At 42.8% G+C, this 251,632-nt stretch overlaps 1 protein-coding gene, 1 long non-coding RNA gene and 1 pseudogene across 2 annotated transcripts; 2 read left to right on the forward strand and 1 right to left on the reverse strand.

The window, feature by feature from the left end:
* Positions 115,087 to 238,450, forward strand: SDC2 (syndecan 2). Its single transcript, XM_018058255.1, has 5 exons — positions 115,087 to 115,778; positions 218,491 to 218,602; positions 226,460 to 226,596; positions 234,793 to 234,928; positions 236,044 to 238,450. Exons 1-5 carry the CDS (start codon positions 115,719 to 115,721, stop codon positions 236,205 to 236,207), a joined length of 609 nt encoding a protein of 202 aa, XP_017913744.1. The 5' UTR covers positions 115,087 to 115,718; the 3' UTR covers positions 236,208 to 238,450.
* On the forward strand, positions 116,043 to 124,548 carry LOC108637514. The gene is made up of 2 exons (XR_001919123.1): positions 116,043 to 119,767; positions 121,285 to 124,548. It is a non-coding gene; the product is annotated as an uncharacterized LOC108637514 (long non-coding RNA).
* LOC108637513 lies at positions 191,546 to 192,352 on the reverse strand (annotated as a pseudogene).

Consider the following 251,632-nt stretch of genomic DNA (forward strand, 5'->3'; position numbering starts at 1 on the left):
TGTGAGAGTTGGACTGTGAAGAAAGCTGAGAACCAAAGAATTGATGCTTTTGAACTGTGGTGTTGGAGAAGACTCTTGAGAGTCTCTTGAACTTCAAGGATATCCAACCAGTCCATCTTAAAGGAGATCAGTCCTGGGTGTTCATTGGAAGGACTGATGCTAAAGCTGAAACTCCAGTACTTTGGCCACCTCATGCAAAGAGTTGACTCATTTGAAAAGACCCTGATGTTGGGAAAGATTGAAGGCAGGAAGAGAAGGGGATGACAGAGGATGAGATCATTGGATGGCATCACTGATTCAATGGACATGAGTTTGAGTAAACTCCGGGAGTTGGTGATGGACAGGGAGGGCTGGCGTGCTGCAGTCCATGGGGTCACAAAGAGTCGAACATGCCTGAGTGACTGAACTGAACTGATATGTATATACACGCACCTATGTATTTATGTATAGGCTTCCCAGGTGGCTCAGTGTTAAAGAATCTGCCTGTCAATGCAGGAGCTGCAGGGGATGCGAGTTTGATTCCTGAATTGGGAAGATTCCCCAGGAGGAGGAAATGGCAACCTGCTCCAGCATTCTTGCCAGGATAATCCAATGGGCAGAGGAGCCTGGTGAGCTAGAGGAGCATGGAGGTCTACAGTCCATGGGGTCGCAAAGGTCATATACAGGTTGTTTCCATACTCGGCAACTGTAAATAATGCTGCTCTGAACACTGGGGTGCATGCATCTTTTCAAATTAATGTTTTCATTTTTTTTTCAGAGTACACCCAAGAGTGAAATTACTGGGTCTATGACTTAAAAATTGGCAGTTCTATTTTTAGTTTTTTGAGAACTCTTCATATTGTTCTATACTGTGACTGCACCAATTTACATTCCAATCAACAGTGTACAAGAGTTCCCTTTTCTCCACTTCCTTGCCAATGTTTGTTATTTGTGTTCTTTTTGATGAAAGGCATTCTGACAGGTGTGAGATGATACCTCATTGTGATTTCAATTTGCATTTCCCTGCAGATTAGTGATGTTGAGCATTTATTCATGTGATTATTGGCCATCTGCATTTTCTCTTTGGAAAAATGTCTATTCAGTTCTTCTGCCCATTTTTTTAATTGGGTTGTTTGGCTTTTTTGATGCTAAGTTCTATGAGCTGTTTACATATGTTGGATCCCTTTGCAAATATGTTCTCCCATTCATTAGGTTGTCTTTTCACGTTGTTACTGGTTTCATTGCCGTATAAAAGCTTTTAAGTTTAATTAGGTCACATTTGTTTATTTTTGCTTTTATTTCCTATTCTTTAGGAGATAGATCCAAAAAATATTGCTGTAATTTATGTCAAAGAGTTTTCTGCCTATGTTTTCCTTTAGGAGTTTTAATGGTATCCAGTCTTGGCCACCTCATGCGAACAGCTGACTCATTGGAAAAGATGCTGATGTTGGGAGGCCCTGGGGGCAGGAGGAGAAGGGGACGACAGAGGATGAGATGGTTGGATGGTATCACTGTCTCGATGGACGTGAGTCTGAGTGAACTCCGGGAGTTGGTGATGGACAGGGAGGCCTGGCGTGCTGTGATTCATGGGGTCGCAAAGAGTCGGACACGACTGAGCGACTGAACTGAACTGAACTGAACTGAGTCTTACATTTAGGTCTTTAATTCACTTTGAGTTTATTTTTGTATCTGGTGTTAGACTATGTTCTAATGTTTCAATTTTATCCTTTTACATGGGGCTGTTCAGTTTCCCCAGCACTACCTGTTGAAGAGACTGTCTTTTCTCCATTGTATATTCTTGCCTTCTTTGTTGTAGATTAATTGACCATAAGTGCATGGGTTTATTTCTGTACTCTATCTTGTTCCACCGATGTGTCTGTTTTTGTGGCAGTACCATACTCTTTTGATTACTCTATCATTGTAGTATAGTCTGAAGCCAGGAAGCATGATTCCTCCAGCTCTGTTCTTCTTTCTGTTCTTTTTGTGTTTTTCTCTTTCTTTTTGTGTTTTCATACAAACTGTGAAACATTTTTTTCTAGTTCTATGAAAAATGCCACTGGTTATTTTGATAGAGATTGCATTGAATCTGTAGATTGCCTTGGGTAGTATAGTCATTTTAACAATACTGATTCTTCCAATCCAAGAACACAGTGTATCTTTCCATCTGATTGCATCATCATCAGTTTCTTTCATGAGTGTCATACATTTTTTGGAGCACAGGTCTTTTGCCTCCTTAGGTAGGTTTATTCCTAGATATTTCATTCTTTTTGATGTGATGATAAATGGGACTGTCTCCTTAATACCTCTTTGTGATATTTCATTGTCAGTGTATAGAAATGCAACAGATTTCTTTTTTTTTAATTGGAGGATAGTTGCTTTACAATATTGTGATGGTCTTTGCTGTACATCAATGTGAGTCAGTTATAATTATATATATATATATATATATAATATATATATATATTACATCCCTCTTGTGCCTCCCCACCCCTCACCATTCCACCCCTCTTGGTCATCACAGGGTGCCAGGCTGGACTTCCTGTGTTACACAGCAGCTTCCCACTGGTTATTCATTTTACACATGATGTATGTCAAAGCAATTTTATCAACTTGTCCTACCCTCTCCTTCCCACGCTGTGTCTCTCTGTCCATTCTCTACATCTGCATCTCCATTTCTTCTCTGTAAATAGGTTCATCAGGACTACTAATATTTTTCTAGATTCCATATATATGCATTAATATATGTTATTTGTTTTCCTCTTTCTGACTTACTTAACTTTGTAAAACAAACTGTAGGTTCATTCAAAAAAAGACACCCCACATCCAAGGACAAAGGAGAAGCCACATGGAGATGGTAGGAGGGGCACAATCAAGATAAAATCAAATCCCATACCCACCTGGTGGGAGACTGATAAACTGGAGAACAATAATGCCAAAGAAGTTCTCTCACTGTTGCAAAGGCTCTAAGCCTCACATCAGACTTCCCAATCTGAGGATCCGGCAAAGGGTTGGAAATTCCCAGGGAATCTGACTTTAAAGGGCAGCAGGATTTGATTACAGAACTTCCACAGGACTGGGGGAAACAGAGACCCTTGGAGGGCATAAACAAAGCCTCATGCCCACCAGGACCCAGGGGAAAGCAGTCACCCCACAAAAGACTGAGCCAGACCTGCCTATGAGTGTTTGAGGGCCTCTTGTGGAGGTGTGAGTCAGCAGTGGCCTGACGCAGGGACGGGGCACTGGCAGCAGCAGTTTTGGGAGCGCGCGCATTATTGGCATAAGTCCTTTTGGAGGTCACCAGGACTATAGAGCCTGTAGACTCCAGGACCAGGTCACCTGACGGTCACCTGTCCAGGCCAAACAACTAACAGGGAGGGAGCACAGCAAGCAAATGGATTAAAGATTTACTGAGCATGGCCTTGCTCACCAGAGCAAGACTCAGTTTTCTCCACAGCCAGTCCCTCCTATCAGGAAGCTTGCACAAGCCTCTTATCCTCATCCATCAGAATGCAGACAGAAGAAACAAGAACTGTAATCCCACAACATCCAGAACTAAACCCCAATCACAGGAAACTAATCAAAATGATCACATGGATCAGAGCCTTGTGTAGCTCAGTGAAGCTATGAGCCATGCCGTGCAGGACAGCCCAAAATAGATGAGTCACGGTGGAGAGTTCTGACAAAGCATGGTCTACTGGAGAAGGGAATAGTAAACCACTTTGGTATTCTTGCCTTGAGAACCTGATGAACAGTATGAAAAGGCAAAAAGATATGACTTTGGAAGATGAGTCCGCCAGGTCAGTAAATGTCCAATATGCTACTGGGGTAGAGTTGAGAAATAACTCTCGAAAGAATGAAGAGACTGGGGCAAAGCAGAAATAACAGTCAGTTGTGGATATGTCTGGAGGTGAAAGTAAAGTCCAGTGTTAAAAAGACCAAGACAACAATATCACATAGGAACCTGAAATGTTTGGTCCATGAATCAAGGTAAATTGGACATGATCAAGCAGGAGATGGAAAGAGTGAACATCAACATCTTAGGAACCCACTCCAGTACTCTTGCCTGGAAAATCCCATGTACAGAGGAGCCTGGTAGGCTGCAGTCCACAGGGTCACACAGAGTCGGGCACGACTGAAGCGACTTAGCAGTAGCAGCAAAATGGGTAGGAATGGGCGAATCTTATTCAGATGACCATTATATCTACTACTGTAGACAAAATTCCCTTAGAAGAAATGGAGTAGCACTTATAGTCAAAAAAGAGTTCTAAATGCAGTACTTGGGTACAGTCTCAAAAATGACAGAATGATCTTGGTTCATTTCCAAGGCAACTAATTCAACATCACAGTAATCCAAGTCTATGCCCCAACTACTGATACTGAAGAAGCTGAAGTTGACCGTTTCTGTGAAGACTTCCAAGACATTCCAGAACTAACACCAAACAAAGATGTCCTTTTCATCATAAGGGATTGGAATGTAAAAGTATGAAATCAAGAGATACCTGGAGTAACAGGCAAGCTTGACCTTGGAATATAAAATGAAGCAGGGCAAAGGCTAACAGAGTTTGGCCAAGAGAACACACTGGTCATAGCAAACAGCCTCTTCCAATAACACAAAGACAATTTTACACATGGACATCAGATGGTCAATACTGAAATCAGATTGGTTGTATTTTTTGCAGCCAAAGGTGGAGAAGCTCTATACAGTCAGCAAAACAAGACCTGGAGCTGAATGTGGCTCAGATCATCAGCTCCTTATTGCAAAATTCAGGCTTAAATTGAATAAAGTAGTGAAAACCACTAGACCATTCAGGTATGGCCTAAGTCAAATCCCTTATGATTATACACTGGAGGTGACATATAGATTCAAGGGATTAGATCTGGTAGACAGAGTGCTTGAAGACCTATGGACAAAGGTTTGTAACATTATACAGGAGGCAGTGATCCAAAAAATCCCCAAGGAAAAGACATGCAAGAAGGCAAAATGGTTGTCTAAGAGGGCCTTACTTACAAATAGCTGAGAAAAGAAGAGAAGTGAAAGGCAGAGAAGAAAGGGAAAGATATACTCAACTGGGGGGTCCCACTTGCCAAGGAGACATAAGAGATGCAGGTTCTTTCCCTCAGGGAGGGCATGGCAATCCACTCCAGTATTCTTGCTTGAAGATCTTATGGACAGGGGAGCCTGGTGGGCTACAGTCCATAGGGTTGCAAAGAGTCAGACACAACTGAAGTGATACACACATACCCAACTGAATGAAGTGTTCCAGAGAATAGCAAGGAGAGATAAGAAAGCCTTCTCAAGTGCACAATGCAAAGAAATAGAGGAAAGCTATAGAATGGGGAAGAGTAGAGATCTTTTCAAGAAAATTAGAGATAGCCAGGGAGCATTTCATGCAAAGATGGGCTCAATAAAGGACAGAGATGGAAGAGACCTAACAGAGGCAGAGGAGGTTAAGAAGAGGTGGCAAGAATACACAGAAGAACTGTACCAAAAAGTCATAATGACCTGAGTAAACATGACGGTGTGGTCACTCACCTAGAACCATCCTGGAATGTGAAGTCAAATGGGCCTGAGGAAGCATTGCTACAAACAAAGCTAGTGCAAGTGATGGAATTCCAGCTGAGCTACTTTAAACCCTGAAAGATGATGCTGTTAAAATGCTACACTCAATATGCCAGCAAATTTGGAAAACTCAGCAGTGGCCACAGGGCTGGAAAAGGTCAGTTTTCATTCCAATCTCAAAAAATACAATGGCAAAGAATGTTAAAACTACTGCACAATTGCACTCATTTCATATGTTAGCAAGGTCATGATTAAAATCCTTCAAGGTAGTCTTTAGCAGTACATGAACTTCCAGATATACAAAGATTTAGAAAAGATAAAGGAACCAGAGATCAAATTGTCAACATTTATTGGATCATAGGGAAAGCAAGGTAATTCCAAGAAACCTCTACTTATGCTTCATTGTCTGTGCTAAAGCCTTTGATTGTGTGAATCACAAAGAATCATGGAAAACTCTTAAAGAGATGGGAATATCAGACTACATTACCTGTCTCCTGAGAAACCTGTGCAGGTCAAGAAACAAGAGTTAGAACTAGACATGGAACAACTGACTGGTTCAAAATTGGGAAAAGAATCTGTCAAGACTGTATATTATCATCCTGCTTATTTAACTTATATGCAGAGTACATCATGTGAAATGCTGGGCTGGATGACTCACAAGCTGGAATCAAGATTGTTGGGAGAAATATCAATAACCTCAGATATACAGATGATACCACCCCCATGGCAGAAAGTAAAGAGGAGTGAAAGAACCTCTTGATGAAGGTGAAAGAGGAGAGTGAAAAAACTGGCTTAAAACTTGACTTTCAAAATACTAAGATCATGGCATCTGGTCCCATCACTTCAAGGCAAATAGATGGTAACAAGTGGAAACAGTGACAGATTTTCTTTTCTTGGGCTCCAAAATCACTGTGGATGGTGACTGCAGCCATGAAATTAAAAGACACTTTCTCCTTGGAAGAAAAGCTATGACAAATCTAGACTGCATATTAAAAGCAGAGACATCCCTTTGCTGACAAACGTTCATACAGTCAAAGCTATGGTTTTTCCAGTATCCATGTATGGACTTGAGAGTTGGACCATAAAAAAGGCTGAGTGTTGAAGAACTGATGTTTTTGAATTGTGTTGCTGGAGAAGATGCTTGAGAGTCTCTTGGACTGCAAGGAGATCAAACCAGCCAATCCTAAAGGAAATCAACCCTGAGTATTCACTGGAAGGACTTATGCTGAAGCTGAAGCTCCAATACTTTGGCCACCTGATGTGAAGAGCCGACTCATTGGAAAAGACCCTGATGCTGAGAAAGATTGAGGACAGAAGGAGGAGGAGGCTATAGAAGATGAGATGGTTGGATGAGATCACCAACTTAATGGATGTGACTTTAAGTATGTCCTGACATGGGGTGGCAGACTTATTGAATGAACAGCAACAACAAAGTTTCATCCACATCACTACAACTGACTTAAATTCGTTAATTTTTATGGCTGAGTAATATTCCATCATATCTATGCATCACATCTTCCTTATCCATTCTTCTGTTGATGGGCATCTAGGTTGCTTTCACGTCCTGGCTATCACAAACAAACCATGCTGCAATGAACACTGGGGTACATATGTCTTTTTGAATTTTTTTCGGGGTATATGCCCAGTAGTGGGATTGCTGGGTCACATGGTAGTTTTATTGCTACTTAAGCAATCTCCATACTATTCCCCATAATGGCTGTACCAATTTACATTCCCACCAACAATGCAGTAGAGTTCCCTTTTTCCCATATCCTCTCCAGCATTTATCGTTTGTAGCTTTTTTGATGATGGCCATTCTGATTGGTGTGAGGTGACATCTCCTTGTAGTTTTGCTTTACCTTTCTTTAATAATGAGCAGTGTTGAGCATCTTTTCATGTGTTTCTTTGCCATCTGTATGTATTCTTTGAATAGATGTATGTTTAGGTCTTCTGCCCATTTTTGGATTGGGCTGTTTGTTTTTCTGATTTGAACTATATGAGCTGCTTATACATTTTGGAGATTAATCCTTTGTCAGTTGCTCCTTTGGCAATTATTTTCTCCCATTCTGAGGGTTGTCCTTTAACCTTATTTACTTTGCATTGCAAAAGCTTTTAAGTTTAATTAGGTCCCACTTGTTTATTTTTATTTCCATTACTCTAGGAGGTGAGTCAAAGGAGATCTTGCTGTGACTTATGTCAAAGAGTGTTTTGCCTATAGGCTTTATAGTTTCTGGCTTTACATTTAAGTCTTCAATACATTTTGAACTTATTTTTGTATATGGTGTTAGGAAGTGCCCTAATTTCATCCTTTTACACATGACTGTCCAGTTATCCTGGCACTACTTAATGAAGAGACTGTATTTTCTCCATTTTACATTGTTTCCTCCTTTGTCAAATATAAGTTGTCCATAGGTGTGTGGGTTTATCTCTGGGCTATCTTGCTCATTGGTCTATATTTCCATTTTTGTGCTGATACCATCCTGTCTGGATGACTGTATCTTTGTAGTATAGTTTGAAGTCAGGAAAGTTGATTCCTCCAGTTTCATTTTTCTTTCTCATGATTGCTTTGGCTATGCAAGGTCTTTTGTGTTTCCATTCAAATTGTGAATTTTTCTGTTCTAGCACTGCGAAAAATACCATTGGTAGTTTGATAGGGATTGCATTGATTCAGTGGATTGCTTTGGGTAGTATACTCATTTTTACAATATTGACTCTTCCAATCCAAAAACATGGTATATCTCTCCATCAGCTTGTGTCATCTTTGATTTCTTTCATCAGTGTCATATAGTTTTTTGCACATAGGTCAAATTTCTGTATATGAATTTTGTATCATGCAATTTTACCAAATTCATTGATGAGCTCTAGTAGTCTTTTGGTGGCATCTTTGGGATTTTCTATCGAGTTGGTCAAAAAGTTAGTTTAGGTTTTTCCATAAGATGGTACAGAAAAACTTGAACAAACTTTTTGGCCAAACCAATGTATATATATAGTATCATGTCATCTGCAAATAGTGACAATTTACTTCTTTATTTTTTTCTTCTAATTTGGATTCATTTTATTTCTTTTTCTTGTCTGATTGCTTTGGCTAGGACTTCAAAAATGATGTTGAATAAAGTTGGTGAGATGGGCGTCCTTGTCTTATTCCTAATCTTAGGGAAAATGCTTTCAGCTTTTCATTGTTACCTTGTTAGCAGTAGGCTTGTCATATATGGCCTTTATTATGTTGAGGTATGTTTCCTCTGTGCTGCTTTCCAGAGACATTTTTTTTTAATCATACATGTATGTTAAATTTTATCAAAAGCTTTTGCTGCATCTATAGAGAGGACCATATGGTTTTTATTCTTTAGCTTGTTAATGTGGTATATCACCTTGATTGATTTGTGGGTTTTGAAAAATCCTTGCCTCCCCAGGATAAATCCCACTAGATTATGGTGTATGATCCTTTTGATATATTGCTGGACTCTGTTTGCTAGTATTTTGTTGAGGATTTTTGCACCTATGTTCATTAGTGATATTGGCCTGTAATCTTTTTTTGTGATATCTTTGTCTGGTTTTGGTATCAGGGTGATGGTGGCCTCACAGAATGAGTTCAGAGGGGTCACTCCTCTGCAATGTTTTGAAACAGTTTCAGAAAGATAGGTGTTAACTCTTCTCTAAATGTTTAATAGAATTCACTTGTGAAGTCATCCGGTCCTAGCTTTAAGAGCCCTATAGTTTATATGTTTAATTTTCTTTAAATCTTGTAAGAATGGGTAGCAAGCCTCCTTCTGGGGAAGGCAGGAGGAAGTCATGAGAAAATGAGTTGGTTCCTCACTACATGTCAGAGCCTCTGCCAGCCTGGCAGTGTGTGACCTGGACATTGCAAGGAAAGCAGTGAAGAGTGGGGACTAAGGAGGAGCCAGGTCCCCATACTTAGGGTTTGTCAGACAGCAGCAGGGGTCTTGTGTTCAGCTCTGAAGGCCACATTTTAATCCAGGCATTTCAAAACCCAAGAGCCTCCAGAGAGACCCAAGGGCAGAATGCTGAGGTGCTGAGGTGTAACATCTATTCATCTTACAGCTGCTTAAAGGAGCACCTGTTGTCCAGTGTGAAGAGATTCCCCAGCAAGGGCAGAGTAGCTGCCTCAGTGCTTGAAGCCTTGTCACTCATGAGGGGCAGCAAGGTCAGGTTTAGCATCCAACAGCAGCTCCATCAGAGTGGAAGATACAGAAAGTTGGTCTCAGATGGCTGGAGGAGGTCATGGAGAGGATGTAACCATTGGTTGACCCCCAAGCTGCACCCAGGAAATAGAGGCTCCTCACTCCCTCACCTGTCCTTGGAATGTATGTTCCCACAGTCGGAGCTCTCCCAGGGACCTGGCTTTGAGAGAGTAAAGGTGTTGCTGAGGCCACCTGAATGGGATACGTGACTGAGCCCAGTAAGTGCTTCATATAAACTTTAAGATTCTAGCGGGCAAGTGCTGAGATCTAATCATCGTATAGCTGCCCCAGTAGTGAGAAACCAACAAGCTTCCTAAGTAAGTTCCCTTGTTTATTAAACCTGCTACCTTGCAGTCTGAAGTAATCTTCTCGGTCTTTCCTCTCTCCTCCTTATATGTATGCAGGGGCCAGTTTGTGAACTAACACACATCAAAATGAAGAAGACTGTTCTGACATGGAGAACTGCCCCCAAATGAGAGGACTGGCCTCATCTGAGGGTCTAGAGGTCATCCTAATAATGACTGATGGCTGTAAATCTCTTTAAAATCTACAACAAACTCTCATATGTATCATCTCAGTTGAGAGGTATGATCCTTGTTTACTAAGGAGAAAATAGAGATGCTGAGAGACTGAATGACTTAAAAAGTTGTAGAATCATCTTAGAGCCTCTGAGTTAGAAGAGACAAAGAATATTATTCAGACAGAAAAGGTATTTGAGATGCAAAGATCGATTTGAGACTCAAATCAGTTCTCCTAGCCTCCTGGTCCATGCCTGCAGATTATGTCCCATTTCCTTTCAGCTTGTTTTTTGTTTGTTTATTTTCTGGGAATTTTCAAATTCTGTCTGGGGGGGCTTGCTGTGTCATTCTTCACCCCTCTTTTCTCCACCCTCAACCACAGCTTAACAAGATGTTTAAACTTGAGTGAATTTCTTAAACTCTGCAAGCCTCAGTTTCACCATTTACCCACTGGAGGTGATGGCAGGATTCATCTCTTAGGCTTCATGCTATGAGTTAAATGAGATGATGCATATACATCTCTGGACACAGAATTAACACCCAGTGGATTTTCAGCTTGATTTTTACCTTTGCCACACCTAGTCCCTGGAGAAGGAAATGACAACCCACTCCAGTATTCTTGCCTGGAAATCCCCACGGATAAAGGAGCCTGGAGAGCTACCGTCCACGGGGGTCGCAAAGAGCCTGACACAATGATACAGAATTAGCGCCCAGGGGGTTTTCAAGTAGATTTTACCTCTGCCAGCACCCGGTCCAGGCCTTTGTAATTCCTCACTGGGAACCATTTACGGTTGCCTCCTAACTGGCTTTCCCACACCCGTTTGTGCCCTGTCCAGTTGATTCTCCATACTGTAGATAAGGGGCCTTCCTAAAATTCAAATCTAATCATGTCGCTTCCTGGCTTAAAACTTGCAGTGGCTTCTGCTGATTTTTAGATAAAGGCCAAGACCTGCAACAAGGCCCACAACCCGGAGTGCGGTCTGGGCCCTGTGTGCCTCTCTGGCTTCACCTCATGGCAACCTCCTCTCGCTCAACACTGACCACTGCAGGCTCCTTCTCTCACCATCTAGGCTCTTTCTCCCCTCAGGGCCTAGAATGTTCTTCCACACCTTCAGGAAGCCCGATAGCCTCCTGCCACCCTCCACACTCTCAGCGCCCCATTTCCATCCCTTGGTGGTGCTAGGCCCACCACAGCTGTGTATTTGTGAGTATTTCACTACAGTCTGTCACAGTGTGTCTTGAGGGCCTTGCTCACCGGTGTTTCTTAGCATCGAGTATGGGGCCTGTCATCTAGCAGATGCTCAAAGAACATTGAGCGTGTACAGTTGCGAGAGCTGGACCGTAAAGGAGGCAGACTGCCAAAGAGTTGATGCCTTTGAACAGTGATTCTGGAGAAGACTCTTGAAAGTCCCTTCGACTGCAAGGAGATCAGACCAGTTAATCTTAAAGGAAATTAACCCTGAATACTCATTGGAAGGACTGATGCTGAAGCGGAAGCTCCAATATTTTAGTCATCTGATGCAAACTGCTGACTCATTGGAAAAGACCCTGATGCTGGGAAAGACTGAGGGCAGAAGAGGATGAGATGGCTGGATAGTATCACTAATGCAGTGGGCATGAACTTGGGTAAATTCTGGAAGACAGTGAGGGAGAGACTGGCGTGCTGCAGTCCATGGGGCTGCAAAGAATGGGGCACGACTGGGCAACTGAACAGCGACACGAAGAATGTGAACTGACTGGAGAAAGGCTCTGTAGCGGGCCCTTCCATACAGATTTCTGTGAGGCTTAAGCTAGAAGGTAGGACTCGATTTATTCCAAGAGCCCTTCCTTCTCTGGAATTGGATGATTCCACATGACTGAGCAACTTCACTTTCACTTTCCACTTTCATGCATTGGAGAGGAAATGGCAACCCACTCCAGTGTTCTTGCCTGGAGAATCCCAGGGATAGGGGAGCCTGGTGGGCTGCCATCTATGGGGTCGCACAGAGTTGGACACGACTGAAGTGACTTAGCAGCAGCAGCAGCAGCAGCAGCATGCTACCTTGTACATTTCCCTCCCTCCCCTCTCCAGACATTGTCACCTTTAGATGAGCTCACAGGAGTCTGTCAACAAATCCTTGCAAATGTATAAACAAATGACTCAGAGCAGTAGAAAACAAGCCTTGAACTGTATTCTGTGCAAATTCTCATCTTGACATTATTTTTACTCCCCCACAGAATGTGAAAAATATCAACTCTTGTCATTGTTGGTGAGAATGCCCATTGGTACCAACCATTTCTACAGTCCCTCTGGCAGTATCTTATGAAACTCAAGATGGTCAAACTTGATAACTCAGAAATTTTATTCCTTAGCAGACATCTGAGAAACTCCTGCACTTCTGCCCAGCGCAAAGAATGACTGGCATAGCAAACATACAAGCATAATCACCTAATTTCCATCAACAGAAAGAAGAACAAATAATCTGTAATATAGTCATACAGTGGGATACACTAGGCCAGTAAAAGAAATAAGTAAACCAGAACTTCATGTGTTAGCATGGTATCTTTTTTAAAAAGTTTAATAATGAAAGCAAATCTCAGGAGAATATACACCAAACAATTCTATTTAAGGAAATTTAAATTTAAGTAAGTGAAACCACCAAATGTGTTGTGTAGGGATTCTTAACAATGTAATAAAAATATAAGGACCTCAGGCAGAATGGTAAACAGTAGAGCCCATGTCGGGCTGCCTCCAGAATGGAGAGAGTTGAAGGTGATATGAACACGGGTACCCAAGGGGCTTCAACCAGCCTGCTACTATCTTATTTCTTAAGAGGGATAGTAGGTAAACTGCTCGTCATTATAATAGTATCTCTGCCGTTTTGTAACATATCTGAACTATTTTATAATAAAAAACACTTTAAATATATTTGGAGTTACTGATTCAACTTAAAACAAGAGCAGCCACTCTGGGTTTTATTGGGCTCCTATGCATGTGTCTGGCTGGCGGTAAAGGGTTCCTTCTTCCCTTCCTGAGATGAGAGATGCCAGGTGAATTCTAAGCTTTCTTGCTGTCTGTGACCCTAGGACCCTCTCTCCCCGGGCATATTCTCAGAGGACCCTAGTGAGTATTAGGGCCAAAAATTTGAAAGAAGATGTTTGCCTTTAGCCTGGGGACCAGGTACAAGATCCTTTTTGCTCCTTTCAGGACGTAGCAAGAGAAAGGGCTGAAAAGAAAGAATGGAGCAAATAGATCAGAATTTAGCTCTAAAGTAGGCATTACTATGGACTTTCCCAGTGACTCAGTGTTAAACAATCCTTCTGCAATGGAGGAGATGCAGGAGACATGGGTTCGACCCCTGGGTCGGGAATATACTCTGGAGGAGAGCATGGCTACCCACTCCAGTAGTCTTGCATGGAGAATCCCAAGGACAGAGGAGCCTGGTGGGCTACAGTCCATAGGGTCACAAAGAGCGGGACACGACTGAAGAGACTGGGCACAGGCATTTTTATAGATGAATCTTTACTCTTCTGGCCAGAAGGAAGGCCAAGCCTTTTGGTATTGACATCAGATGTGCAAATAAAAACAGTTTATTCCTCCCAGGAAAGCCCATGGCAAAAGCTGCATGGCCTCCTGTTCCCCTCCACACCACGTACTACACACCTGTCTTTCAGCGTTGCTCAGAGGTAGGGGTAAGAGGGATGTCATCCTACATTAACAGGACATTTTATTTGTCTCCTGCTGATAAACTCTATACAATGATGTCAATGCAATATCTGCTTCTGAATCTTCCATCTCACTGGCTCTCTGCTCCTTCTATGAAAGAGCGTAGGGAGATTATAGAGTCCCCAGGGAAAGCCAGACAGGGCCAGTGATGAGAGCTGAAGGGCCCTGAGCTATGACTCTGGCCCTGGAAGGGTGCTTCTGTCCTCCTGAGCTCCAGATCACACCAACATTTCTTACCCAAAATACCTTAGACACAGCTCTCAGTTTTCCCTACTATCCTAACTCAACACCTAAAACAGGTCAAATCCACTACACTGTGGGCAAACACGTCATAATTAACTGAGCCCAAGGCTTGGGAAAGATGCTCTTAGCGTGTCTGGTTTATCCTCAGGGCTAAGACTGCAGGAACCCCTTCTTTGACCTGCCTTCCTGCCTTGGATGACCTCAGTGGTTGTGGGATCCACTTCAAGCCCTGCCTTCCATCCTGAGGTAATTGTAGCCTCTGAAAAATAGTATCTCACAGTGAAAATCAAGTTTGTGATTGCTGTAATATAAATCAATACAAATGCAAGTTTGTGTTGCTGTAAGCTTTCATCTTACTTTCTGTCTCAGGGCAGCCCTAATTCAAAGGCAAGTGGGTAGCAAAGGGTGAAGACTGGCAAGGGGATAGAGAAAGAATTGGGGGGTTGCAGGGCAGCAGGGAGGGAGTCGGGGGCTGCAGGACAGAGGGGCCGGGCCCAGCGTTTAAAGTCACCCTGACCCCCTACTCACTGTGTGAGGTGCTCCTGTGACTGGCCTGTAGCCTGCCTCTCCTCTCCTTCTCTCTCGCTCTGTCTCTCTCTCTCTCTCTCTCACACGCACACACACACACACACACACACACACACACACACACACACACTCCTATGAGGGTAGGCTCTGAGCCGACACTGCCTGGATTCAGATCCTGGCTATGCCACTCAGGAGCTTGATGACCTGGGCCATGTTATCAAGCCATTGGAGGCCTCAGTTTCCGCCTTCTTTCCCAATAGTCTCTGCCTTGAACACATCACCAGGAGGATGAAATGAGTTGATATGAGTCACATACTTAGTACTGGCACAGAGTAACTCTGACATTGGTGTTTGGTCAATCAAACTAGAGGGTAAGGGAAGGGCAAGGGAAGGGATAAACTGAGAGACTGGGACTGACACGTACACGCTACTATATATAAAACAGATAACTAATAAGGCCATGGTGTATAGCATAGTGAACCCTACCCAGTACTCTACAATGATCTACATGGGAAAAGAATTGAAAAAAAAGTGAATATATATATATGTGTGTGTATAACTGATTCACTTTGCTGTATACCTGGGATTTCTTTGGAAGGAATGATGCTAAAGCTAAAACTCCAGTACTTTGGCCACCTCATGAGAGGAGTTGACTCATTGGAAAAGACCCTGATGCTGGGAGGGATTGGGGGCAGGAGGAGAAGGGAACGATAGAGGATGAGATGGCTGGACGGCATCACTGACTCGATGGACATGAGTCTGAGTGAACTCTGGGAGTTGGTGATGGACAGGGAGGCCTGGCGTGCTGTGATTCATGGGGTCGCAAAGAGTCGGACACAACTGAGTGACTGAACTGAACTGAACTGATACCTGAAATTAACACAACATTGTAAATCAACTATGCTGCAATACAAATTAAAAGAAAAAACAGCTGTGAAACTTCCCATTCCTCATCCTCTCCCTACTTGTCCAGCCTCAAATCGCCCCTGTAAAACTCTTGAAGACCCAGGCGCCTTCAGACTGCTGTCCCCAGCTCTCCCCTAAGCAGTGAGCAAGGTTGGGAGGCCAGGGACTCAACCATAAGGGTTCAGAATAACCACTATTGTGCTGGAGGACAGCCCAAGGCCCCTCTTGCCTCAGCCCTAATTCAAAGGCAGGTGGGTAGCAAAGGGTGAAGACTGGCCGGGGGATAGAGAAAGAGTTTGGGGGTTGCAGGGAGTTTGGGGGTCACGTTTTCTCCGTCTTGCTCAGGGCCACTGAGGAGGAGGGGACATGTGGCAGCCCTTGATTGTTGGTGGGGCCTTTGGTTCCATCAGCCTGCCTTTGAGTGGTGCTGGTTAGACACCGTCCTGCTCTCCCTCTCTGCTGTTAGACGGGGATTATAAAAATGGCAGCGTCTCACACTCTTCCTTTCTCCGCCCTGCAGCCCTGATCAGGACTCTTGCCACATGTGCCTGGAAATACTGACAATGTTTGCGAAATGATTAACACGTGCCTGGTTGTGGGCTAAATAGGGCTTTTCAGGTGGCGCGAGTAGTAAAGAACCCACTTGCCAATGCAGGAGACATAAGAGAGGCAGGTTCGATCCCTGGGTCTGAAAGATCCCCTGGAGGAGAGCGCTTTCTTGCCTGGAGAATCCCATGGACAGGGGAGCCTGGAGGGCTACAGTCCATGGGGTCAAACCAAGTCAGGCACAACTGAATTAACTTAGCATGCACACACGTGGGCTAAATGCTAAACTTTAATCCCCCCAAGAACTCCTTGAGGTGGGTACTACTACCAAACGCATTTTTCAGGGAAGGTCAAACACAGGCCAGGGAGTTTAAGTGACGTGACCAGCTCTTACCTTCCCTTAGACACTTCATACTCAGCCCTGAACTGGCTTGACTCTTGCACCTTATCTGTTCAGGGGCCTCTCAGATGTTGAGGGAGGGTGTGGCTCTGGTCCTCTTCTCTTCCATATGGGTTTCCTGAAAGCACACAAAGTGTCTAACTCAGGGCTGAGTATCGAGTAAGCTGTTAACGAACGGTAGCTATTATTATTACATAATATTTATTGAACTTGCTGTATTAGGCCCTGGAAGTGGGCCAAGAAAATAGGATACAATTCCTGTCCTCCAAGTGCTTACGTTCTAGCATGGGGTGGGTGAGTTGGGGAAAAGACACTGGCACCAAAGTAAATTGCAGATGCTTTTGGTAACTGCTGAGAGGCAGCCTGGACTGAGATCATTCGGGAGACATCTTGGAGGAGGAGGAAGGATGGAGAGCATTTCAGAAAGAACAGAGGTTGTCTAGGACAGGATGCAGAGACTCCATTCTCAGAACCGCGGCAAGACAAGGGTCAGCATGGGGGAGGTCTCGCAGGTTTGGAACTCACCCCTGTGATCAGAATCACTGGGTGTCCAGGCCTGCCGATGACAGGACGCAACGTGTGGCTATGCCAGGAGCAGGACTGGAAGTCTGCCTGTGCAGTGGGGTCTAATGGCTGCATTTCATCATGCGGAAGTCTCAGAGTTCATTTAACCATTCATTTTTTGTTAGGCTTTTAGCTTGTTTCTCAATGCCCCCCTATTATAAATAAGGCAGAGAGGCAAGATAGCAATAGACATGGAACTGATCATCAAAGAGGCCTGTGTTTGAATCTTTCTCTGCCCCTTGTAAGCAATGTGACCACAGGCAAGTTACCTAATCTCTTGAAGCCTCAGTGTCATTATCTATAACATTAAAATGATAATGCTACCTAACTCACTGCGTTGCTATGAATCCGGGGAAACCACATTTAAGTGACAGATACTATCTCTATATATTTGACTGCTTATCATGTGATTATTAGGTGCCTGACTCTGTTCTTAACAAGGCAGTTGTGAGGATTCTATGCCTTTTTAAGAAGGCCTTGTCACTAAGATCCTGGTGCTCGATATAAGCGAAACCAGCAGGGTCTTGTCCAAGGTTACGAGGCAGAAGGAGGACGGTACTCAATGTTGATAATCATGCGCCAGGGGCTTTCCGGGGGCACTGGTGGTAACGAACCTTCCTGCCAATTCAGGAGACACAAGAGATGCAGGTTCGATCCTTGGCTTGGGAAGATCCTCTGGAGGAGGGCACAGCAACCCACTCCAGTATTCTTGCCTGGCGGGCTCCTGTCGGTGGTGTTCCAAAGAGTCGGACAGAACTGAAGTGACTTAGCACGCACGCACACACGCACTCATGGGCAGAGCCCACTTCCTCAGCACCCCTCTGCTCTCCTGCTCAGTAAGTGCTAGCTGGTACTGCATTTATCACCGTCATGCTGCTGTGGGCACTGTGACAGATTTGGGAGAGGCTGAGGGCGGCTCTCAGTCGCTTTCAGACTTTTAAGCTCCTGGTAGAAATGAGAAAATGTCCAACAGGGCTTTTTACCATGTGGTGTATTTTAGGTGTTTATGTTTCTCACATTCACAGTAGTAAATGTTTATTTTAAAAAATGTAAAAATTCAACAATAGACCTAAGAGATAAGCCCTCGACTGAGTTTCCCTCCAAGGATGCACCGAAGCTTCGGTGTCCCTAACACCCAACCCAGAACCTCCCCCAGAGAAGCAGTGTTGGGGTCAGGAGCTGGTTGGACGCGGTTGCTTATCTTCGAGTTATGGGAGATGACCCCCGCCGTCGCTGCTGCTGAACAGTCTTCCGCAAGGCTGGTTTGTGGTGAAGATGAACAGGAGAGTGACTGGAGGGGACTTGGCATGCAAAGTAAATGCATGGGTTGTGTAAATGTTAGCATTTTAGGATCCTGGAAATAATGCCATCCATTTATTTACAAATACCCACTTTCGTAGCAGGCAGTTATGTTAGATTCCAAGCAGCTTTTCTAAATTTTTTTGAGAAATTGCCATCCTGTTTGTTCTTAGGGACCAATGCTAAAACCACTACCACCATCCCCCTCCTTCCTTCCAAATGCGAGTATAGACTAGAACTCAGTATTTATTAAACAAATGCTATTTGCAAAGTCCTGCGCTTGGAGTTGTAGCAACAGCAGTGACATTAACCGCGGCATTTACTGAGCACACCGTCGGCTGGGGCCCAGGCTCAGCGCTTCCCACACATAGTTCTTACTTAATCCTCAGGACAGCCTTATGAGGTCAGTGTGTTATTATCATCATGATTTTTCAGATGAGGAAAAGGAGCCTCACAGAGGAGGTCTATCAGATTCTACGTCTGTTGGCTTATTGTTGGGACTCTGCTCTTACTGAAAGGCCCAAGTGACAGGTCAGACTGTCCCTTTGCAATTAAGCTTTGACATCTGTAAAATTGGACTAGATTATTTCTAAGATCACTTCAAAATTCTAGCTTTCTGTCAGATAGGAGACATTTCATATAATCTGGACATTTTTCTTTCAAATTGTACTTTCCTGTGGATTTTTTCTTATTTTTCTTATTTTTTTTTAAGCTTGTAAGCTAGAGAGAAAAATGTATACATCTTGATGAATGAACGGAACGAACACCCACTTGTAACCAGCACCTAGAAAAGATTCATAGGCTTCTATTTCAATTTCAGAGATCTTATGTCATTAATTCACTCATCTAGTCAATATTCACTGAGCACCTACACTGTGCGAAAAAGGTGATGCAGAGTCAAGAGAATGAGAAGACATGCCACAAACTGGGAGAAAATATTTGCAAAAGACACATCTGATCAAGCACTGGTGTCCAAAATATAAAAAGAACTCTTAAAACTCAATAAGAAAACAAACAACCTGACTAAAAGATGATTCAAAAGCCTTAAGAGCTACCTCATCAACATATATATATATATATATATATATATATATATATACACATCAAGTGAGCATGTAAAAAGATGCTCCATATCCTATCTCATCAGGGAAATAGAAATTAACACAGCGAGATATCACTACATACCTATTAGAACAGAGAAAATCCAGAACACTATCAGTACCAGATGCTGGTGGGGATGTAGAATAATAGGAATTCTCACCCACTGCTGGTGGAAATGCAAAAAGATACAGTCACTGTGTAAGACAATTTGGCAGTTTCTCACAAAACTAAGCATATGCTCTTACCATATAAGCCAGCACCACATTCCCAGGTATTTACCCAAAGGAGCTGAAAACTTAGGTCTACATGAAAGCTTCCACACAGATATTTATAGCACCTTTATTCATCATTTCCAAAACATGGAAGAAACCAAGATGTCCCTCAGTAGGTGAACGGATAAACTGAATCCAGACAATTCAGTGCGAAAAAAAAAGGAACAATAAAGCCATGAATAGACATGGAGGAACTTTAAATGCATATTACTAAGTGAAAGAAGCCCATCTGAAAAGCTACATACTGTTTGATTTCAATCATATGACATTCTGAAAAAAGGCAAAACTATGGAGGCAGTAAAAAAAAAAAAATCAGTGGTTGTCAGGGAGGTGGATAAACAGGTGGAACACAAAGGTTTTGGGGGCAATGAAACTATTCAGCGTGATGCTGTAATGGAGAATGCATGTCACTGTATTTTCCTTACAACACACAGAATCAACATCACCAAGACTGAATCTGAATATAAACTGTGGACTTTGGCTCCTAGTGATGTGTCAGGGTGGGTTCACGGATGGTAATGAAGGCACCGCTCTGCTGCTGGATGTTGATAATAATGGGGGATTGGGGCCAGGGCATATGGAACTCTCCACTCCTGGCTCTGTTTTGCTGTGAACCTGAAACTGCTCTACAAAATAAAGTCTATTTTTAAAGATTATGCAGAGTGGAAATTGTCATGAGGAGCCCCTAGTTTTAGCCTTGCCACTACAAAACCTGGGACAGACTACTCAATCCTTTCTGGAAAATAAAGAAATAAGACTTGATAAGATCAATGCTCCCCTTTAACTCTAGATCTTGTACCAGAAAAATTATATTTAAGAACTTAAATCATTCCATAAAGCACTTTGTTTTCGCTTGAACTGAATCCCTCTTCATATTTTATTTTCTCCTGTGACTCCTTCAAGAACAATTAAACAGAGTATGCTGTGTGCTGTGCTTAGTCGCTCAGTCGTGTCCGACTCTTTGTGACCCCTTGGACAACAGCCCTCCAGGCTCCTTCGTCCATGGGGATTCTCTGGGCAAGAATCCTGGAGTGGGTTGCTATGCCCTCCTCCAGGGGGTCTTCCCAACCTAGGGATCAAACCCAGGTCTCCCACATTGCAGGTGGATTCTTAACCGTCTGAGCCACCAGGGAAGCCCAAGAATACTGGAGTGGGTTGCCATGCCCTCATCCAAGGGATCTTCCCAACACAGGGATCAAACCCAGATCTCCTGCATTGCGGGCAGATTCTTTGCCAGCTGAGCCACCAGGGAAGCCCAAGAATACTGGAGTGGGTAGTCGATCCCTTCTCCAGGGGATCTTCCTGAGCCAGGAATCCAAAGAGGGCCTCCTGCGTTGCAGGTGGATTCTTACCAGCTGAGCTACCAGGGAAGGTAATCATATCTAAAACCTTCCTACATTTGTTAATAGTACACAGAGAACAGACTCCAAACAGAACCGTGAAGAAAGCAAGCCTCCTGTTGCTGCCTCTCAGCTCCCCTTCCCCTCTCTTCCATCTCCCTGGAGCCTAGGTTTCTTGGGCTCTTCTTGCCGCTTTAGAGAGACTTGCTGTCAGGAAGGGCCCTCTGTAGCTCTGTAGTTCTCTAGTTCTCCCTGACATGCTTGCTTCTCCTGGATCATGAGGAATCACCATGGCTCCTTCAGTTGTGCCCTGAGGCCTCAGACCCAGATCTGTGATAGCATCAGAGGTGCAGGCCTCTGTTTCCACACCCAGCTCCCTGACAGGACTCTAAGCCTCATGACAATAAGAACCATCTCTTCCTCGGAGCACGGGCTCCGTTTATATGAGTGAATAAAGTCCCTTCCCATCAAACATTGCTGAGAAAGTCTGCTTTGTCCACCTACTATGGGGATACATTTTCTCCTCATGATTCACAGATCCTGTGTTTTCAAATTTTCCCACTCACTGAAAGGTGTTTGTAACCTCAGTTGTGTTTCTGCGGTCATTCAAGGACACGTGCAGAACAAAGGTGCACACCTGTGTCAGATGGTCTTTGTTCAGGTGTGAGTTTTGTGCTGTTGGCTGTGAGTTCAATGTGAATGAAGTGACACTATATGCTCAGTAAGGCGTCAACAGTATATATCTATAAGGTCACGTATTGTCAGCTGATGAAAAAGTGACCATAGCCCGCAGGAACCTAACCTTCCTTTTCCGCTAGGAGCTCATATCAGTTCAGTTCAGTTCAGTTCAGTCGCTCAGTCGTGTCTGACTCTTTGCGACCCCATGAATCGCAGCACACCAGGCCTCCCTGTCCATCACCATCTCCCGGAGTTCACTCAGACTCACATCCATCGAGTCAGCGATGCCATCCAGTCATCTCATCCTCGGTCATCCCCTTCTCCTCCTGCCCCCAATCCCTCCCAGCATCAGAGTCTTTTCCAATGAATCAACTCTTCACATGAGGTGGCGAAGTACTGGAGTTTCAGCTTTAGCATCATTCCTTCCAAAGAAATCTCAGGGCTGATCTCCTTCAGAATGGACTGGTTGGATCTCCTTGTAGTCCAAGGGACTCTCAAGAGTCTTCTCCAACACCACAGTTCAAAAGCATCAGTTATTCGGTGATCAGCCTTCTTCACAGTCCAACTCTCACATCCATACATGACCACAGGAAAAACCATAGCCTTGACTAGATGGACCTTAGTCGGCAAAGTAATGTCTCTGCTTTTGTATGCTATCTAGGTTGGTCATAACTTTTCTTCCAAGGAGTAAGTGTCTTTTAATTTTATGGCTGCAGTCACCATCTGCACTGATTTTGGAGCTCCTAAAAAGTAAAGTCTGACACTGTTTCCACTGTTTCCCCATCTATTTCCCATGAAGTGATGGGACCGGATGCCATGATCTTCGTTTTCTGAATGCTGAGCTTTAAGCCAACTTTTTCACTCTCCTCTTTCACCTTCATCAAGAGGCTTTTTAGCTCCTCTTCACTTTCTGCCATAAGGGTGGTGTCATCTGCATATCTGAGGTTATTGATCATATCAGTATTTGCTAATTCAGCACTTATAGTGACTTTATAGAATTACTTTATAGAACTACTATGAATAATGACATTCAAGTGTATTTGCTTTTTTTTTACAGGGAGAAAAGTATTGACTCTCCTTATAGGAATTCTCTGACCATCACAAACAAGTGAGTTTATTTGGCCAACAAACAAGGTGGAAGGCATGACCAGTCCCCAGGTCCCTGAACTCATGGTCCTCCACTGAGTACACATGGTTTACAACATTCTGTCCAGCTGTCCCTAGAACATTTTCCAGAAAAGTAAAAAGAACAACCAAATGTCTTGCTGCTCCCTTTCCAGCATGTGATTTCACTGTGGGAAATCTAGACTTTGCAATAAAGGAAAGGCCAATTGTTTTCAACACTTAACTCTATTAGAAACATCATTAATAAATAATCAGCTTTTTAAACAACTTACCATGAGAAAAACAAAATATAAATTCCTACCCAGTCCTCAGACCTTCAACACTCTAAATTCAGATTCTTTATTAAAGATTAAAAGGCAATTTATGTATTAAAATATGAATTGTACTGAAGCTCTGCACTGAAGATTAATATTGAGCAAAACAACTTTCTACTGCTCAGTAAAAGTGAAGAAAAAAGTATCAAAATTTACCACTTAGAACTTGAATCTTGGGTCCACTAACTTCAAAAGATTTTTTTCCCCCCTCAAAAGACATAAAGAATGAAGGCACTAACTTTAAAAACAAATAGGAAAAATAAAAATCATAAACACAGATATTGTAATAATTCAACCAAACAGTTAAGTTTCCAGAGGCTGCTTAAACACAACTTGGTGGCTTAAAATAACTTGGTAGAGAGAAATTTATTCTTTCCCAGTCCTAGACGCCAGAAAACAAAGCAGACTCATGGGCTGAGATCAGCGTGTCAGCAGGACCATACTCCCTCTAGAGGAGAAATTGTTCTTTGTCTTTTCCAGCTTCTGATGAGCAATGCATTCCTTGGCTTTCGACCTCATCACTCTGTGGTCACCTTGTTTTCTTTTATGTGTGTGTCAAATCTCATCCTATCTCTTTCTTACCAGGATTTATTGGATATTGGTCCACCCAGATAATCCTAGATTTTATCCCCATCTCAAATTCTTTAACTTAATCAAAACTGCCAAGTGGTTGTTGTTGTTGTTTTTCTGTATAAAATGGCATTTACAAGTTCCAGGGATTGAACCTGGGTCAATCCCTGGGCCGGGAAGATCTCCTGGAGAAGGAAATGGCAGCCCACTCCAGTATTCTTGCCTGGAAAATCCCATGGATGGAGGAGCCTAGTAGGCTACAGTCCATGGGGTCAGAGAGAGTCGGACATGACTGAGCTACTTCACTTTCTTTCTGGGTGGCAATGGTGGCTCAGACAGTAAAGCATCTGTCTACAATGCTAGAGACCTGTGTTCAATCCCTGGGTTGGGAAGATCCCCTGGAGAAGGAAATGGCAGCCCACTCCAGGACTATTGCCTGGAAAATCTCATGAACGGAGGAGCCTGGTAGGCTACAGTCCATGGGGTCGCAAAGAGTCAGACACGACTGAGCCACGTCACTTCAAAGATTCCAGGGATTAGGAAATTCAGTTCAGTTTAGTCGCTCAGTTGTGTCCGACTCTTTGCGACCCCATGAATCGCAGCACGCCAGCCCTCCCTGTCCATCACCATCTCCCGGAGTTCACTCAGACTCAGTCCATCTAGTCAGTGATGCCATTCAGCCATCTCATCCTCGGTCGACCCCTTCTCCTCCTGCCCCCAATCCCTCCCAGCATCCGAGTCTTTTCCAATGAGTCAACTCTTCGCATGAGGTGGCCAAAGTACTGGAGGTTCAGCTTTAGCATCATTCCTTCCAAAGAAATCCCAGGGTTGGTCTCCTTCAGAATGGACTGGTTGGATCTCCTTGCAGTCCAAGGGACTCTCAAGAGTCTTCTCCAACACCACAGTTCAAAAGCATCAATTCTTCAGTGCTCAGCCTTCTTCACAGTCCAACTCTCACATCCATACATGACCACAGGAAAAACCATAGCCTTGACTAGATGGACCTTAGTCGGCAAAGTAATGTCTCTGCTTTTCAATATGCTATCTAGGTTGGTCATAACTTTTCTTCCAAGGAGTAAGCATCTTTTAGTTTCATGGCTGCAGTCACCATCTGCAGTGATTTTGGAGCCCCCCAAAATAAAGTCTGACACTGTTTCTACAGTTTCTCCATCTATTTCCCATGAAGTGATGGGGCCAGATGCCATGATCTTCATTTTCTGAAAGTTGAGCTTTAAGCCAGCTTTTTCACTCTCCTCTTTCACTTTCATCAAGAGGCTTTTTAGTTCCTCTTCACTTTCTGCCATAATGGTGGTGTCATCTGCATATCTGAGGTTATTGATATTTCTCTCCGCAATCTTGATTCCAGCTTGTGTTTCTTCCAGTCCAGCATTTCTCATGATGCACTCTGCATAGAAGTTAAATAAGCAGGGTGACAATATACAGCCTTGACGTACTCCTTTTCCTATTTGGAACAAGTCTGTTGTTCCATGTCCAGTTCTAACTGTTGCTTCCTGACCTGCATACAGATTTCTCAAGAGGCAGGTTAGGTGGTCTGGTATTCCCATCTCTTGAAGAATTTTTCACAGTTTATTGTGATCCACACAGTCAAAGGCTTTGGCATAGTCAATAAAGCAGAAATAGATACTTTTCTGGAACTTTCTTGCTTTTTCTATGGTCCAGCAGATGTTGGCAATTTGGTCTCTGGTTCCTCTGCCTTTTCTAAAACCAGCTTGAACATCAGGGTGTTCATGGTTCACATATTGCTGAAGTCTGGCTTGGAGAATTTTGAGCATTACTTTACTAGCATGTGAGATGAGTGCAATTGTGTGGTAGTTTGAGCATTCTTTGGCATTGCTTTTCTTTGGAATTGGAATGAAAACTGCCCTTTTCCAGTCCTGTGGCCACTGCTGAGTTTTCCAAACTTGCTGGCATATTGAGTGCAGCACTTTCACAGCATCATCTTTCAGGATTTGAAAGAGCTCAACTGGAATTCCATCACCTCCACTAGCTTTGCTGGTAGTGATGCTTTCTAAGGCCCATTTGATTTCACATTCCAAGATGTCTGGCTCTAGATTAGTGATCACATCATCGAGGCCAGGGGTGGTGACCTTGAGGAGCCACCCCAAGCCCAAGGCGAGGGCTGGCAGCTGGGAGGAGCAACCCGAGGAGTGCTGGCTGCGCAGGCACCAGAGGGCCTAGAGGAACTATCCCACGTTGAAGGTCAGAAATGGTGGTGGTAAGGAGATACCCCTCATCCAAGGTAAGGAACAGCGGCTGTGCTTTGTTGGAGCAGCTGTGAAGAGATATCCCACGCCAAGGTAAGAGAAACCCAAGTAAGATGGTAAGTTGCAATAGGGCATCAGAGGGCAGACACACTGAAACCATGCTCACAGAAAACTAGTCAATCTAATCACACTAGGACACAGCCTTGTCTAACTCAATGAAACCAAGCAATGCTTGCAGGGCAACCCAAGATGGGCGGGTCACGGTGGAGAGGTCTGACAGAATGTGGTCCACTGGAGAAGGGAATGGCAAGCCACTTCAGTATTCTTGCCTTGAGAACCCCATGAACAGTAGGAAAACGCAAAATGATAGGATACCAAAAGAGGAACACCCCAGGTCATTAGGTGCCCAATATGCTACTGGAGATCAGTGGAGAAATAACTCCAGAGAGAATGAAGGGATGGAGCCAAAGTAAAAACAATACCCAGTTGTGGATGTGACTGGTGATAGAAGCAAGATCCAATGCTGTAAAGAGCAATATTGCATAGAAACCTGGAATGTCAGGTCCATGAATTAAGGCAAATTGGAAGTGGTCAAACAAGAGATGGCAAGGGTGAACGTCAACATTCTAGGAATCAGTGAACTAAAATGGACTGGAATGGGTGAATTTAACTCAGATGACCATTACATCTACTACTGCGGGCAGGAATCCCTCAGAAGAAATGGAGTAGCCATCATGGTCAACAAAAGAGTCTGAAATACAGTACTTGGATGCAATCTCAAAAACGACAGAATGATCTCTGTTTGTCTCCAAGGCAAACCATTCAGTATCACAGTTATCCAAGTCTATGCCCCAACCAGTAACGCTGAGGAAACTGAAGTTGAACGGTTTTATGAAGACCTACAAGATCTTTTAGAACTAACACCCCAAAAAGATGTCCTTTTCATTATAGGGGACTGGAATGCAAAAGTAGGAAGTCAAGAAACACTTGGAGTAACAGACAAATTTGGCTTTGGAATGTGGAATGAAGCAGGGCAAAGACTAATAGAGTTTTGCCAAGAAAATGCACTCGTCATAGCAAACACCCTCTTCCAACAACACAAGAGAAGACTCTACACATGGACATCACCAGATGGTCAACACCGAAATCAGACTGATTATATTCTTTGCAGCCAAAGATGGAGAAGCTCTATATACTCAACAAAAACAAGACCGGGAGCTGACTGTGGCTCAGATCATGAACTCCTTATTACCAAATTCAGGCTGAAATTGCAGAAAGTGGGGAAAACCACTAGACCATTCAGGTATGACCTAAATCAAGTCCCTTATGATTATACAGTGGAAGTGAGAAATAGATTTAAGGGTCTAGATCTGATAGATAGAGTGCCTGATGAACTATGGAATAAGGTTCGTGACATTGTACAGGAGACAGGGATCAAGACCATCCCCATGGAAAAGAAATGCAAAAAAGCAAAATGGCTATCTGGGGAGGCCTTACAAATAGCTGTGAAAAGAAGAGAGGCGAAAAGCAAAGGAGAAAAGGAAAGATATAAGCATCTGAATGCAGAGTTCCAAAGAATAGCAAGAAGAGATGAGAAAGCCTTCTTCAGCAATCAATGCAAAGAAATCAAGGAAAACAACAGAATGGGAAAGACTAGAGATCTCTTCAAGAAAATTAGAGATACCAAGGGAACATTTCATGCAAAGATGGGCTCGATAAAGGACAGAAATGGTCTGGACCTAACAGAAGCAGAAGATATTAAGAAGAGGTGGCAAGAATACATGGAAGAACTGTACAAAAAAGATCTTCACGACCCAGATAATCATGATTAGGAGATTAGGACATACGTATCTCTTGGGATGGGGCATTACTTAGCTTGCCACACGCAGTAAACCTAATAATTCTATCTATGTACTTGTGACATAACCTAATGAAAAAGAGAGGTGCCTGTGAGAACACCCCCTCTGTTCCTGAGACCCCCACACTTCATAGTCAGTTGAGATTTTTTTTATGATAACAATGATGATAACTTTCTCAAGCACCAGCCATGTGCCTACTCCTGTTCTAAGTATCCAAGCCTTGCCCCACAGAATCCTCACAATGACCCTACATGGTAGGACAGCCATGCTTTCACATTTTACAGGTGTGGAAATGGAGGAGGCTAAATCCATCAAAATAAGACCTAGTTTCCCCCACAGTCAGTCTTTCCCATGAGGAAGCTTCCATAAGCCTCTTATCCTTATCAGAGGACAGACAGAATGAAAACCACAGTTCCATAAAACTAATCAAACTGATTACATGGACCACAGACTTATCTAACTCAACTGGGTGTTATTTTTGCTTTGGCTCTGTCTCTTTATTCTTTCTAGAGTTATTTCTCCACTGATCTCCAGTAGCATATTAGGCACCTAATGACCTGGGGAATTAATCTTTCAGTGTCCTACCTTTTTGCCTTGTCATACTGTTCATGGGATTCTCAAGGCAAGAATATTGAAGTGACTTGCCATTCCCTTCTCCAGTGGACCATGTTTTGTCAGAACTCTCCACCATGACCCATCCATCTTGGGTGGCAAAAACAACACCCAGTTGTGGATGTGACTGGTGATGGAAGCAAGGTCCGATGCTATAAAGAGCAATATTGCATAGGAACCTGGAATGTCAGGTCCATGAATTAAGGCAAATTGGAAGTGGTCAAACAAGAGATGGCAAGAGTGAACATCGACATTCTAGGAATCAGTGAACTAAAATGGACTGGAATGGGTAAATTTAACTCAAATGACCATTATATCTACTACTGCGGGCAGGAATCCCTCAGAAGAAATGGAGTAGCCATCATGGTCAACAAAAGAGTCTGAAATGCAGTACTTGGATGCAATCTCAAAAACGACAGAATGATCTCTGTCTCCTAGGCACACCATTCAGTATCACAGTAATCCAAGTCTATGCCCCAAACAGTAATGCTGATGAAGCTGAAGTTGAACGGTTCTATGAAGACCTACAAGACCTCTTAGAACTAACACCCCAAAAAGATGTCCTTTTCATTATAGGGGACTGGAATGCAAAAGTAGGAAGTCAAGAAACACCTGGAGTAACAGGCAAATTTGGCCTTGGAGTACAGAATGAGGCAGGGCAAAGACTAATAGAGTTTTGCCAAGAGAATGCACTGGTCATAGCAAACACCCTCTTCCCACAACACAAGAGAAGACTCTACACATGGACATCACCAGATGGTCAACGCCGAAATCAGATTGATTATATTCTTTGCAGCCAAAAATGGAGAAGCTCTATAAAGTCAGCGAAAACAAGACCAGGAGCTGACTGTGGCTCAGATCATGAACTCCTTATTGCCAAATTCAGACTTGAATTGGAAAAAGTAGGGAAAACCACTAGACCATTCAGGTATGACCTAAATCAAATCCCTTATGATTATACAGTGGAAGTGACAAATAGATTTAAGGGACTAGATCTGATGGACAGAACCTCCTCTATGGATGGAGGTTTGTGACACTGCACAGGAGACAGGGATCAAGACCATCCCCATGGAAAAGAAATGCAAAAAAGCAAAATGGCTGTCTGAAGAGGCCTTACAAATAGCTATGAAAAGAAAAGAAGCCAAAAGCAAAGGAGAAAAGGAAAGATATACCCATTTGAATGCAGAGTTCCAAAGAATAGCAAGGAGAGATAAGAAAGCCTTCCTCAGTGATCAATGCAAAGAAATAGAGGAAAACAGTAGAATGGGAAAGACTAGAGATCTCCTCAAGAAAATTAGAGATATCATGGGAACATTTCATGCAAAGATGGGCTCAATGAAGGACAGAATGGTATGGACCTGATAGAAGCAGAAGATATTAAGAAGAAGTGGCAAGAATACACAGAAGAACTGTACAAAAAAGATCTTCATTACCCAGATAATCATGATGGTGTGATCACTCACCTAGAGCCAGACATCCTGGAATGTGAAGTAAAGTGGGCCTTAGGAAGCAACACTACAAACAAAGCTAGTGGAGGTGATGGAATTCCAGTTGCGCTCTTTCAAATCCTGAAAGATGATGCTGTGAAAGTGCTGCACTCAATATGCCAGCAAGTTTGGAAAACTCAGCAGTGGCCACAGGACTGGAAAAGGTCAGTTTTCATTCCAATCCCAAAGAAAGATAATGCCAAAGAATGCTCAAACTACCACACAAGTGCACTCATCTTACTTCCCCTCATAGCTCAGTTGGCAAATCATTTGCCTGTAATGAAGGAGACCTGGGTTCAATTCCTGGGTTGGGAAGATCCCCTGGAGAAGGAAATAGCAATGCACTCCAATATTCTTGCCTGGAGAATCCCATGGACAGAGAAGCCTGACAGGCTACAGTCCATGGGATCTCAAGAGCCAGACACAACTTAGCCACTAAACCACCACCACCACCATGCACTAGTGAAGTAATGCTCAAAATTCCCCAAGCCAGGCTTTAACAATATATGAACCATGAACTTCCAGATGTTCAAGCTGGATTTAGAAAAGGCAGAGGAACCAGAGATCAAATTGCCAACATCTGCCAGATCATTGAAAAAGCAAGAGAGTTCCAGAAAAACATCTAGTTCTGCTTTACTGACTATGCCAAAGCCTTTGACTGTGTGGATCACAATAAACTATGGAAAATTCTGAAAGAGATGGGAATACCAGACCACCCGACCTGCCTCTTGAGAAATCTGTATGCAGGTCAGGAAGCAACAGTTAGAACTGGACATGGAATAACAGACTGGTTCCAAATAGGAAAAGGAGTACGTCAAGGCTGTATATTGTCACCCTGCTTATTTAACTTCTATGCAGAGGATGTCATGAGAAACGCTAGACTGGATGAAGCACGAGCTGGAATCAAGATTTCTGGAAGAAATATCAATAACCTCAGATATGCAGATGACACCACCCTTATGGTAGAAAGCGAAGAGGAACTAAAAAGCCTCTTGATGAAAGTGAAAGAGGAGAGTGAAAAAGTTGGCTTAAAGCTCAACATTCAGAAAACGAAGATCATGGCATCTAGTCCCATCACTTCATGGCAAATAGATGGGGAAACAGTGTCAAACTTTATTTTTTGGGGCTCCAGAATCACTGCAGATGGTGACTGCAGCCATGAAATTAAAAGACGCTTACTCCTTGGAAGGAAAGTTATGACCAACCTAGACAGCATATTGAAAAGCAGAGACATTACTTTACCAACCAAGGTCCATCTAGTCCAGGCTATTGTTTTTCCTGTGGTCATGTATGGATGTGAGAGTTGGACTATAAAGAAAGCTGAGTGCCACAGAAATGATGCTTTTGAATTGTGGTATTGAAGAAGGCTCTTGAGAGTCCCTTGGACTGCAAGGATATCCAACCAGTCCATCCTAAAGAAAATCAGTCCTGAATACTCATTGGAAGGACTGATGCTGAAGCTGAAGCTCCAATACTTTGGCCACCTGATGTGAAGAGCTGACTCATTTGAAAAGACCCTGAGGCTGGGAAAGATTGAAGGCGGGAAGAGAAGGGGATGACAGAGGATGAGATGGCTGGATGGCATCACCAACTCAATGGAAATGAGTTTGAGTAAACTCCAGGAGTCGGTGATGGACAGGGAAGCCTAGTGTGCTGCAGTCCATGGGGTCACAAAGAGTTGATACGACTGAGCAACTGGACTGAACTGAACTGAAATCCATGTTAACTGAGGCACAACCAGGCTTCAAAACTGAGAGTGTCCACTTCCCACAACGGTGTCTCTGGTTGATTGGGAGTGCACCACACCTGACTCCCTGGAGAAGAACATCCCTTGGGCAGGAGCAGGAGCCGCTGCTGCAGGTGTTCCAAGACTGCTTGGTGTTACACAACTGGCTTGTGGGCTCTGGCTCCATGACCTCCATATTACCCTAAAATAAAACACTGTACCTGGAAAATAAGAATATCCCTTTATGTCATAATGATAGCGTAGCTATTCAGAATATTTTAAGTTTACACGAGCATGCAGGCAAATCTTACTTTCTTATAGGTGGAGCTGATCTAACACATTCACTCCCTTTGATTTTGGACCCTGTGCTGTGCTTTGCTTAGTCGCTTAGTCATGACCGACTCTTTGTGATGCTGTGGACTGTAGCCTTTCCCTTATCCAGGGGATCTTCCCCACGCAGTATCGAACCCAGGTCTCCCACATTGCAGGCAGATTCTTTGCCGCCTGAGCTACTTGTCCTGGAGTAGCTGTCTCCTAGCTTGTGCTCACGCTGCTCTTCTCCGCTCAGTTCCCATCTCCTTTCTGGTCATCTGGCATCACACAGGGAGCACCTAGTATATGCAGGGTATTGGGCTCAGTGCTGCCCATATAAAGGCAATTAAACAGGAATCCTCCCAACAGCAGATTCTAGAGCCAATTTATTCCAACACTCTTCAAACTGGTTAGAGCTAGTCACTGGTTTATTTATTCCATTCAACAAATATTTATTGGGCATCTTCTTTGTGCCAGGCATGAAGGGAGTGAAAAATAAAAAAGGTATCTAACCAGCCTTAGAGAGGGTAACTAATACTTCCAGGAAGAATTACGAAGCTTAAAGATGGATAGGAATTGTCTAGATTCATTTCCAGGGAGTAGAGTAACTCTGCAAGGCTGGGTGTGAGGGGACCAAGGAAAAAGTGGCGATGGATAAGGGTGAGGGGTTAGGGTCAGAACTTGGAGGGGCTTGAAAGTTATGTCAAGATTTCTAGACTTTATCCCAAGGGGGAAAATGAGCTCTTGAAGATGTTTTAGTTTTTAATAAATAAAAGGTTTGTTTACATTACGAGACGCACACAGACTCCATACAATACATGCTGACAGAAGTAAAAAGAGTACATTGTGTATCTCCCACTACAAGTTCCTGACACAAGAGTTAGTGCCCTAAGTATATCATGCATGTAAAAAGAAGGAAAACAATAAAAACTTTAAAAAAAATTGGCGCAGATTATATCAATGTCAATCTCTTGGTTGTGACACTGCACAAAAATCACCTACAACATTACCATTGGAAGACATTAAGTGAAGGGTATTATTATCACTATTATTTCTCACAACAGTATGTGAATCTACAAAGATCTCAGAACAAAAGTTTTTTTAAAGGCACACACATACAAAAATAAAGTCAAAGAGATCTTCTCGGGAAGGAAAATACTGATGTAGTAAAACAGCACAATGGAACCGCTGGTAGCTTCTGAACACCAATGAGCGCAGCCCGTCCAGTGGAGCTTTGGATGCAACTAAAGGTTCAGCTGTGGGTCTGTAACCCACATTTTCACTGCAAAAAACAAACAAACACACAAAAACCCCTGAGAATGCTTAGAGCATTGACACATGAAGGAAAAATGGAATGACTCAGATGGCAATAAAATTCTAAGAAAAGTAAGACGGTGTGGTTAGGGAAAGAGGTGGCTGCTGGACGATGATTCATAAGTGGGTTTAGATGCCCCTAACACCCACCTTACCAGCAAATAAGTCTATGTTCTTTCATTGGCTACTGTAGGATACAGTGCTCCCCAGAGCTTCCTTGCCTGCAGGAGCTTCCAGTGATGTTTCTAGCAATGTTCCTTGGATCCTAATGAATACATGATACAAACTGCATAGCAAAATTAAACCCACATACGGAGTAGGACATGCTCAGGTCCTGATCCTCAACTCATAAGATGAAACATACCATCACTAACAGGTTAGAACTTACCAGCTTCTTGAAAGGTTTTTAACAATAGGAGTAATGTAATCAAATGTGTCATCTAGAAGATCTCTTTGGCAGCAGGATAGACAATTTATTTGGGAGGGGGGTGAAAGTTCAAAGGAGAAACAGGAAATTCCACTAAAGGGGCAGTGGCAATAGAGAGGAGACAGACTCCAGAATTATTTAGGAAGCTAAAAAAAAAAAAAAAAATCGCTATCTTAATCATAAGAAATTCCCATTAGAGGTTGGCTCTTGAATCTGCTGGGATCAAATTTGGCTGTAAAGCAGAATGTTCAATAGCAGTGGCTTAAACAGGATAGATGTTTATTTCTCTCATAAAAAGAATTCTAGAGACCAGTTCAGATGTGATCTGGTGGCTCCAGAGTCATCAGGGTGTCAAGTTCCTCCTGTTCTGATCTACGTTGCTAGTACATAGCTTCTGTCTTTAAAGTTACATTTTGGTCCAAGATGGCGGCCAGAGCCCATCTAACTGGTCCACATCACTGCTGGTGGAAAGAAAAAGGGAGAAAACTGAACCATCAACTTCCACAGAGCATTCCCAGGACGTCCACATCCATCAATGTTTACATCTCATTGGCCAAAACCAATGGCTACACCTACGAAAGAGGATGATAGGGAAATAATATATTCTAGCCCTGCTATCATTACCAGTATATATGGAGTGGATATCTGATGAATACTTAACAATCTCTGTCACAGCCATCAATTAAATGAGACACAGAGAAGGCAAGAATATCATAGTCCTCCAGGGGATGAGTCACAGAATTTGGTGGACACTGTGTTATGTCTTCCAGGTCTCCTTCCAAGAAGGACTTTTTGTCTCAACTGCAGGGAGCGTTTTCGACAGAGAGCTTTCATCTGTCAGACTCTTCTGAGAGCCTTTGCACCCAAGGAGCCTAGATAGCCTACACATAACGACCACTGCTACATGAATATAAAGGCACGTCCACCTTCATCCAACTGAGGACAACTCAGAAGGACTATGATAGCTCCACATCCTTCCCTGGAGCTGGCCAAGGCTATCGTTGAGTTACATGGTACCGTGAATTTTCAAGCTAGAAACTAAACTCCCCAAAGAAATGACTAAGTTCCTGTTTCTTGCCACCAACTTCTCTCTTTTTTCCCCCCAGAAGGGACTCCTACTTTCTTGCCCTCCCTTCCACAGCATGCAGGCCATGTTCACTCTGTAATAAACATCCTGGGTGCCACACTCTATATCAGAGTCTGCTTCCCAAGCAGGTCAATGTTGCAAGGAGGGAGGGTACATCTGCTGAAGGTGTCAGAAACTCCAGAAGGAGGCGAAACGTTCGCATTTATTGAAAGCAGAATAGGCTAGAAAGACGGAGACATGTTGCTGTGCACAGAGCCCCTCATCCTATTTCCTACTTGCCTTTCACGGCTGCCAATGCATCTTCTACGTCCTTTCCAATGTGTAACTCTCCGTCTAGGTTTGGATAACCAGATCCTCAAACTTGTTAAAACTGTGCGTGAAGAAAGGAAAATGGCCATTGGGTGAGAGCTGAGTCTCCCTGGAAAGGAAGTGTCTGAGCGGGCTCATGGACTGCCACCGTCATTAGTGACACTTAGAGCCTTTTTTTTTTTTCCTTTCTTGGATCTTGACTAGGCTCCAGAAAAGTGAGATGGGACTCAAAACGCAATAAATAAGAGAGGGAAAAATTACTCTACTTTTGAGGCATTTTTCTCTCTAACTCAGAAGCCAACTTTCCTTGCTCTATCTGGGGGTTTACAGAATCTGGCCTAAAACAGTCTGTGATTATAGACACCCCTCCCTCTGGCTTCCCGGGTGACTGAGATGGTAAAGAATACACTTGCAAAGCAGGAGACCCAGGTTCGATCCCTGGGTCAGGAAGACCCCTTGGAGAATGGAAAGGCTACTCACTCCAGTATTCTGGCCTGGAGAATTCCATGGACAGAGGAGTCTGGTCGTGGGGTCGCAGAGTCGGACACAACTGAGTGACTAACACTTTTACTTTCCTCACTTCCTCTGGGGTTCCGTCTGCCCATTTGTGAAAGCTGGTCTGCACAAATGTTCACTTAGGAAGAGAGCATCTGAGCACCCAGTCGTGTGTGAGGGGTGCTCATGAAACATGGAGAAAAATCACAGACGGGCCAGAACCACGTCATCACCCGGCTCTCAGGCAGGCGGCCCTTCCCGCGGAGCCCCGCCTCCTCACCGGTGCGGATGAGGACCTGCAAACGCTACCTATGCGCCTAACACTCCGTGGTCAGAAATGCTTTTCCGCTTTCAGGACTCGGAGCAAACATTATTCACATCGTGCCTCTGAGTACACCCACTTCTGGAAAAAAAGAGAAACGCGGCAAGAAAAGGACACTCTGCCATCGTTTCTTCCTGGAGTTTAGATTCTGGGTTAGGAAGCAGCAGCTGCTAGCAGCACAAGCCTGTGCACTATGTGGCTTTTGAGGTTTGCACACTCACAGATCTCTCTGTCTCTTCCCATTTGTCTCTGTCAACAACTGACACTGCAGTCTTTATTCAAAAATTGAATTTGAGATGGCACCTTTTCTCACAAAAGCACTTCTCAGGACAGGGTGAGCAAGCGGTCCACAGCAGTTTTCTCCTGGTTTTTTATTTTATTTTAAAATTTTTAAAAAACATTGGGCCTTTTTGTTGTATTCATTTATTTATGGCTGCACTGGGTCTTAGTTGTGGCATGCAGGCTTCTCACCCCACATCATAAGGAATCTTTGTTCCCAGACCAGGGATCGAACCCATACCCCCTGCATCTGGAAGGCAGATTTTTAACCACTGGACCACCAGGAAAGTCCTTCTTTGGATTTATTTTAGTGAAAAGTGCAAGGAAAAGATCCTCTCTGTTTGAAAAACCCAAACTAAGCTCACACAAATCTGTAAATAAAATTTCTTAGAAACTTATTCATTTTAAAATCTTCCAGGGTCTGCCACTTGGAGTATGGTAAATATTAATGTTTGTTGTATGAATACATGAAACAGTGAATGAAAGAAGTAAGGAAATGAATGACAATTACTGAGTGAATAAATGGAAGTGAGCTCAAGAAGCCTGCTGGTACGAGGATAAATTCAGCTCATGAAAGGTGTAACACAGGAATGCTGGGAGGAGGTGGAGGGAGCAATCACATCGGGTGAGATCTGTGAGGCTCAAACTGGCTGTATCTGGCAGAGTCACCAGGAGGGTTCACAAACCCCAGAGCCCAACCTGTTAAATAAGAGTCTTTGAGGGTGGACTCTGGCAATGGTGTTTTTAAAAGCTCCTTAGGAGATGCCAATGTTCAGCCAGAATCGAGAACACTGGGACAGGAGGACCAGAAAGGGATTCACCAAGGAAATGATTTTTGAAAACAACCTTTAAGGATGGAGAGAGTTTTTTTTAACTTTTTATTTTATAGTGGGGTATAGCCAATGAATGATGTTGTGATAGTTTCAGGTGAACAGTGAAAGGACTCAGCCATATATATGTATCCACAAGATACATGTACCCCAACCCCAGCCATACGTATATCCATTCTCCCCCAAACACCCCTCCCATGCAGGCTGCCACATAACATTGAGCAGAGTTCCATGTGCTATACATTAGGTCCTTGATGGTCATCCATTTTAAATGCAGTGTTGTAAACATGTCCATCTCAATCTCCCTAGCTATCACTTCCCCAAGGATGGATGGGGAAGATGGAGTTTTGACTTGTAAAAATGAGCAGGAACCAGGGAAGATGTCCTGACCTCCTTTCCCTCCCAACTGCAGTTTCAGACAGTCTAATTGAATCGTCTAATCCAGACAGATATTGGCAACTGGTAATGGTGCACCTAGGCAGTGAAATGGCTTTCTCCCCTCTGGACCATCTAAGAGCCTGGTCACTAGGTTCTGAGGGACTCAGGGGAGGGGCTGAACACTGAGTATCCCAGCCTGAGGGATCGCCCATCCCAGGGAATGTCTGTATCCATTGGTATATCCCAACTCAAGAGCTGTATAGGGAGGTTGAGGCCATTTCATCCTTGAGGTTGGTGTCTCATAAAAAAGATGGAAAATGCAAAGTCTCCCTTCCTGAGGTGCCTTCACAGGGATGGGACAACCTACCACTGGTTCCACTGCCAGCTCCTGTGGCAGGGACCCAGAATGCCTGCCACTGCTCGTGAAAGTGATGCTACAGAAGGTTCTTAGCAGCTATACCCAAGCCCCAAGGGATAAACAAAGAAAAACAATACATTAAGGCTAACAGCTAGGGAGAGAGAAAGAACAAACAGAGCAATCAGAACATAAAAAATAAAGACATAAAATGCTGGAGCTACTGGAGAAGATAGTCAACAAACTATACACAAATATAATAATAATAAGAGAAGCTGTGGAGACTTAAGAAAAACCTTCAGAAGACAGCCTGTCATGCAAACAGACGAATGTGATTTTTCAGATCAAAACAAACTGAATTAAGAAAAGAGTAGTTGAGATTCACCTCAGGGCCTGGAGGATCAAGTAGAAGAAACAACCTAAACCACAGAAATGATGGCTTCTGTCAGGGAAAACAGCAACTCCAGCTGGAGAAGGAGGAACAGCTGGAGAAGAGGCAACAATTAAACAATGATGCAAGACAATTTCCTACAGATGAAGAAAGATTCATACCTGTCTTGCAAGTTTTCACCAGATTCTACACCCACGTATATCTTGGTCAATTTCCAAATTCCAAAGGTAAAGCAATCAATATTTCAGTTCACAGGCAAAAAGAATGAGAAAGGAAAATCACATTGGCCTTTAACTCTGCTGCACTAAAAACTAGAAAAACATTTATAGACTTTGGAGAAAAAAAGGATTGCCACCTAGGATTCCTTTGCTGGCCAAGTTAGTCTTTATCGATCATCAAGAAAGAAAGATATTTGGGGTGTGCAAGAATTCAGAGAACATATTATTCCCATAGCCTTTCTGGAGGAAATACTAAAGAAAGGGCTCTAATTAAAAAACAAATGAATCATAACAGAGAACTCAAGATCAGGAAAAAAGAGTGAGTAAAGGGAAAGAGTCGTGAGCTATGATGCTTGCTATTTATATAAATATATGTAATATATCAATCTATCACTGTAGGTTGCCTGAGGATGTGTAATATAAATTCCAAATAAGGACTCTTGAAATAGGCAATGAATGTTCCCAGGAAATTCTAATAATAATAATAATCTGCAATGAAGAGTTCTTCTGTATCTTAGCAAAGCCTAGAAGTGGGAGAAGGATGAAGCAGCAAAGCAAAAGCACTTATTATATCTCCTTTGGAGAAGGAAGAGGAGGGAGAGAGGAAGATTAAAGCCTTCTAAAGGAGAACCAGTAAACATGAAAGATGAGTGAACTAAATAGGAAAGAAAATCACATAAGATACTATTGATTAAATCCAAAGGCTTGTTCATACAAAGTTCAGTAGAACTGATAAACCTTTCCCTAGTCTCTTTAAAGAAAGATGGAACAAAGAAATAAACAAGAACACCTGAAGCTCACATCATGGTATGTCAATTACACCTCAGTGAAAAAACAGACAAAATTGAAAGTGAAAAAAAGTCATCATCACAGATACAGAAGAGATTACAATAATTTTAAGAATGCATTACATGTTATTCTATGACAATAAATTGGAAGATCTAGAAGAAATTACCAAAATTAATCCAAGTAAAAACTTGAGTAACAATTTTAGTGGGAGAGAAGAGAAAGGTTGTTAAAGATCAGCCATTAACAAGGGTATCAGGACATATGGTTTAACAGCTCAGTTTTCCAATCGTCAAAGAATAGATAATATCAGTATTAATTAATTTATTCTAGACCATGGAAAAATTGAAAGCTTCTCAGTTTATTTTATGAAGCAAACATGATTTTAATGCTAAAATCTGATAAAGATAGTTCAAAAAAGGAAACTGTAGGCCAGTCTTATTTCTAAATAAATATTAACAAATAGAATTTATCAATCTGGCAAAAAATAGCGCACTGTAACCAAGCAGATTTATTCTAGGATTACAAAGCACAACATAAAGGAATTTATCAACATGAATATTTTCATCAATAAGTTAAAAATGAAAAACCATATCCTATCAATAGTTCCTGAAAAGGCATTTGATAAAGTTGAGCAGCCATCATTATTAAAACTTTAAGGAAAATAAGAATGAAAGGGTAGTTGTTGGATATAATTGTCTCTTTATCAAAAATCAGTGGTCCATATCATTCTTATTGGCCAAATGCCAAAGGCATTTCAAAAAATCAAAACCAGACAAAAATACCTACTGTTGCCAATTGTAACTCAACATTTTCTTTGAGATTCAGAGATTCAAACAAAGCGTGGTAAGGTAAGAAAATGAAGGACTGATGCTGAAGCTCCAATATTTTGACCACCTGATGCAAAGATCCAACTCACTGGAAAAGACTCTGATGCTGGGAAAGATTGAGGGCAGTAGAAGAAGGGCACGACAAAGGCTGAGATGGTTGGATGGCACCACCAACCCAATGGACATGAGTTGAGCAAACTCTGGGAGCTGGTGAAGGAATGGGAAACCTGGCAAGCTGCAGTTCACAGGGGCACAAAGGGTCGGACATGACTTAGCGACTGAACCACAGCAAAGAAAATGAGATTAGCACAAGCATGTGCAAGAGGAAATAAAATATTGGAATGTTTCTTTTTGCTCACAATTCTGTCTCTGCATTTCAGATTTATGCCTGTTATTAGTGTTCCTGTTTAACATTGCCTTGAAGGTTTTTAAAAATAAAATAAGAACATAAAATAAATATAACAACCAGCACCCCACAAGCCCCCCATCCTCCCCACTCCTAGTCTCCTCCAACACAAAGGTGGAAACCATCTATTATCTTGACTAATACCATACTTTGCCTTCAATAGGTTTGGTTTTTAGCTGAATAAAACGTGCTTAGAATTTCCATGGACAATAAATGTTCAGAAGATGAGAAAAATAGGGGAAAAAGTAACAATAAGAGGTGCCTAACCCTATGGGATATCAGAGCTCTCCAAAAAGCCGTTGTAATCAAACCACTGTCTGCAGGAAGAGACCAACAGTGAGAGGGACAGAATTTGGATGAAAAAAATCAGTCCTGGTACGTGTGAGCATCTAATACATGACAAAGTTGGTAAGTCAAGTCACCAGGGAAAGAATAAATTATTTAATATGTGATACTAGTCCAGCTTGCTAGAACAAGTTAAATCCTATCCTATGCCATATCCACAAACAAATTTTAGACGTACATAGGACTTATTATATTTCTATGAAGTAAAACAATAAATAGCTTAGAAGAAAATCTAGGTAAATAGATTGGGAAATCTTGGTAAATACGTTGGGAAATCTTATCAGGACGGGAAACTCAGAACCTCTGAAAGAAAGACATATTCCACTTATTTAAATTGAAAATGCTGCTAAGATAATAGATTTGGAGGGGAAAGTTTTACAGATAACTTGATAAATGATAAATAATGACACTATAAAAAGAGCTCCTACAAATTGCCCAATTAGAAAAATGGGCAAAGAGTATGATAGATAATTCGTAGAAAAGTAAATCCAAATTCTCAATAAACTTGAAAAGATGCTCATGCTCACCAGTAGTCCACAGACTGCAAATTAAGTTTACAGCGAAATATCACTTTACAAAGATCTGAATGGAAAACATTAAAACAAGAGTGATAGAGACTGTTGCTAGCAGGGGTGTGGGTATTCTCCATACTTTACTGTTGAAAATATGACGGGCCATTTTGAAAGCAATGTGGAAATACATGATAAATTTTAAAATACACATGCTTTTCAAACCTGGAATCTATTCTGTAGAAGCAAGAACATCAGCACATAAAGATACATGTGTAATAAAATTTATTGCTTCACTGTTTATAGGGACAGAAACTTAAAAATATCTTATCAAGAGAAAGATAAATAATGGATAAATTATGAAACAGTATCATCAAGGATTATTATGTAGCCAATACAAACAATGAATTAGAACCAGAGGACAGGGATGTCCACAAGATATTTTTGAATGAGAATTGGAATATGTACAAAATCCAGGACCTAATTTTTCCAGAGAAAGCAATGAACTACCCAAAACCCTACATAGAGGTTCTATCAGTTTATCATCTATCTAATCTCTCTATCTATTGTGTATATATTATCTTGTATCATTATATGACAATGTAGAAAGTTAAAAGGTTATTAGCATCTGGTCATCTGGGGGTAGGGGATTGGGGCACAGAGTTGGTGGGTGAATACCTGAGAGGACTAAGAAGCGGGACATGGCAGGGAATCTATGGATGGGAGTGAATAGCTGCACTCATCTCTCATGGGGATTTCGAGGCTTCTGGGTACACCCAAAGCTCAAACTCCAAGGATGCTGGTGGGGGCTGTCTTGGGGGATACTACGGCCAGACTCTCCTTGGAGCATGTGGGTGTGGGAGGTATCACAGAGCAGGTCTCCCGTCCCTCCCAGCACCTGACCTGGTGAGATCACAACACGATGAACACCAAACACACCCTGGGGCACCCCTGGTCTGGGATGTGCAAGACCTCATGCTGTGTTCAGGGTGAATGCTCCTGCCCGTCTCCTGCCCAGGGCACCCTGGTAACCGTGGGATCACCGTGTGTAAACCCAGTCGGTTAGGTCAAAATCCTATTGAAGTCCACAACTACTTATTAAAAATAAACCCTAATTTTCACTTACATCTCATAAAAAACATTCAGGGATCCAATTCCTATTCCATATCAACATCTCAAACTACCCTAATTTCTGGGTTTTACTTTGAGATGATAAAAATGCTGCAAAGCTAGGTAAGGTGGGTGGTTCCACCGCAGGGTGAATGTAACTAAATGCCACTTAATTTTTTCACTTTAAAAGCATTAATTTTATGTTATGCAAATTTCACCTCAATAAATCATTTAAGGTGGGGGGGGGAATGCCCTTTCTCTCCCAGCCGAAAATTGCTTTTGTTATCTTACTCTCAGCTCTACCAAAAACATTCCTCAAAACCCAGTGCACAAACCCATCCAATTTAGTCCCTTCTCTCTTCCCTCCTGTTTCTAGTTCTGTTTGCATTCATCCCCCATCCTCTATCTCAAATCCCAGGAGACAGGCTGGAAAACATGAACTTCTGCATGGGGGATGGGGGGGCGGCTGTTGAGAAAAGAGGGGAGCTGAGGGGAAAAAGATACATTTTCTTTTAACAGGTGGTGGTACTGACGAGGCTCTGCTGGTATTACTCATTAGTAAGTGTGCCTCTTTCACGTATGGGAGTTTAAGGTAATTTGGGTAGCAGCCACCCTCAGCAGCTTGTCTTCCCCGCACCCTGAGTCACTGCCCCTGCCTGTCAGGACAGCTGTTCTCAGCCCCTTCCGCCCCCCCATAACTGGGTGCCCCCATCTAAAAGTTACTTTTGGAAGGGGATAGGGAACCTCCCTTGTTTGGTGGGAGGGAGTCAGGTTGGGAGAGCTCTGCTGGGCAGCATGCAGTCTTGCAAAACAGGTAGCTTTGTTTAGTTTTCTCCATTTCATTTGCAAAATTGTACCCTTTACTAAAACAGCCTTGGGACTCAAACACAACAAAGACAGGCACAGTAAGATGGCATTTCATTAAAATACAGAAATACAAGTAGTCAACATCTTGATGGAGCAGTAGAAATCACCACAATTAGCAAACATCCAAGTAGCCACTGCCACTTGGCTGCTCAGCCACTGAGAGGGCAGGAGACGGGCGTGTCCAGCTCAGCCCTTCACCCTGCTCATCCCGGGCAAGGCGGAAAGGCAGGAGCAAGCCAGTCTGCAGCGTCTGGGCCTCCAAGGCTCCAAAAGGCACCCTCCAGCCCCTGCCTTAAATGAAAGTGGGCTTCCTCTGCTTCTATGGGTGAACTGTGGTTTTAGGGAATCAATATGATCATATTGCTAATACCAAAAAACACTTGGAAAGTCATTATGGTACAGCAGAAAGAGCCTTCTACTCCCACTCCATCCTCCCCACACTATTTTATTTTTCTTTAAGTCAAATTAAGTGTGAAGTGAAAGTCACTCAGTCATGTCTGACCCCATGGTGGATACAGTCCATGGAATTCTCCAGGCCAGAATACTGGAGTGGGTAGCCATTCCCTTCTCCGGGGGATCTTCCCAACCCAGGGATTTCAAATCCTGGCTCTGTCCCTTACCAGCTGTGTTGAACTTGTACAAATCACGTCAATTCTGGAGGCTTCTGTTTGCTCATCTCTGGGCAAGGTCAGAGTGATATCACTGGTTTACTAGGAGTCTCAGTTCAGTGGGGACATAAACATGAAATGGTTTATTTTTCCTGAAATTGCTTCCAAACTCTCCACTCCACCCCCAACACCGCCCCCACTCCGCCAACCCCGCCGACATTTCTCACTGGGTAGCGGCTCCTCTGAATGACGAGTCAGCCCAATTCCATGTATTTCAGTTGCTTTTTATCATTAAGGGGTTATATTCAGTCCTTAAGATTCTGCTTTGTTCGTTTTAAAATTTTAGTCTTCTATCCATTTCAAATACTTTCCCTTCCCTCTTAGAATTGCCAGACAAAATGCAGGATGCCCGTTAAATTAAGAGTTTTAGATAAATAAGTTTTTAATATATGTACTTCTCATTTTGCTTGTTAAATCTGGGAACCCTCCCTCAAGCACAGGCTTTAGAGAGGTGGTTCTCAACCCAGGCCATTCATTAAAAATTTCAATGCCTGTGTTCCATTCCAGATCAGTTAAGTTAGCATATCTGGGCATACCATGAGGTTTGTTTTTTTTCTTTTAAGTTTCCCCAGGGTTGAGACTATTCCAGGGTTTTTCAGGGTGGTCTGGCTTCCTCTGGTTCTACCAACATCTCCCACTTCCCAGCATGCTTTGCTTTGGTTTTTGGACGTAGAGAAAGGTGAGGCCAGTCTCATTTTATTAGACTACCGATTGTAAACTAGTAACCCTCTCCACTGGTCACCACGGTGCTTCCATTTGGCACCAACAGGTTGTTTGTTCCCAGTGCATGGTGGGAGTCCAAATATGGGCTCTCCTGTGAAGCGCATTTTGTTGGTTCTCTGGAGGGCCTGTGTGTGGTGGGGGTCTTCCTTCTGTGTGCCCCTTGGTGTAGTGGTGGAGGTGGTTTAGTGTCTAAGTCATACCGACTCTTCTGGGAGCCCGTGGACTAGCCCGTCAGGGTCCTCTGTCCATGGGATTTCCTAGGCAAGAATACTGGAGTGGGTCACCATTTCCTTCTCTGCTCCCTGGTATAGAGATCAGGTTTTATTTGCCTCTCCAAATCAGCTCTCTGCCGGAAGTAACTTCCACCCCCAACAATTTCTTGCTGCTTGCTGCCCAGCACCATGTTACACTCATAATAACTCAGGCTTGTTGAGGTTTTCTAAGTGCCCAGCCCTGTGCTCAGCTATTTCAAATGTTATCTTGCTTTAATCCTAGAAACAGGGTGGATTCCCCACTTTTCAGATAAGTAAATATTAACTAGGAGAGTTTAAGTAATTTGCTGAAGGTCATACAGCTAATAAAAATCAGAGCTCAAACTTGGCTCCAATATCTTGCCTTTACCACTATAATTTAGAAATACTCCTATTGTAATGCGATTTATTAAACTTATCTTGCTGTCTACTACACAGCAGGCACTTAGTAGATATTAGTTCTCTTCCTAGATAACCTCATACTCGAAATCTATCATCATTGAGTACAATTTTATGCCTTTCAGTCCAAGTTACTCGGAAACAATTTAAAGCTTTGTTTCTTCATCCCCATATAGTAATCTATTAACTAATTTACTCTTTTAAAACATATAGTATATGTCAGGTTCTGTGCTAACACCAAGATAGAGAGTAACAAACCTTTAGCATTCATTTCTTGTGGCTGCTGCTACAAATTACCACAAACTTGGTCACTTAACAGAAATTTATTCGCTCACAGTTCTGGAAGCTGGGAGACTGAAATCAAGGACCACGTTCCCTCTGAAGATTCTAGGGGACCATCTCCTTGCCTCTTGCAGTTTATGGTGAATCAAGGTATTCCTTGGATTGTGGCTGCATCACTCAATCTCTGCCTTGTCTTCACATGACCCTCTCCCTGTGTTTAATATGTCTATACTTTTCATTGATTCTAGGACTTACCCATATAATCCAGGATGATTTCACACACCCTAATGGCAGAAAGTGAAGAGGAATTAAAGTCCCTCTTAATAAAGATGAAAGAGGACAATGAAAAAAATTGGCTTAAAACTCTATGTTCAAAAACTAAGATTCATGGCATCTGGTCCTACCCCCTACTGGCAAATAGATGGGGAAAAAATAGAAACAGTGGCAGATTTTATTTTCTTGAGCTCCAAAATCACTGCAGATGGTGACTGTAGCCATGAAATTAAAAGACTCTTGCTCCTTGGAAGAAAAACTATGACAAACCTAGACAGCATATTAAAAAGCAGAGACATCACTTTGCCAACAAATGTCCATAGAGTCAAAGCTATGGTTTTTCCAGTAGTCATGTACCGATGCGAGAGTTGGGCCATAAAGAAGGCTGAGTGTCAAAGAACTGATGCTTTTGAACTGTGGTATTGGAGAAGACTCTTGACAGTCCCTTGGATTGCAAAGAGATCCAACCAGTCCATCCTAAAGGAAATCAGTCCTGAATATTCTCTGGAAGGACTGATGCTGAAGCTGAAGCTCCAATACTTTGGCCATCTGATGACAAGAGCAGACTCCTTGGAAAAATCCCCGATGCTGAGAAAGATTGACGGCAGGAAGAGAAGGGGATGACAGAGGGTGAGATGGTTGGATGGGATCACCAACTCAATGGACATGAGTTCGATTCGAGCAAGCTTCAGGAGATGGTGAAGGACAGGGAAACCTGCTGTGCTGCAGTTCATGGGAATGCAAAGAGTCAGACAAGATTTAGTGACTGACCAACAATGACTTATCTCAAGGTCTTGAATTTAATTACATCTGCAAAGACTCTTTTTACAAAAAAGGTCACAGTCACAGTTTTCATGAGTTAGGAGGTAGCCATATTTTTGGGGGGTGGAGGGTACTATTTAACAATACAAAATTATAATGGCGCTTCCCAAGTGGCGCTAGTGATAAAGAACCTGCCTGCCAATGGAGGAGACTTAAGAGATGTGGGTTTGATCCCTGGGTCGGGAAGATCCCCTGGAAGGGGGCATGGCCATCCACTCCAGTATTCTTGCCTAGAGAATCCCACAGACAGAGGAGCTTGAAGCCTAAGTCCATAGGGTTGCAAAGAGTCAGACATGACTGAAATGACTTAGCACACACAGCACATAATTATAATGTGGTGTGTTGGAAAGAACTTGAGTTTGGTCTTTGGAGTGAAAAAAATACATATATCAAATTCCACCCAAGGCATTAACTCAGGCAAATTACTCATATTTTCTAACATGCCAGTTCAGGTCTTCTGAGAAATGGTTGGAATTAGATGTGCAAGAGGCTTGCATATTGGAGGACATCCCTGTGGGATTCCTCAGGGATCCGTACTTGTAGTTTCACCAGATGGACTGTTCTGCATGATATATCTAGCTGCAAGGGAGTCTAGGAAGAATATATTAACTTCCCCGTCTTTATTGTACAGATAGGCAAGAGGGAGAGGGGATTTTGAGTATCTGATACATAATGCCTAGATAATACAATGCCTGAACCATACAATATTGGTGTCCACAGTGCCTGTGGCATGACATTTGGAAGCTTCAGTTCCTATCATGGAAGCAAAGTACCTAAATTGGCCTAAACCTTTGTTTGAGGAGGAGGGAAGGGTCATCATGGTGATGTTTGGAAGTGTACTGGTTTGCCAGATGAACAAGGACATTTCAGGCAGATGTGCATATGCAAAGATGAAGATCTGTGGGCCAGAAAGGCCTGCTGAAGAAATGGTCAGCAGTTTGGGAAAGTTAGACTTTCCTCATACCAGCACTTGATATTTTCTATTTTCTTTTTCTTCTATATAATTGCCATTTGAATGAGTACGAAGTGATATCTCATTGTGGTTTTAATTTGAATTTCTCTCATGATTAGTGATGTCGAGACTCTTTTTATGCATTTATTGGCCACTTGTACATTTTCTTTAGAAAAATGTCCGTTCAAGTCCTTGCCCATTTTTTAATCTGGTTGTTTTGTTGTTGGATTGCAGGACTTCTTTATATATTCTGGATATTGATCTCTTATCAGATTGATAATTTGCAAATATTTTTTTCCATTCCACGAGTTGTCTTTTACTCTGCTGATACTGTCTTCTGATGCAGAAAAGTTTTATATTTTGATGAAGTCCAATTTTTAATTGCTTTTTTCCCTTGTTGCCTAGGTGCTTAGCATCATACCCAAGAAATCATCACTAAATCTAATATCATGAAATCTAAATCCCTATGTTTTCTTCAAAGAATTTTCTAGTTTTAGTTCTTATACTTAGGGCCTTGATCCATTTTGAATTAATTTTTATATATGTTGAAAGATAAGAGCCCAACTTCATATTTTAAGAGTGGGCTATCAAGTTTTGAGCACTTCATTTTAAATAAATTTAGATATTTGGAGAAATTCACTGCAATGCCTTTAATTTTCTTTTTCCCTGAAGATTGGTACAAACTTCATCAGAGTCTGTGGGATGACATTTGGAAACCATAGTCTAAAGGAGAGACAGTGATGGCCTGAACCGGAGCTGCAGAGTGGTGTTGATGGAGAGGCCCAGTGTGGGAGATGCGGAATCAACAGAGTATCATGCTCTTTGTTGATAATGTTTGGGCATTTTTCAAACATCCTAATTTCCAAATATAAACTTCAATATATTTGTGGAAAGATGGTATAGTTGTTGTTCAAATTCCAGCTCTGCCCTTACTATATGACCCCTCATCCATAAAATGACATTAACAGTAATACCTCCTTATAAAATTGGCAGGAGGATTAAGTCACTGAATATTTGTAAAACCCTTAGAAGAGTGCCTGACATATGGTAAGTGCTGCTTAAATAAAAAACTACCAACTAGAAGTTTCTGGGGTCCCTGATGGACCACTAAAATTTATCTCCTTTCCAGACACACATCTGCCTCCTTCCTCTCCTGACCCATGAAAGAGTCTGCTGGGAAGGCAGTCGGTTGACTCTCCCTAACTTCTACAACATAGACTCATCTCTGGGGACCAAGAATAAATAGTTGGCCTGTTATTGATTAGACCTTGAGGTCACTCTTTCCAGTGACTATTGATCTATTTAGAACACTATGCAGTCACTGATTTACAGAACAGCGTCCTGAGCATGCAGAAGAAGACACCCCGCCTAGAATGGCAAAGTTAATGGAACATTGCTCTGGCTGGGCAGAATCCTTCAGGCGATGCCAGCATTTAAAATCATACAAGGATCTCTCTTAAATGCTCGGTCATTGTCTTTTTCTTAATCATACACTCAGACAATGATTCAGTATATCGTGATGTTTATTACATTGTGATTTATAGGAAGGGAAGATTGGAAATGGCTTATGTGTCCAACACCAGGGGACCAGTAAATAAATTAAAGGCAGCTGCATGACAGCTCTCAACAGATAAGATCCACGTTCCCACCAGTAGGATCCCTGGGCCACCCTGGATTCTGTACACACTGCATCCTAGTTATCAAACTCTCCTTCAGTTCTGTGTGGTCACCTTGTATCTATCCAGTAATTTCCCCCCTTTGCTTAAGAAGGAAGAGCTAGTTTCTGTTGCGTGTAAATGAAAGAACTTTCATACCATACCCTAATTGCTTTAAGGACAGGCATCTTATATCCTCAAGTAGAAGTTAGCTCTTCAGATGCTAAGGACTGTTTTCTCTGTACCTCTCCGAGTTCCAGGAATAGCAGGAATGCAAACGCTGTGCATTTCCCTCAAGTAGGTGGGAGGCCTGAGGGGGAACCTAACAAAGCACTCCTGGATGGTCGGCATGGTCACTGGGAGGCTTAAGGTGTGGGGAAGATGACGGGAAATAAGGGCCACCTCCCATCTAATCAGTATCGGACGAGGGCTTTTCAAGAACAAAGCTAGCTTTTAAGAGGAGAAAAAGTCTGTTATATAAAAACATTCTCTTTGCTGCTAGTCCTTAACCTGCAGGCCCAGCTCACGGAGAGGGTGATCAGCCCCTCGGGCCCTGAGCTGAATCCCGCACTATCTAATTAGAAAGGGTCCCGGGGACATTTCAAGGGGCCTTTCTGAAGTCAGGCTTATACCTCCTTCCAAACTGAACCCTCCCAATCAGGTTTTCCTTTTCTTTGTTTTTGTTTTTGTTTTTTTTTAATTTTGTGATGTGGACCATTTTAAAACACTTTACTGAATTTGTTACGATATTGTTTCTGTTTTCTGTTTTGGTTTTTTGGCCTTGAGGCATGTAGGATCTTAGCTCCCCAACCGGGGATCTCCAGCCACAGGCCCTGCATTGGAAGGCGAAGTTTTAACCATTGGACCACCAGGGAAGTCCCTTTTATCTTTCTTTTTTTTGGAAGAAAACAATTTCATAGATGATGATATCTACTGTGCAATGAAGTTTTTGTACAGTATCTATCCCTCCTCAAATGAAGTATATCTCGACGGGGGTAAACCACATAGCCGCTGGCCTGAGCTCGGCGGCCTGCCCCTCCTGTGCACCTGTCTCTGTCTCTTTCGGTCTCTGATTTCCTCTTGGGTCTCGACTCTGCTCCCTTCGGCAGGAATGACAGTGCTCAAATTCCTTCCTGGCATCATGGCCAGTCTAACACTCACCTCTTCTGCTTAGATGCGTGTCCCCCAGAAAGCCTTCTCGGATCCCACTCCAACCCCCACCTGCCTTCTCCCCTCCCCCATCTCTGAGCCCACCCCCCACACCCCCAGGTAACACACTGCCTCTGTTCACACTCCTCCCAGCACTTTCACACTGAAGAGCAGCAGTCTGCTTGCCCGTCTCCCCGCTAAAGTGCATGGAGAGTGCATGAGGCCAGGGACTGGGTCTTACCCCCCACTGCAGTCACCGCATTGGCGCTTGGTATAGAGTTCACTCATTCGCTCAGCAATGACCGCATCCTGTGTGCCAAGCACTGGGAGCAAATGATGAGCTGAAACACAATGCCTGTGCTTACGGAACCACTCTTCCAGCTCAGAAGACAGAGGTGAATCAAAGAGACACAAGTAAATATTATGAAACATCTCTGAGGTGCTAAGCTCTGTGCTAGATACAGGACACAATTCTACACTGTGATCGGAGTGGAAAAATACATCTGTGATACAATGGAGAAATGCACAGTGCCACGAGGCTCATGATAGGGGACTTGACCTTGTCCAGGTGGGTGGTCAGGGAGGGAATCTCCTGAGGAAATGACCCTCTTAACTTCTTATGCCTGTGCTTTGGACACAGTAAGAGGGATGTGAGTGTGTCTAGATTTACATGCCAATCTAGATATAAAACCAGAGCTAGAACTGGAGATGATAGAGGGATATCCCGAGATGGGAGGGTGAGCAGCAGGTAGCTAGGCAAAGAGGAAGGAGTCTTCGTGGGGTATGCACAGCAGGTTCAAAGGCTCCGAGGTGGAAGGGATTGTAGGGTGTCCGAGGCCCTGGCCGGCATGTAGGCCCCAATACAGACATGGAGGCAGATGGGCTGCAGAGACTGGAAGTCAGTAAGTCTGCATCGGACGGCCACTGCAGCCGCAGCACACTCACTACTGGAACGTGGCCTCCATGTCTACCTGCCACACTGGCTGGGGTGGTTCCTCTTTCAAGCAGGGGTACACCTCCCTGCTCTCAGCCTTTGCTTCCCCTTCCAGCTTGCTGATCACCTGCTGATTTATTCCAGTTGGTTCATGGATGTGGCCTCTCAGGGTTCAGGCCCACCTTCACAGTCTCGTTGGTACTTCCTACGCACACAGCTCTCTCCTCACACCCTGCTTTCTACTGCCTCGTGAATCCCCTTGTCACACAATCTGCTATGTAGAGTGACATCAGGGAGCCAGACTCTGTTATAAAGGTACTGTGAAAAGGCTTAAGCCACACTCGTTAAACAGCAAAAAAGAAAAAAAAGAGGCCGAATCATTTTCTGATTTTGCTCTTAAAATTTTCTCTCCTACCTTATGTAAAGCTGAAGAAATCTTTAAGATCACTTGAATTTCCTTGAAGGAGTTAATGTAAGGCTTCTAAACCTATCTGTGCTGTTGGAACAAACCAGGGAGATTCCCTTTAGTTTGTTTTTCTCTTTTCACATGTCTCTTTGACGGATCAAATAATATCCAGATGTTGGAGCGTGCTAAGTTGCTTCAGTTGTGTCTGACTCTTTGTGACTCTGTGGACCATAGCCCACCAGGCTCCTCTGTCCATGGGATTCTCCAGTCAAGAATACTGGAGCGGGTTGCCGTGCCCTCCTCCAGGGGATCTTCTCAACCCAAAGATGGAACCCATGTCTCATGTCTCCCGCGCTGGCAGGCAGATTCTTTCCCACTAGTGCCGCCTAATTGGCTCTAACTACTTTTTGCTTTCCCTTTGCAACTCATGGGCTCCTGGGACAATTCTTTAAGATTCTGTGTATGACCCAACTCCCCATGCCTCACCATGTAGGAAGCTCAGGAAGAGACCGCACAAGAGAGGGAAGACAACAAAATCAAAGCGTGAGAGACCTCCATGACAGAAGTTGTTCATCAAAGGAAACTGGACAGTGAGAAAAGCGCCTGGGCCACTCGCCTTGCGGTGTCGGAAGGCTTACTTCCACCATAGGGCCCCCCTGGGGGACAGTGATCAAGTGACGGCTGGGCAAAGATGAGATGGCTTCAATCTAGGACGAGTTTGCGAGCAGAGAGGGAAATCATGGCCATCTTCGGTCGAGGAATGAAGACACGGAATGATGACAGCGAGAATGGGGCTTCTCCAAGCCAGAGACATCACTAAGCAGTTGGCCACCTAAGGATTTCTTGTAAGGTATCTTGGATCTTTAAGAAGATATTTTGTAATTAGAGGCCAGGCTAAAATGACGCCACTGAAGAGACTGGTATCCTCACTTTTCTTGTAGATGTATTTTTCTGTCATAAAAAGTGGCATATATAGAGGAAAAGCATAGACACAAATAATGTGATCCCATCACCCACAGCCTGTGGATCTTTCCCTAAAGTCTGCATTAATCTGCGCATGTAAAAGTACCCTCAAACTTTCCCCCAAATTAGGAAATCTCATGGCATAGTCTATCTTCTAACTTGCTTTTCCTCGCTTCAAAATGTATAACGATGTATAATATCAATACATATAGATTTGTATAACGTTTTATGATAAAACAGTACTCAATTATATAAATTTTGAGCAATTTCATTCCCTCCAGCTTAGAAATTTGTCTTTTTGCATTTTTTTAATCATTATAAACAATGTTACAATGAAGTCTTTGCCAACGAAACTCAGTACATAGCCATGATGATTATCTCAGGGTAAATTCCTACAAGTAGAATTGCTGGAACAAATGGCATATTTTTAAAGAATTTGAATAGGATTTCAGAGTACCCTTATAAAGATCATGCCAATTTATATTCCTGGGTCCTGTTGGCAATGCAAAAGCATTCCCATTTTCTCCCATTCTCAGTAAAGTGTATCTTACAAGATGTTAATTCAGGAGAATGCTGGCGATACTAATTAGGCAGCGAAGAGAAGTAAGCATCAAAACTTTTTCACCCCAGTCTCCTTCCATAGTGAGCTTCCTCACACTCCTCTGTTCTGTCTCCTTGTTTTCTCCTTGGCATGATTTGGGTACCCATCTCTCTCCTGCATCAAGTCTTAACAGGTTTGAAGGTACGGAACATGTCTGATTCAATTTATATTTTTCTGTACTCTTAGGGCCTAGCACAGAGTTTTGTTGGTAATAGATTTGTTAAATATTTGTTTAATAAGGTAGGTTAATTGAATTAAAATGTATGATTTCGATCCAAAATAGCTCAAGAGACAAAGTGACACAGTGTAGAAAAATAGCTTTCGGTAAAATTACGAAAAGAGTGAAAATGAGTGTTTTATCTTGACATCCGAAAGCTGCTTAGCAAGAATCTGTACTCTTGGGTTCCTAAAAGAATCCTTGCCAATGTCGCCCACAGTCAACAGGCTCATTTAGTTAGTCATTCATTTATTCAGACAGTTACTAGGGACCTGTCAAGCACCAAGCACATCAGTGAAATGAACCCAGTGGCTGCACTCAGGGATTTTGCTGTGGAGCTGGAGAGCTGAAACATACACATTGATTCCACGAGAGATGATGAGTACCCATGACGTGCCAGGCCCCAGGGATACAGAAATAAATAATATCTCAACCATGACCTCTAAGAGCTTATGATCCCGTGGAGCAGAGAAACAGGAGAGAAATAATCTCACCATGGCATGATGAGGGCTCTGCCTGCCATAGCAGTGCACCAGCAGAAGGCACCAGCGTGTGGGAGGAAAAGAGTGAGCTTCAGGATCAGGCAGACATACATTTGAATTTATAATCCGCTTTCTAGTTCTGGGACCTTGGGCAAGCCACTTCCAGCTTCAGTTTCCTTATACCAGGTTTTCTAGGAAATAAGGTGTGTGAAAGGCCTTCAGTATCTATAGGTGGTAAGTGATTGTGGTTAGCAGGATGAAGGCAGGGATTCACAGAGAAGCGGGTGCTAGGATTGGACCGGGGTGGGGGGTGGGGAAAGGGACATTACTGGGCACAAAACACAGAGAAGAACCTTTCAAGGAAAGGGAACAGCATGTGCAAAGTGGGAGCCTAAAAACCACTTGTCCGTTTGGAAAATCACGGTTGTTTAGTGATGTTGTGCCAAACAACACAGAACAAGGAAGGGCGGGGAGTAAGGAGCAGGAACTGAGCAAAAGACAGATCACCGCATGGCTGCGTATGTCATAGTGAGAAGCATGGGTGGTATCTTCTGTAGTTGATATGTCCAGTACAGCAGCCACTAGCCCCATGTGACCCTGTAACTGTACGTGAATGACAGACATTGAAAGCAGACTTCCAGTTACCAGAGGGAAAAGTGGGGGGAAGGATAGATTAGCAGTTTGGGATTAGCAGATACAAACTACTACATGTGAAATAGATAACCAACAAGGACATACTATATACCACCGGGAACTATACTAAATAACTTGCAGAACCTTATATGAAAGTATATGTAGTACCTTATATGAAAAAGAATATAGTTTGTTCCAGAACACACACTGAAGCTCCCAGCTGGAAGTCTGAAACAAGCTAGGCAGCCACCACAAATGGGCTGGTGTTGGCAGACAAGATCACAACGGCCCTGCAGTAGCACACAGGGTGGAGACAGCTGCAGTGGAAAAAAATAACAGCCCAGAAGAATATATGATCCACCCTGTGCAAGAACTCAAGATCCCAGAAGTTCAGTTCCTGAAAGTGTTTTCTGCACAGAATGGGCAAATTGCAATCACCGTTGATGAATAATTAAAGAAATAAAGCTTTTGACAGAGGATGAAATTTTTGGATGGCATCACCAACTCGATGGACGTGAGTCTGAGCAAACTCCGGGAGATGGTGAAGGACAGGGAAGCCTGGGGTGCTGCAGTCCACGGGGTCGCAAAGAGTCAGACACAAATGAGTGCACAATAACAAAGCTTTTGACATTCGGAGTTTTTAGAAAAGTGTCAATATCTGAGATGCAGAATTTTATATCTTTGGCTTCTTTAAAGTTAGCAATACAGACAACATAGAACTCTCTATTTTTTTTGTCTGTATTTTGTCAGGCAATATAGACAAAAAAAAAAAGAACTCTAATCTTCCAATTTAAAAAAATTCACATTGGGCTACCCTAGTGGCTCAGTGATTAAAAAAAGATTTGTCTGTCAGTGCAGGAGACATGGCTTTGATCCCTGATCCAGAAAGATCCTACATGCTGCGGAGCAACTGAGCCTGTGGGCCGCAACTACTGAACCTATGCTCTAGTGCCCAGGAGCCTCAACCACTGAGCCCACATGCCACAGCCACTGGGGCCCGCGTGCCTTAGAGCCCATGCCCCACAGCCAGAGAAGCCACCGCAATAAGCCTGTGCGCCACAGCTAGAGAGTGGCCCCGCTCTGCAGCCAGAGAAAGCCCGCACAGCAACAAAGACCTAGCATGGCAAAAAATAAATAACTATTGAAAAGAATATATATATTATATATATATGTATAACTGAATTCCTTTGCTGTGTACCAGAAACACTGTAAATCAACTACACTTCAGTCAGACTGTGAATCAACTATTCAGTTCAGTTCAGTTCAGTCGCTCAGTCGTGTCCGACTCTTTGCGACCCCGTGGACTTCAGTATGCCTGGCCTCCCTGTCCATCACCAACTGTTGGAGCTTACTCAAACTCATGTCCATTGAGTCGGTGATGCCATCCAGCCATCTCATCCTCTGTCGTCCCCTTCTCCTCCCACCTTCAATCTTTCCCAGCATCAGGGTCTTTTCTAATGAGTCAGTTCTTTGTATCAGGTGGTCAAGGTACTGGGTTTTCAGCTTCAGCATCAGTCCTTCCAATGAATATTCAGGACTGATCTCCTTTAGGATGGACTGGTTGGATCTCCTTGCAGTTTAAGCAACTCTCAAGAGTCTTCTCCAACACCATAGTTCAAAAGCATCGATTCTTTGGTGCTCAGCTTTCTTTATATTCCAACTCTCACATCCATAAATTTAAAAAATGAACCGAAATAAATAAATGTAACTGATTAAGTATGAAATAAAATGTAAAATTCAGTTCCTCAGTCACACAAGGCACCTTTCAATACTCACACTTCATCCCAACATTCATGTGAAGCTAGTGGCTATCATATTAGACAGTTCAGATAGAGAACATTTCCGTCATCAGTGACATTCATATTGAACAGTGCTTCTCTAGAAGTCAGCAGACCAGAAGTATTGGTCTCATCTAGGGGCTTGTTAGAAATGCAGACTCTCAGATCTCCACACCAAGTGAAGTGGAATCTGCATTTCACAAGATGTACCCCTTCCCCCACCCCATCCCAGGTGATTCGTATTGCACATAGACGTTTAGGACGCACGCTCTCTAGAACGCAGAGCCACTGAATGGGTTAGGAAGAGACAACATGGTCAAACTCACAATGTTTTTCTTTATACTTTCTGTTCAACATCCCCCCATTTCCCCGACCCCCACCCCTCCAGCAACCACCATTCTACTCTCTGCCTCTATGAGTAGAGACAGAATTGTCCTGTGCCCATCAATAGCAGGTTCATGCATGTTGTAGCAAAGGTCAGGATTTTCTTTTTTAAGGCTGAATATCATACATCTCTCTCACATTTTCTTTATCCACTCACCCATTGAGGGGCGCTCAAGTTGTTTCCATTCTTAGCTGTCATGAACAGTGATATAGTGAACATGGAAATGCAGGTGCCTCTTGGTGGTGGTTTAGTTGCTAAGTCGTGTCCAACTCTTGTGACCCCATGGACTGTAGCCTGCCAGGCTCCTCTGTTCATTGGATTCTCCAGGCAAGAGTACTGGAGTGGGTTGCCATTTCCTTCTCCAGCAGGTACGTCTTTGAGATATTAATTTTATTCCCTTTAGATATACAGTACTCAGAAGGGAGTTGCTGGACCATACAATAGCTACATTTTTAATTCTTTGAGGTACCTCCATACCACTTTCCATAACGGTGAACCAATGTGCATTCCCACACATTGTTCAGGTGTTCCTGTTCCTCCACATCCTTTCCAGTATTTATCTTTGGTGTTTTGATAACAGCCATCCTAACAGGTCTGAGATGATATGTCATTGTGGTCTGAATTTGCATTTCCTTGATGACTAGTGATATTGAGGATCTTTTCATATATCTGTTGGCCATTGGTATGTCATCTCTGGAAAAATGTCTAGTCGGGTCCTTTGCTCATTTCTTTAATTGGGTTATGTGTTTTCTTGCTATTGGTTATTCCTTGTATATTTTGGATATTAACCTTTTATCTGATATATGGTTGGCAAATATTTTTCCTATTTCCACAGGTTATCTCTTCATTCTATTCATTGTTCCCTTTGCTATGCAGAAGCTTTTTTGCTTGATGAAATCCCATTTGTCTATTTTTTCTTTTGTTTTATATGCTTTTGGGGTCATTAAAAAAAATTAAAAAATTATTGTCCAGACCCATGTTTCCCGTACGTTTTCTCCTAGCAGTTTTACAGTTTCAGGACTTAAGTTTTTAACTCATTCTTGAGTTGACTTTTGCATATGGAGAGAGATGAGAGTCCAATTTCATTTTTATACATATTGATATCTGGTTTCCCCAGGACCATTTACTGAAGAGACTGTCCTTTCCACATTGTGTATTCTTGGCACCATCATTAAAGATTGTCTGGTCATATATATGGGGGTTTATTTCTAGGTTCTCTTTTTCTGTTCCATTGGTCTATATGTCTTTTTTATGTCAGAAACCATATTGTTTTGATTACTGTAGGTTTGTACAATAATTTTAAACCAGAAGGTGTGATGCCTCCAGCTTTGTTCTTCTTTCTCAAAACTGCTTCAGCTATTCAGAGTCTTTTGTGATTAGAATTTTTTTTTTCTATTTCTGTGAAAAATAACACTGGAGTGTTGATAGGAATTGCATTGAATCTGTAGATTACTTTGGGTAATAAGGGCAGTTTAACAATATTAATTCTTCCAGTTCATGAACACAGAATATCTTTCCAATGATGTGTGTCTTCAGTTCCTTTCATCAATGTTTTTCAAACCTCCATTTTAGAAGTTTATTCTTGAATGAGAATACCAAAAAGAAAGCAAGACCAGCAGAAGAGAGACTGGTTAGGAGACACTAGCAATAGAGCTACTGTTGCTGCTTTTGAGTAAATTTTTAAAAGGCAATTTTTCTTCATCGAAGCAGCCTAGACAGGCCTGGTGAGCAGAGTGCAGGCTACATTTAAGCCTTGCTTTGGCCCAGGCAACCTTGTGCAGTGAGCCAAGTGCATGATCATATGAGGAAGCATCTTGGCAGTTGTCCAGGTGAGTGATGTGGGAAGCCTGAAGTACATAGCTTTAGGATATTGATCAACAGCAACAAGCACCACTATATGTAGCATTGCTTTGTAACAAGCCATGTGTGTTTTACACATACAAAGCAGAGGCGGTGGCAGTTGTGAGAAAATAGGATTCTGCACTACAAGGACCAGTAAGAAGGGCTGGCCTCTTCACATCATGTGCTAACGGGCAGTCCTGCCCTGTAGAGTGCCTGCTTAATTTCACATCAGGAAAGTGATTAATTTCCTTAGACCAATGCCGTTATTTCTCGTGTATAATACCCATAATTTGAGATTTGAACACAATTCCAGTAAATTATACTAATCACAGAAAAACTTCATTAAACTAATATAGGTTTATTCAAAAGAGTGTCATTTTAAGCAATCAGTGTTCTCAAGTTGAAATGTACGTACTTGTTTTATAATAAAGGAGATTGTATACTTCAAAACTTTGTTCATTGGAAGCCTGGTTTTTCTAAAATAATCTGAGTTTTAGAAAATGTTAACTCATTTGGGGAATGGTCACCTTTTAAATTGTGGGACATAATGCTGAAAAAGATTAAAACAAACAAACCTACAAGTAGCCTTATATGGAAAAAATCTTTAAAACTCAGTTCTCCCTAGTCTGAATACTTCTGGATTTCTCAGACAAGGCAAAGTCTTCTTTGTGCCCTTTGCAATGGCTTTTATAACATGAGTTGAGGCAGAAAAAATGTCTACCATTTGCTACAAGAGTGTTGTACACAACGCATAATTATATTGGTCAGAGTTCCTGCAGGCATTTGATTGGCATACTCAGCCAGGCTATCAGAAGATTGTTGAATAAAAGGATCATTCACAGCTGTGTAGGTGGGCTGAAGGGAATCAGTGGCGACTGTAGCTGCAGAGAAGGCAATGGCACCCCACTGCAGTACTCTTGCCTGGAAAATCTCATGGACGGAGGAGCCTGGTAGGCTGCAGTCCATGGGGTCTCAAAGAGTTGGACACGACTGAGCGACTTCACGTTCACTTTTCATTTTCATGCATTGGAGAAGGAAATGGCAACCCACTCCAGTGTTCTTGCCTGGAGAATCCCAGGGATGGGAGAGCCTGGTGGGCTGCCGTCTATGCGGTCGCAGAGAATCAGACACGACTGAAGCGACTTAGCAGCAGCAGCAGCATGCTGGGTCTAGCAACAGCTGAGAGCTGTTACCAACCTAGGTTGGAAGGGGGAAAGGGAGAAGGTACTTTTTGAAACTCTGCCAGTGAAGGCTGACCGTAAGGAGCCCTGGCCTTTGATAGAAAGATGCAACTAACTTACCCAACCTGGAAGGAAAGAAAATGTGGGAATAAATGTTCTCCAGGCACTTCATGTTGGCCAAACCTAAGAGGAAGCCAAATGGTAAGAGAGTCTAATGCTGCAGTCCCTTCAGGAAAGCCTCCCCAAACAAAAAGCCTCATAGAGAAGGGTGAAGCGTGAACAAACAATACCCAGCACTCACTTCAAAACCACAGACACAGTTAAACACTTATTTTACATGTTCATAATACCTTATGGTTAGCAAGGAATTTCAAATATCCTTCAAATATGCACCTCAGAGCAAATACTCCATATATATTTATTAAGTCAATGAGATATATTATTTTCAATTGATCTATTTTTTTCTTATTCCTAATAATTAGGTTTCTTTTATATTTTTTATTATGGAAAAATATTCATAATTTACCATTTTAGCTATTTTAAGTGGCCTATGTGCATTCATGATGTTGTGTAACCACCATAATTATCCAGTGCCAAAAGTTTTTCATTATCCCAGATGGAAACCCCATGCTACAAGTTTATTTTTAAAGTGACAGACTTCTGTGCAAAAATTTGTGGAAGATAATTTGTATATAAGAGCTATTAAATGGTGTGACACTTTTCCTGTTAGAAAAGGATAAAGGATAAAAAAATAACCCAAGTTTCAATATGACTCTGTCTAGAAAATCCCATGGACGGTGGAGCCTGGTGGGCTGCAGTCCATGGGGTCACTACAAGTCGGACACGACTGAGTGACTTCCCTTTCACTTTTCACTTTGATGCATTGGAGAAGGAAATGGCAACCCACTCCAGTGTTCTTGCCTGGAGAATCCCAGGGATGGGGGAGTCTGCTGGGCTTCTGTCTATGGGGTTGCATGGAGTTGGACACGACTGAAACGACTTAGCAGCAGCAGCAGCATAGATACATAGTGAAATACATGGAGTTACTATGTTGGTACAGGTGTAATTGCAGTTTTGGACCATGAATTTTAAATCATTATAACTCAACTCAAATATATCTTTATTAATCAAAATAGTAACCATTACAATAACACCTTTTTTTGCCAATGAAAAATAAGTTTATCCCTGTAGCATGAAAATCCATGCTTTGGGATTCAACAACTCTTAGAAACCATTTTCTGCCTCCTGCTGATTGTGAAAGCATTTTCCCTACAGAAAGGTATCGAGATGCTTGAGGAAGTGGTAGTCGTTTGGTGAGAGGTCAGGTGAGTATGGCGGATGAGGCAAAACTTCGTAGCCTGATTCGTTCAACTTTCAAAGTGTTGGTTGTGTGATGTGCAGTAGGGCGTTGTCATGGAGAAGAATTGGGCCCTTTCTGTTGACGAATGCTGGCTGCAGGCGTTGCAGTTTACAGGGCGTCTCATTGATTTGCTGAGCATACTTTTCAGATGGAATAGTTTCCCTGGAATTCAGAAGGCTGTAGTGGATCAGACCGGAAGCAGACCAATGACCGCTGACATTTTCTTGGTGCAAGATTGGCTTTGTGAAGTGCTTTGGAGCTTTTTCTCAGTCCAACAACTGAGCTGGTCATTGCCGGTTGTTGTATAAAATCCACTTGTTGTCGCATATCACAACCCAGTCGAGAAATGGTTCATTGTTGTTGCACAGAATAAGAGAAGACAACTCACCAAAATGTTTTTTTTTCCGATTTTGTAGGCTCATAAGGCACCCACTTATCGAGCTTTTTTCACCTTTCCAACTTGCTTCAAATGCCGAATGACCATAGAAAGGTCAACACTGAGTTCTTTGGTGACCTCCTGTGTCGTTGTAAGAGGATCGATCTGTCTCGATGATCCTCTCAACTGGTTGTTGTCAATCTCTGACAGCTGCTGACTGTGCTCCTCACCTTCAAGGCTCTCGTCCCCTTGGCAAAACTTCTTGAACCACCACTGCACTGTTTATTCTTTAGCAGCTTCTGAGCCAAACGTGTTGTTGATGTTGCAAGTTGTCTCCACTGTTTCACAACCCATTTTGAACTCAAATAAGAAAATCACTCAAATTTGCTTTTTGTCTAACATTTCCCTAGTCTAAAATAAGTACAAAATTAATAGCAAGTAATGAGTCATTAGCAAAAAAAATAGTGAGAAACGCACATTAAAATAATGTATAACATAACCACATATATTTTAAAAAGGTATTCAATGTCAAAGGCAAATTCAGTTCACTTCAGTCGCTCAGTCGTGTCTGACACTTTGCGACCCCATGAATCGCAGCATGCCAGGCCTCCCTGTCCATCACCAACTCCCAGAGTTCACTCAGACTCTCATCCATCAAGTCAGTGATGCCATCCAGCCATCTCATCCTCTGTCGTCCCCTTCTCCTCTTGCTCCCAATCCCTCCCAGAATCAGAGTCTTTTCCATTGCTTTGCTAATAAAGGTCCGTCTAGTCAAGGCTATGGTTTTTCCAGTAGTCATGTATAGATGTGAGAGTTGGACTGTGAAGAAAGCTGAGTGCCGAAGAATTGATGCTTTTGAATTGTGGTGTTGGAGAAGACTCTTGAGAGTCCGTTGGACTGCAAGGAGATCCAACCAGTCCATTCTGAAGATCAGCTCTGGGATTTCTTCGGAAGGAATGATGCTAAAGCTGAACCTTCAGTACTTTGGCCACCTCATGCAAAGAGTTGACTTATTGGAAAAGACTCTGATGCTGGGAGGGATTGGGGGCAGGAGGAGAAGGGGACGACAGAGGATGAGATGGCTGGATGGCATCACAGACTCGATGGACCTGAGTCTAATTACTTTTGCACCAACCTAACACACAGAAATATTGGGCTTCTCTCATAGCTCAGCTGGTAAAGAATCTGCCTGTAATGCAGGAGATCTGGGTTCGATTCCTGGGTCGGGAAGATCCCCTGGAGAAGGACATGGCAACCCACTCCAGTATTCTTGCCTGGAGAATCCATGGACAGAGGAAACTGGCAGGCTACAGTCCATGGGGCTGCAAGAGTTAGACATAACTTAGCCACTAAACCACCACCGATACACAAAACTGACACGTCGACTGTAGTTAATTCAAATATAGGACCTGGATATTTAAGGAAACAACTTCCTGTTGACCACCTTTATGATCAAACTGGCCAGAAAGTCGATCAGTGTGACTGTTCAGATGTTAATGCCTTCTGAGAGCACCTCCTTTTTCCTTTTCCAACGAGGAAATAGTCATTTTTGATTCTCAAACTTGCCAATGAGGCCAAAACAAATTCCTGAAGGAGTTTTGAGCAGGCGTAATTTCACAGTCAGAGTCTGATGCTGGGAGGGATTGGGGGCAGGAGGAGAAGGGGATGACAGAGGATGAGATGGCTGGATGGCATCACTGACTCGATGGACGTGAGTTTGAGTGAACTCCGGGAGTTGGTGATGGACAGGGAGGCCTGGCGTGCTGCAATTCATGGGGTCACAAAGAGTCGGACACGACTGAGCGACTGAACTGAACTGAACTGAATTTCACAGTCGCAGCTGGCCTGTTAGTGGCAGGTACTAGGTCCAGTACTGCGTCGGCCATTGACTAGCTGCACATTGCAGAGCTCGACCACCTCACCTCCCTTATCTGTAAAACAGCGGGTCTGGACTTTGAGCCCTAAAGCACCTTGTGACTCTAGCCTCTGTCCAAAAACTTCTGAAGCTTTCACTGAAAAAGTCTCACAGTCTAAAGACAGCAAATATCTAAACACATGGTATTTACCTTTGTGATGAAATAGCCAATGTGGAATTTGACCCTTTTGACCAATCATGGAGGTGAAAGTCAACATTCTGTGCATGCAAAGCCAGTGGAGAAACAAGTAAGCCAGATTCACTGACTAATGTACTTTTTAATGGGTATTTTAATGACAAGGAGAAGCTGGTTCTGACCTTTTATCTGAAGCACAGTTCTCCCAATGGTGCTGGCAGACTGGCACTGATCCATCCCCACCTGGTCTCCTTGGTAACCAAGGGCCTAGATCTGTGAGATGCTTGCAGGACATCTGGCCAGGATTAAGGCGCAGACAACCATGATAAGAGATCAAGCCCGTAGCCCCGGCCTTTGAAGACCCCTTGCTAATTAGGGCTGGGGTGTGGAGCACTGCTGGCAGTCAGGTTGGTACATTGGTTGAGAAGGTAGGAATCAGACTGCTCGGGACTGAATACTAACCTCTCTCTCACTAATGGTGGAACCTTGGGCTAGTTTTAATTTGCCTCTCTAGGCCTTCATTTTCTTACTTGTAAAAGGAGTTTACTAAAAGTACCTTCCTCGTGTGGTTGTCAGTATTAAATGCATTTAAATACTGAAAGTTCCTAAGCAAGGGCTCAACATGAATTAGCCAGCAGTAGTAACAGTGAGGAGCTTCCCTGGTGGCTTAGATGGTAAATACTCTGCCTGCAGTGTGAGAGGTCTGTGTTTGATCCCTGGGTTGGGAAGAGCCCCTGGAAATGGCATCCCACTCCAGTATTCATGCCTGGAGAATCCCATGGACAGAGAAGCCTAGCAAGCTACAGTCCATGGGGTTGCAAAGAGTCAGACATGACTGAAAGAGTAACACACACACAGTTACAATGAGATGATTATACAACACCGATAAGAAAAACAGAGCTTTTCTGAGATGACCACATCCAGTATTGTTGTAGGGAGATCCTAGCAAAGGTGGTGGGGCTATAAAAAGACAGCTGGAAAAGTCTCTGGTCTGTTATTTAACAAATACACAGTTAGACTGAGCTTCCCTGGTGGCTCAGTGGTAAAGAATCCACCTGCCAAAGCAGGAGACATGAGTTCGGTCCCTGGGTTGGGAAGATTTCCTGAAGGAGGAAATAGCAACCCACTCCAGGATTCTTGTCTGGGAAATCTCCTGGACAGAGGAGCTTGGTGGGCTACAGTTCATGGGGTCTCAAAGAATCTGATACGACTGAGCATGCATGCACACACACACACACACACACACATACACACATATGCACACAAGGTTAGACTATCAGGGCAGGGTTATTTGAACAGCAGGAGAAGATCGTGAAGGTTGAAATTGATGGCTTTGGCAACAGACAGATCTGAGTTAGGATCCTAGCCCTGCAGGTTACTAGCTGTGTAAATTTAACTTAATCTGACCCTTACTCTCCTCAAACATACAACGGGCAGAATCTACCTCAGAGGGTGTGTTGATGATGAAATGGATAAAGTATGAAAAGTGCTCAGCACCCCTCCTAGGTCCCATCCTGCTCCATCTGGTCCAGTGGTTTCCCATATCACTCCTATATCCTCATACACTTATTCATTCATTTCATCTGTCAAACATTTTCTAAGACTAGCTTTCTGTCTATTACCAAACCTGACCCCAGGAATTCCAAAATGATTGAGATGAGGTTCATGCTTCTGAATATCTAAACAGCATAAATGTCCTCCTAAATATCCTAATGTCCCAGTCTCATCTGGAAAAAAAATCACAGATCTGCCCAGTCACAGGAGAGCCACCTCAGAGAGCCCCAGGCACTGGTGTGAGATTATGGAGGAGGAGAAGTCAGGAGAAGGGTGAGGAGGTCAGGACTAAAGGAGGCATCTGGAAGGTGGCTGGGGAGAGGTAGTGTGGTCTCGGGGTGAGGGGTGCAGGCCCATTTCAAAGGCTGCCTTCAGCATCCCAGATCTCCTCCCATGAACTCATACAACATGGGTAAAGTTGCTTCATCCCTCCCTGGCTCAGCATCCTGGGCTGTAAAATGGTGAAATGAAGCTTCCTCGGCTGTAAAATGGTGAGGTGATAGTATTTAAGAATAGTGGCTCAGACGGTAAAGAATCTGCCTGCAATGCAGGAGACCCAGGTTCAATCCCTGGATCGGGAAGATCCCTTGGAGAAGGAAATGGCTACCCACTCCAGCATTCTTACCTGGAGAATTCCTTGGACAGAGGAACCTGGTGAGCTACAGTCTATGGGGTCTCAAAGAGTCGGACTAACACTTTCAAGAATTAAATGAGTTGAAACCTGATGAAGCATGCACCTTGTATTAAAAATTATTGTTATGGTGTGGGTGAGAGAAAGGGAGAATTTTTCATGCACTAAAGATATCAGAAGCTTTTCTTTGTTTTTTAAACTGGACATTGTCCACATAATGCTGCCACTGCACCCCTTGAAGTTGACAAAGGTGGATCCTTAGTTTATCCCCAAAGAACCCAGTCTCGTGGCTTATCAAAAATAGTGGGGCTCCCAAAGGCCTGGGTGCATGTGTGAGTGCTAAGTTGCTTAGGTCGTGTCCAACACTGTGCGACCCTCTAGACTGTATAGTTTGCCAGGCTGCTCTGTCCATGGAATTTTCCAGACAGGTTGTCATGCCCTCCTCTAGGGGACCTTCCGGACCCAGGGATCAAACCTGCATCTCCCGCGGTTCCTGCATTGGCAGCTGAGTTCTTTACCACTAGCGCCACCTGGGAAGCTCAAAGGCCTGGGGGAGGTACTTACTTACCTGCACTTGGGGCCACTTTGCAGTAAGAGCTGCCTCATTATTATGTGGGAGCCTGGAAACCCCTTCTCTTTGGTCACCTACCCTCCCACAACCACTTTCACCCCTAGGGTCCCAGCTCCATCCTGTCATTGGCCCTGAGTGGGAGCTAGTGAATGGCATCTCTCAGGGCTCCACTCAGGTCCATGACTGAGGTCCTGTTTGCCCATGTTTTGAAAATCTTCAGGAAGGGCACCCACTGCATAAGTCAGACTCTTTCTCTTTAAAAAATATTTATTTGTGTTATTTCTTTGGCTGCACCAGTTCTCAGTGGTAGCACACAGCATCTTTGATCTTCATTGCAGCATGCAGAGTCTTTAGTTGTGGCGGGAAGGATTTATCTAGTTCCTTGACCAGGGTCCGAACCCCAGACCCCCTGCATTGGGAGCATGGAGTCTTCGCCAATGAACGGCCAGGGAAGTACAAGTCAGGCTCTTTCAAGCTAAAACCAATCTCTTCCCAGAGGATAATTTGTATTTTATACTAAAGACCCCTTCCCTGCTAAGGGAGAACAGGGAGGGACAATAGGGGTGAAAGCATTTACCCTACATAAAATATTAATGTCCCTACTCGATCCTCCACACTGAAGTCTGGCAGAGAGACCGTTTCGTGGCTTGCTTTAATTATAAGTTCATCCAATGCCAAGCTTAAGCCCCCAAGGTCTAATTTAGGAGGGTTAAGGGTTTAGTGGAGGCTTTGCATTGCTGAAGAGCAGCTGGAGAGGAGCATTGCCTTGTGCCCCAACTAGGGTTCTGATTTCCAGCAGCATCCAAAGAAAGTCCCATCGTCCCAGAGACTCAGTGGCCAGCACGGGCTCAGTGTGTCACCACAAAGCTCATCACCGGATGTGTTTGGCTTCCCTGGCCAAGTTCAGGAGAGCTCTCTTCTCGTTTGACGGTCTGGAGACAACTAAGGCTGTCTTCATCTTCTGTGCTGCTGGCTCGTTTCTTTTTTTTTTTTTTTTTTTGAAGTTCATGAAAGGTTGTTTTTTTTTTGTTTTTTTGTTTTTTTTTGTTTTTTTGTTTTTTTGTTTTTTTTATTTTTTTATTTTTTTATTTTTTTATTTTATTTTATTTTTTTTTTTAAATTTTAAAATCTTAAATTCTTACATGCGTTCCCAAACATGAACCCCCCTCCCACCTCCCTCCCCACAACATCTCTCTGGGTCATCCCCATGCACCTGCCCCAAGCAAGCTGCACCCTACGTCAGACATGGACTGGCGATTCAATTCTTACATGACAGTATACATGTTAGAATTCCCATTCTCCCAAATCGTCCCACCCTCTCCCTCTCCCTCTGAGTCCAAAAGTCCGTTATACACATCTGTGTCTTTTTTCCTGTCTTGCATACAGGGTCGTCATTGCCATCTTCCTAAATTCCTTATATATGTGTTAGTATACTGTATTGGTGTTTTTCTTTCTGGCTTACTTCACTCTGTATAATTGGCTCCAGTTTCATCCATCTCATCAGAACTGATTCAAATGAATTCTTTTTAACGGCTGAGTAATACTCCATTGTGTATATGTACCACAGCTTTCTTATCCATTCATCTGCTGATGGACATCTAGGTTGTTTCCATGTCTTGGCTATTATAAACAGTGCTGCGATGAACATTGGGGTACATGTGTCTCTTTCAATTCTGGTTTCCTCCGTGTGTATGCCCAGAAGTGGGATTGCTGGGTCATAAGGTAGTTCTATTTGCAATTTTTTAAGGAATCTCCACACTGTTCTCCATAGTGGCTGTACTAGTTTGCATTCCCACCAACAGTGTAGGAGGGTTCCCTTTTCTCCACACCCTCTCCAGCATTTATTGCTTGCAGATTTTTGGATCGCAGCCATTCTGACTGGTGTGAAGTGGTACCTCATTGTGGTTTTGATTTGCATTTCTCTAATAATGAGTGATGTTGAGCATCTTTTCATGTGTTTGTTAGCCATCCGTATGTCTTCTTTGGAGAAATGTCTATTTAGTTCTTTGGCCCATTTTTTTGATTGGGTCGTTTATTTTTCTGGAATTGAGCTGTAGAAGTTGCTTGTATATTTTTGAGATTAGTTGTTTGTCAGTTGTTTCATTTGCTATTATTTTCTCCCATTCAGAAGGCTGTCTTATACAGTCTTTGGATGGTTGTTGATGGCTCGTTTCTGTCTGGGAAGAGCAGACCCTGCTAGGGCTTCCCTTTGCCCTTGACAGCGGTGAAGGAGCCCCGTGGACTGATCCTTCCCATCATAGGTAAGGACCAGTAGTTTACAAGAATTTAAACAGCAAGCAGCATTTCTTGAACAACTAACGAATGCAGTGCAAATGGCTTGGTCCAGTGAGAGAAGAGAGATGAGAATGCCAATCACCGTAAAAGGAGAAAAGACCGGAGGGAAAAGGTATATAGATCCTGGAGCTGACAGAGCCAGAAACAGCTTCCCCAAAACAGGCGCAAATTGTCTCAGAAGTAAGGTATAATTCATAGAGCATCTGTTTTGGATATTGCACTTATTTCAATTAATTCTCTCACCAGAGTCACAGAGCTGATAAGTACCGAAACCAGGGTTTGAATCTAGGTTGGTTTGAACCCAAATCCATTTCGCTGCATCCTGCTGTTAAGGAACCAGGGAGGCCTGGGCAGGTGGCTTGGGTGATGGGACCTCAGGCCAAGAGAATCACCTCCTCAGCAGAGGGAAATCTCTGTGGGGTCGAAGTCAGACTGAAAAGGCCTGTGTAGAAATCCCTTCCTAGGTCTGAAGCAGACACAAGGCATTGCTTGTTGCTGGGCCCTGAAGGGGCCTTAGAATTGTTCTCAGCGGCACATAGCAGGACCACTGTGGATCAGATTCGAAACATATCTGCCACATAGAAGAAGAGAATGGATCTGGAGGAGACAGAGAAGTTCTAAAGGAACCTCACAGAGCCAGAGGCTCAGGAAGGATGACTTGAATTTTCTCGTCTCCAGTTGCCTAAGGAGGGAAAAGTTAATAAAATTCCACTGCTAAAAAGTTGAGGCTAATGCTTACCCAAGGAAAAGGAAGCGAGGTCAGGATGACTTCTTTTTTTTTTTCTCTAGTCTCATGCTAAAATTTCACCAATACTGTTGGTAAACACTTGTTGACTACCCCCAAATTCAGACTCCAGAATGGTACTGAAAGCTTAGGAAGGAGTGCCCCAAATTGGGCCTGGGCATAGAAAACTTAAGAGCAGAACAGATTCATACCAGCTGCTTGCTTTGCTTTCTCTAATTAAAGCACTCTCCAGTTAAGGAGAAATGTTAAAGGCTACCCAGCTTTGGTTGAAACATGTATGTTGGACTGAACTAACTTGAGACATTACTCTGACTCAGCCAGACTTTGATTAAAAACCTGCATCATTTTCTGCCTCAAGTTTTTGAGCACTAGGTTGATGTCTGAAACCCCAAAAAAGGTTAATCTCCACACTCCATTAAGAGGAACAATGATTTCTCAGGTAGTTTTTCCTTTTTTTTTTGTTTTCCTGCCTGCAATATCTTTGTAATATTCTTCCAAGGGCTCCTGTGGGCTTAATATATATGACATTCAAAAAATAATAGTAAATGAATTTCTATCCATTTCACTGAGGGAGTTTTTCTCTCCATTTGTAATCTTTTTTTTTTTTTAATGATTATCTTTGCCTTGCAGGAAACAGAAGTAGAGGTGATTTGGGGCCATCTGTGTAATTCTGGGATCAGCTCTCTGTGATCAAAATGGAAACAAATCCCAGATGAGAGCCCCAACTGTTTGAGAAGAACATAGCAAAGCCCAGTGTTCCTGACCAAGTTGTCACATACAGAGCAGAGCTATGGATGAGAGCTGTACAACACCTGTTGCCTGGGTAACCATCCATCCACTGAGCCAGCCCTGAGTCATAAGTGGTGTGGGGAGGAGGTCTGCTAGGATAGAGAGCAGTGCGAACTCTTCTCTTCCTTCCCCACCTCCATACATGGCCTAAGGATGCCATACAAGATTAATAGGAACCTGCGTGTGTGTGTGCTCAGTGGCTAAGTCGTGTCTGACTCCGTGATCCCATGGACTGTAGCCTGCCAAGCTCCTCTGTCCATGGGATTTCCCAGGCACGAATAGCAGAGTGGGTTGCCATTCCCTTCTCCAGGGGACCTTCCTGATGTACCTCCAGCATTTCCTGCATTGGCAGGCAGATTCTTTACCACTGAGCCACCTGGGAAGCCCCCGTAGAAACGTTCTAGATCTGTATCCCTAAAGACCTAAAGACCCCTCTTCCCCTAATCCTCATTCAAAGATTCATGGACCTCTGTTAGTCTCATCACAAAAGCTCTCCAGATTCTTTTTTTTTTATAATGTATATATTTTAAACTTTATTTTTAACAGCAAAACATTTTGTATTGGGGTATAGTTAATTAACAATGTTGTGATAGTTTCAGGGGAACAATAAAGGGACTCAGCCACACATATACATATACCCTTTTTCCCCCAACCCCTCTTCCATCCAGGCTGGCATATGACACTGAAAAGCTCCCCAGGCTCTAATCAGTGCTAGCGCATTATCAGTGCTAAGCAACACTGCCCAAATGCTGGTCCTTGACCAGTGCCATGTCGTCTGCACACCAGCACCTGGCTCCCAGGCTGCACTTTCAGCAGCATTAGAGCACTGATGCCTTAGGACCACTATTGCAGCCCACCAGACTCACACACTTACCTGCAGGGATGCGAAAGCCTACTGTGTGGTTTTCCTTTCATGCATTTCATCACATCCTTGATACTACACACAAATTTAGAGAGAAAAATTAATAAATATGCCTTTGCTGAGTAATTAGTTCCAGTTCTCTAAAAACACCCTTAAGTACCTTCCCCAAAGAATTGAAAATAGGTATTCAAACAAAAACTTGTACACAAATGTTCGTAGCAGCACTATTCACCATAGCCAAAAGTTGGAAACAAATATCCATTAATAGCTGAATGGATAAACAAATTGTGGTATATCCACACAATGGAATATTATTCAGCCATAAAAAGGAATGAAATACTGACATATATCATGACATGGATGAACCCTGAAAGGGTTTCCCTGGTGGCTCAGTGGTAAAGAATCCACCAGCCAACACAGGAGCTGGAAGAGATGTGGGTTTGATCCCTGGGTCAAGAAGAGCCCCTTGAGGAGGAAACGGCAACTCACTCCAGTATTCTTGCTGAGAAAATCCAAAGGACAGAGGAACCAGGCAGACTCCATGGGGCTGCAAAGAGTCATACACGACTTAATGGCTGAGCACAAAACATGTATTGTGCAAGCACAAACCTTGACAATATTATCCTAAGTGAAAAACTAGGCACAAAAGGTCACATATTGTATGATTTCATTTATATGAAATATCCAGAAAGGTACATACGTATAGAAAGGAGGTCAGAGGTCGCCAGAGACAGAGATGTCATCTGAATTTACCTCAATTAAAAAGGAGTATGTATAAAAGAAAGGTGGAAAGAAAATAGATAAAAAAGAAAAACAAACAAAAAGTATTCCCCAGAGTTGCACCACCCAAAATCCAGCACTCTTCTCACTTTCTTCCAGTTTATGTTCCACAGAATTCATATTGCTTTTATAATTTACATTCTGTTTTCATATTTAATGTTATTTCCAAAGTATTGCCTATGGTCTATATAGGTAATATAGAGCTTAAATACTGGGTAAAGCTCTTTGATACTTATTTTTAAATTGCTTCTTAATATTATTGTTTTAATTTATATACAGATATCTGCAGTATATGAAAATATGTATTTATATACATCATTGCCAGCATTGACTAGTCTCCTAAAAGATAAAAAAAGGGAATAGTGTATGGTTGTTTTAATACTATTTCATTTGCTTGTTAGTAGGCAAACAGATGGGGAAACAGTGGAAACAGTGTCAGACTTAATTTTGGTGGGCTCCAAAATCACTGCAGATGGTGACTGCAGCCATGAAATTAAAAGATGCTTACTCCTTGGAAGAAAAGCTATGATCAACCTAGATAGCATATTCAAAAGCAGAGACATTACTTTGCCGATTAAGGTCTGACTAGTCAAGGCTATGATTTTTCCAGTGGTCATGTATGGATGTGAGAGTTGGACTGTGAAGAAGGCTGAGCGCCGAAGAATTGATGCATTTGAACTGTGGTGTTGGAGAAGACTCTTGAGAGTCCCTTGGACTGCAAGGAGATCCAACCAGTCCATTCTGAAGGAGATCAGCCCTGGGTGTTCTTTGGAAGGAATGATACTAAAGCTGAAAATCCAGTACTTTGGCCACCTCATGAGAAGAGCTGACTCATAGGAAAAGACTTTGATGCTGGGAGGGGTTGGGGGCAGGAGGAGAAGGGGACGACAGAGGATGAGATGGCTGGATGGCATCACTGACTCAATGGACGTGAGTCTGAGTGAACTCCGGGAGATGGTGATGGACAGGGAGGCCTGGCGTGCTGCGATTCATGGGGTCGCAGAGTCGGACACGACTGAGCAACTGAAATGAACTGAACTGAACTGAACTGAAGCTTGTCATCCTACATCTTTCTTTTTCAAATAATACATGTTTAGTAGAGACTTCTTTGTTTTGTCTTTGTCCGAGTAGAGAGTAGCTAATTATTATTGTTTAGGGGAGAAGTTAATAGTAAAGACTTTAAAAGACTGGAGTAGACTAAACTAGACACTGTCGTCCCTAAAGAAGGAACTAAAGATTTGGAAGATTGATACGATCAAATAACCTGGAATGCAAGACTGAACAGAGAGAAAATATGCAAGACAAGCACATATAAGATAAAAGTTTACAATCCTGGTGAAAATCAAGTAGGTTACATCTGTGAAGGATCTGACCTTGCATGAGCGAGGAAGTTGGTTAAACACTCTGCAAGACTATTGTCTTCCAGGATGATGCTGGAAGAGCTACGTTCCAGCCCTGAGAGATGCTGCCAGAGAATCACAGAAAGAACACAGAAGAGCATCAGGACAGATCCTGAGATGCAGTGTGTTCAGTCTCACACGTGCTTAGCTGGTTACACCTCAGGGTATGGAGCGGGGGATAGTGCCAACAAAAGCTGTGACTGTGGAGGCCACATAGTCTGTCTTTTCCAGGAATTAATCGATACTAACTTCCAGGCCTGAAAGTAAGAAATAACAGCAATATAAAATTTTTAATTTAATCTGGAGCTTTATAGTATTGAGATGCTACTCACACGGAAATGTGGCAAAAAGCCACCAGCGTCACACTAAATTACTGAGCCTTGTTAATGAGTAGCTGAGGATGGGACATAGGCCCACCATGTCACTGACTGGCTTTGGACCCTTGCTCAGAGCCTTGCTGATCCTTAGCTTTTTCTCCTTCCTAAGCCTCAGCTTGGTCTCCTTGCTAAGCATCCCTTTTCAGGAATGCAAAGAATAGCTGAAAAGAACAGTAATTTTAGCATTACAATGAACACTGCCCAACATTAGTCTTGTCTCTGCTATTCTTCAGTAAATCCAGGGGAGAATCTCACAAATTAACAAGGACTACTGAGGGTGGTGGTCTGTGAAGATGCAGAAAAGAGGACCCTCTCTTTTCCATTTTTGAGTAAAAACAACAGGAAAAATGGGTTCAACTTTAGTGTGCCCAGGGAGAAACTGTGATTGAAAGTGACAAAATTTGTTGGAATAATGAATGCATGACAGAGGAACTTCACCTTTGGTGAGAAGAAGCTATGTTCTCTGTGGTCATATCTCAGTCCTTTGAGGCTGAATTGTGATATACAGCAGGAGTTTCTCACTTTCCGTAGCTCAGAGCATGATATCCTGCAAGCCAATTCTGCCTTTCAACCAGAGCAACTCTGCTCACAATCATTTATATATTGGAGTTGTATTAATATACTGCTTGAAAACACAGTCTTACTTAAACTCAAAATCTTTTGCACAGCAAGGGAAACAACAAAAAAAAGGACAATCCACAGATTGGGAGAAAATATCTGCAAATTATGTGACCAATAAAGGATTAGTCTCCAAAATTTACAAACATCTTAGGCCAATAACAGCATCTAACAGCCCACTCAAAAAATGGGCAGGAAACCTGAACAGACATTTTTCCAAAGACGACATACATGTGGCCAACAGGCACATGAAAAGATGTTCGACATCAGTAGTTATTAGAGAAATGCAAATCAGATCTACAATGAGATATCACCTCTCACCAGTCAGAAAGGCTATCATCAAAAAATCCACAAACACCAAATACTGGAGAGTGTGAGAAGAGAAGGGAATCTTCCTAGACTGTCGGAGGGAATGTAAATTGGTACAGCCACTGTGGAGAACGCTATGGAAGTTCCTTAAAAAAACCTGAAAGGATGCATGCACCCCTGTGTTCACTGCAGCACCGTTTATAATAACCAGACATGGGAGCCACCTAAATGTCTACCGACAGAGGAATGGATACTGAAGATGTGATACATATAGACAATGGCATATTACTCAGCCGTTAAAAAGAATGAAATAATGCCATTTGCAGCAACATGGACAGACTTAGAGAGTGTCATAGTGAAGTCAGATAGAGAAGGAGAAATAGCGTACGGCATTCCTTATAGGTGGAATCTAAAAAGAAATGACCCAAATGAACTTAACTTACAAAACAGAAAGAGACTAACAGACTTAGAAAACAAATTTATGGTTGCTGGGGGGTGGGGAAGAGATAGTTAGGGAGTTTGGGAAGATCATGGACACACTACTGTATTTAAAATGGATAACCAACAAGGACCTACAGCATAGCACATGAAACTCTACTCAATGTTATGTGCCAGCCTCGATGGGAGGGAGATTTGGGGGAGAGTGGATACGTGGATATGTATGGCTGAGACCCTTTGTTGTTTATCTGAAACTACCATAACATTGTTAATTGGCTATACCCCAATACAAAATAAAAAGTTTTAGGTTTGGAAAAAAAAAAAACGATTCAATTAGAAAACTTAGTCAAGTAAATCTTGGGGAAGAAATAAACACAATGGTATAGGTAACTTAAAAATAAAAAGATGGGCAAGGTAGACCATGCAGATGCTAATGCAAAGAGAACTAGAACAGCTGCATTAATAACAGACAAAGTAAATTTCAGTTCCCACGGATAAAGATAGACACCACACCACAAAAGAAGTGTCAATTCACAAGGTAGACTCAAGCCTGAATGTGCACGCAACTAGCAACAGTTTCAAAACACACGAAAAAAAAGCATATAGTACTACAAGGAGAAATGGAAAAATCCACAGTTACAGCTTTAATATTCTTCTCTCGGGACTTGATAGAATAAATAGACAGAAAATCCATAAGGATATATGAATTGAACATACAATCAACCAACTACATCAAATTGGTGTAACATCAGCTCTAAGAAATACTGATCCCTGGGCCCCACCCCAGACCAAAGACATCAAAATCTCCAGAGGGTGAAGTCCATGCAAGGGTATTTTTGCAAAGCAACCTCAGTGCTTTTGCTGTATAGCCAACATTGAGAACTACTCTTTGAAGTATTGAAAAAGTGATAGAAAATTATCTGGGTGCACAGATGAATTGCCAGGGCCCTGTCTTCAAGGAAGGTGTCACTGGGTTTGAAGAATATGCTTGAATTTATCTCGTGGGAAAGGATTAGGAGGAAAGGCCTTCAGGCATGGGAATAACATGCACCAAGCCACAGAGATATGAGAGGGTATTTAGGGAATGAAGTACAAAGTATATCTATTGTGCCACCTTACACACACACACAGACACACACACATGCTTGCACATATACATACATGTATATATATATATACATATATATATATATATATATATCTATTAGTCGCTCAGTTTTGTCCTACTTTTTGCGACCCCATGGACTGTGGCCCGCCAGGCTCCTCTGTCCATGGGATTCTCTAGGCAAAAATACTGGAGTGGGTTGCCATTGTAATTCAAATGCTTATTTCCTACTGTTAGGGTGAACAAATGATCTAAACTTTCACAAAGCTCTACATGGAGAAGGGATAGAAAATATTTGAAGATAGGTTCTCACTGCGTAGGAGAAATCTGGGGAGTGAAAATTACTAAAAATCATTTGTTTGTATCTCAATTTACATACAAGGATTTAAATAGTGTGGTAGACTGAAATACTCAATCCATAAGTGAGAGTCGTTCAGTCATGTCCAACTCTTTGCAACCCCGTGGACTATAGACTGTCAGGAGCCTCTGTCCATGGACGTCTCCAGGCCAGAATACTGGAGTGGGTAGCCATTCTCTTCTTCAGGGGATCTTCCCAACCCAGGGATGGAACCCAGGTCTCCCACATTGCAGGCAGATTCTTTACCCTCTGAGCCACCAGGGACGCTCTAAATCCATAAAGCCCACTGGAATAGAATGTTTTTGTGTTCAGCCTGGGCGGGTTTGGCTTTTCCTTTTGTTCCCTCTCTAGCTCTCTAGTCTCACTTCTGGCCAGTCTCCCTCTGCCCCAGTACCACCTTGTAGTTTATTCTTTAACAGCAGAAAGAACACTGGACTGAGTCACCTCCATACTTCTTGCTCTGTGCCTTTGCTTATGCCGTGCTCCTTGCCAGGATGGTCTCACTCTCTGCTCCCCAGCCCACCCTGGTTAACCCTCTACTCTTCAACTCAGGTATCACCTCTTCCAGGAAGACTTCCCTGAATGGAAGTGCTTTGGTTGGCTCTTAAAGATCCTTTAAGATCCTCGTTTGTAAATTCAGAATACTTTGCATTTTTTTGCATTGTCTTTGGATATGCAGTAAAATTTTATAATTTTATTTCTTAATTTTGAAGCACAGATCTGAAGGAGGTTCAAAAAGCTTATGTCATTTCTGAGTCTCCCGGGAGCAGCTGGAATCCTCTATTGTGGTTATTTTGCAAGAAGCAGATTTGAAAGATTGTAGCAAACAGACATTTGTTTGTCTTGGATATTCCAGAAAACATTGAGGAAGGCCTTAGAAAACAAAACTCTAAGCTGCGGCAGGTGGTGTTATTTCAGAGAAGAAATTAGGCATTAATAAGGTTGGTAACACTAGACCCTGATGTCTATCTCCTCTTTGTGTTGGGAAGTTGTTGGAGGGATGCCAGAGTGCTCCATGGACACATTCTAGGCTTTCTAAGAAACATAAAATTGAACCCCCAGAGGCCCTTTAATGTAGGGTGAGGTTTGTTGGCTGTAAAGTTTTTTAACTGGAAGTGAAAACCTCAGGTAAACATTCATTCTCTCTCCCCCTGTGGCAGGGGACAGAAAGAGAGAGCACAAAAGTCTCGACAGAGAAAGGAAATTAACCTGGCATGGTGATGGTGATGAGAGTTTTCATGATGGGAAATTATAACTGTCCTTTGGGACAGAACCGCCTATAGCCCTGCTTAATGATCTGACTGTATAAGAACAAGGCTATGTTTGATAAGATGTTACGCGAAAATAAAAGTAAGCTACAGAATACTACGCGAAGAGCCGACTCATTGGAAAAGACCCTAATGCTGGGAAAAGACTGAAGGCAGGAGGAGAAGGGGATGACAGAGGGTGAGATGGTTAATTGGGGCTTCCCTTGTAGCCCAGTTGATAAAGAATCTGCCTGCAGTGCAGGATACCCAGGTTCGATCCCTGGGTTGGGAAGATCCCCTGGAGAAGGAAATGGCAATCCACTCCAGTATCCTTGTCTGGAAAATCTCATGGACAGAGAAGCCCGGTGCCTGCTGCAGTGCATGGGGTCACAGAGCCGGCCACGACTGAGTGACTAACACAGGCACAAGTCAATGGACATGAGACTGAGCAAGCTCCTGAAGATGGTGAAGGACAGGGAAGTTTGGCTTTCTGCAGTCTATGGGCTCACAAAGAGTTGAACATGACTTAGCAAGTGAACAACAGGCTACTAAGGTCTTCCCAGGTGACTCAGTGGTAAAGAATCCACCTGCCAGAGCAGGAGATGCAGATTCAGTTCCTGGGTCGGGAAGATCCCCTGGAGAAGGAAACGGCAACCCACTCCGGTATTCTTGCCTGGGAAAGCCAACAGACAGAGGAGCCTAGTGGGCTACAGTCCACGGGGTCGCAAAAGAGTCAGACAAGACTGAGCGACTAAACACCAGCAACAGATTATTATACTTGATGTTGTCCTAACTCTATTTAAAACAGGAACACAGGTGCTTTACAAAAACAATTGTGGGGAATGTCATCAACTTTTCAACAGTGATCATCTATGGCTCTTGAGACTACAGGTAATTTTAAAAGATTCTTTTCCATAATGGTTTATTAGAAGATAGTGAATACAGTTCTCTATACTATGCAGTGGGACCTTGCTGTGCGTCCCTTCTTTATATAACAGCTTACATGTGCCAGCCCCAACTTCCCACTCCATCACTCCTCCAGCCCCCTCCCCCTGGAGAACCGCAAATCTGTTCTTTACAGGTAATTGTTTTTGCTTGCCTGCAGTTTTTGGTATTTTATCAATTTTTTTGTACTGAGCACATATTGCATTTATAGTACAGAAGCAGTGAGCTTTATTCAATAATAGTAAATAATAGTAAATTAAAAGATGAGACTGTGTGCAGGAAGAGGGCACGAGCTGGACCTAAGAATCAGATCAATCAAGCCGTGAACTTGCCGAGTGAAGATGTGGACATGGTTGTTCTTATTCTTTGCCAATTAGACAAATGGAAAAGGTAATAACTCAGTGTTTTTAATTTTTCTTATTTTAACACCAGTATTATTGAATCCTTCTCTTTTGGAAAAAAAAAAAAAACCGAGAAAGCACTTTGGGAGTCTGCCACACAGTATGATACCATCAAAGGGGCACCCACAGTATTCTCTGTCTATACAAAATTCACATTTCTATCATCAGGGAGTTTTCCTTCAAAACTGGCTGAGCTTCCAACGAATGCATAACTAAGGTTTATAGGACTCTGTGTTCTACCAGGGAATCTGTTAGCCTCATGTAGAAAATACAAACTCAGAGCGAGCCCATGGGTGGTAGGTGAGGTGGGTGGGCTTTGGAGAAAAACTGACAATACAGAGGAGAAGGCAGTCCCGTGGCTACACTTTTCATACACAACTGGTACCCAGGGACCTCCATGCCAGCCTTCATGTGCCACCCCTGGGCTGGGGCCAACCATCTGCCACCTGGAGGAACCTGGTAACAACACCGTCCACCTATCAGAAGCGGGGTTGGTCACTGACAAAGAGTCAGGGCTTGATTAGAAAGTGACAAGCGAGGAGGAGGTGAATCAGACCTCACAGGTATTTCTGTGGCTCCTGCTCTCTGGTGCAGACCCATTGAGAGTTTGCCCAGGAAGCCGAAAGAATCATTCTGTTTCTCAGAATCACAGTGAAGTGTCACTCCGGGGATTCCCCTGAAAGTCCTCGCCTCATTTTGAGCCATTGACGTTCATGCCTATGGAAAGAGTTAATGTTAATATCTGTTAGGATCTCTCTACATAGACGAGCCACTGAGAAAATGTTCCTGAGCTCTGGGACGCTGTTATCATACCTGGTATCATCATCACCGTCATTACTGACTTTCACTAAATCGATTGTGTAATCTTCATAGCATTTGATGACTATCCTTTGCTGAATTAATTTTCTGAACAAAATCTTCCTAGTCTGACTGTGGAACTGAATGAGGTTTTAGAACACCGCAAGCATGAGCTTGATGGCAGGTTTAGCAGGGTGTGGGAAATGAAAAACAGGAATACTTACAATTAGACAATGACCAGTGACAACTATTATTTACATAACAAACACTCAGTGATACCAACAGCATTAATGACTATTTGAATTAATTCTATATTTTAAATTCTCTTGTAGTGAAACCAACTGTGTGTGTGTGTGTGTATACAGCGCTATGCATTTTAATATTTGTAGGGATTCTCCTATCCACCAGCACATCAGGGTACAGAACAAATCCATCGCCTCAGAAAAGTCCCGCATGTTGCTCCTTTGCAGTCACACTCTCCCCATCCTTACCCCTGGATACCGGTCTGTTCTGTATAACTACAGTATTGTCCTTTGCTCTGGGTTGCTTCAGTTGTGTCTGACTCTGCAATGCAATGGACTGTAGCCTGCTGGGCTCCTCTGTCCACGGGATTCTCCAGGCAAGAATACTGGAGTGGGTTGCCATTTCCTTCTCCAAGAATACTGTAGGTGGTTGCCATTTCCTCCTCCAGGGGATCTTCTGGACCCAGGGATGGAACCCACATCTCTTATGTCTCCTGCGTTGGCAGGCGAGTTCTTTACCAGTAGCGCCACATGGGAAGGTCTTACGGTCTTTTACAGACTGTCATATAAGTGGAATCATACAGTATATAACCTTTTGAGATTTTCTTTCATACAGAATAATGCTTTTGAGATCCATGCAAGTCATTGCAGATATTAGCAGCTGGCTCATTTTTCTTGCTAAGTACTCCACTGCACGCCTGTGTCACAGTTGAGGCATCATTTGTGGAAGGACATTTGGGTTGTTTCCAGTTTGGGGAAATTAAGAATAGGGCTTCTCTAAATCTTTGTGTACAGATTTTTGTACGAACACAAGTTTTTATTTCTCTAAGGTAAATGCCTAGGAGTGAGATTGCTGGGTTATATGGTCTATATTTAAAATTACGGGAAAGTTTCAGAGTAGTTGTACTATTTTGCATTTCCATGAGCTATGAAGGAGAGCTCCAGCTGTTTTCCATTCTTAGCAGCACTCTGAGTGGTCAGCAATTCACCGTTCTACTAGGCATCTACTGATACCTCATTGTGACCTCAATTTGCATTTCCGTGATGGTTAATAATATTGAACTTCTTTCCTCATGCTTCTTTGCCATCCTTGTATCCTCCTTAGTGAAGTATCTGTTCATCTTTTATCTGTATTTCAGTTGGTTTGTTTTCTTACTGTTGAGTTTTGAGGGGTTTTTAAATATATTTTGGGTGTAAATCATTTGTAGAAAATTTAATTAGCCAATATTTACTCCCAGTTTGTTAGCCCCTCTTTTCATCCTCTTAACAAACAGTATATCTCACAGACAAAAAGGTTTTAATTTTGCTGAACTTTAACTTATGGTTGTATTCTTTTATGAATCATGCTTTTGTGTCGTCTCCAAGAACGAACCCCAAGTTAAACAAATATTTCCTCCTGTGTTTTCTTCTAAAAGTTTTATAGTCTTAGATCTATGATCTATTGTGAGTTAAGTTTTGTATAGGGTGTGGTGTTAGGTCAAATTTCTCTTTTTTTTTTTGCCTATGGATGTCCAAATGTTCCAACATATTTGTTGAAAAGACCCTCCTTTCTCCACTGAACTGCTTTTGGGCCTTTGTCAAAAATCAATTGACTATATTTGTGTGGGTCTATTTCTGGGTTCTTTATTCTCTTCCGTTGACCTATGTGTCTATATCCCTTTACCTCCACTGTCTTGATATCTATAGCTTTACAGTAACTCTTAAAGTCAAGTAGTGTGATTCCTCCAACTTTATTCTTCTTTCTCAAAATTTCATCAGCTACTTTTCAATGAGATTTGCTATGAATCCAACACCGTGCCAAGCACCTTATGTGAATGATCTCATTTAAGCTTCACAAAAAACCTTTGAGGAACTGCGTCAGTTCAAGTCTGCCAAGAAGCAGATGTCAAGGTGGATTTAAAAGTTCAAAAGATTTATTGGGGGCAATTTCTATAGAGGATGAAGGGGTGAGGGAGCAGGGGTAACGGGATGATTTCAGGTCATGATGCTGTGAAAGGCCTGACACTGTGAAAGGAGCAGATCAGGAAGGAGGCTGAAGCAGGAGGAGACGCAGACTGTAGCACCGCCTGGAGAAAATCTCAGCCGAGCTTACGGGGAACCATCGGGAACAAAACTTTCCCACTAGAGGAGCCCCATCTTGAGCAGCAATCTCCAGGCTCTTGTACCGGACCCCTACCCGACGTGCTCAGCGTCGGTTGGAAGCAGCCTGAGGAATGTCTGGCCTCTCTATAAATTTGCTGCAGAGGACTTAAAACTTGGAGAGATCTGATTCTAACTCTTATTATTTCCCCAAATGCAAATTTCATCTCATGATTAAATTTAATGGTAACATTACAAACAAAATAATTTGAACCCCGCCCCACCTGCTCAAAAATGAAGATCTCACTGTTAAAAGAGTTGGAAATTCTATGACATTTTTCTGCTCTGGCAAGATTCAAATATTAGCAGGACTCAATATAGTGCATTTCCAATGGCTTTGAGATCCATTTCCCCGGCCACAGACACAGAACTGGACCTGGAATCTATTTCTTGCCCTGGTTCCTCATTAATTGATTTTTTTTTCCTTAATAACATTACCCCTTTCTCTTCTTCCTTTCTTATTTCTCCGTGTAAATTTCTTCAAAGATCAATGTCAACATCCACTCATATCCTCCTATCTGGTCAACAGGAGCCAGCTGTCTTCTGTTTTATTAAAAACCACATTCAGAATCTCTTTAATCAATGTGCTTATTTAACATCTGTAATAAAATGCTAAAAAATGAAAAAGCTTCTGTACAATGTTTATCATTGGCAAAACTTTCACTGCACTTTGATACTTTAGGGTGCCCTGTTAAAGCATTCAAGATATTTCCATTTGTACAAGACATTTTTAGTGAGATTTAAACGTGTACACTGACCAGCAGCTGCCAAATCAAGACTTTTTCTCCACTGATTTTTCACCAATCTTTCTATCCTTAGGAAAAGAAACAGAAATGTGAAAGGCGTTTTTAGTAACAGCAATGATAACATCGATGTAACTCCCATTTTACAGATGAGCAAAGTGTGGACCTGAAAGTTAAAGTGACATCTAAAGCAGAGATTGTGACGAAAATCCAAGTTTCATGACTCAAAACATGTTCTCTCTTCTCTATACATGCATGTCTGTATACAGCATCATAATTTGTAAACAGAGAAGACAAACAAACCTTTAAAAAGTAAATAGTTGACAGAAGGTTTGGAGTGTTTGTGAGCATGGAACATGCTAGGCATCGCATGTTTATGTAGGAGCTCAGCCACTCACGCTAACGAGAGAATAACCTCAAGAAGTTTCAGAAACAGCTGGATGAATGAACGAATGATTGAGGGCCTGCCTCAAACCCAAGCAAAGCCGCCACTGCCAGCATCGGGGTCCAGAGGGTGACCACGGAGTCCCACCCATTTCAGATCATCTCTTCTGTTCATGATGTCACATTTTCCTCCCATTTGCCTTAAAATAGGCCAGCCTCTGCTAAGAGGCAGTGAATGGAGAGGGTTTCCCCCAGCCCTGGACAAAATGCACTTTCCCCCTCTGGGAAGGCATGGAAATGAGGGGTCGACCTTTCCAGAGAGCGCATCTAGGTGAAGTAAGTTCACGCAGAGCATCCTCCTTCTACCCTGCTCGCTGTGACCACCACCCCATCACTTAACTCACCCCATTGTCTACATGTTTGTCTTCGGCATCGCTGAGTGAGCAATGTGATTTCAGAAGCACACTCAACCACCTTTATACCCTATAGCACCCATCACAATGGGCTTCCCTGGTAGCTCAGCTGGTAAAGAATCCACCTGCAATGCAAGGACAACCCGGTTCTATCCCTGGGTGGGGAAGATTCCCCTGGAGAAGGGATAGGCTACCCACTCCAGTATTCTTGCCTAGAGAATCCTCATGGACAGAGGAGCCTAGCAGGCTACAGTCTATAGGGTTGCAAAGAGTTGGACATGACTGAGCAACTCAGCACAGCACACAGCGCCCATCACAGCTCCTGATATAGTTGACACTCTTAAGCAATGGTCCAGATGAAGGAATGAGAAATGAATGATCAGTGTCAGAGCTAGGTTTTCTAGTCCTCTGATGAGGAAGAGGAGGAAGATAAAATGATGATGATGACACTAATGATATCAGTTAACATTTATCAGCACTTATTATATACCAGGCACTCTGCCACATGTTTCACACACACAATCTAATCGAATTCTCACATCAACCTTTACAAGGTCGCAATTTCCACTGATCACATACACATCCTAGGAAGCTGGGGCTTATTAGGGTTGAATAATCTGCTTAGGACCACACAATGAGTATATGGCAGAATTATGTCTGTTGGGCTCCAGGGAGAGTAGCCTTAACTTCTATGTTATTCTGCTGGTCATACTGTCCAATCCAGAAAATGAAGGCATGGTCCCAACCATGGTCTTTCAGAGAGGACAGAAAAGATTCCCTGAAAGATCTGGGAACCAAGTCACCTTAGCAAAGAGGAAAAAAAACAATTTAGTGGAAGTTAGGGCTCCATCTTCAAGGAGCTTACAGCCATAATAAGGAGATGAGATCAACATACATATTATATTAATGAGATGACCCAGACACGTGAAACTGACTGTTTTGATATCCACCCATTTATCTAGACAGCCATACCTCCACCAGTTGGTACACGCATCCTATATGCCCCATACTATGCTAAGTGCTTTACGTGCGTGCTTGCATGCTTAGTCGCTTGAGTCGTGTCTGACCCTCTGTGACCCCATGGACCATGGCCTGCCAGGATCCCCTGTCCATGGGATTCTCCAGGCAAGAACACTGGAGTGGGTTGCCATTTCCTTCTCCAAATCTTTACATCTACTTTTAAAACAATCCTTCCAAAAACTTTTAGAAAGTAGATATTATCTTCAATTATAGATGTTCTGGTTAGGAAAAGTAAGCAATTTGTGCTAGACCACAGAACTAAGACCAAATGGTGGATTTGAGTTTCTGAGCCAGGTCACGGAACTGCAGACCCAAGATGACAAGCTGCATCCTCCAAGTACTCTGAACCAGGAATGGCAGAGATCTGGCAGTTACGCCATTAAAGGAGAATGTATTTCCAAAATGGAGACATCTTGATGAAAAATGAGGATTCTTAGCAAAGACTTGTTGATCTTGTATAAACAGTTGTTTTCCAGATTGGCTAATCATTCAGCCAGGATCTTATGTACGTAGGGAGCAGATAGATATTTTATCTTCTGCTCAAAGGTAATAGGTCTGTATAAGGGCCACATGAGGCATCCTGAGTAATGGGGTGATGGAACATGAAGGGGATAGAAGTCCTATAGCCCAAAGACTCTGGAAGCCTGAAGAGCAGCAGGTCTGCAGTTAATGAGGGAATGATGAAGGCCAAGTCCACAATTTCACCCAGAACTGGCTCTGTTTAAGGATGTGGAAGAATCATGTCTTGGAGACTGATTCTTGGAGGTTATTCCACTTATTTTGTTATTCTGCTTACATAAGCAGAATGTTGTCTAGAAAAGAACTAACATTTTGGAGCACTTAATATATGTACCGGTATCCTAAGCAAGTTTTACAAGCTTTCTAATTAAGTTTTGCATGAATTATACCTCATTAAATTCTCACAACTAGCTATTAGGCAGTTGGCTCTCAAGAAAATAAAAAAGGATTGAAATAATGAATACTATATGTATTAATCTGTGCCTTGGGTTAATTTAACTTAACAATTTGTTTGGAGCTATTTCCAGATGCGCATATACTGATCTACTACCTTCTTTTAAATGGATACACATTATTCTATAGTATTGAGGTACCCTAATTTATAGAACTATTCTCTTGTCGTTGAATGTTTACGACATTTCTGTTCTCTTTATGCAAGCAACAATCCAATGAATGTTTTTGTTCATACAACCTTGTATACATTGCCAATATTTCTATGGGATAGACACCATCGTAGAGTGTCACTGTTCTTTTTTAAAAACGGAATACCCAAACTTTATTCACTGTTGAGTTGAAGAAACAACTCTAACTTCTGATCTAAATTGGCTTTTGAAAGATTCTTTTTCTGTTTTAATATAAAGTTGAAAAATATTTTTTTCAAGATAGGAGGCATAAATTATAGGCCTCCTATTTGGATAATAGACCAAAAAGCTACTCACAATCATAAAAGAGCTTTAAAATTCTATTCTGTGCTTCAGCATGAGGCAAATAGAAATTTTCAGAATAATGAATATAATTTGGGGTGTTTTGATGTCAAGTTTAGGCTTTACATTTTATAGTAATGCTTTCCATTACTCCTATTTTCAAGTGTTTTTTTGTAGATTTGTTCTCTTATACATGGAATAACAAAATTTGGGGGGAAATGTACTAGTGACTCCTCACGTATTTTTTTTAAAAAACATACTTTGCCTCTGTACATACTTTGATTCAGCTACCATTCCTAAATCCCCGAATTTGTCATTTCAGCATTAGAATGCAGCAGTAGCGGTAGTGGAGTGGGAGGTATAAACTATTGGGAATAAGACAGGTTCAAAGATGTATTGTATGAAACAGGGAATATAACCACTATTTTGTAATAACTGTGACTGGAAAGTAATCTTTAAAAATTGTATACAAATTAAAAAAATAAATAAAGATGAGGAAAAGAAAAAGAAATGCAGTTGGTGGCTAGAATCCTTAGGAGGTGAAGAAATAAGCCAGACTACAATGTTGTCTGTGGGGTCCTCCTCCTGTGAAGATGGCTTCTACACCCTGAAAGCATTACAGATAAGCTACTCAAATGTGCATCAACAGACGAATGGATAAACAAAATGAAATATATACTTACAGCAGAATATTATTCAGTCTTAAAAAGGAAGGAGAGTCTGACACATGCTGCATCTTGAATGAACCTGTAAGACATTTTGTTAATTAAAATAGACCAGTCACAAAAATACACAATCGCTATGATTCCACTTACATGAGGCATCTAGAGTAGTTAAACTCAGAAAGTAGAACGGAGGCTGCCAGTGGCAGAGTGCGGAGGAAATGGAGAGCTATTGTTTAATGGGTGTAGAGTTTCAGTTTTGTGAGATGAAAAAGTTCTGGATATCTCTTTCACAACAATGTGAATATACTCAACACTGCTAACTGTATGCATACTTAAAAATGATGAAGATGGTAAATTTTATGTGTACTTTATCACAACTTAAAAAATTATAGATGGGGACTTCCCTGGTGGTTCAGTGGTTGGGAACCTGCCTTGCAGCGCAGGGGGTGCAGGTCTGAACCCTGGTCGGGAAACTAAGATCCTACACGCTGCGGAGCAACTAAACTTAAATGTTGCGACTGGAGAGTTTGTGCGCTGCAAGGAAAGACCCTGCCTGACGCAGCAAAGATCCTCTGCGCCGCTACTAAGACACGAGACAGCCAAATAAATAAATATTTAAAATTTAAAAAATTAAACACTTTAAAAAATTTACAATGATTTAATCCAAATAACAAGGCATCTGCTAGACTCTGAGGCACCTGCTCTCTAGTGCTCACATTTAAAGTTGCATTTTTAAACTTAGTTACAGTAGTTTGTGTAGCCTAGACCCCAACACGTTGACCTCAAAAATGTCAAGTGGCTAAAACATACTGAAAGATCATTTGTCTCACAAAACAGTCACTGGCAGGTGGTAAGTAATTGTTAGTTAAATGAATGAATGAGTGAAAGTGGCTTATAAGATGTGTATGAAAGTGAAAGTGGCTCAGTTGTGTCTGACTCTTTTCGACCCCGTGGACTATGCTGTCCATGGAATTCTCCAGGAAAGAATACTGGAGTGGGTAGCCTATCCCTTCTCCAGGGGATTTTCCCAACCCAGGAATCAAACCAGGGTCTCCTGCATTGCAGGCAGCTTCTTTACCAGCTGAGCTACCAGGGATAAGATGTGTATACAAGCCCCAATACTGAGTATGAATCTCAGTTTATTAACTCAGATGTGAAAGAAATGAGAGTTTCTTCTTCCAGAGTTAAAATTGCTTGCATGCTTAATCAGTTGTGTCTGACTCTTCGTGACCCTGTGACTGCAACCTGCCAAGCTGCTCTGTCCATAAGATTTCCCAGGCAAGAATATTGGAGTCGGCTGTCATTTCCTCCTCCAGGGGATCTTCCTGACCCAGAGATAGAACTTGCATCTCCTGCACTGGCAGACGAATTCTTTACCATTGAGCCACCTATAATTAAAATTAAAATATATTAAATCTTCCTTCTGCCAGGCTAGGTGGCCAAAGATAAACCTGAGGCTGCTCTCTGCACACTGTGGCAGTATGCTTGTGCTCAGCTGCTAAACCGTGTTCAGCAGTTTTGTGACCTCATGGACTGCAGCCCCCCAGGCCCTTCTGTCCATGGGATTTTCCAGGCAAGAATACTGGAGTAGGTTTCCAGTTCCTTCTCCAGGGGTAGGCAGAATAACAACCTTAAAAGATGTCCACACCCTAATCCCCAGAATGTATGAATATGCTCAGTTCAGTTCAGTTCAGTTGCTCAGTTGTGTCCAACTCTTTGCGACCCCATGAATCACAGCACGCCAGGCCTCCCTATCCATCACCAACTCCTGGAGTTCACTCAGACTCACATCCATCCAGTCTGTGATGCCATCCAGCCATCCCATCCTCTGCCGTCCCCTTTTCCTCCTGCCTCCAATCCCTCCCAGCATCAGAGTCTTTTCCAATGAGTCAACTCTTTGCATGAGGTGGCCAAAGGACTGGAGTTTCAGCTTCAGCATTATTCCCTCCAGAGAAATCTTCAGCAAAAGTACTTTGCAGATACGATGAAATAAGGGAAGATTATCCTGGATTATCTGGGTGGCCAAATGTAGGCACTAAGGGTTCTTATAATTGAAAGAGGGAGGCTGGAGAGTCAGAGTGAGAGAAAGATGTACCAATGCTACTCTGATGGCTTTGAAGAAAGAGGAAGGGGCCACAAACCAGGGGATGTAGGAGCCTTCTAGAAGCTGGAAAAGGCCAGGAAGCAGATTCTCCCCAGGTCCTCCAGGAGGAACTCAGGCCAGCTGATACCTTGATTTTAGCCCCATGAAACCCATTTCAAACTTCTGATCTCTCAACTGTAAAGTCATAAATGCGCATTGTTTTAAGCCACTAAGTTTGTGATAAGTTGTTTTAGCAGCAATAGGAAACTCATACACACCATCCTCACTTTGCTGGCATGGTAGCTAAATTCTGGAAAGGGGAGGCAACAGTATGCAGAAAGGTTGTATAGAGCACAAGGACTCAGAGTAGAAAGCATCTGGATTCAAAACTCAGATCAGTCACCTGTTTGGTTTATAACCTGAGTGAAGTTACATAACTTTTCCAAGAACGGCTACTTTCTCACCTGTAAATTAATACTCTCCTCTGTAAACTAAGATCAGTACCTACTTCTTTGGGCTATTGCAAAGAATGAATGTGTTCATTCAGGTGGAGGACTTAGCACAGGGTCTGGCATGCAGTGAACACTGTATCACTTTAGCTGTTATTGTGATTACTCTTACTATTATCATTTGGTCTTGGGTCTTCATTGGTCCATGCTGGTTCCTGCCAAGTGAACCCTAGACCCAGGTCTGTCTGTGTTTCAGTTAATTCTCTTCCAGAATGTTCTGCCCACTCTGGAACCATGATGCTGATTCCCATACCAATCTGAAACAGGGACCCTCACCCAGATCCCTTGGAATCCTTTTTATCTGTTGGTTGGTGTGCTTGGCCCCCTTGCTTCTGCTTGGGCTCCAACTAAACCCTCTCCCCTGCAACCTCGTCCAGAGGATTGGCCTTGCGCAATGGAAGCCACTTTGCCCAGAGTGAAGATGCCCTCATCCAAGGTCAGAGCTCAAGGGAAGGGTGTAAAAGTTTTGCTCATCTGTCTGAAGGCAGGACAGACTCTGCAATACACTTTACGCTCCAAAGCTTGAAGAGGACTGGATGGAACCCACCTCCTTCCCCTTCGGATCCCGCTGCACTCCCCACCCTACAGACACCTCCCGCGAGAACTCCTTCAGTCTATCACTTGCAGACACCTCCCGCAAGAACTCCTTCAGTCTGTCTCTGGCACATGAAGTGCATCTTCGGGTCTGGTTCTAGGAAACTTCATCCGAAATGTGCCCTAGGTTCTTGAGACACATAATAGGGGCTGTTTAGGGCACATGATAGGTGACCTGAATGAGAGATGATAATAAGAGGCTGTGGGACTGCAGAGGAAGGAAAGATTTGGGCCGGAGGAGCAAGGAAGGAGATCCACCCAGTCCATCCGAAAGGAAATCAGTCCTGAATATTCATTGGAAGGACTGATGCTGAAGCTGAAGCTCCAATACTTTGGCCACATGATGGGAAGAGCTGACTCATTGGCAAAGACCCTGCTGCTGGGAAAGATTGAAGGCAGGAGGAGAAGGGGACGACAGAGGATGAGATGGTTGGATGGCATCCTCGACTCAACGGACATGAGTTTGAACAAGCTCCGAGTTGGTGATGGACAGGGAGTCCTGGCGTGCTGCAGCCCATGAGGTCGCAAGGAGTCAGACGCGACTGACTGAACTGAACTGAACTGAGCAAGGAAGGTGGCCTGGGCCGACATTCCAGCTGTACGTACCTCATCAAAAAAGCATCCTTTTAGACCAGGCTTTGTTGTCGGCCACCTTCAAATGTCATTGTGTCCTATGCACACAGAATGCGTGATGCTATTTTCAACTCAACCTTAGTTGTTACAAAGTCATTTTTTTTTCCTTCAAAAGTAATGATGCTTCTACCCCTTAAGTTTCTCCTTAGGTCCTCTATGTTAAAGATAAGACTTAAAAGCTCAAATATTTTTTGTACCTGGAAAGCAAATACAAAGTTTCCAAGACAAGTAAAATTATGTTTGTAGTTTTTCCTGAATAGATTTTTCAAAAAACAAATAAACCATTAAAATTTGAAACATTTCACCAATTTATACTATGATCTTGTTATTGTCCCTTTAGGTGACATACTTCTTAATATGTAAGCATTTATTGCCATTGTGTCTCAGACAGTCAGGATTTTACTTCGTTACATTTTCTGGGGTTTGCATGTTTCTGCTCCTTCCTGACATTCCCCACTATCTAAGACAACTCCTGCCCCCATTTCAGCTCTTCTCTCTCACACTTGCCATACAAATGCTTCTAACGTGCATGCTAAGTCACTTCAGTTGTGTTCGACTCTTTGCGAGCCTATGGACTGTAACCTGCCAAGCTCCTCTGTTGAAGGGATTTTCCAGGCAAAAATATTGCAGTGGTTTGCCATGCTCGCCTCCAGGGGATCTTCCAGACCCAGGGATTGAATGCACATCTCTTGTGTCTCCTGCATCTGCAGGTGGGTTCCTTACCACTAGTGCCATCTGGGAAGCCCCTGACATAAGCCTTTTTAAAATTTTTAAACAAAAGAACCATGGCCAATGGCAAGCCATTCTGGGAGTGATAAGAATATCATATGAATTCCCTGAGAAAGACATTGACTATATGTTCCATTGGAGCCACAGATAACAAACCTAAAGGACAGTGAGCAACAAGGTCCTACTATAGCACAGAGAACTATATTCAGTATCTCATGATAAACCATAATGGGAAAAATTATTTTTAAAAACAATGTATATACATATACCTGTATAACTGAATCATTTTGCTGAGCCACAGAAATGAACACAACATTGTAAACCAACCTCACTCAATAAAAAAATCTAAATTAAAAAGTCTGAAGGACAGCGTCTTTCCCAACACATGAAAGTGTTCAATGAAAGGAAAAATCAACCATGGCCAACCATCCACCATTGAACAGGACAAGAAAAATGGTAAACAGTGACTCTCCACCACCCATCTGCTTCTCTGTCCCCTTCTTTCTTATGCATTGGCACCTTATCTTTTCTGGACTGTTGCCAGGAACCAAATGCGAACCAAACTGAACGGTGGGAACCGGCTCTGAGCTGATTCAGTTTGGGAACACAGCCCCTCCTCCAGTCCTGCTGGGACTCCCTGGAGAGCCGGGCCCTGCCAGGGTGGCGGAAAGGCCACCTGTCCTCCCCTGGACCAGACGTGCTGGCCCATGAAAGGGGGACTCAGAAGGGCCTCCATACCTGCCCTTTGTCTGTGTCCCACTCAGAAACACACTCACAGGTGTGCTTGGACACTGGCGCATGGAGAGTCTCCAATGTAATTCTTTGATCTTTGCTTGAATGACAAAAACGACGCTTTTACTTCTTCCCATTTCTTTCTTTAAAATATATATTAACATATGCTTTGGGGCTTTTGTGTAGTCTTTTTTTTCAGTAGGTCTTTGCTTTCCTGTTTTTAGTTCCAAACCAAGAATGGAGATAGACCAGGATCCAGATGCCTTCTGAATCACTTCAAGGGCAAATAAGGAATTGCACTCATAAACACAGTATGTAGTAGTTAATCATACTGAAGCATTTTTATTTCTAACAAAAGCCTTGTAAAATGTCATCTCCATTTAATATAGTAACAAAAGCAGATGAAAAATAGAGTGATTTGGTCAAAACTCATCAGATTATGGCAGAGGCAAAGCAAGAAACCAAGAACTCTTTGATCCGAACCCAAAGAGCTTGTGTAACTTCCAGTTTAATGGGGCAAAAGTTGTGAGGACACATCTTTGAACATAAAACAAAAACAGAAATATAACTTCTAGCTCATTTACTAACTCTCAGAGAATGCAGCCTCCAGTTTTAGAGTTTGAAAGTCTATTTCAGCATTTGAATGGTTTTAGCACCAACCTCAATTAGGGCTTTCTTTAGATTGCTATTTGCGGCATTCCTTTATAAGATACTTTTCTAAGTAAAAGGAAATTAATGCTAACATATCATCCCCCTATCCCCACCCCTAAATGTGTATTGCTGTTTCTTATTGTCCATAAAAGCAATAAAGCTATCATCAACAACTTCCACCTTCGTGACTCACTCCTTGGGTACCTGTCTTGAGAACACTAAAGCTGTGTGGAAGAACCATAACTCAAACGGTCCCTTAGAAAGAAGTACTACCTTTCAGTCTATGACAAAGAATCTGCAGTGAGAATGTTAAACGCAAGCACAGTGAGAGGTATTTAGAGGAAAACGTCACCAGGGAAGAACACGAGAAAATAGCAGAAAGAGATGAAATAATTTATGGCCTTTCTCAAAATTATCAAGTTGGGGTAAGTTTTCTGGATTTTATCCATTTCTTTACAAATATGAAGATACTTACGACTTTTATTGCTACGTAAAATATCTATCCAAGAATACGATCTTGTATTTGAATTGTAAGAAGGGCTTTCTTACTCTGTTTTCTGCACATGATGGGCTAAAATGGAACTATTGTCTACTTAATTATTTCTGCCCCTTGTTTCCCTGTTATTTAAAGAAGTTCCAAGATTTGAGAATTAGCTTTAAACTCATAGTTTGCAAATCATTTTTTGGCATTTGCTGGTGCTGTTACTGTGTAAAACAAGTATTATTTCTAACTCTATTTGTGTATTTATTCCCTCCCGTTGGAGGGCAAAAATAAATTGACTTAGACTTAAATAAAATTAAATGGATGTAATATTTTTCAGGGTTTCCCTAGTGGCTCAGACAGTGAAGAATCTGCCTGCAATGCAGGAGACCCAGGTTTGGTCCATGGGTTGGGAAGATCCCCTGGAGAAGGGAATGGCAACCCACTCTAGTATTCTTGCCTGGAGAATCCCATGGACAGAGGAGCCTGGAGGGCTATAGTTCACGGGTTCACAAAGAGTTGGACATGACTGAGTAACTAACACTTTCACTACTTCTCAATATTTTTCAATTAAAAAAAGATAAATATTCTCTATGCTATTAATGATCCCTGCCATCCCCGCATCAGTGCTCTCTTTTATTGTCCAAAAGGGAAGCAAATGTTTTATAGGTCAGTGAAAGTTTTAATGGACAAGTGTTCAAAGCCTTTATCTATAATTCTAATTTAAACTAATTTGAGTTTATGATCTTTAGGGAGATTTGTGATCCATGTGCAGATTATTATTACAATAAATTATTTTCCAGTAGGGTTCAATATAAAGGAAATGAGCATGATTCTATGACTAGGCAGAGGAGAAATTTTCTAAGAAAAACAACCAAGGGTTGGAATGAGAAATTTTTCCCAGTGATATCTTAAAATGTGAGTCAGATACTAATTTGTCCTGGGCGATTTAGTTGAAGCATCTCTGGTGGCTGAGTGATGAATTATATGACTCTGAAGGCTCTTTCCATTCCTGCAATGTGATGATAAATTTGGGCATTGCATTAGATTTGTGTTCTTTCAAATGGGTGACATGGCTTTCTCTTCTTTGACTCCAATGAGAAAAATATCTGCTGCGAGATTTTTCTTCTTAGGCTTTCTGTCACTTTTCCTATTTGAAAACAATGACGATGGATACAATTATCTATAAAAGGAAACAAAGTGAAATTGAATCCCTACCTCATACCAAATACAAAAATCAGTTATATATGGATTGAAGATTATTTGTCAAATGCAAAACCTTAAAACATTTTGAGTTTTCTAGGTGACTGACCATTGAGCTTTTAAATACATCGACCTGTAATGGCCGTCAAATAAAAGCTTGAGCTATTCAACTACAGTAAAACATAGAACTGTGGTTCATCAAAAAGACTTTTCAAAAGTGAAAAGATAAGACTGAGGGAAGGTATCTGAAACATATATAAAAGATAATATTGTTATTAAGGTATACACAGAACTCCTTCAAGTTAATAAGAAAACGACAAATAATCCAATAGAAAAGCAGGAAAAAGAAATGAAGAGTCACTTCACAGAAGAGGTAATGTACATGGCCAATGCGAATCAAGACTATGAGACAGCATTTTATACCCATTTAATTGGCAAAAATTTAGCAATCTGACGATGCCAAATATTGGAAAGGATGTGAATCAAATGTAAATCGCTACATCCATTCTGGAAAATAGTTTGGCATCATCCTATAAAGTCATGTCTCAGGACGCTGCAATTCTACTCCGAGGCATGTACTTGTGCAACTACCCAAACACTCATATTTTGGGGAATTAAAAAAAGGATACTCACTGTAGCCAAATAGATAAGTTATTCTGTGACAGTCACCCAATAGAATGAATGAACTACATCCGCGACAACATAAGTGAATTTTAGTTACACAATATTGAGTGAGAAAAGTAAGTCTGAAATATTAAAAAACAAAGCAAAATGAAACCACATATTGTTTAAAAATAACATTAAAAGTAATAAAGAAAATTTAGGATAATTGTTTCTGGAGTTGAGGAAGATAGCACATGGGTAGGTTTAAATTAGGGATCACTGTAGATCTTACATTGAATGGCAGGTTCTTAGATTTTCATTAAATAATTGTTAATAAAAAATAACTGAAAAGAAAAGATAGTTATGCTCGAAGAGGAGAGTGTGAACCAAGTATTATGATTAACTAGGTTTTATATATAAGGTCTCCCTAAGCTTCCAAAAGAAATAAAAATAAGACTAATGTTTTCATAATTGGATTATTTGTGTTTTTGTATTTCAAGTCTTATAAAATATCTATGAACCTCCATTCATAGAGTCTATACTACTTAACCATATGTACATCCACCTTCTCCCACTTTATCTCTTCTCAGTGTTTCCTTTTTGGGTTGCAGTTGAAAAAATGGGCAAAAAATAAAATGCTTTAATGTTTTTCTCAAAAATCAGTGAGCCTAGAAAAATGACTTTCTAGACTTTTATCTTTATACCCAACAGCACATGAGTGCACATCTCCCCTAATTAACAGCAGTGACTTCATAGCTCTGTGAGGTTTTCACTTTTGCCTACGGGGCCACTTTTTCCTTAATCAGTCTTGCTAGGGGGTAATACTTTTATCAATCTTTTCAAAGAACTGACTTTTTAATTTATTTTCTTTCAGTTCAGTTCAGTCGCTTAGTCATGTCCGACTCTTTGCGACCCCATGAATTGCAGCACGCCAGGCTTCCCTGTCCATCACCATCTCCCAGAGTTCACTCAGACTCATGTCCATCGAGTCAGTGATGCCATCCAGCCATCTCATCCTTGGTCGTCCCCTTCTCCTCCTGCCCCCAATCCCTCCCAGCATCAGAGTCTTTTCCAATGAGTCAGCTCTTCGCATGAGGTGGCCAAAGTACTGGAGTTTCAGCTTTAGCATCATTCCTTCCAAAGAAATCCCAGGGCTGATCTCCTTGCAGTCCAAGGGACTCTCAAGAGTCTTCTCCAACACCACAGTTCAAAAGCATCAATTCTTCGGCGCTCAGCCTTCTTCACAGTCCAACTCTCACATCCATACATGACCACTGGAAAAACCATAGCCTTGACTAGACGGACCTTAGTCGGCAAAGTAATATCTCTGCTTTTGAATATGCTATCTAGGTTGGTCATCACTTTCCTTCCAAGGAGTAAGCGTCTTTTAATTTCATGGCTGCAGTCACCATCTGCAGTGATTTTGGAGCCTCCCAAAATAAAGTCTGACACTGTTTCCACTGTTTCCCCATCTATTTCCCACGAAGTGATGGGACCGGATGCCATGATCTTCATTTTCTGAATGTTGAGCTTTAAGCCAACTTTTTCACTCTCCTCTTTCACTTTCATCAAGAGGCTTTTTCGTTCCTCTTCACTTTCTGCCATGAGGGTGGTGTCATCTGCATATCTGAGGCTATTGATATTTCTCCCGGCAATCTTATTTTCTTTATGGTTTGTCTATTTTCTATGTTGTTAATCCTGACTTTACTAGTTTCCTTCTTTCTACCCATTTGAGTTTATTCTGCTTTTCAAGTTGAAAATTTAGGGAGTTGATTTGAAACCTTTCTTTGTTTCTAGCATAAGTATTTAAAGTTATACACTTCTTGGGACTTCCCTGGTGGTCCAGTGGTTACGAAACCACACTTCCACTGTAGAGGTCATGGGTTCAATCCCTGGCATGAGAACTAAGATCTCTGCCTGCTGCATGGCACAGCCAAAAACTAGAAGAAAAAAAAATTAAGTTATGCATTTATCTCTAAATGCTGTTTAGTTATATTTTACATACTTCAATATTTTCATTCACTCAAAAAATCTTTCTACTGTATCTTATGATTTCTTCTTTGACCTATCAGTTATTTAAAATTACAGTTTAGTTTCCAAATGTTTGGGCCTTTTCTAAGTATCTTATTGTTATTACTTTTAAATTTGTTATTAGCTTCTAATTATTTTCTACTGTGGCCAGAGTACATATTCTGCATGATTTAAATTGCTTCTGAAACTTATAGATGCTTATTTTGTGTGACAGATTATGGTGTACCTTGGTGGATATATCTTGAGAAGAATGTACATTCTGCAGGGGCTGGGTATGGTGTTCTGTAAATGTTAATAAGGTTAAGTTGAGAAATAGGCTTGTTCATATCTTCCATGTCCTTATTGATTTTTTAAATCTAGGTATCCTGTCAATTACTGAGAGCATTAAAATACCCAGCTATGATTGTCTTCCTTAGTTCTGCTGGTTTCACTTCACGCCTTTTGAAGCTCTGGTACTAGTTGCATACATATTCAGGATTATATGTTTTCCTGATGAACTGACATTTTAACACTATGAAAAGTCTTTTAAAATCCTTTGTAATATTTTTTTTTGTCTTGATGTCTATTTTGTCTGGTATTAGTACTGCTACGTTTGATTTCTTAGGCTTACTGTTTACCAGGAATGTTTTTTCCATTTTTAAAATTACAACCTAGTTGGGGCTCAGTCAGTTCAGTTCAGTCACTCAGTCATGTCCGACTCTTTGTAACCCCATGAATTGCAGCACGCCAGGCCTCCCTGTCCATCACCAACTCCCGGAGTTCACTTAAACTCAAGTCCATCGAGTCGGTGATGCCATCCAGCCATCCCATCCTCTGTCGTCCCCTTTTCCTCCTGCCCCCAATCCCTCCCAGCATCAGAGTCTTTTCCAATGAGTCAACTCTTCACATGAGGTGGCCAAAGTACTGGAGTTTCAGCTTTAGCATCATTCCCTCCAAAGAACACCCAGGGCTGATCTCCTTTAGGATGGACTGGTCGGATCTCCTTGCAGTCCAAGGGACTCTCAAGAGTCTTCTCCAGCACCACAGTTTAAAAGCATCAGTTCTTTGGTGCTCAGCTTTCTTCACAGTCCAACTCTCACATCCATATATATGGGGCTATACATCTATAAATGCATTCCTTATTAACTTCCCATAGTTGAGCCTTACTTTATTTTTCATAAAGCAGTCTACTTTATTTATTTATGGCCATGTCATGGGGCACGTGGGATCTTACTTCCCGGATCAGGTATCAAACCCATACCATCTGCAGTGGAAGCAAGGAGCCTTAATCACTGCACCGCCAGGAAAGCCCTAGGTCTTACTTTTTCATCCAGGCTGATTTCTGCTTTTAAGTGATATGTGTAGTCAATCTGCATTTAATACAGGTATTGCTACAACTGGGTTTAAATGTACCATCTTGCCCATTTTATTTCATTTGCCTCAAATGTGAGATAAGGTGACTAAACATTCTGGAAAACAACTCAGTTCCAGGCACACCATAAAAAGTTTGGTTACCCTCAGGTCACAATATGGATCCTCACCTTATCAACATCTAATTCTAATTACTATTCTACCACTTCATATAAAAAGTCAGAGCCTTAGCACCTATGCCATTCTTTTTGCTATTTCGCTCATGGATTTTATTAACACTAAAAACACATTATAAATTTTAGACTAGAATTGTAATTTTTTTTTACTGTAAACAAACAAATTTTTTTTAAAAAAATTAAGAGAAAAAAGATTTAAAAATGTATACAGTTGACCCTTGAGCAACATAGATTTGAACAGCATGGGTCCACTTGTACATGGAGTTTTTTTCCCCAGTAACTATTACAGTCACACGATCTGTGGTTGGTTGAATCTGTGGATGCAGAACTACAGATATGGAGTGTTGAGTATGGGGCTTGAGCATCCACAGTATTAATATATTTTGGTGGTCGTTTAGTCGCTAAATTGTGTCCAACTCTTGAGACCCCATGGACTCTAGCCTGCCAGGCTCCTCTGACCATGGAATTCTCCAGGCAAGAATACTGGAGTGGGTTTCCGTTTCCTTCTTCAAGGGACCTTCCAGACCCAGGAATAGAACACAGGTCTCCAGCCTTGCAGATTCTTTTTTTTTTTTTTTTTTCCTATCTTACAGTCTCTCTCTTTTTTTTTTTTTTTTATTCTTTACCGAGTGAGCTATGAGGGATGATCCTTGGTATATTTTGGTGGGTCCTAAAACCAGTTCCCCCATAGATGCCGCAGGATGACTGTACGCATCTTTACCATTCCCTGTATGCCTTCATTCCTGCCTGTAGATTTAGCTTCCATTTGGTACCATTTCCTTTCAACATGAAGAATTTCCTTTAATATTTCTTACAGTGCATATCTGCTGGCAATAAGTCCTCTCAGCTTTTGCTTATTTGATCATTTCTATTTCATCTTCATTTTTCAAAGATACTTTTACTAGATAAAGAATTCTGGGTTGACAGTTATTTTTTCCCCTTCTAGCACTTTAAAGATAATTTTTCACTGTCTTCTGGCCACCAAAGTTGCAGAAAACTCAGTCAGTAATTTCTGTTTTTATTCCCCTGAGCCTAATGTGTCTTTTAATCTTGACTTCTTAAAGATTTTATCTTTATCATTGTTTTCCATCAACTTGACTAGAATGTGCCTAGGTGAGGTTTGTTTTGTATTCATCTCACACACTATTTGTTGAGCTTCTTGACTCTAACTTTGGAAAGATCTCAGCCACTGTTTCTTCAAATATTTTTTCTGGCCCATTCTGTCTCTCTCTCTCGCTTCGTCTTTTCTTCCCCTCTTCACTCGCCTCCCCTCCTGTTTCCTCTATTCTGTCCTTTTCTCTTTTCAGACACTAATGCATAGGATTTTCCAGGCAAGAGTGCTGGAGTGGCTTGCCATTTCTCTCTCCAGGGGATCTTCCCGACCCAGGAATGGAACCCAGGTCTCCCCGCATTGCAGGCAGATGCGTACCGTCTCAGCCACCGGGGAAGGCAGTATATATATATACATTAGACTACTTGAGATTGTCCCACAAGTTAAAGAGACTCTGTTCATTTTTACTTTTCTGATATTTAATCTTCTGTTCTAGAATCTTCATCTAACTCTCCTTTCATAATTTCCATTTATGTGCTAATATTCCTTATTTGTTTAATCCTTTTCTTAATGTATTATTTTTTTTTAAATAGAGGATACTTGCTTTACAATATTGTGTTGGTTTCTACCAAACATCAACGCGAATCAGTTATAGGTTTATCCATGTCCCCTCTCACTGAACATCCCTCCCCCGTTTAATTTTTACATCCATTTTTTCCTTCAAGCCCTTGACATATTTATAGTAGTTATTTGAAAGTCTTTATTGGCTAAATATAACATCTTGGCCACCTCAGGGTTAATTTTTATCGAGCACCTTTTTTTTCCCCCCTTAATTATTGGTCATATTTTTCTGTTTCTTTGCATGTCAAGTAATTATCAAAGATATTCTGGATATTGTGAGGAATACCTTGTCGGAGTCTGGATTATTTTGCCTTCCATCAAAGAGTATTGAGTTTTTTTCTGGCAGGCGGTTACAGTAGTGGTAGATTTTCATGTCAGGCTTGGTTTTATGCTCTTTAGGGTAGGTCTATTTTGATTTTATCTTTAGTCCTAAGGAATGGCTGGAACTTACTCTTAATACATGGTCTTACTCTGATTTTCAACTGAATGCAGTGATGTTTGCCTACTCTGGCTGGTCCAGGCACCCACATCAGCCAGCACTATGCAATCTCCCTTATCTCTATTCTGCTCTTAGCTTCACAATAGCTGTGTCCTACTAGGCTGCCAGCCCTCTCCAAGCACGTATGATGCATCCCCACCAGAGCTCCGGGGTCACCTTTGCCTAGCGACTTCCTTTCCAGGACTCTGCTCACAAATGCAGCCTCCCGCAGCCCCAGTCTTTCATCCCTCCTCCTCCACTCAGCCAGACTGCTATTGGGCTTTCCCTTCCTGAACTACAGGCCAAAAATTTACCCCAGGAAGAAAACTAGGGTAGCCATAGACATCCTTTGTGTATTTCCCTTCTCTCAAGAACCACAATCCTGTACTTCCCGCTAAGCAATGCTTTGAAACAGCAACCTCATTTGTTTCGCCCAAATTTATAGTTGTTTATGATGGAGAGGGGAGCAAACCCAGTAGCAGTGACTCCATTCTGGTCAGAAGGAGAGGTGACATGACTTGATTCTTATAAGCTTTCATTCTGTTTTTATAAAACTTTGAATTTTTTATAGTGTTGCAAAGGAAATTGAATTATGACTTATAGTCACAGCTCAAAGATCTAATTTCTCATGCTTTTGCAAAGCTGTCACATCCCAACTGCTCTAAGTTTTTTTTTTTTTTTTTTTTTTTTCCTCTCAGTTGTCAGGATATTTTTCTGGGACGCTTGTGACCTTTCCTTCTACCTGATGTTTTCCTTCTCATGTCAAACTTAGGCTCACTACCCACAAAGTCTCTTATTGATATCTTCTGGAATATCCACCTCAAAATTTAAATTCTAAAAATCCTAAACCCTTTTTAAAAATCCAGCATTCAGTCATTATTTGTGCATTATAAAAATGATTCCAGAATCTGTGCATTATAAAAATAGATTCCAGAATCTATTTTCAGTCTAAGCCATATTTGGGCAAAAGATCTCTAATACGTGATTTTTCTTACTTTTATGTATGTTGAAATTTTGTATAATAAAATGTTATAGCAAAAACAAAAAGAAAATTCCAAAAGTTCATCATTAGTTCTCTCTCATCTGTCCTAAAACTATTTCCTTCAAAACTAAGTGATGCTCTTAGTTCCAAGTCTGGGATTTGATGGGTGAGTATCTCTCCAAGATAATTCTCATTACTCTATAAGCATCAATCACTTTCCTGTTATCCTTAATCTTGTCTGAGCTTGACTATTTCATTTAATCTCTCCTAATTAGATAGCTCCTAAATCTGCAGGCATTTTTGCTACTTTCCTCTAGAACCTTCAAATGTCCTTTTATGTCTCATTTTAAAGCACAGTAACCCCAGCTGCATCTGGTTCTCCAGGAGAGCATTCTAGACAAGAAGATAAACATCACCTAGTAAGAAGGTGCTGAGTCCACACCTCGAGTCTTCTTTAGCTTGATACACATCAAAATCTTCTAATTATGTTCTCTAATGACAATACAAGTTATTTCACACTCGGTATTAAAAAATAGTTTACAAAATCTGCAAATAAGAAAACCAAAATGTACAATAGAAAACAAAACTGGAAACTTCCTCAGTGAAATATTTATAAATTTTTGCTTAAGCCTTTAAACAGCTAGCAAGTAACTAGTGTTTCCAATTCCTGACTAAGAAGAATTTATGGAAGAAATTTCAGAAGATTAAAAAAAAAGTTCTAGACATGCTGGTCTGGGAATCCTGCCTCTAAAACTTAAAAGCTGAGTCAATTTAAGCAAATGACGGAAACTCTCAGAGTCACAGTTTCTAGTCTGTTATATGAAGACATTTCGTGGTTTGCATGAAGTTTTCCCTGAGATGTTCACCTTGCAAAAAACACTTGCTCTTTAAACCTTCTCTGTTCTCACTAAATGGGTTTCAAATCCTAGATCTGTCTGAATCCATAGCCCATTCTAGCTACTCTGCCATAATTTCAGTAGTGTATTTCATTTCAGAAAATATAAAAGATAGGGCTTCCCAGGTGGCTCAGTGGTAAAAGAATCCTCTTGCCAACGCAGGAGATGGAGTAGATGCAGGTTTGATCCCTGGGTTGGGAAGATCCCTTGGAGTAGGAAATAGTAACCCACGCCAGTATTTTGCCTGGAAAATCCATGGACAGAGGAGCCTGGCGGACTATAGCCCAGGGGTTGCAAAGAGTCAGACACGCCTGAGCCACTGTGCATGCACACAAAAATAAAGAAAGAGAGACTTCCCTGGTGCTCCAGTGGCTAAGAATTCACCTTGCAATGCAGGAGTTACAGGTCCTATCGCTGGTGAGGGAATTAAAACCCCACGTGTGGTGGAGCAACTAAGCCCACGCGCAACAACTAGACAATTTGTTACTGCAACAGAAGATCCCTCATGACACAGCAAAGATCCTGTGTGCCACAACCGAGACCCAAGGGCAGACAGATGAATAAACAGATAAGTAAATATTAAAAATAAAATACAAGATAGCTTAGGAGGGTCCACCCACAGTGATTTTGGAGCCCAAGAAAATAAAACCGTGGGCTTTTCTTTTCCCCTTCTTTTTTTTTCCCTCGACTCATTGGAAAAGACTCTGATGCTGGGAGGGATGGGGGTAGGAGAAGAAGGAGACGACCAAGGATGAGATGGCTGGGTGGCATCACCAACTCGATGGACGCGAGTCTGAGTGAACTCTGGGAGTTGGTGATGGACAGGGAGGCCTGGCGTGCTGTGATTCATGGGGTCGCAAAGAGTCGGACATGACTGAGCGACTGAACTGAACTGAACTGATGTGCCGTGAAGGGATGGGATAGGATGCCAGTGTCTTAGTTTTTTGGATGTTAAGTTTTAAGCCGGCTTTTTCACTCTCCTCTTTCACCTTCATCAAGAAGCTCTTTAGTTTTTCTTCACTTTCTGCCATTAGTGTGGTATCATCTGCATATCTGAGGTTGTTGATATTTCTCCTGGCAGTCTTGATTCCAGCCTGTGATTCATCCACCCTGGCTTTTCACATAATACACTCTGCAGAGAAGTTAAATAAGCAGGGTGACAATATACAGCCTTGTTGTACTCTTCCCCAATTTTGAATGAGTCTGCCGTTTCACGTCTGGTTCTAACCATTGTTTCTTGATCTGCATACAGATTTCTCAGGAGACAAGTCAGGTGGTCTGATATTCCTATCTCTTTAAGAATTTTCCAGAGTTTGTTGTGACCCATACAGTCAAAGGCTTTAGCATAGTCAATGAAGCAAAAGTAGATGTTTTTCTGGAATTTCCTTGCTTTCTCCATGATCCAAAAAATGTTAGCAATTTGACCTCTGGTTCTTCTGCCTTTTCTAAATCCAGCTTGTACATCTGAAAGTTCTCAGTTCGTGTACTGTTGAAGCCTAGTTTGAAGGATTTTGAGCATTACTTTGCTAGCATGTGAAATGAGCACAATTGTATGGTAGTTTGAGCATTCTTTGGCATTGCTTTTCTTTGGGATTGGAATGAAAACCGACATTTTCCGGTCCTGTGGCCACTGCTGAATTTTCCAAATTTGCGGACCCACTAGGTGCAGCACTTTAATAGTATCATCTTTTAGGATTTGAAATAGATCAGCTGGAATTCCAGCACCTCTACTAGCTTTGTTTGTAGTAATGCTTCCTAAGGTCCACTTGACTGCACATTCTTGGATGTCTGGTTCTAGGTGAGTGATCACACCATCATGGTTGTCTGGGTCATTAATGACCTTTTTGTAGCCTGAATGAGGAAAATACATTAGACCTCACACCTGAAAATAAAACTGAGAAGAAAATTCACCTGAGAAGACAGATGAAAATACAAGTTTAACAAAAATAAGTGCACTTAAAGAGCTTAAATGCATCTGCAAATAAATAATAAAAATTAATACTAAAAATATGATTTCCTAATAAAAAAATAAGAAGGTGAAAAATAATCACTGCTAAGATCTAAAATGTATTTATTTATTATAATATAGGCTTTGTGTTTAGATGATTTTGCCCAACTGTAGGCTAATGTGTTTGAGCACGCTTAAGGTAAACAAAGCTAAACTGTTTTGTTCAGTAAGCTAAGTGTATTAAATACATTTTTGACTTATGACGTTTTCAATTTACAATGGTTTTATCAGCACATAGCTCTATCATAAGCTGAGGAAGATCTGTATTAGCAAATAATAGCAAGTTCTCAAAAACTGATAGACTAAAAGCAAGTAAGTTTTGTTAAAGGAATGTGGAAGTGGCTTGCTATTAAAAAAAAAAAAAACTCACTCTCGGGGAACATCAGCACAATTTATTACATCAACTAGCTAAAGGACAGAACCCATAGAATCTTAGCAATAAATCTTGGAACAGAAGGGCTTTCATCAAATTCAACAACTATTCCTAATAAAAACTTATAATAAGTAATGAAACATTTCATCTGCTAAAAACTACCTGCAAACCAACCACAAGTATTATTTTAAATGCTAAGATACACTAAATTATTTTCCTTAAAATCAGGAGCTAGATTGGAATGCCTTGTTATCACCCTCATTGTTTATAACTTCTGTTGTTAAATAACTGGCATAAATATTAGAAAAGATAATAAAACCACACTTTTTGCTGATGATATAATTGTATGCCTAGAAATTCAAGAGACTCTATTAAAAAGATATGAGAGTAACTAAGACTGAACTGAACTGAACTGAAAGAATTTTAAAAGATGGTAGTATACAAAATGTAAGACAAAGCAGTTTTCCTCTAGCAATAACTTCCTAGATGAAATAGGAGAAACACTATAACAGTGCTAAAATATATATTAATATGGGACTATCTATAAAAAGAAGCTCACATGATCTATAAAGATCTATAAGAAACTATAAAATCTTGTCAAAAATGGAAAGATCTTAACAAAGTTGAATATAAAATTTTCTGGTTTGAAATAACTTAATATCATAAAAACATAAATTGTCTCAAAGCCAATAATAAATTTAGTTCAATCCCAAATAGAATTCTAAAATGGTTTAACTGTCTAAAATATTCTTAGAATTTATACGGATGAAAAAACACCCAAAGATGTCCAAGAAAAGTATGGAAAAGAAGAAAACAATGTGTAGTTAGAGAGTAGGAAGATTGGTTTTGGAAATATCAGAAGGCACTGTATTATCAAGGTAGTCAAATGATTATGGTATGACATGGAAACACACAAATCAGTTGTTAGGATAGTTAATTGGAAATAGATTATAGTATATATAAAAATATACGTAAGATGGATTAATACCACAGTTGTAGATTGATGTATTTAGAGCAATTATGCAAGAGCTCATATAAGAAAAAAAGCATGTTACCATGTAGAAAAATGGGAAAAGGATACAAACAGATAATATACATAAGACCAACTCCAAATATAACAAATACAAACAATGCTTTAGCGACTTCCCTGGCAGTCAGTGGTTAAGACTTTGCCTTCCAATGGAGGGGGTGCAAGTTTGATCCCTGCTCAGGGAGCTAAATGGAGAAGGCAATGGCACCCCACTCCAGAGCTCTTGCCTGGAAAATCCCATGGACAGAGGAGCCTGGTAGGCTGCAGTCCATGGGGTGGCTAAGAGTTGGACATGACTAAGTGACTTCACTTTCACTTTTCATTTTCATGCATTGGAGAAGGAAACGGCAACCCACTCCAGTGTTCTTGCCTGGAGAATCCCAGGGACAGGGGAGCCTGGTGGGCTGCCGTCTATGGGGTCGCACAGTCAGACACGACTGAAGAGACTTAGCAGCAGTAGCAGCAGCAGCAGCAGGGAGCTAAAATCCCACATGCCTTGAGGACAAAAAAAAAGAAACAAGATTGTAACAAGTTCAACAAAGACTTTAAAAATGGTCAACATCCAAAAAAAAAAAAAACCTTAAAAAAAAAAAAGATACCCTAAAGTACAGCTAAGTCGCTTCAGTTGTGTCTGACTCTGTGCTACCCCATAGACGGCAGCCCACCAGGCTGCCCGTCCCTGGGATTCTCCAGGCAAGAACACTGGAGTGGGTTGCCATTTCCTTCTCCAATGCATGAAAGTGAAAAGTAAAGTCAAGTCCCTCAGTCGTATCTGACTCTTAGCGACCCCATGGACTGCAGCCTACCAGGCTCCTCTGTCCATAGGATTTTCCAGGCAAGAGTACTAGAGTGGGGTGCCCTTGCCTTCTCTGCCTAAAGTACTAGTACTAGTACTCAGGAAAATGCACCTAACACTAGCAATAAGCTGTCATTTCCTACTTATTAAATGGCCAAGAAGAAAGTTAACATTTATTGCTGGCTGCAATGCGGAGAAAGAAAAAGCATACTCTCAAACATCCCTAGCGGAAATGTGAAAACTTTCTGTTGTGAAACTGTCAAACAACATCTCATAAAATTAAAAATATTTATACTTTCCAACCCAACAGTCCCACTCTTAGGAATCTAGCCTCCAGAAAGAAAATCATCATGAATTAAGGAAATATATAAATGGTATTTCCTGTAAGATTGTTTTTAGGAAACCACTGGAAACAGATTGAATGCCTTATTACAGGGAAATGACTGAATCAAGTGTGAAATACCCATACCAAAGGAAATATGAAGCCATTAAAAAATTAGTGAAAGTTCTGTCAACTGACTTGGAGGAATTTCTACAAGATGAAGGAGGTGTTTAATGTAATCTTTTTTGCAAAACAAGTAAGAACAAAATTAACCAAATACTTAAGTGTGTGTCACGTATTTGTGTATGTTTCTATATAGGGTTATACGAGTTGGGAGGGAAAGGACATTCAGACTGGGCTGTTCACATAAGTCACCTTGGGCTGTTGGTGTTGGGGTGTGGTGAGTGAGCAGGTGGCAAGAGGTGCTTTCACAATGCACACTGGACTGAAATCTGCAGAGAACGTCTCTTCCTCTGTGATGGGGGCATTGCTAACAGCTACAAAAAAAAGAGCAAACATAAGACATACTGAATTTTGACATTATGATACAGTGTATTTTTTTCCTTCCCAGAAACAGTTTGCTTATTTCTATCTGAATTCAAAAGAGTAAGGGTTTTTTGTTTAACAATTCAATTCTCTTTACTTCTTTAGAATCTACAATTTAAAATTTTACACTCCCTCTCTAAGTTTTTATGTAGGTTTAAATTTGTTACGGTGCACATTTTTCTAAAGGTAGAATGCTGGATTCTCTTGTTTACTATGCCCTTATTGACGCTATTTTTTGATTTGTTTGTTTTGTACTTTTAGACACAACAGAACATATTTATATGAGCAAATTTTATTAATATTCAAATATCCTATCCTAGGTTATAATTAACAGGTGAGAATTAAGTGTCTTAAAGGTCTCTTTATTTGGTTGAGGGGGATCAGGGAAGGCTACCTGGAGGAGGTGTTGTGACACACAGTAAGCCTTCAAATGTTTGCCAGTGAGGACACTTCTAAACTGACACTGAACGGTCAAGTAAGAATTAGCCAGAGAACTGGGAGAACAGATAGGTTATTTCAGACAGAGGAAACACTAATAATGACAAGGGCATTTATTGGAAACTATGTACAAAATAACTCAATAACTGCTTTGATGCATGAGCCTACAGATTCCACACATTAACCTATTTCCAATCTACAGATGAGGAAACTGAGACTTAGAGTCAATGGGCTATTGGGTGTCAAGGCCTCTTAAAGCACAATAAAGGGTGGAATTATGAGTCAAACTCCAGTCTGTGTGTTGCCAAACTCTGAGCTACTATTCACTGTAGTGTACTAACAGCAGGTATAAAATGCAAGATTCTGTCACCTGAGTGAGTTAACAGCTCACCCAGGTGTGACCACACTGCCTGTTTCACATTTCACTACCTGAAAGAATTTGGTAACGTTTCACATCTGGATGTTTGTGCACTTTGCCAGCTAGACCTTTTAGAAATATGTTCAATGAAGCAATTGCCAGTGTTAGCCTGCAGGTGGTCCCAATATTGATACTATTCTATTCAAAGAAATATTTATGTATTCTATTCTGTTTTCAGAATATTTAATATACCTAACTCTAGGTAATTCAATGATGTAAATACCTCTTTCCTAATTTTTTTTCTGAAAATCTAAATAACTTTTATGGTAGGTTGTCTTCACGAAACTTGTTCTTTACTCATATATGTATAAAGAAGTAAATGGCAAGGATCCCATTCTATTCCAAGTGAAGGAAACATAGTCAAAACTCTCATTTTCAGCTCTGTCTTTGTCTGAGATCATTTGTTTACCAGGAACAGAAATCCTCTAAAACTAGCTAAGGAAAAATGAGGATTTTACCTTAAAGACTTGACTTTACCAGAGTATTTTGTAGATTCCCAAAGGAATCGAGTTGATTTGGATCTCAAAAAGAGGCTAGGAAAGGAACTGGAAAAAAATCAGGAATCTTACATTATTCTGGGGTCATGTGTTCTCTGATTCTCTCCTCTCTGTTCACCTGCTTTATTCTTTCGACTGCAGATCAGCCCCTTCCTGTTTCAGCACACAAGAACCCTTGCTGGTTTTGGATAACTCCCAGGTCAATGTACAATTGAGTTAGACTCTAAGTTCCCTAGTTTAAATGATCTGAAGGGCGAATCTGGCCCACTAATAAATTGCCTTCTCCAACATCCAGCCCTGGTCTGCATAACTGTGAGCAAGGGGATGTGGGCTTTTTAGTATATAGTATGTAGGGTTCCCATCCAGGGTCTTGGAGAAGATGGATCTCTAAGAATAGTGGGGGGAGAGAGGCGGTAGAGCTTGCTGCCGTTAAAGTAATAGTCTATGCAGACAGCAGTAACAAGAGGAATACCATTTTACATCAGATCAACCAAGATTAGATATTCCTGTCCAATTGGAATACAAGTGCAATGCAAGTAATTTGAAGATACCTTTATGGAACCTTTCTAATTTCACATATATAGCTCTTGGGAAAATGTTGCTTGATGCCCAAGAATGATATATTCTATAAATTATGCTTTCTTTAAATTTTCATATCTGATTTTAGGGTGAAATTTGACATGGACCTTGTCACAGACTTGTGACTCGGGGACAACTCTCAGTTTAAAATGTGTTACTGTAACATATTTTGAGAAAATTCATGTGCCTACCCCACAAGGACCAGGCATGTGCAGGCGACCCACGTATATTTGTCAAATGAATGGATGCCAATTTTGCCAGTCTTTCAAGAACCATGCCATTCTGTTCTGTTCAGTTCAGTTCAGTTCAGTTCAGTCGCTCAGTCGTGTCCAACTCTTTGCGACCCCATGAATCGCAGCACACCAGGCCTCCCTGTCCATCACTAACTCCCGGAGTTCACTCAGACTCACGTCCATTGAGTCAGTGATGCCATCCAGCCATCTCATCCTCTGTCATCCCCTTCTCCTCCTGCCCCCAATCCCTCCCAGCATCCGAGTCTTTTCCAATGAGTCAACTCTTCGCATGAGGTGGCCAAAGGACTGGACTTTCAGCTTTAGCATCATTCCTTCCAAAGAAATCCCAGGGCTGATCTTTAGAATGGACTGGTTGGATCTCCTTGCAGTCCAAGGGACTCTCAAGAGTCTTTTCCAACACCACAGTTCAAACGCATCAATTCTTCGGCGCTCAGCCTTCTTCACAGTCCAGCTCTCACATCCATACATGACCACTGGAAAAACCATAGCCTTGACTAGACGGACCTTAGTCGGCAAAGTAATGTCTCTGCTTTTAATATGCTGTTTAGGTTGGTCATAACTTTCCTTCCAAGGCTAGGGAAGCCAAAAGAGTGTTCTGCCTTCTGTGTTATTCAGGGGATAATTTATGTACTCTATGATTTGACTATCCTGCTTGTGTCCTGCTGCCCAAAATGAGACCATTTTGTTCAACATTAGCACAGACTCAAATTATGAAACTCAAATCAGCCAACATCTCTGGCAAAGGCTTGACAGAGGTGAACAGGGAGAACAGTGTGAAGACTGAGGCTAAGAATAGATTTTATTGGATGGCCTGTGGATATTCATCACGGCCTCCACTCACTTGCCGTTATTAGCACTGGTAATATCTGGCTGGCTAGATTTCGTCATAGTCTCAGGTTCTATTCTCTTCTGGGTGAATTTAGTCAGGGCTGATGCTACTAAATGTATTTCTAACCCAGAGCCTTGGGAACATTCCAGGGGATGCTGAGTGGAAGAACCACCAGGTAGCATTTTTTTTTTCCTCTGCAGTTTCTTGCTCTGACAGTTCCCCCGGAACATAACACCTGCTAGTCCACAGTTATCATAGGATAGATACGTAGATACAAAATAGGTTCTCATTTTTATTTTTTATGATTCTGAGCCTTAGTCTCTGCATTCTGTTTTTTTTTTGTTATATTTTCTTTCGAGATTCTTGATAAAGGGCATTTATTTTTAGCAATCAGTGAAGCTATTTGAAAAGTGATTGGTTTTGCTATTGTATTTGCTGTGCCCCTCAAAGCACAGTCCTGAAATAAGGACTTGAAAACATAGGTTAGAGAGGAGCCTCTGGCTCTAGTCGCAAGCTACACATAACTGTATTTGATACAGTGCACCAAATTCTACTGAATTTTAGTCCGTTATCAGTTTAAAAATATTTCAAATAGGTAAAAGCACAGATAGGTGACTATCCGTAGTGATAGTCAAACTCATAGATTGAGTGATCGTGTCCCACCACGTGTGCTTCCCTGACAGCTCAGATGGCAAAGAATTTGCCTGCAATGCAGGAGACCTATGTTCAATTCCCGGGTTGGGAAAATCCCATGGAGAAGGGAATGGCTAGCCACTCCAGTATTCTTGCCTGGAAAATTCCATGGACAGAGAAACCTGGAAGCTACAGTCCATGGCGTTGCAAAGAGTTGGACTGAGCAAATTTCACTTTCCAAGAAATCCTTATCTCCAAGGTGATGGTACTAGGTGGTGCGGCTTTGGGGGAGGTGCTTGGGTAATGAGAGCATAGCTCGCATGGATAGGACTTGCACCCTTACAAGAGGCTCCAGAGAATCTCGCACCTCTGCTACTACATGAGGACGCAGTGAAAAGACAACTGTCTCTAAACCAGGAAGTCTCTTCTCACCAGACACTGCAGCTGCCAGCGCCTTGATCTTGGACTTCCAGCCTCCAAGTGTGAGAAATAAATTTTTGTTGTTTATAAGCCTCCTAGCCTATGACATTTTTCTTAAAGCAGCTCAAATAAACGAAGACACAGGTCTTCACCATTTTCAAGTTTAGACATGTGTCTAACATTGGGGACAACCCTGCTCCCACTCAGCAGGGTAAATTTTTTTGTAGCCAGCTCTTATGTAAGTGCTTTCACAGTCTGTGATTTTCCCACGGTCAGATTATCCTTTCGGCCACACCTGTTCATGCACTTAAGCACCAAGTCTTAAATATTTGTTATCATGTACCTGATATTATGTGACTCTCAAAATAGTTGCTGTCGTTCAGTCACTACGTTGTGTCCGACTCTTTGCAACTCCATGGACTACAGCATGCCAGGCTTCCCTGTCCTGCACTATCTCCTGGAGTTTGCTCAGATTCATGTCCATTGTGTCGGTGATGCCATCCAACCATCTCATCTTCTGCTGTCCCCTTCTCCTTTTGCCCTCAATCTTTCCCAGCCTCAGGGTCTTTTCCAATGAGCTGGCTCATCAGGTAGCCAAAGTATTGGAGCTTCAGCATCAGTCCTTCCAATGAATGTTCAGGGTTGACTTCCTTTAGGATTGACTGGTTTGATCTCCTTGCAGTCCAAGGGACTCTCAAGAGTCTTCTCCAGCACCACAATTTGAAGGCCTCAGTTCTTTGGTGTTCAGCCTTCTTTATGGTCCAACTCTCACATCCATACATGACTACTGGAAAACTGTAAAACAGTACCATCTCCTTATTACATAAATTCTCCTACAGATGATTTATTAAAAAAAATACCAAGTCACTGAGAGTCTCAAAAATGCCAAGAGATCTGGGGTATGTCATCAGTTGCATAGATGCATTCCTTTCACAGATGCATCTGCTAATTCATTTTTACCAGTCTGCCTAAGCTGAAACAGAGAGCAGTCTCCATGCTCATTAGGTGGATGACCCAATAAACATCAGTAGCTGTGACAGCCAGTCGAGAAGCGCTTTTTCCTCTTTCACTAAAATTCTAGTTTATTTGATGGGTTCTTAACTGTTGGGGAGATGGGAGGAGTGGCCTTGCCCAAAGCCTGGAGAGCAGTCTGGGTCTCTTTTGGGAATAGAGATGACGTTTCTCTTACATTGTTCATTGTCCTTTGGAAACTCGTTTTAGAAGCTCTCCATCTCAAGAAATTCTTCAACCCGTGGATGAATCCTATGGAACCCACAGGTTCTGAAACCCAGAGACTGGGGTTTGAGTCTCCCTACTTGGAAGCTGCTGACTCTGCATGTTTAGCCAGACCCTTTTCTGTGGGGGGTGGTGGGAGTGGGGGCAGGAGGGGATGGGATACGGGGTATTGGTGAGGGGAGCAAAGAATACTTTCATCCAGGTTACAGGATGACAGTCGCCCTTGGACTGGCAGCCCGGCAGAAGTAGGAATGGCCACATTCAGCTGTGTTCAAACCACAGAGAATCCACCTTAAAACACCGTCACAGTTCATTCTCCCCAAAACCAAGCAAGACCCAGTCCCACATCGATCCGCCAGGTACCAGCTCAGTTTCTGTGGAAGTTACAGCTCCCAGTCTCCTGATATTTTTCTGTTCTGTCCACTCTTCCATTTTTCCAAACTACCTCTTGGCTGCCAACACCTTAGATTTGCCTGTTGGGAGCCTGGTAGTTGGGACTTTTAAACCAAAGAAGTGGACCTCTCAGACTCAGTTCTTTTAATGTTTCCTTCGGTTCTCTAAATTTCTTTCTCTGAGACTTCTTCCATGAAATGTTACTAAGACATTGTAATTCTCACTTAGAGCATGAGTCTAATTTATTCCAAGTTCAAAAGTTTTCACAGTCTAGTATCTGTGCATGCTCAGGTGTGTCTGACTCTTTGTGACCCTTTGGGCTGTAGCCCCCCAGGCTCCTGGGTCCATGGGATGTTTCAGGCAAGAAAACTGGAGTGGGTTTCCATTTCCTCTTCCAAGGGATCCTCCCCACCCAGGGATGGAACACGCATTTCTTGTGTCTCCTGCAGTGTAGGCAGGCAGATACTTTTGCAGTTTTAGATCAAAGTTTATCCAAGAAATATCTATTGTGTCTTTTATGAAGCAGGAATGAGAATACAGTGGTGAACAAGATAGAAAGTTCCCTGGTTTCCTAGAGCAGGCATTCTAGGAGCAGAATGGCTCCATAATTCATTCACTTCAGAAGTCAGAGGGAAAAATAATGCTAGAAATAGGAAAGAACTATGCAGTTTGCCATGTTGTACTATAGACCCGGAATTGAAAAAAAGACTTCACAACAAAATGTTTCAGATCGATTACTTCCATCCAGGAAATAATACTAATTTTTGCAAACTAGAAATTACTTTATCCCTCTTTTCTTTAAAGTTCTCTTAAATCGGTAATTATTCAAGGTCTCCATCCAATTCTCATCAAATTGCCCTATTTGTAGCTTCCTATTTCTGTGCTGAAATGGAGCCTATAAAATACCTCAGGGGCTTAAACTGTGTGAGGCAAAATGGTACTTAAGTCTTTAGTTGAAATTACAAGCTTTGAAAGTGTTGCATTTTTAATTTATGGGAGTATTCCTCCACTTCCTTTTTTGGGGGAGGGTGGTTAGGGAGAGTGGGAAATACTCAATATACGTTTACTATATTGACTGTCTTCTCTTTTAAATACAATTTTCATGAACTGGAGACTTAGAAACACTTCATACTGCTTGCACGCATCTGTAAACTTCGTGGCTTCCCGCCCCCCACCCCGAGCAGTTTCTTACCGCTAGTCCAACTGTCGCAGGCAGAAAAGCTATTAATAAATACATATCTCGTTTTTCACCGATCTTTCTTCCAGAAAAGTGCAAGTGAAAAGGAAATAGACAAGAAGGAGTACGGAGGAGAGAGGAAAAGGAGGGAGAGACTAGGGGAGAAAGAAGCCAGAGAACGAAGGCGTAGCAGAGCGCTGGAGCATGGACTGAGGACGAGCGGACCCAGCGCAGCCGCGGCGCGGAGCCGCCTGTGGCCACTGGTCCCCGGAGCTGCCAATCCGGGCGTAATCCTGGAGGAATTTCTCCCGGGTTTCGCTGGGAGTCACACTGCCGCCTCCTCTCCTCGGGCGGCCCGGAGGAGTCCGGAGAAGCCGGCTGGGGAGGGAAGAGGGAGGGAGCGGGAGGAGGAAGGGAGTGGGGGGTGGAGGAGGAGGAGGACCCGGGGAGGGAGGCGGCGGCGCGGGAGGAGGAGGAGGCGGAGGAGGGGCGCCGCGGCTGAGCCACTAGCCCGGCTCAGACGCGCTACTCTCCAGATACTCCGGGAGCTCCAGCCGCGCGGATCGCGCGCCCCCGCCGCTCTGCCCCCAAACTTCAGCTGCAGCTACATTCCAAGCCATCTAATTTATTCCTCAAAAAAATCAGAAACGGAGCAGCGACACAGGGAAGGAGTCCGCGGAGGAGTAAAACCACAGCAGAGCAACAAGAGCCTCCGAGCCGCCTCCCCCGCCCGGAGCCACAATCCGGCCTCGGGAGTGAAGGAGCCAACAAGTGAGAAGGCGCCGCGGTCCCGGGGCGCAGCCGGAGGAAGCGGGCGCTCCGGAGCCCCGAGCCCCCCGAGTCCCGTCGAGCCCCCCGAACCGCGGTCGCTGCGGCAGCTCTGCTCCTGATCTTTCTGCGCGAGCAGCGCCGGGCGCTGGGCGAGAAGCTTCGTGTTCTCCCTCGTTGCAAGCGGGCAGCTGGGAGCCACCGGTCCCGGAGGAATATGCGGCGCGCTTGGATCCTGCTCACCTGGGTCTTGGTGGCCTGCGTGTCCGCCGAGTCGGTGAGTTGGGCCGGGCGGGGGTCGCGCGCCGTTTAGGGTGCGGAGGCCGAGCCGAGTCCGCAGACCCCGCGGAGAATCGGGGTGCGCCCCCTGGGGGATGCCCCCCCCCCACCCAGTCCCCCGTTGCCAGACGTATAGCTGGGGATCCCCCGGGGATCTAAGGGATAAATGCGCTCCACGCCTTCTCCCCTTTCCCTTTCCGCAGAAAAGCGCCTCTCGCTGAAGTTACCCCGAGGTCCCCCGGGATGAGAGCGAAGGTATTGCCGTTTTGTCGAACCGCGGAGGCCGCTGAAGACGTTCCCAACTTATTCACCCTCCCGAGGGTCTTGCTGCGTCGCCGAGAAGGACCGATGGGGAAGGGGGACGGGAGAGAGGAAGCGTGCATAGGGCTTCGAGGGAACTGGTCCCCCCCGCGCGCTCCCCGAGACTCGGGGACGGCCTGGAAACTTTGGGGGTCCCTTCCTCCGTGCACCCTCCCCCCGCGCCGCCCCCCGCCTCCCGCGCCAGCTTCCCTACTGGATTGAATGCAGGTTCTGGGAAGATGGGGCTAAGCTTTTTAAGAAACCCGCGAAGTGTCCGGAGAGGAAAGTTTGCAAAAAAGTTCTTTTGTTTGATGTTCCCAGTGGCTGGGGTGAGGGAGCAGACACTACGGGGTTCCGCGACCCGCGGAGGCGCGCAGTCCTGGGTCCTGCTGGGGGCGCGGGGGGAGTGCGTGGAAAATGCACCCGAAAATGCCGGGGTGCGGACCCTGGACTCCCATTTCTGCCGACCCGTCCTACTTGAGGGTCCAGGGGGCTCGCGGGCCATCAGGGGCGGGAGGGCATCTCTGTATGGATCGCGTTCGAGCGCGGCAGCTGGGCGAGACGGGGGTGCGGATGGCACTGCACTCGGCCTCGGGCCGCCTGGCCGCTCGCAGCCTGAAGCTTCCAGCCTGACGCGCTCGCTCTCGCGGACCCCGGCCGGGGTGCCCCCAGGCCCGGGGGAGTCTCTTCTCCGGCTCCGGCTGCGGGCAACCCAGCCTCCCTCCCCGGCCTTGGTGGTGGGAACTGGATTTCCCCTCCTCTGGCTCGAGGGTTGGAGCTTGTTTCCCTACGACGCCCAGTGAGCGCCCTCTACAGGGAAATGCCTCCTGGGCTTGCCCTTGTGCCTGGCGGCCCCTACCTGGGCGCCTCGAGCTTTGTCCGGCTGGGTGGAACCCCGAAACACCCGCGAGCCCGTCTGCAGCCTCAGCGCGGTCCGGGGCCTCGGGTAGGGAGGACAGCTGTTTCTACCCCCCTCTCGTTCCCCATACCTCCTCCCTTGGCTACTTATCAACGTGTCCATTTCTAATAAATCGGACCGTCCCTTCCAAGACAAATCATGTCATCTTTAGGGGTGGTTTTGTAAGGTTTTTTTCCCCCCCTCGCCTTTGGCGTGTTATTCTTCCCTTCTCTCCCGGCCCCCTCCTTTTTTTTTTTCCTTTTAAATTGATACGATTTAGGATTGGGAAACCTCTTTGGCACCGAGCAGCCGATGTGACATTTATCATCAGTGCGGAGGGGCTCTGGGTGTGCTAGCAGGTCGCCAAAGGTTACGCGGAGATTGGAGAGCGTAGACTGAACACATTTGGGTGCTCCGGCTGGCTGTAGAGCTCCGAGCTTTAACGGCATTTCTCTGACATACGATCGTTTTTATCCGTTGGGATTGGTAATCTCCCAGCCAGTTATGAACTTTGGCTCTTTGCACAGATTCTCTGTTTCTTTCAGAAAATCATTATTGTTCATCTTGTTGCAAAACAGGGCAAAGGGAGAACTCTATCTAAAGGTTTTCTAGCGAAGCCTGCGTAAAAAGCTGTGCTGGGCTAAGGAGGTCCCTTTTTGCTGAGTCCTGTTTGGAGATTTGCTAGAAAGTGTTACTATTTGAGGATTCTACAGGAAGAATATCTCCCTGGGTTTTTTCTTAAATCCAACAGTGATTCATAAGGAAGCTTTTTGGCTGAAGGATACCTGTCTTCTCCCGTGACACCCTCCTCCCTGCCCCAACTCTTTGGGGTTCTAGTATTTCTCATTTCCAGCCAGAATTGGATGCTTTCCAAATGAGGTGTTTCACCGTGGTAGATACCATTTTCAGGAATTGGAATATCATTCAAAAGGGTGATTAGAGATTTTTAAAATGTCAACTGTAGCATGAACGAAGACTGTAGCAGAGAGTCTGTGAGGGAGGCAATTTTTCTCAAAAGCATCTGTTTCAAGGCCCAGAAAGGCCAGTAGTTCATTTAAATTACTTTTCAGTCTCTATTTGTTTCAAGTATAGCCGCATAAATGAAAGACTTCATTTTTCAACATTTTAGCCATTCTAGTACATTATTTCCAGTACTTTTCATTTTAATGGGAAAACTGCAACTGTTTTCCAGGGAGTCAGAAATAGTGATCATCTGGACTCAGAGCCTCTCTTTTTTTTGGAAGGAAAAGTGTCCGCAGTGCATTCTTGAGTTTTATACCAAGTTCAAGGGGGAAAAGAAAAGGAGATTCTCAGCAACTAAGGCTCAAGGCTATCTGTCTGTGGAAGGGAACCAGTGGCCCTTGGTTTCTGCATGCTGGAGACAGCAGGGAGAGCCTGGTCATGGCCGTGCATTTATACTTCCCACTGACCAAGCGAGGGGAAAGACTGACGGAGTGTGGCAGCAGTGATATGCTGCTGTTTTTCTATCAATTTTTTACATGATTGTTTATCTTTAGAAATAATACATTGCAGATTGCTATAAACACGTAATGTGAACTGGAGATATGTTTAAGAAAAGGAAGTGTTTTGAACTAGTGGAATTTTATACCCATGCTTAGATGTGTGTAAATTAAAAGAAACTGTCAAATCATTTGGACCCATGCATTACCTCTCATGTATTATGAAAGGCAGGCATTGGAAAGTTTGCATTTGAAGGAAAAATTAAATTGGAACCATATAACCTTTTGCAGTTCCTTGAAAAAAAATAAATTTTGGCTGCTCTAGTAATGTAGCTAATTATACTTGCTAGGGAATCTTAGAGGAACAAGGGCTCTTTCTCTGTTAGTTGGATTTTAGCAGTAGGTAGATGTCTCTTAGGAAGGAAAGATCTTATTAAGATCAGGTCTGTGGAAGAATGGGTGTCCAGAGGAATCTGAGTACACCTTCCAACTCCTGCTTTTGGGACCTGGAACATGTAATTTTGATGGTGCTTGCCATTTGAGGGACTGTGTAACATGATTACACACGTGGCATCTTGAATAATCACTAGTTTGAAAAAGATTTCAAAAGATCATCTTTTTTTTTTTTCCTGGGCAGAACTAGTCCTCAAGTCTCCAGAAGCCCCCCAGTGACCTCACTGGCCAACTTAAGGGGCCAGGAGTCTACTCAAGTTGGCAAAGCCCAAGGCTGACCCAACCACACAGAGCCTGGCCAGCTCTGTCATTAAGGTTTATAGGGAGTCCGGTTAAGTCACTGTGCTATCGGGCTGTCTGCTGGCAAGAATCTTGGGTCACAAGAGGAATGTCATCTGAGATTAGATTCTCACGAGATTGTCTCTCCTGCATTGCCAAAACTCAAACCAGAAGATCTTGCCCATTGTTTTCTTCTTCGTAAGACAGAAGACCTGCTGTTCATGCCGCTGTTGAAGGTACATTCATGTATTTCAAAACCACCTGATTCTTTCATGCACCAGAAGCCAAATAAGGTTTTAGAGAAAAGCAGGAAGTAATGAAGAAGAACTGACTTGTTTTTGCAGAAAACAAGCTACTCTTTTTTAGTCGCCTCTGCCAGTACCCTCATCTTAATTCTAGACTTTTAGATTTGAATCTTGAAGTCAGGTCCCTGATGTGTTCATAGTTGTTGATTTTGTGACCAGTTGACCACTGAATGCACTGACATGTTGTTCATTCCATGATATTTATTCAGCATCTACTAAGTGTTTGGCGTAAAGGCGTGAGGAAACCAGGCAGCCCCTCTGTCTTCTTGGAGCTCATATGTTGGTGATCCAGGTAGCATTCCTTTTCATGTTTTTCTTGAAAAAAAAAAAAAAAAAAAAAAAAAGGCCGGGGGCGGGGGGGGGAGGCCTTGCCAACATGTAAAGCTGACCTGGTGGCTCAGTGGTAAAGAATCCACTTGCCAGTGCAAGAGACTCCAGTTCAATCCCTGGGTCAGGAAGATCCCCTGGAGGAGGAAATGGCAGCCCACTCCAGTATTCTTGCCTGGGGAATCCCATGGACAGAGGAGCCTGGCAGGCTACAGCCTGTGGGGTCGCAAAGAGTCAGACACGATTTAGCAACTGAGCAAGCCAGCATGTTTCCCATGTTAGCAGCCATGTCAGCGCCCTTCCTGGCCCAAACATTTATCCTGTTGGATTTGTTTACAGGATAAGTCAAACAACACCTGCTCTTTGATTTATCCTGTGCCACTTTGTGTTTCCTTTGTCGCCCTGGTGTGGCGTCTAAGTACCTCTGCCTTTCCAGGTGGCACTGGGGGTAAAGAACCTGCCTGCGAGTGCAGGAGACATAAGAGACCTGGTTCGATCCCTGGGTTGGAAAGATCCGCTGGAGGAGGGCATGGCAGCCCACTGTAGTATTCATGCCTGGAAAGTCCCATGGACAGAAGAGCCTGGTGGGCTACAGTCCATAGGGTCGCAAAGAGTCGGATGCAACTGAAACCAGTTAGCAGAGCGCACGGCACAGCTAGCCACCACCCCGGCCCACCCCTCTCCATCACGCCTCTCCACCCTCGCCCACTGGCCTTGCTTTCATGAATGCGCCCTGGACATTGCCACCTCTTCAGTGTTTCTCCTTTTGAATTCTGTTGATTCATATCCCACGCTCCCAGGGAGCCTTTGATGATTGATCTAGCCATATTTTTTTCTCTTTCTGTAAGGCAGACTGACAATCCAAATCACTGAAAGTATTTAAAAAATAAAGATTTCAGGGCCTTGTAACAATCAGAAGCCTAAAAGGGGGTGGGTAATCTGTGTTTTTATGAAGCATCTCAGGTGATGCTAATAAAGTAAGTTGGTAACCACAGGTCCGGTCATACACTTTACCCCTTCTTACAAGCTATTTTGTATTAGTCCTGAAGCTCCCCCCCAGGTAAGAACCTGTGACCCTGAGGGCCAAGATAGAGACAAAGGATTTGGGATGGGGAGATGTTGGTACTTGGCTGCTTACTTCCTGTTAGGACTTGAACAAGATACTAAATATTTGAGTCACTTAAAAAAAAATACATATGTGTGCATATAAATTGCACTTGAGAATGCCTTTATAACAGGACTGTTGTGAGGGTAAAATGAGGGAACATGGGAATGGTACCTAAGGTACAGAAAATAATAGTATTTTTCTTTTTCTTTCTTGGGCTCTGTTTTCTTGGCTATGAAATGAGAGAGCCATATTTGATGTTCTTGAAGCCCCTGAGCCCTCTGGGGGCATGGAGATTGGCCCCATCTGAGGAGAGGGCCCTTGTTGCCATAACTTTGACCCCTGCAGTAAACGCCTGTTGATGCTCCATATTTAAGCGCAGGTGCCCATGGCCTGGGAAGTTGGAGTCTGTTAGACCTGCTGACGCTCAGCTTTGCTGTGGCCCCTGAAGACGGTGTGGTCTGGAATCAACTGAATCCCCCAGCCCCAGAGGAGGACCTGGGCTAGTTTGCTGCAAGTTTTGACTCTCTCGACCTCCAGTTTCATCAACATTGTAGTGTTGGTGTGAAGAATAAACGAGTCCAGGGCTTCCCATCCGTGTATATTCCCACTTCCTTCCGTGTCTGTGTCGGTATCCTTCAGTTGGATCAAGTTTCTAGCAGGTCAGAAAGAGAGAGTTACAGTGGCATCATACGCTTGAGTGCCCCTGGGCATCTAGAATGAGATGGCATGGGCGGTGAGGCATGTTGGGGAGCTGTGAGTAGAGATAGGAGGCATTTTGATTCTTTAAGAGTAGAAATGCATGGAAGAATTTCTGGGGTGATTGCCTAGAGGGGTGATTGGCTCTGAGTAAGAAAGGATTCTTGAAATAGATGGTGTATGTCTGTTTTTCCTCTGGTGTCTTAAAGAGTTGATGAGACTGGGGGAAGGCCTTAAAGCCACTGGGAAATTCTCCATTTGAATCAGCAGAGTGAGGCCAACTGGTATACCTGTCAGTGCTATGCGAGCCAGGGCATGGTCTTAGACTCCAAGCTATAGAAAAATGTTATTAAAAATGAGATATGTTTTCACATTTCTCTCCTCTGCTGTTGAATCTGTTCTGTGAGAAATGTCACAAAGATGCAGTTGTGTCCTTTATAAAGCATTTTGATGTTTATTGTCTTTTCTTATGATTATACAGGCATGTTAAATATGAATAGTACAGATGTTTAAGGAGAATGGACAATTAATAGAGTTTAGTCTCATGGTAAGAATGACACATAGAACAAGATACCCAGTGAAAGGAAAATTATTTTTTAAAAGTTCTTATCAAAAAAGAGTAAGTTAAAAATTGTATTTTTGTACAATTTATTGTTAAGTATAAAGGCAATAAAAGTAAACGTATAATGTTGAAGGCAAAGGTGATGTTGTGCACACCCGTAATTAGCAATCATAATCCCTGTGGGACTTCAGCTTTCCCATCTATAAAATGATGAGGTGAGCTAGAAGAACTTTCTTTTATATTTATCTTTTTCTATGTGCTTCAGGGTATAATTGGAACAATGTTAAGATTAACCTAATCAATAAGTGATTATTAAGCTCCTGCCAAATATTTACTATTCTATTACTGGAGCAAGGAACTTACTCATGTTACAGAAAAGCAAGTCATTTCTACTAGCTGGTGGTAATCAGTTAACTTGAGCTAGGTATTCATCATGTACTGGGATTATATACATCACTCTAAATATTCAGGATCTAATGTTTAGTGTTTTCCCATGTATGTTCTCATATAAGCCAGTGTATTATAGCCTCAAGAGCAGTTAATGTGATAGAACTCACTTTCATTCTAGAGGGAAGACAGCATGACTTGTTGATGCAATTTGGAGGGCTTTTTGAAGCATAAACCACTGCAGGGATCTCAGGCTACTCTTTTGGTTTCTGGCCTTGACCTTCATTTGCAGAGATGGGCCTTTAACTGCCTTCCCTATGAGTTCTTTCTATAGCACTGGAGCCCAGCGTCAGTGCTGTGAAGACAAGACTCAATGAGCAGATGGTAGAGTGGCTCAGAGCCTGCGCATTGGAGATAAGACGTGCCTGGGTTAGAATCCACTTACTGTGTCACCTTGGGCAGGTTTCTTAACCTCTCTGTGCTTAGCTTCCCTATCCGTAAAGTGGAATATCCTAAAATAGGGTTTTAGGACTATGTAAGACAGAATACATTGGAACTTTAAGCACAGTAGCGTATCTACACTCTATGTCACATGTTGCTGCTGCTGCTAAGTCGCTTCAGTCGTGTTCGACTCTGTGCAACCCCATAGACAGCAGCCTACCAGGCTCCCCTGTCCCTGGGATTCTCCAGGCAAGAACACTGGAGTGGGTTAGTCACTAGTATTCTAATTCCTGGTTTTCCGCTTCTAAAGTGTGGGGATTTGACATACTATATGGGCTCATCTGATAAGTTCAAGTCCAGAGAGCAGCCCAGAATAGGCATGATAGAACGGTTTTTCATAGCTGGGTTCTTTCTCTGACTTGGGGAGGCCTAGCTCTACCCTGAGATATTGGGGACATTTTTGTATTGATATACTCGAGATACTGTGGGTTAGGTTCTAGGCCACCGCAATAAAGCAAGTATTGCAATAAAGCAAATATCACAATAAAGCAAACCACATGAATTCTTTGGTTTCCCAGCGCATATAAAAGTATGTTTATACTATACTGTATTCTGTTATGTTAAAAAAATAAATGTACGTTATCTCAATCAAAAATACTGCTAAAAATGCTGACCATCATCTAAGGCTTCAGCAAACTCTAATCTTTTTGCCGGTGGAGGGTCTTGCCTTGATGTTGACGGGGCTGCTGACTGATCAGGGTGGTGGTTACCAAGGGCTGGGGTGGCTGTGGCAGTTTCTTAAATTAGACAACAGTCAAGTCTGCCACGTAGATGAACTCTTCCTCCCACGATTTCTGTGTAGAATTTGGTGCTGTGTGATAATTTTACTCACAGTAGCAGTTCTTTCAAAACTGGAGTCAGTCCTCTCATACTTTGATGCTGCTTTATCAACTTAGTTTATGTCATATCCTAATCTTTTGTTTTCATTTCAGAAAGCTCTTTGAAAGATCAAAAAGGTCTATGAAGCTATTCATAGCGTCTTCAGTAGATTCCATCTCAAGAAACCACTTTCTTTGCTTATCCGTGAGAAGCAACTCCTCATCCATTGAAGTTTTATCATGAGATTGCAGCAGTTTGTTCACATTATCAGGCTGTGCTTCTAATTCTAGTTTTCTTGCTATTTTCATCCCATCTGCAGTTACTTCCTCCACTGAAGTCTTGAACCCCTCAAAGTCATCCCCTCCAAGGGTTGGAGTCAGTTTCTTCCAAATGCCTGTGACTGTTTATATTTTAATTCTTCCCATGAATCACAGATGTTCTTAATGGCATCTAGAATGGTTAATCCTTTCCAGAAGGTTTTCAGTTTACTTTGCCCAGATACGTTAGAAGAATCACTATTGATAGCCTTACGAAACGTATTTCTTAAATAGTAAAAGTTGAAATGATCCATGAGCTGCAAAATGAATGTTGTGTTTGCAGACAGGAAAACAGCCTTCATCTCTTCTCTCAGCAATCACCAGGTGGATTGTTAGTGAACAGTAACGTTTTGAAAGGAATTTTTTTTTTTTTTCTGAGCAGTACGTCTCAACAGTGGGCTTAAGATATTAAGTAAACCATGTTGTAAACAGAGGTGCTGTCATCCAGGCTTTGTTGTTCCTTTGACAGAGCACAGGTGGAGTAAATTTAGCATAATTCTGAAAGGTCCTAGGATTTTTGGAATGATAAATGAACACTGGCTTCAACTTCAAGTCACAAGCTTTATTAGCCCCTACCAAGAGAGTCCTTTGAACTTGGAAGTCAGGCATTGACTTCTCCTCTGTAGCTATGAAAGTCCTAGATGACATCCTCTTCCAATAGAAGGCTGTTTCATCTACACTGAAAATCTGTTTAGTGTCGCCACTCTCATGAATTATCTTAGCTAGATATTCTGAATGGCTTGCTGGAGCTTCTACATCAGCACTTGCTTCTCACCTTGTACTTTCATGTTACAGAGATGGTTTCTTTCCTTAAACCTTAAGAACCAACCTCTGCTAGCCACAACCTTTTCTTCCACGGCTTCCTCACTTCTCTCAATCTTTGCAGAATTGAAGAGAGTCAGGGCCTCGCTCTGGATTAAGCTTTGGCTTAAGGGAATGTTATGTCTGGTTTGATCATTAAACTTTTTCTATATCAGTGATGAGGCTGTTTTACTTTGTTCAGATTTGTGTGTTCACCTGAGTAGCACTTCCATTTCCTTCAAGAACTTTTCCTTTGCATTCGTAACTGCAACTGTTGGGCACAAAAGGCCTGGCTTTTGGCTTCTCTCAGCTCTAGACGTGCCTTCCTCACTAAGCTTACTCATGTCTAGCTTTTGATTTAAACTGAGAGACTCTTCCTTTTACTTGAACATGTAGAGGCCACTGTAGGGTGACTAATTGGCCCAACTTCAATATCATGTGTCTCAGGGAGCACGGAGGCCAAAGGAGAGGGAGAGAGACAGGGAACGGCTGGCCGGTGGAGTGGTTAGAATACATACAGCATTTGTTAAGTTTGTTGTCTTAAATGGGCAAAATTCATCCCCCAAACAATTACAATAGTAACATCAAAGATCACTGATCACCATAACAAATACAGTAATAATGAAAAAGTTTTCAAAATGTGAAACAAAGCCACAAAGTGAGCAAATGCTGGTTGGAAAATGGCACAGACAGACTTGTGAGATGCAGGGTTGCCTCAAACCCTTAATTTCTAAAAAATGCGGTATCTTTGAAGCACCATGAAATGAAGTATGCCTGTGCTCAGCCTTTTCTGTAAATGTGGGCAATATGAGAGAATGTGTCATTGATTATTTCTGGCCCATGATAAGTTTCTGCAGTAATTTCATCTCTACAACTCTCTCCAAAGGAAATAATTGTAGCTGGGTAAATGTATTTATTGAAGCCTTACTTATGATAGTTAAAAAACTAGAAACAACCTTAGTGTATAATACTAGAGGAATGGTTAAACAAAAGATTCTGAGTTATACATTAAATATCATATAGCCATTAAAAATGGATTTGAAGAATGTTTATAACTTGGAAAATGTTTATAATAGAAAAAATCTGATATACAGCTGTATATAGACAACTGTGTAAATCAACTTCAATAAAAAAGCTGTACAGTAGAACCCTGATTATCTTGAATAAATCTGTATATATCTATACACATATGTGATGGTAGTCGTGGCTTAGTTGCGAAGCCGCATCCGACTCCTGCGACCCACGGACTGTAGCCTGCCAGGCTCCTCTGTCCATGGGATCCTCAAGGCAAGAATATTGGAGTAGGTTGCCATTTCCTTCTCCAGGGTATATACTGTGTATTTATGCATCCACAAATCTATGCATATAATGAAATTGCATAGAACTAAATGAACACAGACATAAACACAAATGAATGCGGGTAAAACTGGGGAAATCTGAATAGGAATGGTTGATTGTATCAATGTCAGTATCCTTGTTGTGATGTTTACTTTAATTTTATAAAATGTTACCATTGGGGGAAATTGGGTAAAGGGTACAAGAGAAGTTTCTATATTCTTACAGTTTCAGGTGAATCTCAGCAAAAAATTGAATCTCAATTTCAGGTGAATCGGAACAAAAAACGTGAGTCTCAATCAAAAAATTGTATTAAAAAAGTGGCACCAGATCTAGGTGGTTTTACAAACAAGTTCTGCTGATCCTTCAAGGAACAGATAATTATTCCAAAGCTTAGAGAATGACAGAAGACTGTTCTTTCTCATTTCATGAGGTTAGCATTAATGTCAGAAGCAGATAAGGTAAGCACAGGAAAACAAGTGTTTAGGCCAGTTTCAATTGTGATCATAGATGCCAAAATTTAAAACAGAATGTTATCAAATTGAGTACAGAAGCTTACTGAAAGAATAATAATGAATTCAAGTAGGGTTTATCCAAGGAATGCATCAACATCAGAAGAGCAGTGTAGTCATTGACAGTTTAAGGGGGATAATGATATGATCATCTCAACAAATGCAAAAGAGCATCTGAGAAAAGTTTCAGTTCAGTTCAGTTCAGTTGCTCAGTCGTGTCCGACTCTTTGTGACCCCATGAATCGCAGCACGGATAACAGTTTACAAAAATGTTAATGTAAGGGTCTAATATCTGGTTAAGTGAAGACTTTCTGTAGAAGGCTTGGTACATCTGTGCTGAAGGCTCAATTCATTTGACATGTTTAGGAACCAGAGGGACCACTGTTTGCTGAGTTGTTAGGCAACAGTCTGCCTGCATGGATGACAGGTGTGTGACATCGCAGTAAGTGTGGGTCATAACATATATAGATCCAGCTCACATGCAGTTGTATTCCTAGTGTTGCCACGCTTCACTTGTGCGCCCACCCTAATCAAGATAACACAGGGGATGATATTGCAGGTTTTGGAATCAAGTATACTGTGGTTCGGTTCCTGGTATTACCACCTGAAAGCCATATGACCTTGGGGCACAGTTGCTATCATTTCTGAGCTCTTTTTTTTTTTTTCCAGTGTAAAATCGGCAATTATAATATTTTGCCTTTGGGTTAATTTTCAAGACTCACCTCTATAGTGACTGAACACTTCTAACAAAAAAACTAACCCATAGTAGATGTTTTAAACTCATTTGGTTCTCTTTCCTTTCAGTGTTAAGTTTTGTGATTCTGGAATGTATTATATATGCATCAATATGTATGCATGTTTCTTGTTTCTCGCTTGCATTCTGACCCTTGACACCAAGGGACATACATTTTCACACAATTTATGACCAGTTTGTTTTTCACGAAACAGGGTGTGATGCGGCAGTTTTTTTTTCATTTCCTGCATCATCCGTTTCCTGGATTATATTGAGGTGAAGCTCAAAATAGACTTGCATACAGGTTGGAAATTTAGTTAAGACTTGAAATATCTGATCTAGTACCTGGGATTGTAACTGTAAAATGCTTCAAGGTGTCAACATTGGAATCCTATTGTAAACACTGATTCACCTGTTAGGTGCACTAACGAATTAAAATCTTAACTTCATTTATGTCTCACCTCTAACTCTTTAGCTAAGAGTAGGGAGTATTTTTTAAATTTTAATTTCATGGCTGCAGTCACCATCTGCAGTGATTTTGGAGCCCAGAAAAATAAAGTCAGCCACTGTTTCCACAGTTTCCCCATCTATTTGCCATGAAATCAAAAGATGCTTACTCCTTGGAAGGAAAGTTATGACCATTCTAGACAACGTATTGTAAAGCAGAGACATTACTTTGTCAACAAAGGTCCGTCTAGTCAAAGCTATTGTTTTTCCACTAGTCATGTATGGATGTGAGAGTTGGACTGTGAAGAAGGCTGAGCGCCGAAGAACTGATGCTTTTGAACTGTGGTGTTGGAGAAGACTCTTGAGAGTCCCTTGGACTGCAAGGAGATCCAACCAGTCCATCCTAGAGGAAATCAGTCCTGAATATTCATTGGAAGGACTGATGCTGAAGCTGAAACTCCAATACTTTGGCCACCTGCTGTGAAGAACTGACTCATTTGAAAAGACCCTGATGCTGGAAAGATTGAGGGTAGGAGGAGAAGGGGACGACAGAGGATGAGATGGCTGGATGGCATCACTGACTCGATGGACATGAATCTGAGTGAACTCTGGGAGTTGGTGATGGACAGGGAGGCCTGGCGTGCTACGATTCATGGGGTCGCAAAGAGTCAGACACAACTGAGCGACTGAACTGAACTGAACTGAAGGGAGTATTTTATTTTATTATTATTTTTTTTTTTTTAGTTTTTTTAAAAATTTTTTATTTTTTTTTAATTTTTAATTTTTTTTTTAATTTAAAAATCTTTAATTCTTACATGTGTTCCCAAACATGAACACCCCTCCCACCTCCCTCCCCGTAACATCTCTGTGGGTCATCCCCATGCACCAGCCCCAAGCATGCTGTATCCTGCGTCAGACATAGACTGGCGATTCAATTCTTACATGATAGTATACATGTTAGAATGCCATTCTCCCAAATCATCCCACCCTCTCCCTCTCCCTCTGAGTCCAAAAGTCCGTTATACACAGCTGTGTCTTTTTTCCTGTCTTGCATACAGGGTGGTCATTGCCATCTTTCTAAATTCCATATATATGTGTTAGTATACTGTATTGGTGTTTTTCTTTCTGGCTTACGTCACTCTGTATAATCGGCTCCAGTTTCATCCATCTCATCAGAACTGATTCAAATGAATTCTTTTTAACAGCTGAGTAATACTCCATTGTGTATATGTACCACAGCTTTCTTATCCATTCATCTGCTGATGGACATCTAGGTTGTTTCCATGTCCTGGCTATTATAAACAGTGCTGCGATGAACATTGGGGTACATGTGTCTCTTTCAATTCTGGTTTCCTCGGTGTGTATGCCCAGCAGTGGGATTGCTGGGTCATAAGGTAGTTCTATTTGCAGTTTTTTAAGGAATCTCCACACTGTTCTCCATAGTGGCTGTACTAGTTTGCATTCCCACCATCAGTGTAGGAGGGTTCCCTTTTCTCCACACCCTCTCCAGCATTTATTGCTTGCAGATATTGAAGGGAGTATTTTAATTGTATTTGAGTTGATTAGGTTTTGTAGTTGTCCTGATTAGTTATTGGATGAAGATTTATATTTGGTAAGGCAGTTGTTGTTGTTGTTTAGTCATTTGACTCTGTGACCCCATGGACTGTAGCCCACCAAGCTCCTCTGTCCATGGGATTTTCGAGGCAAGAATACTCGAGTGGGTTGCCATTTCCTTCTGCAGGATCTTCCCAACCCAGAGATTGAATCTGTGGCTTCTGCCCTGTTTCCTACGTTGTAGGTGGATTCTTTACTGCTGAACCACTGGGGAAGCTGTGGTAAGTTAATTCATGTTACTGCATATCAACCAGGTGCAAAGCTCTTGTCTCGTGAGTTAAAAAGAAATGACATGATACCTACCTTCAAGCCACTATTATCCATCTTTTGATTATTCAGGGCAATTACAGATGGGTTGGGCCCATATTTAACATATGCACTCTCTGTAAACTGTCTATCACTTTGTTTTTGTCTGAATCTCTTTTGGCATATCTAGCAATCACAATTGCCTGAGAACTACAGTTGAGAAGGGTAAGAAGAACCGCTTATAGAAGAGAAGTCACTGCTTTCCAGAGAAGTCACTGCTTTCCCAGGCAAACAAAAAGTCTTCCCTAAAGTGGGACCGTGTCTTAGAGGGAAAACCAGAATTAGACGCTGGGTTTTGATGCTTCTTTCTTTTCCTCCATCTGCTCTGCAAGGAAAGACTTCTGAATATTAAAATGTACAAAAGGCACAAAGAGCAAGAAATTGTTTAGAACCTGAGTAGTCTATTGATATTTATATCAGGGGAGAAAGAAGTCTTACGTTTCATCCAATTTAATTCTCCACACCCTGTAAGCTTTGGAATCTTAAAGATTAGACCTAGATCTTATATTAGGTTTGAAGAGTTGATCAAAAGGTCTTAGTCGATGAATGAAAGAGGTATAAAAGTGTTGGGATGATTTTCATTGTGTTCTTTTCGGATTCTGCCTTTTCAGGATGTAACAGTGGATTTGGGGGCTGGAATTGACTTGTCCAAGATCACATAGTTAGCTAGTGTAGATGTATAAATTGGGCACAGGCTATCTCATTTATTGCTGTTTTTCTTCTTACTATAACACATTTCCTATTTGGCGCCTTCTTCCTCATTCCCTACACTAATGACTAGCACTTAATACACTTACTTCTGGCCATGTTTGATGAATAAATGAGGTTCCAAGTAGAACGTACATTATTTGTTTTATACGCTGCATCAACGTGGTTCATGTGTTTTTGTGCAAAATGAATATTTAAAGTGATGTTTAGATCGTTTCTGAATTTCTAGCCAGAAAGGTGCTCCTGCTAACTCCTTTATTGTCTGTGAACCTTTGGGCTCATTTGGGGAGGAGGGCAGAGAGCACTGGGATCCAGAAGACCCATAGAGATCAGGGACTGAAATCAAATTGATTTGTAAATCTTGGGAAGATCGTAGGCAGAGATAAAAGCTTCTTGGAGATTAGAATCAAAACTAGAAGCAAAATCCTCATGAATTAATACCACATTTTATTTGAGTAGCAAACTGCTGTTGCAGGTTGAGGAGAACATTCTTTGGATTTTTAGACTAAAATTCTGTCAGTGCCTTCAGGGAAAAGAGTCTGTGGAACTGAGTGCCCAAGTAGAAGCGCTTTATCCAGTGCTGGGTGAAGGTTTATCTTCTGACATCTTTTCTCTTGAATACTAATGTTGTAAATCTTAGTGCAATAATTTAAATACGTTTGAGCCCTAGTTTTTCAGAAAATAAGTCTGTAGGGTGATATTTTGAAGAAATGAATTTTGTTAAAAGACAACAGCATGAGACATTACTACCCTGATCTCCTCTGTGCTCAGAACTCTGATCGGCACTTCCCATTTATTGCCTATAATTGGTGGTATTACTTGCCATGGCTGTATTTTAGGTGACTGAGCAGAAGTCAGATACTCCATTTTTCTACCTTTAGATAGTCCTGGTTTGATACTATACTCTTTCAAGAGAGCAGTGAGGGTTTAATCACTTTTTAATGCAGTCTCTGATGGGTGCAGCCCCCATTAGTGATGGGTCAGACCCTTCATTTGCATTGTTGAGCTAATAGTCTAGGTCACCCATTTCCTAATTTCTTTACCAATATTCAGCATCTTACCTTGAAAGCTTTTCTCCACAAGCTTCAGTCTGGTAATAGAAACTCTTTAAATGCCAGATCTGTTGGTACCTGGCTGCAGGGCTTTCAGCAGGTTACTTAGTTTTCTCATCTATGAAAAGGAGATGAGTCACAGTGGCCGTTCATCGAGATGCTGTGAGGATTAATGAGCACTTAGGAGAGGGCCTGGCGTGGACTTGGCGCTGGTCTCTGGCTGACGTGCATTGAAATGGGTGGCTAATAAGATATGTTGATCAAAGAACCTTTTTTGAGGTTTTAAAACCTGAGGCTGAGAAAAATGATGGTGCTGCTGACCAGATAGGAAAGACAAAAGGAGAGGCTGACTTTTTCTTTCTTTCTTTCTTTTTTTTGTGGCTGTTGTGTTTTGGTGATAAGAAGAGGTGTCTTTCCTCTTCAGCTCCTAGTCTTCTGTGAAGAACAAGTTCAGAATCAGTGATTCTCAGTCTTTCCTGGACATTAAACTCACCTAGGGAGCTTTTCAAAGCTTTCTGTGCCTGGGCCCCACTCAGGACCAATTAAACCAGAACCCCAGCCAGCTGGGAAAGCTCCCCGGGTGATTCTCACTTCTAGAAGATTTGAAAACTACGGTTCTGGATGCTTGTTTGATCTTCGCCCAGCTCCTAGGAAAGACTGAGGGCAAGAGGAGAAGGGAGCGACAGAGGATGAGATGGTTGGATAGCATCACTGACTCAGTGGACATGAGTTTGAGCCAACTCGGGGAGATGGTGAAGGACAGGGAAGCCTGGTGTGCTGCAGTCCATGGGGTTGCAAAGAGTCGGACATGACTTAGCGACTGAACAACAGTAACAGTTTTGAAGGAAGTCTGGCACGCAAGATTTTGTCCTCTTAAACCCACTGTCCACTGCATGTGACCAGCCACGTGGAGCGCAGTGGCTTCCCAGGACAGATCTGCTGCTGGGCACAGCCTAAGCTGCATACAATTGGGAAATACTCACACCCTTCCAGGGCTTCCCTTGTGGCTAAGCTGATAAAGAATCCACCTGCAATGTGGGAGTCCTAGGTTCGATCCCAGGGTTGGGAGGATTCCCCTGGAGAAGGGAAAGGTTACCCACTCCAGTATTCTGGCCTGGAGAATTCCAAAGAGTCAGATATCACTGAACAGCTTTTACTTTTTATGCTCTCCCAGGCTTTTCAAAACTTTTCTACCCTGCTCTTCAACATCTCTTTCTGCTGGTTCACACTCTTCTGATAATTATGTTGGTAGATTAGGATACGTGTGAGAACTCTTTAGACAAAAGATTATACATGTATAAATTAAATTTGTCAGAGGACGTCTTTAAAAATTTGAAATATATCCCTCGCCTTTTGAAAACTCTCCTCAGTGGAATGAAGGGTGCCTGTCTTTTTGGTCTGGTTGCAGAAAAGCATGTTTGGTCAGCTTGTTAGATTTGCCTGAGTTCAGGCTTTGAGCAGAGAGATGGTGTGTTTGACTGATTGGAAATGTATTCTAGGGCTTGTGTGAATGTACTGGTCATGTGTAAGCCGTCTACACGTGTCTTAAATGATGGCCCTCTTATTGTAACTGCACTTCAGCTTTTTGGACCTGGTTCAAGTTGAATTAATTCCATGGAACTAGAATGTTTCCGGTTAGAGCCGGGAAGAGAGAATGCTTTAGGCTGTCCTGTGAATAAGACATCCGAGTTGTCTTTAGTTCTTGCTTAAGTAAAAAAGCAGCAGCCCATTATCCACTCTATTCATAGTTTACTTTGTTCAGATAGCTAATTCGGGAGCATGTTTGCCCTCGCTCAACTCTAAAACACAGTTTTCCATCCCTTGAATAAAAGGGGGTATCTTTAATTGACTCCGGGGGAAAAAAACCTTGTTTAAGAATTCTGGAGTTCTCAAAGCTTTTAAAAACGGCTCCGCAGGATAACATTAAAATGCTGACCCTTTAGAAACTGCCATTCAACATGGATCTGTCCTACAGTACAGTTGGAAAGAAGTAGTATTCTGAGCAAGCTGTTAAAGTGAGCTGTTTGCTATGATTCATAGGCTTTTAAACCTGATGAGTCTGTAATAGCCAGAATAAAATTCAGCATTATTACTGTTTATTATTTTGGTCAGAACAGGGTTAAGTGTGTCCTTAGAAAAATACTAACCCTTCATAGAGACTAGTCTTAGAAATTTAGGAAGCGGACATGTGAGTTCTTCTCCCCTCCCCCAGTGCAGGGCATGGCAACCCACTCCAGGATTCTTGCCTGGAGAATCCCGTGGACAGAGGAGCCTGGCGGGCTACAGTCCATAAGATCATACAGAGTTGGACACGACTGAAGCGACTTCGCGCACACACACATGCACGCACCCCCAGTGTATCCTGATAGATGTTCCAGAGCACCGATAGAATAAAACTGGCAAATAAAGGCATTTGCTCTTAGAGGAAATTTTGGTCTGTTGGAGGCATTATTAACTCTAGCATTTGCTCAGGGTTTCTCAAAGTGGACAGATCAGAGCTTCTGTATCACCAAGGAACGTGTTAGACATGCGGTTTCTGGGCCTAACTCCAGGCCAACTGAATCAAGTCTGTGGGTGGGATCCAGCAATCTGAGTTTCTAAAAGCCCCTCAGGTGAGGTCTGTGGCTCACTAGAGTTTGAGAACTCCTGAGAAATGGTTCTTGTCCCTAATAGTCCAGGCGCCACTAAAGGAGGGCTCCTGGGGGAGCCCACATGTCAGTGGGCTTTTGTTTTGTTTTGCTGTTTGTTTTCAGCTGCCGTGGTGATCCTGCTGTGCAGCCAGGCTTGTAGACCACACTGCTTTAGGGCGTCACTACCAAAAATGTGGTCCCTGTTTTGGCAGCCTGAGCATCACCTGGGAGCTCATTAGAAATCCAGAACCCCAAACGCCACCTGAGATTGCTGACTTCTAATTTGCATTTTAACAAGACTCCCAGTGACTCATAGGCACATTATAGTTGGTGAAACACTACTTTATAGAAATAGTGAGTTCCCTTTATAGAAGTCAGCCCCTAGAATGCCCTTAATTTACAGTTCTGTTGAGGAGACAGAATAGCTGCTTCGGCTTCCATCTGATGTTGACTCAGGGAATCAGGCAGTGGTTGGGAAGAAAGGGATGGCTTGGTAGATCCTCCTGGGACTGTTAGGCTTAACGGTAGCCCGTAGCCATAGCCATAGCCATTTAAGCCATTTAAGCCATAGCCATAGACATTTAAGCAGTGAAGACACGGTCAGGTGCAAGTAACAAAAATCCTAGCTTGGATCAGCATGAGCAATAAAAAGGAACTTTTCGGCTGAGATAATGCAGAAGCCCAGGAGTAGTTTTGCCTTCAGTCTGGGCTGCATCCAGAAGCTAAAGTATCAGGTCTCTCAGTACAACTTTCCTTTCTTAGGTTTAACTCCCAGGACTTATACTGATTAAGGTAGCAGCTCAGCTGTTGTTAAAAAGAGATCCCCAAATATAGGGTCTTAAAATAGCTGTTTTATTTCCTTTTGACATAACAATCCAAAGACAGGGCTGCTGGGATGGTTCTGCTGTTTTCACATGCAGCTCTCGTCTGTGGCTCCAAGGTGGCTGCTTCATCTTTACTGTCTCCCAGCCAGGAGAGAGGGTCAAGGAGAAGATGGGCCCATTCCTCTTTTTTTTTTTTTTTTCAGCCATACCCTACAGCATGTGGGACCTTAATTCCTCAACCAGGGATTGAACCAGCGCCCCCTGTGTTGGAAGGTGGAGTCTTAACCATTGGACTGCCAGGGAAGTCCCTGTCCTTACTCTTAAGGCCATAGCCTGGAAGTGTATGCATCGCTTCCACCTATTAATACACCCCATTGGTCAGAGTGTACAAAATGCAATGCAGCTTGGGAAATGTAGTTTCTCCATGGGCAGCCACGTGCCTGGTAAAACTCTGGGGAGGTTGTATTACTAAAGACAGGAAGATTTTAGATATCGATGACAGCTGGAAGAGACCACTCCCCTTGCGGTGGCAAGATGGGTCTGGCAACTCCAGGTTAGCAAGCAGCCCATCTTCTCAGCAGTTGTGGTAGAAAGAGCTTCTCTTTGCCAGTTATTCTACTAAGAATCCGAGAAGAGCTTGTCATTGACTCTTGATTGGCTTGACCTGACTGTGTCTGGCCTGGGCCACAAGCATCATCCCTGGAACTATAAGTGGAGGAAGAGGCTGAATCCCCTAGACAGTGCTGGGAAAGGCTTGGCTCTCCAGATAAAAATGGGGGGACTGTTAACCTGAGGGGGGAGAATGAACGCTGTCAGAGTGGGACACTTCGTCTTTCCTTCCCTGTGCCCTGGCTCTTAACTATAATCACTTTTCTTTCCTCTTTTCAAGCCTGATCTTCACCTTACTTTATTTTTCCAGAATAAGATGTTTGGCACACACAACATTTGGCCTTGGGGCTTACACTCCTAAGACCATGTCTTGGAAGTGGGCTCATATCTTGCAGGGGGAGAGGGGGTCATAACTGGGAAGGGGTCCTAACTGGGAAGTGGAGGTTGTAACTTGGATGTAGGTTCAGGCATTGCCCTTTATCCATGTGAAAACTCCTACATCCATCTATTTAGTGACCAGTTGAATAGCAGATGTATTACAGAGTAAACTTACACTTTTAACTGGCATTTGGACCTAGACAGGAAAGGGAAGTGGAGAACTTGGGGGTGCTAAAGCCAGGGTTGGGGGAGTGTTTACTGTCAACTTAGTTGTGTATGGAATATCTGAAGATTATTGGCACGTTAGATAAAAGACATTTTAAGAGCAAATGTATTTGATGAGTTTAATAAACATAAGAGACTGCAGCAATGTACTTTTGATGTTTTATTTTAGTGATTGGTAAATATTAATAAAGGAGAAGATAAATTTGTTTATCTTTGACTGGTAAATGCTTTTTTAAAAACATTCTAAATAGTTTGCATCTTTAACAGCAAAAGATTGTATAAACAGAGGTCTTTAGTCCATCAAACAGTGATGAATGTTATAAAAATGATGAATTATGCTGTTTACCTCTCATTCTCAAGGTTTTGTTTCCTTTAATATGTATATTTTAGTAACTTATTCATTGCACAAAAGATCTGAGGTGGTTTCCAAGACTCCAAACTTTTCCACAAACTTTAAAAGAAATGGTATAAGTGGTTGAAGTATATGCAACAGGAGCATTTTTAAAGCATATACTATGTTTAAAAACAGTTGTAACAGTTAAATGATAGAAAAATAATGCATAATATTCAAAATTACATGCAGTTTCCAAGCCTCTCAACTGAATGCTTATTGTCCTTTTTAATAAAAATATGGATTGCAGGCATATCTGATATAAATGAGTTAAAATTTCATTTGCCCATAACTTGGTATATTACGTTAATAAGATTTATCCAAAACGCTATTGTTGGTTTAATAAACATTAAGAGATGCCTCCTAGTGTTTGCTGTTTTTCTCCCTGGGCATTCACTGCTCTTGGGAGCCTTTACCAGACTGCTTTTGTAGTTTTTTGCCTTGAGGTATAAATAGAGACAGAAAACCCAGAAGATTCAAACCAGTTCCATATCATAAACTATTTGCAGATGTGTTTAGTATTCATTCAGAAAAGCCTTTTAGTTAATTTCATATAAAACTACTCTCCTTTAGCATCTCCATGTGTGAGAGCTTGTATTTATTTTACTGGAAAATTTAAAAACAAAAATATTTTTCTGGAAAGCATCATCATCTTACAAGCACCAGGAAGACATAATGTGATGGCTTACATCTGACCCTTTGCCTTCTTAGATCTTTCATTGTTTTGGACAGTTAGGAATAAAAAGGATGGTAGCTTCCAAGGAGGCAGATTTTGATTGAATAAATGAAAGCCCTTTCTGAAAGGTAAGCAGGGATGGAATAGGCCACTTCAGAAGTAGTGAGGCCCCAGCCTAGAAGTAAGTGAGCGCGTGCTTGGATGGCCGTTTGGGATCTTTAGAAGAGATTCAGAGCATCAGGTGGCTGGGAGGTTAGTTGACCTTTATTGCTTCCTTCTAACCTTAGAGTCTGTTGTTCTTATAATATTTTAAAGTTAGACACTGAGCAACTTAAAATAGATTTCCTTTCCTTTCCTAATAACTTGGTTTTAGACTACACATTGTTTCCTTAGTTGAAGGACCAATTTTCTGTCCAACTGAAAATTGGACAGATTTCAATTGGCCAACTTTAGGGGACAGGGAAACTACTGAAATGTGCCATTGCCTCAAACATCAAGGGACATTGACAGGTGCTTAAAACAGGCAGAATGGCCAGCTTGATTGCCTAATGTGAGCCAGAGAGGTATGTACCTGGGGGATGAGCAAACTCAAGTCGCAGAGAGGGGCCAGGACTTGAGGGCGAAGGAAGAGTCTCCAAAGGACGAGAAGCAGCTGGCCTCCAAGCCAGCATGGAGGATGTTGGGGAAAGGAGCCACCGTCCCAGTGTGTCCCAGCGGCAGGAGGTCAGCTGAGCTGCCCAACCATTCACTCCTCCATCACTTTGTGACACACAGCCAAGGTTCTTTGCTTAGATTGGATGAGGCAGTCATGCTCATGATCACCCATGACCCGTGGGCTGTGAAAGTCGCTCAGTCGTGTTCGACTCTTTGTGACCCCATGGACTGTAGACCACTGAATTCTCTAGGCCAGAATACTGGAGTGGGTAGCCTCTTCCTTCTCCAGGGGGGTCGTCCCAATCCAGGAGGTTGAACCCAGGTCTCCCGCATTGCAGGCGGATTCTTTACCCGCTGAGCCACCAGGGAGGCCCTTATGACTTTCCTTAAAGGCTTAAGCTACTATTGTGAAAAACACCCCCGAAACAAATGATGGGCTGCAGGTTAGGAACTAACAGGAGGTCGGTAGGTTGGGAACCGTTTCTCTACCTCTTCACTGTTGTCCACAGAGCACCTGCTTCGTGTTTTCTTGTTTACTCTGCGTGAAGCAGGACTGCGGGCCAGGTAGCCACAAGACTCGGGTTCCTGTAAGCTGGCCTTTCTCTGCTGGTAACCAGCAGTGACCTCTGGCACATCTCTTGGCCTCTTCTGTCTCATTTTCCCTATTTCTAAAATCCATGATCTCTGCCACCGAACGTGCTATAGCTCTATAATGGCTGCACTTTTTTTTTTAAAGGAAATACTTTTTTTTTCTCCTTTCTGCCTACTGCCTTGGAATAAAGTTTTCAAAATTCCAGTCCACATTGTGACATGGTACTCTACTCTCTTCTCCTTTGTCAGCTGAGTACATTGGTTCCAGTTGTCATTTAGAATGCTATAATCTTCATGACTAACCGTTTCCTCTCTCAGAGACGCCACTCCATCTAGCTACTGTCGCTCAGATTTCTTCATCCCAGATAGGAGGATGGAGTTTGCTTCTGAATATGGGAAATAGAAATTTTTTGGAGTATGAGGTGAAATTCTCACAGTAGGGAGAATGTGGTCCACCTGCTGGAGGCAGGAAACAGCTGCAGTGTGAAGGCCAGCTGTCCTTTTTCTGTGGATCAGAGTTCCCAGCAGATTTCTTTCCTCGTTTTTAGGCTCTGAGTATTACACACTACATGTACAGTTTTGTTGTCCTGGAATCTAATAGTTCTGTTGGAAACTGGCAAGCAAATGCATTCTGGAAAGTTTCTGAGGCTTCAAGTAGCTCAAGTATGGTATTCTGGGGGCGGGGGGGGGGGGGAAGGGGGCGGGGAGGGGTGGTCCCAAGGATTGACTGAATCTCCTCTTCCAAAGGTGGTGGACATTTCACCCGGTACGATTCAGCCGCAGATTTTCAAATTTGAATATCTCCCAAATGCCTGTGAAGTTGATGGCCAGAATTATTATGAAAAATGCTGCCTAACTGTGATCACGACACACCCACTGATTTACAGCTCATTAGCCCCAGGACTGCCCAGAGATGCCTTTCCAGGTGGATGGGTCTCCTTGCTCAGTACTGTCCTCACGCTGCCTGGATTAGAACCATCTTGGGGGAGGGAAGAGGTGGTTTATTAAAAGTGCACTTTCTTGGCTCCCACCCTCGACGCTGCATTTTAATGTCTAAATACTGAAGTTATAGAATAACTGCTCTAGGCTGGAGAACTAGAAAGCTTGGAAGGACTTTCTGTGGACTCCACCTCTCTGCTAATAACCTTTTCGGTGTGTTGATTTCTGGTCCGTGTGGTTTAGTCGTTAAGTCATGTCTGACTCTTGTGATCCCAGGGACTCTAGGCCGCCAGACTCCTCTGTCCGTAGGATTTTCCAGGCAAGAATACTGTAGTGGGTTGCCATTTCCTTCTCCGGGGGATCTTCCTCACCCAGGGATCGAACCCAGGTTCCCTGAATTGCAGGCAGATTGTTTACTGACTGAGCTACCAGGGAAGGCCTGGTCTGAGGTCCTCAGAAATAGGGAATTTGACACTGAACTCAGGATCAAAACATACCTTGCATTATCTGAAAACTATTTATTATTCAAAAAAATCATTTGCTTGGCCATGCATCACTGGCAAACAGTCTTTCTTTTTGCTCTTAGTAGTTAATGTACATATATTTGTGTGTATATATATGTATATATAATTTAATAGCTTTAAGATATAACTCATATACCACAAAGTCACCCATTTAATGTTTACAGCACAGTCTAGTGATTTTGGTATTTTCACAATTGGCAACATTTGCCACAATTTGATTTTAGAACATTTTTCATCACCCCAAAAGGAAACCCTCTCATTCCATCAACAGTCACCTTTCATTCCACCCCCACTAAGTCCTAGGTAACCACTAATCTGCCTTCTGTCTTTATAGATTTATAGTTTTGTCTTTATAGATTTATAGTTTTGTCTGTTCTGGATGTTTTGTGTAAGTGAAGTTATATAATATGTGGTCTTTTGTGACCAGTTTCTTTCACTTAGCATGATATTCTCAAGATTCATCCATGTTGGTGCACAGATGAGTACTTAATTTCTCTTCCTTGCCAAATAATAGTTTGTTATATGGATGTACCAAATTTTTTTTACCCATTCATCAGTTGATGGACATTTGGATTGTTTCAACTTTGGGGCATTTATGAACAGTACTATGGGGCTAGTCGCTCAGATGGTAAAGAATCGGCCTGCAATATGGGAGACCTGGGTCCGATCCCTGGGTCAGGAAGATCCCCTGGAGAAGGAAATGGCAACCCACTCCAGTATTCTTGCCTGGAGAATCTCATGGACAGAGAGGCGGGGTGGTCTACAGTGCATAGAGTTGCACAGAGTCGGACATGAGTGAAGGGACTGAGCAGGATGAACAGTACTGTTCTGAAAATTTATGTACAGGTTTGTGTGTGGACATATGGTTTTGTTTCTCTTGGCTATATACATAGGAGTGCAATTGCCAGGTCGTATGGTAACTCTATGTTTAACATTTTGAGAAACTGCCAAACTGCTTTCCGAAGTAGCTGGAATATTTTATATTTCCACCAGCAGTGCACGAGGGTTCTCAGCATCCTTGCTAACACTTGGTATTATCTGGCCTTTGATCATAGTCCTTCTAGTGAGTTGTCATGGTGCCTCATTGTGGTTTTCCGTTTACCTAATGACTAATGACGTTGAGCATCTTTCTGTGTTCCTACTAACCACTTGTATTTCCCTTTGCAATATGTCTGTGTAAATCTCTGCCCACTTTAAAATTGGGTTATTTCTCTTATTACTGAGATTTGAGTGTTCTTTATATGTTCTAACTGCAGGTCCTTTATCAGATACTCAGTTTGTAAATCTTTTCTCCCATTCTGTGGATTGTCTTTTGATTCGGTTTGTAAACATTTTCTCCTGTTCTGTGGATTGTCTTTTCATTCTTTTGGTAGTGTACTGCAAAGCACAGAAGTTATAATTTTTATTAAGTCATGTTTATTTTTCTTTTGTTGCCATATATGAGGAACCCTTTCCTCACTTTATTCCTATGTGTTTTAAGAATTTTCTGTTTTTAGGTCTTACATTTAGGTTTGTAATCCATTTTAAGTCAATTATTAATTTTTGCATGTGTTATGAAGTAGGGGTACAGCTTTTTTTTTGCATGTGGTTGCTAGGTATCCCAACATATTTTGTTAAAAAGAATATTCTTTCCTCCATTGAATTGTCTTGGCACCCTTGTTGAAATTTACCATAATGACTAGTAGACCATAAATGTAAGGATTTATTTCCAAACTCTTGATTTTACTCCATTTATCTATATGATCTATATGCAGTATTTTATGGACAAATTTATCTATGTAAATTTACATATACTTATCTGTTAAATATATTTCAGTCAGTTCAGTCGCTCAGTCATGTCCGACTCTTTGCGACCCCATGAATAGCAGCACGCCAGGCCTCCCTGTCCATCACCATCTCCCAGAGTTCACTCAGACTCACATCCATCGAGTCCGTGATGCCATCCAGCCATCTCATCCTCGGTCGTCCCCTTCTCCTCCTGCCCCCAATCCCTCCCAGCATCAGAGTCTTTTCCAATGAGTCAACTCTTCGCATGAGATGTCCAAAGTACTGGAGCTTCAGCTTTAGCATCATTCCTTCCAAAGAAATCCCAGGGTTGATCTCCTTAAATATATTTAATATCCATTAAATATATCTATTGAGTTCAGTCTCTCAGTCATGTCTGACTCTTTGTGACCCCAAGGACGGTAGCCTGCCAGGCTTCTCTGTCCATGGAATTCTCTAGGCAAGAGTACTGGAATGGGTTGCCATTTCCTTCTCCAGGGGATCTTCCTGACTGGGAGATCAAATCTGGGTCTCCTGCATTGCAGAAGGATTCTTTATTCTCTGAGCCTCCTACCTGGTGGCTCCCTGTGTGTGCCTGGCCACCCCTTAAACAATGGTACGTTTTATCATTGTTGCCTACATGTGTAACTATAAGAATAAAGGTATATCCTACTGTTGATTTCATATTTTGTTAGTAATTCTGGTGAGAAGAGGCTAGGAAGCACATAAGAAGGGGGATTGAAGTGACCAGTGCTCTTCGTTTAATGGTATGAAAAGCCTAGTCACGTGCTCTGAGGATATTTCTTCGTTATTTTAATATTTAATGATAAAATATGTGGCATAGAAAGAGTAAGAAACAAAAATTTGCTGTGACACCGTGTGGTAATAGTTAGGAAGATGGCCTTACCTTGAGAGCAGTTACCTTGCAGATAAATAGTTGAAACTTCTTTCAGAAATGTCTAACTTTTGTTCTTGGGTTCATGCGAATTTTAGAGATACAGGCTTTTAACTGTTCACAGCTGGTGCATGAATATAGTGGTAATAATAATTAGGAACAATACAGTTCACCTCTTAAGTTGTTAATTTTAATCCACTAAAGTTTTTTGATCTGAAGTCTGGCAGCGTCTTCCAGTGGGAACATTTGGAGGGGTTCCATCCTAGTTTTCGGTCAGGAAGTATGCGTGTCTGCCTTGTCTTGCTAATTTGTTACAATGATTTCCATGGTTTGACTTTCATGTCTTCCACCTAAAAGCACACACAAAAAACCAGCCCACACTCAACAAAACCCTTACTGTATACAGGGCCCTTGAGCAGGTGCGGCAGGCACCAGGAGCCTGGATCAAGGATATCTGCGGAGCTTGTGGCCTCAGGTGTGGCCCCTTACCTGATGGAGATGGGAGCCTTGTTAGCAGAGGAAAAGTGAGTTTGAATTACGAGCTTGTGAATGGAGGCCAAACCCCAATGTGGTTGACACTCATTACTTCCTTGGGATGAAAAGAATGCTTCCAATTCCCTAGCTAGTAGAAGCAATCGTAAAGCTGATTTTATAAGTTATTTATTCCTCCCACCTTGCTTTTTGTCAAGTCTTCAAATTCCACAGTATTAAGACAAGTTTCTGGAGGCATTCACTCTCCATGACTCCATCTTAGGGAAATTTTTCTAAGTGATGAATATTTATTAGCGAGTAAGTATGGATTTCCCTGGCTGTCCAGTGGTCGATTCTGCATTTCCACTGCAGAGAATGTGGGTTCAATCCCTGGTCAGGGAACTAAGATCCCACATGCTGCATGGCACAGCTAAAAAAAGAGGGGGGAAAGAGAGAGAGAATAAGTATTAAAAAAATGTGTATTCTTAAACAGTGATCTCAATGGAAGTAGTATTCTGAGAAATTTTAAAGCAACAACAAAACAGATTTCATATGAGAACATGTAATTATATCAGATTGTTAAAAGATACCTCTTTCACCTTGGATACCTCGGGGAGAAAAAAAATCTTAAATTGACATTGCATATGTGAAAGAAATGTAAATCCTAATTTTGGTTATTTTTAGAAGTTAGTAGTAGAACATTAATTACATGAACAAATTTATAGCTTCTCATAATTCACACTGACCCCTGGTTTGGCCGAGGTGGCCCACTCTTGTGTTCTGGAACTAAGTGATTTCTCCTAGCACATCCTCTTTGCTTTTCCCACAAGACTTCCTGGAATAAGACAGCGTTCGCCAGGTAGAGTTGATACAAGAATCCTGCTAGATAACTTTGTGATGACAACCTTTTTTGCTTTTAAAAGTACACGTTGTAAAAAACTCCCTTGAATCTACAAATAAAACCCATTTTATGAAGCTAGGTTGTTATTCACATTGTACTTCCAGGAAAGCAAATTGGAATTAGTTTTCATTTCACAGCACCGTGAAAGTGAAGTGCAGCAAGTCAGAGAGCCGCAGGAGAGGCTGTGACCTTGTGGAAACACCAGGTCAGTATTGGGAATTAGTGTGAGATCCCCAAATGCAGCAGTTTCTAAGTGGGTGATTTTTGTCATTTTATTCACTTTTGCTAGCTCATGAAAAATTGTCAGAGTGAACAGAGGGACAGCATTAATTCCCTGAATAAGGAACCCTTACCTCCCTACCCCTCAAAGACTGTTTTTTCATCCCAGCCTATTTGTAGGTGATCAGTGTGCGGACACTGTATGTGCTTACGTCTTCTAAGTATTTGCTTCTGGAGAACCAGCTTGAAAAAGCAAAACAGAAAAATCCATTGGCATTTTGAGAGTTGAATCCACAGAAGATGTTGTTTGCAGTGTGCTGAAAACATAAGGTTCAAACAGCCGGAACAGGCCTGGTGCCAGGCAGTTTTACTGTGAGAGAAAGAGGAGGTCTGAAGCAGTCCTTTTAGGATTATCTCCAACTCAGCAGCTGCTGTCTGAGTTTGATTATGCACATCCTGCTCCGGGAGACCTGCCTTAACCCTGGGCCCCTGGGGAACCTCAGGCCTCTCTTTCAAACAAAAGGCTCTTCCCCTGGACACCCAAGGGCAAAAGCCAAAACAATATGGAGGTTAAAAGAAAGTGGAGCTTTTAAAGACTGGATTTGAGCGAACAGTCTAGGAAGGAAACTTGAGTGCAGAAGTTCGGAACTTGCGAGAGCCTTTTAAGACCCTCTGATTTTACAGATGAAGGAGCAGAGGCTTGGGGAGGTTAAGTGACTTGCCCAGAGAGAACCAGTCAGAACTGAAATCCAGATCTCCTTGCCGCCCTCCTACCCCCCAACCCTCACCACCCTACGGGCCCCACCAGCCCGGATTTGTATAGGATCACATGCTTTAAAGATGGGATTCTCACACCCGTATAAATGACGCATTGTATATTTTTGAAAATTGAGCCGAAAGAGAAGAAATGTTGAAAGAGCATTGGAGTTAGGAGCTGACCAGGTGTATTCAGATTTTTCTTTCAAGCAGCAGTTTCCTCAGTGTGTAAATAAGTGGACCAGTAAATAGATTATTCCAGTAAATTCTGCGTAAGATTTTTAAAGGTCAGTTCAGTTCAGTTGCTCAGTCGCGTCCGACTCGTTGAGACCTCGTGAGCTGCAGCACACCAGGCCTCCCTGTCCATCACTAACTCCCAGAGTTTACCCAAAGTCATGTCCATTGAGTTGGTGATGCCATCCAACCATCTCATCCTTTGTCATCACCTTCTCCTCCTGCCTTCAGTCTTTCCCAGCATCAGGATCTTTTCAAATGAGTCGGTTTTTAAAGGTAGAACCAGGCATATTGGAGAGGTGTTGGGAGGGAGAAGTTGAATCTAGGAAGGTGGTTCTGAAAACTAGGAAGGATGTTTGGGTAAGGAACTCTTATTCAATGATTGTGGTATCTGGAGCTGGGCTACAGCCTCTGAGGATTTATGACCTCCAGTCTGGTGAAGGTAGGTGGGCTTCCATTATCTGTGTTGAAGAATGCATGTGGGATCCTTGAGCCTAAGGCTGTCCAGGTAACTAAAGGCTTTGTCAGAGAAGATAGCTGCCTAGAAGTTCTTGGAGAAGAATGCGTGGTTGGTTGTTTCACATTTGTGTTGGGAAGTGAGAATTGCCCCCTGCCCTATGGTTGAAATAAGATGACGTTTTCTTCCTTTTAAAGTTTCAGAAGCTAATTTCTTACAGAAAATAATACTGAAATCCAGGAATATTACTAAAATGTGGATACTTTCTCTTCTTGCCTGGTTAAAGGACTGAGCTGGTAGAGTTTTGTTTGGTATAACGACACCGGGTAACATTGTTGACCTAAAAGGGTTTTGATTAAACGAGAGAGAAAAATCAGAACAGTCTTATTCACTAACATGCCAGTCGGATTTGCAGCCTATTTTTATACTTTTTAATAGTGGAATTTTTATTCTCCTTTTAAGGTTATATTGAGTGTGAGCTGAGTATCCTTTTCTACACGCCACCATCCTTTCTGTGAAACCTAAGAGAAAAAGGCTACATTTAGGATACCCTGAGATACACTGGGATGTGTTTCTTTGCACTTAATTTTCTTTCTAGGATTTTGGTGACATCTGTAGCTGAAAATAAAAGGAGCGATGGGTGATCTGGAGCATGTCTCAAACAGGCAAATGTGAGAGTCTTCCTTTGGAGCTATGCCTTAGGAATGTGTTTTATTTAGTGGCCTAATTAGGACAGGCCTGTGTCGGTTTATTGATTGACAAGCTTTTGAAGTACCTGTTGCCTGCAAGTGTGAATTTTTAAAGCAGTGACCTGATTTCCTTTTTTCCCCTCTGACTGGAGAAAAGTTAGGGCATAAGAAGACGCTGTATATTATTTTCCTTGTTCTTCACCAAAGACAAAGTTTTGAGTTCTTTGGGAAAAGAAGTTTATCTGAAGGTCATGAGTCCTTAGCAGCAGCTCTTTGTCCCATTGGGATACATTGTCTTAATGCTATTCTTATGCTGTAATGATATTAAAGGAGGCAGCTGAAGTGATTTTCTCTGTAGGCAATTGTTCCGTTTATGATATATTATAAAACTTTTTGAAGAGCTATTTATACGCGTAAGAGAGGGGAAGTAGCTTAAGGATCTATGATCTTTGAGATAGTTACTAATCTATCTAATTGGATCTTTAGAGCAAAATGGGCAGTTTGTGGATGTGTAGTATAAGATGAATTCTGTGTAAGTACCACCTCTGAATTGTCAGCTTGCCCAGAAGTGACATTCCTCAGCTGGGAACTCTCTCTGGGTTGTTGTTCAGTTGCTAATTCGCGTCCGATGATTTGTGACCCCATGCCAGCCTTCCTTGTCCTTTACTATCCCCCAGAGTTTGCTCAAACCCATGTCCATTGAGTCTGTGATGCCATCTAACCATCTCATCCTCTGTCACCCTCTTCGCCTCCTTTCTCTGGGAAGAGTGTGTGTGTGTGTGTATATATATATATATATATATATATATATATATATATGTCTATTTCTGGATTAGTTTCACACAAGTGAAGTGTCTTTCCCACCTGCTGCTCTTTGCCTGGGGTTGGAATTTTTCCCTTTTACTGCTTGTCACTTGGCCTTTGAATGGAAATGTGTCCTCCCTTTCAGAGTCAGAAGATTGTGTAATTCATCAGGAGAAATTTCTCCGAAGACTTATTAATTCAGTTGCTCTATGGCAAACTCCGCACACTACAATGATACACTTCTGAATTTGAAATCTCTTAAAAATTTTTTCTTCCCAAAATGTGTACAATGAATTTCTGAGCTGCTAAAAATCCCACATTGTATTAGACTGCCATTCTCTACAGTCTCGTTTTAGAGGATTTGGTGTTGTTTGGCTGCTTCAGCTAAACCACATTAACATGAAATTCAGTCTTTTGAAGTGTAGAAGCAGTGTGGGAAGAATGATGGGAGATCCTAGGTTTCCTTGAAGAAGAAAGAGGGATGTATGGGGAATATACATGAATGTCCCTTTCCCCGGGCCTCAGATGGTAAAGAATCCGCCAGCAATGTGGGAGACCTGGGTTTGATCCCTGGGTTGGGAAGATCCTCTGAGGAAGGAACTGGCTACCCACTCCAGTATTCTTGCCTGGGAAATCCCATGGACACAGGAGCCTGGTGGGCTAGAGTCCATGGGGTCACAAAGAGTCGGAAACGACTAAGTGACTAACACACACACACACACACACACACACACACACACACACACACACTCAACCATGTTTGGAAATGTGACTTAGTAACTTTGGTTGGGAGTAAAGCTTGTTCCCGGTGCCTTGGGCCTCTTCCAGTCCTAGGTATTGTTGGAGAGGAACCTTTCATTCTTGGCGTTCTGGGGGAGATTTACATCTGTAAGCCGGATAAAAATACGTGGCAAGGTGATTAGTTTAATTGGCCCACTAGTATAATTATTCAGTAGGAGGTGACTGTGGGATGGCTATTCTAGTCCAAAATGCCTGGGAGGAAGGGGGAGGAGACTCACTGAAAACAGCAGCAACGTTACAAAACGTTGGTTTAAATGTGCATTTAATAGCAAATTATCCTGTCACTTTAAGAAGGATGGAGGGATTCTTAACCAAGCGGGATTAGAATCCAATCCCCCCGGCTCCCCCCAAAAGAGAGGTGGGCTTTTTTTTGCAAGGATAACTGTGGGGGAATTCTGTGAACAATCTCTCTCTCCTTAAGTAGTACCGGGGGTAACAGGATTTAGTGGATGTAAACTCGCCCCAACCTCAGCTAGTCATCCTTCCCCCAGGTGTTGCGACAGGCAGGGTGGCCGCAAGCTGGTGTGGCCCCAAGAGTGGGGGTGTCTTGGCTTCTTTCAGAAAAAGCCCAGTGGAAGGGAATGTGGTAAAGCGGCGTATTTTTCTTTCACATCAAAGGGCAGGGAATGTTGTGCAGACAGTGAGCTAAGGAGGAGGGAGCAGCCCTTTCGGTGCGCGCTTTGGGAAAGTATGTGTGGAACGTGGTGGTTCAGGGACCAGGGCCCTCCCCCACCCCCCAGAGGGTCCAGGTGCCTGCCTGGTTGCTGTGTTCCTGGAGCCCAGTGACTGGAGGCTGAAATTGCAGCCAGATGAACTGAAAATAAAATTGATGGCTTTATTGGACATTCTTTTTGTGAGATTTAACTTTCTAATGTGCACATTTATCACTCTGGGGATGGCATTATCCGTGGTTGACCTTTTGTTTGGGGGAGCTGCCACTCGCTGACTGCTGCTCCCTTCAGCTCTGCTTTGATTCCTCTCCACATCTGCTGAACATGTGAGATAAATATATATATATATATGTGTGTGTGTGTGTGTATGCATGTATATACTTTTTCCTCTGAAGCACACTGACAACTGGCTAGAAAGATTTAATGAAAATCAGTCAGAACTAATTTTAGCTAGCTATTCCAGTTTAGGGTCCCGGCTCTCCTGGTTTCTTTTCAAATGTAGACATTATGGCTTCCTACAAGTTGCTGGGGGGAGCATGGGGCAGCATGGGGAAGGCTCCTTGGGCAGGAGGCTGGGGGTCTTTGGCTTATTTCCACCCCACTCCACACTGCCCCTCCTTTAATGATTTGGGGGTGGCTGGGAATCATAAGCCTGCAAGGCTTGTTATCAATGTGCTCAGTAATATTTAAAAATCTTCCTTCCTTCCCTTCCTCCTTTCCAGTAGGCATCAGAGCACGGCTGTGGTTACACCTAATGAACCTCAAAGACTTCCCTGGACTGTTTAATGGGACCTCATGGCATGGCAACCCACTCCAGTGTTCTTGCCTGGAGAATCCCCATGGACAGGGGAGCCTGGTGGGCTGCAGTCCATGGGGTCACAGAGAGTGGGACATGACTGAGCACGCACATGGTGGAGTGTCATGCGCCCTTCCATGGGTGGTGGGTGGGTTCTTATTTTGAAAAGATGTGACGACTGAGGACTTTGCAATTATTACCGTCTTTCATGGGATCAAAATTTGAGGGAGACAAGACTTAGGCCAGTATTTAACAGGTCATCGGAGCTTCCACGTGAGCGTTGGGGGGTGCTGAAGACGTTGGGTCACAAACATAAAATTGCAGTCTGTGTTTCCGCTTGCTCCAGAGAAGTGGCTGGAATGCCTGCTCTCCTTCTTCAGGAGAATCCCGGTCAGGATGTCACCGTCTCCCCAAGTGCTCCCGAGTGTTGGTGGCTGCCCACTCCCTCTCCCTACGACATCCTCGGTCTCATCTTTGGCCAATCTGGAGGCAGGAAGTAGTGGGACTTCCGGTTTGGGTGTGAGGTCACTAGGGCAGGAGGCGGCCTTGTCGTGGACGTGATCATCCTCTCACCTTGGGGTTGATGCAGCCTGCTTTCTGCAGCAGCTCCATGCTCAGCCTCCCACCTGTGCTTGGTGAGTACTGCTCGGCCTTGCTGCTGCAGCACTGGATGGTCGACTTAGGTCCCTGGACAGATTCCTTGTCAGAACACCCTTCCCAGTAGAGGGAGGCTGCACCCTCCTGCCCCTGTGTCCTGGTGGGACTGCATTACCTCTGAGCTGCTTAGGAGGTAGGGACAGGGTTCTTGCCCTGGGATCTGAAAGTCAGGCCCTGTTGCTCTAGTCTTTTCCTTCTCCTTAAAGCTTCCTTATGACAAAATCTTCCAACCCTCCAGGCAGGTTTGCTGAACTCAAACAGAAGGTAGTGCTTAGAAGCGTTGAGACTCTCCTCCTCCAAGATCATGCCTTACGACAAACTGGATTCCTAGGTCTTTATTGATTTCTGGGGGTTTCCCTTGATAGTTGCATTCCCCCCTCTCCTCAGGAAAAAAGCATTATTTGGCCTTACTTTGGCCATAAATAGAATCAGAATGAGACAAGGAACTCATGTAACTGAAAGGGTGGTCATCACAGTGCTTCCAGAGGGGAGGACTCAGGATGTTTGCATATCTCTTATCAGTATACAGAGCTTTATTAAGTTTTATAAACTTATCAAGGTCACTCATCATGGTAACTCTGTGGGGTGGGCGTCATTAACCTTGTTTCACAGGGAAGGAAAGTAGTCACCCTTTGAGGTTGGAGGAGAGGCTTAGCAAAACTAAGCATTTGATCCAAAGTAAAGCATCCAGTGGTAGAGATGGTCTTGGCTCTTGGACTTGACTGGTAGTGGTTTGCCCTGGAGTATTTCTCTGTGATTTGGGCCTGGCCAAAGTGGCTTTGTACTGATTACTGTAATAGGTCTAAATTGATTAGATTTCAGTAAATACGTACTGATCATCTATGATGCAAGATTTAAACATAGGAATCTTTAATGGCAGACTTGAAGTTTTGTAGGGAATGAAGCATCAAAAATCATTTTACAGAGGCAAAAGAAAAAAGTTACAAGTTTACATGCTTGATGTACAGACCGAAACCACCCCGTTATTACTTAACAATACGTGTTTCTCGTTTTGCCTCGTGTGGCCAATAAATGCACAAATTTCTTTACTCTCTTCTTTGCATTAAAAAAGTGGAACAAATGTCTCTAGCCTGTTTTCAATGCTATGAGGGAGAGAGAGGAACTTCTTTCTAGATTATAGGCGTGCCAAGGGAATGGTCTCCTATTAACAGTGGATAGATTGTGCCTGGAGACCGGTGGAAATGCCATCCCCATTGAGGGGAGGAGAGTAAACAGTTGAGCAAAAAGTGAGCTAAGGTCTTTCCCATTTCTTTTTGAGTACGAAGGGCCTTTGTAAGACCTTGGGGTATATCACAAAGACAAAATGGTCAAGCCAGGGAATCCAGAATTGGATTCTACATTGATTCCCCTGCATGTCACCGTGGGTTTCACTTGGCTCTGTTGACCCATCCATAAAACCGGGATGGTGATACAGCTTCGAGGAAGGCTTGGAAGGTACTCACAAGGTCCTGGATCTGCAGGGGTGGAGGTTGGGAGCTGGCCACCAGCCTGGAGGAGAGAGGCAGGTGTCCTCTGGAAGGTGATGACTCCATGCAACTGTCTTTCTGATGTCTGCGTGGCTCCAGTTCCTAATACTTGGCTCTATGTTCACGTGTCAGAGTCACACTTTGTTTTCCGTGACTCCTGTTAATTTTTGGCACGAACGCACCCAGGATTTATTTCTACAGCTAGCACGGTGATTGACCCATAATGGGTGCTCAGCAAATACTGGTTGAGCGAATGTATCCCAAGGGGACGAGGGACAATGTGCCTATTCACAGGTGGGAAGAGACCATGCCTGCGGACAAGTTTCGAGCTTCTTTATTTCTGCCTCTGGAGTGTCTGAATGCGTGCTTCATAGCATTGGAGGCAGTGCTGCCATGCCATACATAACCCCAGAATCGGTCTTTGTTTCCCACTGCGTTGCCCAGGTCACGGCTTATCAGGAACAGGTACCAAGGGAGGTTCCGCCCTTCTCCCACCTCTGCTGGGTGCTTTCTGCCTAAGCTAGCCACCCATTCTCAAGGCTATGTTTGTCCTTCTCACAGAGAAATCTGATCATGGCACTCTCCTTACTAGTAAGTGCCCTCAGTGGCTCCCTGTCGCCACCAGTAAAGCCCATACTCCTTGCGCCCTCTGACCTGGTCCTTCTACTGTGTTGGATATCAGGACCCCCTTGGGCAGCCCTGCAGGCTGTTTGAGGGTGAAAGGCAGTGGAGGGGGGTGGTGTTGATCTACCAGATGGAGTTAGATCTGCTGGGTTTAACCTGGGAGTTTTAAAACCTGCTCTGAGTCGGTCTCCAAATGAGCTGAAAATCAGTATATTTGGCACACATCAGTACAGTACACTAAGAAAAAGGCGTTGGATGTTTGGAATAGGTGCAATAGTTCATGTTAAGGGACAGAGAAAATCACGATGCTAAAGGATCTTTGCATATAGTCTTCAAAGGCCTATTTGATAAAAAGTGTTTTCAACTGACCCTGTAGTTTATTTGGAAGAATATATATATGTTGTATAGGTGCACGTGTATCTACACTTGCATATATCTTTTTAACTTGGAAAATAAATGAGACAGAGGCTTGTATTATGGAGATTGAAAATTACTGTAAAGCTATAATAATAAAAGAGGATGACGTGGGTGTAAAAATGTACAAACAACCAAACAAAATAGCACCTCTCAAAAATTTTCAGTGTGTGGAATAACAATTATATGGTAAGTCCTTGGGAGAAGGTACTGGTTATCTGGTAAAGGAGGTTGTGAAGTTGGACACTTAAAAAAAAAAAACCCACACAACCTATTTAGATCTTTGCCTCAGGTCATCACCAAAATACCATTCTTGTGCGTTGGGTTATGTATTTTTAAAACCCTAAACCAAAAAAATATTGAAGGATATTTGATCTCTGAGTAAGGGTGTCTTTTTAAGGCTGAAAGCAAGAAGCAGTGGTTGCTCAGTTAGGTACATAAAATTATTACTTATACCGAGGAATTATCAAATGACCAGTGATCACTAGTACCAAAAAAATGCAAGCCCAACAAGTGTTCATTCTTCTAACATCGTATCAGGCAAGATTTAGAAAATGCAAAGACTTCAGGACTCATTCAGTTCAGTTTAGTTCAGTTGCTCAGTCGTGTCTGACTCTTTGCGACCCCATGAATCGCAGCATGCCAGGCCTCCCTGTCCATCACCAACTCCCAGAATTCACTCAAACTCACGTCCATCGAGTTGGGTATGCCATCTAGTCATCTCATCCCCTGTTGTCCCCTTTTCCTCCTGCCCCCAATCCCTCCCAGCATCAGAGTCTTTTCCAATGAGTCAACTCTTCTCATGAGGTGTCCAAAGTACTGGAGTTTGAGCTGTAGCATCATTCCTTCCAAAGAACACCCAGGGCTGATCTCCTTCAGAATGGACTGGTTGGATCTCCTTGCAGTCCAAGGGACTCTCAAGAGTCTTCTCCAACACCACAGTTCAAAAGCATCAATTCTTCGGTGCTCAGGTTTCTTCACAGTCCAACTCTCACATCCATACATGACCACAGGAAAAACCACAGCCTTGACTAGACGGACCTTTGTTGGCAAAGTAATGTCTCTGCTTTTCAATATGCTATCTAGGTTGGTCATAACTTTTCTTCCATGAGTAAGCGTCTTTTAATTTCATGGCTGCAATCACCATTTGCAGTGATTTTGGAGCCCCCAAAAATAAAGTCTAACACTGTTTCCACTGTTTCCGTATCTATTTGCCATGAAGTGATGGGACCAGATGCCATGATCTTTGTTTTCTGAGTGTTGAGCTTTAAGCCAACTTTTTCACTCTCCTCTTTCACTTTCATCAAGAGGCTTTTTAGTTCCTCTTCACTTTCTGCCATAAGGGTGGTGTCATCTGCATATCTGAGGTTATTGATATTTCTCCCAGCAATCTTGATTCCAGCTTGTGCTTCTTCCAGCCCAGTGTTTCTCATGATGTACTCAGTACTCATTAGAATGCGCTTAGACATCCTTTCAGGAAAGAAATGTAGTTTTAAAAAGTCTAGATATTTTAAAGTGGTTTGGAATCTATATATACTGGGGGAATATTTCTATTTAAAGGCTAATGTAAATTATTTAAACGTGGAAACCTCTAGTTTTATAACCTTGGTTTTTCATTTTAGTTTTGTGGTTGCTTTTTAAATAACAAAGGCCCTTTGGACTTTGAGTTGTCCAAAAGAGAGATACCTACAATTTAATGCTTTTAATCATATACTATTCCATATAAAATAGGGCAAAGAGATTAAACCATCAGGGAAAGCATGACTTATTCAGGGGTTTTGTGACCCTTAATATTCTAGAAGACCATAATGAGGCATTATATGTAAAAGACAAGTCAGCCTAGACTCCAGTTTCTGAACTGTTCACATTGTAAGTCACAGAGTGACTTGGAGTACACTGCTTTAGCTCTCTGGGTCTTAACATCCTCATCTGTAAAATGGGAGAGTTGCGTGAACTCACAGTTTCCCAGCTAGGATGCTGTGGCATAGCTGTGCTGAGATTTTGATGTGTCTGAGCCCTTGGGGCCACTGAACAGAGCCTGTGGTGGAGGCCACAGACCTGTCACCTCCAGCCAAGAATAGCCACTTCTTTCTCCCAGTGGGTTGTGCAAATACTACCCAAAATCACACTTAACTGCATCAAACCTGGATGAAGCAAGTTGTTCTACTTTTAGATTCAAGAGGTAAAAGCTAGGTGGGAAAGGAGATAATTTCAGATATCGCGATGAACCACTCAGCCTTTTGACTATTCAGTAGTGTGTTTAAAAATAAACAGAGGAAAATACATCAGAATGTTATCAGTGATTGTTTTTGGTGGTGGGCTTATGGATAATTTTTTCTCTTATTTCTAATATTCCGTGTCTTTCAAATTTGCTGTGTTAAGAATGGGTTAAGTTTAAAATGAGAATAGTCAAGTAAAAACAAAGTCTCCCTGTAGCCATCGTCATATTCCAAAATTCCATGAGTACAGGGGGCTGCTGTGGCTATCAGTGTTATGATTCTGACAAAAATAAAATGCCAAACCCGGGACCCATTTCTCTTTATGTAAATGTCCTGGAGGATTTTCATCCCAGGGTTTCTTGCTTGGGCCCATTTATGCTGTGAGGAGTAACCTTTGAGCAGAGGCCTGCTGTTGAGGGAGTTAGAAGCCTTCTCTTTACTCAAGGGTCGCCTACCCCAAAAGTCATCTTCTTCCCCAAATGCTTTCTGCCCTTTCTCCCGTCCCTGAGATCCCTGGAATTACTGAGTAATTCTTCTTTCTTTGTTCTTCTTGATCCCCAGTGGGTATATAGTTAGATGTCCCTTGTGCCTGCTCAGCTAAGCAATGGAGATTCTGTTTTTAACTTGTCCTCTCTAAGGCAGCCCTTCTAGGTTCTGTCATTATTATTATTTTTTCCTCTCCCAGCTCCCTCCTGCTTATTTACATCTTTCTGATAATGAGTTGCCTGGAACTTTCTGACCTGATAGTTTAAACCACACCAGAGATTGTGGGCTTTTTTTTTTTTTTTTTTTGCCTCTGGTTGGCTTTGCTTTACTTTGAGGAAAAAACAATATAGACATTAAAGGTGTTTAAACCCTATTTTCTCTGGCTTCTTAAAAAAGCATTTTTGATTGACCCCAGACATTTTAGTTCTCTGAAAAGTGTGATTGTTTTGTCTAAATGTTGGAGGTGGCAGGCCCATGGGTCATGAGAAGTGCTATTATAATTCTTCAGCAAAATTTTAGAATGATTAATAGGGAGGCTACTGGGGCATATAGTAATGACTCATAAAAGTCAGAATATGCTATAATACTATATGTATTAAGACTGTGCTAAATATTGATTCCTTCCTCTTATATAACACTTTAGTGTCTTACAGGGTGCCTTGACCTTCTGAACAGAGATAATAAACTAAGGTATTCAGTAATAGAAATTTCCAATTGGTGGAATGCTAGTAAAGGACGTTGTAATTATATATTTGATTTTTATACCAATGTTGTTTTCCTCGAGAGATGCCTCTGCAGTCTGAGCCATTGTCACAAATGTTGAGTGTTTCCTGATTATACAGCACCGTACTCTGCATTGCAGCTGATAGCATCATTAGTCATTGGCCATGGGCCGTAGCTCAGACTTAGAAGATGTCAGAGTTAGTGGGGACCTTGAGGTCATCCAATCCAGCGCTTCCCAGTCATTTTCACTTCATAGAACACATTGAAAAGGTTTACACACTCACTGCGGGGAGACAAATGGCTGCTTTTGGCTGGAGGTGTGGTTCTGGGGCCTCCACTGTGGGCTCTGTACAGATGCCCCGAGGGCCTGGGGGCATCAGAAGCCTGGCACAGCTGGGCCAGCACATGCCAGTTGGGGAACTGCGATCTAATCCAACCCTCCCATTTTACAAATGAGACATCTGTGTTTACACATCGAGACCTAGAGAGGTAAAACAGCTTGTTCAAGGTCACACAGTGAATTAATGATGTTATAGTAGATAGAATTGGAGCATTTCCGAGTCTGAAATGACTTCTCTTTTACATAGAATGATCTTTTTCAGGATCGTTAAGGACCATAAAGACCTTTTACAGGGCATGTTTTCCCAAAAGGTTTATTATCTCTTTGCCCTATTTTATAAAAGAGAAGTACATGCTTTAGAGTAGTAAATTATACATATATTTCAACAATCCAAAGAATAAAAGGTTGTTTAAAAAAAAAAAAACAGTAAAATGAAAGTTACGAAACTGGAAACGGCGCTATATATATAAAAATCACCAAAACCATTTTAAAATATTTTATTTACACAAATCAAGAATGTACTCAGTGTTTAAAAACTGTAAGCTTGGGAGTTGTCTTGCTTTTGAAATTCAAGAGATAAAAGTACGATGGAAAAAGAGATGAAAAATGTTAATAATCACAGTGAACTGCCGTCACCTCCATCCTTACATTTAAGCCCTTTAAGAATACTAAGTAGCTGTGGTTCTCTGGGGTAGTTTTATGATTCAGTTCTGGTAGCTTCTGAGTTCTCCTTCCACCCCATGGTATGACTCACTGATTCTAGTATCATCACAGCTTAGTTCAGACTTACATACGTCCATGTGTGTGCCAGTGAGGATGGTATTGGAACAGGGCATCTAGTTTTCAGTTCCAGGACTGAACTACAAACTCTGTGTGCCAGTTTAGGACAGTTTATGGCATGCTAGAATCGTGACATCAGATGGATTTGTTCCATCATTACCTCAAGATGTGTAAGTCTAGACCAGCATCACCTACCATTTACAGCTGTATCTTAATCTCTGTCTCCTTTTTCTCATCTATACAGTGGGGAAATCATAGTACCTGTCTGCAAACTTTTGGCACTGGTTAAATACTTTTTATAAATGCAAAGACTCAAGAATAACATCTGGCGCATAGCAAGCCCACAATAAATGTTAGCTACTGCTGTTATTTGCCACCATGATTGTCTTGGGGTAAGGGGCAGGTAAGGCCTTCTGATGTGGGTAAGAGCTATTCTACCATCAGTTAGTTTCAGACTAACACTTTTTATAAAGGTAGCAGTCACCTAACTGAGTTCTTGCAGCACCAGGGAGTGCGAATCTTGCCAGGTACCTCCAATAGGCTCCTTTTGGGGGGTGGGGGGGTTTGTTGGACTTTCTTCTTTGGGAGAAAGATAAAGAAAGCCTGCCTCCTGAGACATGGGGAAAATGTATTTCCTCACATATTTAACATTAAATTCTGGTCATTATTTTGTAGACTGTTGTGGAATAGGAAGGAGAGATAAAGATCCCAGCTTTTGACTTTCCTAAGACTTGCAGCTAACCAGTATCTTCAGCGTGGTACTTTCTGAGCCATGCGCTCCTCCAGATGGTGTGGGGGGAAGGGCTAGAGCTTTGAATTCAGACAAGCTGGCTTTGGCTTCTGGCTACATGTGACTGAGCTCGTCCCGGCTGTGCCTTCACCTTCTCTGGTAGTCCTCCAGGTGGGAGCCAACTGCTACAGGTGTACGAGCTATCAGGGATGCGGAGTAAGAGGCTAGCGAGGTGCCTGGCACGTAGCCCGTTTGCCATGAATGTGCCTTGTCTCTTCTGAGTTCATTGTTGCCAGAATTGTGGTTTCATTTTTTAACTTTATTACCTGCATCTTTGGGCAGTCTTATGTGGTAGCCCAGGGCTGTTTCTCACCAGTGGCCTTTCCATGGTGACTTTCAGCTAATGGTCCTCAAGCTCCTCGTCCTCTGCCTTCTTCCCCCACCAACTTTTAAGCGTCATCCTGAGTTTCTTCAACCCCTTTAGTTTTTTCACCCAAGTTGTCAGTCCCTTCATCATAGTCGCTAGCCTCACTGTGCTTCTTACTGTCTCACTGTCCTACCCCTTCACCCATGGGATTGCCAGATAAAATACAGGATGCTCAGTTAAATACAATTTCGGATAAACACCTAATTTTTTTAACATGAGTATGCCCCTTGCCCTATGTGGGACATATTTATACTAAAAAGTATTCATTATGTGAAATTCAAATTTGACTGAGCATCTCCTATTTATGACTTTGACAACCCTATGAATATCTGTTACCAGTTACACTGCTGTGGCATATTTTGGCTTTAAGAATGCCAACAGGAAAAAGAGAGGCTTCCCAGGTACCTCCTGAGGCCGCGTTTTGAAAAGAAACTGCCTTGAAAAGAAAATGCCCAACGGTTAGGAGAATCTGACAGTTGGTAGGAAGCTCTGTGATGTCAGTGCAGGGGATACATATCCACTTTGATTTGGAAGATTGATACGATATTAAAAAAAAAAGGTCATTTAGCAGTTCAGCGTTATGTCAGGCAGTTTTATGAAACGCAGAAATGGCTTTTTCATGCAGCTCAGAGGCATGATGTTGAAATGGAAAACCCAAACAGGAATAATCTGTGTTCATCAACTGTGAACACTTAAGGAAATGTCCATGGGTAATACCCAGTCATCAGATGACATGGACTTACCCTACAAAGAATCTAATTTACGGGTGAGAAATTTGAAAACAGAATGGCTTACGCCAACTTTTCTTTGTCTTCTCTTTGTTTCTTCCCTTTCACTTCTCTCCTGAAAGACAGAACTAGAGCTGTGGACAAGAATAATCATGGGGAGGTTGGTTATTGGCTGAGTGCTCCCAGGTAGAGGTTTCACTGGTGGCTCTGTGATACTTGTTGAGTACCCTCTGGGTGTGGGTGGCCATCGTATTTCCTGAGTGCCTTGTGTGTGCCTGGCAGGGCTGTAGGTGCCAGGGCTGCAGCAGCAAGTCGCCTAGGCCCAGTTCCAGCTTCATGGAGCTTGTGCTCCATCAGTGGGGGCACCTTGAGAAATACAAAGATGTGCCAGGTTGGGAGGAAATCCTGGCCTCCAGGAGCCCGATGAGGATTGGCTCATGTGTGCTTTCCCTCTGTTCAATCAGAGAAAGGGTACGTCGTTGGCCAGAGCACTGGAAACCTGTCTGGGCACTGTTGTTCGGAAAGCTCATCAAACCTCAGGTCCCTCATTGGGGAATTTTGCACCAGAATCTTCAGTCCAACCTGACAGCGGCAGGCTGTAATGAAACAGCTAGTCAACCAGCCAGTCAACCTGTCTTCTCAAAATAACGAAGGGATCTTCCGTGTTTTGTCAGATAGCATGCCTGCTAACACTGGCACATTAGCGATACCTTCATGGTCGTCTACTTTACGAAAAATGGTGGAACTTGGTTCATTCTAATGACCTTATGATAAATTTGAGGGGACTGAGAAGATTGTGCTGTGATAGTTAGGTGTTTCTTCCTTACCAGAATTTAGAAATGGTGTAGAGTAAGAGAGAAGACTGGTGGTTCTGGAAGTTCTCAATTTTTTTTTTTTAAGATAAGAGAAAAAGCCTGATTTTAAAGCCCTTGGAGTCTGAACTCTTGCCTGTATTCTAGAAGCTTCTTGGGCTGCTTGAGAACCCCAGCCTGAAGTTTTTACAGGACCTCACAGTGTCCAGATATTTCAGAGCTGTCACAAAGTTCTCCATAAATTCTGGAAGCAATATACTTAAGGAATAAATGCCTGCTGTGGAGTACTCTTTAAGGCTCCTTTCTCTGTGACAGTAATGAGGTGGTTATCAAAAAGACTGCCTAGAAATCAGTGGTTTTAGGTGTTCAGGGAAGTCAATCTAATAACTTTTCTTCTGAAAGATTTTTGCTTTGGGATATTTTGTTTATTTTGTACTGGTTTCAAATGCTATTTTAATGAGCCTAGTATTTTGTAGTGGGCCTATAACCTAGCCATGAATTTTAAGGATAATTTAGGGGGAAAAAGTTCATTCTTCTATTCCTTAAGGGCTAATATACTTAAAAATATCTGTCAGCTTTGTCTTTAAAATCTTTTTATTTACAAGTGACCCCTGACTTTAAGCCTAATTGGTTTCCGAACGTTTAGTCTTGAGGCCTGGCCATAACACAAACTCTTGTTTCCTGTAGGCTGTGTTGAATGTAAAGCTTATGTGATGTATTGGGCTTCCCTTTCTGGAAATCTGCTTTATAGTGTCAAAAATAACAAAATGGATATGAAAATATATCAGAAATTAAATTGTCCTTTTTAAAAGACAAATGTTTATTAAATATTTTAGATGAAAGATAGTTAAAAAAAAGAAAGCTTTGCTGTAAATAAATGTTACTTTGGGGAAATTTTCCTGCCTAGGTTGGATTGATTGAAGTTGTTAGTTCAGTTTCCCTTAAGCAAATATAGGTATTTTTGCCATTGCTTCAAGTTCCTTAAAATTGCATTATATAATGGAATGGTCTGCCTCAGATTCTCTTGTGCATGAAAATTGATAGAAATGCCGCTAAGTTTCTTAATTGCTGAAACCTGAAGGAGGGGCAGTTGCCGCAGCAACTTCTGTCGCCACCGGCACTCCGATATTTCAGAAGGATCTTCTTTGCTGAGCTGTGAATGAAATATTAAGAATTCATTCAAGTCTTCAGAATGAGCAATTGCTGGAGAAATTCATTTGCCCTAAGTACAGTTAGAGCAGACAGCTAGCTGGATGTGTGCCGTCCCCAGGAGCATCAGCCGTGCCAGTTCACTGACCGAGGTGTTGACTTTTCGGGGTCTGATTGCCATCAGTTTTGTTACCCCTGTGAGGATCTTATAAGAGGAGAGCCAGTTGCAAATTGAGCTGTCTTTGGGGTTTGTTGCCTGGCCATTATTAGGATGTTCTCCTTTAATCTATGTGTGTTTGTGTCTCAAAACAGTGAGCAAAACCAAAGTTTTGGCTAAGAGAAAAAATTTATGCTGTAATCATTTGTTGGTTTTTCTTTTCAATAAGAAAACAAAGCAGGGCTTGGCGTTACTTGTAAATAACCAGCACTGGCCATAGAATTTCATATTGGAGTTCTTTCAGAAGTGACATTAAAGGAGGATCTTTTATCTCCCATGTTGTCAAAGATGAAACACATCTAAATGTGAATGAGATGATATTAAAGCATTTTCTGCAAACATCTTGGGCACTTCTTTTTTTCTTACAGATCGTCTCATTTGGTTTTGTGCTTTGTAGAGTTGCATACACGGTAAATTACTTAAGAATGTGTGGATGTGTTGACTCTTACTTTCTGGTTGAATTTTTGTTTTTAAAAAATTACTGAATTATGTTAAGAAAGGAAGAAAACCATTCATCTTGCATGATTGCTCATGGTCAAGGAAGCATGAATCTATAAATCATTGTGTTAAGTGTGGTAGTTATTTGCCTAGCACCAGACCACAGGGATCAAAGGAAGACAAGAGGAATGACCTGTACTCCCCTTAAAGTCTCCTGACCACTTATTAGTGATTAAAAGGCAATAAGACATGAGTTTAATGAGTTTTTCACTACCAGTGCATTCTACCCTCATTTTTTTCGTTCATCCTGTTTGCTTGTGTTAGATAACATTTCTGGTCTTCTTAGTCTTGTGGGTTACTCCCCTCCTCAGATTTTCTAGTTTTCTAAAGTGTCCTTTTTGGATCAAGGTCTATTTTAACAGTTTCCTACCCTTTGGGAGGGCTTCCCAGGTAGCTCAACTGGTAAAGAATCTGCCTGCAATGCCAGAGACCTCAGTTCAATTGCTGGGTCGGGAAGTTCCCCTGGAGAAGGGTTAGGCTACCCACTCCAGTATTCTTGGGCATCTCTGGTAACTAAACTGGTAAAGAATCCACCTTCAATGCGGGAGACCTGGGTTTGATCCCTGAATTAGGAAGATTCTGGTAAAGAATCCGCCTGCAACATGGAAGACCTGGATTCAATCCCTGGGTGGGGAAGATTCCCTGGAGGAGGGCATGGCAATCCGCTGGGTATTCGTGCCTGGAGAATCCCCATGGACAGAGGAGCCTGGCGGGCTACAGTTCACGGGGTGGCAAAGTTCCAGACACGACTGAGTGACTTGAGCACAGCAGCACGGCACGCTTTGGGACGTCATATGAGAGGAACAGACAGAAGCAGTTCAGACTAATTAACATGGCTGGGAAAATAGGGCCAGATTGACAGGAAGAGTTCCAGAAGAAATGCTTCTAAAACAAGTCATTATATTTAGCTTCATGAAGATAATTCGATCAGGCTTCCAGGAAGTGCTAAGGAGTAGGAAGAAAAGTATGTTCATTATGAACAGCACCTCTTATCTACGTGCGTCTGATGTCTGTTTAGAATCTCAAGATGGTGGAGGAAGGAGACGGGAAGCCCCTCCAGGTGCGGCGGTGAGTGCCTCGACGACTCAGAAGTCTGCTGCTCTCGGCAGGTCCCCGGTGCCCCTGCCTGCCTTGGAGGTCACCCTTGTGGAGACAGTGGCTGCCCAGAACACCGCCCCCAGCCAGACACACACACACAGCTTTGTTTAAACTTTGGTGGTTTGTGGAAGTCAGGATCTGAAAGGCTTTATCAATTGCTTATTCATTCTGTAGTGGCTTTCTCTTTGCAGATGAAGAGGCTACCCTCCTGGCCTTCGTGAAAATAGGTTTTCCTCCGGCCCTGAAACAGAAGCTTTAAAATATAAACTGATAAAGGCAAGGCGTTTTACCAGGAAAATTTCAGTTCGCACAGGCCCAGTGAGTTATTAAGTCCCGTACTCTCCTTGAGTGGTAGGGCATAGAAGAGAGCCTTGGGAAGCATTTTCTTACATTTTTTTTTTTAAATTGCAAGTTCATCTCTGTTTCTCTGAAAAGTGAAAGTGAAGGTTGCTCAGTCATGTCCAACTCTTTGTGACCCCATGGGCTATATAGAGTCCATGGAATTCTCCAGCAGAATACTGGAGTGGCTAGCCTTTCCCCTCTCTGGGGGATCTTCCCAACCCAGGGGTTGAACCACGTCTCCCACATTGCAGGCAGATTCTTTACCAGCTGAGCCTCCAGGGAAGCCCTTAAGAAAGAGACTTAAAACTCACACTTGAGGAGACTGTGTTCCAGTCTCTGAGGTACTTTGATTCAAAAGGTATTTATTATTAAAAAAAAGCACATATGTACAATGGGTTATTACCCAGTTTTAAATAGAGGAAATTCTGAGACCTGCTCCATGGATGAACTTTGACGAGATTATGCTGGGTGAAATAAGCCAGTCGCGAAAGACGAGTGTTAAGTGTTGTACGATTCCACTTTCATTTATGTGAGGCACCTAGAGCGGCCAGATTTCTGGACACAGAAAGAAGGTAGAAGGGTGGTGGCCCAGCGACTGAGGGCAGGAGGAATGGGGATTTGTGTAATGGGTACAGAGTTTCAGTTTTGCAAGATGAAGAGAGTGGATGGTAGTGATGGGTGTAAAACACAGTGACTGTAAACACTCCTGAACTGTACAGCTGAGAATGGCTAACGTGATATATTTTATGTTCTGCATATTTTCCTATGATTTTTAAAGATATTTATTTATCTGGTTTTTGGGTGCCCATTATACTCCAGTGACTGACACAAGTGTCCCCAGGTTTAGGGGAGCTTTGCAGGTCAGTGGGAGGTGAGGGTATGATGGCTGCTGGACTGGGGGTGCACTTACATCTTGGTAAAGGATGCTTTGGCCCTAAACTCAGGTGAACCTGCACCGAGCCCTGAAAAAGGATCTCACCTGCTTCTCTGTGATGCCCATTTCTGCCTGGCTTCGCCTCCCAACACATGGTGTAGCTTGTCGCTGTGTCCCCAGAGCCCGTGCCTTCAGGATCCCTTGAACCAGTTTTCTCCTTTAACTGGTTTGCTTTCTGCTCCATTCCGAAATCCAGCTCTGCCCTTCCTCCTTGGCCTCCATTTTTGAATCACCTGTTTGGTGTGTGAGGATCTCCAATTTTACAGCCCATATCATTTTCCTCCTTTGGACTGTCCATTCAGGGAGGACATGGGCTCTGTGGCCCTCTGACCTGGGCAGCACCCAGCACAGTAAAATGCACTTAATGAATGTTTTGGATGAGGATGAGCCTCTGAAGTTGGAAGCTGACGTTGTTGATGCCTATTTAATTGAAGGTTACTAATGCCTCTATAACAGTGAAGGATAGTCTTTCTTCCGTTTCTACCAGAGACCAACAAGCTGTCAGGTTTTCCAGTGGTCCCATAGGGTCGCAGAGTCGGACACCATGGAAGTGGCTTAGCACACACGTGGGCTTAGCATATGTCCTGGGTTTTCATACCTGATTTTCTGGCTTAATTATTAATAGCTCCCCTCTTTCCCTCTCCAAATTGCCCTGGTTGATGATAAATTTTATTGCTACTGTGGTTAGAAGGAGGAACTTGTGGAGAAAATCAGTTATTAAGGAAAAATGGGGAGCAGAGGAAGGCAACTTGAAGCTGCTAGATATTCAGGAGGTGAGGAATTTGAGAAATAGCTGCAGAGTCTGGCATGTTAGGGGTTCTTTGGATGGAAAAAAGTATTTGACTCTTAAATTATAAGCATGCTAGTTAAATTATAAAGCATATGCTAGTCTAATATGTTAGACTTTGAAAGTCTTGAGGGCTGTATGGGATCAAAGGAGGATTTATTTTAATTAGTCACATTATAGAATCCTTTAGTGCAGGTTAACAGGTTAATATGTTTACTTAGGGCTTCAAACATTTTTATGGCTAATGGCAAAAGAGTTCAGTATAAGGTACAGATGTGTGTATGTGTCTTGCATTTGTTTCTTGTTGTCTGTTAAAATTCTGTTTTTTCTTTGAGTATGTATTTAACTTAGATAATTGTATAGTGGATATTCGTTATTGATTGACCCTAGCTATTTAAAAAAGCCAAGATGATAATGAAGGAAACTAGGTAGGACCATAGTAATATCTTTATAATTATTAAGGGAGCATCTTGTAATCTGAAGAAAATAAGTGTTTTTTTTTAATCGAATATCATTTAGGACTTTTTTATGTTGCAGTTTTTAATTTAAACAAATTTGAGCTGACTTTCTGTTAAGGAGGTGTCTTTGTTTATTAAACAGAAAGACTAGCTGTAAGATGCTTTCAGGATTGGTTTTCTAGCAGCCCAACAATTTTAGCATCATCTTGTTTATTTCCATTTTTCCACTCTGGCATCTGCTTCTGCCTGAGCCTAGAGCTCCCCTTGCTGTGGACAGTCATATTATTTGAGGGTTTTTTTTAAATTGAGACAATGTATACTTTAAAATATATTTTAAAACTTTTCAAAACCTACCCAGTAATATTGCCTTACATTTTGAAAAGCTTTATAATTTTACAAAGGATATTCACAAACATGTATTGGAATAACACTTTTCTTGGGTGGGGAAATTATCATTTGCATTATATTTTGCATATGATGAAACGGAGTGTGAGACCTACTCAAGGTGTTATAGCTGAAGAAATGAACCTGAACCCAGGTCTCCTGACTTTGTGTCCCTTGCTCTGCCAGAAGGATCCTTCTCGTTTCTTCCTGTCTAGTTATTGCCAAACATAGTTTTCCTCCAATTTTCTTTCCTTGGGGGCTTAATTTGAGGTTGGGCCACACTATTGTTAGGAAAGAAAGAACCTGCGGGCCTTTGGACTGATTGAACATGGTTTCCCCATCAGCAAAGTGACTTGACGGATATAAAGTCATCCCTGTCCTACGGGTGTACCCGGGAGAGGTCAAGGAGCATCAGTTCAATTATCCTTTCAACAGCTCTGCCTTAATTGCCCGTCCCATCCCATTCCGATCATAAGGATTTTTCCTCTGTGTTCCTAAGCTCTTGCCCTTCCTGCTTGCTGACTGTCCTCTCAGTCCCAACCTCAAAAACTGGGTGAACTGCTGCTGCTTTTTTCTCTATTTATTCTGGTCATCACTGCCTCTCTCCTGAGCTCCTCTAGTACCTTGACTTTCTCTCATAGCACTTACTACAGACTGCTTTGCGCTCTAGCTATTTGTCTTTATTATATACCTTCCTACAAGACTGTGCTGAGTCCTCAAGGGTAATAACCATTTCTCGTTCATCTTGGTGTCCCCTCCGCCCTTAGCACGGTGCCACATATCTGAGAAGCTTTGCAGTTAATTTTTTTGAATAAATGAGTGGATTTAGGAATGGTTATGCCCACTCATGGGCTTTCCCAGTGCCTCAGCGGTTAAGAATCCGCCTGCAATGCAGGATACACAGGTTCGATCCCTGGGTCAGGAAGATCGCCTGGAGGAGGCCATGGCAACCCACTCCTGTATCGTTGCCTGGAGTATCCCGTGGACAGAGGAGCCTGGCGGGCTACAGTCCATGGGGTCACAGAGAGTCAGACACAACTCAAATGACTTCGCACGCTTGCACACATGCCTACTCAAGATTTGAGGATTGAAGTTTTTTGAAACACATGGATATTCTAGGGCGGTTAATTATTGGTATAATTATCACCCGAGTTGTGCATAACTTAAAAAAGTAATTGTATATTTTTATGCAATAGGTTATCATGTGGAGTTTAACGCCTGCACTACTTTTTATGGGCCTGTTTAATTAAATGGCGCAGGGGTTTTTGAGACGCTGCTGGGAGGAGGGGGAGGGGCCGAGCTGAGGTCTTTTCCAGAAGCTCCGTGAGCTGGCTCTTCGCACTGTCGGTATATCCTGTTAGGCTAAGCCCTAGCACAGCTGTCTCCACCTGACTGGGTTTGCTCTGGTAGCTGGCATCCATTGCATTAGCTGAGAGAGCAGGTTTAAAGACTTTAACTCTTCTCTGCCTGGACTCTGTTTCAGAAATATTTTGGAGGCGTTTCGGAAAGTAGAGACTCAACAGACAAGATTTTGGTGGTTTTGAGAGTTCTTTCTCTTAATGTTTACATATTTACACTCATTCCATGTTCTTCCAATTCTGTAGAACCAGGACTGGGCTAATCACTAGTATCTTAAGGACTAAGTGTTAGTCAGTCAGTTGTGTCCGACTCTTTGTGACCCCATGCACCGTAGCCCGCCAGGCTCCTCCATCCATGGGATTCTCCGGGCAAGAATCCTGGAGTGGGTTGCCATTTCCTCCTTCAGGGGATCTTCCTGACCCAGGGATGAAACCCAGGTCTCCCACATTGCAGGCAGATTCTTTACTGTCTGAGCCACCAGGGAAGCCCATTTTAACGAATAGGTAGTTCAGATGTGTGAAGTTAGAGAAAAATTCACTTGAGAGAGGCTCACGAAGCTTCTGGAAAAGACCTCAACTCTGCCGCCCCCCGCCCCCCCCCCCCCAGCAGCGTCTCAAAAACCTCTGTGCCATTTAATTAAACAGGCCCATAAAGTAGTGCAGGCTTGAGAGAGATCAGAATAGATCAGTCCATGTTGGGGAAGGAAGGGCTTTGAGGTAGACCTCTTGAAATAGGTAACATTTAAGTAGGTGGAGAATATTTTCATGTAGAGATAAGAAACAGAACAAAGTCTTAGGTGAGAATGAACACGTAAATATTAGGAAGGAGGCAGGCAAGGAGAATCTCACCCAGGCTTCAGTGAAAGATGATTTGTGAACAATGGTTCACAAACTGTGGGTGCATAAGAAATGTCCACGAGCTCTGTAAGCACGCACATTGCTGCACCTTACTCTGAAATTTGGTCAGTTCAGCGTGTTCTGAGGTTTGGGGTGTGGCCTGGGCATCTGCATTTCTGACAAACGTCCTGCTGACCATGAGCTCCCCAGAGTGCTGGGACCCCCTGCTTTGTGGAGTAAACAGGATACCCTGATAGGGTAGCAGGGATGACATTTGGCATCCCTTCCATTTTTGGATGGGATTTTGTGACTTAAGGTGGGGACACCAGAGCTCTGGCTGGAGGAGTGGGTCTGGGGCTGCTGAGTTATCCTGGTGAGGTGGTACAAGCTGTGAGGGGACAGGGAGAGGGGAAGATCAGCAATTAAAGGGCAGCCTGCAAAGAAAGTATTAGCTGAAGAAGGAGTTTGCCCTTCTGTAGACTGCTCAGACAGAGAAGGCAATGGCATCCCACTCCAGTCCTCTTGCCTGGAAAATCCCATGGACGGAGGAACCTGGTAGGCTCCAGTCCATGGGGTCGCTAAGAGTCGGACACGACTGAGCGACTTCACTTTCACTTTCCACTTTCATGGATTGGATAAGGAAATGGCAACCCACTCCAGTGTTCTTGCCTGGAAAATCCCAGGGACGGGGGAGCCTGGTGGGCTGCCGTCTATGTGGTCGCACAGAGTCAGACACGACTGAAGTGACTCAGCAGCAGCAGACTGCTCAGAAATTGCAGAGGAATTTTCCACTTCCATGATCTATCACATTTTTTAGAAAGGAAAGCCTTTACATCCACCTCTTGAAGGGCCCATCAGTGGTCCCTCACAGAGTCCAAAATAGCCTAAGGTCAGAGAGTGGTCCACTTTGACTAGGAGTCCATGGATCCTGGATGGAACCTAAGGATTTCACGAATCAGCTGCCAGAAACTGTAGAATTTTTTGTGGACAGACCAGTTTCAGGGTGTGGTGAGGGTCCACACTCTTTCTTATGTTCTCAGAGGAGCCCTTACTAGCATTTCAGTTCAGTTCAGTTGCTCAGTCATGTCTGACTCTTTGTGACCCCATGAATCGCAGCACGCCAGGCCTCCCTGTCCATTACCAACTCCCAGAGTTTACCCAAACTCATGTCCATTCAGTTGGTGATACCATCCAACCATCTCATCCTCTGTCGACCCCTTCTCCTCCTGCCCCCAATCCCTCCCAGCATCAGACTCTTTTCCAATGAGTCAACTCTTCACATGAGGTGGCCAAAGTACTGGAGTTTCAGCTTCAGCGTCAGTCCTTCCAGTGAACACCCAGGACTGATTTCCTTTAGGATGGACTGGTTGGATCTCCTTGCAGTCCAAGGGACTCTCAAGAGTCTTCTCCAGCACCACAGTTCAAAAGCATCAACTCTTCAGCGCTCAGCTTTCTTTATAGTCCAACTCTCACATCCATATATGACTACTGGAAAAACCATAGCCTTGACTAGACGGACCTTTGCTGGCAAAGTAATGTTTCTGCTTTTGAATATACTATCTAGGTTGGTCATCACTTTCCTTCCAAGGAGTAAGCATCTTTTAATTTCATGACTGCATTCACCATCTGCAGTGATTTTGGAGCCCCCCCAAAATAAAGTCTGACACTGTTTCCACTGTTTCTCCATCTATTTCCCATGAAGTGATGGGACCAGATGCCATGACCTTAGATTCATTTAGGGCAAGCTAATTTAGTAGAAGGAAATGGCAGCCTACTCCAGTATTCTCGCCTGGAGAATCCTATGGACAGAGGAGCCTGGCAGGCTACAGTCCACGGGATCACAAAGAGTTGAACACGACTGAGTGACACACGCAATGACATGAGTTTAGTCCTTGGGCTTCCCAGGTGGCACTGGTGGTAAAGAACCTGCTGCCAAAGCAAGAGATGTTAGAGACACGGCTTTGATCCCTGCCTGCATCAGGAAGATCCCCTAGGGGAGGGCATGGCAAGCCACTCCAGTATTCTTGCCTGGGGAGTTCCATGGATAGAGGAGCCTGGCGGGCTACTGTTCATAGGGTTGCAAAGAGTTAGCCACAACTAAAACGACTTAGCACGCACAGCATAGCACAGCAATTTAGTACTTGACTGATTGGCTGGCCTGCTGTCTCTCTCTTCTCTGTTTTAAAAATCTGAAACAAATTCCTGTTAGTGAAAAAATCAGCCAATTAAAGAACACAGAGGGCTCCAGTTCAGAGAATGGAGTGATGGAGGAGACACGGACCTCCCAACAGAAGACCCTCTCTTTCTTTTGTGTGATGGGAATGCCGTCCTCATAGTAAACTGGAGGAAAAAATAAATGGGGCCAATTTTTGTAGAACGTATGATGGAGTTTTCTGTTCCTCAGTGGTCTCAGCTAAAAGTACAAAGAAAGGGAGGTGAATTATTAGTTATTGCCATCAAGTTTGGAGCTGAGAAAGAAGGCTGGTGTGTGAAACAGGACTATGTGTGAATGGATTTCTCAAGTGTTTCATTAAAGATTTGTCAGAATGGTTAGTCCTCTAACCATCTAGAGTCCCTCACCTCTGGTTCCTTATGTGGAATTACAAAATGCTTCTGGGAAGAGGGCTTGCACACGCCTTTTGTTTGAATTTCCATATATTGATTAATGGGCCCAGCCGTGCATCCTGCTGTGAATTCCCGCTGTTGATGGGAGCCCTCACAGAAAGCAGAGCTCTTCTGAACCAGCACTTTCCACGCAGACCACAGGCTGCTATATTGGGTGTGACCATTTTTTAAAAAGCCGCTGTGCTAGAATGAAAACGGACCATTTCTAAATGGCCTATTGATTCGCAAAACCTTTTTGTGTGAGGTTGAATGGTCTCATATCCGAGTTGAGTGGAAAGCGCAGGCTATTTTCAATTTATTATTGTGTCTCAAAGGCTTCAGTTGATGGCGTTTAGGCAGTGATGTCCCATCCCCCGCCCCCCACCAACCCCCTGTTGAAAGTTCCACTCACATCCGATCCCTCGGATGTACATATGAAAATCTGGTTCAGTAGCTTATCCTATAAAAGTCTCCCACAGCCACACTTACAGTGTGAGTCACAGTTGGTAAATAAGGATCCAGGAGGCCTAATTATGACTCAGGCTCACCCATAAACTTGGGGACCACCTCCCCAGCAACGCTTCCCACCATTATTTAGAGAAGAAGCTGCCGGCAGTTGTTAGGGTTTGCCTTCATTCACAGTATTTAATCGTGAGGTTAGTCTGGACTCTGCATAAAATTTGCACATGGCAATAAATGGTATCAGGGTGTACCTAGATAAAGGATTTTTCCCCCCTCTGCTGATATAGGATATTGAAGTGGCTCTTATGTAAAACTATGGGGTCTGAATTTAAAGGATACTTTGTCTTGATGGCTGACCTGACTTGGGTGGTTCCTGGTTTGGCTTTTTATGCAGTTTTAGACAGGTTTCATAGATGTTTGTTACAATAACAGCAACAATAATAATAAAGGTAGTTGGGATGCCCACGCTTTATCTTTCCCCAGACATGAAAGGTCAAGGAGGAAGAAAGTTCTAAGGATCACAGATGCTTTTTGCTACAGACTGCAGTGTGATCCATCTTGATAGAAGGATTCTACTCACCTTCAGGCAATCTTCCCTGCAGGGAGCGAGCTGCCATCCTTTCTCTGTTCTTAGCCTATATTTTACCCCATCATCTCAATGCTTCCTTTTTCTTCTTCTTGAAGTGACAGGAATATTCATGAAAGGTGAGGAACTGCTGGAAGTAACCATGACCTGAAATGGACCAATGAAATTGCTGGTCTGAGCCCTCTGTTTAAACTGTCAGTTTTAATGGGTGAGAATCTGCTTTGCAGTGAACGCAGAACAGGGAATTTGCAGCTTTGAGGGCATGCGCTTCACTCCTGTTGATGTTGATTTTGGTGGTGAGTAGGACCACAGCAACAGAAAAGCTCTGATCCCCAACTTTAGAGCCTCCTAGACGAGAGTGTGCGCATAGAGTAGACATCATGTCATGCGTTTTTGCAGCATATTATGTGTTGGGTGAAATTTCTTCTTATCACTGTTCTAGCAAATTGAACTCAAATGTGTCTGTGTACCTTTTATCTCTATCTGTCAGAAGCATTTCTTGGGTAGTCTGAGTGTAGGCATCTAAAAATGGAGTGTTGAAAGAACACTCTTAAACTGAAATTGAGATCCTTAGTTCTTCAGGTAAACTTAGGGAAGCGTGTTGTATGAAAACAGTTGGCATAGCAGTGTTTCTAAAATGTTCTCCTATTTTTCTCCTTTTCATTCATTTTCCTCCCAGGAGGAGATCTTGATATGGGGAAAAAGCAAACAAATTCCCCCCCACCCCGCAATGTTTACATATGTTTCCTGCTCTTGAATCACAGTCCCCCTAAACAGCTGGGAGGCTTGAGGGTCTCCTGCCAATGTGGGATACCTGAATAACAACAGTCTTATCTGTTAGTATTATCTAACTCAGAAAAATGGAGCTGAAGTCTATTTGAGAGCTGTCCAGCAACTGCTGTGAACTGAGCAACCTTTTGAGAAATGAGTGGCTTATGAGATGTTGGGAAAGGGGGGTTCAACCCTAATAACAGTAACTCTAGGAAGCGTTAATACAGCTTGTAGATAGAACCAGTTGTCTTCACAAGTAGGCCCGTTGGAACCAATAATTCAGGGAATGTTTATTAATTGGCCCTTTGTTTCCCCTTAGTTGGTGTGTCTTCGGGGACAACATGGTTTTAAAAGACCTTAAATCAGTTTTTCTTCTGAAGGCTATAGTGATAACTTCTGTATGTTTGCATACCCTGAAATGCCTTACTATAGAAATTCGATAAGTACTGAATATTACTCAAGTAAGTATTCAAAAAATATTGAATTTTATATTTTTAAATTTAATGAACATTGTTTAAAACAAAACTTATTTCTTTAGGTTGAACCAGAGCCTAAAAACTGTTGTAGTGATTAACTGTCCTAGTCTTTTAGCTCAAAGAATAGAGTTAGAAGAACTTTTCTGATTCATTGGGTTTGAAATCCAGCTCCCTTTTGAGACTTCTCTCTTGCATTTTGGTGTGAAATTTTACACTTGGGCCTCTGGGGTTTCTGTAGGAGTGTATAGTCCCTCCAAATATGGGCAGCTTAGATAGGCTGGGACCTCTTGGCTCACATGAAAATTTGAACCCCCAGCGCTTGTCAGTGATCTCATATTTACAAGTGTGTATAATGTAAAATGTAAGAATTAAAATCAAAGTGGAAGATGGGATAGTTGCCCCAGTCTAAGGGTAGGATTTTTGATTGAATCTAGTGATAATTCAGTTCAAGCAGTTGATGGAGAATGCTAACAGTCATTCCCAGAGAGAGAAAAATTCTACTGAAGAAGAAAGCTTAATGGCCATTGATACTATCATTATTGGCACACTTTGTAAGCTGTGCAGTGAGGAGGGAGTTTTGATGCCCCCCCTCCATTGTGCACGTGTAGCACCCTCCATTGACTTGGGCCAACCAACAAACAGACCCCTAGAACCCTGGAGAAGTAACTTAGCCCCAAACAAGACCCCTGACCTCCCTTCTCCAGACATGTCTCATTAAAAACTAAAGTGCTCCACTGAAGTATATTACAAGGATTCTTATTTAAACTAGCCAATCATAACAATTCCAGTGGTCATGTATGGATGTAAGAACTGGACTATAAAGAAAGCTGAGCACTGAAGAATTGATGCTTTTGAACTGTGGTGTTGGAGAAGACTCTTGAGAGTCCCTTGGACTCCAAGGAAATCCAACCAGTCCATCCTGAAGGAAATCAGTCCTGAATGGTCATTGGAAGAACTGATGCTGAAGCTGAAACTCCAATACTTTGGCCACCTGATGCAAAAAACTGATTCATTTGAAAAGACCCTGATGCTGGGAAAGACTGAAAGCAGAAAGGGAAGGGGGGACGACAGAGGATGAGATGATTGGATGGCATCACCGACTTGATGGACATGAATTTGAGTAAGCTCCGGGAGTTGGTGATGGATAGGGAAGCCTGGCAAGCTGCAGTCCATGGAGTCGAAAAGAGTCAGACACAACTGAGCGACTGAACTAAACCGAATTGAACTGAATTATAACGATCCATTGCCCTTTTCTAACTATTCCTCATCAGTATTTGGAGGCCCCAGGAACCTTTTGTGTGGGTCCTGATTCTGGAGTTGCAGGAGTCAAATTGCTTCTTGTTCATGAGTGACCTGATCATTTTTCTAGTCCTAGTATCATCAGCTGGAGAAGGCAATGGTACCCCCCTTCAGTACTCTTGCCTGGAATATCCCATGGACGGAGGAGCCTGGTGGCCTGCAGTCCATGGGGTCGCTAAGAGTCGGACACGACTGAGCGACTTCACTTTCACTTTTCACTTTCATGCATTGGAGAAGAAAATGGCAACCCACTCCAGTGTTCTTGCCTGGAGAATCCCAGGGACGGGGGAGCCTGGTGAGCTGCTGTCTATGTGGTTGCACAGAGTCGGACACGACTGAAGCGACTTAGCAGCAGCAGCAGTATCATCAGCTCCTGGTTCCTACCCACTATCTCCGTGATCATCGGTCTGGAAAGGTCCCTGGGTTGCGCATAACTCACAGGCTGCTATTGAGGAAGACTTGAAACTTGTCTCCTGCCAGCCAAGTCCCACCTGAGCAGGGCTGCTGGCAATAGGAGGTGACTGTCCCCAGGGAGCTCCAACTTGCTTCTAGCCTTTTGGCCCATTAACTCATCCCATGGGGGAGGTATGCTTCGGCCCATGCCCAGGCAGGTGGTGTAGGTACATAGAAGATACCTTCTACGTGCTTGCTCTGAGTTCCTACAAACCCCCAGAAATTCGCCTCTCACCCACTAAATGGGATTAAGGGAGAATCTGCTTAAGAGATAAGAATCTTATCTTATTTCTTGATAAGAATAATTTTTCTTCTCAAACCCATCTCTACATAGGACATTAGGAAAGTCACTTCATCAGTAAAAAATTACTAGTAACTAATGCTATGCACTGCTTATTTGAGTGCCAAGCAGCTGTCCCAAGTGCTCTGTGTCTGTTCAGTCGTGGAATCCTCCCTGCCTTCATGTGAGGCGGGTATACTGTTACCCAGCCCAAGTCACAGATGAGTTAACCAGAGAGACCCGGGGCAGTTAAGTCACTTGCCCGAAGTCACCAGGAAGGAACCAGGAAGTAGCCTAACCTATCCAGCCCCAAGGCTTTGTCCTTAAGCTCTTGTACTGCTCATCACCAGTGCAAGCTAGTTTCAGGATGGGTCATTTTGGGTTCTAATGGGCTTTTCAAATGGTTGACTCTGCTTGTTTATGAGAGCAGGCAGATCGTTTTGAGACTCTATGGAGAGACAGATACCAAGGAAGAAACCAGTTATAGAAAAAGTTAACTAGCTCAGCGAGCTTGCCAGGCCCTCTGCTCTAAGACTTCAATCTCTCCACTCTGATTCCACCCCTGCCCCTACCATGAACTCAGGTGCCAGAGTCTCTTGTGCCCACTTCCTTTTTCTTAGAATATGTTTTCTCAGATATCTCTATTTCCATCAGTTCCCCTCTTCCTCCTTCCTCTTCCTTGAACAAGATCAGCCTGAGTTCACTCTTGGGGGGCAGGGTGAGTGCCCCATGAATCAGGGACTTGATCGGCAGTGTGAGGGACCAGTTCTTGCTGCCTTCTTGGAGGACTTGATGAGTCCTGGTTTGGGAAAAGGAACAAACTTCAGCATTCTTTAGCAGAAGCCTTGAAACATTGGTGTGTATTTGACTTGCCCCTGACTTGATGGTGTTCTTCTCCAGCTGGGCTTGGCTTAAAGCCTTATTTCACCCAGACTTTGTTCAAGTCTCCACGTGAAATAAGGAATGAAATACAGATTCTAGTGTCTAATGTTAAACTCTAACTTGTTTTTACTCATGAGTTCCATCTTGAGACTCTCTTCTACCCAGAGGTCCCGAAGGCCTTCTTTCCCTCTTTTGTTTTGATATATTAAAGTTCTTAGATTATATTCCATGTTATTGATCTTGGCACATATGGGTTTCAAAACTGAAAGGGAAGTAAATGGTGCAGTGTTGTTGCCATGCATTTGTTTGAATTCTATCCAGCGTCTAAAAGGAAGGCGTTCTATCCAGCCACTGTTTTTTGACTTAAGATCAGTTTGCACTTTGCCTTTTAAAAAATGGATTGTTTCACTCAGTACATTTGGTGCTTGTGTACTTAGGCATTTATTCTGACTCAATATCATCGTCAAGTCCTAACTTTTACTTAGGACAACATTTTCTAATATTTCTTACTTATAGGCACTCTTTCTCTGCTTTCAATGCTAAAAGGGACAAAGGTTTTAGGTTTTTGTTCCTAACTCTTAACATACAATTAAAAGTATTTTTATACTGTTTTGAAGGCTGTCTATTTTGTTCTGTGGTTCTGTTGTTCTGTAGAAGGGATACTTTACAATCCTTCAGTGTGTACTTAGTTAGCTTTTCCTAGAGTGGTCTCCCCTCCCCCATCCCACGTTGGAAGATGGAATGATGAAATTCCTGGGGCTTCTTGAGGCTTCTTGCCTTTGTCAGCCGGTAATGCTTCTCCAATTCATTAAGCTTATAAGAGTTTTCTGGTATTGAATGGAAAAATCCTGTAAGTATTTCAGTAATTTCAAAATTGCTATTTTATAGTCAGACTGATGAAGAGAAAAAAGCAATTTTAGGTTTGAAGTTAATATGTAATGAAAATTTCACATTTTAAAAATGATGCAAAAATCTGACACCTTTATTTTACAAAAGTTAACACCTTTATTTTACATTGAGGGAGAAATTGCTAAAAGACATAAAATAAGTTTCATTTGATAAATATTTGTAAGAAAAAAAATGTGTTTTACGAGGCTTACTTTTTAAATAGACTCAATCCCTTTAAAACCAGTATTAATTTCGGAAAATACTAATTACAGGCATTCAGTTTTGATAACGAATCTGTAAGTATGCTATACTCATGGATTGTTTTAGAATGTACTTTTATAAAATCTTATACTGTTTTATTATTTTGATTTTTAAAACATATTTTTTGAAGATTCCTGTAGCAGTTTTAGCTGCAAATGACCTAGAAGTTACCCTGTATAATATGAAAATAGCCTAAACTCTGTGTGTGTGTGTGTGTGTGTGTGTGTGTGTGTGTGTGTGTGTCTCTACTGAGTCATTCCTCTTGCTAAATTTGATTGCTTTAATCCCTTCCTTTTAGGAAGAGATAAGGGTCATGGGAAGTTGTAGAGATAAGCAAGCCTTACACCAACATCAGTTTTAGAGCACCCTGCTTTTTTTTTTTCTTGCTTGCTATTTTTTGGCAGCAAGAACTGCACACACCAAGAACGAAGTATATGATAGAGTCATTTATCCATCGTAAAGAACCACAAATGTATTTTTTTCTTTATGCTTTATTGCTCTACTTTAGAATATTGCCTTCAAACCATGAAAGCCACTTGTACTTACTTATGTCTAATGATATACAAGGATTGGTAAGCTTTCTGTCTAGTTTGGCGCCAAGCTCTCTGTGTAATAAGATTATTGATTGATGACATACAATTCTGGATTAATACCAGAGATATTTTTCCTGAGGAAGTTTACATGGTGGTAGTTAAGATTCTAGTATATTGAAATATAATATATGGTGTATTGAAATATATGAATAGCTGAAGAGCAGGCTATCCATCCATAAAAGGTCAGAGTGTAGGTTAACATCTGAATTTTAATTAGGTCTTAAGTTTTGTAAAGATCATTTCTTTCAGTGAAGCACAAGTATGAGAATATTACCCTTAAAGTGTGTTATATCCACCTGGGAAGCCTCCCACCTTTGGGCACATGTTTCCTAATTTGATGTTAAAAGGAGAAAATAGAATTTATGCAAATCATGGTTTATGTTGCAACATTTAATTTAAAATAACCAGTAATCTTATAATGCCAATGATTTTCTAAACACTTTACAGAGCGACTTCACATGCTTTACCTGATGTATTCCTCACCGGATGCTGGGAGATAGGTCTTGGTACCTTCGTTTGACACACTGACTGAGGCAGAGGTTGGCATCCGCTTGTTTTTAATCTCGAAGTTGGGACTAGGAGGCACTCGTCTGATTTGGGATCCAGTCCACTTTCTATCGTGGCTACATGAAGCTTTTTGGGGTTTTGTTATTTCCTCTTGTTTAATGTTAAGGTATGGACACACCCTTACCTGCCTGCTGCACGTCTGGCCTCTGCCTGCTTCTCCGCCCCATCTCCTCGTGTTGCCTGCTCTCCTGTCACCCAGTAGCGTGGGCAGATTGCAGCTTCTCCTGTGGGCCACTTCCTTGCTCCAGGGACTTTTGCATAAACTGCTCTTTCTTTTATTATTTTTACATTTTGGCCACACTGAGCAGCATATGGGATTTTAGTTCCCCGACCAGGGATTGAACCTTTGCCCTCCACCCGCTGCAGTGGAAGCACAGAGTCTTTAACTGCTGGACTGCTAGGGTTGTTGTTGTTCAGTTGCTCAGTCGTGTCTGACTCTTTGCGACCCCGTGGACTGCAGCACGCCAGGCTTCCCTGTCCATCACCAACTCCCGGAGCTTGCTCAAACTTGTGTCCATTGAGTCGGTGATGCCATCCAACCATCTCATCCTCTGTCGTCCCCTTCTCCTCCTGCCCTCAATCTTTCCCAGCCTCAGTGTCTTTTCCAATGAGTCAGTTCTTCACATCAGGTGGCTGAAGTATGGGATGCCCAAGGAAGTCCCAGAGACTATTATTTCTGTGTGAAACCTTCTTCCTCTCTGTTTCTCTTTCCTTTCTTCCTTTAGTTAGGGCCTGTCCGCCTTCAGCTCTCAGAGCAGTCCCCTTTGACCACTCCTCCCCCACCCCCAGCACGCACACAGGCACACACACTCTCGTGGCTCTGCTCACCTCCCCTGGGAACACTTATTTCTCCAATCTGTTTTCATGGCATTTGATTGACTCTCATTAGACCAAGCTCCAGAAGGACGGGGCTCTGTTCAGTTTTGCACCTTGTGTTATAAAGGGGGGGCGTACGACCTCCTTGTGGGGTCTTGAGGGATCATCACAAATGGCCGCAGAGGTTACCCCCCAGAGAGGCATATGAAATTAAAGGCGTTATCACACTCACAGGTCCTGGGAGAGGGAGGCCCAGCGTGCGGCGTGGGGGGCTGTGTGCGAGGAGCTCCAGGGAGCACACTCAGCGGGGCAGGTGGGGGCGGGGAGGACCCTGGTCGGGTGCCTTCACTGGGTTCAAGTGGGGAATACAAGCGTGGGAGGTGAACTCACTGGTGTGTTTGAATGTTACTAGCTCACAACTGGGGGAGGGCAGGAAGGGGGACGTGTGGTAGGGCCAGCTTTATTGCACTGGGGCAACTGGTCATCTGCACGAGGTGTTGACAACCAGTCTGTGGTGATTTTGAGGCAAAGGAAAATAAGAAGTTGGAAAAATTTACACGCATTATATTCTCAGCCTTTAGTATGGTGCCTAGCACTTCAGAGGTTTCATATTCCTGGATGGGTAGGTGGATGGATGGTTAACACACACTTTGTTTTGTCTCCTTTCTTAGGCCACTAGAATCGGGGCGGGGGTGGGGGGGCGCTCATAGGATTCAGTTAGCGTTCATTAAGAGTAGCTGATGTGGGAATTCCCTGGCAATCCAGTAATTAGGACTTGGGCCTTCCACTGCGGTGGCCTGGGTTCAATCCCTGTTCAAGGAACTAAGATTCCGTAAGCTACAAATCAGGCCAAAAAAAAAAAAAAAGAGTATCTGTTATGGCACTCGAGTAGATTTGAATAACTTAGAAATGTTTTGTTTAGTTCAAAGTCCAATCAGTTCACCAATGTCTACTGAGTATGAGCCAGGGTGTGAAGTGTTGTAGCTTTCTGGTCTTCTTTATGTCTCCATTGTAGCATTTACTCATAGTTTATAGAGCAATGAGAATGATTCAGGTAGTTGAAAGAAGCCACCAGGTAAATGTGCACAGCTAATAAATACTGATATTTATTTAAGGGAGCTGCGTAAACATTTAAATGCAAAATGTATGTCACTGGAGGAATTTAATAAAGTCAGCTAGATTAACATTTTTTCCCTCTGGTGTATAATACTTCACAGTCTTGAAAGTTTTCAGAAAATGTGGCTACTTCTCAGTTACTCCTGACAACACTTACTCTTCAGATTTAATAGCATTTTCTGCACCAATGTCCTTCCTTTGTTCATTTCTCAAACTCCCTTTATTGACCCTGCAAGTTGAGGCATCCATACAAATCCACAGGCTTAACTTATTTGCCTGCTGTAGAGAAGGTCCGAGTTAGTATAAATTTTCTCTTGGTCTAAGAATAGTATATTTCCAGCTTGAGCTGTAATAAATTGTTAAACTTTTAGTGAAAGCTGGACCTCTCAACTTCCTCTTGAGCTTGGTTGTTAAAACATAGTTTGTTTGCAGTGAATTCTCAGAATATCACACAAACACGTATGTTCAAATATGATTAAGTGACATACTTGGAAATCTGAGTATGAACTGGAAAATTTATGGTTTGGATTATTTTTGTAATGTAAGTTTAGATTTTTCATCATTATATTTCCCTCTTTGGGGATGATCATTTGAGAAGTTTAACTACATATAAGCCAGGTTTAAGAAATTTTATTATGTTTAAAAGAGAAAAAACTAAACATGGAAATGATTCTTCCTCTTTGGCCACACTACTGCCCTCATGCTGTGGATCTTAACTTTTAGCCAGTTTTAAGACTGGATCAGTTGAACATTTTGTCCTATGTGTGGTCACTCCATACCTTTATATAAGGATGGTGTTTCTTGCTAAACAGTATTTCTATCTCTTTGATACTTGCCCCAAGCCCAAGAACACAATACCTCTGTTGTATAGTAGGAAAGTCCTAGAATGCCAGGCTGGATTTTTTTTTTTTCGGCTGGCGGGGGCAGGGTGGGGGGATGTTTTTTTAAAGAAGATACACAAGTGCAAGAGGAAGGTAAGTATGTTAAACTGATCCTGAGGATAAATGTCAGGGCGTGTCTGAACCGTGTCTACACTCAGTGTACTTTGTAAATAAAGCCCATAATTGGTACGCATGAGTAGTTAGCAGTTCTAATTGCATGAAACCCATCTGAGAAGGATCCATTCTGTTCTTGGCGGTTGAGGAGATTGTAAGTGTAGGGTAGAGCTGTGTGTCATTTAGAAATGGTTTGCTAGGGCTCAGACATACTGCTTTTCTGGTGGGTGGAGATGGGGAAAGAGGAAAATAGCTGGATTTGTCTTGATTCTTGGGAAAGAAGAGGATTTATGATTCAGGCTCAAGGCTTTGGTAACTAGGAACAATGCCCAAGCAAAAGATATAGCCAATGGTGGCTTCATGGCAAGAAGCTGAAAGACCTTCATTGATAAGGATGTTGCCTGTTTAGGCGCCTGTGTTGGTTGTTGTCTTCAGTTGATACCTTGACGTGTATGGAGGAAATCTTTTCAAAGTGAACCCAATGACAACGTGTTTCTGAATGTTACCTTTAAAAATAGGCTTTGAATTCTGATGACTAAATTCCTGACACCTAGTGGGTGCTATGAAATATTTATTGAATGGAAGAATGAATGTGATTTTTAAATGGAGTAAGTCCATATCAGTTCAGTTCAGTTCAGTCGCTCAGTCGTGTCCGACTCTTTGCGACCCCATGAATCGCAGCATGCCAGGCCTCCCTGTCCATCACCAACTTCCGGAGTTCACTCAGATTCACGTCCATCGAGTCAGTGATGCCATTCAGCCATCTCTTCCTCTGTCGTCCCCTTCTCCTCCTGCCCCCAATCCCTCCCAGCATCAGAGTCTTTTCCAATGAGTCAACTCTTCGCATGAGGTGGCCAGAGTACTGGAGTTTCAGCTTTAGCATCATTCCTTCCAAAGAAATTCCAGGGCTGATCTCCTTCAGAATGGACTGGTTGGAAAAGCAGAGACTTTACTCTGCCCACAAAGGTCTGTCTAGTCAAGGCTGTGGTTTTTCCAGTAGTCATGTATGGATGTGAGAGTTGGACTATAAAGAAAGCTGAGTGCCGAAGAATTGATGGTTTTGAACTATGGTGTTGGAGAAGACTCTTGAGAGTCCCTTGGACTGCAAGAAGATCCAACCAGTCCATCCTAAAGGAGATCAGTCCTGAATATTCATTGGAAGGATTGATGCGGAAGCTGAAACTCCAATTCTTTGGCTACATGATGCGAAGAACTGACTCATTAGAAAAGACCCTGATGATGGGAAAGATTGAAGGCGGGAGGAGAAGGGGACGACAGAGGATGAGATGATTGGATGGCATCACCGACTGGATGGACATGTGTTTGAGTAAGCTCCAGGAGTTGGTGATGGACAGGAAAGCCTGGCGTGCTGCAGTCCATAGGGTTGCAAAGTGTCAGACATGACTGAGCGACTGAATTGAATTGAACTGAAGTCCATATCAATCAAATATCCATTTTTGAATCATTTCCGTAAATCATGTGAAATGTTTTATTCTTCTGTGTACTAAACTAAGTGATACATATTAATTAAGCACCTCACTAGAAAACTCTTAAATCATATATTGTCTTAAATCTCACCTATAAAGATAATTTCCAGATTATTTCATGGGTTGCTAGTGAACGAACTGGTTTATTTTTTGACTGTTTTGCATGACTTATTGGAGTTGGGAAGTAAGTCTACTCATGGTAGTTTAACGACTAAGTTATCTTCTTTATACATAGTTCTGATCTATGTGCTTGTCGCATGGGGTCTCCTCCCCAAAGAATGATGATGGAAGCATGCTTACTGTATTTGGTACAAGGTTCAGTGGTGACTAGATGGGATATAATGTGAAAGAAGAGAGTCAAGGCTGAATGGTCAAGAAGGATGTGAGACTTGAGGTAGGCCTAAAAGATAACAGGATTTTGAAGGCAGTGAAAGTGAGTCGCTCAGTCGTGTCCAACTCTTTGCAACCCCACAGACTATACAGTCCATGGAATTCTCCAGGCCAGAATACTGGAGTGGGTAGCCTTTCCTTTCTCCAGGGGATCATCCCAACCCAGGGATTGAACCCAGGTTTCCCGCATTGCAGGTGGATTCTTTACCAGCTGAGCCAAGGGAGAAGAAGGGAAGGGATTGCTGGAGAATCCCCCCTAACTTGGAGATGGAATTGAGTGTGAAACAGTGAGGAGGGCGCCCGACTTGAGGCTTTTATAATAGATGGGAGATGAGGAGGGGTTGGGTGCCAGTCGGAGCATTTGGAATTTAATAAGATAAATAACAAGGAACTATTGAACATTTCTGAAAAGGGAAGTGGAGGAATGAAACTGTGGTTTTAAAGATAAGCTTGACTTGGTATGTTTATGAGTACTTCTCATGATATTAGCATAACTTGCAGCCCTAATGACCAGTAATAGTTTAGTGATTAAACATTTCTGAGTATTAGGTTTTTGTCTCCATTTTTATGTCTCTTTAAGTCAGAGTACAGATAAGTAAGTTCAGTCCCTACCCTGCAGGAGGAGAGGTAGAGGAAACTCAAGAGATCTTCAGCCAGATTCTAGCCAAGCTGGAGTTAATCCAGGAATAGTAAGTCAACTTTTCCCTTCTAGCTACTACTGACCTTCCTAATGTGAAATGAATTGTAAATACTTGGGGAAACGAAAACACCTAAGTCATAGTTTCTGAGTTGTATTCATCTTGATCTTAAAGATGACGAAATATTGAAAATTGGTACTCTCCTTTAGTGTTCATTTGATGTTGTAACAGCTTTTTTGAGATATAATTCACATGCTCTATAGTTCATCCATCTAAAAAGTATACAACTCAGGGGTTTTTAGTGTGTTCAGAGTTGTGCAGCCATCACTACACTCTAATTTTAGAACTTTTTCATCAAGCCCCTGAATGAAGACCAATATCCATTAGCAGTCACTTCCCTCCTGCTCCTAAGCCCCACGCCATTCTCACCTCATCTCTCATGCCTCCCAGCTCTAGGCAACCACTAGCCAACCTTCTGTCTCTATAGTCCAGTTGAGATTTATTTAAACTAGTAGTTTACAGAATGTTACCACAGATTTTGGCATCAGAAGACCTGGGTTCAAACCCCAGCTTCCTAGTACAGTGACCTTCAGAAAAAAATCAGCTTTGTAAGTCTGTTTTCATGCTTTTAAAACATGAAAGCTACTTCACAGCTTTTTGTGAAGATTAAAGGACGTTTATATAAAAGTATTAAGTGAGGTATGCCTTCCACAGGAGGTATATAACTGAATTATTAAAGGGTTTCAAATATTGATCCTTTAAAGTAGTTGGTAAAGCATAATACAATGCATAAAACTGTCTGGATACAAAAGGACAGAGTTTCTGTTTTTAAGGCTATAGTTTTACTGTCGGTGTGACTTTAGGGTTTGACTTTTAAGATGGAAGAGTGCTTCTGGGTTTCCCTATGGAACCAAATACAGTGCTACTTAAAGCTATTTTTGGATCACAGACTCCTTGGAGAATTTGATGAAGGCTGTACACATACGCTTGATTTCATTTCTTTTAAAAATCAGGAGGCTGATGGATCCTTTAAAACTATCCATATACTCCCTACATAGTATATTAAGAGCCCATAGTCTTTTAAAAGAGAGAGAAAATAGCTCTTCAAAGCTAGAGTGAGCAGTGCCACCCACACACTGGCAGGAAAATACAACCTTTAACTTGAAGGGTATTTGTTGATCTCCTAGTTTTTAATGTCCACGTCAAAGTGTGCCCAGTAAGTGTTTGGCCCAGCAAAGGGGACTTTCTTCTAGGCACAGAAATGTACACACATCTCACGCAGAGAAGAAATGGAGGGTAGTGTCCCTGAAAGTCATTGCTGGGGAGAGGAAGAAAAAACAACGAGAGCGTCTATCATATTGTAAGCAGTGCCTGCTCACCCACCCCCTGGGCCTGCCCATTTTAGAACCCTTGTATAAACAAGCGCTGATTCCCACTGGTCCGCAGGGATGCGGGAATTCACAACAGCCTTACTGTATGTGAGCGAGATGGCCTTGATTGAGGTTATACTCCAGATAGCTGCTGCTTGATACCGCTCCACTCTTGTTTGTTTCATCGCCGTTCTGCGACCCCATGGTGTGGCATCCCTCAGTAGATTTAACAAAGTTCTTATCATATCAAAACAGCAGATTTCTTCCTTATCGTATCTATTTTCCCAGTTCCTTCCCTTAGCTGGAAATGTTTATTATTGTGGGAAAATATGTAGGTACCAGCAGTGAAAGGATCTGACTAAGAACAAAGTCCAGAAGGTTGTGATGGGGAGAAAAGATGAGCTGAAAGCGAAATGAGTACTGGCGAACACAGCACGGCCAGGAGGCCCTGACAAATAGGAAGACCACTTGCTGTCCAACCCCTGCATCATAGTCCCCTACCAGATGTGTTTTCCAGAAATCTTTTCTCCAGTCTGTGGCTTCTCTTCTCGTTTTCTTGACTGTGTAGTTTGCAGGGTAGACGTTTTCAATTTTAATGAATTATTATCAATTATGTCTTCATGGATTATGCTTTTGGTATTGTCTCTAAAATAGTCATTCTCATACCCAAAGTCATTTACATTTTCTCCTATGGTATCTTCCAGGAGTTTTGCGTTTGACAGTTAGGTCTGTAATCCATTCTGGGTTAATTTCTCTGAAGCATGAAAGTCTGTGTCTAGACTTTTTTTTGGCATGTGGATCTTCCCAGGTGGCGCTAGGGGTACAGAACTCATCTGACAGTGCAGGGGACCTAAGAGACGCGGGTTTGATCCCTGGGTCAGGAAGATCCCCTGGAGGAGGTTATGGTAGCCCACTCCAGTATCCTTGCCTGGAGAATTCCATGGACAGAGGAGCCTGGTGGGCTACCGTCCATAGGGTCGTAAGGAGTTGGACACGAGTGAAGTGACTTAGCATGCATCCAGCACCATTTGTCAAAAAGGCTGCTTTTTCTCCATTGTACTCCCTCTGCCTCTTTGTTAAAACTCAGTTGACTACATGGTTGACCTTTGAATTATGCCGGTTCACCTATATGTGGGTTCGTTGTTGTTGTTGTTGTTGTTGTTTTAATAGTAAATATTACAGTCCTACACGATCCATGGTAGGTTGAATGGCTGGCGTGATAGACAGATGGGGAGGATACAGGCAACAGTGGATACAGAGAACAAACTATAAGTTGTGTGTGGATTTTCAACTGCAAGGAAGGTTGTCACCCCTAAACCTCTGCGCTGTTCAGGGGTCAGCTGTACTTCTGCGTCTGTTTCTGGGCCACACCCTGTTAGTGACTTAAAGTGACAGAGGTGGTACAGTTACTGAACTGCCCTGCCTCCCTTTCTTGCTCTTGGCAGGACTTCTGCAGGTGATGGTCAGCCAGGGGAGCCAGAGGGCAGGGGGCTGACATGGCGGCGCCCCCACCACCCCGTGATCTTAGGAGCTCTGGGAGGTTCCAAGGAAAAAACTCTTTGTTGCCGGGGTAAAAGGGACAGGTTCTGTAATAGAATAAAAGTGAATCTAACGCTTGTTTCCTGCTGTTCATCAGGTTCCCCATTCATAACACTTTCATTCTTACTGATAAGATAATTAGAGCAAAATTCTGTGTAACTACTAGAACCAGGGATTCCTTTGAAACAAATATAATTGGTAATCCTCACCTTCAATTCTTCATTCTAGAGCAATCTAAAATACAATTAGGGCTGTTTTCAAGCAGAGCTGTTGTGTTTAAATTACCCCACTTCTCTCACTCTCTGTATCTACAAGCTGATCTCAGTTCCAGATTTCCCACTTGGGGACTTGGATGGTTCTGCTATTTGGTGATAAGTTAGTAAGTGTAAGAAAGAAATTCACTATGAAATTCTATTCTTTTTTTTTTTCTTTTCATTTGCTCCGCGAATATCACTTAACTTTGTGGCTTCAGACCATCATTTTCACATGCCCGCATCATTTCTAATCTCTTTTTCTGGCTCTGGGCTCTTTTCTTTTTCACTGTTCTGATCACCTGGTAGACGTTTTCCTTGGACGCTCTGTTGGTATCCCAGACACCAAAACCAGCATTGTCTGGTCTTCTCCCAAACGTACCTTTCTATAAATGGTGTCGGCAAGATGTCTCTGCTGCCAAGCCTTACTGAAATTTCCAATCTTGAGACCTTGTAAACCCCTCCTTTGTCCCCATTTCATTATCTTGCTCTAGAGTAGCCTTCCTGATAGCTTTCCATCAAGGCTTCCCAGCTCTTCCTAATCCACCCTTCTAAGGATCTCACTTCCTGCTCCCAAACTTTCAAGTGTGCCAGCCTTTTGGTTGTTCTTTCGCAATTCCCAGTTCAAAGTTTGGACACCCTGGGCTGGCACTCGATATCTTCAGTTTCCTGGTTTTAAAACCTAACTTTCCTCTTATTTCTACTACATTTCCTCATGCTCTTTTCTACCTGAGTGTTCTTTCTGTGTCCCACCCCATTTCATATAAATATCTTGTACTTTTTTCCTTTTGTGTCTTCATTCTCTTCTAAGCTAGTGGGCCTCAGACTTCAGTGGGCATTAGAGCCACCTGGTAGTCTGGTTGCAGCACAAATCACCGAGTGCCACCCCCTGAGTTTCTGTTTCAATAGGTCTGGGGTGCAGTCTAAGAATTTATGGTTCTAACAAATAGCATCATGCTAAATGCTGGGCTTGATGAAGCACAAGCTGGAATCAAGATTGCCGGGAGAAATATCAATAACCTCAGATATGCAGATGACACCACCCTTATGGCAGAAAGTGAAGAAGGACTAAAGAGCCTCTTGATGAAAGTGAAAGTGGAGAGTGGAAAAGTTGGCTTAAAGCTCAGCATTCAGAAACTAAGATCATGGCATCTGGTCCCATCATTTCATGGCAAATAGATGGGGAAACAATGGAAACAGTGAAAGACTTTATATTTTGGGGCTCCAAAATCACTGCAGATGGTGACTGCAGCCATGAAATTAAAAGATGCTTGCTCCTTGGAAGAAAAGCTATGACCAACCTAGACAGCATATTAAAGAGCAGAGACGTCACTTTGCCAACAAAGGTCCGTCTAGTCAAAGCTATGGTTTTTCCAGTGGCCATGTATGGATATGAGAGTTGGACTATAAAGAAGATTGAGCACCAAAGAATTGATGCTTTTGAACTGTGGTGTTGGAGAAGACTCTTGAGAGTCCTTTGGACTGCAAGGAGATCAAACCAGTCAATCCTTAAGGAAATCAGGCCTGAATATTCATTGGCAGGACTGATGCTGAAGCTGAAACTCCAATACTTTGGCCACCTGATGTGAAGAACTGACTCATTTGAAAAGACCCTGATGCTGAGAAAGATTGAAGGTGGGAGGAGAAGGAGATGATAGAGGATGAGATGGCTGGATGCCATCACCGACTTGATATACCTGGGCAGAAAAAGATACCTATCCCATTGCTTGCTAATTTATCAAAGTTTGTGAAGTAAAGAATGGACACAGAATGACTAAAATGCAACGGAAGGCATGAAGTCAGTTTTGAGATATGAGTTTGAGTAAGCTCTGAGAGTTGGTGATGGACAGGGAGGCCTGGCGTGCTGCAGTCAATGGGGTCGCAAAGAGCTGGGCACAACTGAGCGACTGAACTGATGAACTGAACGAATAACCGGGTGATGTTGATGGTATAGAACTCCACCTTGGACCTTGAGTACTGCTCTTCAAAGCAATTTTCAAAGCTGACACGGAAGTATTACAGTCCGTATTTAATACATTTGGGTTAAATTTAGCTCATAAGAAGGTTGTCCGTTATCCACATCTGTGCACTGGAGTTCGTGTACAGCAGTGCTAAAATGGAGTTTTGAACTTAAAAATGTGTATAATTTAAGCTCTTACTCTGTGCCAGCTGACAGGCCCTTTGCCTGTAAAAGCACTGTTGAATTAAGGGTTATACTTCTGTTTCCTCTCTACATGCTACATGAGGATGCTTGTCATCTTGACTCGTGGGCCACAGATGCCCTTGCTCTGTCATTACAGACCAGCAGGCTCTCCAGCCAGTCAACTGCCAATTACCAAACTACAGGGCTGTACACTGAAAGTAATGCCAGCACCTCGGTTGTTTTCTGTTCCCAGGCCTGGGTACAGCCTTGTAGCTTGGTGGCTTGGTAATTACACCCTTTTAAAGACTCAGGTGTCCCCATGTGTCCTGATGAGAAGGCTATACATTTTAGTCTTATTTTTAAATGTAGGGATCTATCCTTGTCCCATTGGAAAATGGATGTGTAGGCCGCCTGTACCAACAGCAGGGGGTAGGAAAGAGCAGGTAGGAAGGCGATGTGGCCTCCAGCTTCTTAGAGCCACTTCTGTGCTTTTCACTTTTCAAGGGCAAGTCCAAGGGTGCGTGAGTTTGAGGAGGGTGTCTGGAAGATAACGAGAACCTAAAAGACTTTTCACTCGTCTTCTCATTATGGTTACATTCTCTGGGTATAGCCTGCAGTCCTTTAAACTTCTAGCCTGTGGCCTGGCCTCACGCAGGGAAGTAAAGGACCTCTTTGGGGCTTCTTTTGTAAAGTATTCTGAAGGGAAAGTGTGAAGAGTGCTTGCCGCTGAGTCGATGTGCCTAAGATGTAGTTACCTCTGGACTTTTAATATCTAACCCCAAACAAAACATCCTGAGGAAATGTCTTCTGATTGTAGATATCTTTTCCTGTGGTTCGTCTTAGAAGTTTTCTCATTTCTGTGCAGTTAGGTGATGAGGTTGGCCTTGCTGGTGCTTTGCAAAGTGCCTTGCCCATTGCTTTGGGAGCTGAACTTTGTGATCCTTTAGAAAACTGACTTCATGCCTTCTGTTGCATTTTAGTCATTCTGTGTCCATTCTTTACTTCACGAACTTTGATAAATTAGCAAGCAATGGGATAGTTATCTTTTTCTGCCCAGGTATATTTATTTATTCTTTAAAGTTGTACATTGAGGAAAGGAAAGTAGTTTTTAGGAAAATTGTAATGCATTAAACATGTACAATAAAGACATACAGTGTATCAAGTATTTTAATTACACTTTTTAAAAATGAATATTGTATGACTGAATTATTGTATGAATGAATAGTGTACATTAATACACTGAGGTCTTATTTCTGAAGTTTTTTTTTTAGAAATAAGATTACTGTTTAATAATAGTCTGGTTAAGTGTATACATTTGCTGTCTGTAAGTTCAATTTTTAAAAAATTCTCAGAATGTTTTTCTAGAGGTGAAAGTTATATTAGAGATGCCCAATCTCTTATTTCATAGGTAAGTGCAGTGAGGTCCTTTGTTTCTTGTTAGATAAGAAACGGAATCTCTTTGGGTTTCCCCAGTGGCTCAGCAGTAAAGAATCTGCCTACGATGCAGGAGATGCGGGTTCGATCCCTGGGTTGGGAAGATCCCCTGAAGGAGGGCTTGGCAACCCACTCTAGTATTCTTGCCTGGAGAATCCCATGGACAGGGAAGCATGGCCGGCTACAGTCCATGGGGTTGCAAAGAGTCGGACACGACTTAGCACGCACATGCACACATGCAGGGAGGCCCTGATAAATCACACTGATTTCTGAAACCACCCTGAGTCCGACTTTATCTTTTATTCAGATGATATCTCAGGGTCCTGTGGGGTTGTCATACTGAAAAGAATCTTCTGTGTTTCTCTGTGTGGAGGAAATAAGTTTAGGTTGAGTCTTGGTTTAGCAGCGTTTTGGATAAACAGAGCATAGCACACATGAGCCCCAGCACTGGTCTTGTGTGGTCTTGCTTGTTGCAGTAGGGACAGGGTCGGCAGTGGTCTGTGACTCCAGCCCCAGCAACACTGCTGTAACCGCAGCGTTGACAGTGTCACCTTGTGGCTGTCTCAGTCTCCCTGACTCCCACTGTAGCCCCTTCACACGTCCACATAGATTGGGAAAAGCTACCTTTCCTTCCACCAGCCCTGCCCTAGGTGTGTCTGATCAAACAGGCCTCATAGATAATGGTCATGAAGAAACTGAAGACTTTTGGAGTGAAATGGTGTTTCCCTTGGGGGTGCGAAGGGAAGGGTGGAAGACTGGGGGATCAATGACCCAGAGTGTTGTGGAGTTGGAGTTCTGCAGCCAGTTGAAATACCTGAGTTGTCACTCTCTGGAAGACTCGTACTGTGAGTGGAGAATGCCATATGCGTGATGCTCTGGAGATCTGGGCTTGAGTCTGCCTTCTTTTCTGCCCCTTACATCACTTATTAGCTGTGTGATCTTCAGTAGGATTCTAGACTCACATTTTTTGATATACTTTTTAAAGACATTTATATTTTATATTATAGTTGATTAACAATATTGTGATAGTTTTAGGTGGACAGCAAAGTGGTTCAGTTGTATATACACACGCATCTGTCCTTTTTCAAATTCTTTTCCCATTTAGCTTGTTAACATAAAATTGAGCAGAGTTCCCTGTGCTATATATAGTAGGATATTGCACCTCTTTTTTTAAAATTTTTAAAATTTATGTAATTTTAATGGAAGCATAATTGCTTTACAGTGTTCTGTAGCCATAGGTATACGTATGTCCCTTCCCTCGTGAACCCCTCCCCATCCAACCCCTTTAGATTGTTACAGAGCCCGGGTTTGAGTTCCCCGTAGAGTCACTTTTCTTTTTTTTTCAAACAAAAGATCTTATATATTTATTACCAAGCCAGCTCACTAATACAGAAACACTGAAGCAAAGAGACAAATCATTTTCCCAGTAAAGCACATTTGGCTGTCCAGACAGTAGTGATGTTTTCACAGCGATATGGTAAGATGCCGGTGACCTTGATACAGCATCTATATGTGTGCCGGCTCGGGTGAGCAACTCCTTACAGACCCAGCTCGGTTCTTCTCCAGTGTCTCCTCTTGGAGCTGTACCTGATTCTGTTACGCATTATCATCCAATCCGTTGGGGGCGTTCAGACAGTTCTGCTTTTGTTTCTTGGCCATGAATCGCTTGATCCTGAAAGTCTTATGAGAAGACTTGGTGAGAACAGAGAGAAGTGAGAGCGTCTCATGATGGAGAAAAAAAGAGAGCACCCCTTTTGCTGTTGATGGTGCCCACTGCCTGGTCTCCCTCATCTGGGTGCCAGGAGCGTTAACTGCCTCACCTGGCTGTGGGAAGCCATCATTGGATGATGTGGAGGTGTGGCATAAAGCGGTGAAATGAAATGTCTAGTGTTTTATCATGGTAATTATCCTGGTTATAGTGTTTATTATATTGGTTGACTTTATTGTGGGTTTCTTAGATGCTTTCTATTAAAGAAATTGGGAATTTTAATTTGAAAGCACAGTTCATGTAAAAGCATTAGAGTTGACTTTGGTAAATTCATGAACTTAAACACTTAAACTCTCTCTCAGCCTTTAATTATTGTTTGATTGTTTAAGAGCATTTAATTTGTCCTAATGCTATGGCGTTATAGAACCATTAATAGTGTTATGGCTTTGGAAGCAAAGGCTGCAGCTAATTCCTTAGAATGATTAGAAATATTGTGAAAGGGTTTTGAGTTATTCTACTCACAATATTTCTGGGAAAATAATTAAGTATGAACCATTACAGATTTTATTTGGGCATGTTTTACATGTCTAAAGAAGCTTTCATAATAACGTGAAAATAAGCTGATAAGCGTATGTGACGTAACAGAAAATATTTTTGCTCGTCTTAGTTTCCCTAAGATGTTAGTTGTCTTTTGTTTTAAGTCATTCTGACCTTGCAATTTGAGAAGATTGGGCATTGTTTTCATATGTTAATTCCATGGTAAGCATTTATATTTAAGGAGGAGTGTGTGTACGTGTTTGTGTATGTATGCTCAAGTATATCTTTATTTCTGTCTACACAGTGAAAATTTTATAGTAAGCTATCATGGCTATAACAGTTTCTATCAAGTGTCATTAAAGTCTGACTAAGGGAATTCTGGTAGCAAAAAGATAGGGAGAATTCTCATTTCTCAGTTGCAGTTTGAAGAGAAAATGGTTTCATAATGACTTCTTATGAAAGTCTTAAGTTTTGGCATGTTCTGCCATCTTTATTTTGATCAAGTGTTCACAAGGGTAATTTAGTAGCCATAGATATTTTTTTCCTAAACTCATTTTTTCCATAAAAGCCTCATTACCCAACTATGTTCTGAGAAGTAGAGCGAGAGTAACATCTCTTGAGTACTGACTGTGTGCCAGGCACTGTTACATAGGCAGGTGGCATTATACCGTTGCAGAGGTATACTCTTCACTTTTTAGGAGGGGAAACTCCTGTGAACTCTTGCTCTGCTTCAAACCTAGGTCTGCACGTCTGTAGTTTTCCCACTGCTTCCTTTTGTGCACGCTCAGTCGTGTCCAACTTTTCGCTACCCTATGGACTGCAAAGGCTGCCAGGCTCCTCTGTCCATGGAATTTTCCTGGCAAGGTTAATGGAGTGGGTTGCTATTTCCTACTCCAGGGGATCTTCCTGACTCAGGGATCGGACCTATGTCTCTTGCGTTTCCTGCATTGGCAGGCGGATTCTTTACCACTGCGCTGCTATTGCCCACTTTTTATCTAATACTCTAGTAAAGGTGGTTCTAAACTTGAAGGAGTTTTCTTTGTCAACTTTTCCTTGAAGGAGTTTTCTGACCATAGCTCAGGCTGCCATTTTGGAAAAGTAGGTCTCTTCTGAGTTTTCTCAGTTTTCTTTGCTTTGTCTTAAAAGTTATATGAGGTAGGGGCTAGGTAAACCCGATCTGCAGCAAACCCTGTGGGTTTTTCATCTCTTACTCAGAAGTACTTAATTACTCTTGGCACATCCTATAGTGAAAGAATGTATCTTGTGGGGGTGGAAAATGAAATGGTAACTATAATGAATAAAATTGTTGGCCAGTCACAAGTTGGTTTAAACAAAAGTGGGGAGGAAGCAGTTCAAAAGAATTTGCTTTTCATAATGTACCTTTAAAACATAATCAGAATTTGTTGAAGATACTAAGCAATTGTCCAGTTGCTAAAACGGTTGGATGAGAACTTGGTGATAAAGCCCTGAAGCTCTGTCTGTATCAGCTAGACAGGCAAGGTGGCTGGAGAGGTGATGTCTGTGGGTCAGCTAGACAGGCAAGGTGGCTGGAGAGGTGATGTCTGTGGGTCAGCTAGACAGGCAAGGTGGCTGGAGAGGTGATGTCTGTGGGTCAGCTAGACAGGCAAGGTGGCTGGAGAGGTGATGTCTGTGGGTCAGCTAGACAGGCAAGGTGGCTGGAGAGGTGATGTATGTGGGTCAGACAGGCTCAAAGACTTGCCTGAGGCAAAACCTGGAGGTGGAAGTCTCACTTGGTATTCTTGATTCGTAGGTGGGAAATAAACACCCCAGAGATTGAGTTAGAGGCATCTTTTCTTGTATCTGCAGGTTTGAAGAATGTGAACTGGTTTGGGACTGTAAACTGAGCATGAGTCTGTTGAAGCCAGGAGCTAGTTGGTGTGAACCGCGTGGAGAACCATGGCTTAGGCGGCCAGTTTGGAAAAGTGGGTCTTTATTCCTAAGGAAAAAATAGGGGAAAGTTAATTCATTCAATAAACATGTCCTGAATATTTTCTGTGCTTAGTAGGGAAGCAGGTGATGAGGGAAACTCTTTGTCTGTGGGGATAGGAAGACATAAGTCAGAGAATAATAGAAATGAGAGTCATAAGGAGTAATGAAGTCATTCCGTGATCAGGCAAGGGTGAGGAGTTACATGCGGCTGTTGCTTAGGTGGAATGTTCTTCCATGTTCACTCCCCCTTCTTCCTTCTTATTAACTAAGCCTAGAGATCCTTTCCTCCATGAAGGTCTTTCCTGACCCCCTATCCCAAGACTAGGTTAGATTTCCTTGTTGTGGGGACCTAAAGTTCAGTATAGCATCCCTAGCAGACATCTGCCCCCTGGATGATAGCTTACTCTTACCTGACTTTAAGCTCCTGTGATAGAAACAGCCATGTAGACACAGTACCCTTCAGTAGGTTCTTAAGTATTTGCTAAATGAAGCTATAAATGTTGGAATGTAGTTGGGGAGGGCCCTGTAATAATAATCGATATTTGTTGAATGCTCATTATGTGCCAGGCAAGGCTGAGTCCAGGCTCTTAACCAGCGTCCCATGCTGCCCTGAGCCTTTTTGTGAAAGGGAACGTCTGATTACTGGTGGTCTCCAGGGATGTTGCCATTCTAGATGATAGAGGATCTCAGTGATATGTTGGAGATGGAGTCTTCCTTTGGTAAAAACATCTGCTCTAAAGACATCTACCTAGAAATATTTAAATGATTTTGTTCTATTTAATATATGCTTGGCTTAGAGCAGAAAACAAAGCGTACAAACAAAACACAGAAGACACAGGCCCTACCTTGAGGAGCTTATATTCTGCTGAGCATAGACAGAAAAGTTAAAATAATTTTGGCTAGAGAAAAGTAAGTGAAAAAAGTTAAAAAGGTGACCTGGTAGACCTATGCTATCCGCGATGGCGGCTGCATCCCTTTGAACGCTGAGTAAGTGAATCACGTCCACTCCCCACTGTGTAGAGCTGTAAGTGTGAGATGCACACTGCAGTTTAGAGACTTAGTATGAAAAGAAAATTATCAATATCCCATTTTTTACATTGATTACATCTTAAAATAAATTGTTTATGTTTTTAGTTGCTAAGTCGTGTCCAATTCTTCTGTGACCCCATGGACTATATAGCCTGCCAGGCACCTCTGTCCGTGGGATTCTCCAGGCAAGAATACTGGAGTGGGTTGCCATTTCCTTCTCCAGGGGATCTTCCTGACCCGGGGATTGAACCTGTGTCTCCTGAATTGCAAGCAGATTCTTTACCACTGAGCTGCCAAGGAAGCTAGTTGTTTATGTATTGGGGTAAATAAAACATAATAAATAAATGACAGGTGAAATATGCTAGACACCATGGACAAATATTGTCTCTTCCATGTATTATATGAGGAATAAGCAGATTCCAAAGACAGAAAGTAGAATGTTGTTCCCAGGGGCTCGAGGGGCAGGAAATGGGGAATTATTGTTTGATGGCTAGAGAATTTCAGTTTGGGATGATGAAAAGGGTCTGGAGATGGAAGATAGTCATAGTTACTTGACAGTGTGAGGGTACTTAATGCCGCTGAACTATACACTCCCCACGTGGTTAAAATGGTGAAATTTATGTCCGTTTTAATCACGGTTTTTAAAAAGTCAAACGGATAAATTTAATTGGAAAAATTTCACTGCTAAAAATTTAAAAATTACACATGTGCTTTGCATTATAGTCTTTTCGGAGTGTGTTGGGATAGAGAGTGGTGGGTAAGACGGTCATGAAAGGCCTTTTTGAAAAGCTTTACTAAAAGAAAGATGAGTCCTCTGAAATGAGAAGGAATTGACCACAAAGAAGCCTGAGGGAGAGTTTCAGGCAGACAAAGAGCTGGTGCAACGATCCTGTGGTGGAAACAAGTGGGAGTGCTTGTTGTGGGGGGCGCGAGTGAGATAAGGACGAGAGCAGATCCTGCAGCCTTACAGGCCATGGTGAAGAGTTCAGGTACTCCTTCTGCTCAATTTGAGAACAGAAACAATGCAATTAAAAAATGCAAATTATGTATAGATGAAACCATACAAAGTTGCTGATGTTTTTGACCTACAAAATGGTAATTTCCTCTCATTAGACCTCATAGCGGGATTTGTTTCACCCGGGATGTGCCCTTTCTGCAAGTGAAGAATGCACTTTGATTGTTTCTAATTACTCATTCTTTGGTGGCTTCCTCGAAGGACAGCACCCCGTCCCGTTGTCTTGCAGAGCACACAGGGCCTGACAACACGTCTGTGTGGAAACGGAAGAAAACCTAGATAATCACAAGCTGACGCTGTCACAAGGAATGAAAAACAATCCTGGAGGCAGTCTCTGGAATGTTTCCTATTTGATAAACCTTTGTCTTGGTCAGCTTGGTGATTCTTGGAACCTGGAAGAAGAGATAATAGTATCGTTAGTACCTTTGCATCTCTTGTCTCTATCAAGTCACCAGGGGCATTTATTATTATTGCACAGGGGAACTTTTCCTTCTGGAAAGGCTCAGGAAAGGTAAATGGAAGGGTTGGCCTTCCCCGTAGCTGGGGAGGGTTGTAGGAAAGGCAAGTTGGGGTGCTTTAACCTTGTATTAAAGGCCATCAGCACCGGCCCAGGTTGTATCTCAGCCGTACTCTGCTTCCCGAGGCCACCAAAGTGGTCTTGAGGTGTGTTATTACCGCCTCTCCTGGAGCAGGGACCCGGAGACAAGGAGAGGTGAGCCCACCAGAGGTGCTGCAGGCCAAATCTTTTTCTTAATCATCTTTGGTTCCAGAGCCCCTGGTGGAAAATGTTTGTTCATGTTAAAGAGGAAGATGGTTAATACCTAAAATCTTTCATTTTCTGGAAACAGTCTCTGGCCTTGGAAACCTCTCTGGCCACCTGCTGGGGACCACTGAGTCCAGCTAGGGATAAAGATTACTGCCTTGGGCCTTGGGGCATCTCAGGTGGTGGAGAGGGAAGAGGTGAGTGCAGATTCCTCGGGCTGTGTGGGGCGTTAAAAGTTGTCTGTACTTTGCCTTCTGAGCCCCGCTTTTACACAGCTCTTTGAGGTTCCGCAACTCCCCCTTGGTCCTGCCTGTGAGGGGGATTTCCTCTTCTGTGAAAACTTTTCCTCCTTCAGGACTCCCTCCCTCCCTTGGGGCAGAAGCTCAAGGCCCAGGGAGCAGAAGGAGGGGTTAGATGAATGCAGAGAATAGCATGGAAGCAGATGCACTAACACGTGTTAAATAGATAGCCACTGGAAATTGGCTGCATGACTCAGGGAACTCCACCTGAACCTGATGCTCTGTAACAACCTAGAGGGGTGGGAGAGAGGTTCAAGAGGGAGGAGACATTTGTGCCCTTACGTCTGATTCGTGTTGATGTATGGCAGAAATCAACCAATGTTGTAAAGCAATCACCAATCAATTAAAAATCAATAAATATAATTTTTTAAAAGTTGTCTGGATGTGTTGTGCTCTCCTGGGATGACTGGACATCTTTTCCTGGTAGCCTAGGTGCTGTGCAAGCTAATTTTCTAAACACAGTGGAGGCATGTGATGTAATTTTTGATGTCTGAGCCACAAAGCAGGAATCTGTCCCGTAATTTCCAGCAGATCTCTCAGCTCTGCATACTGTGATCTGTTTCTGTGGGTCACTGTTGTGTCATCTTTGCTTACTGTCAAATGGTCAACTAACAGAAGTCATGAGCTGCGTTCATTCACCGCTTTCTAACCACACGAGGAACTCCATATTCAGGTAGCTCATATGAAGGTGGAGTTGTGTTTAGGGGAGTTACAGAGCCTTTCCTTTGTTTTTCAGTCCTGATAAGCTTGTTGGGTTTGTTTTATATAAAGGTTATCCAGATCACTGTGACCCCCTGGCTTCATTATGACACAGATTAAGAAAGTTGTGTGGCTCCCCAGATTGGCCTGAGTTTGAGTAACAGTCTTTTTTTTTTTTTTAAAATCAATAAAATGGTAGCTGATCTGCCTAAAAGAGAAAATCTACACAATTATAAATAATCATCCCTTGGGTTTTTATTTTCCAGTTTACAGTGCTGGTTCACAGGTTGTCTCTCTTTAATTTTCCCATAAAATCTGGGAGACAGGTGTTGTTATTTTCTCATTTTACCCAAAAGGAGATGGACTAAGCCTCTGAGTTTCTGTCTGGGTGCACTGATTTCAGGTTGGAGTCTCATAAGCCCCTTCTAACTCCCGTGTTGCCTAACTGTCTGGAGCATGGCCCAATGGACTATAAAAATCCATTCATTCAATATAAGGGGAGGAATCTGTCACCCATCAAGTTTCATTTCTGATTCTCTCCCTAGAGGTATCACTGGCACGTCCTGCTTGCTCGGTCTCCAAGCTCATCAAATCTCAAACCACTGCTGTGGGAACCACATGCCTCTTCTGCCTGTATTTCTGATTCAGTGAAGGACTCTACCCCTCATTCTAGTCCTGGGTGTTAGGGTTGTATGTGAGTGATGGTGAACTCACCATGTGATCACTAAAGCTCAGGATTCTTCAGCTATAAAATGGGGCTAATTAAAACCTGCCCTATGTTGTGAATATTTTGAGGTCTCATCCGTTTAAATTTGGTACACAAATGCACTGTAAGGATAGCAACCACTATTGTCATTTTTAAAAGTCATTATATCCTCTTACCCCTCATGTGATCAGTTGTCAGGTCCTACAGGTTCTACCCACATTAATGCCATCCAGTCTGTCTGCCTGAGACTTCTTACATAATTGCTGCCATAATTTGACTCATCAACCGAAGCTCCAGTCCAGCCCCTCTAATCCATCACCTGCACTAGATCTAACCTGATATTTCCCAAAGCACAAATGTGAACTTCTCCTTTAAGCCCCTCATTTACTTACAGAATAAAAATTCTTTAGTTTCTCCCCAAAGGCCCTTCATGACCTGCCCCTTTACACAGCCTCCTCTCACTATCATTCCTGTTCCTGGACGCACACGCTGCCCTCCATAGTGTAGAACTAAGACTCCTCTGAATACCCTCCCATCCAGTCTTGGTCCCCTAAAAGCTGGCATTCTCTGCCTCCAGTTTCCCTTCTTCCCTCCCGCCCCTTAAACCTCCCCCAACCCCCTCCCCATGCCTAGCTGGTATCATCTCACCTTCAGCCTCATGGTCTCAGTACTTCCCATAGCATCCTGCATACAGTAGGTGCTCAAGAAGTGAACAAATTAACTCTTGGTTTCAGTGGATATAGGGTGGCCAGGCACCTTTAGCCCTGGGTCTTCTCAACTTGACGGCATCTCTGAGGAGTTGGCAAGGCTGGACCACAGACTGGATCTTTAGGAAAGACCCTGGATGGGTAGCTGAGCCATGAGGAGACCTGGAGTCTGCCCTTGGGAACTTGGGGTGAAGAGAAAGGAGGTCACTGTCACCGCAATTCATCCACTTTATCAGCCTACATATGATTCACGTGTATATAGCTGTAGACTGCGCTGGTAGCTCAGCTGGTAAAGAATCCACCTGAAATTCAGGAGACCCTGGTTCAATTCCTGGGTCGGGAAGATCCCCTGGAGAAGGGAATGGCTATTCACTCCAGTATCCTTGGGCTTCCCTTGTGGCTCAAATGGTAAAGAATCTGCCTGCAATGCAGGAGACCTAAGTTCAATCCCTGGGTTGGGAAGATTTCCCTGGAAGAGGGCATGGAAACCTGCTCCAGTATTCTTGCCTGGACAATCCCCATGAACAGAGGAGTCTAGCAGGCTGCAGTCCACGGGGCTGCAAAGAGTCAGACACCACTGAGCGACTAAGCACAGCATAGCACGTATACAGCAGCAGCCATCTCAGCAGGAATTTATCCAGAGTTGTCTGTCACTTCACTACTCAGAGTTTACTCCAGAATTGTCCCTAAATATTCCTGGCAGAAGCAGCCATCCACATCCTCCCCCTACCCTCAGCAACAACCAGCTGGGAGCGATCAGCCATGGCTACCGTGTCCATTAGCCGAAAAGTAACAAAGCCGGGCCTCTTGGCCCTGCAGGCTGTAGGCTCTTACCCTGTTGTGACAGAGATCACTCCTGTCCAGAGTCATCTGACAGCTTTCCACAGAAGATTGTGAGGTGTTAGTCTTATTGTTTTGTCAGAAAGACATTGAACACTTCTGTCCATATGTTATGGTCTGGAAAACTCAAGAACCACCTAGAACTTACTGCATTACATGTTATGTTTGAAACCTCTAGAAATCCAAGCCTCTCTCCCACTGTGGGGATTTGCTTTGCCCCTTCCTCAGAAGGATGCAAAGCCTGCTAAATGTGTTCCTGAGCGGGTTTTGACATCTTTGAGTTACTGTTGTTGTTCAGTTGCTCAGTATGTCTGATTCTTTGCGACCCTGTGGACTGCAGCATGCCAGGTTTCCCTAACTTCACTATCTCCCAGAGTCTGCATGCTCAGATATATAGAAGTGCCTGAAAAAGGACCCCACAATCTACCTGCTGTGAGTCTTAGAAATGCAAACCTGTCTTGAGAGAGAAGGCTATGACCAGGGGAAAGGATTTATTCTCTAAGACTCTGGTTGCTCTCTTTATTGGTTGGTCTGTTTTAGCCAACTTTTTACTGAAGCCCAGTGCCTTCAGGAAAGGACACAAACCAGAAGTGTACAACTTGAATTTGCAAATCACCCCTTTCATATATTAATATATAATAATTTCTAAGACTCAGTGCCACCAGCAATTTCTTGTTGAATTAAATGGAGGGAAGGTGAGGATGGAAATGGGAAGTTCTGAATCCTTTTCCCTCGACACAGCTGTTTGATAACTTTCCTGTCACTTACGTGCTCAAGGAGGTAGTTTTGTTTTCCTGGTGCTAATATTTGAGCCACTCACAGCCTGGAATTTTTGCCTCCAATTTGGTTTCTTTTGCCTTTTAAATGATGAATCCCATGAAGCCCCCCACCCCATGTATGAAAATAGCCTGCTCCTGTCTATGTGTGTCGGATACTTGTTTGTCCAAAGAAAGGACGCCTAAGAGTTTATCTGCACACCTGGCTCTGATAAGGGAGTTCCAATCTAAGGTGGATTTCCCCCCCCTTATTCTGAAGATGCCTCTCTTATCCCCATGTCTTTCCCTTCTCTGTCTTCAGAGGTGGAAATTCTTTAGGTCTGTAGTTTATCTCTCAAATTCATGACCTTCTTTTCTTCTGGAAGATTTATCTGATCACCTCCCCTTTCCCATGTGGCTCTTTGTGGATCCAGTTAGTTGAAGCAACTTAACACAGGCTGTTGTACTTTTCAGTGAAGGTCAATCCACTCTTCCTTCCGGTTAGGAAAACATCCCTTTCTTGACCCATTAGTGATGAACTGTTTACGTTATGATCAGCCTCGGTGTCATATGAAATGTTTTCGGCTGGAATTGTCTCCCCCATTACCCCAAAACTTTTTAATTATGAAAATTCTTAAATATACATAAAAGTTGAAAGACTGTCCTCCACCTGAATTCAGTAATTGGAAGTCATATTTGCTTTATTTATGTGTAGATTTTGGAGGGTTATGCTATTGATAGTAAAATTTACCCATCAGGATGTTTCATCCATGAGTACTTCAGTATGTACTCCCTCTGAGTAAGGACAGTATTTTATATGAAAACAGTCTTACCCAAGAGAGTTAATTCTAGGTCCATACTATCTTCTAATATCCAGTCCACATTCAAATTTCCCCAGTTGTCCTAAGAATGTCTTTTATAATTTTTTTCAAAACCAGGCTATACCAGAGTTTTTATTTCCTGTAGTTTATTAGTGCGTCAGAGACTCTCTGGGTGATTGTGATGGCTCAGGGGACAGAACAATGTTGCAGTCGTGTAGACATTTCTCCAGGAGAAGATTGCATTTACCTGTCTGTTTCCTTACTTGCTTCATGCAGCAGTGGAGACAACAGTGAATTAATAAGCATGAATGCAGACACCCATCACTGCTGTGAATGGACCACTCATCACTCCTAGAAGTCCAGAAGGTCTCATTTTTTTCATGCAGCTAATTGTATCTGCCATTGCTTTGATGCAGCCGTGTACACACATTTTTAGCACCTAGGAACCATCTCGTGTGTGCTAGTTTGCCAAAAATGTGTGTTGTTATTCTGGAAGGGAGCATAGCTCAGGAGAGATATATGGGCAAGAATTCTCCGGAAATTTGGATTTCATGATAATTAATAGAGTCTATTTTGTGGGAGTTCATTTTAAGATGTACAGAATAATTGAACAGATAGTATGTAGGTTCATGTATCTCCCAGCACTCCGTCATTTCCCTTATTGTTGCGCCCATTGGTTGTAATTAATGAACCAACATTGATACATTATCATTACTTATAGTCCACAGTTTGCATTAAGGTTCACACTTCGTGTTGTATATTCCTATGGGTTTTCAAAAAATGCTTATTTATTTACTTATTTATTCTTATTTATTTACTTATTTATTCTTATTTATTTACTTATGCAGGATCTTTAGTTGTGGTTTGCGAACTCTTAGTTGTTCCATGTGGGGTTTGGTTCCCTGACCAGGGATTGAACCCAGATCCCTTGCATTGGGAGTGCAGTCTTAGCCACTGGACCACCAGGGAAGTCCTCATTCTATGGGTTTTGACAAATGCATCATATCAAGTATTAACAATTACAGTTTTCCACAGGATAGTTTCACTGCCCTAAAAATTCCCTGTGTTCCACCTGTTCATCCATTCCTCCTTCTCCCTGAAAATCTGACCTTTTTACTGTCTCTAGTTTTGCCTCTTCCAGAATGTCATAGTTTAAATCATATACTGTGTAGCCTTTTCAGACAGACTTTTGTCACTTAGTAATATGCATATATGTTTCCTCCACGTCTTTTAGTGGCTTGCTAGCTCATTTTAGCTTATCACTGAATATTAGTCCATTGTTTGGCTGTATCACACTTTGTTTATCCATTCACTTTGTTTATTCATTACTGTTATTCTTAAACAGATAATAGAACTTTTTGGCACATATTAGTTATTTGGTTAATTAGTAGTTATTAAATGGCTTAGATTGAATCCTTACTTTTTTCTGATAGGTGTGTAGTGCAAAGGGAGTGTTGTGATGGAAAAGGCAATTCTGTGTTAGGAACTGATTTCTGCTAATGTGCAGTTATCGTTTAAGGATAGAGCATTTAACCCCACAGCCGCTTAGCCCAGCAACTGCAGACAACTTCGATATGCCCAGGCTTCTAACAACAGTTTAAACATTCTCCCTAGCATTGCAGTGTCCCATATAGTAGCCACCAGCCACATGTGGCTATTTCCATTTAAATTGATTAAAAACAAAATAAAAAATTCAGTGCCTCTGTTGCACCAGCCATATTTCAGCCGCTTGATAACTATATGTGTCTAGCGGCTTCTACGTTGGACAAAGCACATCTAGAGCATTGTCATCATCACAGATAGTTTTGTCGAACAGCCCTGATCTAGAGCATTCAAATAGAAGGATGGGATTGAAGTGAGTTGACCAGGCCGATTCTGGTTTCTCTTTAAGGCTTAGCTGTTTTGTGCTGCAGCAGTTTTACAATGGAAGAGAGGAAGGCCAGAGATTTGTCTGCTGGAGCAAAGTTGCTTAAAATAACTTACTAGGGATAAAAAGGCTGCCCAGGGCAGTGAAGCTGTGAAATCCTCCTTGTGTGACAACCCCAGGAGGCCCAGCTTGACAAAGGGTTAGGCCCTTGATCAGCTAGTGTTAAGGACTTTTACAGAACTCTGAGTTCTTGCTTATTTAGTTTGGTGAAAAAGCAGGGGCTTTCTCTAATTTGAGGGGTTGGGGTGGGTGTGGAAAGGGAGTTAAACTTCTCAACTAATAAGCTTGCAAATTGTACACTCATCCCTGAGTAAAATCCTGTGGTCCTTGGATTCCAGGAATGTGAATCTTGACCGAATATCACATATTTGCCACAGAAATTGTAGCTCTCTCCCTTGAAATTGAAATTACTCTTATTTGGGAGCAAAAGCAAATGGCAGTTTTATTGTGTGTTTTTTCCCTTCTTTTTTGCTAGCTCTTGGATTTGCTCAGATCTAATTTCATTCACACGGTAAGTGCCATGCTGACACAAAGTATTATGGGTTGTCAGTCTGCTTGGATCTCAGTTCTGTATTCATTCTATGTATGGCATTTTACTGAAGTCTTCAGGGTTTTTTCTTCTACGTTGAAGTCCAGATAACAGACATTATATGAAATTGTGCTTTTCCTTAATGCCTAATCTCGAAATTGGCTGTTGATGCTGGTGAGGGTTTTTAATAGAATTTTCAACGGAAAGCACCAAATTGCTCTGTTTGCACAGTGCAGCTTTAAATGTTGACTTTTCACCTTTTGGCATGCTCAGGCTTCTAAGGGGCCTCATGTGGAAAGGCAAATTTGACAGAATAATATATCAACCAGAATTCCTGTGAAAAGGCTTAAAATATTCTGGTATTTGGACGTCCAGTCAGGATGTGACCACTTGGAATCATGACTGTCTATAAACACAGGCTTACAATTGATAGTTTCTCTAAGAATAGGCACAGAGAAAATAGTATATTATCTTGCAAATGAAGAACTGGAAATGCCAGACCTCAAATGAAGATGGATTTCCCTTTAATCTTTCAGCTAGTGTCACCTGCTAAACAACTCTCAGAAGAGTTGCTGAGATTTAATCAGTATTTAATAATTATTGCATTTGTTCAATTGACTTTGCTTTAAAAACTAACACATCAGCCCTCGAATAAAAGGCAGGGTAATGGATGGATTTCTTATATTTACTATGGTTTTCAGTTAATTTTAAAAAGTATATTTTAATTCAGACACTGTTTCATGTTAGCAAAGTCTTGAGAAATTGATTATGGTTTCTTCACATGGGGTTGTTTTCTTAAAAGCCATGCAAGGGGAAAGAATCAATATTAGAGCTTTCTGAGTGGCAGCTTTATACAGAGCCCCCCCAGCACGATTGATTACAGCTGTTTTTGTAAAGGATTTAAAAAGAACAATCTGTATTAAAAACCTCCTTCTTTGCTATGAGCTTGAACAGTTCCAAGCGGGTTTCCATGGGGGCTGCGCTGCAGTGTGACCACTTGAAGAGCTTGTGGCCGCACCGGCGAGCCAGGGCAGTCGAATGAGAAAGGCTATTAGGTGAGGGGGTGTCGGAGTGCGTGCCAAAGAGGTTACCGTGGCAGCTGCAATCATTCAGCCAAATTCCTCAGCCTCCAAAGCAGGAGAGGCAAGAAGCAAGTGACTTTTCTACCAGTGGTGTGTAAAGCAGCCGGAAAAGAGAGATGAAAGTCAGTCTCTGTTCCAAAGCATGGGCCAAAGGCAGGGATGTTCAGGCCAAGTAAGGAGGCATAGAAATGGATAGCCCCCAGTTTCCACACCCCCAACTGCTGCCTGGAGGCCAGTGAGGAGTGGATGGGTCTTCCATGGGCCTCTTACACCGAGCACCAGGAGTGAGCTCTAGTCAGGCTGCCCGCTGCTGTTGTCCCAGTTAAATAATAAACTCCACTCTGTGGGCAGAGGCACTGTGTGGCGGCAGGGTGCCTGGAGCAGTCACATCTATCCCAAACCAGTCCCATCTTGAACGGCTGTGACAGGAACAAAGTGAGAGACCGGGAATGTGGGCTGGGCTCCCCAGTCTAGTTCTCAGGAAGACCTGTGCTCTTTCGGAAATGAAGATGTAACAGGCAGCCCTGGGTGGCTGTCATCTGAGAAGGTGGGGCGTTTTGCATAGACCTTGCCATGGGCTGCTGTGCAGAAGGCATTTGCAGGCCTAGGGTGGCCCATTAATTTGGGAAGAAGTCAAAATCCTGGGGAATGTGGGAATTTTTAGAAAATATTGTTACATTTAGTACCCATGAGTGCTAAATCTCCCCATAGGCCTTTGGTATGGCTTGCTTTAGAACTGATGGAATCAGTTGGTAAGCAGCCTTTGTTACTGGATTTACTTGGGGAAAAAAATTCCTTGAGATGATCTGATATGTTTTTGACTCCCAGTGATTAATATTTGCTTTTCTTTATCTCCTGTATTTTTAGAAAATGAAGTGCTATTTCTCTTATGAAATGTGCTTATGAATGTGTGTTCCAACTGAGACTTTTAATTATCACTAGGGAATTACCATGAATCGGCCTCACTTGGATGCAAAAAATAATAATGATGGGCTCTTTTCAAAAAAATATATTCTCGAAAGCATTTCTTAAATATTATTTTTTAATTGCACATGTAATTTTACCATCTTGCAGGCTCCCCTTTTCCCTTCATCTTCCATACCCTTGTATCGTAAGAGTATAGGATTCCATCAGCAGGATGTTGGAATGTCTCCATAGATGCTGATCAGAAAGACAGACGGCAGCGCTGGGTGGTGGGGATTAGGTTACCTTTTGGATTTTTGAAGTTTTTTCCCCACATGTTAGTTTGAATAGCCAATGAAGTGTTTATCATTGTTGGGAAAAAATATGACTGTCCACACAGCTTCTTTCCTCTTCCTTTGGTAAGATTGTAAATATTATCTTCAGATAAATAACTCATAAATAACACTCGACAACACCAACATGAGTGCTTTCTCAAATGCATTCGTATAAGAGATGGCGCAGGTCACATGACTATAAACGTACTCCCTGTGAAACAGGTGCTTTTGTCTGGGAGCTCAGGTTTCATTTCTTATGGAATTTTATACGGTATCCACAGTGGATTTCGTAATCAGTCTCTAATACCTTTAAATTTTTGCCTGCTTCCTTTGTTACGGAAATCATTTCTTTAAAGGCTGCTTGGCCTTCCTTGTTAATTGGTTGAAGAGTTTGATCAGGAACAATTCCTTTCTACAACAAAAAGAAATACAGGGCCAGAGGCTATGAGTCTTGAGCAGAATCAGGATGTTTTTCTGGGAGATAATCAAGAATGTGATTAGCTTCAGCTCCCAATAGAGCCACCACTGTGACTTGGCACTTGGTATTAAAAATCCACCCTTCAGAACAGTTTGACTTCAGTTTTGAAATCTGTGGTCTCATCACCTTTGGAGGTATCTCCTTCTGTCTAGCTTTGTTCCTTTTATTTAGATAAGCGCTGTCATGTTTTCAGTCTTCCAGGGTAAGGAAGTAGTCACGTGTCATTTTCTTCATCGAAAAAGTCTCCTAGGTCAGGTAGTCACCTTGGCAACCCAAGGCTTTCTAGAATCAGCAAAAGGAGAGAGAGAACAAGAGGCTCTCCTTACAGACAGACAACATCGATTTAACAGAGTGAAGTGAAGTGAAACTTGCTCCGTCATTTCCGACTCTTTGCAACCCCATGGACCGTGCAGTCCATGGAATTCTCCAGGCCAGAATACTGGAGTGGGTAGCCTTTCCCTTCACGGGATCTTCCCAACCCGGGGATCGAACCCAGGTCCCTTGCGTTGAAGGCGATTCTTTACCAGCTGAGCCACGAGGGAAGCCCAAGAATAGTGAATTGGGTAGCCTATCCCTTCTCCAGGGGATCTTCCTGACCCAGGAATTGAACCGGGGTCTCCTACATTGCAGGCCAATTCTTTACCAACTGAGCTATCAGGGAATGTAACAGAATGTGCCCTGAAAACCGGGAGCAACTCAAAACATCTTCAGGGCTCACTGGCACATCAGCCCTGGAGTGTGTCCGGGGCACAGTGCTTCCAGGTCAGATAGTGGCCACTGCAGGTGGGGACTAGACAGGAAGGAAGATTGTTGACTGGGGCACCAACAGCCACACCTAGACGTGAAGTGTCTTCTCAGCTTTAAATAACCCAGAAGCAAAGTGTAACTAATGAGATGGGTAATGAGACCCAGGGCATTTTAGAACCTAAAATCTTGTGATTAAATATCCATTTTGCTAGACCTCTTGCCTTTATGGCTTTAGATAAACTGGATCAGGAGTGACCAAAGCACTGTGGTGTGATTCTGGGGCACTTTCCTGAAGTGTACACTTTTTTTTTTTTAATATTTGTCACTTATATACCTGTATACTTCCATGACACTTTCTTCAGGCCCTTTCTACGTGTATGTAGCTGTCTGTTTAAATATATTAGCTGTTAAAAGTACTGTTGATGTTTGGAAGCTGGTTCCTGGCCATTTCCATTGTTTGTGGCTTTAGCAGCATATATATGTTGGGAAAATATAACAGTAATTAGGAACAAGATCATTCACAAGTCACCAGCCTCACCAATTAACTCTTCATTTTTCTATTGATTTGAGATTTTGAGAGTTGTAATATTAGAAAATATTAAAGCAATATATACTTTTTAAATACAGTGTGTTGTCCAAACATTCTTCCTCGTTGTTCTGTGGAATATGATTTTTAATGGCTATGTTGAGAAAATTAATGTATGAGACAATTGACATAGCTATCCTTCTGTAGGTGTATTTACATTGTGTCAGTGGTTTTGCCTTAATTCAGTAGTAAACATTCCACCTCACCTTCTTTTTAGAATATTTCCTTAAGATAATTCCTGAGAGTAGAAATATCTGATCAGATGGTAGAAAAGATTTTATATCTTCTTAAAACACATTGCCAGTGTGCTTCCCAAAGGGCTCATGCCCATTTCTGTAAGTTGGCATCTTTCACACAGAACTCCTCTTTACAGGCCTGAAGGAAAGTGTCCGTATCAATGTTCAATCTCAGTGCTAGCTTAGACCTGAAATAGGCTCAGTTGGAAATTCCATCCACCAACTGCCCCTCATCTCTTGAGAGTAAGTTTGTTCTCCAGCATTAGCTGGAGCCTGGCAGGGTGTGGTCTACCCTTTGGACCTGAGGTCTTTCCCATTTTCCTGTCCCATAGGCATCCTGGGGCACTCTGTCAGCTCCCATATAGTGTAGAGAATATATGTGGCTATGCCTCGGGGCTTAAAATTGTAGCAGTTGAAAAGCCTTTAGAGTGAATTATTAAATCTAAACCAGAGCCTTTTGGCTTCCTGTGCTTGATTTGGAGTCTGTTCCATTATGGTAGTTTTTACAAAACACTTCTGAATGAGAAATACACTCCAAATCTCTTTTCCCCCCACCTCTCCTGCCAAACGCCACCAGGAAACAGAATCTGGTTACTTCAGTTAGAATATATTAATCCTGACCCTCTCCAGCCCTTGGGACTTTTCAGGTTAGGCCCACATGGCTTCTATTTTTACTCTAGTCTAAACTGTGGTCATATGGATGGCAAAATAAATACTAGAATATTTTAGTTCAGGAGGGAGAGAGGCAGCAGTGCTTATAATAACATGGCAGCAAACCTCTCTCTTCCCTCTGCTTGATATTCCAAAAAAGGAAGAAAGCGCCACTCAGAGCACATCTGTAAGTCATGAACATTTTCCTTTTGTGTGTCATGCATATTCAACATAACCCCCCTCCCCACACGGCCCAGGCATTGCTTTAATATCCATTGCTCCGTAAGATCCCTAGTTTTGGTGCCGACAAATTTAATTCAAGACCCAGGTAACTTCCCTTCTCTCTTTGAACCAAGAATGCAAACCCTTTATCACAAAGAGAAGTGCAAAGAGGTGGTGTGTTCTGCTCTTGTCCCCCACTGCCCACCCCTCACCCCCTACCTCCTTTTTCACATCCATGTCCCTGAAGAGGAAGACTGGTTGTGTTTACATTTGAAAAGACCCTGATGCTGGGAAAGACTGAAGGCAGGAGAAGAAGGGGACAACAGAGGATGAGATGGTTGGATGATATCACTGACTCAATGGACATGAGTTTGAGTGAACTCCGGGAGTTGGTTATGGACAGGAAGGCCTGGCGTGCTGCAGTCCATGGGGTCGCAAAGAGTCGGACACGACTGAGCTACTGAACTGAACTGAATCCTAGGAAGAAAATTAAATTGAATTTCACAATATAGATGTTTCAAAACTCAAAAGTTACAAAAGGACATAAAGTGAAAACGCTCTCCAGGTGAGAGATTTTGCATTTAGTTAGTTGACCCTGTAATTTTCTCTAGGTGACAAAGCATAAAGTATGTCAAGAATTTAGGTGCAAGGCTTAGATTTCTTTCAGCTCAGTTTAGTCGATGGCTTTTCTTCGTGAGACGGTGGCCTATAGAGACTGAGGACTGTGCAACCGGGGGCTTTGTAGAGTGATATGGCTGTGACACGATTATTGGCAAGGGAGCAGATTCTTGCATATTGGCAAGGAAGTGTCTGTAATCAGGGCCGTTTGTTGTTACCAAGGCATAGTTTAAAGAGAAATGGGACTGACGCCCTGAATCCTGCCTGTTCTATGTTGTAATGCTTGGGGGTGGGGGCGGGGATGCAGAGGAGAATTGCATCCTTCAGTTAAATAAGCATGCAGGGCCTTCTGGGTCCTCCTGTTTGAGATATTGGTTTAAATTTACCCACCAAACCATTTACTGAGCCAGGACCATACTGTAGACTCAATAGACAAACCCTGTAGGAAGAAAAATAATGTTGAAGCAGCTATTCCAACGTACCTATGGTGAGACATCTTTTGTGACAATGATATGGATTCTGTTGAATCATTGATATACATTGAGATGAGCCAAGAAATCCTTTGGTCAGATTCTTTTGCTATTCTTTTTCTTAACATGCTGATTGTTGGGCTGAGCATTTTATTAGAGAAAGATTTTGTTTGTGCTTTGTTGGCTAGAAAATCGAAGTGCTTTGACCCACATTCTGTTCTTTTATTAAACAAAGAAGAAAATTTCGACTGTGAAGTACACTAACTCAGTGTTACTTTTTGAAACACTTTTCAGCCAATCCGATGTACTCCAGAGAATAGTGTTGTGCCCGGCTCCTTGGAGGCAGTCTTAAAGAGTTGGCGAATTCTTCTCAAGTCATCCTTATCTTTCTGTTAGTCCTCCTCACAATATAAGGCTAAATTCCAGATTCCCCCTTTCATAAGGAGACCTTGTAAGAATTCATGGATTGAGTTTTCCCCGATGTGTTTTAACCAGGTAACTTGTTTCAAATATGTGGTTATTTTCTTTCACCCAGTGGCTTTAAGCTTGCTTTCAGCCTTTCAGAAAAATGCGACCTCTCCTATTTGTTGAACATTTACCCATATGCTGGCTCTGAAGCAGTAGGAGATACAGAAAACACCAGACCTGCTCCTGGTTCCTCAGCCTCTTCAAGTAATGTACATTCTAAGGGGTGAGGTAAGATTATCGCATTCAACAGGAAAATCTGCCATGGCTAGTAAATTCTGAATGAGTGGTTCAGACCTGCAGGATTGTAAGTAGTTACTTGTAGGAATTCTGTCATCTCCCATGCTTTGGTTTGTTTCAAAAGGTTCATGGAACTAGTTGAATTCTTTCACAGTCGCTGATGATTTGACTCTCTTAGAGTTTATTTTTTGATGTGACATTTTTATGAGCAGCCCAGTCATCTTTTTGCTTCATACTTCACACCCAAATGTGATTCTGCCTTCATAAACCTGATATTTTTCTTTCCAGAATTGGGTTTATTTTCCTAATAGACACAAGTAAATAATTTATACTAAATTCCCACTTAATAGAAATGCATGCTGATAGAAATGCATGTTTCTTAAAGTTAGAGGCTAGCTTTTTATGTAATTAAGGACCAGCGTAGGTGTTTGAAGCAGGTCTGAGCTTAAAGACCTTTCTTAAGGATTTCTTAAGTAGGAATTTAAGAATCTGCTTTCATGTGTGACCTCAGCTTTTGTATGAGTTACTCACAGGATAGTAGAGTAAGTCTAAGCCATTGTTAGATAGCAGAGCATTTTATGTAAACAAGTCCTTAGAATAAGTGCTTGGTAAATACAGTAGCACTTGCCTGTAAATATATAATGCAGTCATATCTCACACATGTTCAGGGACCACAGTATGCTTCCCAACAGTAAACATAGGTTTCTTTCCTTCCATTACATCTTTGATTTGGGTGGGACACCTAACAGAGATGAAGGTGTTACTAAAAATGAATGAGTGACAGTTGGCATCCTTCACAGGGGCAGTGTACAGGATGTTAGGCAGAGAAGAAATTGTTAAGCTAGAATTCTAACTCTTCACACAGACTTTTCCCCATCTATAATGCCAAAAACACTAGTTCCGAAAGATGTTAAATAGATTTTCAGGGCATGTGGGGAGGATTTCCATGGCCAAAGTTTGAAAGTGTTGGATCAAGCAGAGTTCAACAAGACTCTTGTATTACAGTTCTTCTCAGGGCCTTTATTATGATTACGTGTGAATTACAAGGTGGGGTGGTGAGGGGTGGGTAGTGGGCAGGCGCAGCAAGGCCAACACTCTCAGTGAGCACACATTTTGAAGCCCTGACTTGGACATGAATCCTTATTCTCCACTTCTGAGCTGTCTGTCTCTGGACAAGCCTCAGCTCCTTGGTCTGTAGTGGAGATTGTTGAGATGATTAGATTTGCCAGTGCTTATAAAACACTTAACACAGAATGCCTGGCACATAATAAACACTTAGCAGTTAGCTACAGTTAATCCTTTTGAACCCCAGGCTGACTAGCTCTGATAGCTTCGTGTTGTGGGGCATTATAGTTCAATAGCAAGAGCCCAGAATTTAGGTGGCAAATGTTTTGGACTCCAGTTTGACCACCAACTAGACTAGATAATTTTTAAGTGACTTTATCACTGTGGTGTTCTGTGTCTTCACTTTTGAAAGAAATAGGTCATCTGGATGCCTATAATATCCAGTCAAGCTCTAAGATTATATGTTCCCATGGGATCTACCTAAGCCAGAGTTGGCAAGTTCACCTTAAGGGCAAGTATATCATCCCTGTGGGACTAGGTAGGAGAAAATTTTAATTATTATTTCATTTACAGTGTGTGTTCAACTAGTAATAAAATAGGTTATTAAGTCATCTCTGGAAAAATAAGCTAGAGTTACAGCCAGTGTCGTGCTTTGTAATCACCATGAAAATAAATAAGCATTTGAGTCTTTGAGGCCAAGTCAGGACTGAATATGCCTTTATGCTAAAACTAAGAAACATCATCCAGGTGCTTGTTTTCTATGAGGTGATTCAGAGTGTCATAACAGGCCATACAAACATTTAACTTTTAAGTCTGAAGGCTAATTTTCTGACGTTTGGGTTTGGGATGGTGGTATCCATAAATAGGCTTTCTACTTTCTGACTTTGCTATCAGCCTAAGTTTCCACCATGTGTGCGTGCAAGCTAAATCACTGCAGTTGTGTCCAACTGTTTGCAACCCTATGCACTGTAGCCCACCTACCTCCTCTGTCCGTGGGATTCTCCAGGCAAGAATACTGGAGTGGGTTGCCATGCCCTCCTCCAGGGGATCTTCTCAAACCAGGGATCCAACTCACGTCTCCTGCAGTTCCTGCATTGCAGGTGGATTCTTTACCACTGAGCCACCAGGGAAGCCCCAGTTTCCACCATAAGGTGAATTTAACACCTACTGCTTTGAGCTTTAATTATCTTGACCACTGTTTATTGGTTGCACGATTTAGGGGACATCCATCTAGTATATAAAGCAGTGTATCTTTTAAGGAAGACCTCGGATTTCTAAATAACAGATTTCCACCCCAGCAGTTGGAAACATGAGATTTGCCGGATGTAAGCTTTACCTCATAATTAAAAAAACCAGCAAGTAGATTTATTCAGTTGCCATCTCACACATTTTCTTTGCTGAGACAATGGGAAGATTTGTGATATTTCTTATTTTGAGATTAGTGCACTTGGGGTCTTCTATGCACCAAATCAGCATTTTCTCTGTTCATTTTTATTGCAGACATCATATATGTTTGGGCTGAACTGTTTTGTCAGAATATTGGTTTTCATCATCTTCAAGTACGCGAGCCCCTCAATTTTCTGTCCTTGGAGGAGTTTATGTCCTCTTAGAGGTTTTGTATAAAGTAAATTGATGTCACCAGGTCTGAGTGGAGATTTTTTGTTGTCTTTGATGTGTGTGTGTGTGTGTGTGTGTGTGTGTGTGTGTGTGTGTCATGGAACCTGGGGTTTGGGTGGAGGAAGTGGCAGTAACTGACTGGAAATGCAGGTGAGGTTGTGTAGTGGAAGAATGTCTTTCAAGGCCAAGGAGTTTTTATTTTAATCCAGTGGAAGATAGGGAGCCAAGAAAGGGTTTTTTATATTAGCAGGGGAGCAGTGTGGTCATGTTTAAGAATGGTCCCTTGGCAAGATGATGGATTCAAAGACAAAGCCCTGAGGGGTGGCTGAGGAAGGAAGCCTTTGTAATGGTCCAGGCCCAGCATGGCATGGTTGCTGCAGTTTGGAGGGCAGGGAGGAAGCGATACAGTTGGGAGACAAAGGCAGATTTTTCCAGCCTTCAGGCATCACCTCCTCTGTGGAGGTAGCTCGGGGCTCGGTTTCCATGGCTGAACTTCCGTTGTGTCCTGCGGTTGCTTTCCCTCTTCATTGTACCGTGGTGCTTTCCACAACTTCCCTCTGCTCTCCCACAGCATGTCTCGAGTCAGCTGAGGGGAGAAGGGTCTGAAATACCAGCTTTGGTTTTCTTCCAGCTTGTACTCTGAGCCCTGTTAGCCAACAGTATTGATGCTGCCCCTCGGTCACGGCCAGTCCCCAGTGAGACAAATTCGATAGGAAGTCCTGCCGTCGAGCTGGGCCTCTGCACGTTTCCTCCCCATTGGTTTCCTTCATCCAGGGGCTCTGTCTCATCGAACGCAAGAGTGTTCCGTGTGTCTTGGGGTTTTCTGCTTAGTGAGGCAAATCACAGTTGGCTGGTGCAGAAGCCGTAGTCTTGAGTCACCCCTTTTCTTGGCTTTTGGAAAGATGCGTGTCTTGCCCCCAGGGGATGTGAGTGCAGAATTCATTTCCCTTTCTGGGCATGTTAACTGCAGCAATCCTTTCTGCACAGAGTGTAGAGTCTTCACCAAAGGAATTGTCATGTTTGCAAAGAATTTTTTGTTTAGAAGAAAAGACAGTGGAGGTTTTCTTTGAGCGTTATCTGCTACCGTGGGAAAAGAAGCCTGCTTATATGAGATCAGACTATGGAAGGTTGTGTGTGTGTGTATGTGTGTTTGTGTGTGTGCGCCCGTGCATATGCTAAGCTGCTTTAGTTGTATCTGACTCTTTGGAACCCTATGGACTGTACCTACCAGTCCATGTACCCATCTCTGTCCATGGGATTCTCCAGGCAAGAATACTGGAGTGGGTTGCCATGCCCTCCTCCAGGGGATCTTTCAAATGTGCAGCTCCTGCGACTCCTGCATTGGATTTTTTTACTGCTGAGCCGCCAGTGAAGCTCTCTATGGAAGGATAGATATTGGCAATTCCTCTTAGGTGCTTGGTGCCCCTGATGTCAGAGGAGGAGATAACTTTTAGTGTGATGTCATAATTATTTGTACCACATCAGACAATGGAGGAACAAATCCTTTTAGCTGCCCTCGAGCACAGTAAACATCCCATCAGCCCCAGGACTGCCCTGGAGCCTCGCAGAGCCTGAGGGGCTGAGGGGGTGCCAGCTTCTTTAGATGCGTCCTGAGCCCAAGTCTTATAGCAATTCAGGTCCCACAGCCTCCTCCTAAGGAGCTGGTTGTCATAGAGAAGTGAGTTGCTTGTCAAGCCAGCCTGTGTGGTTGAGTCGTGAGGTGGCCACAGTCCCCTGGGAGACGTGTTTTGGCCCATCTGCCTGTGCGTGTGACAGACGTGCCCATCTAGCAACTGGGTCACCTAATGAATAGACTTGCAGTTTACAAGTAGGGATTAAATATTTCGCATGGCCCGTGCCACCTCCAACTTCTTTGACAGAGCCAAGAGGAAAAAAATCATTCAGTGTTGAGAAAAGGCAAACAGGTTTCTGCTTTTAAGTTCAAGGTTGCGCAAATAGGTCCCTGTCCACGTGTACAGTTTGGGACTGATGGTCTCCAAGGCTTCAGATGGAAAGATATCAACTGTAGGAGTCCCCCAGGACTCGTGACATGTGTTAACTCTGAAGCCTGAGTCAAAGGCCAGTTTGTTTTAGGTAATCTCAGTCAGCAAATATTTATTGAATCCCCATGCCTTCCGAGAGGGCCAGAGAGCTTAGGTCATTGAGGCCCTGCCTTCTCCAAGTGTGCTCTGCTGAGGGGCCACAGGGCAATGCACACCAGACAATTAATAACACCGAGCCTTTGTCTTCAATTGTTCACAGGCTAAAAATCCAAAATAGTAGTTTCTAACAAGGGGACGTGGAAGGTCTGAAAAAACAGAGCCTGTTTTGTAGACTGGACTTGAGAGAAAGAATGAGAGGGCTCTGCCGGTGGAGTTCATAGGACAAAGTTTAATACACATAGGACAGCAAATGGCCCAAGTGCTGTTTGCTGAGCACTTGCTGCCCCCCAGATGGTGTGATTGTGGGGGGTTGGGTGAACTGAGGACGTACGAAGCACAGTCCTTGCCCTCGTAGGAGCTAAGAGACTGCCAGGGTCAGTGACGCCGATGGTGGGGCTGTGGAACCCACGGCTCCTGATACTGTAGGTTCACGAGCTTTGGGAAGCCCGGCCTGGACTGGTGAAAGCCTTGGAGACTGCTATCATGAAGCATGGCCTCAGAGGGCAGAGTTAAGCTCTGACTGTTCTAGGAAAATTCAAGCACACTCTTGTCTCAGGGTGGTCATTCAGTGCCTGCCGGCCAGGCTACTGGGAAACCAGGGCCTCATTAAGGTGTCAGTTCTCAGAACGTGCTGATGTGGCCGCTTGAGCAAAGCGGGCATCCATACCTTCACGGTAGTTGTCACTGAGGCCTGGAGGACACCGGCTTGGGTTTAGGACACCAGCTTGGGTTTAGGATACTTCGGTCTCTACAATCAGCTGTCAAAACCCGAGAGAAGAAAGTGGTGCCGTGATGGGGTGGCCCCGGCGTCCTCCGTGGAAGGTTCCAGTCCAGTGACAGCTGGAGCAGATGAAGGCTTTATTTTATCAATAAAAGGAAATCTAATGAAAGCCACTGTAATGAGGGAAACATTTTTTTTGTCATTCCTGTTAAAAACAAACATTCCATTTGATTTTTAAAAAATAGGACAATAATGAGTGCTGCCTTTTCTCAAACACGAGGGGTTTTTAGAGGCTTACAGGCTGCTGTATTTGTTTCTGGGCTGTCATGGGATACTGGTGGTAAAATATCAATTTACTGAAACCATTTAAGAAAAATTATACATCTACTCAGCCTCCACTTCATGCAAATGACTCTCTTGACAGGATTAGATTGAATTTTAATACTAAAACCCTTACTGAAGAGCTAAGAAGCTGTGGAACTGGTCAACTTAGTGAATGATCCCTTTCCCTATTCAGTGTGTGATTTGCTGTTACCCAGTGCCAGGAATATAAAAAGAATGCACTCCTGTGGGTTTATCTGCATTTGTCATTAAGGCTCCACTAAGCCTGTGGGCCCCAGATGCGGCTCGCGGTGGGCTTGCCCTGGTCCACAGCCTCGCAGGCCCTGCTCCTGGTGGGGTGTGGTGCTGGCCTCTGCACGGCCCCTGAGAGCTCCTGGCCATACTGGTGCCTCTCTGAGTGTGGCCAGGCCTGTAAATGTCCAAGGGACCTTGACACATCCCTGGGAGATGATTTTTTCCAAGCACCCTAATACATCCCCAAGGAAGTCTTAAATGAGTTGACTGTCTTGCAGCTTTTCCAGTCAAGGAGCCTCACGGTGACTTTGGGAAAGCAGATGGCTCCAGCTAGCACTGGGGCCACTGGCACTCAGACAGCTTTAGTGGGAAGTGAAGAAATAAGCCCGTGATAGGTGCTTCTGAGGCATCTTCTGAGGATCCACCGGGTTAGGTTTCCCTCAGGAGCATTGTCTGTGGTCAACCCTTGACGTCATGTGACTTGTCAGGGTGTGCCAAGGAAAGGTAGGGACAAAAATTGGTTTAAAGGAACAGGAAAGAGGAACAGGTAGTCACTGAGGTATAAGCCTGAACAGTGAGATGAATGAATAAACTAATTTCCTAATTTCCCATCATCCTTACCCCCTCTCTCTCCTTTCTCAGCGGGCAGAGCTGACATCTGATAAAGACATGTACCTCGACAACAGCTCCATTGAAGAAGCTTCAGGAGTATATCCTATTGACGATGATGACTATGCTTCTGCATCAGGCTCGGGTAAGGCTAGCTACATCCACGCTCATCTCTGATCTCTGTGTTTGTGTATGCATGTGCACACACACACACACACACTCTTACACACACATACACTCACACTCTATTGGAACGTGCTTCAGGGAAGCAAGCAGGAGGCATAACTGTTAAGGGCACGCTCAGTGCCTGGGTGTGAATTCTAGCTCCCAGCTACTTGAGCTGTGACATCTTGGAAACATATTTAATTTGGCTGAACCTCAGTTTCCTCATTTATAGAATGGAAGATGATAATAAATCCCTCCCACATCGGGTTGTCATGCATCTTAAGGGGTTGATACATCTGTAACTCTTTGAGATTGCTGCTTGGCGTGTAGTCAGTGTTCTGTCAAGATTATCAGAGTGATGTCATGAAAACCACCCACAAATACTAGTTTCATAAAACTGCCAACCCTACCTTAAAGCTTATAGATGAGACCAAGAAGAGTTATGCTTTCTTACTACTAGTGTATTGCTCAGAAGTAGGAGGGAGAATGCAGTAGCCAAGTAAAATGATTGTACACTGATATCTTCAACTCCTGTGGTGTATCAGTTATCTATTACTTCAGTAATGCCTTGTAACAAACCATCCCAAAGTGTAGTGGCTAAAAACAACAGTCATTTTGCTTAGCTCCTTATTGTTCAGGGTGGCAATCTAGGTGGCCTGACTGGGCTCTTTCCCATGTCAGTGGTCAGCTGCAGGTTGAGTGTGCTCATCTTGCTGGGCTCTGTCATATCTGTGGGCAGCCGGGCAGACGTGGCTCTGGTCACTATGGGCTCTCTTTCTCCAGAAGGCCAGCCATTTGTCCACAGGGAGAAGACAGAGATCCCAAGATAGCAAGTAGGAGTGTGCAAAGGCTCTTGAAGTCAAGGCTTAGAATGGGCACAATTTCACTACCATGTTTGATAGGTCAAAGCCAGTCGTAGGCCCAACCCAGACTCTGCTTCCTAGTGAAGGGACCCGTAGGGTTGTCACAGTGCAGAGGAAAACACTACAAGAAAGAGAAAAGATTTGATCATTTTGCAATCAATTTCCCACACCTGGGACATATTTCACCTGTGCCAGGATTGGCTCCCAGGAAACTGAGAAAGAGGAGGAGCTTGTGCATGTATTAATGATCAGATCAGGAAGGTGAGGTCAGCAGCATCCTAGGCAAGTCTTATCCAGGATCTTCCTTGATTTGAGTTTCATTTTACATTCAACATTTGGTAAAAGTCTGTGTAGTCAAAGCCATGGTTTTTCCAGTAGTCATGTACAGATGTGAGTGTTAGACCATAAAGAAGGCTGAGTATCAAAGAATTGCTACTTTCAAACCATGGTGCTGAAGACTCTTGGGAGTCCCTTGGATATCAAGGAGATCAAACAAGTCAATCGTAAAGAAAATCAACCCTGAATATTGATGCTGAAGCTGAAGTTCCAGTACTTTGGCCACCTGATGTGAAGAGCCGATTCATTGGAAAAGACCCTGATGCTGGGAAAGATTGAGGGCAGGAGGAGAAGGGGATGACAGAGGATGAGATGGTTGGGTTGGTCCATTGGACCGACTCAATAGACATGAGTTTGAGCAAACTCTGGGAGATAGTGAAGGACAGGGAAGCCTGGTGTGCTGCTGTGCATGGGATTGCAAAGAGTCAGACATGAGTTAGCAACTGAATAAATGCCGAATGTAGATGTCTCACAATCAGATCAGCGTGGGCTTCAGAATAACCCAGAGCAAATTAAAATTGTGTCTTTGGGAGAGATCTAGCTATATAAGAATGAGTATCTTAGGTTGGAAAATGCAAGTCTGAGAAAGACAAGAAGAAGGGTTGTGGCCGACCTAGTTAACAGTGAGCTTACAATGTAGTCCTCTTGTAAAAATAGCCCTAGTTATTCTGGGGAGAGTGATATATATCACACACGCAGGATGAGTGTGAAAAGTTGTTCTCTGTAGCCCACAACTCTATTAATATTGTTCGCTCATGGCACCTCTTTTTTTTGTTAACACCTCAAAAGTGCTTTGTAACTGTCTTCTTCAAAATGTCTCAGGAAATATACCTATACATACATTTTGGTCCTCATTTCACAGATCTTAGAATCTGAGAGTTGTTAGAGACTTGTAGAGGTTGTCCAAGTTATTTTTCTGATTTCTGCTAAGATTGTCCTTAAATTTAATATAAAGAATGCAGATTCAGTCCTGCTCCTCTGGAAGCCCCCCATGTTCCCCATCCAGATGAAAGGGGATTGAAGTGGTAGTTTGAAATCCTGAACCACTCATCAGACAGATCGAGCTCAGACTTAAATGTGGGCCCACATTGCCTCTGCCTCGGCTGCAACCTTGGGCAGATCATTGCTGCAAAGAAGTGTATCATTCTGGATTTTGGAAACCTCGTTGCACTATATTGGGGATGTTGATTTTCAGCTTAAAGGTAGCAGAAGATATAACTAAAATTTGTAAAGCCCTTTACTTATTACTAATTTACTGCATGTCAGACACTGTTCCTAGTCTTATAACATCTCTATAAAGACAGATTCTGTTACCTCTGTTTTTCACATGAAAAAATCTAAGGCCTGAGGAGATTGAATAGCTTGCCTCAGATCACACTGTTTAATGGAAATGGAGCTGGGATAGGGGCTAGGGAGCCGGGCTTGGGAGTGTGTTCTCTTCACTCCTTTGCTCTGCTGCCTCCCTGTGTCCTGAAACCCCACTCTAGGATGGGGAGACCCTGCCTCGGTGATGCACAGTCCCTGGTGGAAACTGGGGTCTCCTGGGTTTTGACCAATGTTCCCTCTGTTCTCAGTGCTGTCATGCTGTTCAGTAGAGGAGCACAGGGCCTGCAGGAATGTCCCAAGACCCAGAGGGTACCTCCCAGGGGAGAAGATACATCATCCTCTTACTATACATGTGGACTCAGGGGTGGGCATTGACAGACATGAAAACTTCAACCATCTGCTTAAATGTTTCATGGACATTCACTGTGTGCCAGATGCTTGGCCATATTCTTTGGACACACAGAGATGAAAAACTAGGTCTCTGTACTCAAGGAACCAAGAGTCAGATGAGAAAAATGTAGAAATGAGAAAAAATATAATTGTTACACCATGTCATGGATGATATAGCATAAGAAGGTGCTATACAACAAAAGTGTAAGAGCTAAATGCAGAATTCTGGGTAAAGGTGGTGGATTGAAGGTATATACCTTCCAATACCCAGCTAAACTGCCTGTAAATGAACTGGGCCTAAACTCATGAAGACAAATGGAACAGTATAGGAGCCAAAGGCCACAGTGTTTTGAAAGCTGGGAGGCAGATGGGCTTGTAGTAACAGACTTGGCAGGCATGAGAAAGCTGAGTTAGCCAGCTGTGGGGTGCGGACGGTGCAGGGATGGGAGAGCAAAGAAGCAAACTAACACATGGCAGAGTCCCCACAGGGCCCTAGAATTCACGCCACTAGATGGAGGGTAAAGATGGTACTGAACTCAGGATGACTGACTGAAAGTTTATGAACTAAGTAGATTTCCCACCTGAAACTATCACAACATTGTTAATCAACTATACTTCAATATACAATAAAAAGTTAAAAAAAAGAAAGTAAGTGGATTCCCTAATTCCTTCCCATCAGAATGCAGCAAAGGGATTGATGCTCCTGATCTGAGAAGAAAACTGGAGGTTTATTATCTGGAGAGGAAAAATAGAGGGGTCTTTGGACTGGAAATGTATCAGGCACATTTGGGGATGGGGGCCCCACATTGAAAACAGGGAGAGCAAGTTCTTAGATTAATGCTTAGGTTAATGCAGAGATTTTTCCAGTTGTCTTCTCCAAGTCAGTTCCCGGAACTTGGCCTTCACCCTGTCTGTGGACTTGAACCAACTCAAAGGAAATAAATCTGAAATACTGACATTGGCATTTAACAGACTTCTTCTGTGTGCTCAGAGTTTCTAGTCAGCTGCTCAACCTTTCCCTCGTAAATATGAGAAGACAACCAAGGCTCCCTGGACATTTATAGGAGAGCTGTAAATGTCTGAAAGATCAAGACCTTCCTATACCTCCAAACTGGAAGAGAACAGAAACTCACAGTGAGAACTTAGAGAAAAACTTATTAAATTTGGAGAGATAAGGTGCTTTAATGTTGAAACAGGAAGAGGATACTATAAAAAAAGAACATTGTGAGAGTGCAAGAGTCCTTGGAGAGTGAGACTGTCATGTCAGAAATGAACAACTCATTAGGAAATGAGATGATATGCAGATATTTATTCAATTCATTCAACTAGTGTTTAATAATGACCCATAACATGGGGAAATAGACACCATTCTAGGTGCTAGGGACACTTTAGTAAATAAAATCTAACGATGCTTTCTCTGATGAAATAATCGTATTTATTCCTTCCTATACTCTCTATTTCCCAATTTCATCTGTGAAAAAAAAATGCATTATATTTTTAAAAGATTTATTTCTTCAGGAAGTAGAAGAAAATGTTATTTTTTTTTTTTTTAAGAAGAGACTCAGTGAACAGTGGAAGCAGATTAAAATAGTTCCATGATGGAGAAAGAGGGGATGACACTGATTTTAGGAATGAGAGTTTAAGCAGGAGAGTTTCCAAGGTGGAAACAGGCTTTGGGCTCAAGGTTAAGCTGTTTCAGGCACAGAGGACAGTGAGAGCTGAAAGTCAGGGGTGAAGGGGATGTGATCAATGGAGTTCCCAGATTTCTGGTTTGGGCAAGAGGGTCAATCTTTTTAATAAAGATGATAAATGCAGTGGAAGAGCCACCTGAGGTGGGTCACTCATCTAATTTAAGAAGTGCTAACTTGAGAGAATTTTCTACTTTATAAAATATCTTCTTTCACAACAAATTCTCCAAACTCCTAATTTGGCGATTCGTATTTGTAACTATTGTAAGCCAAGAGTCTCGAAAACCCTTAATTGAAAATTTTTCCTTTCTCATTGAATTTTTTTCCTAAGAAGCAAATCAGTCATATTATGTATAAAATTTTGATGGAAAATCAGGGAAGCTGATATGAGAGAGCAGTGTATTTGGACCCATCATTATTAATGACTTACATTTACGTAACATTTTATGTACACAGAATGCTTTCAAATATATGTATATATAATGTTTGCACCTCTGAGAATTAGTTGTTAGCTCCATTTTACTGATGAAGAAACTAACTCAAGCATTATTTGTCCAAGGTCACAGAGATAATAAATGCCAGAATAAGTACTAAGTTTGTTTAATGCCAAATCCCATATTTATTTCAATATGCTCTTCACCATTTTTTTTCTGAATAATGAGTGTACATGCTGGAGGAAATCAATATATTAAAATACTTAAAATGAGTCATATTCATAGCTTTGCACTTTTCCTAGTATCTTACCTCATATTTTTTGAACTGCTTGTTATTTTAACATGATTCCATGCAGAGTCTGGGGCTATTCATCATTTTTTCCTGTCTGAGGAAGCAGGTTAGTTTGAGTTACAGACTTTGAATTTTTAAAGTTGTTACAAGTTTGACAAATGATCAACTTAAAAAGAATGTTGTATTTGAATGTGAACAATTCTCAAATGTTATTTTTGTAAAAAGGCAAAATGAACAAACAAAAAACATAGTGCCAGTTGGAAGTCAGTGGTTAGTCCTTACCGCACAGATACCGGGCCAGCCCCTGGGGGTGTTGGGATTTTGTTAGACACTCTTGTGGGGAGCCAATCAAATGCAGTCCCTCAGCCATAGGAAGCTTGTGATAAGTGCAGTCTTAGGGTAAGACAGGTGGTGCTAAATAAGCAGGTGATGAAGACTCTAATGTGGAAGGAAGCCCTTCTCCAAGGAATGACATTTGTGCTAACGTCTAGAGGTGAGGTTTAGAAATTAACTAGGCAAAGACTTCTGGCCGAAGATCAGGGGACCACAGCTGGAGTCTAGGGGATAACGGGATAAATGATGCTGAAGGAAACTGAAAGAAAGGTAGGCCAGGACCGGACCACACAAGAAGAGGTGGCGGCATTTCATATTCACCTTGAGAGCAGTGGAGTGCCACTGGTACAGTTTTAAACGGGAGAGTGATGGGGTTGCAGCCCGTCTGTGCACAGAGGACTGGAAGGAAATGAGGAAGAAGGGAGGTATGGTGATTATGGGAAGACTGGATGGCGATGGAAGCCCGGGAACCCTAGAAAGGTGTTTAGAGTGGAGACGTAAAAAGAAGGTAAAATCCATAGAACTGGGTATAGATTCAATGTGGTGGTGAGGAAGAGGGGAGGGAGTCAGAGCTGTGATTTACAGGAACAAAAGGTTCCGCTCACTGCCAGATAACATGAGGAGGAAAGACTGCGTTTGTAGAGGGACAGGCAGGGAAATCATGAGTTCTAGTTTTTAAAAATTTTATTGACGTGTAGTTGATTTATAACATCGTATTCATTTCTGCTGTATGACAGTGATTCAGTTGTGTATATTTTTTCAATATTCTTTTCCATTATGGTTTATCACAGGATATTGAATATAGCTCCCTGTGTTAGGCAATATGACTTTGTTGTTTATACATTCTATGTATGATAATTTGCGTCTGTTAATCCCAAACTTCCAATGCTTCCCTCCTTACCTTCTCTCCCCTGGCAACCACAGGTCTGTTTCATGAGTTCTATTTGAACGTGACCGAGATGTATTTACTACCTTTGAGTCATTCATGTGAAAATGCCAAGTAGGCTGGTGGATATGTAGGTCTAAATTTTGGAGGAGTGGTAGAAGGGAACCACTTGGGTTAGTTTGGGTTTCATTTGTATTTAGATGTAACAGAAGCCATGGGTGAGAGAGAAAGTGTAGAGTAAGGTGCAGCCTAGGGCTCAGCCTTAAGGAACTTTTCATATTTTGTGTCCAGGTAGAAGACAATGAATCTGCAAAGGAGACTTAGAAATAGCCAGAGAGGTGAGGGGAAAGCCAGGAAATCAGAGTCATAGAAACCCAAAGGTAGTGCATCAGAAAGGAGGTGAGAGTTGACAAGCATCCAATAATACTAGGAGGTTCAATTAGATGAGGACCACTCTGGAAAATGCCACTGGATATGGTACGTGAAGGGGAATGGTGACCTTAAGAAAACAGTGCCAGCAGTGTGATGACTGGGAACAGTCGACTAGGGGGAGTAGAGCAGAGAGTGGAATAGGTGGTGTGGGAAGGAGCTGGTGAGTCTGCACAACCCCACTGAGAAAGTCTGGCTATAAATGGGGGAGGAAGTGCAGCAGCTCACCCACATACAGGGTCGGTGTTCCCTTTTCATTGTTGTTGTGATGGAAAATGGAAAATATAGCATGTTTCAGCATCAAAGGGAAGCAATCTCTTGAGGAGGGGAGACTGAACACACAAGCAAAAGAAGGGCTACTTGAGGGTCTTCCCTGGTGGTCCAGCAGTTAAGAATCCACCTTGCAACGCAAGGGACATCGATTTGATCCCTGATTGGGGAACTAAGACCCCACGTGCCATGGAGCTGCTAAACCCATGCACTGCAACCAGAGAGCCTGGGTGCACCAACTGCTGAGCCCACAGGCCACTCCTGGAGAGTCTGTGTGCCACAGTGAAACATCCCTCATGCCACAACTAAGGCCTGATGCAGCCAAATAAATAAATTGTTTTTAAAAGGGCTACTCGAGAACATTCGGGATAATAATAATATAGAAAAAATGCCAGACTCCCCACAGATCCACTTTGAAGTCACTTCTTCAGACTCTGAAGACTGCAGGAAGGTTTATGCTAAGTTCCTGAGGAGTAGATATTGTGAAAAAACATGGCTCTGTCATTATCAACTTTAGACCATGTAGCCAGATACTGTAGAATTCTGTGTCGTGACTCATGTGCTTAGCTCATCTTTGCTTATTCTTCCAGGAGCTGATGAGGATGGAGAGAGTCCAGAGCTGACCACGTCTCGGCCCATTCCAAAGATACCGTTCACTAGTACTGCTCCAAGAGTGGAAACCACAACGCTGAGCAAGATACAGGACAAGATCCCTGCTCAGACAAAGGTGTGTTTTATTTCACATCATGTCATCAGGTTATGGTCAATGTGCCTTTTTAAAAAATTGTACAGAATGTTCCTTTTAAGAGGCACCTTTTAAAACTGTGTAAGGACAACTGGTCTTTTCATTATATTGTAAATGGCTCCTTATTCGTCATGATCGTTTTGACATTTGCCACCTACTGCTTTTTTGTTGTTGTTAAATAGGCTTTGTTTTTCAAAGCAGTTTTAGATTCACAGCAGAATTGAGTGGGAAGCACAGAGAGTTCCTGTATACCACCTGCCCCCCTACATGTTCAACTGCCCCCCCCACCATCAACATCCTGTGACAGAGAGGTACACTTGTTACAACTGATGAATCCATTCAGTTCAGTTCAGTGGCTCAGTTGTGTCCAATTCTTTGCGACCCCATGGACTGCAGCACGCCAGGCTTCCCTCCTGGAGTTTACTCAAACTCATGTCCATCACGGCAGTGATGCCATCCAACCATCTCATCCTGTCGTCCCCTTCTCCTCCCGCCTTTGATCTTTCCCAGCATCAGGGTCTTTTCCAATGAGTGGTTCTTTGCATCAGATGGCCAAAGTATTGGAGTTTCAGCTTCAGCATCAGTCCTTCCAAAGAACATTCAGGACTGATTTCCATTAGGATGGACTGGTTGGATCTCCTTGCAGTCCAAGGGACTCTCAAGAGTCTTCTCCAACACCACAGCTCAAAAGCATCAATTCTTCAGTGCTCAGCTTTCTTTACAGTCCAACTCTCAGATCCATACATGACTACTGGAAAAACCATAGCTTTGACTAGACGGACCTTTGTTGGTAAAACAATGTCTCTGCTTTTTAATATGCTGTCTAGGTTTGTCATAGCTTTTCTTCCAAGGAGGAAGAATCTACATTGGCTGGTCATAATCTCCTAGAGTCCAGAGTTTAATTTAGGGTTTGCTCACTGTGATGTATTACCTTGTATGGGTTCTGACACATTTCTAATGGGCATGTAAACACCATTAGTGTAGCCTACCGAATAACTGCACTGTCCTAAAAGTCCTCTCTCCCCTACATGTTTGTTCCTCCTGCCCTCCCAGCCCCTGGAAACCACTGATTTCTTTTTACTGTCTCCGTAGTTTGTGCCTTTCCAAAATGTTGCATAGTTAGAATCATGTAGTATGTAGTCTTTTCCGATTGGCTTCTTTCACTTAGTAATATGCATTTACAGTTCCGCCATGTCTTTTCATAGCCTAATGGCTATTTCTACCCATTATTTTTATCACCCAGGCCTAGCTTATAAACAAATCTTTTTTACAGGGTGCTTCTTCTTAAGGAACTCACAGCCCAGTTAGGAAGCAAAACCTTTTCAGTTTATGTGACATACATTAGGAAAATTTGTTTTTATTTCATAAAGAATTGGTTGTGAGTTAAAACCATTGTAAACTTTGCATCTGCTGAAACAGGTTATGGACTAAGAAGACTCCAGGTACTAATCTCAGTAAGTATTTTCCCAAAGTCTTTTCAGGCCCACCACCAGTGGTATGTAAACTTCAGCTCTTCCAATGATAATGATGAATGTGGGTATATATCTATATTCATTTTGAGAGCTGTCTTATTAAGAAATAAGATCTTTGGCCTTAAAACAGAGCAAAGGTTTCTAATGGAAACTAGGGGACTGGTGATTTTGGCTTTATTAGCATGGTATTGCAGTTAGCTGACCAGCTACTACTAGGTAAGCTTCTTATGTTGGAAAATGCATGCTATAGTCTAAAGAAGGCTGAAGTTTCAAATCCTGCTGTTGTTGTTCAGTTGCTCAGTCATGTCTGACTCTTTGCTACCCCATGCACTGCAGCACACCAGGCCTCCCTATCCCTTCACCATCTCCCAGATCTTGCTCAAACTCATGTCCATTGAATCAGTAATGCTATCCAACCACCTAATCCTCTGTCGTCCCCTTCTTTTCCTGCCTTCAATCTTTCCCAGCATCAGGGTCTTTTCTAATGAGTCTGCTCTTTGTATCAGGTGGCTAAACTATTGGTGTTTCAGCCTCAGCATCAGTCCTTCAAATGAATATCCAGGGTTTATTTCCTTTAGGGTTGACTGGCTTGATCTCCCTGAAGTCTAAGGGACTCTCAAGAATCTTCTCCAATACCACAGTTTGAAAGTATCAATTCTTCGGCCCTCACCCTTCTTTATGGTCCAAGTCTCACATCCATACATGACTGCTGAAAAAACCATAGCTTTGACTAAATGGACCTTTGTTGGCAAAGTAGTGTCTCAAGTCCTAGATCTGGTCAAGTGTCTTAGCTTCTCTGACCCATTTCTCTTGGGTCCTTGAGAAGATTAAATGTGAGGGCATGCAGCATGGCACCCGAGACTCAGTAAGCACTCTGTAAGCCTTCATGGAAGTCGGTTAGAGCAGTAGAGACTGGGGCAGTTCCCCAAGGGAAAGTGTGGAGTAGCAGCGGCAGGAGACTGCAGACAGTGGAGGATACCATGCTGCTTAGGAGAGCTTGGAATCACAAGTGTCCCTGCTTGGTGCTCACCCGTCTGTTGGTTAGAAATGAAATGCTGCCAAGGTTTAACAGCAGACAGGATGTGGAAGACTGTGTCATGAAGGTAGGGACAGGCTGTCTCCGGAGTGAGAAGTGCCCCCTCTGCAGGTAGGACTGCGCATGGGCTTCCAGCCCGATGACGCTCCTCCCTTTCCCACAGTGCACTTGTTCTTCCCCTCCCCTTCCCACAGTGCACTTGTTCTTCCCCTCCCCTTCCCACAGTGCACTTGTTCTTCCCCTCCCCTTCCCACAGTGCGCTTGTTCTTCCCGTCCCCTTCCCACAGTGCGCTTGTTCTTCCCCTTCCCACAGTGCGCTTGTTCTTCCCCTTCCCTTCCCACAGTGCGCTTGTTCTTCCCCTTCCCTTCCCACAGTGCGCTTGTTCTTCCCCTCCCCTTCCCACAGTGCGCTTGTTCCCGTCCCCTTCCCACAGTGCGCTTGTTCTTCCCCTTCCCTTCCCACAGTGCGCTTGTTCTTCCCCTCCCCTTCCCACAGTGCGCTTGTTCTTCCCCTCCCCTTCCCACAGTGCGCTTGTTCTTCCCCTTCCCTTCCCACAGTGCGCTTGTTCTTCCCCTCCCCTTCCCACAGTGCGCTTGTTCCCGTCCCCTTCCCACAGTGCGCTTGTTCTTCCCGTCCCCTTCCCACAGTGCGCTTGTTCTTCCCCTTCCCACAGTGCGCTTGTTCTTCCCCTCCCCTTCCCACAGTGCGCTTGTTCTTCCCGTCCCCTTCCCACAGTGCGCTTGTTCTTCCCCTTCCCTTCCCACAGTGCGCTTGTTCTTCCCTTCCCCCGCTAACCTCCTACCCACGCCACTCCCCACACAGGCGCATAGGCTGGGGAGGAACAGGGCTGGCTAGGTTTCTTCAGATGTGGAGCAGCCAGGACAGTCCTCTCCAGCCTGGAGTGCCCTCTGTTGGATGGAGAAGGGCCTGTTTCCGTTAGCGGTAGACCAACTCCACAGGCCAGGCACTTTAAGGAGGAGCTGTGAGCCGTGAGGCAGACCCATCTGGCATGGTAGCTGCTCCAGAAATGGATTCTGTAGAATGAATGAAAAGAAAAAGGGAGAAGAGAAGTGAAAAGCAATAGGTGCAGCTGAGGGTAGGTCATCCAGGGTGGCCGCTGAAAGATGCGTCTGACTCCGCTGCACGTATATGTGACCAGTTGTCGTGACTGAATCCCCTGAGGTCAGGAACCGTTATGACTCACTAGCTTGAGACACGGAGAAGGCAATGGCACCCCACTCCAGTACTCTTGCCTGGAAAATCCCATGGACGGAGGAGCCTGGTGGGCTGCAGTCCATGGGATCGGGAAGAGTCGGACACGACTGAGCGACTTCACTTTCACTTTTCACTTTCATGTATTGGAGAAGGAAATGGCAACCCACTCCAGTGTTCATGCCTGGAGAATCCCAGGGACAGCGGAGCCTGGTGGGCTGCTGTCTATGGGGTAGCACAGAGTTGGACGCTACTGAAGCGACTTAGCAGCAGGAGCAGCAGCTTGAGACAAGAAACTCAGTTTTGGCTTTTTGTGGTAGAGTTTTTATCCTCAGGAAAACCTAATTTGACATAGAGCTGTCTGGTCAGTTGACAACAATAGGTTGAAAATTGATGTAAGCTTTAAAAAATTGACTTTAAGGGAGTGTCAGATTGAAATAGAAAAGATAGATGTTTGGCAGATGAGCTCAGAAATGAAGGACCCCAAAACATTTTAATGTATTCTTGGTATCATTTGTTTTTGAAGTAGTAATAATAAAAGTTCATCCATTTGTGGGAGGTTTATTGAGTGCTACTCATTGTGTCGAACACTTTTTGCAGTACTTATCATGATAATAATATTAGTGATTAAATTTTCTATTTTGTAATTACATGGCACAGCTAAATTAAACATTGCCTTTCGGATACCATTAATACAGACTTTGCTTTTGAGTGGGCGTCACAGTGGCATTGATGTCACTGTTATAGATATTCTGTCCAGTTTGTTGTAAATTTATGTGACTAAAATAAAAAGAATACAGGCATCTGTTCAAGCAGAGCATTGCTTGTAACCTTTTACTCCGTTACATTTTCATGGTATCCAAAGAACTAGACATGGTTATGACAGATCTTTAATTGACTTCATCTAATCATCCATGCTGCCTTTTCATAATTTCACTTTGCACATGTATGTGAGAGTCCAAGCATTCAGATTAGTTCTGTACTATAGAAAGTATTCGTATTAGTCAAACTCTTCCTTTCATACAATAAAACTTGTAAATTTAAAGAGTAACTGTTCCATCCAGAGCACTTAGAAGCTTGTGCACTCATTCCTGTGAGTACTGTGGTAGCCCCAGTTCTGTGGAGACCTCCTGTCCCCCAACCTGCAGACCCCCTGAAATGCAGGCTCATTCCTGGCTGTTGGATCAGAAGCTGAGTAAAATGGAAATGTTAACTCTCTCAAAGGATTTTAGGGACTGAAAAGACCTGAGGGGAGCTCATGTGATCTGTCATATAAATGAGACGAAGATGACATGGATGAATTAAATTCCATCTCTAATGTCACAGTAGCTACTTGCCTTCACCTCATTCACCACCAGAACTCACTTCTTTCCCTCATCACAAGCCTGGGTATCAACCTCCTTGAGTTTTCTCTTCTCTTTCCTAGCTCTCCCTTAACTGCTAATGAGCAGGGAAAAGTCTCCTAGATTAGAATCCAGATAATTCATTTTCTCATCTATTGAGTTGTCTGTCCTTCTACCAGGCATCCAATTAACGATGGGCTTTCCATGAGAAGAGTGGAGGAATTGAGGCAGAATACTGTCAGTGAGCTTTTCTCTTACCTTTCCCTTAGTACAGGAAAGCCAGGGGAGACCTTATTTTCTTCTCTCACAATAATGTAGCTGCTGCCGCTAAGTTGCTTCAGTCATGTCCGACTCTGTGCGACCCCACAGACAGCAGCCCACCAGGCTTCCCTGTCCCTGGGATTCTCTAGGCAAGAATACTGGAGTGGGTTGCCATTGCCTTCTCCAATGCATGAAAGTGAAAAGTGAAAGTGAAGCCGTGTCTGACTCTTCACAACCCCATGGACCGCAGCCTACCCGGCTCCTCTATCCATGGGATTTTCCAGGCAAGAGTACTGGAGCGGGGTGCCATTGCCTTCTCCACACAATAATGTAGAGAATAGTGAAATTTGGAGTGCATGTTGTACGGCAGTGAAATGATCATTTTCCTGTAGCCTCTGCTTTTTGTAAGTCATGGCAGGTTGAGGGTTAAGTCAGTACAGGGTGTTCGTGTGGCTTAGGAAAATGAGACAGGCATTCTTTATCGTGCTTTATTATACGTCATCTTCAGTGGAAACCAGTCTAGTGCTCTGTCCACTGAGGCAAGGCCCACTGACCTGGAGCTCAGATGGATACACCTAGTGGTCCTTCTTGGAAACACTGATGACCTTAAGGCACCCCAGAAAGGAGAGGTCCCTATGTTTTTTAACCCTCTAGGCTAAATAGCTAGTGGCCATATTGGATGAATGCTGGCCTTCAAAAAGCCATCAGGCATTTAACTGGGCCACAGCTTAGAATCCTAATGAAGGTGGTTGGCTGCTCTTCGGAAGAGTAGTAAAGCTAAAAAATATTTTTGTCTACAGTAAGAGACCAGTGGAATTGACAGTGTTTTTCGTCGGTAGTGTTGGCCAACAAGAACTTGAGCCTGATAGAGAAGAAACAACTCGTTTGAACTGTGCTTATCTAATTCAGTGGTTCTTAAACTGTAGAATTATCTGGAGAACTTTAAATAAGTACCAACAATAAGCAGTGCCACTTTTACTCAGTCCAGAACAATGAAACAGTCTCTAGTGGTGGTCTTTTACATATATATATATTTTTTTTCTTTAACTTTTCAGGTGATTTCAGATTTCAGTGTAATCTTAGGTCATTTGTACACAATGGTCAACACTGGTGCTGAAGGTTAGAAAGCCAACAGATGATTTATGTGATGGTATAATGGGCTATAAAGTGTTCTGGGGTTTTTGAGAGCTGGAAGATCAGGGCTTTGTGAAGGACAAATGGACAATGAAAAAAGTGAAAATTTTGTATTGGAGTTAGAAGTGTATGAACCAAGGCACAGATGTTAGGAATCAGTTTTGGTAAGTAAGTGGTAATAGAGATGGCTTGTCAGGGCTTCCTACTGGAGATTAAGGAGTGGCCTTGGGAGATGGATTGGAAGCCACCCAACGCATGCAGTTGGATATGATGTGGTAAAGACCTAGATAAGGCCTCAGGAATGAGAATCCATGGAAGACACTGAATTTGAAGGAATGGTGAAAGGCAAATTGAAAGGACTATATATATATAGACTTCCCTGGTGGCGCAGATTGTCTGTCTACAATGCGGGAGACCTGGGTTCCATCCCTGGGTTGGGAAGATCCCCTGGAGAAGGAAATGGCAATCCACTCCAGGACTATTGCCTGGAAAATCTCTTGGACAGAGGAGCCTGGTAAGCTACAGTCCATGGGGTCGCAAAGTCAGACACGACTGAGCAACTTCACTATCACTATATATATATACATATATACACACACACACATATATATATGATATATGAGGTATCACTTAGTCATGTCCACCTCTTTGCGACCCTGTGGACTGTAGCCAGGCAGGCTCCTGTGTCCATGTAATTCTTCAGGCAGGAATACTGGAGTACGTTGCCATGCCCTCTTTCAGGAGGTCTTCCCAACCCAGGGATTGAACCCAGGTCTCCCACATGGCAGGCAGACTTTTTACCATCTGAGCCACCACCAGGCAAGCCCATTGAAAGGACTGTGACATACCAAAACATATAACTTGAAATGTGCCAAAATAACTTTGGGGGCCCAAGAAAATAGTAGTTACTATTGATGAAAATGGGGGAGAGGGTCGATCTATTATGATGGTACAGCCAAGGATGAGGGTCCTGTAGGGTGCTGGTAGGTAGGAATAACGCTGCCTGGAGGTGAGATGGCGAGAACTGTAGAATACTCAAGAAACTGAGAGTGCCCTTCACTGGACAGATAGAAAAAGGGAGGTCCAGAAAAATAGCGGATCAGGGCCACACAGGAGCTCCTTACAGAACCCAGGCCCCCCTGAAGTCTAGATTCTAATCCAGGGTGTGGTGAAGGTGTAAGAGTGAATAAGTAGTGGGGATCCTTACAGACGAAGCCTGTTGGCTGTGCCCCACAGAGCAGGCAGAGCCCTGGGGGAACACTCAGGGAGAATGCCTGCAGGGAAGCTGCCATCGCAGTACCCCAGGTCGCAGAAAGGTGATGAAGGAGTGAGTTGAATTTGGTAATGTTGTTGGGTTGGAGCAGCCAGAAGGGGATGGTGGCCGGAAGACTGAAGAGTGGTAAGAAGGCTAGAGATCCTTGTGAAATGTCAGCTTGGAGAATAACCATGCCATTAGGGTTATTGCAAACTCAGTAAGTTGTCCATCTTGCCTGTACATGTGATGGGTGTTGTATAAAACCATGAACAATGCGGGTCCACCATAGGACTCACCCATTGGTATGCACATCACACAAAGGGACTATTTCATTTATTTTCTAAACCCACTGTTTGAAAAAAAAAAAAAAAACTTGGGAAAGTACTTACTATTTCTTTCTTCCAGCACATTAAAAGATTTTTTATAATCTTTCTTTTCTTTCTTTTTTCTTTTGCCTATACCAGTCACCTGAAGAAATTGATAAGGAAAAAGTTCACCTCCCTGACTCAGAAAGGAAAATGGACCCAGCTGAAGAGGATACAAATGTATATACTGAGAAGCACTCAGACAATCTGTTTAAACGAACAGAAGTCCTGGCAGGTCAGTAGCCCGGTGAAGGGTCCTTAAATAGGCTTCTGTTTGTCTGAGTGATGTTCAGAAGTATCAGTGGAGTTTGCCGGATGTTACCTTACTACTGAAAACCATCTTGAGCGCCTGTCTCATTTCAGAGCGAGTGAGGCAAGGGTTAGGCAGAGGTTGTCTCTGTTTTCTGTCAGCTCCCTCAGCCTACCCCTTGGCCCGCCATTTGAGTTGGGGTGGGGAGAGGCAAGAAGAAAGTTAAGGCCTAAATTGGTCTAGAACAACTGGGTGTCAGGTATGGCAGAATGTGAAGCTCAGTCAGGCTTGATCCAAGACCTCCTGATCTCAAGATAAATTTAAGAGAAGAGGAGGTTCTTTATGGAGAGGGCCGTTGATACAGTGCCTACGGCACAGAAGGATGTTGTCTCTAATCATAAACAAAGTATTAACCTTTGATTTTAAAGGGGAAGATTTGCAAGATTTTACAACACAGTCCTTTTTAAAAATGTTTATTTTATTGAAGTTTATTTGATTTACAACATTGTGTTAGTTTCTGATGTACAGCAAAGTGATTCAGTTATACATATAATAGTTTACATCTGCTAATCCCAAGCTCCCATTCTAGCCCTCCCCCACCCCCACCCCTCCCTTAGCAACCACAGATCTGACCTCTACCTTTGTAGAACACTTGATCCTTGAGAGGAAAGTCCCAAATCCAAGATGACAAAGGAAATTTGCATGCTTTTTTCACAGTTCCCTTTGCAAAATTTAAGTCAGTTATATCATGTTTTGTGTTTTCATTGAAAAAGCAATTAGAAGATTAGATTACAAAAATGTGAATGCTGAAAAGGCTTAAGAGTTTTAATGTATGGAACTAGTTGAGGTCACAGCCAGATTTTTTCTTATTGAGGCTTTTGGGTAATATTATTAATACTAATCAAAGGAAGTATTATATCTCTTGAAGAATGTCAGCTTTGCTTAATTACCTGGTTGCTTCATTGAATCCAGTGTTTTTTAGTTTTGGGGATTTCAAATTAAGCTTTTTATGAAAGTGTCGATAAATTGGCCTTAACAAAGCTAATTTCTACCATCCTTGAATCTCTTCTATAAGTAATCTTCCTTTTGGTGTGTTTCAGCTGTCATTGCTGGCGGAGTTATCGGCTTTCTCTTTGCAATTTTCCTTATCCTGCTGTTGGTGTATCGCATGAGAAAGAAGGATGAAGGAAGTTATGATCTTGGAGAACGCAAACCATCCAGTGCTGCTTATCAGAAGGCACCTACTAAGGAGTTTTATGCGTGAAAACTCCCATTTAGTGTCTCTATTTATGAGATCACTGAACTTTTAAAAATAAAGCTTTTGCATAGAATAATGAAGATCTTTGTTTTTTGTTTGTTTGTTTGTTTTTCATTAAAGAGCCATTCTGGCACTTTAATGATAAAAATCCCATTGTATTTAAATCTTTTCATGTATTTCTTTAGAACAACATAAAATTCAAACTTAACATCTGCAGTGTTCTGTGAATAGCAGTGGCAAAATATTATGTTATAAAAACGCTCAGTGTACATGGAATCAGTTTAAATTTCTATGCGCAAATATGAAAAGAGTGTTTTTATCCGATGGTTCGAAGATGAAAGCTATTTCATTTGTGTCAGCATGTCTCAGAGTGACCTTATCAAGTTGGTCTTACTTTGTTAATTTATCTGTTGTTCCCCTCTCCTCTGCTCACCCTTGAAAACGAAACAAAACTCTATGCCTTTTGTAGCTGTTACGGTGCAATTTGTCTTTGGGTAATTCAGATAATGGTAATTTAGTGTATATGTGATTTTCAAATATGTAAAGTTTAACCTCCACTTTGTATAAATTTTTAAGTGTCAGACTATCCATTTTACACTTGCTTTATTTTTCATTACCTGTAGCTTCAGGCAGATTTGCAACAGCAAATTAATGTGTAAAATTGGATTATCACCACAAAACTGTTTAGTCATGTCTATCCATTCAGATCTTCTTTTGAGAGGATTTGATGTGAGTTACTGACAAGCCTCAGCAAACCCAAAGATGCTAACAGTATTTTGAGAAGTTGCTGCAGATTCCTTTGGCCACTGTATTTGCTAATTTCTTGCAATTTGAAGGTACGAGTAGGGACTTAAGGAAAAAATAAGTTTTTGTTCTTACAAATGCATTTAAGTTGTAAACGTCTTTTTAAGCCTTTGAAGTGCCTATGATTCTATGTAACTCGTTGCAGACTGGTGTTAATGAGTATATATAACAGTTAAAAGAAAAGTTGGTATTTTATAAGCACAGACAATTCTAATGGTAACTTTTGTAGTCTTACAAATAGACGTAAATTGTAATTTGGGAATATAAAAACTACTGAATAAATCATGTGGCCTAATATTGAAAATGTCACTGTTATAAATTTTGTACATTTTCGATCAAATGTACACTTCCCCTTTGCTAACGACGGTCTGCTCTCAAGGATGTTGTGGGTTTGATTTCTGAGTGTTCCACGGTGTCTGTAAATCAAAACCAAAGAGCTCATTTGATGAGGCTGTTTATTATCAGATTCGCTTCTGAATTGGCCAGAGGAAATCTGAATGTATCATCCTGTGTGTGTTTGGATGTAGATATTGGAAGGCTGCCAGGGAGGGAATTGTGAGTTTCACAACCTTTATAGAGATAGCTGATGGCAATATTGAGATGGATACCTGCTCTGGCAAATAACTTTTAGGACTATAATTTCCAAAGAACTAAAGAGGGCTTTCCTGATGTCAGTATCTATGGTTTAGTCCTCTGGATTGTTTTACCTTTGAAACTGTGCTCCGAATCTCTCCTGAAGTTTAACCGAAGAAGTAATAGATGGAATACCATAGTTCACACTATGGGGAAGAAGAGTCCCTCAGGGAGGTTCTAGGCATTAAAAGGAGGGCTTCACTGCTTAGGAATGAGGTTGCCAGAGAGCAGTGATGCCTGAGAAAGAGATGGAAATGGGAGGGTACCCTGGTGCCCTGGCTGGGGACTTCCTTCTAACTGAACATTTCCTTTTTCTGTTTTACCACCAATTTTGTTTTAAAGTGTGAGCTGCCAAAGTAGGAAGAAGACAGCAAAAATAGCAACCTTTCCAACATATAATTTGCTTTTAACGAAGTATGAATACTTGCTTCATTTGGAGAACATTCCCTGGAATTGCCACAGAACTCAAAAAAAAAAAAAATTGATGCAGCACTCAGAACAGTGTTTACTTAAATTCTTAATGGCCTTAATTCTCAAAGTCCTGTCCCATCACTTACAGAATCAGTCTACTGCAGAGTGATTAAAAGGAAGTGATAGCACTTTCTAAAGCTGCACAATGTCCCTCGGTTACGGAGGTTATGAGTGTAGTGGGTATACCTCTAACTGTGCAAAGCATAGCAAAGTTCAGTTTGTAGAATATTAACTGCTTGGAATATTCATGTCAGGAAAAGGAAATTTCTGGCAAATATTTTGTCACTGCTGTAAAGCAAAATATTTGTTAAAGTGCCAAAATAAAGTCTGTCATGCTGAAAGTAAAAAATCATTGTATAGACTGACATCCAGTTTTCTTCAACTCTACGTTTTCTGCTCAGTTTTTGTTTTTTGTTTTTTTTTTAAGATTCAGTAAATACTACTATGAAAAGTGTTAGTAATGATTACCAAGATCAGGAAAATTTTGGTAAAATATAAATATTAAAGCCAATGTGAAAATTTCCTGTTTCCTTAACCACATCTAAATGATTTCCTGTGTGTGAATATGGCTTTCTTTGAGAAGCTTGCAATATTCAAACTGTCCTATTTTGAGCATATGTGGGTAATGGTATGAGCTCATTTTAAAAAAAGTTTCACCTGCAAGTGCCTAGTACCTGAACTTCAGGATTAGGACATGGTTAATAAAGTTGAATTTAGGGTAGACAAGATTATAGAAATTACCATCTATTAACATGAAACTTAATACTTTCAGATCAGATGTTTAAGGAATTATATTTTGGTAATTTTTTTTTTTTTTTGCAAGTAAAAGACAATATACACTTCCTTATTAAGGATATAGCCTGTTTGTCTAGGGTCTAGGAGACAGCTAAATAAGGAGAACAAAATTAATTTACCTTGGTTGCCCTAAAACACCAAAGGATACAGTAACTTTGTAGTTTTTAGGAATTTATTTCTTCAATATCTCAGATATTTTGAAACCGTAAGGAAAATTTTTAAGTGAGGAGCAAAAATATACAACAAAAAATATTGCAGGATTAATTTAAAAATCCTACATGCGTGCTCAGTTGTGTCTGACTCTGCAACCCTTTGGATTGTAGCCTGCCAGGCTCCTCTGTCCATGGGGATTTTTCAGGCAAGAATACTGGAGTGGGTTGCCATTTCCTTCTCCAGGGGATCTTCTCGACCCAGAGATGGAACCCACATCTCCTGCATTGCAGGCAGATTCTTTACTGTTGAGCTATCAGGGAAGCCCTAATTTTACAATAAGGATATTCTTTACAGCTTTATTATAATTACATAATGAAATGCTTGGAAAAGTGTATTAAAATGTATTTGGTTTTAAAAGGCAATGACTAAGCAAAACGACCTCTAACTTGAGTTTTTTAAGTTCTAAGCCTCTGGCAGACAACAGTGAGACCCTCAGAGGTTTCCAATTAAAATAAATCAAGCCAGCTGATAAATAGATTTATCTAAGTAATCACTAAGGTTTTCTTCAATACCCAAAGAGATCCAATCAGTCCATTCTGAAGGGGATCAGCCCTGGGATTTCTTTGGAAGGAATGATGCTAAAGCTGAAACTCCAGTACTTTGGCCACCTCATGCGAAGAGTTGACTCACTGGAAAAGACTCTGATGCTGGGAGTGATTGGGGTCAGGAGGAGAAGGGAACGACAGAGGATGAGATGGCTGGATGGCATCACGGACTTGATGGACGTGAGTCTGAGTGAACTCTGGGAGATGGTGATGGACAGGGAGGCCTGGCGTGCTGCGATTCATGGGGTCGCAAAGAGTGGAACACGACTGAGCAACTGAACTGAACTGAACTGAATATTATGACCGTAGTGAAATCAGAGGTTTGTTCATTTCTTGGGAATTAGACTTAGTTGGCATTGAAAACTTGAAAAAGGATAAAACAGCTATCTGCCATTATCGGTTGAGTCACTTAGTCACGTCCGACTCTTTGCGACCCCATGGACTGCAGCACGCCAGTCTTCCCTGTCTTTTACCAACTTCCAGAGCTTGCTCAAACTTATGTCCATTGAGGCCATCCAACCATCTCATCCTCTGTTGGTCCCTTCTCCTCCTGCCCTCAATCTTTCCCAGCATCAGGGTCTTTTCCAATGAGTCAGTTCTTCGCATCAGATGGCCAAACAATTGAAGTTTCAGCTTAAGCGTTAGTCCTTCCAATGAATATTCAGGATTGATTTCCTTAAGGATTGACTGGTTTGATCTCCTTGCAGTCCATGGGACTTTCAAGAGTCTTCTCCAATGCCACAATTCAAAAGCATCAATTCTTCAGCGTTCAACTTTCTTTATCGTCCAACTCTCACATCCATACATGACTACTGGAAAAACCATAGCTTTGACTAGATGGACCTCTGTTGGCAAAGTAATGTTTCGGCCATATAGAATTGATAAAACAGAATCAGAATGAATTTTGTTCCACTCTGTCTCCTAACTCTGGGCAACTTCACTCTTATTTATGGTTCTAGGATTTCATTCCTTTTTGTTTATCTGCTGCATATGGTCTTTAGCAGAGCTTTTTCTGACCAAGAAATCTTGGTGACTGTGGGAAAATTGGTTTCCTGTGAATTAGCTGGAAGGGTGTAACCTGAGCAACTGTCCTAACCCATAAATAGAGTGAAGCTTTAGGCTTTGGTGCTTCAGATGTGCTGAGTGCAAGACTCATTCATTCCAATTGCCTCAACAAAATAGCACACATAAGCCACAAATGCTATGTGCAAGGCATCGGAGGTTTAATCAACAGATATTTGCCTAGTGACTTGTCCTGGGCTCCTTCCTAGAAGCTGGGGGTATAGTGGTGAACTAGGTAAACAGAAATCCTTCTCTCATGGAGTTTGGAGAGAGCTGCATAAGAGAAACAAAATTCATGGATAATATCAACAAGTAGAAATGATCACTTGGTGGTAGTATTTCCACAATGGACCTGACACAGGCTGATGTAAGGGACTGAGGGCTTATTTCAGCCCAGGTGGACTAGGAATGCTGTGGTCACCATCTCAAAGTCTCAGCAGCTTAAAACAGGAAACACGGTGCTCATGCCACGAGCCCATGGGTTGGCAGAGAGAGCGACTCTGAACAATCGTCGTCTTCACTCCAGGCCTCGGGCCAGTGGAGGAGCCATGATCTGGAAGGCTGCCAGTCTCGTGGCGGAAGAAAAGTCATGGTGAAACACACAGTGGCTCTTGGGCATCCCCTCAGTGGCAATGTACATCACTTCACCCATGTTTCGTTGGGCAAAGCAAATCACATGGCCACAACCAACTCCCCAGGTGCAGAGAAGTACAGTCCCACTCTGTGCCCCTAAGGACAGAGGCGGGCTATTTGCGAACAGCTGTAATCACTACCACCTGGTCAGGAACACTCTCCAGGAGAGTAGGGCCTGAATGATATGGAGCCAAACGTGCTCACGTTAGGATGGACATCCAGGCTGTGGGATGCCTTTCAGAGGGACGGGGCTCGGCATGCTGGAGGCATAGTGAGAAGGCCAGCGGTGCCTGAGCAAGTGCACAGGTGTAGAAGAGGTGGGATAAGAGTGCTGAGATGCGTAACTACCTCCTGCTTAGTCTCCTTTCTCCCACCTTTGGTCCCTTCTATTTTAGTTCCCGTGAAGAATCTCGGCTGGTCTCTTTACGATATAAATTATTTATGTCACTTGCTTCAGTGGCTCCTGTGTTACTGAGAATAACATCCTGACTCCTTATATTTGCCCTCCAGATCTTTAGGAACTGAACCCTGGACAATGGATGTAAGGAGGCAGGGCGGAGGCTGGGTGGGTGGGTAACCATGGCCAGTTCAGAGGTCATGATCGTTACCTAGCAGAGAAATGATGGTGGCTTGGCCTAAGGTGGTAATAGTGGAGACTCAGAAGCCTGGAGAGGGACTACTGGGGAGGTGGAATCAATGGCTCTTGCTAAAAGATTGGAAGGAACAGAGAGGAAAGGAAGGAATAAGAGGTCACTCATATTTCTGACTGAGCTGGGTGATCCGCATTTTGAGAAGGAGAGACTATCAGGGGGAAATGGCTGTTAAAACAAGATCTCTTTGGACCATGTTAAGTTAGAACTGTTAGACACCCACGTGGAAGTGTCTGGTGAACAACTGAATGTAAGAATCTGGAGCCCAGAGAAGGGGTCTGAGCTGGAGATGTAAATTTAGCAGCAGTGTCCATTATTGCCTGCTTGTACTCTGACTCCCTTCCTTCTCTTCCCTGCTCTGCTCTGCATGGAAATTGGAGTGGGGGTGACCCATGCAAGCTATGTTCCCCAAATTTCCCTGCCAACTGACTTCTGAGAAAGTCTGACCAGTGTTGGCAGAAGGCTAAAGATCAAGAGGAAGGGAAAAGCCAGAGTACTTTCCCCTCTCCCTGCTTTGAGCAGCATCTCCAGCTTTAATGCATCTCCTCTATTGTTTGGATTCCACTGGTCCGACTCTCCTCCGAGTACCACCCCCCGCCACCCCCACACTGTTCCCAAACTCTCATAAACCCCACTTTGCCCTCCTTGTCTCTCCAGCCTCAAGAGGGTCACAGCTTCCTGCTGTTGCTCTTCTCTGGGTTATCTGATTCTCCCCGGTTTGCCCGCACAGTTTTCCAATGTCTTTGTCAGTAATTCCCTGGATTAAATTCCCTCTGTTTTGTTACCCTGTGGGGGTTCTTTTTTCCTTCCTGGCCCCCGACTGATGACGCTGGAGTGAGCAGCATGCAGACGGTGGTACTAAAGCCATGGGACTAGATGAGATCATTGGAGAGGTGGACAGTGGAGCGGGAGGAAGGCCCTAGGCCTGCCTACTCACACAGTCCTTTGCAGATGAGCCACTACCAGATTCGCTCTAGCGCTGGTCACAGGACTGGATTTTCGTTTTGGCAGATGCTTAGCAGGAAATCCTCATAATGCTTGATAGGGTGCTCATTTTTGAGCACATTAATAAGCATGTTAAAGTATCTACTTCTACCAGGTCATTAATAACATACACGATGGACTGTTGTTAAAACTGAAAAAAGTCATTGGGAGGTAGTAAGAATTATCTGAATATTCAGGAAATATCTCTGTCTTCTGTGTTTACAATAGGAAAATACCAGTACACTAAACAGTAATTCTACTTGTAACCTTGTTCTGGGATCATTGAAAGCAGAGCTTTATTTGTTCCTTAATTATGTTCTGCTCAGGTAAATACCAGAGTAATCTGGCATTTCCTCTGCCCAGACCAATTGCAACAAAAACTGATAAAGATGGTAGAAAATGTAGATGAGTTTGGCTGCCTGTCAGACCCAGAACTTGGAGATTAGGGAAGATTTCCTTTTCTGATCACCCCATATCTCCATCCTCTCCTCTTTTCTTCCTTCTTTTTCTCATCCAGTTCACTGTTTCACATGTAAAATAAAGATGATAACATACACTGCATGACCTGTTGTGGGAATCCAGTGGGGCACAGGTGGTGAGGTAATGCACTTAATACACTTTCTGATATGGTTCTGGTAGAACCTCGTTTCAGGATCATTTATTCATCCCTTCACCAACTGCTTCCTGGGCACCCACTATGTACCAGACACACAGGTCCAGCCCTGGGAATACAGGAGCCAATGAAACAAAGTTCCCGTTCTTAAGTAACTTACATTCTAGCGGGAAGAGATAGACCATAAATATGTAACATGTCAAAAAGAAAGTGACGTGTGAGCAGAGAAGAAGGAGGGGAGGGACTGAGCTATGGTGGGTGTGGTAGGAGGCCTGGAGCGCTGGGGAACATTCTAGGCAGAAGGATCAGTAAATGCCAAGACCTAGTGTATAGCCAAGGAGCAAGTGGGTTAGAGACAAGTGATGGGCTGTCAGAGAAGGGCCAACATGCCAGATGATATGTGGATGGCCGTGTAGCTGAACCAAGGAGCGACATTACCTCTCCTAGGCTTACAATTCATTCTCAAAACTTAGGGGGCATCAGAATCAGCAGGAGGGCTTGTTGAAACAGATTTCTGGACCCTGCCTCCAGAACTTCTGACTCTATAGCTGAGGAGAACTCAAGAACTCTCATTCCCAACAACTTCCCAGCTGCAGCTGCTGCTGCTAGTCCCAAGGACCCCACTTTGAGAACCACTGCTTCAAACAGATTGCTTTGATTATGGTGTTGAGAACAGATTGCTTGTGGATGATGAAAGTGAAAGTGAAGTCGCTCAGTCGTGTCCGACTCTTTGCGACCCCGTGGACTGTAGCCCAGCAGGCTCCTCTGTCCATGGGATTCTCCAGGCAAGAATACTGGAGTGGGTTGCCATTTCCTTCTCCAGGGGACCTTCCCAAGCCAGGGATTGAACCCAGGCCTCCCACATTGCAGACAGACGTTTTAACCTCTGAGCCACCAGGGAAGCCTGGTGGTGGATCTGGGCAAAAACACAAGCAGGAAGACTAGTGAGCCGGTTTCAGTCCTCAAGAAGACACGACCATCACAGATGGCAGTGGCGAGAGTAGTGGATTTTGGAGAGCCAAAAAAAAGATGCTTTAGTCACATCTGACTCTTCTGTGACCCCATGGGCTGTAGCCCACCAGGCTCCTCTGTCCGTGGAGTTCTCCAGGTAAGAATACTGGAGTGGGTTGCCATTCCCTTCTTCAGGGGATCTTTCCAACCCAGGGATTGAGCCCAGACATTGCAGGCAGAGTCTTTACTATCTGAGCCACAGGCTGTTGCAGTCCTCGACAACCATAGAGAGACAACCATATGGGAAGGCAGTGGCGAGAAGTGCTGGCCACATGTTACGTGCCTGCTTTGGCTTCAGTTTCCATTGTACGGAGGGACTAGATCAGGTGTGACTCATTTTGCTGCTTCCCAGCCTGAGCACACCTAGGCCAGTTCTGGAGAGCCACGGTAGCCAAGCCTGAAAATCCGGATGAATACATAAGTGGTTTATTGACCTTATATTTTAATACCTGATTACATTCGACAATTCACATTTCCATACTTTATGGCCACCCCGTGTTTTGAAAGTGTGGCCAACAGCAATTACTAACAAGCCCTGGGTGACACTCTTCTCCCAGATGGCTGCAAGCTCCTGACTTTTCCCTTTTTCTTGAGAGATCAGGAACCACTGTCATGATCCAGTTCCCAGCCAACCCACTCCTCCCTCTTCACTCCTACAACTTTCAGCATGCACCTTTGTCAAGCCTCACGTTACGTATCTGCTTATGCTTCAGTTCTCAGTGTGTTGAGGGACTAGATCAGGTTCGATCCATTTTGCTGCTTCCCACCCTGAGTACCTCGGCCCGTTCCTAGCCTTGGATAAGGGACACACACCCATATCATCAGCTCTCTTACTAGCTCTTACAAAATTCCTCCCTGAAATGTAGTAAGGCACCATATGTTTGGGACATTGAGCAAAGCCAAACCAAACCAAACAATCTATATCACGTCAAAAATCTAAACAGAATCCAAGCAAGTAGGTGTTCACAGATATTTGTTAAGACCTTGGGCTTGAACATCCCCCCACTTAAAACACGGAATGTGCTCTTGATGGGCTAATGGTATTCTTGCAGATACACTTTATCATTTTGTAGATAAATATTTATCATTTATACGGGGAGCTGATTTGTGTTTTCTCCCTTTGTTCTCCCAATATTTCCGTTATGGTGCCACATAATCACCAAGCTGGATCCATGCTGTCCTGAGATCAAAAACTACCCTTTTTATGACCTCCCCTCCCATTTATGTGAAGGAGGCTGGGCTGTAAGCACGGTATGAAAAAAATTCTTATATGCCATCTTGATTGCTAACATCTGTTCAAATTTCCATTCATAAATTTAAAACTCAGGCTTCTGCAGCCATCTGTTTTCTTGCAACAATCTGAAAAGAAGAAAAGCCCAAGGCAGATGTGCAGGTGGGAGAGAAGCTTTCGCCTGGCTCGGCCAACTTCGCCGAGTTTCAGCTTTGCTTTCTTTCACCTCCTCAGCAGAGGAAAAGTGTGACTGTCATTCCTGCTGGGAGGCATTTCAGCCCCTGTGCCACAGTCTCCTGTCGTACCGGAACAAGGGATTAGGAATTGAGCAAGGCGTTCTTTTTCTCCACACTTCTCTTTTTAGTTCATTTAATCATGTTAACCCCATATTCTGGACAACTTGTAAAAAAATGCATTTATTTATTTATTTTGGCCTCAAGGTTTGTGGGATCTTAGTTACCTAACCAGGGCTCAATCGAACCCGCGCCCTTGGTGGTGAAATCCCAGAGCCCCAGCCACTGGACCCCATCCTCTGAAAAATGTTTTTTGTTCATTTTGTCATTTCTTTCCGGTGCCCTCTCTGTCACTCCTTGTCTCTCTCTCTCTCTTACACATGCACACAAACACTATGGATGGAGTGCCCATTTTATGAACAAGAGGACAGGTACTGAACGCTTCCTAGTGATCTGCTCTGATCAAGAGGAAACTCAGCGAAACTTCTGCCTGGCAGAAGCTGGAGAACTGGAACCCATTGCTTGCCCAGATCCTGGGCGATTTTGTAGCTTGCTGGGCCACTGGGCCTCTCATGAGGAATTTCTCCGAGGATGACTTTGGCATGGTTAATGGATATGATTTGGCAGCTGTAGGACCCAGATGTCAAGCTAGGCAATGGCCCTTTCTGATTTTGCTCTTGGCATTGTTATCGATGTCTAGGGGACTGGGCCGCTTCTAACGCCGCTTGGCTTTATTCCATCAGTGCTGTTGCAGCAACTGTGAAATGCCTTTGAAAGCTGACATGACATCTTGGAGGCCTGCTGGGCTACAGTACTCTTTTAAATGCAACCTAGCCCGGGACTCACTTTTAGCTTTATCTAAATTTTTTTTTCTAGTTTATCTTGAGAAATAAGCCGTCAGCAAACCACATGCAAAGTCTATTTCACATTCTTCTGTGCCTCTCTGAAAACCTCAGCAGTATGAGCAAGGATCCACCCATCCCAAACCCTAGTTTAACAGTCCTGTACGTAAGCTGGTGGTTTGTGGGATCTTCTTGCTGGGCTCTATGTACTTATTTTCATTCTACTCTGACATTGCTTTTATATATAGCTCATGACTGATCTCACTGTGTGACCTGGGATGAATCATTTAACCGTTGTGACAACTTCTTGAAAAAAGTGCCATAAGAGTAGACAGAAACTTGCCTCCGTTAGGCTTGCTGGTGGAGATGGTGGGGGAGATGTTTGCATGTGTGGGGAAGGGCCAGGCCAGCATGACGGACACACAGATTCTCAACTTGCAAGTTACCCGTGATTCTGAACAGCTGTTGTCACCCCATCAGAGGAGTCCTGGCCGCTGATCTCACCCTCCACCCCTGCCGTCAGCGGAAGCCTCGAGCAGTTTCTGCCTCCCCTTTTGGTTCTCAGAATCCCTGCCTTGTCCACTCCCTGGGCTCCTCAGGACTCAACAGTGAGACTCATCCAGAGACAGGGTTGCAAGCCTCAGTTTACAGCTTCGTGTCAGAGTGAAACGAGCCCAGAGCAGAAACAGCAAACGCCCAGCTTCAGGGCCCCTCTTCCTACATCTCCGTTCATGGAAGACATTATTAACTGATCCTCGTCTGCTAAGGACAACCTCAGAGTTCTCTAGACAGCACTCACTGCCCTGTGCAGCAGCTAGCCACTGAGTAGAATCGAGTTGGGAGATAAAACCTCTTCACCATCCTTTGCCCAGAGGGACACTGGTCTTGAGGCCATATTTGTTATGAATCAGCCGTGTCGTTAAATAAGTTTGAAATATTTAAAAAGGTTGGCCTAGGACCAAACAATTTGCAGTACTGTTTTGGTGGGAAATATATTAGGACTGAAAATATCGGCTTGCAAGTGAACTTTTGGAAATCAACTGGCACGTACATGTGCTTCCCTGGTGAGTCAGCGGTAAAGAATCCACCTGCAGTGTTCGAGATGCAGGCTCCAACCCTGGGTCAGGAAGACCCCCTGGAGAAGGAAATGGCAACCCACTCCAGTATTCGTGCCTGGGAAATCCAATGGACAGAGGAGCTTTGTGGGCTACAGTCCATGGGGGCACGAAGAGTTGGACACAACTTAACGACTAATCCACCACCACCACATAAATGTACCAGCGCAACTCCTGCACTTTGGTTATGTGGTGGCAAGAGCAGCCGCATGGGTTGAGGTTGAGAACTGGGACTGCCTAGTTCTAATCCTATCCCCGCCTCTCACTGGCTGCGTGACTTTATTTATACAGCTTAACCTCTTTGGGGATCAATCCTTTCAACTATAAAATGGGGAAGGTAATAGAATTACCCTTCTCACAGGATTATGATGATGATGAAAAATGTTTTATTTGGGACTTCCTTGGTGGCACAATGGATAAGAATCTGCCTACCAGTGCAAGGAACACAGGTTCAATCCCTGGTCCGGGAAAATTCCACATGGGCAATTAAACCCATGCATCATAACTACTGAAGCCCAAGTGCCTAGACCCTGTGCTCTGCAACAAGAGACGCCAGTACAGTGAGAAACCCACACTGCAATCAGGAGAAAGCCCACGTGCAGCAACAAAGACCCAGTGCAACCAAAATAAATGAATAAACCATTTTTAAAATGTATTAAAAATGTATTATTTGTAAAGTCCTTAGAATAGTGCCTAGCATACAGAAGGTGCAATAGAAGAGTTCATGAGTTAAAATAAATGCCACACCCCAATCTAAACTGGGAAGCTCTGTTTCTTTTCCGTTTTTTCTTTTCTGCCTAGGGATTGTCTGGCTATATTAGTCCATTTTAATACCATATAGAAGCATTTCAGTTACCTCACCTGTAAAATTGGAATTAGTGCCCAGCTGCAGAAGGATATTGGGAGTACTAAATGAGTCAATACATTTGTAAAGTGTTAAATGGGCTTTTCAGGTGGCTCAGTGGTAAAGAATCCAAGTGCCAAACAGAAGACTCGGGTTCTCCTGTAGACCGAGAACTTGGGTTTTGTTCTCTTTAGGAAACGAAAAATGAGATGATTGCAAGTTTTGTAGTTGTATAAATGAGGGGCTATGTGTACCTATTAATAACCCATGCAGCTCTCAGTTTTTGTTTAGTTGCTAAGTAGTGCTCAACCCTTTGCAACCCCACAGACTGTAGCTCCCCAGGCTCCTCTGTCTGGGGGATTTCCCAGACAAGAGTACTGGAGTGAGTTGCCACTTCCTTCTCCAGGGGATCTTCCTGACCCAGGGATCTAACCTGACTCTCCTGCCTGGCAGGTGGATTCTTTACCACTGAGCCAACTGGGAAGCCCATTTAACATTTTGCAAATGTATTAACTCATTTAGTACACGCAACATCCTTCTGCAGTTGGGCATTAGTTCCAATTTTACAGATGATTTAAGTGAAATGCTTCTAAATAGTGTTAAAATGGACTGATACAGCCAGATACACCCTTAAGCACCTCTCAGACACATGGAACAGAGGTGATCACCCCATTCCAGAGACAAGCAGATGCTTCGAGGACTTTGCCCAATGTCTTCTGTAATATCAACACATCCCAGCTGATAAAAATGTGAGTTATTCAAGGTTGTGTACACTGATCCATTGACTCTTTCCAGCTAATTCTTTTATTTAAATTTTACTTTAAAAATATCTTTTACTATCACAGAAAGAGGGCATGGTCATTATTATATATTAGAAAATAAAGACAAACAAAAATAGAATAAAATGCCACTCAGCGAGTACCAGTACTAAGGTTAGTATTTATGCTTCTAGAACTTTCTTTGTATTTCTTTTTGTGTGTGTGAAATGAGATCACGTTATGCATACTACTTATTCTATGCTGCTGCTGCTCCTAAGTCGCTTCAGTAGTGTCCAACTCTATGCGACCCCATAGACAGCAGCCCACCAGGCTCCGCCGACCCTCGGATTCTCCAGGCAAGAACACTGGAGTGGGTTGCCATTTCCTTCTCCAATGCATGAAGATGAAAAGTGAAAGTTAAGTCGCTCAGTCGTGTCCGACTCCTAGCGACCTCATGGACTGCAGCCCACCGGGCTCTTCCGTCCATGGGATTTCCCAGGCAAGAGTAGTGGAGTGGGGTGCCATCACCTTCTCCACTTGTTCTATGTAACCTGCTTTTTTTTCCCCTGGTGAACGATGTCCATTTTTCCATTTCAGCATGTTTCATCTCATCTAATAACAAACCATATTTACATTACCCAGTCATCTCCAAAGTGTACTTTGTTGCTGTTTATCCAAATTTGAATCCCATCCAAGACCATGTTTGCATCTGCTTGTCATATCCCATAAGACTCTCTTAACCTATCCCTGTTTTCATGACAAAGTTTCTTTGAAGAGACTGGCCCAGTTGCGCTGCCTCCTTGACCTTTGCTTTCTTCAATTTGGGAATGATCCTAAATTTACAGAAACATTGCAGTACAAATTATCTGGTTTTTCTTTTTTTCTGAAGCATGTGAGAGTGAGTTGCTAGCATGATGCGCCATCACATCCAGACATTTAAGTGTGTATTTCCTATATATATATATATATATATAAAAAAAGACATTCCCCTACATGACCACAATGCCACTAGCAAATCAGGAAATCAATGCTAATATATCACTACCAGCTAATCTTCAGATCCTCTTCAAGTTTCTTTAATTACCCCAGTAAAGCCTTTCAGATGAGGGATTCAGTCTGGAATAACATGTGGAGTTTTGATGTCATTTTAGTCTCCTTTGATACAGAACATTTTTCCATCTTTCCTTGACTTTCATGACCTCGACATTTGCGGAGATTTGAGGCTTTTGTAGAGCATCCCTCCACACAGATTTGCCTGATGTGTCTTCCTGATTAAATTCAGGCTGTGTGTCTTTGACAGAAATATCATAGAACTGATGCCGCCTCCCATCAGGTGTCAAAAGACTTAGATTTGCCCCGTTACTGATGATGTCAGGGCTCAGTGGTAAAGAATCTGCCTGCAATGCAGGAGATGCAAGAGACATGGTTTCGATCCCTGGGTCAGGAAGATCCCCTACAGGAGGAAATGGCAACCCACTTCAGTATTCCTGCCTAGAGAATCCCATGGACAGAGGAGCATGGCGGGCTGTTGTCCTTGGGGTTGCAAAGAGTCAGACGTGACTGAGTGACGAAGCATGACGCAGCATGATGATGAGGCTAACATTGACCATTACGCTGGTATCTGCCTCCCAGGCATCTTTCCCTTTGTAATTTGTCAGTGCCTTATGGGGATTTATTTTGAGATTAGGGAAATATCTCATTATGCTATTTCTTTTTAAAAATATTTGTTTATTTGACTGCACCAGGTCTTAGCTGCGGCATATGGAATCTAGTTCCTTAAGCAGGGATCGATCCCGGGCCCCCAATGCATCTCAACCTTGTTGAGAGCATTGGACCACTAGGGAAGTCCCTATACTATTTCTTATCATACCTTAAAATTTTTTATTTATTTACATCAGTATTGATTCATGGACTCCTACTTTAATGGATCACAATCTGTAACTACCTTTATTTATTTTCATATTTAGTATTATTCCATATTTGGCTGGTGGGAG

Source organism: Capra hircus, chromosome 14 (genome assembly GCF_001704415.2).
Source record: "Capra hircus breed San Clemente chromosome 14, ASM170441v1, whole genome shotgun sequence".
NCBI lineage: Eukaryota > Metazoa > Chordata > Mammalia > Artiodactyla > Bovidae > Capra > Capra hircus.

What these genes read in the sequence shown, in the direction of transcription:
- SDC2 (XM_018058255.1), top strand. Translation starts at nt 115,719, where the DNA reads ATGCGGCGCGCTTGGATCCTGCTCACCTGGGTCTTGGTGGCCTGCGTG. An exon ending in CCTGCGTGTCCGCCGAGTCG is followed by an intron (nt 115,779 to 218,490) that starts GTGAGTTGGGCC and finishes CTCCTTTCTCAG; the next exon opens with CGGGCAGAGCTGACATCTGA. An exon ending in TGCTTCTGCATCAGGCTCGG is followed by an intron (nt 218,603 to 226,459) that starts GTAAGGCTAGCT and finishes TTATTCTTCCAG; the next exon opens with GAGCTGATGAGGATGGAGAG.